Source organism: Pteropus medius, unplaced genomic scaffold (assembly GCF_902729225.1).
Source record: "Pteropus medius unplaced genomic scaffold, Ma_sr-lr_union100, whole genome shotgun sequence".
NCBI classification, from domain to species: Eukaryota; Metazoa; Chordata; class Mammalia; order Chiroptera; family Pteropodidae; genus Pteropus; species Pteropus medius.
In genome coordinates, this window is record NW_024355990.1 from 12,090,556 (window position 1) to 12,358,355 (window position 267,800).

At 46.6% G+C, this 267,800-nt stretch overlaps 5 protein-coding genes, 2 long non-coding RNA genes, 3 other non-coding genes and 2 pseudogenes across 22 annotated transcripts in view; 6 read left to right on the forward strand and 6 right to left on the reverse strand.

The window, feature by feature from the left end:
• The first annotated feature begins 12,079 nt into the window (after nt 1–12,079).
• Nucleotides 12,080–109,319, forward strand: TEX2 (testis expressed 2). Of its 5 annotated transcripts, XM_039859416.1 has the most exons (13): nt 20,517–20,626; nt 21,276–21,323; nt 58,893–60,546; nt 72,292–72,492; nt 73,550–73,886; nt 75,162–75,409; nt 83,604–83,750; nt 88,354–88,453; nt 96,432–96,564; nt 102,246–102,371; nt 103,805–104,014; nt 105,939–106,059; nt 107,673–109,319. In XM_039859416.1, the coding sequence occupies exons 3-13, from the start codon at nt 58,918–58,920 to the stop codon at nt 107,793–107,795; spliced, it is 3,375 nt and encodes a 1,124-aa protein (XP_039715350.1). In that variant the 5' UTR covers nt 20,517–20,626; nt 21,276–21,323; nt 58,893–58,917; the 3' UTR covers nt 107,796–109,319. The 5 variants fall into 5 exon arrangements, 4 of the variants coding, with proteins under 4 accessions (XP_039715349.1, XP_039715348.1, XP_039715351.1 ...); XM_039859415.1 differs by lacking the exons at nt 20,517–20,626; nt 21,276–21,323 and adding an exon at nt 12,080–12,221; XM_039859414.1 differs by lacking the exon at nt 21,276–21,323 and having other exon boundaries at nt 20,497–20,626.
• Nucleotides 17,861–17,979, forward strand: LOC120600396 (uncharacterized; annotated as a pseudogene).
• On the reverse strand, nt 18,508–20,340 carry LOC120600116 (uncharacterized). The gene is made up of 2 exons (XR_005652106.1): nt 19,866–20,340; nt 18,508–18,704 (listed from the first exon to the last, which is right to left on the reverse strand). It is a non-coding gene; the product is annotated as an uncharacterized LOC120600116 (long non-coding RNA).
• An 817-nt stretch (nt 109,320–110,136) lies between the features above and the next one.
• LOC120600115 (uncharacterized) lies at nt 110,137–110,707 on the reverse strand. The gene is made up of 2 exons (XR_005652105.1): nt 110,617–110,707; nt 110,137–110,390 (listed from the first exon to the last, which is right to left on the reverse strand). It is a non-coding gene; the product is annotated as an uncharacterized LOC120600115 (long non-coding RNA).
• LOC120600490 (small nucleolar RNA SNORA76) lies at nt 110,143–110,274 on the reverse strand. Its single transcript, XR_005652206.1, has one exon. It is a non-coding gene; the product is annotated as a small nucleolar RNA SNORA76 (small nucleolar RNA).
• LOC120600486 (small nucleolar RNA SNORD104) lies at nt 110,466–110,535 on the reverse strand. The gene has a single exon (XR_005652202.1). It is a non-coding gene; the product is annotated as a small nucleolar RNA SNORD104 (small nucleolar RNA).
• Nucleotides 110,708–110,768: 61 nt separating the features above from the next.
• On the forward strand, nt 110,769–196,903 carry ERN1 (endoplasmic reticulum to nucleus signaling 1). Of its 6 annotated transcripts, none has more exons than XM_039859418.1 (22): nt 110,769–110,958; nt 144,425–144,545; nt 160,945–160,978; nt 161,985–162,057; nt 165,550–165,622; nt 167,698–167,820; nt 170,580–170,681; nt 171,506–171,767; nt 173,038–173,116; nt 174,154–174,319; nt 176,991–177,109; nt 179,530–179,721; nt 181,174–181,441; nt 182,238–182,328; nt 182,634–182,823; nt 183,662–183,761; nt 184,033–184,232; nt 187,314–187,461; nt 188,556–188,683; nt 190,744–190,867; nt 191,315–191,382; nt 192,169–196,903. In XM_039859418.1, exons 1-22 carry the CDS (start codon nt 110,821–110,823, stop codon nt 192,379–192,381), a joined length of 3,012 nt encoding a protein of 1,003 aa, XP_039715352.1. In that variant the 5' UTR covers nt 110,769–110,820; the 3' UTR covers nt 192,382–196,903. The 6 variants fall into 6 exon arrangements, with proteins under 6 accessions (XP_039715352.1, XP_039715357.1, XP_039715353.1 ...); XM_039859419.1 differs by lacking the exon at nt 110,769–110,958 and adding an exon at nt 120,564–120,787 and having other exon boundaries at nt 192,169–192,843; XM_039859423.1 differs by lacking the exon at nt 160,945–160,978 and having other exon boundaries at nt 110,858–110,958.
• Nucleotides 196,904–206,635: 9,732 nt separating this feature from the next.
• On the forward strand, nt 206,636–206,720 carry LOC120600488 (small nucleolar RNA SNORD86). Its single transcript, XR_005652204.1, has one exon. It is a non-coding gene; the product is annotated as a small nucleolar RNA SNORD86 (small nucleolar RNA).
• A 1,276-nt stretch (nt 206,721–207,996) lies between these two features.
• ICAM2 (intercellular adhesion molecule 2) lies at nt 207,997–221,163 on the forward strand. 2 transcript variants are annotated; one of them, XM_039859296.1, is made up of 5 exons: nt 207,997–208,337; nt 216,577–216,679; nt 218,456–218,704; nt 219,874–220,194; nt 220,846–221,163. In XM_039859296.1, the coding sequence occupies exons 2-5, from the start codon at nt 216,619–216,621 to the stop codon at nt 221,025–221,027; spliced, it is 813 nt and encodes a 270-aa protein (XP_039715230.1). In that variant the 5' UTR covers nt 207,997–208,337; nt 216,577–216,618; the 3' UTR covers nt 221,028–221,163. The 2 variants fall into 2 exon arrangements, with proteins under 2 accessions (XP_039715230.1, XP_039715229.1); XM_039859295.1 differs by having other exon boundaries at nt 208,013–208,337; nt 220,944–221,163.
• Nucleotides 221,164–221,554: 391 nt separating this feature from the next.
• Nucleotides 221,555–224,116, reverse strand: PRR29 (proline rich 29). The gene is made up of 6 exons (XM_039859297.1): nt 223,989–224,116; nt 223,681–223,756; nt 223,424–223,530; nt 222,414–222,640; nt 222,190–222,260; nt 221,555–222,002 (listed from the first exon to the last, which is right to left on the reverse strand). The coding sequence occupies exons 1-6, from the start codon at nt 224,109–224,111 to the stop codon at nt 221,974–221,976; spliced, it is 633 nt and encodes a 210-aa protein (XP_039715231.1). The 5' UTR covers nt 224,112–224,116; the 3' UTR covers nt 221,555–221,973.
• A 5,741-nt stretch (nt 224,117–229,857) lies between these two features.
• SCN4A (sodium voltage-gated channel alpha subunit 4) overlaps nt 229,858–267,800 on the forward strand; it is a 42,583-nt gene continuing 4,640 nt past the window's right edge. The window contains exons 1-23 of one of the 3 annotated variants that reach the window (XM_039859329.1): nt 229,858–229,902; nt 244,265–244,931; nt 245,021–245,139; nt 245,287–245,376; nt 245,693–245,821; nt 246,289–246,380; nt 247,720–248,016; nt 249,034–249,097; nt 249,323–249,464; nt 250,023–250,232; nt 250,589–250,742; nt 252,502–252,740; nt 254,497–254,670; nt 255,441–255,797; nt 259,592–260,059; nt 262,006–262,138; nt 262,883–263,037; nt 263,584–263,757; nt 264,275–264,397; nt 265,734–266,012; nt 266,301–266,354; nt 266,742–266,750; nt 267,235–267,339. In XM_039859329.1, the coding sequence (XP_039715263.1) occupies nt 244,659–244,931; nt 245,021–245,139; nt 245,287–245,376; nt 245,693–245,821; nt 246,289–246,380; nt 247,720–248,016; nt 249,034–249,097; nt 249,323–249,464; nt 250,023–250,232; nt 250,589–250,742; nt 252,502–252,740; nt 254,497–254,670; nt 255,441–255,797; nt 259,592–260,059; nt 262,006–262,138; nt 262,883–263,037; nt 263,584–263,757; nt 264,275–264,397; nt 265,734–266,012; nt 266,301–266,354; nt 266,742–266,750; nt 267,235–267,339 (3,840 nt within the window). In that variant the 5' untranslated portion in view covers nt 229,858–229,902; nt 244,265–244,658. Of the gene's footprint in view, nt 229,903–244,264; nt 244,932–245,020; nt 245,140–245,286; nt 245,377–245,692; nt 245,822–246,288; nt 246,381–247,719; nt 248,017–249,033; nt 249,098–249,322; nt 249,465–250,022; nt 250,233–250,588; nt 250,743–252,501; nt 252,741–254,496; nt 254,671–255,440; nt 255,798–259,591; nt 260,060–262,005; nt 262,139–262,882; nt 263,038–263,583; nt 263,758–264,274; nt 264,398–265,733; nt 266,013–266,300; nt 266,355–266,612; nt 266,751–267,234; nt 267,340–267,800 lie in introns of those variants that run through there. The other 2 variants (XM_039859327.1, XM_039859328.1) reach the window with 2 other exon arrangements.
• On the reverse strand, nt 247,236–247,354 carry LOC120600393 (uncharacterized; annotated as a pseudogene).

Genomic DNA, 267,800 nt, shown 5'->3' on the forward strand with positions numbered 1-267,800 from the left:
ATTTATAACGCATCCCCTGCTATAGTTAATAGTTCTTCATATTAAACTGTTCAAATTACTATGTTTCTCTCCTCTGTTCAAACCCTAAATGTTACATAGATATCGTGAATTTCACCTTGTCTGGGTGCTGGATTTTTTGTATTACTGTAAATATTTTTGAACTCTCTTCTGGGACGCAGTTAAGCTGCTTGGGAACAGTTTGGTCCTTTCAAGGCTTACTGTTAAGCTTTCTTAGGCCGGACGAGAGCATTGTTTATTCTAGAGCTAATTTTTCCCCCACGATAGAGGGAAAAAAACCAATGCCCCATGAATTACAAGGTTTTCCACTCTGGCTGGTAGGAACATGGGCTGTTCCTGGTCTTGCATAAGCTCCAAAGATTGTCCTCTCTCCTCCTTTTGCGTGGTTCTTTCTCTGGCTCCTGGTTGTTTCCTCACACGTTTGTGCTGATCAGTACTCAGCTGATGACTGCACCGAGACTCTGTGCAGAAATTCTCTCTTTGTGAAGTTCTCCCTTCTCCCGGTCTTTGCCCTGCAGAATGACTCCCTGGCTGCCCAGTTCCATCTTCTCGATTGAAGGAGCCTCGCCAGGGTCCATCTGGATTCCTCCTGCCCACATCATGGCCTGCAAACTCTCCAGGCAGTTAGTTGGTGAATTGTAGGGCTCACTTCATTTGTTTCTTATCTCTTAAAGATCACTGTCTTTTGCCGCCTATTGTCCAATGTCTTGACAACCACTGTTTTATATATTTTGTCTTGTTTTTAAGTTGTTTCAGGCTGGTCTCGGTTACTCTCTCTTGGTTGGATATGGAAGTAAAGTCTCCTAATATTTAAATATTCATTTATTCAACATATGTGCAAAAAAATTATTGCACAGAAGCCGTAGGGATGCAGTAATGAACAAAACAAACAAAAAAATCTCTGGCTTCCTAGAGCTTACGTCCTTATGGCACCTGATTAAGAAAATTTCTAATGCTATGTGAGCTCACAAAACACGTCCTGACCATGGACCACCAGCTTGTGAATCCACTCCCGCCCTCCCCGCCCCAAAGTTGTACTGAATTGCAGCTCTGTCCTCTTTCCCTCCCTCATCCACTTACAATGCCCACAACTCTGGAGGGGGCCCCCCCTTTTCTTTTCCAAAATAATTCATAGAATTCTTCGAACCACCTTATCTGTGCATGCCTATGGAAAGTGACATGATGAATGCCTCCAAAGCCTGGAAAGGATAATTTATGTTTTTAATTATATTTTTCTGGCATCATGCGAGGATGCTAGCTCTGCGGCATCACACGTGGTCTTTAGTAGATAGATTGAAATCAAGCCTTGCCTCTTGCAGGGTTACACATAACCAGTCCTAATCGGTACCTTGTATCTGACAGCTCAAAGCCAAGGTCTAATTCATAGGCCCTGTCACATACTTACCCACCCCTCCCTGTCAAGTTCATCTTGTATCGTATTATTCTGTTTTAAACCGGGGAGATAGCCAATGCCACATCCATCTTTGTTGCCATAATGCCCAGAGGAACAGGCTGGGTAGTAGCCATAAATATGTATGTACATATATATTTAATAACAGCTTGATTAAGATATGATTTACATACCATAAAATGTATCCTTTAAAAGTGTACAACTCAGTGATTTTTTTTTTTTAGTATTTTCACCAAGTTCTGCAACCATCACCAAAGTCGATCTTAGAACATTTTTATCACACCCCCGGAAGAAACTCCATCCACACTGGCCGTCACTCTCCATTTCCTTTAACTCCCCCAGCCCTAGGAAACTACTAATCTACTTTCTGTCTTGATGGATTTGCCTATTCTGGGTATTTCATGCAAATGGGATCAGATAACACGTGGTCCTTTGTGACGGCTTCTTTCACTTCCATCGTGTTTTCGAGGATCGCCATGTTGGAGTATATATTAATACTTCATTCCTTTTTATTGCCAAATAATATTCTATATTTTGTCTATCCACTCATCAGCTGATGGACATTTGGGTTTCCTTCTTGTGGCTGTTATGGATAATGCTGCTGAGAACATGCACGTGCACGATTTTGGGTGGCAGACATAAGTATTTAACATCAATTTCAACCAGCACTCGAGGGGGCTGCTTGAGACAAAGTCAGTGAAGACCACCACAAAAGGCACCTCATTTTACGACTGAGAGACACATTGGTGGAGCCATCAAGGAGAAGGAAACAGGAGAGCTGTAGACTTCTTAGGAAATCCGACCTGGTAAACCAGAGTTGAGTTCTCACTTTGCTCTAGGCACTAAGGTGGGCGCTGAGCTGCAGCCTCCTACCTCCTTCTTCTCAACACTCTTTTATTAGCTTTTACTCTCTCCCAGGCTCTGTGAGGCACCCTCAAGCATCTTAGCCTAGTTAGAGAAGCAGGCAGTTGAATTCAGGACCCTAAGTGCCCTGGTGACTAATCATTCCAGTCCCGGAACAATAGTAGCCCATGAGAGGGACACCCAGCCCAGTTCTGGGGGATCAGGGAGGGCTTCTCAGAGGGGGTAATTTTTGTTCTTCCCACATTTTACTGTATAAAACATACAGAAAGCCTTCCATGCTCACCCACTGGGTTTAATGACTGCTAACATTTTGCCAGATTTTTTCTGATTTTTTTCTGAATAATTTAAAAGTAAATTTCAGACATTGTGGCAATTCACCTCTAAATACTTCAGAGCATGTTTTTAATATGAGGATAATTTTCTGTATATAATACTCCTCACACTGGACGTATATAATATATATTTTTAGTATCCTTAATACCTAGTTCATATTCGGATTTCCCCAATTATTTTGTAAACATTATTTACAGGTGCTTTTTCTGAAAGAAGATCTAATTAGAGTGAGGGTCCCTTTTACTCTGTGACATGAAGGGAGGGTAAAAGGCCTCTCTGGGCAGAGGCAGCTCTGGGGCAAAGGCCCAGGAAGGAGTCTGAATGGGGACATCAGGGCCGGCAGGTGTGTGCTCGGAGTTTAGAGGTGATTGTGTAAGGGTGACGTGGCCTGATATGGAGGACCTGTATGTTCAGTCGGGCCCGCTGTGATCGCATTGGATGAGAGGGGAAACCTCCGGGGCACAGGGATGCTATGCCCAGAGTCTGGGGCTGTGAGGGAAGGACCTACTGGTTCTTGCCAACCCCCTGGGACAGGAAGGCCTTTGAGAAAAGAAAGAATGCTTCAGCTTCTCTGACTTGATCAGTAACCCGGAGAGAGCAATGAGCTTCTTTAAAATTCCTCCCTAAGGCACATACCATGGAGATAATCACATATATCTTCTACATTTTCAACACTAAAGATCAATGATTATAGAAAACAGTGACTGTTCTTTCTATAGCCTGATAAAAATTCACCCCGAGGAGTTTCACAGCTGTTTAATTATTTCCAGACCCTATGCCCAGACTCCCTGAAGCCAGGGGCACTGGCAGCTCAACCTTCTCCTTTCTACACATTTCTTCCATTTGATGTAAAATTGCTAATCATTGAAATGCATATACCTTCATGAAACTTCTGACACACCAGATGCACTTTTTGCTCACTCCTTTGCCTGTAGAAATGCCCCTTCCTTTTCCAAAGTTAGAGCACTGTTCCAAGGCTTCTTGAACCTCTGCTCTCAGGGTATCGTCCTCAGCAAGGCCTAAATAAAAATCTTTCTAAAATTTTTAGAGATTCAGGTTCTTTTCCTTGACACCTTAAAACCTTCCTTCAGCCAGGGAGAGGTCAGTTCATTGATCCGCTGCTCTGGGAATTTCCCCTAAATGATCGATTTTGTCATCGCCCGCCTTGTGCTCACTGCAATGTGTGGTCCTGCCTTGGACTCCCAGAACAATGCTCTTTCTACTGCGTCATGCTTCTCCCCAAGACAAGAGACCATCCTTCTTTAGGCATAGTGGGATGGTGTCCGATCTTGACTGAGTGACAGCCCCAGACAGCTCTCTCACTTCCCCAGGGTCCCATGGTCCAAACGTCTCCACTCCAAGATGGGTTGCTGTGGAGCCACTGGTGATTCTGCCTGGTTCTGATCGTGGAAGAAACAGCCGCAGTCTCTGTTCTGAGCCCTGTCCTTTGAGAAGAGCTGGTGTTCTTGGATGTGGGCTGGGAAGTGTCCTTTGAGAGTCAAACCCTGCTTCCTAGCAGCCATTCATCCATGTCTCTGAAAGGTCACCTCTTTCTCTATGATGGAGCTTCGAATGGAAGCCACTCTTCAGCCTGAGCCTTGCTGGCCTTGCGGCAACCTGCAAACCCTCCTGGATGTGCCAGAGGAACATCTCAGCCACCAGAGAAGCGGGGGCCGGAGGCAGGGGGCAGCTGGCCATCTAGGACCACCCCCAGCACAGGACTGTGTCTGCTCACCATGAGCCCCAGTGCTTCAGGCAGGGAGGTGGATGGTGGGAATTGGTCTTCCTTACTCATCAGTAGAGCATCTTTCCAGGCAGTGCCTTACTTCAGGCCTTACCTTTCCGGAAACTTCTTTATCAGCTTGCTTTTTCAGGCTCACTAATCAAGCCCTCAAAGAGCTGGATAAATAATTTAGGAGGCCAATTTTATTCCTCGTTCATTCAACACATATTTAATAGCACATTTGGTTTGCCAGGCACTGTTCTAGGGGCTGAGCATATAGTGGTATGAGACAAAGTCCCTACCCTCACAGGGCTGCAGCCCAGTAAATTCATTTGCAGTGAACTGATTTCAACCAAGAAATAGAACAGCCAGAGCACTGAGCACACATGTCAACTGAGCTATCATGAGCAGGGTCAAAACCATGGTGTGGTCCATAGAACTTAAAGACCGATTTTGGTCCCTGTGCTACCAAAAGCTTCTCAAGTGCCTGTATTGGTGCCCACTTTGGGAAACTCTGTTTTGTATCATCGTGTACTGTATCACCTTAGGGCTTTGAGACTCAACCCTTGTCATCACAATTGTCCATGCCTGTTCCTAAATCCATTCAGGACCCCTCTACTCATCCTTCCCCAGAGAGTATCACTTCCGTCCGTATTCAGGTATCTCATCCTTGTCCTGGGAGTTCTACCTGGACTCTCTCTGGGAGGGTAAATAGGGGGATGGGTTGAACCCTGTATTTTAACTACATCCCATAGGTTCTTTTTCAAGATTTCTTTAAAGATTGTCTCTTTTAAAAGTTATTATTATTTAAAGATACCCATCTGTATATACTGGTGACAATAATAATAATTAAAATAATCGCTACTAATAATAGCACGTATGTATCAGATACTATTTTAAGGGCTTTGGCTTTGCCTATATAAAACAACTATAATTAAATGTAAATATAAGTATAGTTAAATAATTATGATAAATAATTTGATCTTTGCTGTCTAACAACCTTGTGAGATAGATACTACCATTATCATCTTCATCTCACAGATGAAGAAACTACACCTTAGCCAGATCAAGGGGCAGAGCCAGGAGGAAATCTGCTATTTGCCTCCAGAGCCCTGCTCTTAACCACAATGACATATGTGTCACTTTTGGATATCCTTGAGACAATGCTACACCCAGGAGGAAGTTTTCCAGACTCCACAGGAAGAAGACAGAGACTGGCAATTCCGGAAGGGATCCTGACTGCCTGCATCAAAGTTTCTAGGCGGAAGCAACAAAACTCATTATGTCATCGCTCCCCAAATGATTCTACTGCAGCTGATTCAGGCGCTAGCCTTTGGGGAACCTCAGGTCTATGCCCTCCACTGTACTGGAAAGGAAGCTGAGGCTTGGCAGAGCTGGTTTACTCCTTACAGATCAAGGGTGACCCAGGGATGACATCAGTTGGGTAGAATTATGGAGAACCCAGGTACAGTTCCTGCGGGACAACCCCCTCTCTCAGGTGATTTTCTGGTGGGCAGGTGTCAGCTGGGTCTTTGCTGCACTCACGGTAAACCTGAGGCAGGTGAGCATCTTTCTGAATGTTAGATACAGTGGAGACAAGTTTTCAGAAAGGCTCAGGCTGAACATGACTAGCTCTGAGACGGGTGAGCTAGGTTCGTGCGAGATGTATAATGGGCTGCTTAGTCATACGTAATCCTCGAGCCATGTTTCTTACCTGAGAACCATTACATGAGGTCCCCTGGATGCCCTCGGGGCCCATGGACTGAGGTGGACCTTGAGTTGGAAGTCCCACAGTAGCAGACCCACTTTGACATTTATGCTGCTTATGAAGTTGTACCATTTTCAGTTTAATTCTTCGTTGGGTTTTTGTCTAAGAGTAGTTGCTTAGTTTGACCACAAGGTAGCGCTAATGGATTTGGTAGCCCATAGTTGGGGTTGGTTTTTAGGCATCATTGACTTTAAAAAGAAAATCGTACCACTTGCCCTCTTCTTGATTGATCAAATCTTCCATTTTTTTTCCCTATTCTGCGTTTTCCGAATTTTCCGCAGTTTGCTTGCATCGCTTCTGCAAAAGCAGATTGGGGGTTGGCGGGGATCACCACTCAATGATAAACTATTATTTTGATATATTAATTCTGGATAGTTTTTCTTTACATGGTTGTGGTAATATGGTAGAATAATTGTTTAATAATGTTTTAACTTGTATGATAATACTTTTCTACGTTATTACAAGTTCTTCATAAACACATTTATTGCTGCACATTATGCAATGACCATACATTAAGGGCTCACTTGGAACCAGGCAAACACTTTGCTGAGTGTTTTACATGCATTTTTACTCAGTCTTCATGATGGTAGCACCTACCCCATCAGGTGGGTACAATTATTACCCATATTTTGTCTGCCAGTAAAATGATGCTTTGAGAAGTCCTGACAGTAAATCGTGGAGCGAGTCTTCTAACACCACTGCCTTTCCCTAATCAGTGCTATTTCATTGTGTTTTACCATAACTTACTTAACTATTTACCTAGTTTGTCCATTTAATTTATTGCCATATTTCATTATTATAAATAAAGCTGCAGAAAACATCTTTGTGTATAAAGCTTTTTCTAGATTCAGGAAATATATCTGGAAGTGAAGTTATCAAGTCTAAACATTTTCAGGCTCTTGATAAACACACAGCATCAGAAATTCAGGAAAACTTGAACTCTGGCTGGATATTTTATAATATTGAGGAATTATTGTTCATTTCCTAGGCATGCTAATGGTATTATAGTTATGTCTCTTTAAAGAGCCTTTTGTAAAGATAGTGAAGTAGTCACAAATGAAATAATATTATCTAAAATTTACTTTAAAATAATCCAGTTGAGGGAGGGCTAGGGGATGGATGAAAAAAAGGTTAAGTGTGTGTTGATCATTGATAAAGCTGGGATGTGGGTCCACACATGTTGATTATGCCATTCTTTCCATTTTTGCATATGTTTAAAAATTTCTATGATAAAAGTTTAACGTATAGCTATAAAAAAGTCTCACAAACTATACAAGAAGCAAGCCCCATAATTCCTATTCTGCCTAATTAGTGCAAAAGGCAGAAAAAAAGGGTAGCTTTCTAGAACTGGTTTGCTAAACTCCTTCTACCTATCAAACGAAAATTATGGTTTTCCTAAAACCATAATGTGTCAGTTAATTTGGCTTTGCTAAGACTTTAATTTATTTTTAATAGGATTATAGAGCTGGAATGAGTCTTAGCAATCCAGCCTTCATTCCTTTAAATGTCTTAGAATCCTCTTCAGAATTATAATCATGCTCTTAGGACAATTTCACACACACACCTCCCACCCATCATTTGATACAGGCCTTGTTCAACTTCTGGAACTGTCCAATGTTCCCCATCAGAGTGGGGCAACTCACCTGTCATTTTAAATTTGAAAAGCAAAAGTTTTGTGTTTGACGAACATGGCACATTTAGCATCGTCCCCTGGGGGAGGTCACAGCATCAGAAGAAAAGAGAGTTATACCTCTTGTCATTTAGTGCACACCCCTCCGTGGTGTTACTCACATCCCCCCGTCCTCCCTCCCTCCCCGCACTTCCTCCTGTGGGTTGGCACCGTCTGCCTTCCTGCATTCCTTCCTGAGGACACATAGGCCTCACCTGGCCAACTCTGCCAGCGTCAGCAGCCAGGCTTGAGCCGGTCACACAGCGTCTCTGCAGCTGGGCCCCAGAGGGCCAAACTCAAAAGAGGAGGCTGAGGAAAGACTGCAAACAACATGGTGCCCCCGTCTGCAATCTCGATTTTTTTAGTCTTCGAGAGTCCTTAAAAGAAAGAAAAATTTAACATGCCCCCTACCGCCTCCATTTTTTTCCCCCTGACTTGGCCACAGAAACAGGAATTTCTACCTCTCCTTAGATATTCCATATGATTTAGGAAATAAACTCTTGTAAGGCTGAGAGAGCTCACGCTCTTAAACAAATATCGCGCTGTAGGGTTTCACTAGTTCGGTGGATGCTGGATGTAAGTCATTGGAGCCACCTCCCTCCCCCGACCACATGTAGGAAGAAGTTTGTACTTCTCCCAGGCCTCAGAGACTCTATCATAAGGATTCAGACCAGAGAGTTTGCACCTCTTTTTTCTCATGGTGCTGCTCTGTTCCCTTGATGGGACTTGTCAGTTTGAAGCTTTTGAGCCATAGAGAGAAATCATGTCTGTCACACTGCTGCAGAGAACAAGAATTCTAGTTCATTCCAGCAGCCTAAAATTATCTCAGCTCAGCTTGCAGAAACTTTTTCTGTCTTTCCTTCTGGTAGACAAGCCTGGAGGCTGACAGGACCTCTCCAAAGTCCAGCTGGAGAGAATGTGTGTCAGTAAGGGCTGAGGTGAAGAGACATGCTGAGAGGTGTGTCCTCAGGTGCAAAGGGCCTATGGAGGGCCCTTCGCTGTCACTTAATGGATGTCATTCCTTCAGCAATGCGTATTTATCGAGGGCCTATGCTAGACCTGGCCTTGTGGAAGGGACAGGGTCTGATCTGTGCTCTCCTGGAGCTCACGGTCCAAGGACGGAAATGCTAATAATTACTTGAATCACTTTTGATAAATATCACAAAGAAGATACACAAGACCAGAGGGACCCAGGCCGCACTGATTCACAACCCAGGGCCAAAGGAAACGGATTACCAGAGTGACAGGGCTCGATTTCATCTTTAGAGGAGGAAGAGTTTGGTAAAGGCGAAGAGGTCTGAGAAGGGGGAGGTGGATTCGTTATTGATTCAATATTGATTGATCTGGAGAAAGGGAGAAAAGGCAAGGAGGTTTCAAGTTGTTCCCTGGGCACTCTGTCAGCATGAACGCCAACCAGAATTACAGCAGATACATGAGTCCTGTACCACATGGAGCTTTGGGCAACGCCAGCCAGGCCCTGGGCTGTCGCATCTTTCAGTGCCAGGTAAACAGGTCACCTCCGTGGCTCGCTGGCCGCCATGAGCCCCTCCTCCGTGGCACTTCCTTGCAGGCGAAGGCCAAATCTTCTTCTCAGGCGTTTTATTTTTTGGCACCCAACTTTTTTTTCTGTTGCCCAAGCAGCATTAGAATTGCAACGATGGAAATTGAGAAGGGGAAGAAAAGAAACACCAGCCATCCCGTCACTTCCCCAGATCACCGTGTTAAGTTTTCCACCTCCAGGGCTGTGCTGAAGATGAGGATGAAGAGGCATGTGGGGACATTGTCGGACGATGGTAGCAGACATCCAAGAACCTGCCCCTCAACCTGCAGCAGGCATCCCAGGACCTGCCCTGGCCAACACCCCACTCTTACATTTCCCGGCACCGATGGACAGATTGAGGTCCCATCTGAAGTCCAATCTTCTGGATAAGAAACAGACCACCAGCAATGCGTGACCTGGGTGGCAAAGCTTGCTGTCACCGTCCTACCACAGCTTAGAGGGAACACGAGAGACCAGACTAAGGGAACGAGGTCTGGATGAGTTGAGAGGTAGCCAATAGGTGTTTTGAAAAGGACTGAGTAAGGGTCAAGGAAGACAGAAATGCAACCTCTGGATTTGAGCAAGTGGAGGTCATCGCTGATGTGACAGGGGCAGTGTCGGGGGAGCAGGGGGGGCAGAAGCCACTTTGGAGCAGGGTGAAGAGGGTAATAGGAGAGGAAGAGAATTCTTTTGAGAAAGGACATCTTAGAACCGGACAGCAGGAGAGAGTTTGGGGCCAGAGGGAGAGGATTTTTTGGAAGAGAGATACTAGAGCATGTCTGTGTGTTGATGGGAATGATCCGGTAGAGAGGAAGGAATCGATTATGCAGGAGAAAGGAAGGAGACGATGACAGCAGTCAACTCCTAGGAAGCCAGAGAGCTTAGGCCTTCCATAGGATCAAGAAAACAGAGGGCAGACACGCAAACGCCACAGGGAGACTCGGTGCTGAGAAGACGGGGGGATTTCTGCCTGGCTGGGCCTGCATTTCCAGGGAAGGATGAGATGAGGTCAGCAGCTGAGAAGGGGAGGGACGTGTTGCGTATCTGAAGAGAGAGCAGTCGGTTGTCTCAGAGAGTGGGAAAGTGAATTTACTCAGGAAATGCAAGTTTGCTGGCCAAGGACGAGTGCCCATTTGAGGTCTGTGATCATCAATTTAAAGTGGAAGCACTGAGTGAGGGTAAAAGCAGAGAGTCCAGGTGAAAGCTAATGGTGGCTGTGGAGATGGAGAAAGGCAGACGGATTTGAGATAGAGCTTGGATGTGCCCAAACCACGACTTGCTCACAGATTGCACGTGACCAGGAAAGGATGAAATCAAGAATAACTCATTGTTTTTGACTCAAGTAAGTGGGTGGACAGTGGTGCCACTGAGTAAGATGAGGGTGGGCAGAGACCAAGAGCTCTTTTAGAAGAATTTGAACATGAGATGATGATCAGGCATCTGCGAGAGACCAAACAGGCAGTTGGATAAAGCTGGAGCGTGAGGAGGAGGTGCTGTGTTTTCTCCTCTGCTCTGAAATGTATGAAAACTCTACCACGAGCTGAGCCTGGGTATGGGATGTCCACCATTCTAACTTGCACAAAGAAGAGGAAAGGCTTTGGCACTAGACTAGCTCCATGCAGGCAGGGCCTGGGTTTCGTTCACTGCCGTGTCTCTGTCGCCCTGCAGAGCACCTAGAGACAATCAGTATTTTCTGGCCGGTTAGATGAATGCCATCACGGTTCCCCCTGCCCCTCAACCTCCAGAAACTGGGTGACTTTCTCAAGTCTGGGACAGATACCTTCATTGCTTAATAAGAGAGGTTTTAGTAATTACAGTGATGATGACGATGATTAACAGTCAGGAAGGGCCAATTGCTCATCTGGATAAACACTTAAACGGGACACACTGTGCTCGCTCGGAGTGACATGAGTGGCAAGGTGGGTGGGGCAGGTGATTGGAAAATGGGAGGGAGACGATTCCAATTCCACCAGTAAGCTGGGTTTGCCTTGTGACCTCAGGCTAGCTACCTGACTTCTCCGGGCCTTTTAATTTAGTTTTAGTGGGCACAATAGAGAGATCTACTACCCACATGGCCACACTAGTACAATCATGGTGCCTCTGTGGCAAACAAGGGGACCCAATAAACCAGAGGTTGAGCATCAGTCCTCACAAACAGAGACTTTGCTCCTACTTCAGGAAATGTGGCCAGGGCCCTGGATACTATGGAAGAGGCCAGTCATTTTCTAGTCAAAAGACAACTCTAGACTTGGCCTTGAGGAAGGGAGGTGGGAAATGCAGTCTGCGTTTGTTCTGTCTGCTCTTTGCCTGTGTATCCCAGGGACCTGTTGGGAGTATTTCCCGTTTCCTCTGGCTAAATTGAGCAGGTGCTGCCTATGAGATGGGGGGACCTCTGCCAATCTCCTCTTGCCAAATTACAAAGCCCCATGATTGAAATCACCAAAGCTTTGTGAGGGCCAGGTGCCTGGAGCGTGTGTGCCACAGAAAGAAAGAAGAAGGAACTGGCACAGGGTGAGGCGCAGAGATACCACAGACAAAGTGATACTGTGTCACAAGCCTCAGTAACAGCCGTAAAACATTAGCGAGGTGGAGCCCTGCCGAATAGAATACACCGAATGTCCTAACCTCTGTGATTTTACAGAAGAGGAAACCGAAGCCACACGAAGGTCATCTGCTTATTTACCAGACATTTCTCAAGAGCTAATTGTGTGCCAGGTGCTGGGCCAGCGTATTGGTTAAATATTGATGCACAGCACATCATTCCAAACTCAGAGGCTTAGAACAACAGCCATTTTATTATCTCTCACATTTCTGCAGGCTGACTGAGCTCAGCTGTGCAGTTCCTTTGCTCCATAGGGTGATGGCCGAGGCTGTGATCATCTGTTCCTGACTCAAGTAAGTGGGTGGACAGTGGTGTCACCTCTAAGATGCTCACTCACAGAGATGGCAGTTGTTGCTGATTGCCTGCTGGGAGATGATGAGCTGGGCCTTTCGTCTGTCATGCCTTAACTCTCTTCTATGTGGCTTCCCCATGTGGCTTGGACTTCTCAAAGTAGGGTGACTGATCTCTAAGAGCCAGGAAGTAGAAGTTGCCAATCCTCTTAAAACCTGGGCTCAGAAGTCCCAGAAAGCCACTTCTTTTGGCCAAAGCCAGCCTTAAGGTATCTTAATTACCTACTGCCGCATAACTAATAATCCCCAAACTGAGCGGCGTTTTTCTTTTTTAATTTATTTTTTATTTTTTTACAGGGACATTGGTTAACAAATTCCAGTAAGTTTCAACTATACACTTTAACAGTAAGACCTATATATGCAAACTTAGTGATTTAAAATGACAATACATATTTTTCTCTCAGTGTCTGTGGATTAGTCAGGAATTATGAAGCAGTTTTGCTGGGCGGTTCTGTCCTGGGATGTCTAATGAGATGCAATGCCAGCCGGAGTCGCACGCACCTGAAGGCCTGACTGGTGCTTGCTGTTGGCGGGAAGACTCAGCTCTTCTGTACGTGGGCCTCTCCGCGGGCTGCTTGAGAGTCCCCATGACTTGGTGGCTGGCCTCCCCCGGAGCAAGTGATCCAAGAGACCCAGGCAGGAGCCTCAGTGCCCTTTGTGAGCTAACTCCAGAAGTCAGATTGCATCGCTTCCACCATACTCTTTTGTCACACAGACCAGCCCTCATTCATGGTGGAAGGAGACTGTGACAGGAAGGAGAAGGACTAGGAAGTGAGGGTCCCTGGGACCGCGTTGGAGGCTGGCCACCTCACAAAGCCAGCCCAAGAGTCCAAGGGGTGGAGAAATAAACTCTCCCTCTAGACGGGAGACATGACAAGACTTCGTGGCCATCTTTAACCCACCAGAGTCAGGCTGGAGGGATTTAGCAGAGGACCAGTCAGAAGGGACTTTGTGTTCACAGAGCTTCCAGTCTAGAAGACCACACAGAAAAGTCGTGGCAGAGAATGAATGTGTCTCTCATCTTCATTATATAGATGGCAAACCTGAGGCTTAGAAAAGGGAAATAATACAGTCCTACAGGACTTGGCAGAGCTGAGATCAATACGCAGACCCTCTGACTCTAAGCCAAAACTTACTTTCTCATATCCTTTATAGTACTGCTGCTCATTTTGTGACAATGTTAAATTTTAAATAGGGACTACAAAATTGTATATAGTGTGAAATAACAGCTATGTAAAACAAAAGATGCTTTTAAAAAGAACAGAAGGAAATACTACAAAAATGTTGACAATTGTTAACAGGTGGTAAGAAAATGAGTGAGTTGTTTTCTTCTTCTAAGTTTTTGTGTTTTTTCAACACTCTAAACTGAGCTTCTACCACTTCCATAATAGAAAAACCCAAACCATTTCCTGCTGTGGTGGATCACAGGGGCGCTGGGGTGGGGGTTGGAGGGGAGGATGGGGGAGTTGGGGAGGAGCCCTCCACCTGGGGATTTTGATTCCTCCTTTGCTGTGTAGCATGAATTGTGCTTCAAGCCTCTGGTTCTTCTGAAAGTCACCTGGTTGTTAATTAGCTCACCTGTACAAACAAAGCTGCCCCCTCAGCTGAGGTTGGGAGGGAGGAGCCCCTGGGAAGGAAGAGCTGTGTTTCCCACACTCCAGGGGTGGGCAGAGCAAAGAAAACCAGAGAGCTTGTTTCTCCTTCTTGATGGGATATACCTATAATGTTGTTTACCGGTCCAAGATCAAGGTGACTGCCTCTCAAACAAGTTCATGTACTGGGACAAGAGAGAATAGTTGAAATTTATGCTTTCCTGGAGACTCCAAGATATGTAGTCACCGAGGATAAAAGCTTTTTGGTTATTTGAAATATTAGAAGTCTTTTTTGGTTTTCTGCAACCATGTGATAGCGTCTTTCACCTCTACTTTTGAGGCTTAAGCATGTTACCCCATTGTCTTCCTACATGCATTATACTCCATGGCCAGTAATTTTCCCTAGAGTGAAAAATAAAACAGCTTCCATTAGTTGAGCACCTGCTATGTAAAGATGCTATATTAAGCATTTATACATATACTTAATCTTTGCGATAACATATAATGTGGATGTCTCCAATTTACAGATGAGGAAATGGGCTCAAGGAGGTCTAATATCTTCCCCAAGGTCACATGACTCAGAAATGACAGAGGCAAAACCTGAACCCACGTCCAAACGACCCCGAAGCCACTGGCCTAAGGCTGCTTCCCTAAAAAGAACATTATACTAACATTAAAAGACATTTGAAATCTTATATCCCTCCATCCTAACTTAAGATGGCACTTTTGAGGGGATAATGCAAGGTTCTTTTTGAAAAGAGACTTTGTATCAGAAACCGCGCCACCTGAGATCTGCCAGGCACTGCTGTGGTGGCCAGTTCTGTGAGCGCTCCTACCAGCTTCCAGTAGGTGAAATCTGACAATGTCTTGCCTTGAGCCCGCAGCTGGCACCCCTCAGCCCCCACCCAGGGCATCTCTGTCTATACCCACTCAGTGCTAAGCCAGTGAATTCTGGAAGCAGGGCTCAGGCCCCTGTGTATAGCCTTTCACCAATGGGGGCAGAAGCCATTGGATAAATGCCTTCCCTTTATTCCCCCATCTCAGATGGTGGGTCTGAGATGCTTTTCACAAGGCTTCTCAGTCCCTCCATATCAAGCAACCTGGAATGTGGCCACCCCAATAACACATTATCAAACACCTCTGCTCCCATCCTTCGGCCCCTGAGACTCAGGTATGCTCCCCGGGCTTACGTTCCCCCATAACGTATTTGTATGTGGGCTTTTGTCTCATGGTCTGCTTTCTGGGGAACCCTTGCCAAAACAGAGTCAAACATTTTCTTTGCCTAAGTTCTCACCCAAATATGGATCATTTTTTGTCTTCTGAATCGAATAGCTGCTGAGTAGAGTAGCCACATGGAAATGGCAAAGGCTAGCAATTCTACCGTTTCCATTTACAATTCTGTTTAACCACCTGGGTCAGGAGCTGACATTTCCCACTGACTTCTAGCTCTTCTATATCAGGATATATACATCGCCTTTTCGAGATTAAAAAATAAACAGATAAACGACTTTCCCCTACGTTTAGGTGGATGGGTATGTCGTTAAATGGCCAACTAAGCTTTGCCACTCCTGCTACTTAGGGGGTGATGTGTTTTGGTGGGGAGGAGAAAAGCAGGTCTGGGGCCAGCACCTGTTGGCTGCACCGCAGATCCTCCATCCTGGAGCTAGAATTGTTTTCCAGGGTGATTCCGGGCAAGCTGGAGATTGAATTTCCTGTGCCGGGGTCGAGCAGAGGGCCTGGGTTGGAAGGCAGCAAGGATGGCCAGCGATGTCATGGCTACAGGGAAAACGAGGCAGTAACTGCTGTCCGGTATATTCGTTCTCTGCGCGGAGTGTCGAGAGGGCCCTGGAGAGGCAAGGCACACAGCAAGCAGGGAAAGGGAGGGAAATATCAGTCCTTCTGCCTAGGAATTCCACTCTGGCTCTGCTCCACATCAATTAGAAGCCGCCAATCCCCCAACGGGGGATATTAGACCTCCTTGAGTCCATTTCCGGAAAGAGACATTTCTAGCTAATAACCTCTGTTATCATGTGCTAACCAGCAAAGTGAATAATCGACATCTCCTCGCACAGTCTGCTGCCCCAGAATGGATGGCCAGGAATTATTCACGGGAGCATCGGGAGCATCGACCCCCTGGTTGAGGCGTCTCCTGAGCCCCTGAAGCCGCCCCTCAGGTAGCCTTTCCCACCCCTTAAGTATAAGGGGTGATGCGTTCTGGACCAGAGATGTCTCTCCTGTCTCAGTGACGGTGGGAGTCTTCTGATTATAAATAGCTTTTTATTTTAGAAGGGAAACCTGCTGAGAACGCGATGCTCTCCGCACTCTCACCTAGTGAGAGTCCCTCAGGGGTGGTGCGGAGTGAACAGAAAGTGCTGAAGACTGAGCTGTCTTGGATCATTCTCCACCAGGGACCTGCGGGGAGGGGAAAACGCAGGATCTTTGTGTCTTTAGGAACTCCAATTCTATGGCCACACTTGACCTTGTCATCACAATTGTTCTTCCGTGAAAACCTTGCCTCCCCCGTTCCACTCCAAACGAACAGAAAGTCTGGGTCTTCTCTCCTGTCCCCACTTACTTCTTCCTGTCCATCCCCTCCTCCTTGGATTTCTTTGTATCTCTAAACCAACACAGAACCCACGATCCATCACTTTCAAACCCTGTTGTCAGCACCCCAAACTGTTTTGTATTTCTTCCATTCCTGGCCCTATAAATTTTTTTTTTTAATTAAGTTTATGGGAGTAACATTGGTTAATACAATTATATAATTTTCAGGTGTATGTTATAATTTGACATCTGTATATTCTATTGTGTGTTTACCACCCAAAGTCCAGTTTCCCTCAGCTACCATATATTTATTTGATCCCCTTTACCCACTTCACCCTCCCCCTACCTATAAATTCTTGACTCTGGATTCTTCACACCTGGGCCCCGCTGCAGCTCCCCCTGATAACCATCCATCCATCCAACTCTGTGGTCTTGGAGCCCTCTGGGCAGCCCAGAATCCTCCCTCTCAGTCTGGCAGCTCCCTCTTTCATTCCTCTCGATGGCTTTTCTAGTTCTTCACTGTTTCCCTCTAAGCTGCTGTTATCACCTCTCACCCACTCTCCAGCTGACTTTGCTTCTCACTTTAGAGCTAAAAAATAGAAGCCAATAGGCGGGAATTTCCTAAACTTCCTGCTCTCAACCATGAATGAATTTGCACCCACACCCATTCTTATCTGCATTCTCCTCTCCACAGTGGAAGGGCAGACCCTCTTCCTGTCCCTGGCAACTCCTCTGTCCCCTTGGGCCTCCTGTAACCCTATACCCCGGCCTCTTTATTCTGTTGTTTTAGCTCTTCTCCTCATCCCAGCTCTAGGCAGTCTGCATTTCCAGCCCCACCTGCACGAGTTTGGTCCATGATCCCAATAACCTTCTCATTTCCAAATCCCAAGTGGGTACTGTTCAGCCCTCTTCTAACTTGAACCTTCTGAAGCACATGTTGCTGTCAACCACTCTTTTCCTTCTTCAACATATTCACCATTGGTGACAACACTTACTCAGGTTGTCACCACTTTTCTGGTTTCTCCTCTTAATGGCCTTCATCTGGCCACCTCTAAAACATTATTGGGATTCTCGAGATTATACGTGCCTATTTTGTGCCCGCTCCTGGGCTTATCTTTGTGGAAGCCTATAATGGTCTATCAACTTGTTGGTCTTTCTCTACTAGACATAGTGCCAAAAGATGGCCATTTTTACACTTTTTTACAAGTACCTTCATCTTCATCCCTAGTGCTTAGCACACTGCCCAGTGCTTACTGAGCAATCAGTGATTGCTCATTAAGGGTGCAGCTTGTGGCACAATAAATCCTTACCATTTTTTTAGATGTACAGGGGGATCTACTTTTTAGTTTTTGCATACTTAACCATTTCTCCCTCCAAAAGTGTAACTCTGTGTCAAAAAACTGAAGAAAAAATCTTAGAGCTTTTTTTGATTTTAGAGTTTCACGAGTCTATGGCCATGTTACCCTGAACGAGCCCAATTCCGTCTGATCTTGGAAGCTAAGCAGGGTCGGGCTTGGTTAGTACTTGGATGGGAGACCACCTAGGAAGACCAGGTGCTGTAAGCATAAAAAGTAAAAAAAAAAAAATAAGGGATTGTAAACTGATAAGGTCCTTGTAATCTGTGAGGTCAACCAAGGGTTGCCTAAATAAATAAATAAAGAGTTTCATGAGAAAATGGGGATTATCTTGAAATGTCTTAAGTGGGAATAAGTCAAATCTTGTGAGAGAGATTGGGGTGATGGTTGGGGGGAGGTGGGGTGTAGATGCCAGATTAATAACTTGGGCTTGAATTTCTATGACTTTTACCTCTACTGTAGGTGGAAAAATTTAGTTCACTTTGTACATGCTATACAGATAGAGCAGCTATTTGGGGGACAAAGTAAGGAATTTTGCTCCATATCTGAATTTAGCATCATAATCCCTGAACTTTGTTATAGGTCGTTCTAATGAGTCACAGATACTGAGCTTTAAAGTCACTCTTTTCATTTGTAAGTTCGAAGCCCATATATATTCATATATTTTCTTCTGTTTGATTTTCATGTCAGCCCAAAGAGACAGAAGTGTTATTTTCCCATTTTTACAGATAAGAGAGCTGAGGTTCAAAGAGATTTAATTACATAACTTCTTCAAGGTAAAACAGATGGTAAATTAAAGCAGTGGAACTTTGACTCTAAGGCAATGCTCTTATATTAGTACTCTGTCTTTTGGTGAAGATTAGTGATATTTGCTTCTGTTGCTAATCTGTGATCTTGGACACATCAATTTCCTCTGCGAGCTTCGGTTTCTGCACCTGTAAAATGGAGAAAATACCAATCATACCTACTACACAGGGTTATGGTAGGTTTTAATGAATTAATATGTGCAAAGGCCTTGACATAGTATCTGGTGCATAGTAACCTCTTAATAGGTAGGAATTATTAATATATGTTCATTTATTTTTCAAAGCATCCAAATTCCTCACTTTTCAAAAAGAACTGCCTCTTTCTAAGTGTTCATCATCAGATCTTATTGGCCTCTAGTTTGACGTCAGGTTGATAATGTATTAATTAATTTAATATTTATGTAGGGTTCAGCATGGGCAAAGAAGTAGGTGGGCACTCTGAGATGTATACTGCCAGCTTCCAAGGACCCTTGCAGTGGTGCAGTGCCAGGGCACCCACCCCTCCTCCTGAGGTGGGGATTTTAAGACGTGGCCAAGCGGAACTTGGACTTTTCTCCACTGATAATTGCCTTCGTTGCACATTTCTAGGTTCCACAACTGGAACCTTCTCCTACTGACAAGAGGTCCTTTTCCTTTGGGAAGGCCGAGGGTTGGTAAATGGTGATTTCGGCACTAATGTCTGCAACACAGAGCCGTATCCCTGGCAAGGCTGATCAGTGTATGCAGAGCTGTCCCTGGCAAACACAGCAGCCATCAGATATCACAGCAAAAAACGGGTTGTTGTGCGAAGCCACTCACTCCTTGTAGAATGGGCTGGGTTGAAGGGGACTAACCTCGAAGATGAAGGCAGTGAAGTTGAGAGCAGTGACTTCTGGGTCAGATGGGGAGAGGCATGGGGCTGGAAGTGTGAGCAGAGCTTGATGGCATCAGAATGAAGCTCCAGAAGGGAATGAAGCTCCAGAAGGGAATGAAGCTCCAGAAGGGCAAGACACACTTCTGGGGTTATGACTTGGCCTGGTGATGGCACTAAGGAAGGGTGTGTTTGCCACTGAGTTATTTAAGCATTGTTTCACAGAGTCAGAGGACAAGACTGGATTGTTGCTTCATCCCAGCCCTTCAAATTCAGTTCCCATTAGGGAACTGTTTCTGAGTTTCTAAGTAGGTGACCTCCAGCCCCAGCTAGTAAGCAAGTCTCCCAACCGTATTACTGATTTTGAGGATAAAAAAGTTTAGCTTTATTTTTGGCTGTTGAATTTACTTTCATTACTATGATAGACTTAAAAGACGTACCTGAGTGTGGCTCTTGTACCATGCACATCAGAATCACCTCGGGGGGAGGGGAGTTGAAAAATGTATATTTTCCCCAGTCCCATTCCAGACATAGAGAATTAGAAGTTCTGGGGTAAAACCTAGGAATCTGCTTGTTAAAATCCTCCAGAGTGAAGCTGAGCATGTTCCTTTTAAAGCCAATTTCTGGGATTTGAGGGGTATGTGTGTCTGACGTCCCTCTAAAACCCAAATTTGGGTGAATTTGCCCAGAAGCAGACCTCTGATTCTCGGCGCCTCAGTTTCTTCCTCTGGCAGGATCAGGTTCCTTCTCCAGTTGTTGCTAGGCTGCAGGACGAGGAAATTAATAAGTACAAGGAGCTGGGAAAGCGCTGCAGCCAGGTGAGGAGAGAATAGAGGTTCTTAACCCTCCCACCCCGACTCTTCCAGGTAACTTTGCTGCCGCCCCGCTCCCCCCGCCCTGCGCGCGGCGGCCCCTTTAACAGACCTGACCAATCGCCCGCCCATTTCCGCGGCCGCTCCTCGCCACGCAGGTAGGGGCTGGATTGGCCAGGCCTGGCGCGCGGCCTGCTCCGCCCCCCCGCCCTCTGGTTGGCGACGGCTGCCGCGGGCGCGGGGCGGGTCCGCCGGCGGGGCGGGGCGGCCGGTGCCCGGGGGCGGGCGGGCGCCAGGACAGCGGCCGGAGCCTGAGCCGAAGCCGGAGCGGCGGCGGCCGCGGAGCACGGACGCCGGCGCAGTACAATGAGGCAGCCAGCGGATCCGGGGTGAGCGCGCCTGGGGCCGGGCGGGCTGTGGAGGGAGCGCCCGCGGAGAAGGCCCGGGCTGGGGGCGAGCGGACCCCGCAGGGTCCAGGGTACGCCCCGGGGCCGGTGGCCGTTGGCGCGGCAGGGCACAGGGGGGCGGTCTCCCCGGGGCCCCACCCTGCTGTCACGTCCGAGGTGTTGATGGGGTCGCCCACCTGCGACGCCCCGGGGCGAACCCTTCTCTTTGGGGCCCATGTGGGGCGGTTTGGGCTTGACCCCGGCCAGAGGTGCCCGCCGGCCCGTCCCTCTAGCCTGCAGCCGCCGGCACCTGGCTCCGGCCTCGGGGCTCGGCCGCCGCCGGGGAAAAGCGTCCGCACGCCAACTAGGAAAACAGCTTGTAATTTATGAATGGGGTCCCGGGTTCCTGCCGTCCCCTTTGCCCATGTCCCGAAATGCTGGCAAGTCGAGAGCCGCAGTTACTTTTACGCGGATCTGTCAGGCTGTGTGCGCCTGGGGTTGTTTTTCTCCAACTCTTGGAAATTGCGGGTGGCCGTGGGGTGGTTCGCATGCCTTAGGCATGAGGTGGCGGCGTGCGGATAGCCGGGGATCGGAAGGTTAACAAGTGACATTGGGCTGAGGCCTAAAGCCAGGTGCCCTGCTCTGGGCGCAGGTGTGACGGTGAAGGCTGTGGCTTCTGGTGAGCGCACGTAGGAAAAAGGTGAGACCGGGGGAAGGAATGAACAGCAGACTTCAGTTGCACCACGCACGCTGCCCAGAACGCACCGCTGGCGCGGGAGTTGGTGCAGGGGCGCCTTCCCCTTTTGAAAAAGGTTTTTGGAAAACTTAGCCCCTCAGTGGGTTGATGGTTATTTCGTTGGTTGTTATGGTTACAGGGCATCAGATGTAAAGGCAAAGTCTGTTTCCACCCTCGCTCTTTTTTCCAAGACTGTGAAGTTCTTTGTCACTCCGTTTTGTAGACATTGCTCAGGAAGGACATACTGTTTTATAGTTGAAGAAAATGCGTGGACTCCTTGAAGGCAGGGTTGGTGCCAAATTCATGTTTGAAGTCCCAGGTCTTGACACCATGGCTGCTCTGCACAAGAATTGAAGGGAACTAGTCATTTGTATGTTTTGATTATTCTCATCAAAGGTCTTAAAGGAGTCCTTTCAGGAGCCAGTTGTAAGCTGCAAAGGAAACAATGAGTGATGTTTATATGGAAACCAGTAAGGGAAAATGGAGAGGCAAATGATCCTTAAGCTCTGGGATAGGGAGTGTTTGAGGAGTCTAGGTTTGGGGGTTCAGAACTGGCTGAGACATTGAAGGTATTGGAAGAGTGAAACTGCCATTTCCCTAGCTCTTACCTAGCCATGAAAGTATTGCAGTATTCATTCAGATTCTTTCAAAAGTTGATAGTTGATCTAAACTTATGGCAAACAAGCCTCCTGAGACAATGGAGACAGAGTGGGATTTTTGCCATATAGTTTCTTTTGCATGGGCCTCTCTGGGAATGTCAGTTAAACCTAGACATGGGTGTGGAGGGCTCTGGGTGAACTCAACTTGCCTGCCCATTTATCTCCAAGTACTGGTGCTGTGCCTGAGAAGGAGATTAGCAAACTGATTCAGATCAGAAGATAGATGGTGGTATAATTGAGGCAACTGACAACCTAGGGGCTGGGGCAGACGATGGAGCTGGGGAAAGTGCAAGAGTTTGGTTGGGCTGAATGTACTGGGCCTTGAGCTTTGAAGAGCAAGTAGAAGATCATTGTGTAAGAGAATTGGAGACATAGCATACCCCAAGCATATTGTTTGTTTATTAGAGATTATGCTTTAGAATGCTTCCAGAGAAGAAACAGGAAAGATTAGGCTTTTAGGCAGAATACATATATAGAATGTTTTAGAATTTTGGTCAGAAAGAAATTGCTTGTAGCCAAAAGTGTTCAACTAATTTTTATTGAGAGTCAGGTGTGTGCCAGAAACTATGAGGTATTATGGGTACGATGGAGGAAAAAAACCGGTCAGGAGTTTGTTTCTACATGTCATGTGATTCGCCTTCCCTCCAAGTCAAAAGCTCTCGTTTGAGGATTTGCTAAAGCTCTTGAGGAAAGAAAAAGGAAACATGCATAGACTATTACTTAACATAAGAACAAAATAGTGCAACGGGGAAATTCTTCCTGCTGTAGATCACTTTTGGTATCAAACAATTTTCAAAGACTGGTTTTCTCTGTCAGGTTTAGTATACAATTATCTTCATCCTCATATGTATTGATTAGTATCTTTTCATGGTGTTAACTTCTTGTTCTTTTTTTTTTTTTCCTTTCCCCCTGTCAATTCATTTAGTCAAAAGTTTGGAAGTTCATTAAACAAATAGTGTTCCTGTCCTGTGCTTCCAGTTCATTTTCTTTGCCTGGGTGTCCCTCTGGGTCTACTTTCTTCTGTCTGATCTTTATTCTCTCTTGAGGGTCCCCCTTGGGAATCGTTGAGGTCACAGGGAATGTTTGTTCTTTGATTCTGTCCCAAAGCAGAAGCAGAAGGCAGCTAGTTTAGAAAAGAGTATTTGTTCAAGTCCAACTCTGCCATGTACTACTTTCTCCCCTTATATTTAAGAGGGAGTGTTGAGGAACCCTTCTCTAAGGGAGCTGGATAGTGGTAGCCTCATTATACAGAAGAGAAAACTGAGGCTCAGAGCAATTTAGAAACTTGCCCAGGATGTTAAACTGGTTAAATGGTGGAGCAAGAATTTCAGTCTAGGTCTTCCTGATTCTAAAATGTGCTTTTCCCATTGTACCACATTGCTTTTCCCAGGAGAGAAACAGCAGTTTATTCGAGATAGTCTGGCATAGTGCCTTCCTTGGACATATGAGATGTTCAGAGGATTGCTACAGTTAGTATGTTCATGGTGGAGCAAGAGTTAGCACCCCATGTCCTGCCTCTTTGCCTGGTACATTTTTGGGTAATTCACATGGCCATCAGGAAATCTGAGTTTACTGCTGTGAAAAGGTGACTAGATTCTGTACTCTACTGCTTCCATTTACCGACACTGTGACCATGGGCAAATTATTTGTAAAATGGGACAGTGTTCACATTTCAGCAATGCTAAGACAATACAATTTGTGTCAACATTTCTGGGAAAAAAAGTATTTTATAATCTATGGGGTCTCACGGTGTAGTTGGCAGTGACTTTCTTTTTTTATACATAAAATAATGGTGTATCCTAGAATTAGTGGGGTCTTAGATGAACTATGGTAGTACATTCCTCATAGGTAGTTGTGAAGATTATGTGAAGTCACTCATGTGTCTGGCACATAGGGAGCACCCAATAGCAGTTGATGCTGTCGAATTACAGAGCATACAGGTAAACTGATAGGTGGCTCTGGGGAGCATCTGGTAAGATTTGCCACTGAGAGCCCAGGCAGTAATCTATGATCTGTGAGGCAGAGAAATGGTTTTCCAGGTAGCCTGGAGCTCTGTCCTTTGGCTGATTCTTGTCCCTGTGAGAAGCATTAACTTTAGGAGCTAACGAGCCATGGATAGACAGCTCCCTTTGTCCTGCGTATTCATTAAGGTCTTTGTCAACTTTAAATCCCAAGTTAAAAATAAATATCGTTATGAGAAGATTGGAAACCTATGCTGATGTGAATACTCTTACATGTGAATTTTAAAGCACCTCAAGGTTATATATGAGATTCTGTGTTGCCCCTTTCCAAACTTTATAATGTTTAATTGCTTTTGGTGAAATGTCCATGAGACACCACTAATCAGAAGGATGCTAGGAGGTCACGAAGTTATGGAAACCCTTGATTGGCACTGGGTGAGGTAGAGAAAGCACTGGAGTTGGCATGAAGAGGCCTGCTTCCAGTCCTGGGAGTTTCACCTGTTACTCTGTTTATCCTGGAGGTTTGTCCTGTTACTATGTGTGTTCTTGGGCATATCAGTTCACCGCTCTGGGCCTCGAGGGTCTCTGTTCCAAAATGAGGACTTGATTTCTTAGTTTCCTCCCTCTACTCTCTGCAACACAGTGTTATAGATTATGCAAGTTTATGAGTCTTAGGATCCGATAAATTAAATGGTTGAAAGGAAATTACTTTCATTCTGGACTCTCGGAGGCTCAGTTGGATGTTTGCGATATTGCTTTGTAAAGCAAAAAACAGTAGACGGGTGGTAAGAATTTGAGTAACTATCATTTATGGAGAATTGCTGAGTGCCAGCCACTGTTCCTTCTTCTAAAACTCTGATCACCCTATAAGTAATAGATACTATTGTCAATCTTATTTTAAGATGAGGGAACTGAGGCTCAGAGAAATTAAGTAACTTGTTCAAGATCACAAAGCAAAGACAAGGGCTTGTAAATATACTAGAACTCAGGCTTATGTTGCTCTCCAGTATAAGTTCTATGGTTGTTTCAGGTGGACCCTGCTTTGTCCTGGACAGCTCTCAAGCTATGCACCCTGTGAATTTTCCCAGTTTAAAAAGTAAGATTCCCCCTGCTTCGAGGTCACAAATTGCTAAACTTTCATTGAGTACTGACACCTGTTTAAATTCTGAGTTCTCGTTCAGGATATCTGCTGGGTATTGGGAGACTTTTGTTACATCTACAGAATAACCCCTATGGGAGCTGTGGAGGACTTAGGTCCTGGGATAGAAAGTTTTCTTTGGTGACCAAAAACCATAGGCCAGGTCACTGTGAGCATAAGTGGGGCTGTTTTGAGAAGAATCTAACCTTTTGGTGTGAAAGTTGATAAGATGGGAAAGGTGGCTGGGCTTCGAAACAACCAGGTAACCTGTGTCTGTTGGGTTTGCCTGGACGTTGGTTCTGAGGGCTCTCCCCTATGAAGATGATTGGAACCAACTGAGTGCCTCTCTGGCTTATCCTAGCAGTTGAGAATGGCGTGGGGTGGAAGGAGCCCTCTTCAGTCATAAGCTTATTTAGGATTTGAGATTTAAATCCATCCCTTGGATTGCTCCTGCAAATAACCTTTCAGAATCACAATGTGCATTTTATGAGTTTTATTTCTCTTTTGTTACTTAAAGCTGACATAAGCTAGCCAGTTCTCTTCCTCACTTTTAAGTTCTCTCTTACGTCTAATGCTGTCTTTTAGGCAGAGTTCCTAAAGCTGCTTATATTTATTATTTGGGGGCTTGAAATCAAGAATTTAAAAACCCTTCACTGAAGAGAATTTGAGCGTCTGTTGGAACCAAGCATTGTGTTTAGCATTGGAAATCCTGTAGGAGCAAAACAGATGTGTCCTTGTCAGCACATAGCACATTATCTAGTTTAGACAATAAATAAGTCAACAGACATATGCATTGTATATATTAAATTGTGATAACTGTGAAATCTTCCTCAGAAGAAAAACAGGGCACTGAGAAAGAATAAAGGGAAGGAGCCACCAACTGGGAGTGTTGGGAAGAGCATTTCAGGAGAGGGAACATCTGGAAAGTAGGGCGGTGGCGAGGAGGGGTAGAGAAGAGTGGGGTGAAGATGGGACAGGCAGGCAGGCAGGCATGTCACAGGGCGAACAGCACAGGGTGGCGGTAAAGACCTGGGGCTCAGGAGCCAGACACAGCTCGAGGGGCCTTGGGAATTGCTTAACCTCTCAGTGCCTCAGTTTTCTACCTTCAAGTGGTTGTGAGGGTTGAATGAATGAGTGTCTGCAAAGCCCTGAGAGCAGTGCCTGGCTCGTACAAGAACGGCTGTGGGTAAGGGCTTGCTGATTCTCAGGCAGCGGGGAACTTGACCTAGAGTGCATGAGCTTCTGTTCATGGTCAGCATTTTCCATCATTCCATGTGTAAAGTAACCATAATGCCAGAGGTAAGACTAAGATGCCATCTAACATGCATATCTGCTAGAGGCATTCTAAGGTAGCTTTGGTGAAAGACAGTCTGTAATGCACTAACCATTGACACCTGTACAGTGGAGTCTTGGCTCTAACTGTAGGAGCCTGTGCAGTGGGTGCAGTGCTCATCTTGAAGCAAGGATGGACTGGAAGCAGGTCCGTTTCTTCCTGCAGTTGTCTGCTTTAATGTTTAGATATGGGAGGTAGATTTTTAGCCTTTTTTTCTGAGAAGAGGGAGCAGAAGCCAGTGGCCTTATTACCAGGTGATCAAACATGGCGACTCAGAGCTGCTGTGTGCAGTACTTGCCTGAATCCAGTCTCTGTTGTAATTTGGCGTGATGCTTCGTCACCCAGAGTAACAACCACGCCTCAAGATCATACAGAAGGAGGACATCACAAAACGAATTGCTGGCTTTGGTTCTTTGGCTTGGCTTGGGTGTTCAGTAAAATACTATGAACCCAGCTGTATCAAAGTTTATAATTATCCTATAGCATATTTGTTAGAACTGATCAAAGTTGTATATAATTTTAAAAAGAAACTTTTATTCTGGAAACACTTTTTAAATTCACAAAAGTAAAGAATGATATAATGAAGCTATCACTTCTGTAGCTGATCACTCAATTTCAATAATTATAGACATTTTGCTAATCTTGTTTCAAGATAGTTTCACTTTTGAAGCATTGTTGGTAGATTTTCTGTCACAGTATAAATGTATCTTTGAAATATAAAGTCACATGATAGTTATGGTCTTAGCGAAAAAAAATTCCCCATGCTGAATATTACAGGATTGTGTTAGTAGTTTAAAATTAGAAGCGGAAGTGAACGTTTCTTGCAAGCCCCTTATAGACTTGTTAATGAAAAATAGGCATAAAAAATTTGAGTGCTTTCAGTTAGTCTCTGTATTTACTAAATATTGACCATATGAAGCATTGTGTAGGGTATATGTAAAAAAAATAAGTCAGTCTCTGTCCACAGTGACTTGTAAAATCATGGTCCCTTTCTTTCCCACAAGGAATCGCAAGATTATTTTCAAACATTCCTGACAAATGAAATTTACACAAAGCTTAAATTATGAAACCGACTAAAAACCAGTATTTTAGTGGCATATATTAATCTAAATTCAAATTATAGCATTCACTTATAAAATCAGACAAGATAGAGTTAATATGTTGAAAGTTAAACTTTATGTTAAACTCTTTATGTTAAACATGTAACATAAAGTTAAGCTTTATGTTGAACTTTTCTGTATTTTTTTTAGTGGCAATTCAAACCAACCTTGCAGAGAACCCTGAAGTAGCACCTTTGTGAAAGTGCGTCCAACAGACCTTTCAGTAATGTTGGAAATGTGCCATATCTGTGCTGTCAATCTGATAGCCACTAGCTGCCTGTGACTATCCAACACTTGAAACGTGTCTAGTGCAACTGAGAAACTGAAGTTTTAATTGTACTTAATTTTAATTAATTTTCATTTAAGTAGTCACATGTGGCCACATTAAACAGTGTAGCTCTAGGGTTTATGAAAACATCAGTCTCCATGATAGGATAGAACCCAGCACAAACTAATTTTGGCAACAAATGAAAGAAGCACAATTCAAGTGTAGTTCCAGAACTCAGTACATTTTAGAGAAAAACGGTTTGATTACATAGAAGGAAGAACCGCTTGTTGGGGTTCATGGTCTTCCTGTTAGAGCAAGGTTTTGGTGGTCTGAAGACCTGGAGAGGTTAGATTTGATGCCGTGAGGTCTCCTGGGGCCAAGGATCTTAGGAAATGTGGAGTGAACCTGCAGAATGGAAAGTGCTCGTGTGGCTTGTTGCACTGCGGATTGTCTCTGAGAGGTAGAGAGGAGTCTGGTTAGTGGCTTGTGTGAAGATTTCAGGAGGGAGGATGACCCAGCCTTGGGAGTTGTGTTTGCTGCCAGGAGGATTTAGAGGTTCAGGGGAGACATGCCGAGGGCCTTGGTCACCTCTTTACTCCCAATGGATAGCAGTTTTTAGGAATTTTGAAAAATAAGTGCCAGGGGAAATGTAATACCAGTGAGCTGTGTAGTGTGCACAGCCAGTGTTTCCTGCCAGAGGGAATTGACATTTCTCTTCACTGCAAATGCGAGCTGGCCTTCATCTAGTCCTTAGCAAGTGTTGATTTTTATCTTTAAACATCTCTTGAAGGTTCTTTCCAACTTCACGACCACCACTCTGAGTCCAAATGACTGTGTTTTTGCTTGGAAGATAACGGCTGCGGCCTCACTGCTCTCCTCACAGCTACGTCTCCTTTCTAATCAGTTAACCCACTGCCATCAGAGTGGTTTTAAACATTCCTAATGAGATCATGTTGTGTCTTTGCTCAAAACCCTGTGAGGGCTTCTTGATGCTTCTGGGATAAGTTCCACATTCTGAACCTGTTCTGAAAAGTGCTGTGTGACCCAGCCCCTCCTGTCTTCTACTTCTGTCTGGGCCCATGCCTCTCTCCTCCTGGTTTATTATCTTCCAGGCACCTTTCTGTCCCCAGCTGGAAGGGAGCTAGGCCTTTCAGGAATGGAACCACCTGCTCTCTCTTCAAGAGAAGGCTCCGCCCCCTCACCTCACTCCCTTTTTCTCTGGTCCTTTATAGCACTTCTCACTATTTCTTATGACATGTTCGTTAGTAGACATCTGCTTTTTTCTTTCCTCCATGAGGGCAGGGGCCTTGTGGATTTTGCTCACTATTATATACCCAGTACCTAGCACAGTATTTGACCCATTGCACACGCTTCTTAAATATTTGTTGGATGACGAATGAATAAATGAATGCAAGCACATTAGAAAACAAGGGGAAACTTGAGGGATGCTCTTTCAAATTTGGTTTGAAATTTGGAAGGATTGATTAATTTTTAGAGTAGAATAATTCAAGAAGGGAAATAAGGGGGAGGAGGGAAAGTCCTTGGGGATCCGTCATTGGAGCTGTCCGGTGGGTTTCGCGCTGTCTTACAAAAAGAAGCATGTTTTGTGCCCTTGACTCAGACTTGAAAGGCTTTCATCCATCAAGTTGCACGGGAGGCCCTCTAGTCTGCCCAAGCTTCCTGTCCTAGCTTCAGAAGGTATCTCTGTCTCACTGAGTATGTCATCAATAGCATGGGGCTCCAATTTGAGACCTCGAGGTTGGAGTGTTCCTTCTGCAGCCCACAGTCAGGGGCGTAGTAATCTTCCTCTCTTTCTAGAGGGTAGGGATTCTGCCCTGTTCATATTTGTCTCTCTGTCTTCTTACCCATCCCTCTCACTGCCATTAGCAAACCAGAGTACTGTGCCCTGGTGGGTGTTGAGCAGGTGTTTGTTAATAGCCTTAAAGAGGCCTCTAGGCAGCAGTAGGAGGAAATTCTGGTTGCATCTTTTGTGGGGAAGAGGCTTCCTGGTGTCGGTGTGAACAGAGGCAGCAGTAGTGTTGACACCTGACCCTGCAGATGGGGAAACTTGAGCTCTTCCTGAGGCCAACTTCTAGTTGAGGGGAGAAGCCTGCCATGCTCATGAGATCCACCTGTCATGTGGGAGGGACTCACAGGAGACACCGGGATCTACACAGGGTCCTTCGAAGTTCTAAATAGGAAATGGAAGGACTTGAGGCAGAGATGGTTAAATTTCTTCTAAAACTTTTGCGATTGTGATTCTGAGAAAACTGATATGGGATGTTACTAGCTGATTTCCTAGGTGATGTTTATTGTTTTGTTTTGGAAAAAGGACTGATTCCCTAGACCAGGGCCTCTGATAAACAAAGAGGAGATGTTTTCTGAAGACCATAGTGATCTGTTTTCTGGGAGACTTGCAAGCCTGGTAAAGAAAGCTTTAAGCTGAATATTAAGGGGACAGAAGAGAAAAATAATCAGGAAAATTACAGAACCAGATAACATAGAGACCTGTGTGGCTTAGCAGAGGTGGTGCCCAGGAACTCACAAGTGGAAATTAGCCCCGAAGCTGGTTGGGAACACCGCTGAAGGAGGAAGTCAGATATCTATCTGCACACTCAGGCCTGAGAGTGAGCAGCTAATGCCTCCCTGCACTGGAAACCTTAACAGACAGCCAGGTGAATATGATCTGGTGGTCGGTTGGATTGGAATAGAGCAAAGTAGTATGGGTACACCTGGCTCCAAAAGAAATCCGTACGAGAGTCACTCTGTGCCCTGATCATGGACGGCTGATGGAAAGCAAAGAGCAAGGGGCAGGTTTTGTCACTGTAGGACTCTGCCTGCCTGAGTGAGGGGGCAATGGTTTTTTTTCAATAAACAGATTTTAAAAGAATCCAGTTGGCAGCTGTAGTGGACCATGCAGGTGTTTGAGGGGAAGTTTATTAAAAGTGGCCCATGTGATAAATAAATTCTAACCCTAACTTGCTGATAATTTTACCTCTGAGAGCAGGTAAACAGAAGTGCGTGCGCGCGCGCGTGTGTGTGTGTGTTGGGAGTGGTGCTGCTTGGACCTGGTGATGACAAATAGGGAAAAGCCAGTTGACAGTGTGGATGGGGTAGAATCATCCAGAGGGCAGGGGAGCCTGTGACTGCAGCCCAGAAATGAGCACAGAGCTCAGATTCATACAGCTGGCTCCACAGCGCTTGTTCTTAGCTGCCACAATCACTGGGCTGAGCATCCCTTACCTTACATTACTGTTTCCTTTTATAAAAAAAGATGGAGCTGATCCTCACGGAAGCTGGAACAGGAGCCTTCTTGGTGTCCTCAAATCCAGATGCCCGTTAGAAATGACCTCTTGAATATTAGCCTACAGCAGTGACTGATTTCATGTGGGCCCTCCTTGGTTCCCATCCACTCTGCAGAGTTAAGAGCAGAAACTCAGTACCTGTGCTAGGACATCTGAAGGGAGCTGTCCTCAGGCAAGGTTGAGCTGTGCTCCCTGGCCAAGTTCAGAGACAAGAGTGAAGTGGAAAATCAGTCAGAGTACTAGAAAACCCATGGGAAAGGGGTTGCTTTTGTTTTAATTTCCCTGGGTAGGCTAATGTCTGTGGGGATATGATGAGAGGTATTTGATCCTGATGGGGTAGGTTAATAGTAAAGCAGGAACATTAATTTTTTTTTAAGGCTGAAATCCCAACAGGAATGACTATTGATCTTGCTCCGAGCCAGAGACCAAACTCATTTGGTCAGCCTTGCTTTTGTCCTAAGGCTTGACTGTGATCGACAGACATGTTGGCAGAGGCTTAAAGCTTGAAGTGAATTTTATTTCATGAAGTCTGATTTGTGGTACAAAAACCTTATGGAAGGAAAAAACCCCTCTTGAGCTTCCGAATTAGGTGATAGAGTTGTTTTGGCAGCCCAAGTAGCAAGTACAGGGCCCAGAATTTTCTGGGGCAGATGGTCAAAAGGTCTTTCCAACTATATGAATTTATAATGAATGCCACAGCGTTAATCTCAAAAAATAAAATTTAAAACATTTTTAAAATACATTTTTTTGACCCGTGGCTTAGAAGTCTTCCAGAAATTGCAAGTTTGACTATTTCTAAAACCTAGCTCTGTTCCTGATAAGAATTTTAGCCATTTTGTGTTATCTGTCAGCGCTGACCCATTAATTTCAGTTTCCCCTCCCAGAAATGGCCTCCTGCTCTTCCCAGGCTTCCTCTTGTAATGGGGCACCCTAGCATGTCACCCAGCACTGCTGAGAAAGCACCGAGCCCGTGGGAACTGCTGATCAATGATGTTGAGTGAGAGGCAAGCTTTATATAGAAGCTAAGGAAAAAAGGTTTGTTTATGGTTTTTTTTTTTGCCACATTTTTCTATTTTAGGAGTTTATTTGTACAGGTGCCCAAATTGGGATTTAAAGTAGAAATGAGCAGTTTTTGCAGTGGTAAAGCAGTTTTTGCAGTGGTACCTGGTTCAGCCCTGTCATTTCGTGTGTCTTGCCTGTCATTGAGGGGTGCGCATTACTCTCTCAGTGATATGATGCTGTTGCTCAGGATGGGAGAGGCCTTGCTGGACAAGCAGGAAGCCTGGAAACTGGCTTCGGAAGCCCTTGTGCAGCCGCTGTGATGATTTCAAGCCAGATTCTTTGAGGCTTGAGAAAAGGCTGATCAAATAGGTTGTGCCCACATTGAGTTAATATGGGCCGGTTATCCAGAGATCCCTTGAGCATTCAGCAGGTGACTCTGCTCAGAAGACAGCAGCTGTGCTTGGGGACTGTCACTGGGCAGGTTCAGACTCTTGCTGTGAGTCAGTGTTCTGTGAATCTCTTAAATGAAATCCTTACCCACCTTGCTATTCCTTTTAAGGAAAGTCTTTGAAGAATCTCAGTAGCACTACACATTATAAATTCTTAATTATAAATGGTTAATTGTGCCAATTTTTCTTTTTCTTTCTTTTTTAACTTAAGCACATAAGTATGTTTGGGAATTTTAATGTTTTTCAGTTTTTTGTTTTTTTGCGGAGTATCTAGAAAGTGACTAGCTATTTTTCTATTAAGATCTTGGTACCGGGAGTAAAAATACCAGTGAAGCTTTGGGAGGCACTAGACAATTGTCATCTTCCTGGAGTGGGACTTCACCCTGCTCTCTCTCGTCTGACCTCCCCAGACTCCCAAAAGACCATGCATCTACCTTACAGAGGGGCGTAGATGAAAACTCTACCCTTCTTACTCAAAACAATGTTCTAAGTTCAGGGTTTCTGATCTCAGGGAAGAGGAAGGGGAAAAAATCAGTGTCTTCTTGCAAATTGAATGTGAAATATTGTGGGTATTGTGTATGTGTATTTGTTGGTGGCTGTGGAGTCTTTGATATTCATCAGGGTTTCAAAAGGTCCTTGAAGGAGAAAGGTTAAGAAAGAACTCTAGCTCTAGAGTCTCTTGTACTTCTCTCTTCTAAAAAGTTCTAAAGCCAGCTTTTTAGAATGAGGGACCAGTTAACAGCAGGGGAAGAACCTAAAGCACAGGGAGTCCACGCATGCAAGCCTGGCTTCTCACTAGTCACACCAGCCTATCCCTGGATCCTTGAGGTTCTCGCCTCACTGCTGGCCTCTCTCCCTCCTCCAATCCTTAAGGTAGCCTTTGTGGGAGAGCATTGGATGACCTTGACCCGCAAGCCAGGTATCCTGTGCCTGGATATTTTCTCCCTGGTTTTCTAAGCCAGCTTCTTTTGATCAATGCCCTAATTGCACTCCCCCCCCGTCAAGTTCTTGCACCTCCCCCCTCAAGTTCTCACAGGACCTCTCTTTTCATTTTTCTTGGGTTTATCTTTTTTATACTACCTTCTCTTCTTCCTCTTCCTCCTCCTCTCCCCGCCCCCTTTTTATTTTATTAATTCTAAGTTAATCTGTTCTCCGTCATTGGCTTTTCTCTTAGGTCTGGCAGTTCTTGTCTATAGCCAGAAAGGAGGCCATGAGGTAGACAGAGGGCCAGAGGCTGGTCCTCCCAGCCCTGTGACTGGACCGTGGGTCCTGCTCCTCCCTGGAATGGTAGGGGATCTCAGCTCACCCTTGTCAGCCCAGAAGTCTTGTAGCCTTCTCCTGGTCTGGAACACATATCTGCCACTGCTGTCACCGGCTCCCTCCTTTCCTTGTGGACCTCATGTGTGTCCCATGATGGTGAGCTCTGCTCATAAAGGTGTGATTCTGTTTTATAGAAAGAACAGAAGAAAGAACAGAAAGAGCAGAAAGAACAGAAGTTATTGCTTTCAGAAAGTTCATTCTTCCAGGGACAGGCCAATATATAAGACAGTACTGGTGACGAATATATGTTATTGCAACAGAACCCTGTTAGCAGAAATTTAAATTACAGTCAAGGCTGATCTTCTACCTTTGCTAGTGTAACCTTCTTCCTCCAGTGCTCTCGGGGGTCAGGGATCTGGCCCTGAAAGGTTTTAGAGGAAAGTCTCCTTCTCTTGCTGCTTCTGAGGATTCATTAGCCCCTTGGCAGCACACACCTTCCTGTGAAGGTGGGCGTGGGATCCAGGAGGCTCTGCACAGGAAACCAGATCTTTTAATTGATGGAGTCACCTCTTGAGCTAGTAATGCAAGCTGTTGGTAATTACAAAAAACCTACCGTGAAATTCATCTAAAATTAATGAAGAGCCAGCACTGTGGATTTTAAATACAGGCATTGCCTGTCAGTTATCTGAGGATAGATTATTTCTTGCCAGTCTGTAAGCCTTCAGCTGGCTCCCCATTGCTCCCCATTGTGCATGTGGAGTCCTCATTCCACTCCGGTCGGTTTACATTCCTCCAACACAGACCCTTTAATAGAAAGCTACCAAAACAGGTAGAGCAAATTAGTTGTTTGGGATTATCTATTTCACTTTCTTTTCTATGAGAACACACACGTGAAAGATTCAGTATATTTAAAAGAAAACACTAAAACATGGTGAGAACAAAAACTTGGAAGTGAAAACCAGCCAGCTGAATAGAATGTGTCTGCTTTAACTGACTTCGATTTTTTTAAAAGGAGCATTGTTCAATACTCCATTGTGTATGTATGTCAGCATTCGAAGGTCTCTAGATCAGCGTTGCCATATACTGAGATGAACAGTTAAGGTATTTTGAGGCTAAAATCTTTACTGCTTTGATGACATTTACTTTATAGGCATACCATCCCTTGACTTAATAGGAAGGATCTCTGGTCTGTATGTGCTTTAATTTGACTTGAAAAGGAACTATTCCATTTAAATAGATTTCAATTAGGATAATGGCTTTGAGACATCTCACAATGGTACATTTCCTAGACTCTTAAGATAGAATTGTCAAATTATAACAAATAGAGTTAGAAATTATTTTGCAATTTTCTCAGCAGAGGTTAATTTCTCCTTCTGTACATCTAGTCATTCTGGAAATAATAGTGTCAAGGTACTTTTTTCTTAAACTGATTATTTTCCACATACAGTGGTTCCTTATGGTTTAGAAGAAATGGTAGCAGAAGATTTTAGTCCAGGAGAGCAAGCAGAAAACAGTCATTTTCAGCCTCTCTTTTATTGTACTTTTAGCCACATTTTTGAAGAAAGGCCATAGATGTGAAAGAATATTGGTAACTGGGTAGACTTGGAATGAAAGTGAGATTTTCTGGAGTAACAAGGTCACTGTCTTCTGTGGCTTGTAGCAACAAAGTGTGTGTGATCCAACTGGTCCAGCAGCCAGGGTTGGTGGAAATAGAGAGTTCATGTCATCTGTAGGATATTTAAATTTGTATGATTTTTAAGTTTCCATATTAGGAAAAGCTCATAGAGAGTAAGAGTTTGTCAAAGTAAAAATAAATAATAAACTTTGAAAAATGGGAGCGGGGATGTACACATATTAATTCTTATAGGATATTGAAAATATCTGGGACACAGTTTGTTGAGGGAGCCAGAGAATGGCGGGAACCCTGACTTCACTGTTACGTTTTGATGTAGAAATGCTCTGCTGAAGGGAAAACTTGCCTGGGAGGAAAGTTTCTGTGGAGATATGCCCTGTGTTTTGAGTGATGTACTGAAGCATTGGAGACTCAACATTAATTTTCATCTTTCTTAGGAAACTGGATAAAATAATGTGTTTCTGAGAAAAAAAATAACTTATTATGAAGTGTCAAAGCCTTGCAGTGGAAATGCCAACGTCCACAGTATAAAGCAAATTCAAGAACCAACATCCTAAGCACAGACCTCGCTGACTTGCCATCTTGATTGCAGGGCCTGCATAAGCTGAGAGGTTCAGCAGGTTGTCAGTGGAAAGAAACCCCGGAAACGTGAGGGAGCCACACCCACAAAAGTACTCTGCCTTCCTAATATTTTTCCTGGGAGAAAGTGTTTGATCCCAGGCAATTCCTCAGAGCCGCTCTGAGCAACTTTGCTTTCTTGAAATAGCCCAAAGGGTAAAGTTCTGCACCCCTTAAAAGAGTTGTGTTTTAACTTCTTTTGGGACATACACCCCTTTGAGCCTCTGACCACCATGGATTCTTGTTTTGGAAAACTACACATGTACACACAGACCAAATTTTGCATGCAAGTAGATGTTAAGAACCCTTTATTTAAAATAAGAAGATTCAAGGTTTTGAAGAGAATGCTGGAAAGGAGCTTGCTGCTGTTACAGACACCGTTTTCCAGTGGAGGGTCGAGGCGCTCACTTGGGAGTATTTGTACCTTATGGGTTGTTCCCCAGTGGAACTTAGCAGGGTTGGAATATGCAGCCAGGCCTCATTTCGAAAGAGTTGTACCATCTGAGAGTAGTGCTTCTGGAAGGTGCAACTGGCCACTTCTCTCAGGAGACAGGGCCCCGTATTTCCTGTCAGGGGCCTTTTGGAGAAGGTCTTTTTGTCTGAGGACAGTTTTATTATGTGTATTTGAAAAAGCAGTACCAACTCTACATTTACTTCCCTGGTTATTTATGTGCTTTTTTTCCCCCTTGAAGTAAAAAGACTGATACAGCCTTTGACCTAGTGGGTTTTTAGAGTCGGAAATTAATTTGCTAGAGAAATTGCTTGTTATATTAGTTGCAAAGGAGGCATTGCATGCTTTATTGTGCGTAACGTGATTTACGAATTCTCCCGCCTGAGAATATATGTTTTTAAGAAAGCACCTTGTGGAAACCGCATGTGTTGGATTTGTGTCTGCTTTCGAACCCTCTGCTGCACTCTCCAGTGGATCTCGCGTGTGAGACGAGCTGGGAGTGGTGGTGATTCTGACGTGAAGGCACGCCCAAGCCACAGGTCGAGAACCTGTGGTCAAGAGCTGTTGGTGGCAACAGCTCTTGGGTTTCCACTTCAGAACTCCTGGTAGATTGTGACTTGCAGAGCAGCTCTTATCAAGATCTAAGAAGACACCATCACACAAGAGTATTCCCCGCTTTTCCTGAAGGATCCTTTTCTTTGACACAGCAGCTGGATTGGAATTTCAGTTTCCTAAAGTAAATCCACTTTCCCAGCAGAAACAACATTATACAAAATGGTTTTATGGAAAGGAGAAGTATTTTGCCCACAGTTTTTAGTTAGGAAGGTTTATGTTCCTGGAAATGATGCTGAGGTTTATGTTAGATCTCACTTTCTCACGGCGAAAGTGTTAGAACACGTTACGCTGTTGAGCTAAAAGTACAACCTGCTGCCCAGTTTCTAAAGATACACTCAGCTGTAAATGATATGTTTGTCTTCTGTACAAGATGGAATTATCTGAAAAGGAAACATAAACAGGTTACTTAGGTACTACATGCTGTGTTTATTCATTCATTTGTTCAGCCAATAAATATTAAGTGCCTACTCTATACAACACTGTGCACACAGCAGTGAATAGTTTCTGCACATATAAAGTGTATGTTCTGCGGGGTGACAGGCAAGGAGTACGTAGCCATTTAACACAATGTTGGGTGGTAATAGTGTTCTGAAAAATAAAGAGAATAAGAGGGTGGGGAGGCTGTTCTTTTAAGATAAGGTGGTCAAGAGGGTCTTTCTGAGGAGGAGACATTTGAACTGAGTCCTGCCATTATTTTTACTACACAAAATATTGGGGACTAATAATCATCTTTGGGGCCATGGGATTCAGTGAGGTTTCTTTGCAGAGATTTTGACTGATTGATTTGAAGGATCTCTTGAGGAGTTGGGATTTTGGTGACTGTGACCTTTTGAGACAGTGATCCAGCCTTCTCTGGTTTGGTGCTCTTTTTCTTACTGTCAGTTTTCCTGCAGCAGAGCAGGAGGAGAGGTGAAGCTGCGGCTGGCCTCTGGGCTTTGCTTCAAAGCGGACTGAGCATCTCCCTGCTCTCCAGGTTTGCGTCTAGCTGGGCCGCTGAACCTCACTTTCCGGTGGTATGTGTGCCCAGTCTTCAGAAGGCATGGCCCACACTTTACCTGTCGCTCTATAGATCTAACAACCTGAATGCTTTTCCTGGGATGGTCACCACATCCAGAGGCCAGCTGACCTCAGCTTGGCCCCGAGTCCCAGAATTCTGGGGCCTGGATACAGGGTGAAGGATTGAAGTTGTTGGCCTAAGGCTATATTTTTCCCAAATGTCATTTTAAACCATTGAATCTCAAAATTGTGAAACAGCCTTTTAGGAAGCAGTATATTTCTGCCAGTGATGCTGCCTCTGTTCAAAATGTTTTTTTCACACATGTAACCTGTTAATCAGCTGCACAGTTACTCCTGTTACCTTGTAGTCCCAGGTACATTAATAATTAGGATTTGTGTAGGGCTGTAATTGACAGACCCATTGCCATACATCTTCCTTTAAACCTCACGATATTCTTTTGTTGTTGATGCCTCTTTGCAGACCAGGAAACTGACTCCAAACCAGTCAGGTAATGAAGGAGGCTGACCATGTAGGGAGAAACCGTGCAGGGGCTCGTGTAGAACTCCTTTCATTCCACGCACGTGCCATGAGTTAGCATGATTAATTTTTCTCATTGTGTAGATTAAAATCTTTCTGGAGCTCAGAACGATTTTGTATTGTGCCTGAGGTCACACAGCTGGAGAGGGGCAGAGCTGGGGTTTGCTCCCCATGTGTCTTAGTTGGAAATGCCTGTCCTTTCCACCCTACTTGGCGCCTACCTCCTCGGCCTGAGGCCACCTGCCCCTTGCTCCCTTTTTTCCATCGTCCCTCCAGCTTTGCCCTCCTCGTCTGCAGTGTTGCCTCAGCCATTTTGCCCGTTACCCGAGCCAGCAGCCTACCTGAGCCTGTGCCAGTGCAGGGTGTCATGGGCTGGGCCATGGGCATGCAGTGCCAAGTTGAGAAGTATTGCTATCTCAGGTACTTGGAGGGTACCTTTGTCAGGTACGTGTGTTGACAAAGAGCTTTATACATATGTATGTATATGTGTGTGCGTGTGTACATATATCTCTATAGAGGAAAGTTAACTCTATATCACAAACATAATTTGTTTATAATTATAAACAGTGTAATCAGTGTACTTACTAGTTTGTGTTTTTCCCTTCAATTATGATTTCATTTGCATATTGTCCCATTTCTATATAGTGCACATCCTTGCCATTTGTAAGGACTGTGTAGTATTTCTTGTTGCTACACATAGAACCCTTGTTTGACTATTCAGTTGTTAAGCTTTTGTGGCCTGGCAGGGAGTTTATTTCATAGCATTATTTCTTTAGGAAAATAAATTCTGAGTTTGGCTGAAGAATAAGTGATTTTTGAAAATTTATTTTGTAAGAGGTGGCTTATTTACCGTAGTTTCGGTGGATTTGGCTGGAAACATGCAGTAGACGTTTGATGGAAAACAAACATTTGTTTTTTCCAGATTTGAGTTAACATTTTGATCTGAATTTTATGAACATTTATAACTAAACTTAGAAACCATTTTTGGGTGTGCTGTATATGTTTAGCTAAGTAAATCTCTTGAGCTGAAGCAGAGAGAATTGAATTGACAAAGACAACTCTTTAAAAATTAAGGTTATCTTGAGGCTAAGAATGTAATTTCAGAATTGCAGGCGATGATAAAAAACTTTTCGAAATGAATTTCCCCACATTCAACCTCCACAGCAGAAGACTGGGACCAAAGAAACAACAACTGCTTCTTCCCATTCTAGTCTTGGGCATTGGTAAAGGAAGTTGCCTAGACTCGTTTGAATTCCAGTTCTGCCTTTATTCGTTATGACACCTTAGGCAAGTTTCTTAATTTCTCTGACAGTTTCCTCATTTGAGAAATGGAAACACGATTCCTGCCTCATAGGGCCATGAAGATTAAATGAAAAGTGTCTTGTGTCTGCAAAATAAATCTTCAATAGAAGTTAATTCTCTTTTCTTATTCTTAACTCAAAACTTTGAGCGAATCAGCGTATGCCGAGGTGAGCAGTTAGGGCGATCCAAAGACCTCTCACTGCTTGTTTTAGGGAACAGTGATTTTATCCTTCTCCATTTGGAAGTTTCTTGCTTGCCACCTAGTTTAAATTAGGCTGGCTAAGTTTGCAGAATTTTTTTTTTTACGTGGAATAGTAGATGGAATTGAATTTCTCTTGAAAGATATATTCCAAAAAATTCAACTTATGCTGACATTTCTGAAATGATTTTATTGTTTCTTACACAGTATTGTTAGAAGTTCTTGATTACAAGAAAATACTTCATCATCTAACACGTTCTCTTTCGACTGGTTTTCTGTTATTCATAAGGAACCATTAGTCTTCTGTCTGGGTGGACATGTAGTAGTATCAGTTACTGAGCCAGAACTTTTAGTGCCTTTCTGACATCCACCCTTGGCAGTCACCAGTTGTTTGACTGGAAGATGTCTCAAACTGAACCTATTACGTTCCCCCTAATTCAATCTTCCTCTATTCCTAGACTTTGTGAATGGGACCACTGACCACTGTACTTCTTGTAAACCCCAGGTCTTGCGAACCCAAAGCCTAAGGTTTGTCTTTAAGAGTATCTTCTTCCTCACTCCAGATCCTACCACCACGTCCCATGCAGTTCATCTTCTGACTCTCTCTCAAGTCCCTCCTTCCATCTCCACAGCCACCTCCCTCGTCTGGGCTACCATCATCTCTCACCTGAAATGTTGTGAGAGTCTAACTGACCTTCCTGAATCCCTTACTGCCTCCTTCCAGTCTGCTTTCACACTGCAGCCAGACTCCGTAACCCTTCAGTTGTTCTTCACTTCTCTTGGGATAAAGACCAATTCCTCAGTGTGGCCTTAAGCCCCTGAGTGACCTGGTCCCCGCTCACCTCTCCCATCTCATACTATGCACACCGTACTACATCCAGAGGGGTTCTTTGGAATTCTTCATTGGGCTTTGCTTCTGCCTCGGGTTTCTTGCTCATGCCATTCTCTCTAATGGACTAATCATACTACCATCCCTTACCAACTTTGACGTGTCCTTGAGATGTCAGCCCAATTCCCGCTTATTATAGAGGCCTTCCATGACTGATGCTCAGACTGATCAGGTCTCCCTCTGGCTGTGATCTCTTGGTGCCTTTCCTGTACTTTCATAGCTCTTGCATTGATTATTTGATTTTCTCCCAACCCCCAAGCTCCCTGAGGGCCACTTGAGTACTGTGCTGCTTTGTGAATTTTAAGGCAGGACACAAATGACAAGAACCGCATGCTAAATCATGGCCTATCAGAGCTTAAATTCCATGTGCTCAACTAGAAAAGTTTGGCTTACATTAAAATGTTTGTGCAGACAGACCTGTAGCAGTGCCTAAACTGTGCAATTAAAAGAGGCTTAGGTCTCGATTAATCAGCTCTACATACTTGTGTTATATGCCTAGCAAATTGAGGAGAAATAAGAGTTTGTCTTTAACTTAGGTGTTATTTTTTATTTTTAAATTCATTTTTCAATTACAGTTGACATACAATATTATATTAGTTTCAGGTAAACAACGTAGTGATTAGACATTTAGTCTAGTACCCTTCTGATACTAGGTGTTATTTTTGAAGTTAGTTTCTGTATGGTAGTACCTTGAGACATTTAGATGAACATTTCGTGGAGTACTTTATATGGGGGAAATCTGCAATTGCAATTGCCTGAGACAGTATAAAAGGGAAGACAGAGACATCCGTAAAGTCACCAGGTAACCAATAATATAGGTTGAACATTTGCTGTAGATGGAGCCTCGCAGGGACCCTCATCTGATGTAGCCTCTCGTCGTGTCTCACTGAAGTCCCACCTAATTTTCACCAACTTTCCTAAAGATGGAAATATGTTCCCACATGCACACAAAAAGGGATGTGCAGTGTTTGAGGTGTTTAATAACTTTGATTCATGCAAGAGAATGTTTCCTTCTATACAGGAATGAATGAGAGGGTGTGGAACAGGACAGGCAGTACTGAGGGCCACTGGAGGCTTGCTGGATTTCATTCTGCTGTGCACTGTGGTTTATGATAAGGAAGTCTTCAAAATATGGAGCATATTTCCTTAATAGATTGATGGTTGTCCCAAGTAGGCTTTGAGGGTCCAATGACAGTAGAGAGACTAAAGTATTTTTAGCCTGTTCTGTGAATTACTGCAACTTTTTAAAAGCACTTTTCAGTGCTTTCCTGAGTTGTCTTTAGCATTGATGTTCTCTCTGGATAGATAGGGAATATCTTTGACTTTCAGTGATGGGCTTGGCAGGCAGCCAGTGCTAAATAAATGTTAAGTGGATGGAACTCTTCCTTGGAGCATAGAGATCTGTAGAAAGCTTCTGTTGGCTTTGGATTGATCTGTCCATGGAAGTATCTGAATGAAGCAGTGTAGTGCAGTGGCAAAGAGCATGGCCTAGCAGCAGGAGGCCTGTATCTGCCAGTTAGTAGCTTTGTTACCTTGATAAGTTACCTAATCCACTTTCAGTCTTTTCTCGCATAATAAAATGTGGAAATAATAACAGTATCTAACTCCCAGAGTTGGCTTAAATGAGATATTGTTGGTAAAGCACTTAGAGGCCTGGCCCACGTAAAAGTTAATTGTAGTTATTGGTTCAGAATCCTTCTGATACATTCTCACAAATTAGGACTGTCTGACTTGGATCTCTATGGCCCTTGGCCCTCCTTTCTTCCAACAGGTGATTCTGGCTGCTTCAGTTGACTGGGTCCTGTCTGCTCAGTGCACAAATAGTGTTCTTTACTACCAAAATGTAAATGATGTTTTTAGAGGGAAATGTAAATAAATGTAAATAAAGTTTTTAGAGGGAAAAAACCCTGTACTTTCTCAAGAAAAGAATAATCATGTTACATCTTTATTTAAATAGAATAACTGCCAAACAGGTAGGATCTTTTGAGAACAGATAATAATGTTCCCTTGATATACTTTACTCCATCATATCCGTGGGGAGAGAGCAATATGGTTAATTATAACAACATTTCTATGCTGTCAGTATCCAAACTTTACAGTTTATGAAGCGCTGTCCCATTTTTTCTTTCTCGCAATAACCTGAGGGGCAGGCTTTCACCATCGTGGCCCTCATTTGACAGATCAGAAAGTCCAGACCCAGTGAGGCTGCTCCTGAGCTGGGGCCCTTTGCAGGTAGCCTCGGCCGTCCCAGGCAGTGTGCTTTTGGGGGATATCCGAGCGGGATTTAATGGGATCCTAATTGCAAGTGGATGGCCAGAAAGTTCTGCTCCTGTTTTGTTATTTTGCTTTGGCAGAGGGTACTCTCTGAGGACCCACATAAGCTTGAAGAAAACACCCCCTAACAAACTCAGCACTGATCATCTGGAAAGGGCAGGACACTGCTGTCTGGCAGTTATTGGACCTGTGAACAGAAAAACATCAAGATCACAACTTTACAGCCTTGTGTCTTTGAAATGGCAGTGGAGTCCCAGTACAGCCATCAGGTTTACGGTGCCTCCAGAATTAGACGGGGTGGTTCCAAGCTGTGTACTTGCATTTCTGGTTATGAAATTCTACTTGTGCTTATTTTCTCTGATTTGCTAAGAAGCTTTTTCTCTTGTTCCTTTTGTGTATCCAAGTTTCTTTTTATCCCACTTGCTTTTCATTTATGCCTTCTGTCCTCCTTTGGGTCTTGAGACAGCAATGAAACAGATCTTCAGGAATGGGCAGCTGTGGAGGCCCTGGCTGGGGTCAACTCTATTTCCTGGGCTTGGATTGGGGGGTGGAGAGTGGCTAGGACTAGCCCAAGGAGATGAGGCCACAACACAACAGTGCAGGTAAGTATATCAAAGATCGGGAACAGTACTCAGTCCAGTTCGATTGTGTCCTGTGTCCATGGAAGCAGTGGCACACCTCTGATTCCTCATTTAAAATATCTGAAGTAGTTGATTAATTGACCTTGGTGAAAATAGGCCTCTTTTTCCATGTAAGTACAGAGCAGTAACCTCTGACTCAGCAATTGCCTCTGAGGTGGTATCTTCTAACATAGGTGTAGACGGGATTAACTAGTTCCTAGTGCCCAAGAACAGATTGTATTGTATCTCCAACTGAATTCCTGGTGATTCCATCACCTTTTTTTGTGTGTTCATGTGCGTGTGTGTTTAAGTGTAATATGTTCCTGATATTCCAAGTTGATTTAGACCAGCGAGTCTCAGTTCCATGGTAGGTATTGGGGTATATGTGTGCACTTACATGTAGGCTGTGCTTATTAGGGAATTTTTAAAAATGTCTTCCCGTCCCCCTTCCTCAATTATGATAAGCCATGAGATGGGGCGAGGGGGCCGGGTCATCTGTGTGAAGATTTTTTCTAGGATTTTCTGGTACTCCTCCCCTTTGCCCACTTCCAAAATGAGAACTAGGATTAAGAAGGTGATTAGGGCTGGCTGTTGTCCCACCACAGTTTGCTGGGTGGAGCTGACCTAAGCTGGTGGTTCCAACCTGCCATCTGCAAAGGATCCCATGGGAACCAGGAGTCCATTTTTATTTCAAAAGGCCAAATAGAAACTGTACATTTACCTAGGATAAGGACACAAAAGCTACCCAAATCGTCAGATTTCCTTGCTTTTGTTTGGACTGCAAGTCTGTATGGTTTCATGCTGATCTCAAGTTCTAATTGGCTGTGGATGACATAATAGGAGTTTCTGAGACAGGATTGGTTTAACTCTAGACATTGTTCCTAGAACTGATATCAGGTCTCACTCCTCAAACTGAACATACTCACTACCTTTAGAATGAGATTGACCTTGAATGTGAGTGCCCTTGACTATCAGAATTAAGCAACTGGATTGTTTCTCGCTTACTTAGCTATGCTTATCATCATCACATCTGTGGTAGTGATTTGATTTCATCATGTTATGAACCCTTTATAAATGTGAATTGTTGGGTAAAATTTGGATCAACATTGAAATGGAAAAAATAGTAAATGGAATCAATCAATTACTATTAAATATCATTTGTTAGAATCTTGCAAAACATATGGCAAGCATGGGAAAGGGACAGGAAAAAAAGAGATTGGCGAAACTACAAATCTCATCCAGTGCCCTGATTTTAAAAATGATCCTTTTAACCAGCAAACAAAGGTAACTCACAATAAAGCACTGACTATTAATACTTAATCTCTGTAGCCTCCTAGAATCCTGTTGCTTGTACATTCTTTTTACGTAGTTGTGTTTGATGTATACACATCATCCCAAGTTCTGCTTTTTCATATTGTATTACAGTGTACAGACCCTGTCCATATTTCTACTTTGCCTCTGTGTTTGTCATTCTTAATGGTCACAGCTGCCTGAACTAAACCTGAAGTCAGACAGGACAGTCTAGCACAGGGGATTAGAGAAGTCTGGAGACAAGCTGTCTGTTTCATCCTCGATAACATGGCTGCGGGGTCAGCTCTGGTCAGTCTATATGGGCTGTGCCTGCTGCTGATGCTGATAATAATAGCTTATATATGCTACATGTTATTTCTTAATTTTCCCAACAGCCCCTATAAGGTAGGCACTGTTATTTCTATTTTATTTATATATGAGGAAGAGGAGGCTTTTTGCAGTAACTTGTCCAGGGTCACGTGCTGGTCCAGGGTCATATGCTGGAAAATAGTGGAACTGGGACCCAAAAGTAGATGTGTTTAATGCCAGTTCTTAACCAGGTTTTTCTCTGCACCATGGGGCCCATTCAGTTCTCAGCTCACTTAAACTACCTTCCACCTTAATCCCCACCACAAACACATCTCTTAATATGTATTAAAGTCACAGAGGCTTAATATTAAAACAAAATAGAGTAAATACTGCAGGCAAGCAGGAGCCCCTTAGAACTCCCGTCCACATTAGGGATTCGTTAGTCTTCCTAAGGGCAGAGTGGTGTGAGTGGCCAACTCATATTCAGTCTTTTCTTTAGTTCTGTCCTTTAGTTGGCTTTGAAGTTTCTCAAACCTGAATGGGCACAACTATGACTCTACAAGGTCGGGTGAAGCACGTATACAGTACTTTGTGGGAGACTCAAGAGACTCTCGGGTAATTTTGGCTATAAGTAGCTTTATGTCCTAACCTTAGAACCTAACCCCCATTGGGGTGTGGCCACCAAGTTCCTATGCATGGTAATTAAGTTATCTGTGCCCTGCTCTGTTCTCTGGACAAATCAGAAAGTTTCCCATGTTCTCCTTGGTGCCTTTTCCATGCGGTGCTTGGAAGTCATTGGAGCAGGCCCTGCGCTGCATGGGAGGAAGCGTCTTCGGACTGCTCCCTGGATGCCTGTGTGTCTGGGGGCAGGCACGTCCAGTTCTTCTGTACCTTCCCAGGATCTTGCTTCTGTCGAGTGGGAAAATTTCACACACGAATTAAAGCAGACTCATGTTCTTGGGCGGGTTTGGAAATTGGAGTTCAGACTAGAAGTCTGGTTGGGGCAGGTGGGTGAGAAATGTCAAGGTTTACCATCCCCTGGGCCTGTGGCTTTCTGTTCTCTAGAATTGTCTTTTTATGGAGTATGGACAGGGCCCTAGTTTAGGGTCCTGGAATTATCTGAATTCAGAATGTGTTTTCCTCTCGAGCTATGTTTTAAATAGTGGTTCTATGTAGTTTGAAAGGACGTTTGTACCATAGTTAAGTTACATTGTGGATTCTGTAAGATTCTGTAAGATTTGTGGGCCTAGAAACCTATTTCTCATTTATTTTCCTTCAGGATAAATGGATTTTGCATTTCAAGCAATTGACTTACTGATGCACTTTTGAAACCCAACCTATTGTTGGTTGAAGATTCACTTTCTATGATTTCTTGTGTAGTGTAAATGTTTTAGGAGGTCAACTGAGAGGCTGGGATTTTTTAGGAGGAAAGCGTGGGGTTCAGTTTGAGTGTTACTGCGTTCATGGAGGTTGCTAGGACTTGACAGGGCAGAGGAGAGGGGGCGGGGCATTTCCAGTACAGGGAGCTGCATAAATGGAGGTGGGAAGGAGGTTCTCACATGAGCGAAGTGGCTCAGCAGACCCAACCAGGATGTTGGGGACACATTAGAGAGTATCTGAAAATAAAGCTGAGTAGTTAGAGGGGCTGGGTTATGGTGGGCCCTGAAAGCCAAGGAGATTAGATGAGACACAGGAAAATCATAGATTTTTGAGCAAAAGTGTGAAATGTTGAGAGTAGTGTTTAAAGAAGGCTAATCTACTGGCAGCATGCCATGTGGGCTAGAGACGGGGGCAAGGATGAAGTTGGGAAGGAATGCTGAAAGGTGAGGGAGGTGATGAAAACTACTCAGTCCACAGGACTTGAGGAACTAAAGAGGTTTGGAGGATAAAGAAGAGGAGAACATCCGAGATGACCCTTTGAGGCTGGGGCCTTGGTGGTGGGAAGAGCAGTGGTCCTTGATGGATGAGATGGCGTTAGCGTGGGGTTGGGTCGGGATAGGCGGGAATAAGGGGGCAGGTGGGTCCATTGGGTTTAGAATTAGGCCTCTTTGGACTTGAATAGGGTCTGAGCGAGGGTGGAGGGTGGAGAGGAATGGGTAGAACAGTTACCAGCCAAGGGGTTGGAATAGTGATCTGTGTGTATAGTTGAGTATGGGAGACAGGATGGCAACTCCTACCACATTCCCAATGAATTAGGGGCAAGGCCATCTGCTTAGAGGGAGAGAGGAGGAAGACAAAATTGGAGGCCTGGATAAAAGACAAGGCCTGGAATCATGCTAATGGGGGGAGGCGGGAGGTGGATCTGACTAGGAAATCAATGAGCTAATTTCCTGGAAACGGCAATGGCATGGACCAAGTCTGCATGCACCACCTCCTGGCTGGGGTCTACAGCAACCCCACACAACCGTCTCCTCCCATACTCTCCGTAGATGGGATGGAGATCCCTGGCCACGGAAGTGACTCAGGCCTGGTGGTAGGGATGTCTCACAGGCAATGGATAGCAGTGCTAACGATTCAAAGAGGGTGGTATAGATGGTGGTTTGGTCTTGAAAGCTAGGCCAGCTCTTTGCTTACCTTGCTCTCTTCTCTATTAAAAAGAAAGCCAAGTAAAGTAGGAGGATGGTTTCTCGTGAGAGGGCTTGGAGTTGTAGCCTTGTAAGGATAGGTGGTTACTAGAGGGTCTGCAGGGTGCTGTAGAGGTGTGGCTGATGGGAACATGGAAGTGGTGCAGTTTGAATCCACTAGAAAATGAAGCCAAAGGTTGTACTTGGAGCCATGTTTGGGAGGCATAAGAAAAACAACGCATCGGGGTAGAGAGCCCAGTAGGAGTTCTGTCCTTATCTCAGCCAGAGCAGAGGCCTCTTGGGCAGGAGTGACCTTTTGTACAGTGGACAGTGGGTGGGGAGGGAGGCGGGATGTTTGAGGAGGACTGACACCTGTTCTCTGTTGCCACAGCACATGCAAGTGCTGCTTACCCATGTCTCATTCTTAGATTCTGTCATTGATAGACACCTGTGACCAGAAGGAGTGAGGGATGTTTCTGCAGCTGGGCTAAGCGAGACAAGTCTGCAAGATCTAGGAGCTTTTAATGTGAAACAAGCTGTTTCAATGTTGTTAGAAGAATAGTTCGACGTATCCGCTTAGGCGCATGAATCTGTCCCAGTGTATTCGGGTTTCCTTTGCTTGGCTCCGGCAGCTGCTAAGAATTTCCCTGTGCAAAATGGAAAAGTGGGACTCTAAATAGGTTCTGTTCCATGGACATTGAATTGTAGAATCATAGACTTATAGAATTTAGAGCTTTCTGGAAAATTCCTTGAGGACATTAGAGGAGGGTCCTGTCAGTTTACAGTGAAAGAACCCGGGGCTCAGGGAGGTGAAGTGGATGAGCTCCCTCAGTGTCACGTAAGGGTCGCGGTCTTCCTTGGCGCTCCTCTCCCTGCTGCCTCATGGCTTCACTGGGTATGTATTTTCAGTGACCGATTCTGCTACCAACTGAGCAGTTGTCAGAGATGGGGAGAACTATTTGCAATACATACAGTAGAGGAAGTGTTAACTGTCCATGATATATAACGTGAATAAAAAAAAACCCTTGGGTAAGAAATATGAATGACAAGTCAACAGAAGAAGAGACACAGATGGGGAAAACTTGAAATGATTATCTAAATGTCGAAGTGCCATTTCCTCAGCCATCAGATGGGCAATAATTAAAAATAGTGTTCAGTCTTGACAAGGGTTCAAGATGGACACTTTATACATGGTTGGTAAGAATGTAAATTGGACAGATAGGCAAGACAGTTTCAAAATTGTAAATATGCACCTCCTTTGATCCATCAATTCCACTTCTAGGAATATGGCTCACAGGTAGATTTGCCCTGTGCAGAAGATTTAAATAGAAAGCTTTTTCAAGGCAACATTGTTTGTAATAGTGAAAACTGGAAAAAACTCAAATTTCTATCAATAAAGGAATGATTAAGTGGATGATGGTTTATCTGGGCTATGTAGAAAATGTGTGTGAGCCAGTCGATTTTTATCTATAGGCATAGAAAGAGGTTCAGGAAATAGTGAAAAACAAACTGCAAAGCAATGTGTATCAATGACCTCACTTAAGACTAAAAACAAAAACAGCTCTATGTGTTTGTGTATGTTTGTAAATTAATCCAAAACAAAAAACAAAAAAAAAACTGGAAGGTTACATTCAAAACAGTTGATTTTGGGGAGAGCTGGAGAAAATTTCACATTTTCTCATACATCTGTTTTTGAAGGTTTTTTATGATGAGCTTGAAATTGTGGTTTTTTAAAAATCTGAACTGAAAATTTATATGTGCTAGCAATTCAACCCTATAATTTTGCTTCTAAAAATATTTACTAAGGAAATAATCAGAGAGGCATCATAATGTATTGCAGCATTATTTGTGACAGCAAAAAATTCGTAGTATCCTGTGTTGACTGGTTAGATTATGAAATAGTCGTTTTCTATAGCTATTTAACATCATATGTAGAAGAATATTGACTTGAGGAAATGCTTACAAGAATAGTTAACATTTAGGGAATGCTTGCTCTGTACCAGGGACCATGCTCAGTGCTTTATATACATTGTTTCATTTAATTTTCTAAGTAGTCCTTTTTGCCATTCCCATTTTGTAGATGCAGAATCAGAGGCTTCATTAGGGTAAATAATTTGCCTGAGGGTCAGACTCCTACCTAGCTGGTAGAACTGAAGCCAAAGGCCTTGCTGATAGTTCACTGTGTAATCTTGGATATAAAAATAGATCACATACAAACATACATACGTGCAAGCATACATAAATACATAACATGTGCTGTTATTTATTTTATAAAAATGAATTTTCTGTGCCTTAGTTTTCCGTGGGTAAGATGTGGGGAATGGGTTATTGCATTTTTATATTCTGAAGATCATGATTTTATTTTAAAGACAGATGTACATTTACATGTAATTTTTTCCAGAGTGCATAAGTATTTGGAAATACGTCAAAGTAGAAAATAAAAAATACTAAGAAGCCTATCATATGGAGAAAACTAGTATTAATGCCCCCCCACCTTTTGCCTGATGTGTGTATGGATATGAACATTATTGAGGTACTTAAGAGTTACTGCAAAACCGGTTTCAGAAAAGTTTTTACTAATTATGTTCCAGCCGTTAGTGTAATAGGGAGTTTGTCTCTATGCACCCTGTTCGGCATCACATATATTTTAATGATGGAATTTGACGACTGAAATCGTTTCATTGATTTGTTTTCTAATTCTGTTATTTTTAGTAAGTTGAGCTTTTTTGTTCGTTGGTTTGTTTTTTGGCCATTTGAACCTTCGGGTGAATTGCCTGTTCATGTACTCGGGAAGTACCTATTGATGACGCCTTCCTAAATCTGACCACTAGAGACCTTAAGAACGACTGTTGGAAAGTCCTTGTAAGAGGAGGTTTCACCCTGTCAGTTGGAATGCGTTTTTCCTACAGGAGTGAATTAGTGGCCTGTGAATTAAAACTTGATTTCTTAACCACTTGGAATTTATCTGACTTTAAAGATTGAGTTTAAAATTTAAGGGAAGATTGATGAAAGGTACATGGGATCTCTCTGCACTACTTTGGCAACTTCCTGAAAGTCTATAATTATTTCAAAATAAAGTTTAAAAAATTCAAGGAATGGTAAAACTTTGGCTTCCTCCTGTTACTACCTGTAACCAGGCTTAATAATTCTGACAGGTGGAGCCAGTGGGAAGCGGGAGGAGGCAACACGTGACAACAGATCCAAAGCCAAACAAGGGTTGGGAATGCTGCTTTTGTTGTTTTAATTTGGAAATGATTTCAGGCTTTAATGGTTGCAAAATAAAAACTGAACAAGGAGCATCTTATACTCTTTCTCAAATTCACCTGTTGCTAACATTTGCCCCTTTGAGCATTGCCTTTTGAAATGAACTGTTTTGTGACCACAGCCATTACCCCTTCTCTCATCCTCCTGGATTTTCGGCACCACGGTCTTCTAGGTTCCAGGTATTCACTTACCTGAAACAAACGTTTACACTCAGTTTTCAAATTTTTCAGGAACCTACAGTGTGATTTTGGTTCCTAAGGTTTAAATATATATAAACCCAAACACTTAGCCTTTAAAGGTTTTAAACTACAAATTGACTCCCCACCTTTAAACTCAAATGCTAATCTTCCTCCTGTACCCATCAGCGCAGCCCCCTCAGCTGTAGCTAAACTAATTGTTTAGCAGCCTTCTTGTTCTGATGTGACTGGTTCTCACCTCGGTGCCTTTCCATGTGCTGGTGTTTCACATCTGCAATATTCTTTTCTCTATATCTCTTCCTCCCAAGTCACATACATGACTTTTCTGCTAAAAAAAATCTTCCCAGACTTCTTGATTAGCACCATCTGATTTGGTCATACCTTTCATTACCTTAGGTGTATTTTGCTTTCATATTAATGTCATTATATGATTTATATGATGTCCGTCTGTTTTCTCCTTGAGCTCCCTCCAGTGGATGTCACCTCACCATTGTCATCTTTTATAAACCTGCGTAGGCCTTGTGCGGTTGTGCTGGAGGCATGACCTGGTTTTAAATAAGTTACTGTGACCCGAATTTGGATTTCACTATTAGAACAATCTAGCAGTCTATAAAGCAAAATTCTATTCGTGTTGATTCTTTTGAACACCTTTTTCCTTCAAGGATGTAGCGCTTTTCCTAGGCAGGCCTTCCTCATGGCAGGCAAAAGCTGGAGCAGTGGCTGAAGCAGGTGGACTTGTTTACTAGTAGTAAAAATCCTGTGTTGTGTTGTGTGCAGTGCAGGCCCCTGCTGGGCTGTGAGTGTGGGTCTGGGAACCTGATAACTAATGGGAAAAGAATTTCTAACAATCAGAGTGCCTCAGGAGGATTGCCTGTACTGGAATTACTTTTCTCTCTCTTCTTTTTTTAAATGAAACTAAGGCTAGAGCTAGTTCATTATCTATAATGTCAATATTGATTTTTGTTTACAAGGTGGAGCATTAACAGATTAGAATAGCTACTGGCAATTCTCAGCTGCTTCGCTGAATATAAATGAATCAAGGGATAGCTGTTAAGATGTACTTGAGATTTTAAGGCTAAATCAGACCTTTCTACCTTGGTTGACCAGAGTCACTGTTTCCTCTGCAGCATCAAGGTAGAAAAATGGAATCTTAAAGCCTCTTCCCTACTTTTTATAAAACCAAATCCTATTTTAAAATGCACAGGTAAGAGGTGTTAAGACATCCTCTGCAATACAATGCAGCTTGCCTCATTTCCTCTGCCAAGACTTTTTGAATGAAAACTGTTGACTGACACAAGCCATGGTAGCAGATGGTACTCATACATCATATGTCCAGGTGTGAACTTGTTCAGAGGCAGCAAGTATTTAACGGGTTGAATTTTACAAGGACAAAGAATTTCAATAATGACCTTGAAGGATTTGCGATATTCCTGAGGAAGGAGGTGTATTCCAAACCAGACTTGCCTCTGATGATGCTGTGTTACTGAACTCTGTATCAGGAGGCTGTAGGCATACCTTGGAGATATTGTGGATTTGTTCACTTCCAGACTACCATAGTAAAGTGAGTATCACAATAAACAGGGTCATAATCTTTGCCGATGGAGGGTCTTGCCCTCAGTTTATAAAAAACATGACACCTATGAAGTGCAATAAAGCAAAGCATAATAAAACAGTATGCCTATAGATCAATTTTCAGTCAAGATTGCTTCCTTTCCTAGCTTCCTTCCTTCTCTCTTCCTTAGCAATGCCTCTAATCTATATGAATTAGAAGTTAATAATGAAAATAATGATTATCTATTACTATTACAGGCAATCCTCCCGAGGCACTCTGATGGTTAGAAATTCCTTTCCCGTTAGTTATCAGGTTCCCAGATCCACACTCACAGCCCAGCAGGGGCCTGCACTGCACACAACACATTACTGTTTGTCTGTTCTAATGTGGGAAGACCAAGCGGTCGAGTTGGTGAGCAGCCTGGACAGAGCTGTTTTCTCTTTTTATGGCTCTGTAGGACCCTAAGATTGAATTGTTTCAAATACAGCTGGAGGTAGGAAGGGCAGTTATTAATAGAAAATTAGTCCCCCCAAAGCTGCCACCAGATTCAGAGGTTATTATATCTGAGTTAATAAATACCAACATTGAATATTGAAATAGCTCTTCATTTCTGATTGTACAATATTATTTATTGTTGATTTTTTTTAGAGCCTAATTAATGATGATAACCTTTTTGAGTGACTAGAAATAAAGTAAATTTCGTGGATGTTTGGTATTCTAACCCCAGATGTACTGAGGTCGATAGCCTCTTTGGAGTTCATGATAGTGAGGGCAACTGGCTACTGGCTTTCTGTTTGAGGCCTTTGTTTTTCATGAGTTCAGATGAAATGGGAGCCATTGTTTTGTTCCTTGTTTTTAGACTAGATGGAATAGATCCTGCATAGATGCTGGGGAGAGAAACCCGTATTAGAGGTTTTCTCAATCTTAGGGCAACAAACATCTTTACAAGGCATAGTAACTTTAATGGGGAGTTACAGTCAAGACCTTAGGAAAGACACATCGACAGAACAATTTGAGAGCTCATGCTTCCCAGAAACATACCTGCTAAGGCTAAGGTTCAGAAAGCATTTGGTTCTAAATAGCGTTTTTCCCCCTAAAGCTATAGGAGCAAAAATATATTTGTATTTATTATCTTAGAATGTAACCACATGGTAGTGTAACCTGAAGAACAATGTGTGCTTTTTAAATAGAATTGTTTTAATTGAATTAAAAGTAGTTCAAAGGTTATATTATTTAATTGTAAGGTTTTGAATGATGAAATTTTAAAAATCTCTTATTTTTAATTGTGGTAAAATATGCATAACATAAAATTTACTATCTTAACTGTTTTTAAGTGGACAATTCAGTGATGTTAAGTATATCTACATTGATATGTGATCAGTCTGCAGAACTTTTTCATTATACAGAACTGAAAGTCTATATTCATTTAAAAACAACTCCCTATTTCCCACTCCCCGCAGCCCCTGGTAACCACCATTCTATTTTTCTGTTTATATGAATTTGACTACTTTAGATATCTCAGACGAGTGGAATTGTATGTAGTATTTGTCATCTTGTGACTGCCTTATTTCACTTAGCATAATGAGAACTCTGAGGAGAGTTCTCAAATGTAAGTGAGGGCTGTTTTGCTTCTGGTTCACCTATAACTGAGTAGTTGTAGCCCTTTGGGGTCCCAGCTCATTGTGGAAGGGTCTCCAGTTAGTGCTCTGCCTCAGCCAACCCTGGACTTTTATTCTGCTCAGGAGATCATTAACATGAAAGTTCCAAATTGCCAGAATCATCCAGTGTTTTGAGGGCAAAGGTTGTTTCTGTAGAGCTCATATCTCTGGGTTCCCATTGAATTTATTTTTAGTAGTTTTCAGCAGAATGGTGAGCTAGATCATGGAGCCTGTCTTCCCAGACACCAGACCTCTGGCCTCAGTTTGTCACTGTTTCCTCTGCCACTCCCATCCATTTTGGGGCTGGACGTGGTTAATCTTTAGCACCATTTTGATCTTGACCAAATCAGACTTTTGCTTAAACGTATCTCTGGCAGGAAATCATCCTATGTGACAATGTGAGCTGTAGGCTCTCCCCTCACAAGACTCAAAATCAGCGTTAAACCCAAAGACTAGTGGTCTGCTGGTGGCTTTGGAAGAAGGAGACCTATTGGGAAGGAAATTTCCTTTTTTAGCGTTTCAGTTCCTGAAGGCTTGGGATAAGGTGGTCAGTCTGTCTCTCTCCCTCTCTCTCTCTCGCTCTCTCTCTCTCGCTCTCTCTCTCTTGCTCTCTCTCTCTGTCTCTCGCCTGGTTATAATTGAGTTTGGTTAGTAGAAGGCAGGAGGCCGGTTACTTTTTCGTGATGCTAGACTGTCAGAAGGACAATGAGACTCTTTAGTGCATTTTGGTCACTTGTTGATTCTTGAGAACAAAACTCTTAGCTCCTGGGAGAACTGTTCATGAAGGAACACAGAGGGCAGATACCAACAGGACAAAGCAGTAATAAAGAGTATGCGTGACATGCTTGAGGAGGCTGCTTGCTCTGGTGGGAAAGGCACCAGGACATCAGTGTTAGAAGCTCCTCCTAAGCCAGTGCTGTGGCCACGGACAAACTGTGTAATCTTCCTAGCAACAGTCAGGTGCTCTTTCCTCTTGACCTTGGTTGTCCTCCAAGTCTGTGACTGTGGGTCAGTTTTGCTGGTCCTGGCAGCTAGCCATTGGGAGGACAGAGAAGACGGGGATTGGAATTGTCCCTAGGAGGAGGAAGGAGGGACTCAGTGGATCGTCTAGAACCCAAACCATGGACTCCGTCAATTATCCAGCAGTTTTAGTCCTAGAAGCAGCCTTTGTTTATCTAGTCTAATCCCCTCATTTTGCAGATGATCAAACAGAGCCTTGAGATTTTCTTGTATTTAAAAAAAGTAGTGGGACTGCTATAGCATCATATGGCAGGTTTTAGTAAAAACAAAACAAAAAAAAAAAACAAACAAAAAAATTAATGGAGTAGAGGCAGGCTTTGGTCAGCGTGGATTTGGGGGAGTTCACTCTCAATCTCTGAATCTACTGCCTGAGCCTTGGAGAAGGACATTAGCGATGGTGGGCCAGATTGCCTGCCCCAGCTGGCTACCTGGCACCCAGCTCTCCATGGGGCCCAGCTGACTGACATAGGCATTGTTGGCTGACACAGCCTTGAGAGTCTGGTCAGAGATCTGCAGAGGTCCTTTAAACCAGCAAGTCAGGGGGCCTGACTGGATGGGGGAGGATTGGGCCAGTAGGCCCCTGGTGGCCTTTCCTGGGCAGGTGCCACTCACTTTTCCTTGGGGTCTTGCTTGGCTGCCTAGACTGCAGGCTTTGGGATGCGCTGCCATTTCGCCCTTTGGCCCCGGACGAGACCTGATTTTGCCTGAAGATTCCCAGGCCATCCCACCCTCAACTACAGATGGGCCCCACCACCCTTGCCTTGCTCACTGGTGGACCAGCTCATACCGTTCAACCCCCAATTCGTGCTCTCTGTATTTGCACCTGTGCCCGCGGTCACCTTCGCTTGCAGCCACCACTACCCGTGAAGCAGCCTTATCATCCTTTATGTTATTAAAGCAATTAAGTGATGCTTGTTTTTCAGCCTACTGAGAATTATCAAGTACCAAACTTTTTAAACAAAATTACCTCTATAATTTTCTTTTTAAATTACCCCTATAAAACTAGGTGACAGTTAAATGAAAACTATGTGTTGCACTCGGTATTTTTTTTCTTACTAAGCCTACAAACCTGTTGGCTTAAAGATAACAGAGAAGGATTGTCCTGGAATGCTATGTCTTTCTAGCTTGCCTTGTCTGTCTGGATTTACAGAACATTGCAAAGCTATTGGATCCCCTCCTTCAGCAGCTGCCAGCTCCTGGATTTAAATTGCTTTGCCTGATAGATAGAGATCATTCTCTTTTCCTGGATCTAGTAGAGATAGGAGAGCCTGGGGGTCATGAATAAGCATGGGCAAAACTCTGTTGGAAAGTTTTTATGAAAGTAATTTCTCTGAAGCATTGATACCGAGAATGTGTGGTTTCAGATGTGTCCTTGTTATGACTGAACTGAAGTTCTTCTCTTTGTTATTTCCTGTTTCTAGATTTAAGGTCACTGTTTCCTGCTTCCCATTTATCTTTTCTCTTGTTAGTAGTATTAGTTGCCAGCATTTTGAACATGAATATTTGGCAGAAAAACTTAAATGTAGAAGTTCTTCAAATTAAAGAAACAAGCAAGCACCATAATGTTGGTAGATTACTTGTATAAGTGTATTACATTGGATTGTGAACAACCACATATGAACATGAGGGTTTTAGATTTGGAAAGGACTCTTGATCCCCCATTTTACAGAGGAAGAGTCTGAGACCCAGCGGTCTTAGCTTGATCAAGGTCCCACAGAGTCAACTGGAAAAGAAGCACGTACCAGAAGCCCTGTTTCCTGGTCCCAAGGCTGTACTTTCCACTCTCCTATGATGCCTGTCTAGTGCTGATGGTCTCCCACTGCTGCCCAACACCCACCTGGAGGTAGAAAATAGACCTGTGTCGCAGGACTTACCATGTCCACGCTCATCTTCGTGCCTTTGACCCTTCTTTCTAATTATACCCATTCCGCCACAACCTATCGATCAGTTTCAAAGACCGAGCAAGTGTCCTACCTCCCACACTGGTCTCACCCTTCTCAGAATGCCTGAAGTCCACTCTTCAGGTGTGTTTTAGCTCTTTTGACAGGGTGTCTTTCCAGATTGTGGTGTTAATTTCAGTCTTGTGAAGGGCCTGTTATGCCTGGTGTCCAGTAAATGGGCCTTCAGTGAAGAGGGAGAGAGGTAATATAGTAGATCTCGCAAAGTGGGCTTGGCGTCTTTTGTTTTGACGTCCGGCCTTTCAGGTGTCTGTCCTCTCTCCAGCTAGCTCCTAAACTCCAGAAGGGCAGCAAGTGTAGCTTCCTTGTCTCTCATCATAGCCTTTAGAGTTTTCGGCTGGTTGTGGGTTACAGCATTGATACTTCATTTTTTTCCTGCCCTGTGAATCTTGGATTCCGTTTAAAATATTACTTTGCTTTATCCTGAAGCCTCAGAACATAGCCATGTCTTCGTGGCTGCCTAAATTCTCTGGTCTTACGGTAACTACCATTTCCAGAATAAAGAAGCCAACAGGTCATAGTAATTAGTTTACATATTTCCTTTTCCACTCTTAGATACTTTGCTACTTACTTGCAGTAGCAAGATAATACAAGTGTTGGCGGAAGATACGAGCCAAGTGATTGTTAGGTTTGCTGTGAAAATTGCAATGGAAGCAAGAATCCTCCTGGGTTAGCTTTTTATAGCTAGGAAACCACTGGTGACATTTTTGTTTCAAGATTTCTCAGAATCACCAGGATGCTGCATTTTATTCTGTCGGACTTCTGAAGTAATGCTGGTAACGTCTATTGTCAGATACTTCAAGCCTTGAAATATAGAATTGCTTATAGAAATGAGCCACTTAAGAGGGAAGAAATGATTACTCAGTTGTTGTGAAGACAGATTGTACGGCATTTTTAACACTGGTTTGTAGTTTGCTCATAAAAGAGAATGCTTAACTGGAATGTATCTGGTGAAAATTAAACCATTAAACCTACTCAAGTGAAAGACAGTGGCCATCTGCCAAGTAAAAGCATAATAATCACCGTTTATAAGTGAGTTTTGTCTGTACCTGACAGTGTCTCCTGGGGAGAAACCACTTTCTGACTTCTGGTTTTCTTGTTGTTCTCACAGAGCCTAAGCCCTTGTGAAGCTGGCAATGACAAGTCTGAATGGTCGCCATGCCGAAAAAACCATTGACATGCCAAAACCATCAGCCCCCAGAGTGCACGTGCAGAGGTCCGTGTCCCGAGACACTATTGCCATCCACTTCTCGGCATCCGGGGAGGAGGAGGAGGAAGAGGAGGAGGAGTATCTTGAGGAGGGGCTGGACGACCAAAGCATTGTAACGGGGCTCGAAGCCAAGGAAGACCTCTATCTTGAACCTCGGGGTGGCCATGACCCCACTGGCCCTGTGGCCCAGCCCATCCTGGCAGATGGACTGTCTGAGTCTCCTGCCATTTTGCTCGTCTCCGAGAACACTGTAAAGCTGTTGGAGTCCCCTCCTCCAGCAGTGCAAGTATTAAGTACAGTGCCATTGGCTCTGTCCCCAGGGTCGTCTTCATCGGGGCCCTTAGCTAGCTCTCCCAGTGTGTCATCTCTTTCTGAGCAGAAAACCAGCTCTTCCTCCCCATTGTCCTCTCCTTCCAAGTCTCCTGTCCTCTCATCCAGTGCCTCATCCTCCACCCTTTCCAGCTCAAAGCCCTTCATGAGCCTTGTGAAGTCCCTGTCAACTGAGGTGGAGCCAAAAGAACCCTCACACCCCTCAAGGCACAGGCACTTGATGAAGACATTAGTCAAGTCTCTGTCCACAGACACTTCCAGGCAGGAGTCAGATGCTGTGTCCTATAAACCACCTGACTCCAAGCTGAATTTACACCTGTTCAAGCAGTTCACACAGCCACGAAACACAGGTGGAGATTCCAAAACCGCACCTTCTTCCCCACTGACTTCTCCCTCCGATACGCGCTCCTTTTTTAAAGTGCCCGAAATGGAGGCTAAAATCGAAGACACTAAGCGACGCCTTTCAGAAGTCATATACGAGCCTTTTCAGCTCTTTAGTAAAATTATGGGGGAAGAAAGTGGCAGCCATAGGCCCAAAGCCTTATCTTCAAGTGCTTCAGAACTCTCCAATCTGTCCAGCTTGAATGGTCACTTGGAAAGCAATAACAACTACAGCATCAAGGAAGAGGAGTGTGATTCCGAGGGGGATGGCGATGGAAACGATCCCAGCATCCCCAGAAGTGACCACCCAAAGTCCACCGATGAGCCCGCGAGAGAGGCGGAACCGAAAAGTTCTCAGGTGAGCAGCCTGAAGGATTTAGGCCTGAAGACAAGTTCTCTAGTCCTTGAGAAATGTTCTTTGTCTGCCTTAGTGAGCAAAGAAGATGAAGAGTTTTGTGAACTGTACACTGAGGAGTTTGATTTGGAAATGGAGGGGGAGAATAAAGATGAAAAGGTCCTAGGTATGCCTCTCAAGCCAGAGGTGCTGGCGGACGATGGGCCGGCTCTTGACAGTGACGACGAGGTAGACTCAGCCATGCGGCACCCGGAGTTACCGGTGAAGACGCTGGCCTTCTTTATACTGTGTGTCTATGCGTACCTCATCCTCCCCCTCCCCCATTACGCAAGTGGACTCTTTCTGGGAATCGGCCTGGGATTCATGACTGCGGTTTGCATGATTTGGTTTTTTACACCACCAAGTGCTCATAAATATCACAGACTACGTAAAAATCAACAACACTGGAACACAAGATCTCTGGATATCAAAGAACCAGAAATACTAAAGGTAAGCCTGTCCGCAGCAGCTGGCTAGCCGCACACCTTCTCCCGCTACAGTCTTGTTATAGATTCGACTTAAGTTTTTTAGTTCATTGTCACAGGTTTTTGCATAAGCAGTGTTTTTAAGACTTTGGGTTCTCTTCGTTTCTAAGCACCCAAGAGACTTATCTGGTAAACCTTATTCTAGTTCAAATTTTGCTAATAGTTTTTCAAGGATCTCCATGGTGCTGGAGAGTAGCATTTACATCCAGTTCCCATCTCAGTCTCTCTCTAAACTTGCCTGGGATTTGCTACTTGCTAAGAATTCGATATAGTTGACTTTGTTAGGATTAAATATTCTTGAGACCCTGGAGAAGGATTAAACACTGGAATGCAAGAGAAGGGAAGGCGGAAGAGAGGCAAATTAATGTCAGCGGTTGGCCACTGCTGCCTCTCCTCTCTCCTCTGTGCACAGCGGGACCTGGGCTGGAAAAAGACATCACTATTCAGTGCACGTCAGATCTCAGGATTTGGGCCTCCTCAGGGGTACCATTAGGGTATAGGAACAAAAGATTAGAACTTCTGTTTTTATCTATGTTTGCATATTTAAAAAATTTCTTGCTATTGTGCATGTTTAATAATACATACGATATAAAAATCCAATTGTAGCTTATATAGTTCTTAAGTCATAGCACATACACATATATGGTCTTTAAAACTTATAAAATATACATAATATAAAATTTAGCATCTTAACCATTTTCGAGTGTACAGTTCAGTGGTACTAAGTACACGCACATCGTTGTACAGCCATCACCACCCATCTCCATAACCCTCTTCATCTTGTAAAACTGCAGTTCTGTACCCGTTAAACAATGTACAACTGCTCGTTCCCTTCCTCCCCCACCCCCTAACAACCACTGTTCTACTTTCTGTTTTTTAAAATTTTGAATACCGAGTACATCATATAAGTGGAATCATATAGTATTTGTTGTTTTGTGACTGGCTTACACTTAGTATAATGTCCTCAAGATTCATCTGTGTTGTAGCATATTGCAGAATGTCCTTCCTTTTTAAGATTGAATAATATTCCATTGTATGTATATACTACATTTTACTTATCTGTTCATCTGTAAATGAATACTCGGGTTGCTAAAATATGAGTTGCTTCCATGTTTTAGCTATAGTGAATAACATTGCTGTGAACATGGGTGAACAAATATCTTTTTGAAACCCTGCTTTGATTTCTTCTGGGTATATACCCAGAAGTGGGCTTGCTGGATCATAGAGTAATTCTATTTTTAATTTTTGGGAGAACCACCATACTGTTTTCAACAGCAGCTACCACCATTTTATATTCCCCCCAGCAATGCATAAGATTTCCAGTTTCTCCACCTCCACATGCTTGCCAGTACTTGATGTTTTCTGGTTTTTGATAGTTTTTTAATAGTTTAAAGCTCATTTGATTTTTCTGTTAATAGGTTTTTCTCCTTCCTGTTTAAGATGCTCAAAAAATGACTCTATGATATCTCTTTATGCAAAAAACAAAAACAAACAAAACAAGGAGAAGAACTCTTAAGGTCCAAAATATGTTTGTTTTGTTGTTTAATTTCATATTCAAAAGAAATACATGGTCAGTGTTTAAAAAACACAGGTAACTCAGAGAAAATGTATTGTTGATCAGACGAGCTGGAGGGAATTATAGTTAATGATTTTGTATATATCCTACTTTTGTGTTTTAAATTTATGCATGTACAAATATATATATTATACACATGCATATTCACACACTCTTTTTGTTTTCAATTAATGGGATCATATATTTTGCAGCCTGACCCTTTTTCTTTCTTTTACATGGCAATATGTTATGACACTATTTCTTTTTAAAGAGAAGCTGGTGCTGAATCTTGAGGATGTGACACACTTAAACTTAGTATTAATGTATGAAGTGGAGCAAAAGTGACTCATTATATATGGTTGCTAAGCTTTTTTGATAGGATGGTGCTGTGACTACCTAAATTACATGCCCTCTAAGTAAATAACTGATAACTTTAGCAGAGAAAAAGGGCACTTATATTTAACTCAAGTGCCTAATGACTGACCGTGACATTCAGTTTAAACTGGTTTGAGCGTTTAATAGTTCTGGGACGATTTAAAAATCTTCACTGTTGACTCCAATCACTGATATATGTCAAGAGTTTGCTGACTACACAGTGGATGCCAACAGAACAGGATTTTAATGTTATTGCACAGTCTCATTGCTTCCATCTGATCATTGAAACAGTAAAGGCAGTGCCAAGATGCTGAGCACCCACAGTGGGCTAAGTGTAAGGTAATTATCTCATTTAATCCTTATAACATTCCTTTTCAGTCGGGGTATGTGCTCATGAGGAAATGGAAGCACAGAGAGGTTAAGTCAGGGGTTCCCAACCCGTGGGCTGCGGACTGCTACCAGTCTGTGGCCTGTTAGGAACTGGGCCGCACAGCAGGAGGTGAGCGGCGGGCAAGCAAGCGAGTCTTCGTCTGTGTTTGCAGCCGCTCCCCAGCACTAGTACCACTGCCTCAGCTCCACCTCAGATCACCGGGCATTAGATCCTCATGGGAGCACCGGTCCCTGGTGCCAAAAAGGTTGGAGACCACTGGTTAAGTTACTTGCCCGAGTTCACACAGCTAGTGAGTGGTAGAGCATTGCAGGACTAATCATTTCTTTTAAGGAAGATGTTTTGCCCTCAGTGCTTGGATAAATGTATTTGAATTTTCTTTGCAGAGAACAAGTACTTCAGTGCTGTCATAGACTGACACTTGTAATCCAAGCAAATTTCCATGGGCTATCTTATGAGTATTCTTCCTGATCGATGTTCGAACAACTCGAATTGATCATTTTGCTAGTTCTGTTTCATTCTTAGTCTTAATTTGTTTAGAATGGCTTCATTACTAATGAGGAAAAGTATATTTTAGGCTGAGTTTTTTTTTGTTTGGTGTGCAGTGCTGATTTTAGAAACCTGGCTAAATATATTATTCATTTTAAAAAGGAACACTACCACAGATAAGAAGGGTAGGTTGTATGTGGCAAGCCAGAGATTTCAAATGCAAATGTTCTTTGGTCTTAAGTAATTTTACTGAGTAGGAGATCGTGCTCTTGGGAACCATTTTTAAAATATGACACTTTAAAACATTTAGCAGTGTTGACATTGAATTCGGCACCCAAATGTTGTGATAAAGGGAACCTATAGTTGGGTCGAACTTTGCACAGGTCTGTAAACCTGTTTCTAGGGTGAGTCCAAAGAGCTATTTTTTGAAAATAGCTTGATTTGGGGGATTAGTCAGCTGTTTCGAATTATATTCTGCACATCTGATTCTATTTAGTTGGTGTTTATAGAGGATATAATGGTACAGTTCTTGAGGGCAGGTATGGAAACTGTTTAACCCTTTTCCCATTTATGAAAAAATAGTGCAGCTCACATAGGAATGCGACGTTTTCTAGGATTTGACATTTTCAGCGATCGAACTACTAAAAACAGAATGTCATAAATAGAATGATGTCATTTGTTTCCAAAGACTATGAATATACTAGAGCGATGCGAAAATAGTCATAAAAGCGAGATATTTCATGGCAAACTTTGAGGGTAAGGATAGGACTATAATCCGCGAATTATCTCAGGGCAAATGGGAAAAGGGTTAAAAACTTTAAATAAAAACTAAATTTTAATTAAAAAAAAAAAATCACTGAGATCAGAGGCTATAAAACCTGCCTGTGCTAAAGATCTCTAGTACAGCGGGCCCAGCCCCTTGGTAGTGATCCTGCACTTCGTGCCTGGCAGACTCCGTGTGGGAGCCCCGTGATCCATGCCCGCAGTGAGCTTGGTGCTGGAGGACTGTTTTCAGAGACCATGTGTTTTTAAACCTCTGAACCATATAAGTTATTGGTGAGTCCATGAATCTGGACTGAGAGGCTGGTTCCTTTATTGGCTCCATAAACAATTCATGGAGCATTGCAGTTTTCCTTTATGTGACTTCACATAATGAAAAAAGGGAGGAGAAAAGTAAAGCTTTTCTGTACATTTTTTAGGTGAATTTATTATTCCATCCACACTGCAGACATTTGTATTTAAAAATGACCCTGAAACTAGTGGTGAGTATGTGGAATGGCGAGCCAAAAATACAATTTACAGCCAAGTAGTAGCTATTCTCAAAGACTGGTATGCAGTTGGCTAGGCCTCCTGGTATAACACTGACTCCCACTCTGAATCCTGCTGATCATTAGCTGCCACAAAGTCCATAGAAAAACTCTTAGAACCTTTTCCAAAGCCCACTTGTTCTTAATGTTTGGGAATTCATAGCTGATGTGCATCAGCAAATAGGAAAAAGGTTGCCACAGGCATTCAGCACAAAGTGGCATCTGAACATGTGAAAGTTTTCCGGGGGAAAACTGAAATACTAGGAGAAGCTAACGTAACTTAAAGCGCGGCAGTCTGGGTACGTAAACTCAAGGCAGAGCCTCGTGTGTGCTGCGCAGTGCAAAGTCATCATTGCAAGCAACCACCCCTTCGGCGGTAGCCTTCCAGGGATTTTGTTTTGGGTGACTAGCTATCTACACAGGGCTGGGGACCTTGGGAAAGAGTGGCTTTGGGCGTGGGGAGAAGAATGATGCATCTAGAGTCAGCATATGCACTTGAGATGTTTTTTTTTTTTTTGCTGAGCATTCTCTGGCTAGGTGGATGTACTTGTCACTTGACTGGGAATAAACTGAATTCGGTACCATTCCTGCACACTGATATTTCCACACGCTTGTAATGAGAAGCTTCATGAGGATTCCATACGGTTCTTGGATTTTTTTGAATCTTTGACCCATGCAGTTTTGAATTATATTCATGAGTAAATTCTTTATCTCAGATTTATAAATCACCTACAGAACACAGCAGTAGATGTCAGTTTCCAGAATGATGATCACTCTCTTTTAAAAAGATATGGCCTAGAAGATTGACTAAAATTACATTTACCCCATTGCATGACTAATTGAAATGAATATTGGAGAACACTTTTTTCCTTAGGTCATGTCACATTTAGATATTTAATAAGAGGGATAGTTTTTTAAAAAAAATAATTAGATTCCTTAAATACAGGCTTTGATTTTGATAGGCAAAAGAATAATTTTGTAGGGAGAATATTATCAATTTTGAGAAGAAATCATAACTTGTAAATTTAATCTCAATTTCATGCAGTTCTTTTAAGAAAGAATTCTTTTAAGAGTGAGCGAATCGTAAGGAGAAAACAGCCTCATTATATACAGCCAAAAGAGACTCGAGTTGATTTTGGTTCTCTTAACAACTGTCAATACAATGAGTACAAGAAATAAAAGAGCATTTCTTTCTACATTATAATTAACTGAAAATATCTTGCCCCTATAATGGGTCACTTGAGGTTTTATTTATGGCTTTTATAAACTTGGCTATTGTCCAGTACCCCTTATTGCTAAAGAAGTTTGTGAGGTGAGATGTTTCAGTGCAGGCATTCTCACAAGCAGACGCTCCATGTTTTGGAGTTGGTTAGAGCGGTAACTATGTGGAAAATGCTTCCAGAATTCCATAGGAACAATTGTTAAGGATGTCAGGTGACCCCAAAATGATTTTTTGACCTTTTATTAACTTTTTATTGTAGAAAATTTCAAGTATACACTAAAGTAGAGAGAGATGGTATAATGAACTCTCATGTACACAATACCCAACTTTAACAATTATCAACATTCTGTCAATTTTTCATTCAATTTATTCATGGAATGGCTGAATTGTAATTCTAGTCCATCTGTATAGTTTATAGCATTGTTTCTTTGGGAAAATGAATCCTAATCCCGGATTCCAGCTAGGTATTCCAGGACCAACCTCTTTCATTCCAGATACCATCTTATCATTTATAGTGGAGGAGAGGGGCTATGGTATTGTGGGTCTGAGATTTCTCAAATCATGTTTTTTGGAAGAATAAGGTAATTAGCATGAAAAAAAAAATCAATGCTAGATATCTTTTCACCTCTAAAATATACATTTAATGTATAAAGAATATACTAAATGCATCAAAGACTATTCTTATTATGTAATAATTGGCCTTTAGAAGAGGTTTGCTGAACCCAAAATGCTAGCAGACAGATCCCCCCAGGCATGAGCCTGTTGGCGTTGGTGCCTGGGCTTCTGTGGTGAACTGTTTCATTCTGTTTCTTCTTTTAGTGGTTTCCAAAATGGGTTGTTGAAGGCACTATACAAGAAGAAAATATTAAAGTTTCTGTTTATATATATTTTTATCTATCTAAAAATGTAAATAAGCCTTGCTCATATTTAACATATAGGTGACCATATGTTGGCCTTTAGCCAAAATCCTTGGAATTATCACCACTATCGAAATAGGGATTTATATCCATTATCATTAATGATGAGCCTCACCTGAAGTGTATATTGTACCCTTGAGATGTGAAGCGAAGATAGTACAAAGCTATCAGGAAAAAAACTAAAAATTAGCAAAAAGGCTAATTATTTCATCATCTATTTTCATTTTTTTACTTTTTACAGAAGTTTAGAACATGTACATAATTTATAAGTAAGTATATATATTATGGGTACATACTCAGAAATATTTTTGATTGGTAGGACACGTGATCTAAAAAGTTTGGAGGCTAATTTATTTGCTTACTAATCTGTTTACCAGCTAAATTTCAACACCTGTTAATATGGCCTAATGTTTGTCATGTAGTAACATAAATCAGACCTTGATTATTTCAGGGGTTCGTCTGAGATCGCGTTATTTTTCTAATTTGAATGTTCGTTGTCTCCTACCTCTATTACTGTTTGCCAATGCATTATAAAAAGTGTTCTGTGATGTCAACTGTAATTGAAAAATTAAAAAATGTTAAATTAAAAACCAAATACATTATCAAAAAAAAAAAAATGTTTTTTGGTCATCTGAATTAGGAAGACGCTGCCCTGAAGGATAGGAGAAGCTGGAATAAAGACCATGTTCCCAGTCAGAGTCTGTGGCTGCAGCCCTGACCAGCATCTAGTAACATGGCTGTGAAGGTGACCTTGAAGCAGGCAGTTGGAGGACATGGACGATGTCGATGCTGGTGCTTTCCTCCCCTAATGGACTTTTTTTCTCCCTTTATTGTTGATGTCTTCGAGCTGCATTTGTTTTGAATATTGACTATTTGCTTGAGGCTATCATTCATGGTATGAATTCTGTATGTCTTTAGGGCTGTTTGTCTTTTATGGGAAGAAAGAAATTTGAATCTAAAGGTCTGTAAAGTTCAGCAGACCATTCCTGCTATATTCTCTAAGCCCAGGAAATATCATGATTTAACTGATGACTCCAGTTCTAAACCATTAACACATAAAAAAGGTTTAAGCCTGGCAAAGAGAAAATCCTGCTTATGTTTTAGTTCAGGGGACAAAAGAAAAGTAAGTACCTTTTCATCTGGTTCAGAGCTGATTTTTCAGCTGCAGGGGCCTCAGGTTTGGGATTAAGACCTTCTGATGTTTACAGTTTGCTCCTTCACTGATAGACAAGGTGAAGGAATGATGCAGAGGATCTGAGTGACAGGCAACTGCAAATGTCAGCACAGCCATGTGACAGGGTGTCAACCGAGGCTCTCTGAGCACTGAAGATAAATTCCCATCACTTCCTCAGGTCAGAAGGCTGACGTTTTTCTCTGGTCAGCTCAGCATCAAGCTGACCAAGAAAGCACTTGGGTCTTGACAGCCTGATTGGTACTGTAACTGAAAGTGAGCACAGTAGTAGTTCTTTCAGACTTTATTATTTTGCAAAAGGTTAATTGTAGCTTTTAATCTTTTCAAGTATCAAATTAGTCCCTTTATAGATTGTGGTTTATACTTTCAGCCAGACATGGCTTCTAAATCCAGCAGAAGATTGAAGAGAAACCCCTGACGTTTTATAAACGGGATCACAGGACCAGTCTGTGGGCCAGACAGCTGCAGCCTGGCTGACTGTGGTCATTGTCCCTCAGTGCATGCACTGTCTCCATGTTATCAGTTCCAGCTTCAGAAAGAAATGAGGCTTGTCTGAGGCTTTAGTGTGAGTTGCGAACATCTCTGAGTTGTGTAGTTGAGCTGTTTGAAATGAGTTGCTTACTACATGCTGCATCTCTATACCCACTCCCGTGTCCCATAACTAAATTAAGTTGGAGAAATATCTTACTTGGTAAGAAATTCAGGGTTAAGAATTTTAGAACAGCTGAGCAGTGACGGATTGGGCACTGCAGAGGGAACAGAGTGAAGGCATTGGAGTTGCCACATTGCTCTCAAGATTTGATATTTGACTGCTTAGTATTATGGCGCGAATGATTCTAAGACCCACGGAGCCAATTGAGATTAATTATGTGCCTTTATTAGCCGGCCGGCGATTGACTCTCTACCACGCAGGGTTAGAGGAGATCAGCCCCCAGCTTCCAGAGGAGACAGCTTATAAAGCCTCCAACTACGTCCTTGAATAAGCAAGCAAGCAGATTACAAGAAGCAGAAGTTAGCCGTTAACGTCTTGTACAAAGATAAATGTATCCGGGGGACTCTCAGATCAAACAGGGCCTAGTAGACAGTTTTATTACTTGCACCTTGGAATGTTGTGCTTCTCCTGGGGGTTGGCGCCTAGAGATACCACCTCCCTTGTAACTGGAGAATTTCCACTTTTACACTTAGGTCTGGAAATTCCATGCAGCCTAACCCAGGGAGTTGGTTAAGCCCCAGGAAAAAACTAGCTGACTAATGGTAGAAAAAGCAATTAGGGTTTGCATTGGGAAATTGCTTTCTCCAAGGGCAGCCTGGTTTCAGGTCGTAGGGGTGCCTTAGGGGCCAGAATCAGGGGCACTTGGGGAGAGTCATATCTGGCCACCTCTTAGCCTAAGCCTCCCAATGGCTAGTCTGCATCCTAGATGCCTGTTAATGCGAGTTAGGTAGCAGCCCCTGTGAGTCTCTCAAGGTTTCCTGTCAAAGGAGATATATAAGATGTAGCTAATTCATTTTCTGTCCTGAAAAGCTTTAACATTTTTTACTCTTAAGATTTTGAGGTTACTTATTTTGTTCACCTGTGCTGTTTTGTACAGTTATAACTTGGTTATTCTCTTTGAGAACAGTGACCACGTTGTCTACTTCAAAGTAACCTATGCAGCTCCTATCACCTAGTAGGGTCCCAGTTCCTTCTTTTGCTTGTCTTTTTACTGAAGCAGCTCGAACTATACTTACAGGCACACTGGCCTGTAAGCACTTTACATATATAGCTTTTATTTACTCTTCACTGCCACCCTCTGAATTGGGCTACATTCATGTATTCAGCTGACAAACATTTGTTACAACTGTGATTGTCTTGTGGCATTTGTGGTTAAGTAAACCAGGCAGTTAAACAGGTACAGTGATAAGAATAAAGTAACCTAGGTGATCAGGGCACCTTCCTAGGAAAAATGTCATCTTTGCCATGACCCGAGGGTTGACCAGGTGCTAGCCAGACTGAAGGCGGCCCTGTGCCATGGAGGTGAAGTAGGAGCCGGGGCCTCAGAGTCAGGTAGACTTGGTTTAAGTCTCAGATTTGCCACCCTCTAGACCACTTTTTTTTTTAAAGTACCCTCTAGATAAATCACTTAACCTTTCTCACCACTTTCTTCACCTATAAAATTGTAGGGAATTGGGAAGTAAAAGAGATAATGCACCTAAGATGGCAGGATCATAACACGAGCTTAAATGTCAGCTATTATGAATATTAATATTCGTACTTGAAAAATCATATGTGTAAGATTTGTTCCTTTTATTGCATGCAAATTGTACCTTAGGGTACTGTTAGAATGGAGAAAGTCATTATGGCTTGAGCAGAGTGTCAACTTAGAAGGAAAAATGAACAAAGTTAGCAAATCAAATTCAGCAATGTGTAAAAAGGATAGTAATAGTGTTATGCCGGTAAACTGGCTCTCCAGGTTGAGTTCGGGAAGCCATCTTCACTGATTTCCATGGTGTAAAAACTCCCACTGTGGCCAAGCTACCAACGTGAAGTCTCTGAACATGGGAATAGATTTATAGGATCAGCTCTCATGAGCTGGTATGATCCAACTTCAGCACCAGTACATAACTTTCCCAAGAATGCAAGATTAGTTCAGCATTTGAAAATCAGTGAATATCCTTCACCATAATAACAAAGAAAAAAAGGCAAAACACCATGAACCCAATAATGTACTTTGTCCTACACTTAGCAAAATAAAGCCACCCAAACTGATGCGCTGACGGTACAGTTCACTTCAGGCTCCACTGTGCTCTGTATTACCTTGTGTCCCCTTTTTGATTCATTGCTCTGATCCTTGCTGTTTCTCTACAAACACCTAGATTACACGCCTTCCTCTTCCGGTGGCTACTGCTTACTGAGGCAACATTTTTGAACTGATACAAATAACTCATTGAGAGGAGGAAGAGATACTCCCAGCTCATACAAAAAATATATTGAGGTATATAAATTTATATAATCGGCTCACAAATTTCATACACACCTCTCAAGACAGAGAAACGTATTTGTTTTTCCTTTCATAACATATTCAGGGTGCTCTTTGTGACAAGTTTTTTATAGTTTTTCTAGTGTAGTCATGAGATGGAGAAATGAAGACCTAATTCTTCTCTATTGGTTTGGGTCAAGGACGCTGTCCTGGTTTTAATCTTTGTATCAACTCCAGATACATTACTTGTCCATGGAGAGAGTCAATGCATGTTTTGATAAGTGAATAAAAGAGAATTCTGAGGATTCCTCATTTGCATAGTCTCTCTAGATGTCAGTGCGAGATCAAATACTCAAGGTGGAAATGGCTATTCCTTGAAAAGAATGAAATCCCCAATGCCAGTGTAGTGATCTTTAGTGTTTCTCTGCTCATTACAAAGGCATTTATAAAATGAGGGGGATAGGAAGATATCAATTAAAATTTCCCAAGTACCTTTTTTTTTTTTAAAGAGATCTGGGCCACCCATGTCATCTGAAAAAGTTCTGTGGGGCAGGCAGAGTGGTAAATAATGTGTATTGATTATAGGTATAAGATTAGCTTTAGCACAATTTGATGGTATGTCAGGCTTTTGTGTGCTGTTAGTACACTTCAGTATGTTTGCTCTTTTTAAAAATCAATGTATAAGTACATTTATGTTGATGTTGATGGGAGTGGTACCTGGAACATAGTTTTACTCATTTAAATTACTTGTGTATCTTTGAATTTTGGCATATTGTTGTTCATATCCGTGATTTATTTAATGCCTAATCTTCAATGATCTGATTCCAGTGAGGTAGAAGTGGAGTGGTAGGTGTTCTCTGGGTCCTGGAATGGTAATGTGATTTAATGTGGCCTGTGAAATTTCAAAGATTGTAAGCAGGCTGAGAAGAGGGCATGTTTGGCTGCTTAAGAAGGCCAGGCTAGGCGGGATTACTAGCCTCCCGTCTATTTTACATGAACAGTTTTGAGTTTTCTGATTTGCTTGTCAGTTTAAAAAAGGAAAAGAACGTTTTATTTAGGGTAGTGGACATTGTCATTCTCCCCCAATTCCGGTTTTTAGTTATCAAAAACATACCAAATTATTCCTCAGCACTGATGTTATCCCTCCGGCTAAGCACTTGTTTTAGCAACCTCTAGTCATGAATAAATTGACGCTTGAGTCATAGTCAAGTTTAGTTTCAGTGTCCCAAATACCAGTGGTCGTCATTTTCATATTGAATCCAATGTGTGTTTAATCTAATTTTACTAATGGAAGTTTTTCTTCATCAGGGATGGATGAATGAAATTTACAGCTATGATCCAGAAACCTACCATGCGACTTTGACACATTCAGTCTTTGTTCGACTTGAGGGTGGGACATTAAGACTTTCAAAGCCCAATAAAAATATATCCAGGAGGGCAAGCTACAATGAAACAAAGCCAGAGGTCACCTACATCAGCCAGAAAATCTACGACCTCTCAGACAGCAAGGTGAGCCCAGCTGATTTTGGAAGCTTAGATGAATAAAAAGCATTTGGAATCTTGGTTGTATTACTATATTCTTCCCCTAAAAAGTGTGTGTGTGTGTGTGTGTGTGTTTAAAGTATTAGTATGATTTAGATCAATACCTCTCAAAGGTTAATGTGCATATGAATCTCTTGAGTATCTTTTTAAATGCGGGTTCTAATTCAGCAGTTGGGGCCTGAGAATCTGCGTTTTTACGAGATCTCAGGTGATACCTGTGCTGCTGGCGAGTGAACCACACTTTGAGAAGCAAGGGCATAGCAGTCTCCTGACTTGGAGAGTTAATTTTTTTTCAGTCAAACAAAAAGCATGTGTGGTAGTGCTAGGGTAATACCTAGTGAAGTCTCTATAAATGTAAAACTTATGGACATGCGAATAACTACATTTTGATAAAGATATTATATACTTCTGTTTTTGAGAAATGTAAAGTATTTGTAACTCAAAAAAGCTATGGAGTTTCTGTTCTTATAACTCACGTGAGTGATCTTTAAGTTTGTCCAAAATGACAGAAATATTTAAAATAGCTTTTGTAAAAATTTATTCTTAACTTGAGATTGATAACTTGAGCTTCTCATCTAGATCTAGTTTGATAAATTCTTTTATTCTTTCAGCGTAATGATAACTTAACTTGAGCTTCTCATCTAGATCTAGTTTGATAAATTCTTTTATTCTTTCAGCTTAATGTTTGGCCAGGGTCATTAAAACTCAGTTGATATTCAAACTTAGTTGATGATAATCCACCAAACAATTATTGTGCCATTGTTACCAAAAATTACAGATATTTTATAACTCTCACAAAATTCTTAAATATCTACTTTCTGGGATAATTTTGAAGAATAACAAGTCATTTCTAAAAATTTATTCTAGTTTCTATCATCATGTTATAGACAGGTGGTAATTACTTCACATTCATCATTTTAGTCAAAAATATTATCAAGTTTGCATTTGTGCTCTGCATATTTTAATGCACAATGTAGCCAATTCTTAATTTAGTATGTAAATCATCATTTCCCTTCCTCTGTAGATTTATCTTGTACCTAAAAGTTTGGCTCGAAAACGAATCTGGAATAAAAAGTACCCCATTTGTATCGAGCTTGGTCGACAAGATGACTTTATGTCCAAGGCCCAGACCGATAAAGAGACTTCTGAAGAAAAACTGCCAGCTGAGAGAGAGGTAGGAGGCGAGGACCCTAAGAAGCCACCCCCTCAGGAAGGGACAAGATCTGGCCAGCGAGATCAGATATTGTATCTCTTTGGGAGAACCGGCCGAGAAAAAGAGGAGTGGTTTAGGAGATTTATTCTGGCATCTAAGCTGAAGTCGGAAGTCAAGAAGCCACCTGGCGTCTCTGGCAGTAAACCAGGTAATGACACATGTGCTAAATGCTTATGTATTTTTAAAGAGCCTGTAGGAGAATTGAGATTCCCAGGTAGGAAGGAAGGAGGCCCACTCTAAATCGATGACTGTCTGTCCGCCACCTAAGGTGTGTCCTCATGAATAATTTACCTTTTAGGCTGATCACTGCAACCTTTTATATACAATCATTTAACCAGGGATGGAACCATTGGCAGATGTATGTTTTTTGCCTTTCCTGGTTCCTTGGGATTATATTTATTTTTCCATATCGTGACTCTGAGAGAATACACAGCAGCAGAACCCTAGTTATAATAAGAAGGTGGCTAGTGCTCTAGTGCTCTAAAGCGCCTGGCCCTCATGTCCTCCATGCCTGAGCTCGCTGAGTGCGGGATCCTCTGGCCTCCAGACTCACTGTGTTTGTGTCTGTAACCATGCACGTCTGCTCTTCTTATCCCTCTGCCCCGTGTTCTCTGCTTAGAACTTCACTCAATCTCTCACTGTTCAAAGATACTGTGCCCTGGTCATTGCTTTTTACACATGCTGTTCCCTCTACCTGGAAAGTTCTTTCCCTCCTGGGCTAGGAAAATGCCAACTATTTCTTTAAGGGGCAGTCCAGAGGTCACTACCCGTGAAAGTTAGTACTGGAGTAAGCGCCTCTCAACTCTCTTGGGCAGAGGTAGTCACCCTCTTCTTTCTGCCCTAAAAGTCCTTCAGTTGTACTTTAGCTACGATGCTTTTTACAGAAAATTGTTACTTATTTGCCTAGGTGCCTGAGTTTAAGGGCAAAGATTATGTCTTCTTCTTCTTTTTTAGTATGGAATTGGCCCAGAGAAGTGCTTGAAAAAAAATTTGTTGAACGGAAGATGGCATGTTTGAAATTGCCATGAGCTGCGGATGAACAATTAGCTTTCTGCCCACTTGCTATTTGCCCTTGGGGGTGTGTCGTTAAACCAGGGATGGAACCATTTGCAGATTTTTTTTTTTTTAATTTGTTTTTTTTTTTTGACCCTAAAGGATCACCAGAAAAAAAGAAAAAGATACCACCAGTCTATCTCATGGCTCCCATTACTCTGAATTGTCTTAGAGAGGAATAAAAACTTCTAAAAATTAGAGTGGAAGTGTATTTCAGGCTGGGAAATAAACTGTTAAATATTCGTTAAACAGTCATTTGATAGCATTTTAGCTGCTTTTCAGCTTAACCCAGTGGAGTTTGTTCTGCATTTCATTCACTTCGCAGTCTTTTTCTTCATCTGTGTTAATAGCCATCACTTCTTTGCTCCAGGGGTTTTGCCCTCACACAGCAGACACAGCAGTCCCTCGGGGCACCTGACCCACAGTCGCAGCAGCAGCAAAGGCAGCACGGAAGAGATCATGTCCCAGTCAAAGCAGAAGGAGCTGGTGGGCAGCGTGCGGCAGAAGATGCTTTTGGACTACAGCGTGTACATGGCCAGGTGTGTCCCCCAAGAGAACCGAAGCCCCCAAAGGAGCCCCGTGCAGAGTGCAGAGAGCAGCCCCACAGCTGGGAAAAAGGTAACACTGGCTGCTGGGCCATGGCTTTTCTGCTCTTTCACTTAAATTCCTTTCTTAATACATAAGCACTTTGAGTGCCTCTTGTGTACCCTCCTAGACTGCAGACTTTGCAGTATTTTCTCGGTTGTCAGTTGGCTAGTGTGGGCATGTGTCCTGCTAGCTGGCTTTTCCTTGAGCACTTATGCCCATGTCTCACCCACGCCCCCACCCTTGTTAATTTAGTGATTTTAATCTGCATGGGCTAGGAAACCAGAGAGCCAGAATTGTGTGAACAGAGATAACTGTCTTTGAAAGAGGGGCCTTTGAAGAACGCATGTGAGGTTTAGTGCTGGGCTCCCGCATCCACTTGGCCTGCCTGAAGCATGTGTGTGGGCCATATCTTGGCTCTCAGGAGTGGTCTGGTAGTTGAGACAGTCTCGAATAAGATATAGGTGTCTGTTTTCATTATTTATTACTGTGTAACAAACAGCCCCCAAAGTGGCTTAAAACAATAATTATTTATTTTGCTCACGAATTTGTAATTTGACCAGGTTTAGCAATGAAGGCTTCTCTCTGCTCCATACAGTGTCAGCTGGGGAAGTTGGACTGGGGGCTGGAGGATCTGTTTCCAAGATGGTTCACTGGCATGCATGGCTGGCAAGTAGATGGTAATCGTTGGCTGGGAGCTTAGCGAGGGCTGAGGGCTGGGGATCTCAGTTCTTCTCCATGTGGTCTGAGCATCCTTCAGAATGGTGACTGGGTTCCAAGGCAAGCGTCCCTTGAGAAAGAGCTGATGGACACTGTATTGCCTTTTATGACCTAGTCTCTGAGGTAAAATAATGTCATTCCTTCATGCTCCATCTCTTGCTGAGTGAATAGCAAATTCTTAGAAGAACATGTAGGATGTGAAATATCTTTGCACCGTTTTTTAAAAATAAGATCTGCTTCAGTGTTCCTATACCTCTTTTATTATTTTTCTTGCTTTCCTTAATAAGCCAGCGGAGATAGTTCTTTACTAGTTTTATTTCTTATTAATTCTGCAATATGAGCAAGTAAGGACCTTTTCCCCCAATCCTTGATTTTATTTCCTTCTTTGTGCATGTGAAACATTAACACAGTTCCAGAAATCAAAGCTGTACAAAGATGAACTCAGAAAAGTGCCCTCTCCCTGACCTATTCCTTGTATTCCTCCATGCCATTCCCACTCACCCCCTGTAGTAAACCAATCTCCTTAGTCCCTGGTTGATCTTCTCCTGGTTTATTTCCCTTTCTATGGCTTCTCATTTCCCATACTATGGCTTCTCTTTAACATATTGCTTCTTTCACTTAGCAGTACATTCTGGAAATCATTCCACATCAGTTCATAGGTATCTTCCCCGCTTCTTATTTTTAAACAGCTGCGAAATACTTACTCTATTGTGCAAATGTTCCATAAAGTATTCAGTCTATCTCTTATATGGGCATCTAGGTATTTCCAATATTTTGCAGTTACAAACAACACTATGATGAATAACTTTGTGTATGTGTATTTTTATGTTGTTGGGGGTGTATCTTCAGGGTAACATCTTAGAAGTGGGATTGCTAGATCAGACGGTAAATGCTCATGTGCTCATGTAGTTTCGTTAGATATTACCAAACTCTTCTTCGTAAGGGTTGCACCATTCATTGTTCATTCCCACCAGTGGTAAGAGTGCCTGTTTGCCCACAGTCTTGCCAAATGTAGACCTTTTGGTTGTGGTCATTAGTGCTTATTCCTCTTGCCAAAGACCAGGCCAGGTTTTTCTTAGGGTCCGTATTGCCTCTGATATCATGAGTCTAAGAGGCTGAGACATAAAGGAACCTTTGACAGTTCTTCAAGTTATACTGTCACTTCATCTGTGTTGGCCACCACCCAGAAGCTTATCCAGGGTAGCATGCCCAGAGGGAGCTTGAGACACAGCTCCAGGCTTTGCCCCAGCCTCTCCCCTCCCACCCGCTCCGGCTGCTGCCTTTTATAGGCCATGGTCTCAGCATCTCTTACCCTGAGGGCTCCAGGTCTGATGGCAGCCTCCACACACTTGGCCTTCTTTCTCACACATTGCCCCATGCTAAACTTGGTCAATAGGTGAATGGGGCCACTGGTATTCAGTGTGAAAAACACCTAGTGGTATAAGTAGTAAATATGGACTAGATTTGTGTTAAACAGTGCTAACATGCTTTTGGTGGTTATTCTTGCTGATAATTAAAACATGTCCAGGGAATACTGCATATTGAAATCACTTTAAAGTTCAAAATTTCAATTATAAAATAGCACTATTTTTGGAGGAAGGGCCTGGTTCTCCAGATCAGGGTCCCCAACCCCCGGGCCGTGAACCAGTACCAGTCCATGGCCTGTTAGGAACCAGGCCGCACAGCAGGAAGTGAGTGGTGGGCAAGACAAACTTCATCTGTATTTGCAACCACTCCCCAGTGCTAGCATCACCGCTTCAGCTCCACCTCAGATCACAAGGCATTAGATTCTCATAGGAGCACCGGTCTCTGGTGCCAAAAGGGTTGGGGACCGCTGCTCTAGATGTTTAGTGGTTAGTGACTAGTCACTGAGCCCTGACTTGTTTTTGTAACTCTGCTTCGTCCCACTACAGGCTGTGCCAGCTTCTGCAGTCTCCAAACCCCTGTGATCTTGGCGCCATTTTCTCTTTTCTCAGGCAACTTAAGCTCTAGAATAGTGAGAGAGACCCTGATGAGGCTGTCTGGGGAGACCTGCGGCTTTATCGTCTTGTCGAGGTAGTTTGCTTCATGTCAGGAGGAGATTTAAATAGTAATTCAGAAAACAAGAAAATAAGAAAACTTCTTAAAAATGTCTAACAGAGGGATACCATTAGCCCTAGTGTGGGTACCACAGGAAGGGATATCCCACAGGCTGCCTTCAGATTTGCTCAGGGGTGTGTGGCCAGAGAGGCAGCTAGCTGTGTGTGCCCTGAAGCGGGCTGTCTGGGAGAGTTGCCGGATGAGGCAGTGGTGTGCCTGTGCTCCAGGCGCAAGTCTCCAGGGCTCAGATCATGATAGGTACTTCCATGCTCCTTTTTAACGAAAGGTTTTAAGAAATGTTTAGAGATAATGTAGACTGCCCCCTGTTTGGAGGATCTTGTCTTCATTGTTACAAGTTGCACTAATTATCTTGTTACCTATAAATGGATCAGGAGATGAGAATGGAAAGTAAATAGGAATCAAATAGAAACCAGGAAACCTTAATTGGCAGAGTAGTTTTCTAAGGCTTCCCCTTTCCCCCTCAAAGTCAACTTTTCGAACAAATAAGAGTAGAATTGAAAAGTGCTTATCATATCATAAGTAAAAAATATGAAGGAAGGTACAATTTAAAAATAAATTTTAGAAGGGATATAGACAAGAGTGCCACGACAATTTAGTGGAGGAAAGAATAGTTTTTTCAACAAATGGTGCTGAAACAACTGGTGTCCATATGCCTCACACCATATACAAAAATAAACTCAAAATGAATCAGAGACCTCAATAGAAGAGCTAACACTATAAAACTCATAGAAAAAAAAGATAGGAGTAAATCTCTATAATTTTGGATTAGGTAAAGCCTTTTTAGGTAAGACACCAAAAAATGCACACAACCAAAGAAAAAATAGATAAATTGGACCTTATCGAAATTAAAAACTTTTCTGCTGCAAATAATACCATCAAGAAAGTGGAAAACAACCCATAGAATGAGAGAAAATATTTACAAGTCATATATCTGCTGAGGATCCAGTACCAAGAATATATAAAGGACTCTTACAACTCAATAATAAAAAGGTAAATAACCCAATTAAGAGATGGACAAAAAATTTGAATAGACACTTCTCCAGAGAAGATGTACAAATGGCCAGTAAGCGTGTGAAAAGATACTCAAAGTCATTAGCCATCAGGGAAATGTGAATCAAAGCCATGGTGAGATACCACTTCACAAACCGCTTGGATGGCTAAAGTGAAAAAGAGAGATGATAAGTATTATTGAGGATACGGAAAAACTGGAACTCTTGTACATTGGTGGTGGGAATGTAAAATTATGCAACTGCTGTGGAAAATAGCAGTTCCTCAAAATATTAAACAGAGAGTTACATGATCCATCAGTTCCACTGCCAGATAAGAGAAATGAAAACCTGTATCCACACAAAAACTTGTACAGCAGTGTTCAGAGCAGTATTATTCACAGGAGCCAAAAGTGGGAAACAGCTGAAGTGTCCATCAATTGATGAATGGATAACGTGTGGTATACGCCTACAATAGAATAGTATTCTGTGGTTAATAAGGATGACGTACTGCTACATGCTATGGCATGGAAAAACCTAGAAAACATGCTTGGTGAAAGAAGTCAGTCACAAAAGAACACATATTATATGATTCCATTCATAGGAAATGTCCAAAACAGGCAGATTCATTGAGTTAGTGTTTAGTAGCCTCTGGCTGGTGGTGATGGTGGTGGCGGCGATGGAGTTGGGGAGGCCTGGGGAGTGTCTGCTAATGGACACAGGGTTTCTTTGGGGGGTAATGAAAATATTCTAAAATTGATCGTGGTGATGGTTTTACAGCTCTGTGAATATACTAAAAACCACGGATTATACTCTTTCAGTGGGTGAATTGTATGGCACGTGAATTATATCTCAACAGAGCTGTAAATAAAAAAGAAATAAAACTATGTTAGAGCCAAATTTTTTTTTTAATTTTATTTGTTTGTTTGTTTGTTTATCATGACATTGGTTGATGAAATCCAGTAAGTTTCAGGTGTACAATTCAGCAGTAAGGCATATATATATTGCATTGTGTGTTCACCACCCATAGTTAGATTTCTTTCTGTCACCACATATTTGACCCCCTTTACCCCATCTACCTCCCCCGTACCCCCCTACCCACCCCCTCTGGTAACCTCTAGTCTATTGTTCTATGTCCATGAGTCTCTGTTTGTCCAGTTTGTTTGTTGCTTTTAGGTTTATATCCCACATGTAAGTGATATCATGTGGTTTTCACCTTTTTCTGTCTGGCTTATCTTACTTAGCATGATTACCTCGAGGTCCATCCATGTCGTCGCAAATGGCAGTATTTCATCTCTTCTTATGGCTGAGTAATATTCCATTGTATATATGTACCAGGGGTTCTTTATCTATTCCAATTTTGTTTTTTTTTTAAAGTTCATCATTCTTTAAAAGCGTGTGTGTATGTGTGTGTGTATAAAATAAAATGACTGAAAGGAAATATAGTAAAAATGTTTTCAGTAATTACATCTGGATAGTGGAATTATGGGGGTTGTCTACAATGAATATGCATTGTTTTTATAATCACAGAAATAGGTAACAGACCTGAAGGAAGGGTCTTTAGTTATGTCTTCTCCTGGACCAAGCAGCCCTTTGTGAAACCCTCAAGTGGCACCAGATTGTGTGTGACAAAAACTTAGGAGCAGAGGCACTAATTCTCTTTGTAACAAAAATGCCGGGCGAGTCTCCTGGCCATTTGTAATAAGAAATATTAAGTAAATCTCTACAAATTTACATTGGATGTTAATTTTTAATAAAATATATCCCAAGAGCTCCTCAGTTAGTTGTGATAGCCTTCTTCACCTTAAAACAATTGACCTCTCCAAACCTTTTGGAAGCCGCTTTTACAAAATGGCCATTTCTAAGTGTACGTATATAGCTGAAGTGTTGCCATGGGTATCCTTCTCACATTCCTTCCTGCAGCCAAACAGCAGTGTTAGGGAATGTGTGCACGTTTATTCTTTAAGCGTGAATTTTTATGACATTCATGGGAAGTGAGTTCTTTCTAGCAGCCTGTCGAATCCAGATTTTATTCATAAAGCTGCTTTGATGCATCCTCAGTGTTCTGTTGCTCTTGGATTTTTCTTTGTTTGCAGTGAGGCCATGGAGAGAAGCCTGTCTTAGAAAAAGGAACTGTTGAAAAGGAAAAAAGAAAAACCTGCTTGTCAGTTTTTCGGAAATTTGTTTCCACATCATATGCTTTGGCTTGGACATAAATTGTGAAATAGCCTTTGTTTCTTGCTATGTTTTGTTAAACCTGTTTCCTGTGAGTGACTAGGGTTGTAAAGAAAGGTTAATAAAGGGTAGACTCTCCCACTTGAGAAGGGAAAAAGCAACCTATTCTCTTTCTAAGTAAGACACGTGGTGCCCTGTGTGGGCAGCAGACAGGCCCTGCCTGAACGCCCGGGGGAGGAGAATGGCCTTGGGTGAGTGCTCACTCAGAAGCCTATGTAGATAATCTAATGTGACTCAAAGACAGTCACTTCAGAACAGCTAGACTACACCCCCCGGGAAGTGGCGTGCAGATGTCCAGGCGGAGAGAAAGTGATTCCATACAAGTGCAGCTGTGGCGTGACTGAGTGCCTGCTGGTCACACTCCCGCTCTTCTGACCGGGACCCCGTGGTGAAGTGTCTCAGTTAACAGCAGGCACCACAGCCTAGAAAAGCATAGAGAGAATACACTCCAACCATCAGAATGAGTGAGGCAGATCCATGTCTTCCGAAATGGAACAGTAGACGTGTGTTATTTTTTAAACCAGAATTTAATTTGGGGCCCAGATCCAATGGCACCAACATTCATAAGGGAGACCTTTGAAAACACCCAAATATCTCCCCTTATATGCAGTAACATTAGATGGAAAAATGCAAGTGAGTCCCCAGGACCCTAAAGAGAGAGATGGCGCAAGCTCTGACAAGACTAGTGGACAGGTAGGTGCTGGGCAGTCCACTAGGCCCTCTGTGGACCCAGTGACTAGTTCACATGGGTCAGACCCTCAGAATTCCAGGCTTCAGAAAAGTCACACATGGGTACCTGCTGTAGACCTTTGGGGTGCTCACAACTCATCGCATCTCCAAGTGTCAAATCCATGAGCATCAAGCCCCCTTTGTACTATGCATGGATATGAGGAGGGTGTCTGGTGTGTGTGATGGCTACAGGCAGCCCATGAGGGCAGGATGAATGCATTTATATAAGCCATAGAGAAAAGAGAAAGGGCAAACAATTCACAGATTTCTGCATTTCTAGTTCTTTTGGTCTTTGCTTTCTAGGCTAATTGTTTCTGTAAGGCTGTAATCTAATTAGAGACCTCCGCAGAGGGAAATGCATCGCACCAGGAGCCAGTCACAGCCCCTCTTCCCTCCCACGGGACAGAGCAGGTGGCTGTCCAGGGGAAGGAGCGTGAGCAGGGCTGTGCTGATGAACGGGGGCCTCCGTTTTCTCATCCCTAAAATAGAAGTAGAAATTCTGTGGTTCCGGGCTATCGTGAGGCATATAAATGGGAACTCGAGCATGGGCCTGGCACGGGGTCAGTGGGCAGCAACAGCGACGACAGCGATGGCCGCCAGCATTATCTGCATTAACCTCCTAACCTCAAGACCTCTTCTGTGGGTGTCGCTGCTGCCTCTCCCTCCTTCACCCTCACTTGGCCCTCTGCAGGCCAGAGTCCGTAGTCTAATTACAGCCTTGGAAACTGGAGACTAACCCAGGTTTGCTCTTCTCTTACCTTGCACATTGGCCATGACACACATTTCAGATGGGTCGCACCACATGGAGGTGAGGCCCAGGGTATTTCACCAGGCCGAGAGTGGTGGGAACAGCTATAGGAGTTTCAGAGAATTCCTGAGGGTGGCTCCCTCTAATCCAGAACTGGGGTTCTCACCTGACCTGTTCATTACATCAGTGAGAGCTTCTAAAAATCTTGATACCCACTTAAATTAGTAGCACTGGGTATAGGACCTAGGCACCAGTATTTTAAGCATTCTCTAGTCCCTCGCCAAAGAGAATCATGAGTTATAAAATCAGGCTGAATGTGAGAGTCCTGGGCATTGGGAAACTGGGGGGCTGCCTGGTGAGGACCAACCTGACAGTTACTCATCCAGGGAGCCTCATCTAGAACCAAGCTAATTGGGGGTCGGGGGCAGGGCAATTTGGGTGAGCTAATCGTATGAAATATTAGCTGGTTCACAGGAAGACTGGTAGAAAAAAAATAGACAAGGAGGAGTTTTTATCTGTGATGGTGGCTTTTCTTTCTCTCTTTTTCTCTTCACTGACATAGTGTGGGACTTATAATTTATAGGGAAGAAATACGACTCATGTGGTCGCCTATCTATAGGGAAAGACTTTCAGTGACTTTAGGAAAATAAGCACCTGCCTTGTTCTCCAGTTGCTTTTTAGCTAATTTTGGTCCCTTATTTTTTGCCAGTTGCCAGAGGCTCCACCCTCTGAGGAGGAAGAACAGGAAGCCTGGGTGAATGCCTTGCTTGGAAGAATGTTCTGGGACTTCTTAGGAGAGAAGTACTGGTCTGATCTGGTGTCTAAGAAGATCCAAATGAAACTCAGCAAAATAAAGGTATCATTTTCCACATAAGAGGCTTTTAATTCTTCACATTATTCAATTTCTAGAAGTTTTGTACCATTTTATTCTCAGTGAAAAAATAACTCAGTTTAAAGCATGTAGCATATGAAAGTAGTAAGTTCTTTTCCAACATCATTTGGTCTGTGACCTTGACCATATGAATAACTACATCTGGGAACTTAGTGACCATTCCTGTTTGCTTATTCCCTTGTGTTGCCTTCACTGTTATCCATTGTAGATGATAATCCAGAATTCGATTTGGGAAAGTGCGAGCTTTTGTAACTGGCTTGTCGTATAGACTTCTGTTATCTTTAAATTAGTATTTCTGGAATCCACCCAGCCTCACAATCTAAGCTACCAGTATATGCTGAGGAAAATGCCAGCTTACTTAAGACCGCTTTCCCAAGTTACGCTCCCTTTCCAAGCTGGGAAAGTTAGCACTGCACTCTAAATGTGTCTGTGTTTGACCTTTACTTCTGGCCAGATGGTATGTTATTTTGGGCTCTCTCTTTGCTGAAAAACAGTCCTCACACTGATTTAGGCCCACTTGGACGTGAGCTTAAACTGCCGAAGTATTCCTCACGATTGTCACTGAACGACTCATTTAGTACCACCTTTGCCAACCAAAAGACCTTATTTAGGTTATTTAGAAGTTTTTAACCCAGTGATGACCCAGCCACGGAAGAGTCACTTTGGTCCCCAAATCTTCACTGAGAGGTTGCACAGTCAGCAGCTTAAGTCAGTGGGTCTGTTGGGGTTATAGATACCTTTGGGAAGGAGAAACAGTTGGATCCTTTCCCTAGAAAAATGCACAATGACACAGAATTTGCCCACAACTTCAGAGAGTTCAAGGACCCTGTTAGGAAACTGTAAGCTAAGGTAAAATTGAAGTAGGAAGAAAATGTGGGCATGCAAGGGCTTTGATTTGATTTCTGTTGTTCCTTTGCGTGATGAACGGAGCCTTTTCTGGCTCTGGCAAGCTCTGGCTCCCTTCCCCAGCCCCTGATGAAGAGAAGAGGCTGCCTCCTAAGCTGGAAGAGTGGATTACGAGGCAGAATCCGGGGCAGGGGTTTGGGAGGGCTTTGTTGACAAGGGTCAGTTTATTTGTGTTCTTCAGGTAGATTGAGGGGTGAACCCACCCTGCTAGCCAGGTCCAGAGGGAGAACAGGAAGTGTCAGTGACCCTCACATAGGCCAGCAGCCGACCTGGAGCTGACTCAGCCTTCTTGGATTTTGAGTTCCTGGGTCCCATGGCCAGGGCTGACACTCTTCTTTCTCCAAAGACTGTCGTGGGCTCTTCTCTGAGCAGGAGGGCTGTGAGTCCTGGCAGCATGTGACAGAAAGCAGGGCCTGTGAGAGAGGGCAGTGTCCCACGCTTCTCTCTGGGTTGGAAGTCCACGGAGCCTCTCTCCTCGGTGGAGAAGGGCGAGTTCCCTCATCTCAGAGGAAGTCGAAGGAAAGTTCTATTTTCATCTCCTTCTGCTTGTCATGTGGGCTGTTGCAGTTCACAAACCTAAACTCCCTTCTGTTTTTTGAGGTCAGAAGTGATAGAAGGTTAGGACGGAGAAAGAGGCCCAGATCCAATGGCACCAGCAGTACTCCCGGCATTGCCAGCCTCAGCGCCTCCACCCTGACCTGAGCTGCAACGCACAACGCGCCCTGCAGACTAGCGAGAGCCCTGGCAATGGAATAAACAGGAAGGCAGCCAGATATTACCCAAATCTGAGCCTGCCACCACCCCTGCCAAAAGAACCCTTCTTACCACCAACAACCGAATATCCCTGGAAGAGCTAGCTATTCCTTAAACCTAGTGTATTGAATGTTAGCAGCCAGTCAAGGGCTAGAAAGGCTGGAGGAGCCTGAGCTGTCCCCTGTGACAAAGATCTCCCTGACTCTTGGTGTCCCTTGAAGGCCTGACATACGGAGAAGTCTTTGCTGGCCTTGCCCTGCAGTCTCAGATAGTCACCCTTGCGCATGACAATGACTCATGTTGTGAAAGAGCAGCCGGTGTGTGTACCTGGCAAGTGATGGGTGTAAAACATGCTGAGTTTCTGCCCCGACAGCAAGTATACTCTTGGCCTCTGCTGGCTGAGCCAGTATTGCCCTGGGCTCTCAGTAGCTAGGGGCCTCTTGTGTGTTTCAGCAACTGCTGCTGTTACTGCATCCGGCTTCTCATGTACCACCCACCAGCCTGAGAATGTCCCGTACACCTGCATGTCCAGTCCCCAGCTGGGTTTACCCCGGAGGGTAAAGAACACGCGGTGGGTTCCTGTCTCTCTGTGGTGCCCTTCAGGTGGGCAGGAGAGAGGTTCTGGTTGAAAAGAGCAGGAGGACGAGCGACCTTTCCTTCCTCCCCTGCAGCGTGAGAAGGAGGCTGCTCCAGGGCCTGGTCCTGGACACTTTGATTCAGATCAGAGATCTGAACAAGAAGAGGGTGGAGGTGGGTGAGAGATGTTCTGTAATCTTGGAGTTGGGTGCTCAGGTGAATAAGCAGGTAAACAGACCTGCAGATCCCCCTGCCCCATGCTGCTTACTGGTAATGAGCCCACCGCACCCTGCCGAGGCTTTCTCAGTCCTAGTTCCTCCAGTCCCCTCCTTCATCTTGGGTCCTTGTGGGGCCGCAAGGTGCAGGATGGAATGGGGTGGGGGATTGGACAGGGCCCGAGGGGGAACAGCATGTTTCTGCCGGCTCTGTATTCACTCCCCTAGCTCAGTGTTGGACCTCTGTTCCCGTAGAAACCCATCATACTCCTGACACACAGGGTATTAGAATGACAATAATAGACAAAAAAGGACTGGTGCGGGATGCAAGGTTTTGTCCACATTCTTGGCCAAATAGTGTTCTGTAGGCTGATTGGGAAGCCAACCACCGCATGATACTGATGCTTTGGAAAAAGATTTTCCAAACACAGCAAACATCAGTTCAGAAATGTGCATTCGAATACTGTCTCTAGTCACATTTTGTCCATCGCAGACATCATGACCTTTCCAAGTTAACCCCCCTACCCCTGAAAAATCAGAGATGAAGTTCTCTGACTGGAAAATCCAAAAGTGTAGATATAAATTTCTCTGCGGGGAGACAGCTGAAGAGGCCCAGTCAAAATAGGCATTAGATTCATGCCTGGCTAGATGCTGCCTTGTTTTATGGGAAATTCTCAGCATATATTTACTTAATTTTGAATTTCACAAAATTACTCTAATGTTCAAATGGAGAAATACTCGTGAGGAAAAATTCTGGGGGAGAAGAAAGGAGAGGGACTTGCCAGATTTTAAAATGTATTATAAAGCTGCAGTAATAAAAGCAGTATGACACTGGTAGAAAACAGTGCTCAGTACAGATTGCAGTGTAGTGGGAATCTCAGATTTAAAGGTGTAATTACAGATTAGTGGAAAAGTATGGATTCTTCAATAAACAGATTAAAACACCTTACGAATTACTAGGGGAAAAAATTAAGATGGGTCCGTAATTTACATCTTACACTAAGATTAGGAACGGACCAAAGATTTTTTTTTTGAAACACACATACGCAAATCCAGGTAGAAGAAACATAGATGAATTAATTCTGTAGTCTTGAGTCAAAGTAGAAATTTCTAAACCTGCTGCCAGTACTTTCATGTTATTTCCTTTAGGGTAAATTCCAATTACAGCTATATTAGTCGGGGTCCCATTCAAATGGAGTAACCTGAGGAGAGAGTTTAATAAAGAGGAGATTTATAAAGGTACGGATTGATGTAGAGAAATTAAAAGAGATGATGCAGCACCCAGGGCCGACAGGAGTGGGCGCTGTTACCACTTCCTGCGGGAGCAAAAGCAGGGGTCCGTTACCAGAACTGAGCCGCATGGAGAGGGCTGCCCATCTGACAGGAGCTGTAGCCTTCAATAGAGGGAGGGGACAAATGCCCCACAATCGTCTTCTACCTGTACCTCCCTGTCCCCTGCCCATAGGTGTATCCTGTTGGCCAAGTCCAACCAGAAGCCAGAGGGCAAGCGACCAGCCCTTGCGGTATAGGGAGGGGCTTGAATTCAGGGGGCAAAAGAAAAATGTCCAGTCTAGGGTCAAGGGATGTGATTTTTTTTCCCAAAGATTTTAATAAGTGTTGTGTTTGCCTGTCAGAAATGTAGCAATTTTTTAACTCCCCATTGGTAGCCTAAGAAGAGAGGGCATTATTAACCTGTCCTACATGGCTGGCTGCTTCTCCACGATCAGGTCTCTGGCCAAATGCCACTCCTCAGAGAAGCCTTCACTGACCTCCTTAGCCAAATAGCCATCCCGCACCCATGCCCCAGACTCCTGTCTTGTTACCTGCCTTATTTTCTCTGTAGCACTAATCACTCTGTGAAGTTACATTACTTATTTGTCTACTTATTTATCTGTTTTCTGCCTCTCCAGTATAAACTCATGAGAGCAAGGACCTTGCCTGACTTGTCCACACTTTCCGTTTGTAGTACAATGCCTAGTATGTGGTATGTGCTCGATAAATTTTGGTTAAATAAATGTGTCCCAAAACCTCGACCATCATTCTTTCTGAGAGTATGTTGAATTCTAACATTTACCAGGTTACTAACGTCTCGTTCATTGTTTGCTTCTTTTCTCCAGCTCCCCTACTTTATGAATGAGTTAACTCTGACGGAACTTGACATGGGGGTGGCTGTGCCAAAAATTCTTCAGGCCTTCAAGCCTTATGTCGATCACCAAGGTAACTCTTAATTAACTCCAGAGGGCAACTGACCTTTTATAAGAGTGTGAATATGTAAAGATTTATATGTGTTTCGTGGCTCGTGGTATTAAAAGGACCTTGATGGAGGTTTCAGTACCCAGGAGTTTGGTGAAGTGAGGAGTGAGCCAGGCAGGCAGATAGAGTCCACAGCAGGCATGGCAGCAGCTGACGTTTTTCTCTGTAGTATCCCTTTCCAAGTAAGCCTCTTTCCACCTAATCTGGATTTGCATTAATTCCTCAAAAGACTCTGGGACTCTGGGACGAGGTAGAGGAGAAAACAATTACGACTTTTCAAGAGAGTGATATTTGTTTTGAAAAATTTAGAGTCTCTAGCATCTTCTTGAGTCTGTGTATGGCTGTATCAGATGGCTCGAATCATTTAGTGAAGTACTTTTCTGTATTGTATATATTTGACATAAATAAAAGGGATTTTTTTTCTAGCAACATTATTAGTAGCCCTCTCTCTCTAGCAATATTTCAGCTCACAGCCCATATTTGAGCATCCCATCGATTTCAGAGACATATAGACCAGAGTATTATTTGCAGATCCAGAAGTCTACCTTATACCTGCATGTTAAGATCACCTATAACCACTGAATTATGTCTACACATTGATTCAGAGTGCTCCTGGGTTCGATTGATTTCTGATTCAGCAAAACTAGAAAAAGTTCTTTGCATATGATTTAGCTAAAATTCTCTTAACTGCATGTGAAATTTTAAGAGATGCATGATCTATGTGTCAAGTGTATAGCTAGACTCTTAACCCCATTATGGGCATACAAGGGCTGCCTGTCTTCCTCTGGCCCTTCCGGGCTCTGGGTTGCCCTTTGCTCTTTGCCTCTTTTGGAAATGACTTGTAAATGATCAGCTAACATAGTATAAATGAGCCGTAAATGATCACCTAACATAAAGCTCCGGAGAGGAATGTCGAGCATACAGAAAATAAATGATATGTGTACATACTCTTATTTTCTAATGCATTAGCAGTCTCTTATCTCAGGACCGAATTCATTCGTCCTTTGTTGAATTAGTAGAAATATCCAACGAGGAGGGAGAGGTGCCACAGCTGGGCTTTGCCCCATTTAAGAAGTGTCCCTGTGGCTTTGAACTCTGCAGCCTCCCAGGGCAGCTTTGTCAGGCTCTGAGTGAAATTCACCAACTGTCTAGGTCTCTAGTCTCTTTCCCGCCCCTCTGAAGAGAGACATTTCACTAGCTAGATCAAAGCTTTCCCGGTTTTTAATCCATTTGAGGCTTATTTAACTCTTTTTCTGGGCAAGTTTTGGAGCTCTGCCTGCTTATGCAACAAATGAGGAAATGTTACTAAAGAAAGGAATGATAAAGACTTAAAGGCTGTGAGCTTTAGAAGTTTGATCAAATTAGGCTTTTCCAGGTTTGCATGTGATGGTAAAACAGAAATGAACATGAAAGAAATGCACATTTTGGCTTCCATTGCTCTAGGGAAAACTTTCATTTTAGGGAAATTAAAATCAGGGGTGACTTGCTTGAACTGACTCTGGAAAGCAGAGCTCACCTTTTAGGAAAATGCAACCCACAGTGAAGAGGCTTCAGCAGCTCTGGGAGAGGTGCTTCCCGTGGGATTGCCCACCACCTACGCCCCCACCCCCGTCCTCTGTTAATGTTTCCTAACTTGTACTTGTTTGTCGGAGGCCCATGGCTCAGGAGGGCTGTTCAGGCCAAAGCTGGTTGGATCACTGTCCCCGGGATGCTTTTCTTGAGGCAACATAGAGTGGTGGTTCTGAGCACCAGCTCTGGGGCCTCGAGCAAGTTCCTTAAACTTTCTCGCTAACTTCTTTCTCTAGTTGGGAGACTAGTAGCACCTACTGGTGGGCTTCTCGTGAGGATTGTGATTTAATATGCGAAAGGCACTTGCAAGGCCGCTGGTGTGAGGCAGGTACTGCATCTGTGCTAGCTATTGTTATTTTTACCATTATTAGTGACACCTTCAGCTGCTGGGACTCTTGGAGTTTAGAATGTGGGTAGCCGTGGTGTCCCTTTGACCCATCTTAAAGCTGGCAGATCCTACCAGAATAAACAGAAAGCAAAATGCCATTGTTAGCTTTCGTGGTCTTGCCACTAAGAGGTTAAATTAAAGGAGCAAAGTCTGTAGTTCCTCTGAATGAAATCACATATTGGGCATGTTGGCCTCTCCAAGTTCCAGAACACACAGCCAACTTCTAGTGTAGTGAGTAAGGTTAAATGACCACCTTCCCCAGGGCATCGTCACTTCCCACCAATGGCAGGTGGCTAGAAGGTGGAGATCTGCCCATTGGGAACTAGCTTTGCACCTCCCGCCTTATCTCTGCTCCCCACTCCACATTCATCTCTAACCCTGAGGTATGTGTAGGGGTAGGGGTCTCCTTTCTTCCCTTCAGGCCACACAGTGGGGTCCAGATGCCTTCCTCAGACTAGCTTCCCCGTCCCACCCCATAACCCCACGCTGGGCCAAGCTCTTTCCCTGTGTTTATTAACTCTGTTAGGGTAAAATTTGTCCCTTCATTTATTCAACAAATACTCATTGTAGAGAAAACTGGAATGTTTAAAAAAGGTAAAAACAAAAATAATACCTATTACCCCACCATTCAGAGACAGCCAGGGTTACCTTTTTGGTATATTTTTGGTACATTCTCTCCTAATCTTTCTTTTGTGGTTAAAAATTAACATAGAATCAAATCCTTAAAGAATCGAGCATGTCGACAGAGTATATTTGAAAGGGCAGTAAGAGATTACCTAGCTGGATCCTGCCCTGTTTTAGATGTGGAAGCCAGAACCCAGAGTGGGCGTGACTTGCCAAAGGTCACCGGCAGCCCCGCCTTCTGTCCTGTTCCAAGGCTACTAGGCCAGTGCCAGAGGCTCTCCATGAGCACTGTCTCAAGCCAGGCCACCTGCACTTGGGCTCTGCTCCTTCGCTGTCTTGCAGTGACACCTTGGGAATTTACTGACCACTCAACACCTCGGTTTTCTCCTCCATAAAGTGCTGATGGGCAGTAGCATCCGCCTCATTCTGTTATGGTGAAGATGAAATGTTACATGTAAGGTGCTCGGAGGACACGTGTAGCCCATAGGAAGCCATCAGCGTTTGCTGCTCCTGTGGTCACAAAGCTTTGTTGTTAGTAAAAGCTTCCTGAAGGGGCTTAGTGGTGAATGTCTTCTGTGGGCCAGGTTTTCATCTTTCGTGCCCGGGACCAAGGCCATCAGAGCAGTGCCTACAGGAGAGTCGGCAGTACAACAATGAACCGAGGGTGTGGATTGTGGCCCCTCAGGGTCAGATTAATTCATTTACTCATCAGGACAACTGTAGTTAAGTCTGCAAATAGTCATAGAGCTGTCTTGGTTTTGCCCTGTTTCAGAATACCCAAGGAACAACCTAGGTTTCAACTGAAGGTGTTGGATTCTGCGGAAAGATTACTATGTCCCACAGGAATAGGCACCTTGTTTGTCTGCAGAGATGCCTTTAGTCTGACTGGTCATCCCCACCATTTACTACCCATCTTCCACACCTTAACCTGCAGTGCCTGGTGACTTTCTCTGGTGCTGGGACTGAAGTTGCTTTGCTAACTGAGTGTTTCAGAAACTGGAACCAGAATCGGGCTGTGACCTGCCCATTCCTCCTGCCGTGGCCTCGTCAAGAGCAGACATTAGGAGAGCAGCTGTCCAGGGCTAAACACAGTGACAGGGCCAGACCGTGGGGCTCAGGGCTGACAGGAGTGGCATGCACACGCTCTGACTAGGTCGTGCTGCAGAAAGAAAAAATACTATTTGTGGAAAGGGAGAAAAAAGACCCTTTTGAGGAACTTGGTTGGGGCGTGAGAGAAGAGACTGATTTATGATCATGTCAGCCTTGAAAGGCAGAACTTTTGCTGAGAGCAGTGACACGTAGACAAAGCTAAAAATGACGTCTGCCCTGAAGGACACATCCAAATACAAGAAATGTTAGTTTTCCATGGTATCTGAGTGAGTGAAATGACACCAGTCTGTCTGCCAAGAACAAGATAATCACCGGTGAGCTCTCCTGAGAGCCGAATAGCGCAAACATCTATTCAATAATGCTGCATTTTAAGAAGTTTTGTCCCTTGGACACCAAATGTTGACATTCAGAGTGAAAATCGGCCACTAGTAGTTAACAGGGAGAGAAAACGGAAGAGCAGCTGTCACAAGGGCCACGGTCCGGTGAGCAAGGCTTGAGACTCGCTTAGCTGCTGGGCTGCAGGTGCCCTGCTAAACCTGTCCCAAAGAGACCGATGCCTTTTAGTTATCTTAATGGTAACGAAACAGTGAACTGCTGAGTGAAGTTATTAGATTGATAGGGCCATGGTAGAACTGTTCTTGAGGCCAGGGGGTCCACTAAATAGAACACCAGGGAGAAGGCAGAAGAACCTCTGTTCTAGTCGCCTCTGGTGACATCAGGGTCTGATCTGCACCTGGTGGCCCAGGCATCTTTATTCCTCAGGCGTGAACTTCCTGAGGACAGGGATTCATTTGTGTTGTTGGCTTTGATATCTTGCATTAAGGACTCAGTAAACATTTTCGGACGGAGTAAGCTGTAACCTCAGCCGCAGTCTCCCTCTGCGTGGTGGTGGCGATGGCAACTGACCCTCTGCCCGTGAAGCTGAAGAGTGGAAAGCAGTCATCTGAGCTCTCATGCGTCCTTATGTGAAGACTGACTGAAGCTTGTCGTTGTCATTGTCAGTTGTGTTTCTCATGTTGCAGAATTAATTGCGTTTTGTAGATGCTTGTCGGCAATCAGGCACCACCCGTCACCACGGGACAGCCCCTCAGCATGAGGACCTGTTATGGACTGAATGTTTGTGTCCCCCTACAGTTCATATGTTGAAGCTGTAACCTGCAGGGTGATGGTATCAGGAGGTAGGGCATTTAGGGTGATTGGGCTTAGATGAGGTCATGCAAGAGGGGTGCTCACGATGGAGCTCGTTCCCTTCATAAGAAGAGACCAGAGCTGGCTTGCTGTGTCTCTGCCATGTGAGGACAGTGAGAAGGCGGCCGTCCACAAGCCAGGGAGAGAGCTCTCTCTAGAACTGGCTTGGCCAGCACCTTGATCTTGGACTCCAGCCTCCAGAACTGTGAGAAATAAATGTCTGTTTTTCAAGCTACCCAGTTTGTGATGTTTTGTTAGAGCAGCCTGAGCAGACCAAGGCAGACTCTCAGTGTCCATGTCCTTTCTGGAGAATCTCTGAGGACTGACTGTCTTACTCCTATTTAGAGGCTTAAAAAAAGTATCCTGCTTCTCAACTTCTGGTTTTTGTCCTTGAGTGCTACCAAGATGGTTATAGAAATGCCTCACAGGAAGGTCTTAACATTTGTCAAGAGCACAAAACAAATAGCTCTGTAACTAAATTCACTGGATGAGTAGCGTTCAGCTCGGTTAGAGTTAAGTCACCACTCATGGAACAGTATATGTCTCCATCTTCAAATTGTTGTTGTATTTACCCCCGATGGGAAGACAGCCTCTCTGGAAACTGTTAATTCCATCTTTGGTCTTGCAAGGCAGGAGCCTTTGACTTACCCATTATATCACCAGTTGGTCTTGGCTCCAGGTTGTATGTGCTCCAAGGTTTTCAGGGTGCTTTCTGCCTGCTGAATCCTGTCACAGAAGCAAGTTTTTCTTGGCACCAAATGCTAAAATAGTCTCGTGACCCTCATCTGAATGCAAACTCCTCATGTTACAGTCATTTGTAGGAAATTTGCAGTTTATATCTGTTTTCAAAAGTCCTCAAACCATTCTTGACTCTTTCTTATTTTCCAAGGCTGAGAACCAAGGCTGAGCAAGTTCCCATGAGTGGGCCTCATGGGACATATACAACAATATAAAAAGTAGATCCTATCCGCCATGCAGAAGCTTGGTCAGATGTCCACCCCTTGTCCCCTTCCCAGCACAGACAGGGCTCTCTGGCTGCCCAGTGTGGCCTCTTCCCTCTTGGCCCTGCGGCCTCCTTCCGTCTGGTTCCTGTGTGCCACGGCAATAGCAGCAAGCGAGGCCGGGGCAGGGAGTCGTGGAAGTAAGGAAGGGGGCCGGCAATGGCAGAGAGAGGACGGACGTGCCAGGTGCTGGCTGTACACAGCATTGTGGTCTCCTTGTACAGATGAGGCTGGTGCACAGAGGTCGAGAAACTTCCTGTGAAACTCAAGCTGCATGTGCTCCTCCCTCCTCCCTGCCCCAGCTCCTAGAAGAGGAGCACTGGACCACATGTCATTGAGGGAGTGTCCCAGTGGCTGGGGCATGGGTCAGAAGCTTACTAAGCTTTACTAGTCCATATCCCCTCATTTAAAAAACAAACAAAACCTTCCGCTTTATAAGAAGTAAAACTCTGGTGCCTTTACTATGACAACCTTCAAAGGCAACACATACTATTAATATTTATTGGAAACCTGACTAGAATTTTCAAAAGGCATGGTTATGTCTGAAAACATATAGCAATCAGGAGGTTTGAGTCTATTGATTCTCAAGTGAAATAAAGCTGGAGACATACAATAAATATTTTCTTTATTGATGTTCTTTTTATATGGAGTTAAAAATCTATTAATATCAAGCTGTTTGCCCTAATCTTCTATTGGAAGTGATTGATGACTAAAGATACTTATGAAAACATCTGCCCTTTATTTCCAGTAACACTACCTTTGAAGAGCAAGCTGATTAATGATTTTTAACTGCTTACTGTAAACGAGAAATAAAGTAGTTTTGTGAATTGCTGCAAAGAAGAGAATCGCAGTTGATCTGCACATCACTTAATTAAACTAGATCATTTATGGAAAACAAGTACCTTTGATTATGCTAAAAAGAATATGTTGAAAACAAATTGGAAATTATTCTGCCTTTAGTGAGGAATTATACCATTAGTGCTTCCTGAGGTTACTAGCAAAGCTTTTATCTAAGATGGTGGCCAAATAGGGGGTAGGTCATTTACTGTAATTGCTTAAAAATGCTGCTGTGTGTGAACAATAGTTTTAATTTCTTGCTTCCATTAAATGGTGTCATTCGTCTTATGAGGAACTCTCAAAGTTTATTAACATTTGAACACTCACTTGAATGATGACATTTTGATTGAAAGTCCGTGAGGTTTCATGGCGCTTTGAGTCTGAAAATCAGCATGGCCTTTCCTACCTGCCGAATCCCAGGCTCCTGTCCAGAAGGTCCTGCGCGGTCCCTGTTTGCGTTTAGACTTCCAGTCAGAGGCCGCTTCTGCCATGGGCCGTCCCAGTGCAATTCTACAAAGTTAAAAACCTCTTAGTTATGATGCCATTGACATTGGTGTCCTTCCCAAGGAATAGGATTTTGAACTAAGGTACAAGGTGGTTACCCGACTTTCTCTGAATAATCCTGGGGCTCGTATTAATTCTTTTGTTTCTATTACAAGGCAATTTCCAGAAAGAAAAGCTTTCTAAAAGTTGTTGTTACCGTCCTTATCACACGAAACTAACTCCGAACCATTTTCTATCCTGTGCCCCCCACCCCCATAACATTAGATAATTTAAGAAAGATGGCAGTTCTCACATGACTTTAAAGAGCAGCCCAGCTTGCTGTGACGTCTCTGCACTTCTTTTCTGCCTCATGACAGCAGGCCTCGTCCTGGCTTTGCCCTGGCTCAAGCCTTCCTCCTGCTGGGAATGCACGTCTTATTAAATGTGAGAAGAACCAGAGAATGGGGACCCTTCCCCTGCTAACGCGCACTGAGCTCACTGTGACCATTTTAATGGCTGTTGAAATGCTGGCAATGTACCAAATGTTTGAACCATTTCCAGAAGCTTGTCAATTTCAGTCTCCTCTCACATGCCTTGGTAGTAGTATAGGAAGACATATATAGAGACTTTCAGTGTGATACCTACTTAGATACTTTATAATATAAATTTTTATACTATCATTTATAGTCATGTTTTTCTGGGGCGGGGGGGAAACCCTTCTGTTTTTTCACCGTTTCTCCAGGACTCTGGATCGATTTGGAAATGTCCTACAATGGGTCCTTTCTGATGACTCTCGAGACCAAAATGAATTTGACCAAACTAGGTAAAGAGCCTCTTGTTGAAGCCCTGAAGGTTGGAGAAATTGGCAAAGAAGGGTAAGGGGCTATACGACTTTACTAATCCCACCCTGGGGAACCGACCCCTCCCTCTGGCCTTGGAGAAGCAGATGAGATGTGTAATGGTCTTGGATTTTGAGGGAGCTTCCTTGTACGCGCTTCTGGACCACAGAGGGTTTCAGGGAACGGTCCCCTAGTTTCATTCCCTGCAGACTGTGAGTCCTCATCTCTGCTCAGCGCCTTTTGGCCTCAGTGCTGCCAGTGGGGCACATAGTATTGATTACCCAGAAAGCCTCACTGACTCAGACCCGCAAGGCAGGCTCGTCCGCACAATAAAATCATCATTCAGAAAGTACCTCCCACTTACTGCCACAAACAGCCATGTGTGGGCAAGGCTAAGGTCCCAAAGGGGTCTCTCTGCTTTAATCAGTCAGAATTATTTATAATTAGCGATTGATTTTGTAGCCAAGAGGGTGCGCCTGAAGTGTTTTGAGATTCATTTTCCCTAAATAATACAATATTGATTTGCTTAGTAAATGCCTCTCTTTGTAGAAGATACTGTGTCCACTGTCCAGAGTTTGCCTGATTCAGTAAATATTCCAAATTTGCGAACTAATTAATGAAGCGCGATTTTTTTTCTATTGAATACCTAGAATGGATAAGCTGGAAATTTTACATTCCCACGCACTTTTAAAATGACTGATTCTGACTACAAATTTAAATTATATAATTGTTTTTACCAAACTAAAAATGCTAATTGGTTTCTGCTTCTCACATCTCTAGCCCCTTTGCATAGAATTAACAGTACAACAACAGGAAAACTCAACAAGGAGCCACCTTCTCAGGGTCTAAATTAAAGATATAGACTTAGATTTTTGCTTAGTTATGATACTGACATGCTACTTCTATTCATATTGTAGTAATAGTGAATGGGGGTGTCGGGGCATACATTTGAGAATGTTTTTTTATTTAGATTATTCTCATTTATCCAGGTTACTTAATGAAATGCTCCTTTGTTTAATATTGGAGAATTTCATGTGCTGTATACAATCTAACTTGTATCTGTGCTATTTTCCTTTTATTTTTCTGTTATTTGTTAATATGTGTTTGGATTCGGCAATCTGTGGATTGTGTTTTCTGGTGAGTGGTATTTATCAAGTCTCCACATAGCATTTCATGCCCTGTCATTGCCGAGTCTTGTCTGGTCCCATGTGACGCCCCTAGGAAGTTTGTCCTTTCATTATGTTCCTGGACATAGGAGCTAAGTTTGTAGACCCGAGAAGATTGAGATCAGGAGGATTTAAGAGGCTTTCCTGGCAGAGAGAGTCCTACAAACTTCCCTGATTTGAATTGCCAGGGTCCTGATCTTGTCCTGTAGTCACACTCAACTTCTGTTTTTGGACGCCCCCACCTGTTGCCATGCACACCTGAGCATCATCAGTCCAGGCTCATGACCGTAGATATGCAGAACCAGCTGCCCTATAACATGAAGCGCATCAGGCAGAAGCAGTCTTGAACATGAGCTCTTACTAAACAGGAGCATGACAGAGCACACCCGTTAGAAGCATTTGTGCAAGGAGCCCCTTGTAGAGACAGCCCTGTGCTGGCCCAGCTGCTGGGACTCCACTGGAAAGGGGGGGTCTTGGGCAGCATGTGGGGCCCCAAAACAGCCTTGTCCCTGAGATTCTCACCACCTAGGCATTCATGTTCACTGTTACGCAGCTCTCTTGGCACAATTTCGAGTTCATAAACTCCGGGTGCTCAGAGGATGGACATGTTTCTGAGTAAGCAGTGCTTCTGTAGACTGCGTTAAAAATGTCCTCTGCTTTTGGAATATGATGGTATTATATTTACTTTGTAATATATTTCCGAAGTACCATTTTTTCCCAGTAGAGTCTGGTATAAAATATTTTGCTCCCTCCTATGAAGGTGTTAAATTATATGTTGATGTGTAATTGGCTGTCATTTCATTTTAAAAGCATTTTGCTTGGTAGAAAAAGGCCTGGGAAAATGAGTCTTTAACCCTTTTTTGCATAAAGGAACCCTTTGAGAATCTAAGGGCTCTGGATCCTTCTCCCAGAAAAGGCCTGCACGTGTGCCATTTGGCTCACAATTCCTGGGAGCATCGAGAGCCTCTGAAGGCCCATCCATAGCTAAGACCCTAATTGCAGAAGTGATTCTAGAATCTACTTCTTCACCTCCTCAGCCCTGAGCATATGGAATCCTCCTGAGGCTACGTGCATGAGAGATAGTCACTATGCACAGTAGCTGTTATTAAGCATGTAATCTTTGATGCGGACATTTTCCTTAGTATTAAACCTCTCCTGAGAGCAACAGCATCTAAAGAGATGGCCAGCAGCCGCCCTTTTCCTCCTGGCCCTCCCTGTCACCCACGGCTGCCAGTCCAGGGCCTCGCTTCCACAGGGCTTGTTCCCCTGCTGTCCCGCCCTGGTGAGGCCTCTGCTTTGTCTCCCTGCTTATTCCTGTCCCCCTTCAAGTGTGCAAATGATCGTGCCCTTAGGGAGTCTCAGGAGATGATGCTTCTACTTACTGGTAGGAAGTTTCTTCACATCTCCATATTATTACCCCGAGGGCGATCATGAGAAACTGAAATCTGTTCCTTTATTCTAGTGAAATCCTTTTCCTTTTGAAAAGTGTGTAGACTTTATATTTGCAGACATTTTTCCTTTCGTTTTTTTATTCCCCAGATAGTCTTCCTATTACATAAGTAGTTGATGTAACTCTGGGGAGTAAGATACTCAGTGGAATCTGGTAGTGAGTGAGCTGAGCAGCCTCAACTCTCGGATGGCCTGAGGAGGGGCAGCGAGCCTGGCAGGGCGTTCCCCGCGTTGGCTGCTGCTTGAAGGAAAGGTGGCCTTGGAGTGGGGCCTTTCCAGTAAGGCGCTTGGCCTCTTCATACTCTGCCCTTGCAGCCCGGGCTTGGCATGCAAGTCCCTGTATAGAGGCCCTGTGCGGGTCACTAGTGTTGGGTCACTAGTCCACAGTATGCCCCAAACCACCACCACCCCACCCTGAGGCCCCTGATGCTTTGGGACCCGAGTCCTTGCAGCCCACCCCGTGACTAGGTCTGGCTCTCTAAATGTACGCACGTGTGTGTCTGTCTGTGGCAGCTGCCTGGGGCGGATTTCTCTTAAATAGAAGAAAATGAATATATGCTTATGAGTGTGGTCACCTACAAAGCAGTCACCACACTGGGCTGTTTTATCTAATTATGTGTCCTTCATTTAAAGCATTTTTTTGGAGCTGCTCTTTTAGAATTGCCTCTGGACTCTGTGACATTCTTTTAACTGTCCTGAGTGGCCGCAAATCATCCTGCTTTGTAGATGAATTGGATCTTTGAGAAATTGCAAGGAGTCGTTCAGAGGCAGTGGTGATTATGAGACCAAGAAATAAAATGTTTGGTCCGAGACAGAGTATCAGTGATAAAATAATTCTGTTTTTCTTATGTGTCTGACTCCAGGCACATTTCCAGAAAGATTTTTAGCAGAGGCAGCAAAACTGGAATAATCCTTTTAAGGTGGCTCTTTGAAAGGATATCGCCTTCATCTAAGGCACATCTTACATAAGGATGTGTGGTGTGTCTTTCCTCAAAGTTCATGATGACATCATAAGGTTGAGCTCATAAAATACATGTTCCGTTATAAAACTATCAGCCAAACAATAAGTTGCATATTTAATTAGTATTGGGTGCCACATAATATAGCTCCCCCTGCAGAGATTAGAGGTAACATTTGGTCAAAATCAGAATTTCACGTCATCTGATCTACTTTAACTGATATAGCATCGTCTAACTTATTAACTTCAAGCCACAGAATCTGTCCTGCAGAGGATTAATTCAGGAACCTGAGACTCACTGCAGTGCTCAGCCTTTGGCATCTTCTGCCCAGGGTCTGGAGGCTGCCAGATGACAAATACTGGTGGGGACCAGAGGGGCCAGTGGCTCAGCAGGTTTCACTGTGGTCCCAGGTCTCGAGGCAGCTTTTGCGCTGGGCGGATGGGGAGCAGGACACAGATTCCTTACTTGGCAGCTCTAGGTCTGAGCCCAGGGAGCAGTCATTTTACTGGTGGAGAAGTAAGACACGTTTCTGAGATGGCTGTGTTATCTTTGGGGATTTGTGTCCCTGACTTTCCTCATCTCGATACAGTTGAGGCTTTCTTGGAAGTCATATTTTGGTGTGTACATTTTAACTAAAAGAAGCTCTAATGAGAGCCGCCTAAGCATGGAAAGCTCCAAAGTCACTTTGTGGCCAGTGAGCGCACATCATTTCCGGGGCCAGCCAGGCCTCTGAGGGAAGCAGGACAGACAAGTTGGATGCCGTTGCTGTTTCCGTGGTCGGGGACCAGAGGCCGTGTCTGCAGAGGGAGTCGCCCTTTAACACACTCAAGCCCGCTGGCTGAAGCGCTGGCTCTAATGTTTCAGAGCTGGGGTTGAGGACCCGGGTGTCCTGCCAGGGCGGACACTCGCAGGGTCCTCTTACAGCCAGGCTCCCGTTTCAGGGGCGGAGATTTCAGTCCTGCCCTCCCAGTGCTGGGGCCTCTTCTGGGCCTCAGTCCACACTGGGCGTTGTGCTCTGCCCTTGAGTGTCCTTGGCTCTCATTCGCTGGGAAGTGACTGCCCCGATAGGCTTCTTCTGGTGGCCCAAGGTCAGCAGCAGAGGCAAGCCCCAAAGGATTATAGCTGCAGGGAGATAGGGCCTCGACTCCCCTGCCTTTCCCTGTCCTGGTGATTTTATCCTTATCAAAAATACAAGACCCAGCCTCTGTCTGCTTTGTGACCATTTAATTGCATAATAGTGTTCAGAGACTACTCTATCCTGTGTTCGTTTTGTCCCAGTTAAGTCTCTGAGCCCCAGACATGGGTGGGCCCTGCCTGTCTGCCTCCCTGAAACACAGCCACCACCCGGGGAGGGTGCTCCCTTCCGTGGGGCTGAAGCTCAGCCAGGAAGCCCCCAGCGACCCCCATGCCTGTGGAGACAGTCTCCAACCTGGACAGATTAATGAGGGATATTGCTCCCCAATGAGGCTTTCTAGTACCTTGTTTTTAAAATGGTTTTTAAAAGTGTACTTCTCCAGGACAGCTTCTGGGTTCCCATGTTAGTTGCTTCCTAGAGTTCCTTGAGATTTGTGCCCTGTGGTAGCTGGCTTTTTCTGTGACCTTCAGGAGCTGGGCCAGGTGTGGGTTAAGATATGTAATTGCACTAGGAAGGAGTCTTGAATCAAAACTAATTTGGAGTTTACTGGGTCAAAGAGCATCATAGTTGTTGAACTCAGACAGTCGGGGGACTTGCCGGAACATCCCCGTCATCAGTGAGAGGTGGTCCTGTCTCCGGCACAAGCTTCACCCCACCCTTGCAACCATCGTTCTGTCCATTCACCCTCCCACTTGGCTGTTGCTGCACTGTTGATGAACTTACTGTGTTTCGTGTCAGCTGCACCAAACTCCCACCACCTGTTGTGATGCATGCGCAGAATTGCACTCTACAAGCCCAAGTCCTCCGTGATCCTCCCAGGGGACTTAGTGCTGAAGCGTCTCCTGGGTAACCAAGCCAGTCTGCAGACTCTTGGGTTGGGTCTCTTCTTTTTCGGATGGACTGGGGAGAACGATGATGTGTAGTGGTGGTGGCAGTGGAGCGTGTTTTCTCTTTCTAAGCAGAGCTTGGGTGATGGGCAGGCTGCGGTGGTGACTGTGCCCTGTTCAGTTGCAGGCCCAGGGCATACTGCCTGGCCGACAGCGACGAGGAGTCCTCCAGTGCTGGCTCCTCCGATGAAGACGATGCTCCAGAGCCCAGCGCGGGAGACAAACCGCTTCTCCCAGGGGCCGAAGGGTGAGTGGATCCAGCTTCTGAGGTCTCCAAGGGTCAAAGCAGCAAGTTGGGAGTGAGCTTTTTTCCCCCTCTTCCTCTATGATCTTCCTTCCTCCTTCATACTGAATGATGGTTTTGCATTAATAACCCAAAGTCAGTGGCTTGTTTAAATTCCAGATCCCAAAGCACAAAGACCCATACAGCTTTCCTTACTTAAGAGGGTCCCAACCAATATGGCTTTCTCTGAATGATAGTTGGAGTAAATAATAGAATTGAAGGGTGTGTCTTATCACAAGGAGCACAAATGATACAACACCACCCCCTGGTGCTCTGTGGAGAGCATTACTCCTCATTTAGTTGGGTCACACTTCTGTTGAGCTGCTAGTTCCTACAAAGCTGACTCATTCGGGTGATTTCTTTGGTGAGTTTTGAAAACGTGGATCACTTAGCCGATCTTTTGGACCAAGAACTTCATTTCTGGGGCCCCTCTTTGCCTTTACTTGGACTGTGGAATGATCAAAGTGCTTAAACAGTTTCTCTGTACAGATCTTTAAATTATTTAGTGAGTTGAAGAAACTAAGATTGTAAAGAAGCCAGAAGCATCTGTAAGAAAACATCAGCCTATTCATTTTTGAAATCCCAGGACGTGAAAAGAGAATCCAGACATTTGAGGAGTTAGTTCTAAAGTTCGTGTGCATTAAATCTATGCACTTGACCTTCTTGGGAACGATTGCCTTTCCCTGCACACATACACACAGTGTTCTCGATATCTGGAACTGTGGAGGATTTTAAAAAGCAAATATCCTCTCTTATGGCAGACATGACCTGATAGAAAAGCTTGCTTTCTTCACCTGCTAGCATGTCAGCTTGATGTAGCATTTTTTTTTAGAACTTCCTAAGCCCTTTAAAAAGTAGTTGTCATTCAAAGTTGGTATGACGCCACCTAAAAGGCAGTCAGTTAAAAACTGTTTTGTGTCCCTGTCGATGCGATATGATTTCTTATTGCCATCTACAGATGGTGAGATTTCTCTAAGAGGACACTGGATTTGTATTCAGCAGTTTGAGGGTTATAAACATGAGTTGCCTTCTCATTTTGCCCTATGAGAACTTTGTCTGACTCTCCATTGTAAAGATTCAGCTCTGTGTGATGTTTACACCTTATGTAGTTTTCAATTAGGGATTATTTTGCCCGCCCCCCGCTTGGGGACATTTTTTATTGTCATGACTGGGAGGAGTGTGCTAATGACATAGTAGTAGGTAGAGGCTAGAGGCCAGGAACACTGCTCAACACCCTGTGATGCACAGGACAGCCCCACAACAGAATGACTCAGTCCAAAATGTCTGTGGTGCTGCAGCTGGGAAACTCTGGTCTAAAGTGAGTAGAGAGCCACAAAGTTTTTGTTTGTGAAGGAGCAAAGCTCATACTAACGTTCGCTTGTGTCCTTCATTTAAAGGTATGTTGGCGGTCATCGAACAAGTAAGATTATGAGGTTTGTTGATAAGATTACCAAGTCAAAATATTTCCAAAAAGCAACGGAGACAGAGTTCATTAAAAAGAAGATTGAAGAAGTCTCCAATACACCCCTGCTGCTAACCGTAGAAGTACAAGAATGTCGAGGAACTTTGGCGGTCAACATTCCACCTCCCCCAACTGACCGGATATGGTGCGTAGAGAGGCCCTCAGGGACAGCAAGTGATTCCCCTTGTTGCGTGGCTGTAAAAGTCCCAGCCTGCTTACCCTTGACTTTATGGAAAGTACCTTCTCTTGGGCAGAAGCACTTTCAGACGTTTTCAGTGGAACCTTAATGTTAGTTGTAAACCCAATTCTCCTTTCTTCTCTGAGTGGTTAATTCGCATATAAAGATTCATCTTCACATGTTAGGAAGAGTTTAAGTCAGTAGGTGAAGTTTATGGGTTGAGCTGTTTTCTATTGATCTGTCTCCTCTCTAGAGCCAACTCTTCACACCAGTGAAAACAGCTGTCATTTGTAGAGCTCTTAGTCTCTGCCCGCCCTGGTCAGTCCTCACAGCATCCTGTGGAGAAAGGTGCCATTGTTATCCCCACTTTACAGGCAGTGGTCACACGTCCAGCAGCCCCAGGAGGTCAGGGAACCTTCCCTGGCCAGGCCTGGATGTTCAGGAGGCGGGAGCATGTGCACTTGGTAACTGTCGTCATTCTGTGCACAGCGCTGTTGTTGCATGAACCCGTGGTTCTCAGTCTCACCTGCGTGTCAGTTACTTGAAGACTTGTTAAAAATAAAGCTACGCCTAGCCCCGCCCCCAGGATTCAGGAGTTGAGGGACTAAGCCAGGAACGAGAATCATGGAAATAAATTACTAATGGGTCCAACAGGAAAAAAATCACTGCGAATCTCAACTTAAAACCAATATTCAAAGTCCTGTAAAATGTTCATAAGTATATACGGGGGTTACCTAGGAGACCTCATTGTACCGTAAACAACACTCGTATGAGAAAGGTAGCTCTGTCCTATCAGAGAGGGACATCAACACGCAGTCCCCATCCTTAGTGTTCAGAAGGGTTTGTAGGAATGATCCGAAGATTTTTGAAATGACTAACCATTTAATGATGACATTGGTGTTTCCCAGTAAAAACTTGAAAATACCATTTTAGATTTTACTTTTTCAAAGTAATATTTTCATTGGAAAAAAGTAAGAAAAAAAGCCTATAACCTTATCCAAATATAACCAGTTGGTACCTATCTGTACAGTCTTCCAAACCTAATTCCATGTGTTTTTAAATGCTAAGAGTTGATACATTTCTTCTCCTTCTCAGCTTTAAGCTTTATCAGTTATAAATGCCACTGCTCAGTGAGAGGTAAAATTGAAGGCCTCTTGCATCATGCTACCCAACGCATGCATGAATGCTGAACTATTTGTTATCGATCCACAGAGATAAGTTTAGATATTGAGTATGTAGAAACGTTTATAGCTATTTGACATTTTTAGTGTGTTTTTTAAAACACTGGTCCAGGACAGGTTGAAGTGGATAGCACAGGCTCTTGTCTGGATACTTTACCATCAGTGCCAGTCTGCTCCATCAAGAAGCCATAATAATCGTGGCATGGAGTGTGGGATGAAAAGCAGGTTATAGAATGTTCTGTTTACATATGCATATTGGGAGGATGGGGAAAGTGGACCTCACTTCTCTCACTGGTCACTTTTTTAGGGGTGAGATTCAGAGAGGCTGCAGTGTCTTTCACATCCAGCTTCATACACTTGCACGTTTTGGGTTTTGTAACGTACATACTACTATAAAAATAGAAACAAAAAAGGTTGTTGCCATGCTATGAAAAACAAAGCCCAGGCCACACAGGCTTTTCCAGTGGCACTTCCTGGCTTTCCCAGTTTGTCAGAACTGTTCTCAGATCATCACAGCCTACACAGCCCAGGGACACAGGGAGTTCACATGTGTACTTGCTGTGCTGTATTATTTTGTAGAGGGGATTTTCAGAATAAGAGAACATTTAAGTAGTGATGTAGGCCTGTGTAGAAGGAATGTTGGCTGTTGGTACTTGTCTACTTCCTTCCTTTGCTTCTAAATGTGGTTATTACTTGTCTTCTTTAAAAAGGTATGGTTTCCGGAAGCCACCATATGTAGAGCTAAAAGCGCGGCCAAAACTTGGAGAGAGAGAAGTGACTTTAGTTCATGTGACAGACTGGATAGAGAAGAAACTGGAGCAAGAGTTTCAGGTAAACCTGCAGTGTCATCTAGTGTTTCACACTGAGTCTAAAAGCTCTGGGTGGAACTGAGCTTCTGCACTTCGTGTGGGTCAGGATCCTCCTTTGAGGCCCCTTGTCCCAGGAAAGTGCACGTATGATCAAACAGGTGTAACATTTCGAGTAGTTTCAAAAACCCCTGAAACTCACCCACAGCACACTGTTGTCTTCAGAGGAAACCCCAAAGGTGGGGTCAAGGAGCAAAACGACTGTCTTACACCAGTAGGCCTGGCAAGGGTGAAGCCGGCCGCCTGCTAGAATGTCTTCGGACTCTGTGGGGCCTGGAACTGACCAGCTCGTAGCACTCACCACGGTCAGGGAAGTTGCCCCCGCCCTCGTGTGACAAGCCACCGTGCTCTGTTTGTTCAGTTCTTATGGAAACGCTTCATGGACAGCTGCCCCTACCCTGGGCGTCCAGAGACGCATCCAGCCTGCCCCTCCCCTGTGGATCTTCTAGGGCAATCTGGGAGTTTTCTAAGCCTGAGCTCATTCTCCAGGCCTGTCTTCTGCATTCTGCCACCAAAAGGTTAATAGCAGTGTAGCCAAGGCCCTGGGATGAGCTGTTTCTATCAAAGTCTTATCAGATATTTGAGGCACAGTTGTCTTTCAAGGTTTTATAGATTAGCAAACAATTATTTTGTACTGAATTTTGCCTTTAGAATACCCGTATTTTTGCAGTGGTATATTTTGAGTTACTGCCTATAAAAACTATATTTTTATTATATAAAGACTATAGGTTAAATATAACTGAAAAACAGTTTCTAGAAAGCTTAATATTATCACCAAATGGTGAGTACCTAGTTATGGGAGACACTTCTTGCCTTGTTTTTTTCCTTTTGCTTATATCCCTAAATCCTACGTTAGGAATTTGAGTGGGTCTCTTTGAAGGGTATTGGAGTACAAAGAGCAAAAGAAGGGACTAGGGGACAGAGATTGGTGCCTGGTGTTTCTGGGGCAAGCTGGGAAGTTGAAAGGTAACTGCTGCGTTTTCCCATAGCCACCTGGGAAAAAGTTTTCATTTATGCTTTTATAAGGGAGAGTTACTGGAGATTGAATGCATTGCCAAAATTTGCTTATGTAAAGCCAGTTTATAATAGATAGGCAAAGCACCGTCACTATCAATCATTGATTATCCTTCGGGTATTGACTACAGTAGGATTTTTTTCCAATATAGCTTTGTCTGGTTCTGATTTTTAAAAATATTTGCTTACATTTTGTTGATTTGAATGGATAAATTCACTTGGAATATGCGTTCTGGACATAGTAATTTAGAAATATTTTGAGCAGCTTAAGCCAGTTCTCTTAAACTAATGTCAAGTCCATTTATCAATTAATGAATAATTTTATTTATATGTACATGAAATCGAAGGTCGCTTCTGCCTCAAGGCTGAATTTATTGAGTTCTTGTGTTCATGCACTGATGCGATAACTCTTTCTAAATATGGTAGAGGAATTAGTTTGGAATGTGTAGGAAGTTGTTACAAATATATTTTTAAAGCATGTTTAAGCCTAAATTATCAGAAGAGTAGGGCTATAGCCCGAGAAAACAAAGCAGTCTTCCACATGGCTGTTCTTTCTTCCTACAGAAAGTTTTTGTCATGCCAAACATGGATGATGTTTATATCCCTATAATGCACTCAGCCATGGACCCTCGCTCCACTTCCTGCTTCCTCAAAGACCCTCTTGTGGAGGCTGCTGATCAGCTGTGATGGGTGAAGATCTGACGTTCCCAGTATTATGAGATCTAGCTCAAGGTGTGGGGTTCTTAGCTGCCATCTGTGCTGTAGCACTGGCTTTTCCTTGTGCCACAGCTTCTGCCCTCCTGCCAGTGCCCATCCCACTGTGAGGTGTCATTCCACATGTCCAGCGGCTGGTGTCTGATTGCCTACTGCAAAGCTTTGACTCAGCAGAGACAGGAAGAATCACCACGGTGGAACCAGAGGTTACCAGTGATCAACTATGGCTTTTTCAAGTCGACCAGTTCTTGTGGCAGCAGAAGAGCACATTAAGAGCAAAGCTGCAACTGGAAGGCTTCCCCTTGCCTCTTCCCCTCCAAAGCTTTTCCTTAGGCAGCCAGAGCACAAATGGAACCTTTTCTCACTTCTACCATTTGGATGTGTGATGCAGCCCTCCACACTCTGAAAATGTCAATGTGGTAACTTGTGGAGGGTGGGGAGTGGAATTTTGTGAACTATTTCATTGGTGATGAGATATGCATAGCAACTTTTCTTCATATTAAATTGTGCATTTTGGAAGCAAGTAGCCATAGAACATGAACATACACCAACACACTATCAGCTGGGGTGGGCACGGTGGGATTTCTGTGAACATTTGGCAAAGCCATGAGATCAAACCATCCCAAGCCTTTTACCAGTGAGGTACAATCACCTGGTTCTATTGAATCCCAAATGGTTTCCTGACATGAGCATATTTGAAAATGTCAAACACCGCACATGACCAGATCAGGCAGGGCCAGAAAGCCATAGCCACCACCTTCCCACCTAGCACCTCCAGTGTGCTCCAAGCAGCTTTATGTCAGCATCTAAATGCTTTGTTGATCTAATTGGTTGGGATGTTTTATGGGCAGTTTCCTCTTCTGATGGCCAAAACAGAGAACTGCTATCATTTTGAGAGTCAAGACCAAGTTTGCTCAACACCAGACACTACATCTCAAAATTAACATGTGACATTTCTTCAATGTTGCCAACTTTATTTTGTGCATTTGTGTCAGAATGTTTAGTTTACAAGTGTGGAGGCTCTAATTGTGTAATTTGCTTCGAGAAGTACTTTAAAATGATTTTGTTTAAAGCTTCATTCAACATCAAAATTACCCTGGGTAACTTTTGATCTTACATCTGTGGACTAAGCTAATAGTGGTTTTTTTTTTTAAAACTGCACCTTGCCTGAACATGACTTTAAATTAATATATTGAAAAAATATTTGAACCCTTATTCGATTACTTTAATTACACTATTAAACCATTTCATTTAAATTATTTGACCATTCCAGCTGGTGTACTGTTCTAATTTCTCATTGTGTAGGCCAATTTGCTTGTCAGTCCGCATGTCTTGTTACACTGGTCTTTATATTTCTGTGCAATAACTAAAGGCAAAGGACTAGATGCACTACTGTGTAGAGATCACACATGACTGTACTCTATTGCACTTCAACGGTATGTGGGGATTTACAATCGCTTGCATTATTTCACAAAATAAATATCTCGTCAAATACTAGATAAGCATCTAAGTTTTTTCTACTGAATCTTGTTTAGCAACAGGCACAGAGCAGTGGGTGTTAAGGCACATGGGCCCTCTGTTGCCAAGCACTTCAATTTCCTGAGTGATCACTGGACCAGCCCTCTTTTAACGATCGCAGGTAGTCACACCTTAGCGCGAGGGAGGTAGTTATCCTAGTAGTCATGTTACCTTGGGCCCCCTTCAGTTAAGGGCCAGGGCAGTTTACCTGCACTTGTGCATCCTTGCCCCTCAACACGTGCTACCTTGTACTCAGGACGGACGCACATCCCAACTAAACTCAGATCGTTCAGCATCTAGAACCTGAACTCCAAAGGATTGTGCACTTAATTTAGGTGCCTGTGTTGTATCCTGTAATGTGTAAAATCTAACTCTTCACAACGACCCTGTTGTAAGCCGTTTAGGCGGAATGAGACGACACTCATTTGCCTGACCTTGGCACGGTATCCAAAAGAGCAGTTGGCCCTAAATATTTCGTAAAAAGGTCGCGGCTACACCGTAGCCAGGTAACTTCATGCACCTCAAGACCTAAGGGTGTCAAGTACACCACGCCCTTAAACTGCTCAAGGCCGTGGCCCGTTGCTCAACTCGAGACCAAGCCGCGGTTAGCTGAAGCTCCAAGTCTCACTGATCACACCAAGCCAGTCGAGGCTTAAAGGCAGGTACAAAGAACGTGCAGGGCACTAAGCAGCTGAGCCTACAGGATCCCCCTACGTCTGGGGCATTTCAACATTGGCTTTAACAGCTGAGTCGTCACAACTGTCCCCTCCCGGGGAAACTCGCCTCCCGCAGCGCGGTGCCGCAGTGTCGCTTGCGGTTAAAAGGGCCGCCGGCGAAGAGCCGACTGCCCCAGTTATGCGCAAGCCTGTGCTCTGGCGCTGCAGCCTGACCCCCGGCGCCACGCGCAGGCGCGGCGGGGGCTCAAAGGCAGCGCGTCGCGGTAAGAAACACCGACACCATCGTTGGGATCAAAACATTTTATTGCGGGCCTTCGGGCGAGGGTCGAAGTGCCAGGACAATAAGATCCAACGTCTTCGGCCCGGCAGGGACCTGCAAGAACGAGAGCAGAAGATGAGCGGGTGTGTACCTGCAAGCCCGTTCCCGCCCCGCGGCCACGGCGGCCCGGCTCAGACTCCAGTTCGCATCACCCTTGTCAGCAGTCTAACACGTGCTTCATTTGAGATGTCATCACCGCTGGCTAACCGCCTCGCGCCCGGTTCCGGGGCCCAAACACCCGGGGCCGACACGCTACAGCACAGCACAACAACAAACTCACCTCGCCAGCTTCACAGCCACCGAAAGATGGAGGAGCAGGCACGGCTTCTACTTAAAGAAGCAGACAGGAGGTGGTTGGGCGGGCCTTACCGCTATTAACCAATAGAAGTCAAACTTCCAGCCACGTGCCAGTATAATGGCCTAATGATTGGCTGTGCTTGCTGAGTCCTCCAGACTATAGAGCGGTTACGTGTCAACCATAGAGATGGGACCCAAGGCAAGACTGAGAACCGCGCAGTGTTCTTTCCAAATTATTTTGGACTTCTTTTCACGTCTCGATTGCCGGCTTGTAATTTGTGCATCTTTCTACACAAAAGAAAGCTTTACCGACAACAGAACGCAAGTAATGCCTAACTTGTTTGAGATAGTCTGTGCCAGGAACTAGGCTAGGAGCTGAGGCTACAAAGGTGACAAAACTAACCTTTGAATTGCCCCTGAGTTTAGAGTAACCTGTTCCGATAGGAAGAGTTTGTTTTTGAAAGTAGACCAGTGTGCAACCAGATCCTCACTTTGCGATGAATTCGCCTTATGACCTTATCACTTAACCTTTCTGAGCCTCAGTTTCTGAAAAAAGGAATATCCAAAAAAGTTGTTTTAAGGATTAAACGAATTAATGTTAATAGCATATTTGTTTTTGAAGGACCGGTGTGATGTGGAAATTTTATGTGATTGCAATACTCTAATAAATGCTAAAAAGCAGCCTACTGTGGAAGCCCAAAGGAAAGAAAGTCTAACATTGGGAAAACTAAAAGTGTTTCTAAGTATTCAGCGGATATTGTGAGCCAGGCACACTGTTCACTAGCGGATAATAGAAATATGGCCCTGCCCTCTAAGAGCTTGATATACCGGTTACAGAGAACTGTAAACAGCCACTATTTCTGATTTTCTTTATTTCCTTCATATGTTGGGAAATCGTTTCCTTTTTCCCCCTTAATAAGAAAAATGTATTGGCTTTTTTTTTTGTAATAATGAAAGCATTTTAACCTTTGCGTTTGTAGTTGAGTGGGGCTCTTATTTTCATTATTTTCTACATAGTCTAGTTAAATTTTAAAATTCAATTTTCCAAAGCAATAATTAATTTGGCAAGTGTTTTGTAACTTCTATATGATTATTTTTATCGCCATTTAAACTTTTGTTATTTCAGCATTTATTATGTTGTGATACAGTTTCTACATTGGGAAATGTATTAAAGTTTTCTTTGTAGTTTATGTGATGTATTTTTATAAATGTTTCACAGATTCTTGAAATGAAGAATCGGCCTTAGTTGTGTTGTAATTGTCCACATCTCTCTATTTTGTGCTTGATTGCTAGTGTATGTACTACTGTCATTGATTGATACTGCTGTGTAAGATTATGCTTCAAATACCAAATGCCGGTGAGGATGCAAAGCAACAAGAACTTTGCTCCATTACTATTTGGGAATGCGAAATAGTACAACCATTTTGGAAAAGAAATCGAACATTTTCTTGTAAAGTTAAACATACATTTACGATATGACCCAGCTATCTCTGGGTATTTACCTAAGAGAAATGAAAATTTATGTTCACACAAACTCTTAGCCAGCGGTCCCCAACCTTTTTGGCACCAGGGACCGGTGCTCCTATGAGAATCTAATGCCTGATGATCTGAGGTGGAGCTGAGGCGGTGCTGCTAGTGCTGGGGAGCAGCTGCACACACAGATGAACCTTTGTTCACTTGCCAGCCACTCACTTCCTCCTGTGTGGCCCAGTTTCCAACAGGTCATGAACTGGTACTGGTCCGCTGCTATACACAACATTACTTATAGTCACCCCCAAACTGGAGCCATCCAAAAGCCCTTTACTGGGTGAATGATAAGCAGTTGTCATACATCCATACAATTGAAAGCTACTCAGTAATGAAATAGAATAAACTACTGATACATGCAACACTTGGAAGAATCTCAGAAGCCTTATGCTGAGTGAACGGAGCCAGACTCAAAAGAGAGTATGATTCCATTTATATGGCATAGAAAGAATAGACAAAACTGTAAGGATGGAGAACAGCTCAGAGTTTCCAGGGATTGGGGGTGTGGGGAGCATTTGACTACCAAGGGGCAGCATGAGGGCATTTTTGAGGGTGATAAAACTATGTCTTGATTGTGGTGGTGGTTACATGACTTTATGCCTTTGTCAAAACTCAGAACTGTTCACCCAAAAGATCTGATTTTACTGTATGAAATTTAAGAATAAAAAATTTTTTTAAAAAATGCTTCAGTCATTTACCTTGATTATTTCTGTTATCATTTGCTTCCTATATTTTGAGGCTATGCTATTTATCTCATTATGGTTTGTGGCTGATAGTATTTCCATCATGGATTACATGTATTTATATTTAAAATAACTCTCTAAGCTATTTATGGTTTTTGCTTTGAATTCTAATTTATCTTACATTAGCATTGCTGTGCATCTCTTTTTTGTGTTTGTCTGATATAACTTTGCCCATCCCTTCATTTTTAACCTTTCTGTTATTTTGCTTTTACTGCATCCTTTGTATAAGACCTGTGGTTGGATTATAGTGTTTAGCCCAATGTGGTAATATTTGCTTTTTTTAAAAATGCATTTAAAATTTTTATTATGAAACATCTGCAAACAAGAGTACATATAAAGTATATGTGTGTTTTGTAGATTATTAATAAATTGAGTATTCATATAACTCACCACTTAGCTTAAGCATCAGTAAGTTTGAAGCTCACTTTTTGCACCTGATTCCATCTCCCTCCCTCCCTCTCAGAGAAAAACCTCTATCCTGAATTTTGAGTTTGTCTTGTTTTGCTTTTTATTTTATTTTTTCTTCATATATTTGTGTATTTAGTTTTGCTTGATTTTTGAGCTTTAGGAAAATACAATATACTGTATAGATTCTTCTATGTCTTGCTCTTTTTATTGCTTAATATCGATGACCTTCATGTTATTGTATGGAATGCAGCCAGTAGTTGTAGAAATGCAACCGGGTTCACTGCTGTGTAGCATTTCAGTACCTAATTATTATGCATTTCACACACCTGTTCTCTTTATAGTAGATATTTAAAATAGCTTCCAGCTTTTCTACTATAGCTGTTTCAGAGCTGCTTCAAGTATTCTCTTGTGTGTGCACGCGTTCCTCTGGGTATGTGCAAAGAAGCACAGTTGCTCGGTGGTGGGGGCGGCACATGTCCAACTTTCTAGATAATAGCAAATTGTTTTCCTAAGTGGATACTCTAATATGTACTTCCACATTGGCCTGCACCCTCACCAATTCTTTATGTTATCCGACTTGAGATGTTTGCCAATATGGTGAGTATAAAATGGTATTATAATTGGCCATGGGCCAGGTATAGTTATATATATATATATGTATATATATATATATATACAGTCGATTTAGTATCTTGGAAATGCTGAGCCAGCATTTTAATCAAGATTTATTGATTTAAGTGATGGAAACCCAACTCAAACAAGCTGGGGTAAATAAGGGAAGGTTAAAAGGGGAAGGAGAGCTTGGTAGGCTGATCTCAATCCAACTAGAATCAGAACTTGAGCTTGTCCAGGGCTGCCTGGCTGCATCCGTACTTCTATTTGCCATCTTCTTTCTTTTGAGTAGGCTTTTTTACGGGATGGAGGCAGCTCCTGGGCCTCATACCTCATGGCTTTGCCACTAGAAAGGAAAGAAGTCTCTTCATGGCTACTAGCTGGAGTCAGATTGGGTACAAAACTACTCATGGGTCAAGTAAAGGTGGTCAGATGGGTTTTGGTTATCTGTTACTGCATAACAAACCACTCCATAACTCAGTGATTTAAAACAACCACTATTTCATTATCTTTTGTAGTTAACTTACAGTTTGTTCTGTGAGTTAGCTGGACTCAGCTGGGAGGTTCTTCTGCTTTATTGTCAGCTGAGGTCACCTAGGGTCCTGGCTGGGCTGGATCATTCAAGATGGCTCAACCATATATATGTCTGTCAGCTAGAAGCTCAGCTGGAACTGTTGATTAGAGCAGCTCCATTCTCCATGGCTTGGGATTCTCCATACGTGGTAGCTAGCTTCGAAGAGGAAGCATCCAAGAGTATTCTAAGAGGAAGGAAATAGGAGCTTCTAGTCCTTTTAAAGCTGGGCTAGAAGGTCCCCAAATGTCACTTCTGGTCAAAACCAGTCACTGGGCCAGTCTAGATTCAAAGGGAGGGGAAATAAGCTCTACATTTCGATATTAGAGCAGCATGCGCATGTAGGAAAGGAGGGTGTTGTTTGGGGCCGTCTTCGGAAACTAGCTACCACAACAGAGTAATGTGATTGGCCCAGCCTGGGTAGGTGCCTACTAGGGGACAGACAACAGGTCTGTCGACAGCACCTAGCATATCTGCCCCTCTTGCAAAGCTGGCTCAAGTTCCTGTTTACTCGCTCCCTCTGTGATCCCAGCAATAAGAACAGCCCCTTGAACATGGTAAACGTCTGATGAACTGTTGCTGAATTCTTTCTTTGTGTGGTTTGTGTAACTGCACCAGTCACATGCTTTCCATTCTGCCTTGGCAGGGTCTCCTGTCTCTATCCTGTCCCCTCCTCTTCCTGCTGCAGATTAACAGCCTCCTAATGTTAAGGGTGGAAAATTTTCAAGTGAGCAAACTAGCTAAGTCAGCTACAGGGAAGAAATATCTTTAGATATCAGAAGTTGTCCTACTTGCTTGTGTGTGGTTTAGGAAGTGTATTGTATAAAATATGTAGATGGCTAATGTCTGCTTCTGTAATCCATTTACTTGTTAATTAAGGGGGGTGTTCCGGGCAAAGATATGCTAAAAGCCAACTGCCACTTCTGTAATCTGCTGGCTTGTTCAGGAGACCACCAGGATATGGTCTTGAGCTTTATCAGCTGCCTGCTCTGAAAGCTCGGGGCTGATCTCCTCTAGCCCTGCGTGGTAGAGAGTCAGTCGCCGGCCGGCTAATAAAGGCTCATAATTAATCTCAATTGGCTCCGTGGGTCTCAGAATCGTTCGTGCCGTAACACTAACAGTCTCTCAAACGCCTGCCTTTTCCCCTCTCCCCCTGAAATAGCTTCAGTCCTGTCTCTGCTGCATCCTAGAACAAGCCCAGCCTGACTTTAGCACCACCACTGCCCCCCCACACACCAGCCTGTCCTGCCAACCTTCCCAGCCTCACCTCCCACTGCTCCTTTGTGTAGAAGCTAAGTACATGCTAACTGACGTGTTATCTTGGGCTCCCATGAAGCCACACAGTGCTTTTCTTTCCCCAAGGCTCTGTTCAGGCCCTCCTCTCCCTCTAGGATATCCTTCCCCCTGTCAATTCTGACAAAAGGCCCAACCCAGACACTGCTTCTTCCATGAAGCCCTCCCTGTTGTATCCTTCCCACCCGCTGCCTTCCACCAGACCCATCTCTGCCTTAAACACCATAGTTCTATTTCTGAGTTTATTCCTGCCTTCTCACACTTCACAGTCAGTCTTGTATATTGGTTATCTCTCTGTATTGTCCTATCACCTTTACCAACTTGCAAACTCTGTGATATTCCCTCTTGGTACCACCAATCCTGGGTACTCAATGATATTTGTTGAATGAATGGTAATCATTTTGTAGAGGTCAAAGATGAAGTCATCTACAAAATGAAGCTGACTATATTATTTTAAGCTAAAGTTCCTTTCTACCCTAAAATTTGGTTACATCTATGAATGAGCTATCCTAGGGTAAAAAGAGACAGAATGGGTAAGGTCTACATATTAAGCCTTGAAGAAACAGTATTTGGAAGGAGGAAAAGGAGCCAGAAAATAGTAATATCCAAGGAGGAAAAGTTCAAGAAAAAGGAACTGTTAACATACCTGAACTGAAGAGAGGCTTAGGGAGAAAAAGATGAAGTATGGCCACTGGGGTTTTAACAAGAGGAAGAATGTTTATGAGCTGCTTGAGAGTACTTTCCAGAGAGTTCAGTGGAAATAGGCCAGACCCCAGAGGATTAGGAGGGACCGGCCAGTGAGGAAGTGGAGGCACTCGGAGAGGACACCATTCCCATATTGGTGCTACATTGGTCCTTTTAAAATATTAAGAGACTGTGGACACTTCACCGTGATGATGTATAGACTTGGCACACATGGGTTTGAAATAGAACTCAGAGGCAAGTGAACAGGATTAGTCTGAACTACCTCACAAGGCAGAAACCCCAGGGGAAGCATTCTCTTCTCTCCCAGATGGCTGCTCTAGTCCTTACATCTTTTTGCACACTCCCAGGTAAGATCAGGAGACTTATGTGCTATTCGAGGCAGGCCCCTTATCACCACATGTTTGTACAAACTTCTAGTTGTTACTAGTATTCTAGGGATACACCAGTCTGGGCTACTGCCTAACTACGTTGACAGGTCACATGATTTTACCTTGTCACAATGCTGTGGGAGGGGCAAGAACAACAACTAGCTAACAGTAGATCATGTTACAGCATCTGGGGTTGCCTAGACAAGCTCCGAAGTTACGTAGGTAGCTGGGTTCTAATCCAGGTTGTGCCTCTTACGAGCCGTGTGTTACTCTCCCAGCTGTTAACCTTTTTAAATTTCATGTGTCATCTGTAAAATGGGGCTAATGACACCGATCTCATATAACTGCTGTGCAGATAATGTGAAATGATTCCATAAAACATGTCTTTTTGCACAGTTCCAAACAATAGTGATAGTCAATAAATATTAACTATGATAATAAGAAACATTTTTGTGATACAAGAAAAGTGTATTGTAGGTTGGATTCTGTGTCGAAGAGAAGTTCTTCAGAATGAGTGTCACAATTTTCAAATCCAATCATCCTAGAACAGGAAGAGCCAAAGTTCTGTTTACCTAAGAACCAAACCGCTCACAGTGACAGCAGCTTTTCTTAAATTTCCCTTAAACATTAGGATACGAAAGACAGAAATTTAGCTTGCTACTGGAGACTCTCGCTTCATCGTTTTATTTCTCCCATAACTACCCCACGTGTACTGTAAGTTAAAATCTGTTTGGAAGCAGCAGCAGCAGAAGCACCAAAATCACTACAAAAAAAAAAACAACAGTTGATAATTCTGATAAAGACACTGTTCCTTTGAGAAGTTACTGGAGCTTTCAACCATGACCATCCTTTCTGGTTTTACCAGCTTTTTCTTTCAGAGGGGGCTACCTTCTCACTAAATAGCTATCTGCAAACAAACATTTTAATCATTTTTAAATGAATTTGAAGGGTTTTGAATAGAAATATGAGACACATAAACTCTTTTAGAGGCTGTGTTTAATTTATTCCACTAGAGGGCGGCATTTGCTAAAGTAAATAAAAAGGATTCAGTGTCACAGGGATTAACACCGGACGTTGTGAGTGAGCTGGATCCCAGGATTTTGATGCCCTTAGTCACCTGCGGAAACTGGAAAACACACAGTCTTTGAGCTCCACCTTTGGAGAGTCTAAATCGGCGGGGAGAAGAGGGCGTGAAAAGGTGTTTTTTAAAACCTCTCCAAGTTCGGGAACCACTTTCAGAGAGGTGAAAATAAGATTTTAACTATATTTCTCCCACCACTCACCACCCAGACATACTATTCAAGTCCTGATGCTACATATTTTTATTTTTATTTCTTTTTTTACCTTGGTTCAAAAATAAGGCTTATCTTTACACGAAGACAATGACCTTTCTCTTGCTTAAAGGATTTTGTTTCATGTGACTTCCAGAAGGGCCATTTACTGCCCATTTTCAGGTCTTATATGAGCAGGTTTACTCCAAAGGCACCCTACAAAATATTTTCATTTCTGTTTGTATTTATCAGTAATGACAGTTTTTGTTTTATCATAAGCCAAAACTATCTAAAGCAATGCTTGACTGTGGAGCAAGATTATGGGCGATGGTGCCATAAATAAAACCAGAGCTTATCAGTACAAATTGCCAGTCAAGTGAAGTACGTAAAACGTGAACTGATTAAACATTAGAACAACCTAACTGGTGCATAAGAAATTCTGAGGACATAGAACAGTTTAGTTAAGGTCTGGGGATTGAGCCCAGCTAAGTACAAGATAAATATACCTACTTGGCCCAGGCTACTTGGAATGGGTTTTTTTCTTTATTGGATCTTTAAAACTGATTTATTAGTAAGATTGAGGTAAGCATTCCACTTCGTGTTTCATTTGCTGTGTTTACAAGGTCACTGTGACATTTTAAATTGTCAAAGGGCTGCCAGAGTTCCGGCACAGAAAGTTCCCTCCTAAATTTACTCTGAGAAAAAGCATCAGAGAAGGGATGTGCAAATGGCATTTTCAAATCAAGCTTCTCTTCTAACTCAAGTTTGTGGTCTTACAGATCCTGTTGTCAGCTTGCAGATTGGACAGGAAATGATTAAAGGGCTCCTCCTGGGCACCTGGCTACACTGCTCAGGAGTGATGGAGTATCTGTTTCCACACACTTGTCGGCCTGTTTGCATATTTGTTTGCATTTAGACATGCAGATAATACTTTTCAAAAGGTGTCTACCACTTGCACAGTTGCCAAGATTCGTCTCACTCTTAAACTGGTCTGTTGGATTCTCCAGCATTGGTAGGGATTAGTCCCTTTACTGTGACTGCTGGAGGGAGCTAGGAATGGGGGACTTCATTTACAGGATTTTGGCTTAGTATGCACATCTCTGTGTTCTAGTTGGATAGGATTGATCCACAGTGTGCACATCCCAGATATGGAGTCAGGCCCCCACTTCTTTGCTGTTTTCTCTAGCATTGCTTACTCCTTTGCCCTAGATCCTGAAAAGTCTTAGGTTGTCATATGAGCAAAGCAGGAAAATTTAGAGAAGCTTCTATCCCCTTTTTCTTTTTTTCTAGGATATATCAGTGTTGTGCTCCAAATTTTAGTTTACTCTTTACAAACAATATGTCCTCTCTCCCCTCTTCCATCTAAGAGGAGGGCAGCGTGGGACCCAGTGACCAAACAGCTGCTGAGCTCTTTAATTCAGATTAACAGCTCATAACCCTCAAAGAGACCTTGTATGAGTCCTCAACACACCCACTCCCTCCAGAGTTGTGACACATGTCATCTCAAGCTTCAGGAGGTCACAGCTACAAATGCCACGTAAACACAGCACGACACCAGCAGCAGAAATGGTTTCCTTCTGTACTTAAAATTTTTGGCAAATGATTTGGCTGCGGTTTATTCTAATTTTGGTATATGTGCTGCCGAAGTCAGCACCGTGGTTTATTCCAAAGGAACATGATTTGAGGGTATTTCCTGAGGAGGGGAAGAGTGGGTGGAGGAAGAAAGGGGCCTTCGGACTAGATGAGGTGCAGCTGGAGGATCCCAGGGCTCTGGACTTGGCGACTACTGGGCACAGGACAGAAAAGCCACGTTTGCTGGAATCCGCTGCCAGCTGCTGTCCCTCTCTTTGGAGGGCGCCGATGATTCCACCAAGGCGGGAAGACGGAACGGGGGACTCTGGGCAGCAGGCACCGCCAGTCTCTCGGCCTTTCCGCGGATCAAGTCTGACGCAGCGAGTCCCTTGGCGGGGTTGGTGGAACCGCCGGGAGGAGGTGATGCACCCGCGTGGCGTGGCTGCCGGCCTCCCATCGCCCTTGCCCTCGCCCTCGCCCTCGGACAAGCTCCTAGCATTGATCGCTTGGCATCCCTAGACGCAGGTCGCCTAGGCCTGGTTTTTCTGTCTGGCAGCGGCAGCCGCGGGACCTGGGTCCAGCCTGAGGCCGCAGCCGCCCTTGGCCCCGCCCTGGCCCCGCCCACTCGGGGGGCCGCCCCCACGCCGGCCCCGCCCCAGCCCTGTCTCGGGCCCGCCCCTAAACCGGCCCCGGCCCCGCCCCGTTTAGTCTCGGGCCCGCCCCCACGCTGGCCCCGCCCCACCCCTGTCTCGGGCCCGCCCCTAAGCCGGCCCCGGCCCCGCCCCGTTTAGTCTCGGGCCCGCCCCTAGGCCGGCCCCGGCCCCGCCCTGACCGGAAGAAGCGCCGGCACCGGCGCTTAAAGGGTCAGGAATGGGGGTGTCGCCACCGCCTAGTCAGCTCTGCGTTAGCTGAAGCCCGGCCACCGCCGCGCTGTCGTCGCGGCGTCCCCGCCCCGTCCTCTGCCCGCCCGCCCGCACCGCCCCCTGAGCCGGCCGGCCGGGCCCGGAGCCAGGACAGAGTGCTCGCCATGCCGGCCCGGCGGCTGCTGCTGCTGCTGCTGGCGCTGCTGCTGCCCGGCCCCGGGGTGAGTGACCTGGGATCGTGGGGTGGGGGACATCTCGGGGCCTGCCGGGGTCCGAGCCGGGAGCGCGGCAGAGGCGGCTCGAGGCCCGGGGCGCCTCAGCCGAGGCTGCGGCCAGGCGTAGGAGGTGGCGCCGGGCGGGGAGCGGACGCCTCCGGGCCGGCCGGTGGCCGGTGTGGCGGCCGCGTCCAGCCCCGCCGAGGCGCTCGCCACCCGAGGTGCGTCGCGGGCCAGCGCGGCTGTCATGGGCAGCGCCTCTGGGGCCCTCATGTGCTCCTTCGCAACTTTGTGTCGCCCTGGCGACACTCGGGGTCTCCAGAAGGCCCAGGACCCTTGGGAGGCCGCCCCACCTGCCGGACCCTCCCTGTAGGTGGGCGCCCGCTCTGCCTGGCGGTGGCGGCGGAGGAAGGACTGAAAGGGCCCTGTAATCCAGGGGAGGGGAATGTCTTGCGTTTATAATCCTTGTTGGAACTTTTAATATGAGAGAACTTTGAGAAACGAATGCAGCCGGGACAGGGTAAGCATTTTCCCCCAAGAGCTCGATCCTGCTCACCTGCCTTGCAGGCTTCTTGGAATTGCGAGGCAGGAGGCTTCAGTTTTTGCACCAAGACTTCGTTAATTAAGCAAGTTAAGCTGTAGAAATTGGACTCTTTTTAAAGATCCTATATGGGACAGCGGTAGAGCCGCTTCAAAACTTTAAATAAAAGACTATTTTCTTGCTTGAGAGCATTGTGGGGCTGTCCGGAACGTCTTTTCATCTTTTCCTGGAGAGAAGCGCCTGGTTTACGTTTATTTAACTATTTAAAACCTTTCACTCAGGCTGTGGATTTGGTCAGCACGGCTAGGAGGACATTTTGTGGACAGAGTTGGCTTTTTTTCCCCTCTGATTAGAAGAACCTAAACCAGCAAGTGGTTTAAAAAAAAAAAAAAGTATTGTTCAGGATGTGGGTATGGTACATTGGTGCAGGTTCTGTTTAATGACCTCCACTGCGTACTCTTTAATATGGAATAGCATGTACAGGGTGTCCAGGTGGAAAATTGACATGTGTGTACCTGAGTGCCATGGCGTGAACTCTTTGGAGGTTATGCATTTTAGGTTAATAATAGTCCATGCTCTTGGAGTAACAAGGATTTGGAAGCAGCTGGAATAATACATAAGGCTACTTTTTTCAAATTCAGAGCTTTTTTTAAAGGAAAATTTGTGCACACTTCATGGTAGAACTTATGTAAGTTAAGTTTTTCTTCTAATTTTTTTAAAAAAACACTTTCACAGCTAGGGTCAGGTATTGAACTTGAACACTTCATCTTGGATTAGTTGACTGCTGCCTGGCATCTGTTCACAAATAAGAATATAAACAGGATGACCAACGGATGGCATGGAAATTGATCACTTTCAGTCGTGTGGGCCAAGGTGTATGTGGTTTTCTTTGCCACATCTTTCCATTTGCTATTCTGTTATTGGATTCTAGTGTTTTAGTTATTGAATAACTTAGGTTTAAAGAGCCAAAAAGAACTATTTAGCTTTAGTTGGGACTATCGTTTCAGTTCATGTAAATATTTGCAAATTGTATTTAGAAATCCCAAATTCTCAGAGTTGGTGGTAAAATATTCCAGACCCTTTTCAAAAGGTTATGTTTTAGTATAACTATTTTTTAGGTAAAATGTCAGAATTTTATTCTCAGAATTACCTACCATTGAAAATTTCAACCTCCAAACATAGTGAGAATTCTTACTTGAAAACTCTAAATGAAACCCATTGCAAAGTGTGCAGTTTAACTAGGCAGAAGTGATATGTAGAATGCACTGGCTGTAAAATCAGACAAACCTGAGTTCTAACTGGTAACTTGCTCAATGCATCTTCAGGCAAGTTATTTTACTTCTTAGAGACTCTGTTTCTTGATATGTGAAATGGGGACGGCTGCTAACTTGCCCGAAGACACCTTGCACATCCTAGATGATAAATATATAGTCTCCTTACCCCACCTCCACCCCTCCACACAGGTGCTTTTTACTCTGTCATCTTTTTTTATACTGTGCTTTGGCAAGGAACATTTTTTGATGCTGTTTCTTTTTGATTGATGAAATAACTAGTACATTGGAGGCAATACTGTGATTTTCTTTCAGTCTATGTCTGATTGAGCCAGACATTGACTCATCATAGGCCAAACTCTAGGCTGCCAGATCAAAAATGCAATAAACAGTGTTATTAAGGATTTGAGGCTGTCTTTTGGTAATCCAGGATGTGCTTATTTAGTCAGTGAGTTTTTCCATCCTTCCTAGACCCGGATCTTGTATCTAATGTTCCTTTGTGTTACATGATGGCTGTTACATCGTTGCTGTCATGTAGTCCTCATTTTACCAAGTTTAAGTTCCACTTCTCTCAAGTAACAAAGAGATCTTTAGCATGTGCACAAGATACTTTCTTCAGCTATAACATATACAATTTTTTTTATTCAGCCAGTGTTTTTGTTTTATTTATTTACTTATCTTTAAAAAACTTTTTATTACAGTTGACATACATACAATATTATATTGGTTTCATGTGTACAACATAGTGATTAGAACCAGTGTTTTAGGTTTTAGAGCAGAATAAAAAACATCCCTGAGAACTGAGGATCATGTATGTACAGAAACACACTGAGAATATCATCTGAAACACGAGTCGCATATCATGTATTCTGATAGTTATCACCTGCATGAATTATCCTAATAGAAGTTATCAAGTATTTATACTGAGGCCACGAGGAGAATGTTTCATTAAGCTCATGTTATCAGAGCTGCTAATCATGAAATGAGACTGTGGTTGTACATGTGTGTATGTATATTCTTTTATTCACTCTCCTTGACCAATTATTATTACTATAAACAATGTGATATTAGTTGTCACAGTCATAGCTTCTCAGAGCACAAGAGAAAATGTGTATGAGAGTTCAATGGTAGACCGTATTCCTGAATATAAAACTAGTGGACTATTTAAGATTTCTTCATGTCTGGACAGGTAAGCACCACCTTCATGGGCCTGGGGGATATAGTTATTTACCTTTCTCAGATTTTGACTCCTTTTATCAGGTTGAAGAATCATTGGATAATGATTTTATTTTCACAGGAGACTTCTTTGGTTTGGGGATCCGAAGTAATATTATGGTTCAATATCGTGTATGTTTTATAATGATCAAACGTTCTCTCTGAAGAGATGATATCGTGGAGAAAAGCCTAGTGTGTCATTTTAATGGATTCAGTTTTTATTATGCACAAATAACTCAGGGCCTGTAACCTAGCAATATGATTAGAGTGTGATGCTGGCTAAAAAAATAGGGACAGTGAATCATAGTCTGTGAATAAGAAACATGCTGGTTAGCTATATTTCCCAGGGGCTGGGGATTTTTTTTCTATCTTTATCTTTACCTATATCCCATGTTTGGTTCCCTGCCTCAGAGCGACACATTCTCAGAGACATTTAAATGAGTACAACAGACCAGATACGGACTGGGAAAAGAACTTAAAAAAGTAATCGTAAGCTCCTTGCTTGCATTCCTTTTTAAAATTTTAAGTTACGTTTAGGCAGTCTATTTATCATTTCTGATTATCTTATGATCATCTTTGTTCATGTATAAATACAGCAAATACAACAATGTAAATATATATATTCTGTATATTTGTTCAGTTTTTTCTTTTTCCACAGAATATTTTTCATAACTTGTTAGGAAATGTTTGAGTACATCATCGCAATTGTCACTTTAAGGCACTGTAGTAAACCACACTTATACCCAAAGCATTTGAGCCTCTGTGCCCAGCACCAGGTTGGGGACTGGGGTCATATGACCAGGGTTGACTTAGTACTAAGCCATGTTTTGCCTAGTGATCACTCTGCCGAGGTCATATGGGTCGTTTCCAGTTTTTTCACTATTATAAGGAAAGGTGTATTTCCATTTTTTCAAATTGTGTGTTTAGTGCTTTCTGTATGATAACATGGGAAAAATTTTGTATGATAACATGAGAAGAGTTTTTTTAATCCCTCAAAGTAATCGTATTCATTGTTGAAAAGTTAAAAGAGCATAGATAAGTCTAAATTTTTTTAAAAAAATCTATAATCCTACTACCCAAACATTACCTCTATTAACATTTTAACAGCTTTGAGAATTAATTCACATATAATTCACCCATTTAACATATTTAATTCAATGGTTTTTAGTATATTCACAGGATTGTGCAACCATCACCACAGTCAATTTTATAATATTTTCATTATCCCCCAAAGCAACTCCATACACATTAGCTGTCTGTCACTGCTCATTTCCCACAAACCTCCCAGCCCCTGGCAACCACTAAACTACTTTCTGTCTTTATAGATTTGTGTATTCTGGACATTTCATAAATGGAGTCATACTACATGTGGTCTTTTGTGACTGGCTTCTTTGATTTAGCATAATGTTTTCAGGGTTCATCCATGTTGTAGTATGTTTCAATGCTTTGTTCCTTTTTGTTGCTGATAATATTCCATCATATGGTTATACCACATTTTGTTTACCCATTTGGCAGGTGATGAATTTGTGGATTGTTTCCCCTTTCTGGCTCTTGTGAGTGCTACTATGAACATTTGCATACAGATTTTCGAATGACCATGTATTTTCATTTTTCTTCGGTATATGCCTAGGAATGGGGTTTCTGGGTCATATGATAACTGTATGTTTAACCTTTTGAGGAACTGCCTGTTTTCTAAAGTAGCTGTGCTATTTTACATTCCCACCTGCAATGTAGGAGGGTTCCAATTTCTCCACATTCTCACCAACACTTGCTATTATCTGTGTGAAGTGGTAACTCGTTATGGTTTTGATTTCATTTCTCTGGTGGCTCATCTACTAACATCTTGATACGGATTCTTCCAGATGGTTTTTCTTTGTACACATTTGCATAGATAATATTTTATTTCCCCAAAATGGAACATATCATAGATCTTTTGTGTCAGTAAATTTAACTCTGCAACATTATTCTCACTGGCTGCATGATACTTCTCTGAATGGATATACTATAATTTGACCATTCAACCATGTGGATATTGAGGCTGTTTTTAATTTTTATTACTATAAACAATGTGATAAACCTTCTTATTGCTAAACTCTTGAATGCATCTTAACTGCTTAATTATTGCCTTGGGATAAATTCCTGGAACTGGAATTTGCTGATCACATGTACCCTTTCATAGCCCCCTTACCCATCCCCAAACAAAAATGGATTTTTAAAAATAATGGATGTTTTTAGAAAGCATAAAACTAGCCTTAAGTTCGGTTTGTGATAGTTATTTTAAAGTAAGCTGTTTTCTTTTAGCAGTGTGGGTTTTAAGTCAAATGCAAGTGGAATGTTTAGATTTTGTTTTGTTTATATTTCGAAGATGCAAATAACCACGGTAGTCTCTTGATGACACCTTATGTACCCAAGAGCTATTGAGAAAATAACTCTTATTCTGATTTGTTAAATAACTTGTTTGCAGGGCTCTTGGGTCTGCAGCAGTTTCAGATCAGCTTTCTAGCAGATGTGGCTCCATGAGCACCCTGAAATACCTTGGGGTAATCTGCGAGTTTGGTTTTAAGGGTAGCCCACCTCCTATAGACAAGGTTCTTTCTATAGTTGGTCGTGAGGCTATTTAGAGTTTTGTCTCAAGACTATTCATAAATCAAGAGTTGATACATTGGTTGTCCCTTTTGGAGGCCACTGTTCTTAAAACATACAGCTCGTCCCTGCACATGTTTTCTTAGCAAGATGAAAGTACCACTTGACAATAACGTAATGCCTTTGGTGTTTTTGTTTTGTTTTATTTTCCCACAAACATACCTAAACTTATTCATCCTAAGGACTGCTGTCTCTTTCAAAATAATCACCCCTTCAGGGTCAATTTTCATATCATAATCTCTTTTTTTTTTTTTTTTTTTACTTTTTAGTACTTCATTTAATAATTTATTTAATCAGTTTAATAATTCCGCTTTGAAACAAAAAAGGAACCATAAAAAGCAAATGTTTACTCTTAAGCCAATATTCTTACACAACTTAAAACATTTCCCAATTACCTTCCCATCTTTGCTTGAATATAACTTTTACATGGTTCACACTGAAGTTTCGATGAAAACTGTTATTAGTTAGCTTGATTGCACAACTTACTGAGGACACTTAGATATGATTTTTGATTGTTTTGATTGTTTTAACCAGCTAAATACTTCTGCCATGTAGGGGATTCAAAGGTATATTCTTTGAAGGGAATTTCCAAAAAATCCTAGAAATATTGTGAACAATAGAAGCATATATGAATGCCTTCCGGGGTACCTGGAATCAGAGTATGTCAGACAGCTAGATGGGGTCTTGGTGGTCTAGTCCAATGAGTTTCACTCGATACCCGCCCCCCCACACACACAAATACACACATAAGGAACAAGATGCATATCAGTTAGTCACAGTGGGAGCACATTAGAACCTTGGAGGGTGGTGTCTGGGGGCACATACCTCTCTATTTCAGGCATCATCTTCCCCTCCCTAGTTGAAAAGTCACTGCCCTGCTCTGTTCCCCAGAGCAGACAGATGAGGAAGCTGAGGCCAGAAAGGGTCATGAGACCTTGGACCTATCCAAGGTCATGCGTAAGTGGCAACACTGAACCTTGAACCTAATCCTCCTGCTTCTCTTTGAAGAGCAGCCCCTGCAGTGCTTCTCTTCTGGTGCGGTTGTTGGAACATATCAGTCTAGCTACCCCGGTCACCCTGAGGAGCTGGCCCAGCCATGTTGCAACAAGAGATGGGATCTAGAGGACCGGGGAGAGAGGAAAGTAGATTTGTAAGCTTCAGGAAAATGCTCAGGTAATGAATGCTCTAGTCTCTCCCACAAGAGTTGTGTCTCTTACTTTGTTTCAGTAGGAGAAAGATGCAGCTTAGAGCCAGAAGTGCTACCTTCACCTGAGACCCTCCCTCAGGGAGACTGTCCTCAACTCCAGAGGCAAATCCAGCAGCAATCAGGGAGGGTGACGATTAAGAGGCCCTTACACCTAATTCATGGTTCAGCTTATTTCTTTGCTTGAGGTCTAATAATATCCAAGCAGGTGCATGTTTATCAGTAAGATCTCACCTAGAAATGTTTCTGAAATAGCAAAACTGAAAGTTCGTGACTTAGACATCTCTAACCAAAGTTGCTCTTCCATAGTGCAGCCACCGCCTTCGCAGAGAATCCTGAAAAGACAGAGTTCTCTGGCGGGCTGGGCCCGGGGCGTTTGCCTTTGCAGCAGCCCCTACCTACCAAGCAGTCCCCACCAAGGAGAGAGTCTGTGATGACAAGAGAGAGAGTGACACAGTGGACCTGGGACCACAGTGAAGGCACTCAGGTTAGCCTGAGTAAGTCTCAGGAGAGAGTAATGAGGGAGAGAGGACGAGGGGGTCAGGAAGGTGCCCTGGGTGGGGGTGTCACTTCTCTTGCTGGTTTGACCTAGAAGGCAGGGACCCTGTCATGCTTAGCTTTGCATCCTCTATGGCAAGGATCCCCAACTCCTGGGCCATGGACCAATACTGGTCTATCACCCATTAGGAACTGGGTCACACAGTAGGAGGAGAGTGGTGGGCCAGTGAGTGAAGCTTCATCTGTGTTTGCGGCCGCTCCCCAGCGCTAGCATCACCCCCTCAGCTCCACCTCACATCATCGAGCATTAGATCCTCCTAGAAGAACCGGTCCCTGGTGCCAGAAAGGTTGGGGACCACTGCTCTATGGCATTTGGCACAGTGAGTTGGCCATACCCAATGTAGTGGGCACTCAGCAGACACTGAGGGAATTCCTCTGTGAGGCTCATTAAGACCCATAAAACAAGGAGCATTTTATCATTCGGCAAGTGGCTTGTGGAGTTTTGGAGGGAAGGAAGATGTTGCTTTAGTGGTAATCTCATCAGTAATGTTTCTTTCAACAGAATGAGAGGGGCTTTCAGGATATCTGCTTGGGTGGACATGACCCATAGTGTGTGGTGCCCTCTTGATGGGCTCCTCATATCAGTAATGAGATTAATTTTAACATGGCCAAACTCCAGGAGATAAATGGTTTGTGATTATGCCAAGTCAGTTTCATTTTTCAGTCAGCATGATGTTTCACTATTAAAAAATGAACCCTGATCCAGGGTTGTCCTCGTGTGTATTAAACATGATTTCCCTAGTTTGTAGACTAATTTATAATCATAATTCAAAATCACCCCTTTCTCTAGTGAATATTCCCCACCCTCCCACCCCCCATTTCCAATGAGGGGTAATTGTCTAGGCTGCAGGAGGGTTTGTCATGGAAACTGATTTTTTTTTCATATATTTTCTGAACAAACAGTGCTGTCAGATCCGCAGAACCTGATATTGTCATTGATCTCCAGTTGGGTCAGAGGAGTTTCTTGCCCAAACTAAATCAGCTGTCTTTTCTCTTAAAGCAAATGGCCCGTGACTGCTGAGGGGCCTCTAGGAATGAGAGAAACATCTGTACAGAGGGCCACAGCTGCAACCAGGAATGTGTGACTTGAGTCAGTGCTTCTCAACTCTGCTTGAATTAAGTCACCTGGAGTCACCTGGGAGCTTTTTAAAAACCTTATGCCGAGGCCCCACCCCAGGTAAATGAAATCATAATCTTTAGGAATGGAGGCTGGCATCCTTTCTTTAAAAAAAAAATTGTTTTTTGAAGTCCCAGGTGACTAATGTGCAGCCAGGTTGAGGCCATCAAGTAATTCCTGTACCTTAATTCTGGACAGAGCAAATGTGCCTGCCTGTGCCTTGTAATATCACAGAGCCCTGGACCAGACTGGAGACAGCTTTTGGTTCATTTTATAGAGAATTGGGGTCACTACATTCTGCTGGTTAGTAGCAAAACTAGAAATAGAGAACCTAGCATTATGTTTTTTCTAATATACTATATTGCCCAACTCTTAATGAGCAGGTAATTCCAGACAGATGGATATTTTTTTTGAGTACTAACTACTGAAATTGCTTTTTTAAAAGTCAGCTTTAACTGATAACTGGCCTTACATTCAACTACACTTAGTTATTGAACTATACAGTGTTTAAAATTATTTGTAGTTAACACTTATGCTTACTTATTATTTTTGTCTTCTCCATATTTTAAGGAATCAAAACAGTACTGCTTTCTAGGTTCCTTTACAGCACCCTGACGGGCGAAATCATCCTTCAAAAAAAAAAAAAATCTTCTGTAGGCAGAATGAAGTAGCCAGCCAAGGGGTGTGGGTATGGAAGAAATTAGTGGAAGGAGTCAGTTCAGTAGTAAAAGTACAAGAATGAAGCATATAAACAGAAAGGAGCTTTCTTATCAGGGTGAGAATGTGTATGTTGGAAGCAAATTATAGGAGGGAGTAGTTTATAATGTTCTCCTTCCCTATTTCATGTGAGAGCTAGACATCTAAATATCAGCCTTGCATCCCAAAGGGCCTTTACAGTTGAAAGGTGTACAGGTGACAGACAGGCCTGATGGTAGAATGCAACGCAGGATGTGGCCAGTCAGTTGTCTCAGCAACTGGACTAAGAATTACTCAAAGAATCCTAACAGCTGGTTTAGAAACAAGCGGAAACTCACCTCTAAGTGTCACATCGACTGGGCTGATCAAATCTAAAGCTCTGCTGGCACCCTGGCACCACGCTGAGAAACGTCAGTAGAACTGGAAGGTCCCTCTTTGAAGTCAGACTCTGAACAGGGCTCGCATCTGACCTAACAGACCTGGGTAAACTTGGGGACCAGGGCTGCGTTTCCCCACCAAACTTGATGCCGGAAGGAAATCCCGAGTGGCAGCTCCAGTTCTGCGTTCCTCGAGTGGATAGATAAGAGTAGTCTGCCATTTTACTTGTTTTGAAATGTAGATTATAGGCGCAGACTTTTATTTTCATAGGTGTTTTGACAACTACCACAAAATAGTAGTGGGAGCCGGGAGATGAGGGGTGCGGTACTAGCTAGGTGGGCAACTTTGGGCAAACGAGTTGTTTCCCTGGTTTCTTCATTGGTAAAAAGGCCATGGAACTAGCAAATCTCTTGCATGGGCCTATTTCTAAATGTCCCAAATTAGGAACACCCATTTAGGTTAGGCGACTAGTCCCCCGGCTGCTTTGCTTTGAGCCTCCCAGCTTCCTAGCTCCTGAGTGTAATGCATTCCATCCGTTCATCCATTCATTCATTCACCAGTTTTATTGAGTACATATTATATGCCAAACACCATATGAGGTGCTTGGGACACTAAGCGAACAAAACAAAAACTCCTCATGGAATGTATATCTACTTGGCAGAGACAGACAAGATAGCATGATAAATACATATAGAATGTGAGAATGAGATAAAATTCTACAGAAAGAAGGAAAATATAGAGCAGAGCAGGTGAATGAGGGCCTGGAAGTTGCCACAACAATAGGCTGTGGCTTTTTCAGATATTGCTCACTTGGCCTGTGGGGTGCAGCCGAAGCGTGGGGCCTGCCCTGACTGCTGTACGGTCCCAGACGAGAGCCCTTCCCTCACTCCGAGTGACATTGCATCGCTTCCTGTTGGGATTAATATGCAGCTCTGTACTCTAGTTTGTTTCTCATCTAATCTTCTGGAGGACTGGTGTCGACAGTTCATGTATGTTTGAAAATCCTGAGCACATATGAGATAGTAAGTGTGACTGTTGTCAATTTTTAATGACAACACAACAAGAGAAAGTTTAAAATCTTGTCAAGGAAACCTCAGAAACCCCCAGGATCAGGGGACAGAGCCATGACCTCCTTGAGTTTTGCGATGGCTCTTCTCCCAAATGCACATGTAATATGTACAGTAAGTCCTCATTTAGCATTGTTGATGGGCTCTGAGACTTTAAGTGAAAACTATGTATGATGAAACCAATTTTACCTAAGGCTACTGATGTAAACAAGACTTAAGTTCCAAAAGCATCTCGTCATTGTTACAACAAAATGACATTATTCGAAGACCTGCTGTATATATTTCACGAACAAAATTAAATCGTTTTTCTCTATTGTGGAAGTATTTATAAAATCTTCAGATAAATTCAGTTACAGCAAGAAAGTCGTAAAGCTAGTTTCTGGGAATCTCTGACCTCGAAGGCCCGCCCCTCTCTGAGCGATCCATCAGTGTTCTCCTATACTTCTCTTCAAGTTCATTTTCCACTTGCTGTGGTCTGGTTTTGCAAAGAAGAAAACGGTTTTCTTTACACATAGAGATTGAGAACAAGTTTATCTGTAGTTTTGGTATTCAGCTAACTGGGGACAAACCACAGTTGCTTCTAAAACTAACCCTAAGTCATCTTGATCTGATGGTTCAGTACGTGGAAATCTCTGGGGCTTTCGGTGCCTGGGTAAAGTTCAATCACTTATCTGATTTCTGGTTTGGAGAAAAATAGAGGTCTTCCTTTCAGATTAGGAGAGGGTTGGTTTTAGAGTCTCCAGCATGTTTGTGTCCTTCGGAGTCACCCACCTCGCCCCACGTGACGTTGGTTGATTTCTGCGGTATTTCTTTTCTCTACCCTGAACCTTAAATGAGTCAAGTTATTACTAATTTCCAATGTTGCAACCTTCCGAGATAGTGGAGACACGGCTGTTGCAAGACCAGGACTGGGGATGACTGTGTTCAAAGGCATCACGCGTCACTCTTTGGTGGGTTTTGGCATGTTTTGATTGGTTGGGGCAAGAAGAATCCACAGTAAAGCCTGAGGAGAGATGGTAAATCATGGATCCTCACACTTCTGAGCTAAAAGGCATATCCAACCCAGCCTTCTCACTTTATAGACTCAGCTACTGAGGCCAGGAGAAATTTCCTGACTTGCCCAGAGCCTGTACCAGAACGCATATATCCCTGTGTCCCATCTCATCTTCTTTCAGCTTCATTCACCCCAAAAAACACTTGTGCCAGGCTTGTGGGGATACCTGAGGAACGTTGGGCTTTTCAACTTGAGTTTTGAGAGGAGGATTAATAGACTTTGGAGTTACATGAACACAGGATAGGCCGAGGAGTGAGAAGAAGGCCTGAGCAGGGAAGTGTGGGCCCAGAATCGCAGGGAATTGCTCTGGGCAGGGCGTGGGCATGCTGCCAGGGCAGCTTCCAGGAAGCACAGTCGTGGAACCTGCCATCTTTGGCCTTGTGTTATGTCTCTGCTAGATGGTAAACTCCTTGAAGGCAGGAGTTTCCCAGGCCTTGGGGCTCCAGTTCCTTATACATAACAGGACCCTTCTTTTCTGTGTATCTGTAGGTTAAAAGCCCTGGGGGTGAGGTTGAAATAAGTGAACTAGCAAGTAAGTTGGACAGGGAAGACTCAGCCAACAGGAAGAAGGTTGAAACAGGGAGTGCCTGGAAGAGATTGATAAACGCTTCATATCCTTGCCAACTTGCCTGAGTAATGTGAGCCCGTGATCCAGCGACTTACTTCATTCTATGTGGTTAGAGCCCCCACAATTTCTGCCAAATAGCCCAGAACTGTCTGCAGGTACTGGAGAGATGGAGCACCCCAGGAGAGGAAACAGAGAGAAGGGGCACGTTTCACTCCTTGGGGCTTCAGAGGGAGCCTTCTGAGGTGCATGGTGGCTGGCCGGAGAAGCCCCTCAGACAAGGGGTCTCAAAGCAGGAGACCTTGAGTTGGAATCTGTTCTCTAGAGCACCCTTGACCACAACAGCAGCCTTCTTATTACAATCTCTCATGAAGTTTCGGTGTGTTATGCTCATACTCAGCTGTAAACCAGCTAAGCAACATCAGTCTAATGTTACTATAAATTAAAACACCAGAGAAGACCCACCTAAGGTGTGAACACGGACTGTTTGGTACATCAAACTCTTCACCTTAGGGGAGTATTTTTTTCCTCCGGATTTGCTTTACACCAATATGGCTAGCACGCCGTCCTACTCTTTATTTAAGCTGCGTAGGTAACAAGACATGTGAAGAAGATTCTGGTTTTTGTGGTCCACTCTGCGTGAGTGCACATTTGGCTTCTGTCTGCTTCCCCAGCCCTACCTTGTCTCGTTGCCTCCTCTGCATTCTCTCCCCAGCAGCAGCGGCCCCCTGGGTCTTCAAACACAGTAAATTACCTTCCGTGTCAGGACCTTTGCACAGGCTGTTCCCTCTGCCCAGGAAATTCTTCCCTTCCTTCCCCTCTTCCTATGGATCTTAATTCAAATGTCACTTCTTTCAGGAAAACCTTTGACACTGTGACCCCACACCCCTTAACACAAGACCAGATCAGCTTCTCCTGTTATGCTCCCATGGTTCCCTGTATGTCTCTTTCATAGCAATTGGTCATTTTGTTCGTGTGATTATTTGACTACTATGGTCCCTTATTAGACTATATACTCCACAAAGGCAGGAATCAGATCTCTGTTGTGCTTAGATACTAGTGTCTTAGACAGTTCTTGATTAATCATCAAGAATAACTGACACTCATGTGATGCTCACTGTATATTAGACACAGTTCTAACATCTTTATGCATATTAACTCATTTAAATCTCCCAACAACCCTTTGAAGTAGGTATTATTATTATCCCCATTTTACGAATGAGAAAACCAAGGCACAGAGAGGTAAGTGACTGCCCAGGGAGGTCTGGCTCCAGAGTCTGACCTGCTAACAATTACATGATATTATACTGCCCAGGCACTGCATGGAAGTGCAACGAGTATGTGTTGAATTGTTCAGGATCGTCAGAAAACGGGTTTCCAGATAATTCAAATACGTTCCCAGAACATAAAATGCAGTCCCGTTTGGTGAAAATCTTTTCAGCAGTTACACTCTTCTTCCATCTTAAACACCACAAACCAAACATATTTTAACCTTTTCTAAATTGTTCCAAATTGTCATTAGAAGCTGTTACATTGTTTCTATCTGCCCATGAGGGGAAGAGATGAGGTGCAATTGAGGTTTGAGTCAGAGTGGACAGTCAGGTTTCTGAGTTTGTTTACTTTCCAGTGGTATCTTTGGCTCCCACCAATTTCTCAATTAAATGATCTTCTCTAATATTTACATAATTCTTGTCTTTGAGAAATCATAATATGTATTTTACTTTCTTAGCAGTTAAAGAGATGCTGCTCTTCCTCAGTTTTCAAAAGTAAAAATAGATCTAGAAGCTTAGGCACCTTGCCCCACGATTCAGATGCCCATGCAAGCCCCTCTTCTGATCTGGAGAAATTGGCAGGAGGATTGGATGACCTCCCGATGAGGCAGGAGCCCGAGCGGGACGGCGACTGTAGGGAAAGCTGTCCTGGGAACACGGAGCCCGCTGGCAACGTAGTGTGTCCTGTAAAAGCACGTCCCCTCCCCATTCCCCGCCTGGACAGCCATGTTTCCTTTCTCAAGAGGGAGTGCTTTTCTCTTTGGTGTCTGGAAGGGCTTCTTCCTTGAATCCAGAGGCTTGGTATCTCCTTGCTGGGCCTTCTTTCCTGCCTCTGTTTCCTGCTTACCGCTTGATAAGCTGGAGGAAGCCGCCTGCTCCATCTCGGCCAGTCCCCTCGCTTCACCCTTGTTCTCAGTCCTCAGTTTTCACACCATAACTCTGTAGATTTGGTTGCGTCAACACGGCCTTCCAAGCAGTTTCTTATGCTCCCCTGTCTCTGCCCAGATGTGTGAGAATTGCATAGAGATATTTACATTTGTCTCTCTGAGGAGCCTAGAAAATAGAACCCCATGCTGAAATTATGGGAATCTGGTGGCATAAGATTTTTTTCACATGAAAAAGTCAACATTCAGATCTGCATTTCTGTCCTTTTTTTGGTAAGCATCTATATCTGCTAAGTGAAGCAGTCATTAAGAGCTTATTATGTGAGGCTCATCGATGTATGTTTGGTCATTAAAATGGTCCTTGCTGTTCAAAGGAGTTGTCTCGTGCTAATCAGTAACATGCATTTCCTTGACATTGACATTGATAGGATGACTCGCTTCATGGAAGGAATTGGTAGTGGCTAGATCATCATCGTCGTCGTCATCATCATCATCATCAAAGAGCATTTTTTAAAAACCATTAGAACTGGGCTGGATAAATGTGTATTACAGAATCTTTTTTTCTTTTAGTGGTGGCTAAGGCTATGACCTTATGTTATTCTCACCTACTTAGATCTACAGTGGGATCTCAGGAATTTTTGCCCACCCTGTATAATTTGTAGTGCCTTTTAGTGTGTTGGGTGTCTATGAAGAATCTATAGTTTACATTTTGGTCTCATCCAAAAGCTCTTACCCATATCTCAGAGCAGAATGCTGATCTCATCTGCCCCAGCAGGATTCAGATAGGGGCTCCAGGCCTGGAATAATTTAAGTTTATGGTTCTCAGAGGAACCATGATTTAAAGTATTGAAATTATAGTGTAGTATAGTGAGCAAAGGACCAGACAGAGAGGTGGAGCCCTTGGTTCCAGGCTGTGTCTATGGTTAACTGTCCATGGTGCCTTGGGCAAGTCATTTCACTTCTCTGGGCCTTGACTTCCTGTCCTGTGAAATGAGGGAGCTGGGTACAGTGATCTCTTTAGCCCTTTTCATCTCTAAAATTACATATCCCAGAAGCTGTAAACAGCCCTACTGTTTGACCTGTGTTGTAAGGAGCCATATGGACATCAGTGACTATCCAGCTAATTGGAGATGGGAAGGCGATATGGCGAACTGGGCCAGTAGGGAAGTGGGTAATACTCAAATGGACTTCAAACAATGGGGATCCTGGTTAGAGGAAGTCAGGCTGGCCAGGTATCTCACCTGGAGGCGTGTTGCATAGTGTTTCTCTTGTAAAGCTTGGCAACATCTGGCAAGGGTAGATGGCAATTATGTCATAAATACAGTTGTTTATAGATAATTTTTGTTTAACTAGAGCATTTATCCACTCTCTACTTGACCCCTTTCGTTCCTCTTCCCACGAAAGAATTCTCTGACTAAGTGTAAAAAGCAAAATTGTCAGTTTCAGATTAGTTGCTATTATCAGGACTGAAAAATTTGGTGTCTGATTGAGTCTTTTTTTCCCTTGGGGTTTTCATATGAGGAATTCCTAATAGTGGAAGACAATAAAATAATGGCAATCCCTGCCTTCTAAATCTCAACCGCTAAATGTGAAAGCTTGAGTTTTCATTTTCATACCTATAAAATGTTTAGGGACCTTAGAAATTTGATACCCCCTTAAGCACAGGGCTGTTTCCTTGACCGTGGTGTGGTGAGGGGTTTCATGGAGCACTTTTCATGCCCAAAAGTGTTTCCTCCTCCCTCCGTGTCAATATAAGTTGGTGGTGGAGGGACTGCAAAGACAAAAGCCAGATGCATGGACTTGCTTAGACACTAGCCTGGGGCCCCAAAACCAGTGTGGGGGAAGTATATTCACCTGCCGTGAAAGTAGCATACCTTAGTGCTCAGGAATAAAGTGGACTTATGAGGAACCTTTTAGCGGACCCATTAAAGGAGTAGCCTACACCGAAGAACTGGAACTGTCTTGGGTGGTGGTCAGGTACACCACACACAAGAATTGCCACAAATACTAGTTTAACTCTCTCAGTTGCTTAGTTTGGAAACCACACTGTGCTGTTCAGTAAAGCCCTTGCCCTTTACTGCATCCCCACCGGACGCTTGACTCCCATCCAAAGCAAATGTCATGGTTACCTTTATTGACTTAATATCAGGAAACAATAGCCGATAGACTGGTTAGAAGGCACTGATATGTGGTTGATGGATTACTGCTGACCTATATGCAGGTAAAGGAAGTATAACAGAATTTGGAATGATTCTGTAGTAGACTGAAATCATTAAAACATAGGCACAATTGAAAAAAGAAAAGTCTCAATATCAACAGTGTTTTAATTCTGTTCTTAATCTTTATCATCCCAGTTCAGCAGACAGGAGACTAGACACAATGAGTTTTCTGTGTCACCGTACAGATGGCTATATAGACATCTCCAGATTCGGAGAAGAGTACTTTACTGTTGGATCAGGTGTGTAAATGAAATGGGGGTTGGGGAGCAGGGTTTGATTAGAATAAAAATCTTTGTCATATCAATCTAATCAGGCCTTTACGTGAGATATCTTCAAAGGTAGGCCTTTGGGAGCTGCGGGTTGAGCCCACTCTCCTGAACAGTATGAGGCTTATACTCATGTGTGCTCTGTCTTTCAACAAGAGATCTTTATGTAATGGGTGTGTGCTGGCATTTAATAGGCGCTGATTTCAGTCTTAGCTGCTTTGGTGAATTCTTGATTGTTTTTTTAGCTATCATTGGGCACGGTCATTCTACCTTGTGATCAAGTGGCATTAGAATGACAGTACTCTGCTGGGTACATTTGAGTACAGCCAGAATTGCAAATAGCCAGGCTTTGTTGGAGTTTATAATCTGCAGTAGACACTATTGCTGCAAATAGAAGAATTGTAGATACATATGTCCTTTTTTGAATATCAGCTAGTGCCTGCCAAGGGACTATGTTCCCAAACACTATTTGAGGTACTTCCTCCCGAATTGACATTTTACTGCAAAGTTAACTTTGTGTGTGTGTAAGAAGCCCTAAAGTTCTGGTGTTCCATTATGGCACTCTAGAAAGTATTTTACTGATATCTTTTAAAATCAGCTCATCCACCCTGTGGCTGTCACTAGTTATTGCCAGCAGAACAATGCCCTTCTCACCTCTGAGCATTGTCGCTAAGTTAATAATTATAAATTCTGATTCCGTAGCTCATTCCAACCCATTTGAAATCTATTCTGCTTTTGGTGACATGCAGTGTCACTTGTTCTCAAGATTTCTTGTGTCCTAAAAAGTAAAACAAAATACCTTGCAAATCTTTCTTATGCAATCCTTCCCTCACCTGCTACCCGTTTTAAGTCTTACCTATAATACCCAACCCCCGGGCCGTGGACCGGTACCGTCCATGGCCTGTTAGGAAATGGGCCATACAGCAGGAGGTGAGCGGCAGGCCAGTGAGTGAAGCTTCATCTGTGTTTGCAGCCGCTCCCTAGCGCTAGCATCACCATCATCAGGCATTGGATTCTCATAGGAGCACCGGTCCCTGGTGCCAGAAAGGTAGGGGACCCCTGCAGTGTGTAGTATTCATTAACCAAAATGAACTCTGAAATCACTTTACCTTTGCTTTACCTCTGTGGCCAGCTGTCCAGTGGATCTGAGCCCTAGCAAAGAGCCCCTGCACTGCAGACTGGGTATTGATGGCAGGTTGTAGGTTCCAGGAATTTAGATACACACTACATTGTGTAATGATGTTTGATCCTATGGAAACATGCCAGTATCCTTGCTAGAGTTATAGTTTGGGGGAATTTCTTAACCTTAAATAAATAAAACTAAAGGTAAGATTATCTAATACAGCAGTAATCCAGTGAACATAGAGGGAAATTATTTTCAAAAAACAAACAAAAAATAGCCTCCAAACAAGAAAATCCTGGAAATTGATGTATTATTCCTAAAAGAAAAATATGTATTATTTTGTTATTAGCCAGCTTATTTTATTCTAATGTTATTAGAAATACCGTGGTCTGTTGGAGTGAACGTAGAAAGGCAAGAAGATTCACAGAAAAGGTTTTTAACTATTTTTCTTGGTTTTACTTATCCTACTAAACTAGCACTGCAGTGCTGCCAGGTAAATTTAACTTTTGGAGATGCATGGTTGAATTTGACTTGATTGATTGGTACACCGCCTGAGAAGCATATGGCTCTCCTGCTTACAGTGGTGGGTCTTCTGTACGTGTGCATGTACCTTTTTTGTGGGGGTGGGATGCACCGGCTCTGTAAATGGAAGCAATAACTACAGTATTTATCAGATATGGATGACTTTGGAAAGCTGGGTATGAGCACCTGTGTGCATGGCACTTCTTCCCACTGACTGCGAGATGGAAGATCTGTGCTATTTTTATTAACCTTATCTCTGAACGTTGTTAGGTAGTCGGTCGCCCTGTAGACTGTTTCTTGAAATGTGTGTCCGAATTCTAAGAATTGTGTTTCTTTGGAAACGCAGCGTCCCTAAGGAGGAGTAGGGGGCTTTCCTGTGTTCTGTCTTAGGAGGAGCGGGCAGTGTGCCGCCCTGCAGTTCCCTCTGCTGGCAGAAGGCGAGTGGGAATGAGCAGTCACTTCAGTGACAGACGTGGCAGCAAAACCAGGCCCTGTGGCTTGGCTGGTGGTTCTTCTCCAGCCACTGGTAGGCTGCCTCTAGGCCTGACCAGTCCCAAGTTCTCGTTAGAAATGGGTGGGTTTTCGTTAGAGGCTGTGTCATTTGTTTTTTTTATGCTGCTTAAACACACACCTGTCCCATGTCCATAATTCTCTTTACTGAAGACTTTTTCTAATCAAAGTTATTTCAGAACTCGTTTTAGATAAGATTTTTTTCTTACCTATGAGGCGTTGAATTAATTAATGCACTAGCAATTGACAATTAGCTAAGGTTAGAACATTAGACGGTGAAACCGTCGATGACTTCCTTTTAGTCATCTTTATCAGTAGTTGGTAGTTGCTTCCAGGTCTTTGTAGTAGAGGCAAAGTGGGTGGTGTATTTTATGAATCGGACTTTGTGAAAACTTGTTTTTATAATCAGCACATTGGCCATGAGGCATTTGTTTTCACGGTTGGGAGACGCCTGTCGAAGTCCTGGCGGAGCCGGCCTGCCAGTGAGGACTGCTTTCCCACTGAATCAGCCGAAGTGAAATGAGCTGGTTCGACCAGCAGCCGCTTCCCCAGCATCATCTGCCCTGAATTGCCAGGCTTCGTGGTCCTCAGGCTGGGCGATTCCAGAATTGTTTTCTTGGGGTCACCTCTGTGAAAGGGCGTATGTCAGACTTCCGTGAGGACCAGTTAGCTAACGGATGTCTAGTGTTAGGCTAGACTGGATTACCCGCCACTGCCATGCTACAGTGTTAACGATGATTAACTTCTTAGAAGTCACCATCGAAACCAGACGTATATATCCCAGTAGTTTGGAAAATGAGGCAGATTCCAGGTAGTCAGTTTGAAGCAGATCTGCCGAATTGACATTTTCTCTCCATTTTCAGGATCTCCGGAAACTAGTGTGTATAACTAACTATAGGGTCTATTGCCATTTCATCCATTGTAGAGGAAAGGAAGCACTGACAACTGAAATGGTTGGGTGGAGGTAATGTGCAAGTTCATTACTGTGAAGCAGTGTTTTTAGAAGTTCAGGTACAAAGAGTTCTCAGCTGTACTCAGTATCACACAGCAACTAGAAGCCTATTTAATTCATGTGAGTTTTAGCAACTAGATTTGAAGGCAGGCGTTTTCATGCTTTAAAAAAACGGCAGGGGTAAATAGCCAGAAATTTTGTAATATTAATTTGCCTTCTGAGAGAATAACACTGTTCAGAGTAGCTCCTGGCCATTCTAAATTGAAACTGCCAAGCGCCTTCAAAAAAAAGAGGAAAATCTGTCAGGTGTGATAGGGTTTGTGACATCGCTGTGGACATCGTGATTAACTGTCAGTGCTTTCAGTTGCTAAATTTAGTGTCTAGCTCAACCTGGTATTTTTGAGATTTTTCGAAGACCGTGTTAGTTATGTGATTAGTGTTTTACTTTGATTCACCAGCCAACCATAAACAATTGCTCTTCCTGTGGTCTCCAAGCTGCTCAGACAGGCAGGTGGCTTTTGTTTCCACACTAGTAGTGAAGCAGCACTGATAGATTTTATTAAATATTAGCCCTTTTTAACAGTAATACTGTGAAAGATATATTTGGGGCTTTAGTTCATTACAATTGTACGGTAGGCTTTAATGACGACAACAAAACCCCTCTGTTCTTGGATGCACACTGTCTTACTGGGAGACCTCAGCTTCCAAACCTCGGTCCCTCGTTTGGTGGATGTTAAGGATCAAGGGTGGCTGAGTAGCCTGATAGTCTGAGATCAAAAGTGCTTCACCTGGAACTTAGGAACTTGCCGAAGCGCCTTTAAGTTCCAGCTTCTCTCCCACCTGCTGACTTGTCCATCTTCTTCCTAGTTTATGAAAAATCCATTGCAGAGTATAGAAAATTTAGAAAATAGAGGAGAAAAAATCTAATGCTATAACTCTTTGTGATATTTTCTTCATCTTTTTTCCTATACGTATATATTTTTTAATAGCTCTATGTGCTTGTACGTGTGTTTTAGGACTACCAGTTGTGAGCAACAGAAACCAGTTCCAACAAACTTGAGCAAGGAGGGGATTTTATTGTAAGGATTGGGGTGTCTCTGAGCCCAAGGACAGGAACTTGGCGGGGCCCGAGGAGCAGTGGAAGCCAGGCCGTGTTTCTTCTCAGGCTTCTTTCTCTGCTTCTGCCTTCGTCTTTCTCTCGTTCATCTACATGGAGGAAACATTCACAGAATCTCCCAAGTTTAATTTCTTACCAGTTCATCCATCCAGAGAGTTCAACTCAATTCCGATGTGATACCAAGACCTGCTGTGCAAAATGGGGGTTCTGAGGTCACTACTTGATAGGTGGAGGGAGGCTCAGCAGGGAGTTCCACCTCTTGGCCCCCAGGTATGTGCACGTCTTCCCTTTTCATTTATTCAGTCCCCAAACTGCCGCCCCCTTACGTAATCCCACCATCCCACTTCAAGCTGCAAAGCCGTTCCCCTTCTCAGTGGGAGACAGCCGTAAGTCATTCTAGCTGCAGCCTCAGTGGTCTTGTCACAGGGCCACTGTTCTCCAGGCCAGCTGCTCTGGGCGATGTGCTTGTCTCTGGTTCAGGCGTGAGCAGGTCCAGGTGAGGCTTGTCACCATCTATAACCCTGTGGGCTAACATAATTTTAACTACCCTAGAACAGTTGGTATACATAACCTCTGGATTCCTGGCTAGGGCAGGCACCACCATTGAGGCTTCTGTTTCCCTGGTGAAGTCTAACTAAGACTGATTTCCTAGTTCCAAAGATGAAATCAAAAGCAGACTCTCCTCACGTGTAAGGCTTTACCCAGAGAATAGACTCAGCAGGCAGCGATAAAGCTTGCTATTGTTCCCCCCATTCCAGGTGAGTGGGCCTGGCTCTGAGCAGGATAAGGGGCGGGGGGCTTCTCCTCTTCCAGGCCAGGCACAGGCAGGGAATGGGATGAGCAAGGTTCTGGCAGCTGCTTCAACCCCTCTGCTGGTAGGTCTCCACCGTGGACAAGGACGCAGGGGCTGGAGTCTGTCCTGCCCTGGAGAGAGCCTCTGCGCTTTCCCTTTTAAGGGATAAATTAGGTGTCATCTCGGCTCTTATCAAGAGTGACCAGGTATTTGGGGGTCAGGTTCCCATGTACAAATAACCCCCCAACCTTTTAGGTTTGGTGCTAAAAGCCAGCCATGTTTTTAAAATAGCATTTATACCAAAATTCAAACTGTCTCAATAAAAGCAGGTTAGCTTGCTTCTAATTCAGTACTTACAGGAACCAGTTAATTTGTGGGAGAGGATAGTGACAAAGGAAGAGAAAATCTCATTATAGGGTGGCATTGCTGAATGTGCCATACTTCAAAAGGATGTTCCTAGGAAACCTTACCAGCTATCGCCTGCAAATGTGTGCAGTACACGAGCGCACACGCGCATGTGCATGCGCATACGGCTGCTCCCATGGAAACCGTGTAGATGAGGGTACAGTTCTTAGCAAAGCTACGGGACAGGCAGATTAAAAAAAAAAATCTGCCCAGTATATTATAAACACAGTGTACATTAAATTTTGGATTCTATATTTTTCACGTGATAAAATATACAAGCATTTTCTATATTGTAGATTTTTCCATGTGTTATTTTAATGATTGCATAATATTCCATTGAGTGTATGTGTCATTAATTTCAGTCATTTAGATATTATTGGAAATTCGGATCTTTCTAGTTTTGTATGTTTATAAATAGGACGTAATGAATATCATTGTGCACAGCGCTTTTTCCATATCTAGAATTATTTCTTTAGAATACGGAAGTGGAATTATAGGATCAAAAATATGTACATTTTAATGCTTTCCAGAAAGACTTATACTGGAGCTATCTAACTTATAACATTCATTGCCACCAGCAATGGATTAGAAAGTGAATTTCATACCTTTGGCTATTTATTTTTTAAAAAATTTTTAATTCATTGAACATAAAAGGTACCTTTTGGTTTAAATTGTATTTCGATTATGAGGAGCAATTTGGATTATGTTTTTTATACATTTTCTTTTATAACATGTCTCTTTTGAAATCTTGGTGTTTTATTATTTTATAAACTCTTCATATAATGAGAGCTTTTTCTTCTTTTGCTTTAAACATTGTCCCCTAATTCTTTGCCTTCTAAAATTTTGTAAGTGTGTATGCGTGTGTGTGGGTGTGTTGGCATTTTTCTTTATCATGGAGTCTTGCAAGATGACAAGGTTCTAGAAAGTAAGATAGAAGAGAAGGAAGTCAGTGTACTTTCTCCCTCTGTTTTGGTGGAAGTTGCATGTGGATTACTTCAGAACCCTGTCCTTGTCATGTTAGGTTAGAAGCCTGTCTGTCTGCAGGAAGGATTGTACTTAGATAGAATAAAGTGACCTGGGCTCTAGTAATGACTCAGCTGTTGGCTAGACATGTGCCCTTGATGGGAATTTAGGTTCTCCGATCTCAGTTTATTCATCTGTGAGATGGTGGATTTTAGAAACTTTTTGGGGTAGGGGTGGGAGTTTGTGGTCATACATGCCCAAAGTGGAGAATCCTATTGACTATGAAGATTCTTCTGCATCTCATTGCAGATTTTGGGAAGTCCCAGCACAGTGACTCTTCCTGAAACCCTGTTGTTCGTGTCAACCCTGGATGGAAGTTTGCATGCTGTCAGCAAGCGGACAGGCTCCATCAAATGGACTTTAAAAGAAGGTAATTTGGGTTTGGTCCTTGGGTGATGTGGACATTTGTTCAGCTACTTCTGAGGAGGCATATTCCAGAAAAAGAGAAAAGCAGTTGTATGTTTTTTAATAAAATAAAAAAGGATAATGGAGTCAAGGAGAGGAAAGCGAATTATTCTCTAAGGGTATGTTTACAGCTTGAGTTGTGATTATCTGCTAAGTGCATCAGTTGAAGAAGCACACTTCATCTTTTTCTCTTTTTTTTTTTTTTGCTTCTGTCTAGATTTCATGTTTAAATGGCTCTAGACTTTTCTATTAATAGTTCTGGCTTAGTCTTTACAAAGACCTGCTGCATTAAATTTTTTGTTAAGTTCTAATGATTAGAGTCTCGCGATCATCATTACAAGAAGGTATGTTCTCTAACCTCAAATGACTAATTTGTTTTTATAGACGCTGTAATAATTGAGGGCTGTAGGATTTGACATTCATCCAAGTTAGCCACTTTATTGGTTCTTTACATTGAGGGAAGCAAAAGACTGAGCTTGTTCCTCGTGTGGTAATCTCCATGCTTTTATTTTATGATCTTGTCTTCTTGGTGATAGCTGAGCGGGGTCCTCTCGCTGGGAAATTGTATTCGATTTCCAGAGTAATCTTCCTGGGTAAAGCCATGCAAATCACAGGATTCGGGGCTTTCAGTGTCATCTCTATTATTCTGTCCAGTGATATTTCTCATTTGGCCCTACGTTGGGGTCTGATCAGCATGTTCTCTTTTCGTCAGTAATCTGTGACTCATTATTTTCATTAGCACAGCAAGTGTTTTTCCTTCCTTAATAAAATGTTCCAAAACAGTATTTTAGATAGAAAATATGGGCATATGTCAGAACGTCACACATCATCTTGTCAATACAGCAACAACCCTAGTTACCATCCGTAGGTGATGGCAGTTCGGGTACCACAGGCCGCCCTGGCCCACCTGTCTGGGCCCTGCTTAGAGCAGCAAGAACTTTAAGCAGCTGAAAGGACCAGCTGTTAAGAGCAAGTAGCCACAAGAAGACTGTAGAGCCAGGTTTTGGCATTGCATTACAGGCTTTCAGAGTGTTATCCATAGTATCTCTCCTTCATGTTTAAGCCTTTTAACGTTTTTAAAACAAAAGCAGATTTGTTTAAATTTCATAATTTCTGATTTCTTCCAAAGATGGAAATCAATGAGGTGCAAAAGGATTGCAATAAACATTTTCACTGTTGAGTGTTTAGGGCTGGTCCCTTGGTTTCTGTATTTCTAGGTAGGGCATTTTTGCCCCAAGCCACTTTATTCTTCTGCTTTGCTTTCTCCTGCGTGCATTGGTTTAAACCGATCTTCTCCAAGTCTTAATTTCTACAAGGAGCCTGGGCTTTATCTGGTACAACTGTGTCCTGTCTTGTTTGTTACTTAGCCAAATATAAGAATCAATCTGTTCTCTCCTATAACTTAGAGCTTAAAGAAATTGCCCCTTTTTTACTTATTTTAACACATGTTTGCAGAACCTCGTCTATGAAAGATACTGTATGGGACACAAAGAAGAAAAAGACAATCCTTGCACTCAAGGAGCTCACAGTATGGTAGGAAGAAATGACAGGTACACAGAACTTCACCACAGAGTGTGTTGTAACCACTTCAGAGAGGTGCCAGGAGCTACTGGGGACACGGGGGGCAGGAAAAGATTCCCGAAGCTGGGGTGTTAGAACCGAGCCTTGATGGATGGGTTGGACTCATTCCCAAGGAGCAAGGCCTGGGAAGGAACAAGGCAGCAGGTCTAAGTGGAGCAGGGAGCTTCAAAGACACTTGAAGGAAGAATTAGAGAAATCCGATGAAGGCCTAATAATTTCAAATAATTTTCAATATATATATCTATACAAAGATTACCGATGGTAATGTATGGAGACCCTGAGTTTTTAATTCAGTTTTAATCTTGCAGTTATAAGTCCAGATTTCAAAATTGGTACTTCTAAACCATTATTAATATAGAAATAGAGTACGCAGTTATCCAGATACTGTTCTAGGCCCTGAGGATACAAGTGAAAGAAACAGACAAAATCCTTTCCCTCATAGAAGCTTTTATTCTACAGGGGAAACTGATAAGGAAATAAATTACATAGTGGTCGTTAGAGCTATGGAGAAAAATAAAGCAGAGAAGTGGAATAGGAAGTGCCAGATTGCTGGAGTCAGGGAGAGGAGGGTGGAGGGGTGGGTGTGGGGGCGGGGCTGCAAATTTAAACAGGCGCAGCCCCACTGAGAAGGCTTCATTCGAGGAAAAACTCAGGGAAGGAAGGAAGTCTTCAGGTAGAAGGCATAGCAGGGGCAAAGGTGAGCATGTGCTCGGCGTGGCAGGGGAAGAACATAGCAGTCGGAATGGCTGCAGGGGAGGAAGGAGAGTAGTAAGAGATGAGCTCGGAGGGCCAGTCATGTCGGGACGCAGCGTTCCCTTTACGTGATATTTATTATAAAATTGCCCCCACTACTGTCCTGAAATGAAACTTATAGCTGGTAACCTACATATACACAGTTTTAAAGAGAAATATATTACCCGATTAGTAATCCGGAATAATAGGCAAGTAATTTTTAATCACATATATGTAATTTAACATGTAAATGCTAACAGACACATGCTGATCGATACTGGCACTCCACCTAGGAGTGAATGTGCTACCCGGTAATGCAGACTGATGAAAACGCAGACTAGGATACCAGATACCTGTGGGACCGATTTCCAAGATGGTGAGCTATTCTTGATAACGTTCCACATAAAAGTACAACCTTACCTGCCTTAGACTGTAGTCACATTCTGAGACGGTTCAGTGTATAAAATTATGTAAAAAGTGCTTTTCTGCTTTTATATAAAGCAGTTAGGTTGTAGGCAGATAATTATTAGAGGTTTGGGGCCCGTATGAGTGTGGCAGAACATCAGAGCAGCCTGCAGATATGGGGCAGTCTTTGGCTGTGCAAGGCTACCCTCATGATGTCCTGCTCCCTCCCCCCCATAGTGCCACATCACCCCCTAGTCCCTGTGACCAACAGGAAGAGCCCTCACAGACTTCCTGAGCACTGTCTATCGAGCTGTGCCCTCCCTGGTATAGCACCTGGTGACTGGTGTGAGGACAGTGGCTTTTTGGAAGCCACTGGAGTTATCTGAACAACGAAGCAGCGTGCCCTGGTGTTATAGACTGATGTTTGTGTGCCCCCTAAATCCGTATGTTGAAGCCTTGTGATGGTATTTGGAGATGGAGCTTTTGGGGGATGATTTGGTTTAGATGAAGTCATGAGGGAGGGTTCCACTGATGGGATGAGCACCCCTATGATAAGAAAAAGAGATCAGAACTCTTGCAGTCTCCACCACGTGAGAACACAGTGAGAAGGCGGCCATCTGCAAGCCAGAGAGACGGCTCTCACTAGGACCCACCCGTGCTGACACCTGGTCTTCAACCTCTAGTCTCCCCAGAAGTGTGAGAAATAAATATCTGTGGTTTAAGCCACTCAGGCTATGGTACTTTGTTACCGCTGCCCGAGCTGACCAACACACCCGGTCTCCACTTTACAGGATCAGCAGGTGCTATGTTGAGACCGCACTGATGGGGCCAGGAGATGAGGAAGCAGGAGACCGGGCAGAGGCCACTGCACCAGGCCCGGCAACGGAGGCCCTGGACCTGGGCCTGAGGGGCAGCGGGGAGTCAAAATCAAATGGAAGAAACTTGCTGAGGCAAACAGACTTCTTTAACTCATCAAACTGGGGTTCTGCAGGATATATACCTATTATTCCATTTCACGGTTTCCTAACTATTTACTTGTTTCAGGCACCAACAAACAGGGAGTGTTTTTTTTTTTTCTTTCCACAGAGTGGTTTTGGCAGGTGCTTTTGTTCCTCACCCAAACATGTGTTGCTGTTCCCAGAAATGGAGATTTATGACACCATCGTGGCAAACTGCATCTAGTACAAAAAACGAGTTTTATTTGTTTTCAGAAACTAATTTGAGTTTTGACATTTTATGTTAGGTGTGATCATTCTAAGCTGTGATTTTCTAACTGTGGCAACACCACTCTCTGTCTTTCTCTGAAATTTCACTAGTGAAGGTGGTTGAGTATGTTTTATTTCTGCACTTTCAGCCCAAATGCAAACTGAGAATGTCGCTGCCATGCATTATGCTAGATTCGTTTTACAAACCTTGCTTTAGGTTGCTGACTTTCTTTGGTATTTCCAGGACTGGTTTTCCTGCTGTGTGCGCTCAACTTAAAATGCTAGTTAATGCTGATTTTTGACACTCAGATCTTCATCAAATTGCAGGGTACTCTTCAGCACCCTCCTCCCATCCCCTTGCATGGCACGGAGGACTGGGTCTAATTTAGAAGCATTCTTTACTAATCATAAAAATATACTAACTGTACAACATGGCTGCATTCCCAGCCAGATGGGCCCAGACTCCTGAGATGTCCCTTGAATGGTTGATATTGGAGATTTATTATGAGGGAAGGATCAGAACAAGATTCGTTATTTGACATTTGAAGAAAGTCTTCCATATGAATTTTCCTTTTTCACCATGTGCCTCTTACCATAGATCCTTCCGGGGCTAACAGTCTGGAAAATAGAGTGATGCTCTGCTACTTGGTCATCAAGTCCTGTAGACTGAGGAATTGTCTCTCAAATCGGACCCTTTCTCCCTGTCCCCCTTGCCAGTGCCTTAGCCAGCCTTTTGTCATCCATTTCCCAGATCAATGCCGCAGCTTCCTGACCACCGTTCGTCCTTGCAGCCTGTCTTATCCTCCCATTCACCTATCACACTGCTGTCAGACGTGCCCTCTGAAAAGACAAATTGGACCACGCTGAACCCCCTGCTGAAATATCTCTCGGTATTGTCTACAGCAGTTCCACTCCAAGTGTGTGGTCTGCCCACCCCTCTTACGCATCCATGAGGACAGGACTACAAAAGGGAGAGTAAGCGTCATCCGTGATGGGCTGGAATTTTCAACAACCGGTCCTTCGCCAGGTAGTTTGAGAAACATTGGTCCACAGGGGCAAGTCTAAGCTCCTTCACCTACGTGCAACGCCCTTCAGCATTCAGCATCCGCTCTCGCCCAGCTCTCCAGTCACAGCTCCTCTCCAGGATGCAGAGACACTGGGCCTTTGCTTGTGCTCCCTCCCCCACAGCAGCCTGCATTGCTGAACAGGCTCCTGTTTGTCTGTTAAGGCCCACCTTGCAGGTTACCTCCTCGGCTCCTAGAGCAGGGTGAGCCCCTTTCTCATCCGGGTTCTGGAAGCACTTCGTTGAAGCTTCTGTTATGGCACTTCTTGCTATGTTGTGAATTTCTGTTTACATTTGTCTTCCTGCTGAATTTCTAACTCCTTGAAAGTGGGGTCTCTGGACAGCCAGGGATGCTCAGTAACAGCCTGAGGCACCTAACTCTGACTCGGGTTCGAGACCTGTTTAGGGAGCCCTGAGGAACAGGTGGGATTGACTTTGCCTCCTCAGGATGCGTTGTCTGTCAGTGCCATCATCCTTGCCATATCTAGTTCGTTTCTGGTCTTGAGTTTCACGTGGCTTTTTGCGACTTTTTGCAGTTGGTTTTCTCTCCTGTCCTTTAGGCAGTGTGCCTATTCCTCTGAAAGAGTCAGAGATCAGCCTTCAGAGGTGTGATGGAAACACGAGAAGGGGAAGTTGTGAAAAGGGATGACATTTTGTTAATAGTTCTAATCTGTTTTCTCGTAAGGAATTTTCTAGGCTTAAGATATGCATCACTACCTTTCTTCCTCATGGCTTAAGCATAAGAAAAGTGGTTTTTTTTTTTTTGCCCTCCGTTGTTTTGGAGGACTGAAAATTAAGTTTTGTGAGAGGGGATATAAGGGGAGCCTGTTTCTGCTCTTGAGTATCTTGAAAATGTGTTTTCTCTCTCTCTCTCTCTTTTTTTTTTGTATTTTATTACTTATCATGGAAAAGTCTAAACTATACAAACATGTAATGTACCATCATTCAGCTTCAGCAATCACCAACGGGAGCTGGATTCCATCTGTACCCCCATTCACGTCCCTGCCTCACGCTTGGGATTTGCTTTAGAGTAATACATCTCACATCGTGGGGTGGGTCTCTTAGCCGTCACCGCACACAGTAGCATAGACTTCAACTCCAATGGGTATTCTTTGCAGCATTGCTTGCTATGTAGCAGAATACAGTTGAGAATGTTGAAATGTGTGGATAAATTGCCTTTTTTGGCTGTGACTTGGTTACTTGTCCTTTTGTTCATCTTGGGATGACTATGCAAAGTTTGATGGCACTCCCATTACTCAGGAAGAGATTCTGTGAAGTTATGACATCCTGAGAGGCATTTGGTCATAGGCCATAGCATTGGAGTGCTTTATCTTTCTCCTTTAACTCCTTCACTATTGATTATAGCATTCAGTGTGCATTTTAAGTCTGCCAGGGTGAAAATAAATAAGAACCTAGTAAAAGTTGACTGCCTTTAGTATGGGCAGTTTTTCAGATTACGTTGGTGTCTCTCCATGATCGTCTCTGTCAAATATGACATTTAGTGACTGGCAGAGGTACCTGCAAGAAAACATGCTACATCCTCTCTCAGTTCTGATGAGATTCGGGTTTTGAGGAGCTTCTGATTCGATGTCTGTCTTAAAATGCTCTCCCCATGAAAGCTGAACTTCGAGAAACGCTTAAGACTTTCTACCCTACAGTTTGTACCTAGCGACTCTAGTGGGAGTGTTAAGGCGTAGGTTCTGGAAGTTCCTTTGCTCTGGGGGGAGGAATGGGCTGCCACTGGTTCAGTTGAGCACATGAAACATCTTTGGGAAACTCAAGTTTTGAGTTAAGGGAGGGTGAATGACCTTGTTCCTACCAATAATTTTTATAAGAAAATAGTATGAGAACCTTCAGCATTTTCTTGAAGAAAATTGCATTCAGACTAGCCAATCTAGTTTCACTGTGAGCTAGGATTAAAATCTCCATGTCCTCCTTAGCTCATTCCTGTTTTGCACTTCATTTTTCTGATCAGGACTAAATTTTGTTGACCGTTTCTTTCCCTCTTTTTCGTTTCCTGACCTCCCCTCCTCCGTCCACCACCCCCTACCCCAGTCAGGCTCAGGCCATCTTACTGGAGTTATTGAGTCACCTTCCTCACTACCCTTTATGATTCCTTTTCCTTGTTCACTTTGTACCCTGATACCTGTCTAACCTTTTTTCGGAGGACTTGTATCAGATCTTTTTCTCCGAGGCTTACAGTCAGTTCCTGGTTAGTGCTCACCAGTTCACATCACAGTTTTCACGACTTTCTCCTCCACAGTCTCATTTGCATTCAGAAGGAACACTTCACACTTGCCAAGCCCGTGTCCTCATTCCCACAGAGGAGGTGATAGTCCTTCACGCATGCTGTCTTGTCATCCCCACATGCCGGGCCAGCTTTCTTTATGATTTCTTTCTCCCCTGAGTATGCTAGCCCTCACTGATTTCCCTCACCTAGGAAATCCTGTTCGCCACATGTTCCAGCATTCATTTTGTACTGTTTCATGTGTATTAGCTTTCTAAGCTCCCCTCTTTATCCCTCACAGCATGAAACAGAACCAAGCTGATGGTAGATGTCCGACACTGGCTTTTGAGACGTGCGTGGTGAATCTCAACAGATAATTACTAATCACTGGGTTGTCATTCTCTTCCTCAGAGAGAAAGGAAGGAGAGGATGAGGCTCTTAAATCTTCGGTGTCGGGGAAGTTTACAGGGAGCGTAAAACAGCTGGGACTTTATTTTGTGGTCTTTTGGTTCTTAAATACCTGTCAAAAGGACCAACCCAGAACATTTCAAATCGCTGCTAGAGGTGCACTTAGAAGGGGCTAGTTTGGAGAATTTCTAACGGCTGCAACCTCCTAGTTGTACCTAGAGAAGCACTTCACTCGAGAAGCGGCTGCTTTTACATGCTGAGTGTGTAGGGGTCAGTAGGTTGTTTAGAAGGAAGAATGAGGTAGAGCGGGGCGGTCACATCAGTGCTCATGGAGGTTCCACCGCAGCAGCAGCGCGTTCCAGAACTGTCTGTGCTCATCTGAGGAAAAGAAGATGATGATCTTGTAAGGTTCCTTGAGCTCCAGTCAAATGGGCAAACTGTTCTTGTGGCTTCTGTAATCAAAGGGATCTCATTCCTTCCTACGTGGAAAAAAAGTCTGCCTGGAGCTACAGAGGCCATCAAGCATCGGTGTGAAACGATTATTTAAATTTTGGTTGAATCATCAAGAGACTTTGTTCTGTTTTGTTGGCGCATCGCCCCATGCTCTCCCCAGACCCTCATCAGCGCCGATAAGCCTGTGCTTAGGGAAGCCTTATGTGGTACCAACAGGCTCCTCCTCGCGCTCTTCGCGTGAATTTCCCTTCAGTGTCTCCACACCCCGTGAAACTATAAGATCAGGCCGTCAAGATTTACACTACAGGTGAGAGCAGTAAGAACAGGCCTTTTCAATCTATAGGATAGGTTTTCCTTTTTTAAGCATTTTTTTAACTTGTCATTTTAGAAAAACTTTGCAACGTACACGAAAGTAGAGACTAGTATCATGCACCCAGCACCCAGTTTCGATAATGATTAACACATTTCAGCCCCCTTCCCCTGCCTCCGTTATTTTGATGCGAAGCCTATGTCATCTTTTCTGTAAATTTAAATAATTTTAAAATGTGAGTGAATACACGGAACTATGCCTGAGCAGCTCTTTCCAGCTTTTGTCATATAGGTTTCTGTGTGGAAAAAAAAAGTCCCTTTTATTAAGAAACACTTACCTCGAATGACTATAATTCACATATAATATTGAATATCTTCAATTATTGACTTTCTTTCATTCTGCAGACAGTATTACCTGGGGAGCAAAAACCTGGGCAGCAGTCACCCAGGAGTTCACCCTCTGATTATTCATTAAACAGTAGATAAGCTTGATGTACTTTTCTGTGTATATTTTACAGTAAACAAAATAGATGGTCCCTGACCTTCAAGTGCTTAAAATTCAATCCAGCCCCCAGATATCTGAGAACCAGAGAGGCCACATGCAATTAAGTACCTGTCCCTTGAGTAATGTGATAAGCGCATCATAAGAACATACCAAGTGCAGTGGGCGGTCAGTTTCTGATTTCCTAGAGAAGCGGCATTTGAACTGACCCCAAAGGATAAGCAGATGTAGGTGGGACACAGAGACCAACATGAAAACCCGGAGGGAGCTTTAAGAAGAGATGTGATCAAAAGATAACCATGGAGAAGAAGCGGGCCCTGGTTTCGCGGAGCCTTGAATGCTTAGGCCTGTGGTTCCCAAACCATGCCGAGGGGCTCTGGGGTGCCACAGGAACTCAAAGAGGCACGGCAGCATGCTTTAACTCGTCGAGAGAAACACGGCAATGCTCCTCCACAAGTGCCAGACACCACAGTTTCAACATTAAATTGCACTGCTTGTCCTTTCAATGATCGATGTATCTTTGCCAAGATGAGTTTTTGGCCGTTTCTATAATAAAATTCAGATACCACGTGAAAATCAACGTGGAGCGGTAAGGAGGGTGGAAGTGTCTAAGCTGATTATAAGGTTCGGAATACATGCAGCTCCCAACAGGTGAACACATCCCCTTAGTAATTATGGTTAAGAATGAAATACACGTTTTTCTTTCAGTGGACATGTTATTATTTTTTCCACGTGGCTTTTAAGTTGCTAGACCCTAAGTACTTAAATCTTTCGGACCTAACTGGTTAATAAATGGAACCACTAGGCATTTCTTTCGGCCCGGGGCCCAATGAAGAAATTACTGAGACACTAAGGGTGCTGCAAACCAAGAAAGTTTGGGAACCTCTGACTGGAGCCAAGAGATGGAAGGTAATAGCCAGGCAGGTGGGAGCCATCGCAGGATTTATGGGGAGGAGAGGCGTGGGCAGATCCGCCTTCATCAAGCCCTTGCAGGCAGTGAGTGGAGTGCACATCTGAAAGGCAGAGATCCGAGACAGGGAGCAGGTTAGGAGACTGCTGTGTAGACCCAGTGAGAAGTGATGACCACCTGATTTTGGCAGTGGTGAAGGAAGTGGAAAGGAGGACTCAGACTTTGAGAAACGTTTACTAGGTTGAATCTTACAAAACTCAGGATCTAATTGAATGGGAGAGGGTTAGAATTAAGAAGAGGAGTCAAAGACAACCCCGAGTCTCCAGACTGTTTGACTGGGGAAAGTAGGGCCAACCAGCCCATCTGGGGAACGGAGTGGAGGAGCAGGCTCTGGGGGGTATGACGTCGGGGGGTGAGGTACCCCGGCAGTTGTCAGAGGTGGGACCGGGTCATGGTCTCCATGCGAGAATGTTGTCGGATGCCATGTGGAGACCTAATGAGAAGGATTTGTAAGTGTTAGATTGGTTCACTGGAACTTGACAGTGGCAGTTTTGGTTTTATTATCAGGGTAGGGGCAGGAGAGCAGTGAGTTGAGAAAGGTACAAAAGGCGAGAAAAATGAAACAGAATCCAGTGCAGTGGTTTCTCAACATGGCTCAGATCAGAATTACCTAGCGTGTGTTAGAAATGCAAATTCTCTGGCCCTACCTACAAATCAACTCCCTGGGAAAGGACCTAGAAATCAACGTTTCAAAAACTACAGGTAGCCTATACACTGCTGGCGGGGATGTAAAATAGTAAACCGCTTAGGAGAGCTGTTTGTAGGGTCTCGACAAGTCAAATGTCACCACTATGGCCCAGCCATTCTACTCCTAGGTATTTTCCCAACAGAAATGAAAATATAGGTCCAAACGAAGACAAGTACACAAATGTTTATAGCAGCTGCATTCACATTTTCCAGCCCTAAACTAGAAATAACCCAAATGTCCATCAAGAGATGAATAAACAAATTGTGGTCTGTCCATACAGTGGAGTACTATTCGGCAATAAAAAAGAACAAACTATGATACATGCAACAATATGGATAAATTCCAAAAAACATGATGTAGAGAGAAAGAAACCAGACCCAAGAGAGACCCTAGAGTATGAATCCCTTTTGTGAAATTTTAGAACAAACACAATGAATCCATCAGTGGTTATATGGAGTGGGAGTTGGGGATATTGCATCCAAAGTGCTATGAGAAATGTTTTGGGGTGATGGAAATGACATCTATCTTGATTATGAAGGTAGTTACATGGATGTGTATGTTTTTCAAGACTCATCAAACTGTACACTTAAAGTGGATGCATTAGCAGAGAAAGGAGAGCATGTGTAAAAGCGCGAAGGGAAGCTGAGAGGTTTGTTGTGTTTGTAGGCAGTGGGGAAAGGGTTAGCCAGCCAGGGGGAGGACTTGAAGATATTTAGAGATAGGGTACCGCTTGGGGGCTCTGGATAGAGAGTGTGAAATATCTATAAATGTAAAGGTGAAAGCATTGTCCTTTTATAGAGACACAAAGGAAAAAGTGGAGTTGGGCAAACTTAGGGGGCGAAGGGTAGGACATTTCGGAGCACTCACTCTGCCCCCCTGTACTTGCCCCGTGCCACCGGAGGCCGAGTTATGTGTGGTGAGAAGAGGTCCTTGAGGGGAGGAGCGAAGATTTGAAACACCAGCTGTGAGGAACAGGGAGCAGAAGCCAACCAGAAAGTAGATAAACTTATCTCCTGTGACATGGGGCCCACCTGGCCATAGATATGTAATGGTATCTCCAAGAGTGATTGTAGTGTTTTCTTCAACAGTGCTCAGAGCCTGGGTGGAGGAAGGGAGATTGCTCAGTAGATTCTGGGTTGAGGTTGATGGAGCATAGCTGCTGGATTATTAGAAGTGATCAGCGATGGCCGTCCAGGCTGGACAGGAATAGAAGCAGGAAGGAAACTAACAAATATATTGCGTACCTCGTATGTGCCAGGCACTGTTTTAGACGTCGGGGATGTAGCAGACAACAAAAGATAAAATCCCAGCCCTTACGGAGTTTACAATGGCTAGAGTTAGGCGTTAAATAAAATAAATAAAATATACGACAGAGGTGGTAAGTGTCATGAAGAAAAATTAAGCAGAAGAGAGGGTAGGGAATGCTGAGGGGTAGAAGGTGGTCATGGAAGACCTCTCTGAGAAGGTGATCAGAGACTTAGGCACAGGAAACAGCAAATGCGAGGCTCCAAGGCAGGGGTAGGCTTGGCAGTATTCGAGGAATACAAGGAGGCCAGCGCGGCTGGAATAGAGCAAAGAGGAAATGGTGAGAGAATTAGAGAGTGTGGGAGGCTGGGGTTGTACAGGATTTGTAAGCTACTATGTGAACGTTGGCCTTTACTGGGTAAGAGGAGAACCACCAAAGGATTTTGAGTGGCAGTGGAGTATAATCTGAATTCTCTCTTTACAAGGATCACTCTTCTCTGTGTCAGGGCACTGACTTAAAGTCTTGACAAACATCCAATCCTTATTCAGTCCACATACCCCATGAGGTTGGTGTTATTCTCTCTGTTTTTCTTTACTGATTAGGAAATTGGGACTCAGAGAGATTAGGTAACTTTGCTGAGGTCACTCAGCTGCTAATTGGCAGAGCTAGGATTTAAGCCTGGGTTTATCTGATTCCAAAGGCAACGTAGATGAGGGAAAAAGGAAGCACTTGAAAGACAAGGGGTTCGCACATGTTGGAGTGGGAAACAAAATGATGATCATTATAGAAGTAGACCATAGAGTTTGGCAACTGACAGGACGTGTTGGGGAGAAATGAGTGTCAGCAGTGTACTTTGAAGCTTGCCTGTCTTCTAGGAGAATAGGGGTGCTGTTACCAAAATAGGGTCATCTGGAGTAAAAGCCACGCTGGGGTAAAATATGGAGGACGTGACTTTGGGCAAGGGGTGGAGGTGCTGGTAAGAAATAGTGGGACTGTCCTGTTGATCTGGAAAGAAGAGATCAAGAGATGAGGACCTAGATTCTCCCCACTGCAGTATGGTTGAAGCTTTAGAGATAGATGGATGTGTCTGTGAGAGAATCGAGGCGGGGAGCCTGAAAAGTTCCATTTTTTTAGAGTAGGGAGTGGGGAGAGAGAGAGCTGAGACAGAGAGAGGGGGAGAGAGAGAGGTGGAAATCAGGTAGTGCCACAGAAGCCAAGGGGAGAGAGTCACAGGAAGGGGTGGGGATGAACCATAGAACGGGAAATGGTGTGAAGGGCGGTCTGGGGCATCGGGCACATGGGATTGGCCCGAGTGGTCATGAAGTAGCAGAAAGGGTAGGGCTTTGGGTGCTGATGGAACGAGACGCTAAGGCCTGCCCTGGTCAGGAGGGGAGCCGAGGCAAGCGTCCACTTGGGGCCCAGTACAAAGGAAGAAGGTGTGAAGCGTCAAAGAGGATGGGATGGAGAATAAAGGTAAAAAGGTATTCATGGAAAGATGAGAATGCACTCCTTCTGGAGATAAAAGTATTTAAATTTTTACCCTTATGGACCTGGACAAAGGAAAGATGTAAACATCTATTTTGAATCATTTCTGTCTCGAGTTAAAAAGAAGGATTAGGTGACCACTAAACAGTAGCAACGAGCATCACATAACCTCACCCGGTTTCTCCAGGTGTAACGGTTATGCCGTTTCAGGCCTGAGCCGGACCCACTGGGGGATGAGTCAAGTCCAGGGGCTGCTTCTCGGGGCGCAGTGAGCAGGTTTGTTTCTTCCCGTGTTAATCCAGGAGGCCAAACACTGGTTTCTGCTATTTTTTTCTTCTTCTGATATCTTTACCTTTACCTGATATCCTTACCTTTACCTGGAATAACACTCATTTTTACACTGATGAAGTGACTTTTTTTTTTTTCCTTCTGTAAGTAAAACAGCTTTGTGAGATGGCTTTTATCCTTATCAGTCTCCATATAGATAGAATGGCTTGTTTTGTAGCTATATCTGTTTATATTCTTATAATTAGACCAGGTTTCTTTTCTCATGGCTAAATTTTTTTCTTTTAAGCAAGAATCTTGCCTGATACCAGTTCTCATTATGAAATAAAAAACAACCTCTTTTTCATGCTGGGCTTCATTGCACGTTTTCAGATGATGCTTTTTGCTTTTATTTTTCTGGCTTCCCATTATTTTCATCCCAATATTTTCCTTTGATATTGTGGGAAATTTCAAGCATATGTAGGGAGAACAATAAAATGACTCGTCATTGTTATCATTTTCATCTTTAAACAGGTATTGACAGGCTGCCATTTTTTTGTCTTATCTGTCCCCTCAAACAATTTTTTTCTGTAGTATTAAAATAACTTTTTTAAGAGAAAGAAAAGGAGCCGTTCGCCCACTTCTGCCAGGGTTCTCTTAATAGTTGTGCTGTTACGTGGCTACAGCCCTACGGATGTTTATTCCAGGGACCTCATTTTACTGAGTGGACGGGAATGCTGAGACGATCAGGTCTTCCTAACGGAGTTCATTTCCTCCTAAGCCTGGGAAAAAAGCACGATTCTTAAACACTAGTGTAGTTATCCCATCACTCCGTCCCTGGCACCTGCCGATGGCCTGTGTCTTAATTGAAACCTTTCTGGCACAGGACATTTCGGGACCTGAGGCCTCAGTGTCAGGTGACCAGTAGATAAGCTCTAGAAAACCAGGAAAATCCGCACCTGCAGGCGAGTGCCTGAGAGGGAGCAAACGCTGTACCACAGCAATAAGCTCACGAACAGGAATCCAAGTCCTGTTGGTGTCCATGTTTTGTTTCTGGTGAATTGCTAGGATTCGGCGGTGTCCTCTTCATCGGTGTTTATCTGTGATGACTTTAACTGGATGAAATGAAGGAAAAAGATGCCCTCTTGACTGCCTTTTTTTTTTTTTTTCCGAAAGTGGCATTCTTGCTTTTCCCAGCTTGCATGGCTGCAGGGCTGCGTTGAAGTAACTGGGTTGTGACTGCATCTCGACTGTTTCAGTAAGGCCGGTGCTGTGTGACCTGATTTCCTGCCTCTTGCATCAGTCTGTTTGTGAATGTGTTCTGAGAGGTGATTAATGGGAACGACAAACACATGCCTACTGACTGAAAGTTCCTCCTGTTTCCTAAAATGTTTTTGGTTTAATGAATTGTTTGTTCGCTGCCCACAGACCACATGTGGTTTGTGTGCTTGTTGTTGTGAACACCTTATGCCTTCATGTAGGAGCCGGGCTTACAAAGCAAAGTCAACACATGATAAGCCTCGATTGGAAGAGCTTTCTTTGTCTGAGAATCTTAACTAACTGGGAGAATTAGACAGCTGCCTGTCACCATAAGCAGAGCCCTGGAGCCTGGAACTCTGTATCCAGAATCTATCACAGTATTTGCCGTCCTTGTCCCCAGCTTTGAAGTTGTGCACGGTGTGGCTGTATAGGCCGTGGGGTTTTGATCGCTGTGCCATCTCATGCCTGTGGATTTTAGCTCTGTTACAGACTCTTGTGTCAGCATCCCCTCACCCCACCTCCGTCCCCCGCAAGGACTCAGGGGCTGTCCTCTGGATTTGTGCCCAGGAGAATCTAGGGAAGGAGAAATTCTGCCATTTTTGAAAACTGCAGCTGTGATATTGACTGTGAGAAAAATTTTTTCTCAATTTAAAAAGTAATTCCTACTCTTGTAGAAATTTGGGGAAATAATAGAAAAGGTGGGGGAGTCGCTTATATTTCCAATAGAGAAAACTTATAATTGGCTTTTCTTACCTCTGCATCTAGTTTTTCTATGTGCATTGAAGATTTTCTCCTGAGCTACATTACAACTCTATGTACAATGTTATCTTTTTTTCCAGAACATAATAGTATAAAGATTTGAACATGTTATAAAGTTTTATAAGCCCTTTTAGATGCCTTAATTTTCTGCCAAGTGAACATTCGTAATTTAATTATATTATTGAATAGTTGAATCGTTTGTAATAGTGCTGTGAATATCTTTGTACAAAAAGCATTTTCTATATTTTGTGTTATTTTATGCTAGATTTTATAGAAGTGGAATCAGTGGATCCATTATAGAAAGGGAGTCAGGAGAATGAACACGTGAAGGCCCTGAGATGCCATATTGCTGCCTTGACAGTGTATATCCATCTACCATCCGATCAGATTCTCATCAACAGCAAAATTGATTCTTAAGCCACAGTTTTGCTTTCCTAATGGGAATATCTAGCTAGTACCACTCCAAGTATTTGGCAAGGTGATGGTTTAGGTTTTAAACGTCCTTGATGTGTCAGATAGTGACACAGTAACCCACTGTCCACTGTGGGTTGTGACTGGTTCTTCATTCTATGTCCATCCCCAAGTTATCTGCAGTTCCATTCTGCTCTCAGTTCCCTCTCCAGTCTCAGTAACAACTACGAGAGCTTACATTCGCATCTTTGTGTGTGATTTCTGAAGTGCCTTCACACACATTATCTCATGTAGGTAAATTGAAGTTATTGGTACAACTCGTGAATTGGAACTGTCTAAGAATCTTGATATTTTAGAGTCTGTCTGATGATGCCTTTGTTGTTCTCTCGCAATCAGATCCAGTTCTGCAGGTTCCAACCCACGTTGAAGAGTAAGTTTTCTGATTTGTACTTTCCTTTAATTCATTTTCTATGTTATTCAGTATTTATGAAGCTAGTTGCTGGGAGTACAGATATGCATACATTTAAGGTATAACGAGAATGATTGACACATAGGAAGTCTTACAGGTGCTGTGGTGAAAATGTGTGTTGGGGAGAGGGTAGTCGCTTCCTTGGGGGAGGGAGGCAGTGGTATTAAAAAAGCTTATTTGAGATGGAACTTAAGTTGAATTTTGAACTTAAGCTTCCAAAGTCCTCAGGAGAGCCTATGGGTGTAGATCTCTCCTCCTTTACTGTGTTACACCATGGAGAGAAAACACAGACGTGACCTGCTACTAGACTGCGTATGTTAGAATAAATGTGAGGATAGCACCTGTAAAAGCCCTAAATAATAGTATATACTAAGTAGAGACTAAGCGACTAAGCGTTGTCTTCAGCGGGTTAACTTGCCCAAAGACCATCTGACATCCGCTTCACGGGGAATGACCGAGAGACCTTTATCCATCTGCTTGGCAGGTTCTTTCTAATGTCAGGCTTTCAGCGTCTGCTTTTATTGCCTCTGGTTTAAAAATAAATGTTTGTTGAACACTAAAGGTAGATTTGTTCTACCTATTTATGTACCGTGCCATGCTATTAACTATTAATTGTTGAAATTTTATACACAGTTGGCTTGGAAATTAAAAAGCAGATTTGCTGGTCCTTTTTACTTATTTTACCTTCATCCAGAGTGCTTTGACCTCATGATAACTTACTCTTCTATGATGTTTTACTATTTTTCCTTTGCAGGTTGCTTTTTTCCACTCAAGTAGAGTATATACCACCACAGGGATATTTTATTTGTGGGCAAAGTGGAAGAGCAGTGGGTGGAATAGTCTTATACACACACATACACGCATCGAACTTTCCCCTACTCCCCCGATCATGGCTTTGCGTGGCTTTGATATTTTATTCTGTGCCTGGGCTCTAATTTATCATTGATACTTATTGCTTAATTTCTAGACCTGCCTTCCTCCCAGATCCCAATGATGGCAGCCTGTACACACTTGGGGGCAAGAATAACGAAGGCCTGACGGTGAGTGTATTTAGGTGCTTTGTGTACTCCAGAGGTTCCAGACAGTGATTCTCAACTTCCGTATGCAGAGATCACCTGAGAGCTTAAAATACATTCTTGGGGAGTCTGATTCAGGTGATATGGAGTAGGGCCTGGGTATCAGTATCTTTTCACAGCTTCCTAGATGAGCTTTTAAACAGCAGCCAGAGTTCAGAAACAGTGGTCTAGACCAGCAAGTTCTCATGCCCCAGCCAACACACCGGAAGAGTATGATACTCCCTTCAGTAATGGGGTGTACTCTAACGAGTGAGTCTCAAATTAGTGGGGCGGGGGGCGTGATTTGAAACACTGCCTGCCTCGCAGTAGGCGTCCCCTCGTAGAGGGGCATATGGTATTCCAGTTCCATCTCCATTTGAGAATCTAGACCTGTGGTTCTCCACCTTAGGTATACATTATAATAACCTGGAGAACTCTAAAAAAATACTGATTCTAGGTCCCGGTTTCTAAACTCTCCATTTAATCAATCTAGGTCATCAAGATTTTAAAAAAGCTCCCCAGATAAGAGAATTTGGAATGAGGCCCACACATATGGTCACCTGATTTATGACAAAGGTGACACTGCAGTGCAGAGGGGAAGGTTAGTCTTTTTAATAAATGCTACGAGTCAATTGGGATACCCATATGGAAAAAAAAATCTTGACTCTCACCTCACACCAGAAACACGAAACTCAGTTCCAGATAGATTGCATGTCTAAATGTGAAACAAAAGTTTAAGAAAAAAAGTAGCAGAACATCTTCAAGGCCTTAGAGTAGGTAAAGATTTCTTAAATAGGATATTAAAAACAAAACAAAACAAAATACTCCATACTAACCGTAAAGGAAAAAGATGATATATTGGATTATATGCAAATTCAGAATTTCAGCAGTAATGTAATGGCTATGTGTAGAGCCAGATGGGCAATAGAGTAATTGGGGAGATCATTTCATAAACTATATAAATGTCTAACCAATGTACTGTATACTTGAAACTATAATAAAATGCTTTAAAATTTTTTTTAATTTCCCTGATGGCAAGTGAAAAAAAAATAATAATTTTCCTTCTTTAAGAGACACCATTAAGAGAGGCAGAGCACAGTGTATCCACGGTATACATATCCAACAAAGACTCACGTTCAGAATATATAAAGAACTCCTATGGATTATTTTAAAAAAACAGACAACCCAATAGAAAACTGGGAAAAAAGATATTCGAGTGGGCAATAAACATATGAAAAGGTCCTCTGTTTCATTAGTCGTTAGAGAAACGTAAATAAAAATCACAGTGTCATACTACTACCCATTCGTTAGAGTGGCTAAAATGAGAAAAATGGAAAAAGAAGCAGGTATTGGGGTGAGGGGAGCAACCAGAGCTCTCGCATGCGACTGGTGGAAGTGCAGATTGGTGCAGCCAGTTAGAAAACTGTTTGGCACTGTCTGTTACAGCCTTATGACCCAGTGACCCCTTCCTAGATAATATACCCAGCATAAATCGATGTGTGCATTCACCGAAAGACATGTACCCAAGTGTACTGCAGCACTGTTTATAATAACCAAGAACTGAAAACTACCCAGATAGCATCAGTAGTAGAAGGGTAAATGAATTATGGAATAGTATACAGTTTAGTAATCTACACCACGAAGACAGCCTGTGACTTGTCTGCATCTCACCAACATAGGGTTGGACAAAAGATGACAAACGAGAAAGTCTACACAGTGAATGATTCATTTCTGTAAAGCTCAAAGACGGGAAAAACTAGTCTATGATGTTCTGAAGTTAAGGTAATGATTACCCTGGGGGGTCATGATTGGAAGAGAGGTCAAGAAGGGGCTCTCAGAGTTTCTTCACCTGAGTGCTGGTTACGTGAGTACGTTCACATTGCAAAATCTAACCAAGCTGTACGCTTACGTGAACTTTATTTGTAAGTTCTGCTTCAGTGGAAAGTTTAAAAAGTCTGCAAGTGATTCTCATGTGCAGCCAGGGTTGAGAACCACTGGTCTAGACTGTAAGTGGCTTATGAGCTCTCATTTGGGTATTTTTAAATTATTTGATGAATACCTGGGACCAAAACAGATGGGAGGAGAAGGGCAGGCCTTGTGTACAGGTGTATGTGTTTCACCTTCAACATTTCTCTCCACGTTAGGAGAGCCTCCATTTCTGAAGCAATTTGTTAGCAACTGGGTTGAACGATTTGTATACGTTGTCTCATTTGAACCTCTCAGCAGCCCTCTGGTGTAGAGGTGTCCCCACAGTAGAGGTATGGAAACCGCTCCTGGAGAGGTTAAGGACCTGCCCAAGGTCAAAGCTTCAAGTATTGGACTTGAGACTTGAAGAGCTAGGATGCTCTGACCACCACCCCACGTGCCTTCCTGCAATGTGGTTTAGCAGCTCCAAGGAACGCTGTGTTTCCAGCTTGGGCCCTGAATTGGGAGGCTCAGCAGACATCGCAGAACTCCAGGTTGGGACTCCCAGCTGGAAGCCTAGTAATGACTTTCTGATTTCTCAGAACCATCTGGCAGAAACCCAGTCATGACAGCCTCTCTGTGGCATTTTTCCTTTTCTGAGGCTTGATTTAAATGTTGGGGTGATGAGAAAACCCAAACGATTAATTAAAGTTCTGTTTATTCAAGCTAGAGAGAAATTTTATCTTCCTTGGAGAAAAAAAAAAAAATGTGGCAGTGTAGTAGAAGCAGGTATCTACAAAACAGTTTCAGGAACACAGAAGTTTCCAAAAATAAAGTATACTGAAACAAACGGTCACCAGAAGGCATCAGATGTCAGCTGTAGACTCAGAAGAATCGGTCTTATGATGAAATGCAGCTGAAATACGTGTATTCCTTTGAGTTTCTTTTCCTGGTGCCTACCATAACTTCTTTTTAATACCAAAAGGTTTGATTTTCCCCTGTTTTCAGTACAGAATTATTTACCGAAGAAAACATCAACACTTCTTTTTCGTCTCAAACTCCAAAGTGGCCCACATAGCGATGACTTCTACTCCTCGAAGCTTCCTTCGGCGGGGCACCAAGTTTGCCTCTCTTCAGAACTGATCTCATGGCTCGTTCCTACTCTGAAAAGCATTGACATTTTGCTCAGTCTAGCTGGCTCTGGGTCAATTTTCCAAGACAGGAGAATATCTCCTGCCCCCTTAGAATTTCAAAGATCATGTTAATGCTACATATTTGTGTCTTTTCAGAAAAGGTTTATGTCATCCTCAGATGTATTCTTTGGGAAAAGAGACTTTGAGAGGAGTTAGCGTTTAAGTGCCAGGGACCTGGGAGCCGAGGGCTTGTCCAAAATGGTTATGGAAGCCAGGGGCACCCCTTCTCCTCAGTTCCCAGTTGGGACAACTCCCATTTACCATCAACAGGGCTTCTCTCTCTTCAGCAGGATTGCGTAACAGAAAGAGACTATGCCATAAAATTGTAATTGCACAAGACTCGATTAACCTATTTTTTCCTTTGCCTTTTTTTTAAAAGAAACTTCCCTTTACGATCCCAGAGTTGGTACAGGCATCCCCGTGCCGAAGTTCAGATGGAATCCTCTACATGGGTAAGAGTTCCTGTTTTCCACACCGAAGCCTCCAGCTTCTTGGAAGCGAGCCCCAGGATCTGGGAAAGCAGCGAGTGGCTAAGCCTTCTGGGAAAGGCCGTTCTCACCTCCCTGACACTTGTTCACACCAGGAGCAGCTGAACAATTAAGAAAGGTTCCCCCCACTTGGGAACAGACTTGACACCATTAACATGGTTACTCATTTAACAAGCTTTTAGCTGCTGTGTTGACCTACCCCAGCCATTTTCAAGATTACAACATACCCAGAAGCAACTGGATGAAATTTAAAGTGAATACAATAGCTTGAGCCAAGAAAAGGGAAGCCAGGCCCTGCCTATTAATTATAGGGCTTTCTTAGTATTTCCTGCTATCAGAATATTGGATAAAAACTGCTCTGAACAGCTTGCCTAGATAAGCTGCCTTCATATCTACAGGGGTCACATCTTTCAAAGCGTCAGATCACCTGCTTTTCTTTTACCCTGGGGCTGCCAAAATGTCAATAAAAATGCATTTGTAACACAAAGGAGAGCTGCATTTATCTTGAAATCGTAGCAGTAACGATATCCTGTATTTATACAGCAGCTTTCTTGGGAACTGGAAGTGCTCATTGCCTATTCATGTCTCAGGAGCTATATTCCGAGTATTTCTTGGCCTCAAGTGCAAGCTGAATTTTAAGTTTTTGCTAGGGACCCTGGGCTGCTGCTTCCTTCCACACTTTCAGAATGAGGAACCTCCTGGCCTAGGGAACTGGAGGAAGTGGTCAGTTCAGCTTTCTCATTCCCCTGGGCCATGCCCCAGGCCCGTCTGACCTCCTTCTCACCATCTGTGTCACTGTTTTCTATTTGGTCTCCCAGCTTTTGCCAACGATTCATCACTTAGGGTGCATTTAAGATACTGTTTCCATCATCTTCGTGTGGTGCCCTCCTCAGTGATTTCATCAAGTATATTTAAAACCATGGCAGTTGCCCAGTCCATCCGTTGACATGATTAGTTGGGTTATGGAGACTGTAATGGTCCTAGAAGTAACCAGAGGGTGCCATGCCAGGTGGAAAGGGATCATGGTCACAGCTCTTTGGTGATGTTTTCACTCTATCTTCAGATCGTTTTCATATCAAGATTTTGTTGTTAAGAACAGAAACTTAGGATCCATGGACAGGTTTCACACATGTGGACTAGGAATATATGCTGCATCTGTTAGAACTAAGTGCAGCTTTAGCAAATTCTAATGCCCTGTGATCTTCCTGGCATGTCAGTGCTGTGCTTCCAATAGTCTCTTGAAATAGGAAACTTGGCCAATAAGTTAGGAAGATACAAGTGACCAGAGGCCATGACTTACAAAACGGAAATGCGCACGTCGCGGTAAATGTGTTGACCCGCAAATGGAAGGTCCACCTACTACCAGGACGCTCTGCTGTATATGCTGTAGATACATATCTTTGAATTTTCCTAATAGTGGTATTTGGCTGTGCGGTCCACCTGTTTATACCTTTTAATCAGCTGACCAAGGTGAGAGATGTAGCCTGTGGCTGGGGACAGCGGCTGAGATCATTTTGGCCTCGTCACTACCAGGTTGCAACCAGCTCTACTGCCCAGTGACAGGTACCATAATTAGAGTTATGACCAGTAACTGTAGAGCCTCTTTACACGTGAGCTTATTCGTAGGGATGTTGAGATACATGAATGATGGTAGCCAGCGAGATGAACCCCCAGGGTACATTTCTGTATTTACATAAATTCTAGCCTCAGAGAAGAGGATTCCCCTTTACAGTCCAGACTTATAATATCAAGGGCCACTAATCAAAGCAATAGAATCTATGAGTTATTAGGTTTGGAGAAATTTTTATGCATGATTGGGTTATTAAGTTATTATCAGACCCAGTAGCCCAAGAAGTTTTATTATCTCCACATTACCATTCGCTTTGTCACCCTCAGAGCATCTTAGAAATGTCTTCGACATCCTAAGAATTTCAGGCCTGTCTCAGCACAGAGAACATCTCGGGCTGCTAGTTTGGCAGTGATATTTTTTTCCCATAGAAGACAAGTGTAAACCATGATGTGTTCTTGTGACCTTTCAGGTAAAAAGCAGGACATTTGGTATGTGGTTGACCTTCTGACCGGGGAGAAGCAACAGACTTTGTCATCAGCCTTTGCAGATAGTCTCTGCCCATCAACCTCTCTTCTGTACCTTGGACGAACAGGTAAGAGGGAACCTTTTGTCGTGTGCACCCTGCCTGTTTCTAGAAAGGACCTGAAGCAGCCTCCCCGTGGGCCTCTGCCTCTGGGCTTCTTTCTCTAGAAGGTAGCCGGGTCTGTCTTCTCCAAACACAGATTTTACCACATTGTTTCCTTTTATAAGACCCCCTGGGGCTCCCCATTGCCCAGAGATTATAGTCCAAACCGCACACAGCCCACAAGGCCTCAGTGATGAAGCTGCTACCTCTTTAGCCTCCTCCGTCGCTGGCTTTCCCACACGTCAACATTTTCCAGTCAGGATGAATGACCTGCCATTCCCAGAAAAAGCAGTGCTATTTTAAAAAACTTGGAATAGTGGCTCCCTCTTTACTAGGTATACACGTTTTTGCCTCTGTGGTCAATTTCCTCGCTTCCGAACCCATGCTGCTCCAAAGTCACCCCCTCTGAGAAGCCTCTTCCCCACCTCAGCTCCCCGTCCCTGCCCAGGTACAGTGGCTGTCCTGCTATCGTAATGGCCATCTCATCGCCTGTCATTGGCCCTTTAAGAGTCAGCAAAGCTACATTCTGTCTCCTCTCTCTTCTGCCTCTTTTTAACACTTGTCACTACATGTTTCTAAATCGTATTTGCCGGTTTTCTGCCTCCCCTACTAGACGTTAAGCTTCCCGAGGGCAGGACTGGTTTTTCTCGCCTACCCTATCTCCACGCGGGGCACCATGCTGGCACGCAGCGGGTGCTCAGACGCTGGAGCGAGCGAGCAGGTGGATGGTGAGCCTTTCTCTGCGGGAATCTGCCGTGTTCATCTTGTGTGTGCAGCACCTGACACCTAGCAGTACTCCGCAAAGACTGTGTGGAACAACAGTTAAAAGGGGAAGCAGGAAAACACTTAGAAGGAAAACTTACACCAAAAACCTAAAAAAAGAGAGAGAGAGAGAGACAGAGAGAGAGAGAGAGAGAAACTTTCTTCGAGTGCCATGGAAAACAGTACTTTTCTGAAAATGAGTGCGACTAATCTTAGGCCCTGTAGAAGCTGGCTGGGCTTGGGGAAGGTCTAGGTGAAATGTCAATATTGTTCCCGTTAACTATTGCTGCATGACAAACCACCGTAACTTAGCGGCTTCAAACACCAACATTTTATTGTTCACGATTCCATAGGTCAGGAATTCAGGGAGGGCTCAATGCAGGTCGATGGTCTGTACCCCACGTGCTGTTGGCAGGGCTTGCTCAGATATCTGGGACCTTGGTTCAGCCCCACACAGATAGCCTGGACTTATTTACATGGCGGCTGGGTCCTCTCCTCTTGAGTAAAGGTGGACGTTACAGTGCCTCGAAGGCCTAGGCTGAGAAGTCCTGGGACCTCACTTCCACTCAGTCTGTTGGTCAAAGCAAGTCATAGGCCAGCCCAGAATCAAGGGCTACGGAAATACTCAGCCTCTTAACGAGAAGACTGACATGCACATTACAGAAATGGGAGTGGACGTTTTCAGACATTCTGCCACAGTCCTCCACCCTGCCCGCAGGCAGAGGATACTCATCCCTCCCCCAGATTCCCAAAGTCCAATCGCAGCATCAGTCTCAAAATCCAGCATCTCATGCTCTCCATCAGGTGCGGAGGTGGGCAAGGCTCCCCACCAGCACCAGCACCCAGTGGGGACACTGCCAGGATAGCTGCAGACGACATCGCCATCCAAAAAGGGAGGGAACGGGAGGCACGTAGCAGTCACTGGGCCTTAGCGATTCTGGAGTCCAGCCAGGCCCATGTTTTCAGGGCCCCTGCTCTGCAGGCAGGGAAGAGTCCTCCATTAGGGCCCAGCCTTGCCCTCCGGGTTTGGTTCCCTAATCCATGGTTCTCAGCAGCTCTTGGTCCTGCCCTCTGAGAAGCCCTTTTCTTTTCTGTAAGAAATGGTTAGTGTTTCGTAGCTTTCTCAATCTGTTTCTTATGCATTGAAAGTTGGGGGTCTAGAGGCCTTTGTTTTGTTTTGTTTTCTTTCTTTTTTTTTTTCATTTTGACCATCTCTGGTCTTTTTAGTCCATGCTGGTATTACTCCTTTAAAAACTTTGTGGACTTCACATGTCTCAAACTGTACTTCATTAGGTGAAACTCATACCCACAAGTCTCTCTTTTTTGTGCTATGGGCAACCCTCTTACAGTTCTTAGAACCCTTTTACCTAGCAGAAGGTCTGGTCTATGAAGTACCACCTTAAATCTTCTGAGGTCTCAAAAACTGCCTCCCCTTGATTTGATCTTGACCTTGAGGCCATTTTTTTACTGGTAGCACCCTGAACTTGATCTTTGCCCTGAGGCCATTTTTTATATTGAGCATCTTTTCCACCTGGAGCATTAGTCTCCACATCGACCTTCTAGCCTCCATCTGCCACCCAGTCCCAGTCAATCGCACAAGCTTTAGGTTTTTGTTATGGCACCTTCTTGTTTCTAGGTACCACTTTCTAATATGAGCTTGCTGTATAACAAGCCACCCCAAAATGTAAGTGGCTTAAAACAACACTGCGATATTGCTCATGATGCTGTGAGTCATGAGTTCAAGGGCACAGTAGGTGGCTTGTCTCCGCTGCACATGCTGTCAGCCGGGTTCACTCATGTGTCTGGGAGTTCGGTTCTCCACGTGGCCTCTTTCCACATGGATGGCCTGGACTTTTTCTTACAGGTAATTTAGGGAGGATTTGTCTGTTGTAAGTTAGATGAGGTCAGCACCTCGGCAGGTGCCGTTGGCCCCTCCCAGTAACAGGCTGGTGTGTGTTCTCCAGAGTACACCATCACCATGTACGACACCAAAACCCGAGAGCTCCGGTGGAACGCCACCTACTTCGACTACGCAGCCTCGCTGCCCGAGGACGACGTGGACTATAGTATGTGCTCCCGGGTGGCTTTGCAAGGGTGGGGTAGGGGGTGGTATTTGTGACCTATGAGGAAACGATCACTCCAGAAAGCTGGATTTTCCTTAAGACACTCTTGGTCAGCAGGTTCTGGACTTTCCATAGACTTAGAGTAAATAATACTTCGTCAGTCTTGGAGGCAGGGGCCTGGGTGAGAGGTATGAAAGGGAACTCAAGTAAAAGGGAGGTGAGTGTAGCCTGAGAAGAGAGAGGGCACCCTCTGTTGAGTCCCTCTGTGTCGCAGAAGGAATTTACGAGAAGCCCATGGGAGGCAGAATTAAACATCAACTTGTGACATTAACTCACTCCCTAAATGTGGCTCATCCCCTAGTTATTTCTCTAGTAAGCATTCCCCCAACTCAAATGAAAACTGAAAACCAACTTCCCCTCTGTGGTCAGATGCGGGCAGTGTCGGTGGTCAGCTCTGACTTGCAGCTCGATCAATAGGTTTGAAATGATTGCTATAAAACTCCATATTCGTAGGCATCTTCATTAGCTCTTTCTCCTCAGTATCTACTCTCACTAATTGAATGGAATGCTGAAAAACATCACCAAGTAAATTGCCTTCGAGAGAGCGATCCTGTCTTACGTTAATAAACCAGGCAGCTCTCAGTGTCTTATATTGTAGAGCCTGAGCAAGTTCATTGGAAACCAGTGAAACTATTCAGAGGAGATCTGAGAATACTCCAGAAGTCTTGTTTCCTCTAGCTGAGTGACTGCAGCTTGCCGGGAGAGTAGAGGATGTGGTTGCAAGATGGGGTGAGATTTGACATGCTTTGTTTATCTGATCTGTACAGAGATGTCCCATTTTGTGTCCAATGGCGATGGGCTGGTGGTGACTGTGGACAGTGAATCTGGCGACGTCCTGTGGATCCAAAACTACGCTTCCCCTGTGGTGGCCTTTTATGTCTGGCAGCGGGAGGGTCTGAGGAAGGTGATGCACATCAACGTCGCTGTGGAGACCCTGCGCTATCTGACCTTCATGTCTGGGGAGGTGGGGCGCATCACCAAGTGGAAGTACCCCTTCCCCAAGGAGACGGAGGCCAAGAGCAAGCTGACGTGAGTCGGGGATCCAGGGGCAGGAGAGGGCAACTGTGACCTTGACGTTTGGTTCTGATGCAGCGTAGCACACCGTACACTGGAGGCCAGGGCTCGGGCAGGCAACTCGGAAGCTGAGGACTATAAAGAGCCAACCCTGGCTCATTCTGAAACCTTAGAATAGAAGAATGGGGGTGGGGTACCCCTTGTCGTCTCAGAATTCTTGAATATTAAATGAATTAAGTAATGGGCGGGGACAGGAAAGAGATGGCCAGTATTCACAGAACAATGTGGATATATCTCAGGTGGTGGGAATACAAGAGAAGTATTTATTTTTCAATTTTCTGTATTTTCTCAATTTTTATTGTAAGTTATATTCATACTAAAAATCAGGAAAACAGTGTTAATGATGTGTGTGTCCAAGATTCAGCAGGCCTGTGCTTTCCATACCTACCTGTTAATAGGCCTTGCTGAGCCTCAGTTTCCCACTTTACAGAGCTATTGGAGAAGATCAAATAAGATCATGTGCATGAAAATGTCCTCTAAATTGGACACCACCATTCAAGTGTAGGGTATTTGTTGAGAGAGGTTTTGAGAAATTAGTAGACGACCAGCTCCATACTGGCTATTGACAGTAACCAGGAAAATCTGGAGGTGTCGCCCCCACATTTTCACAGTGACGTTACAGATATCAAACCCCACCCTCTCCATGATGCCCTAGATGAGCCCAGACCACCCGGCTGAGGGACTGGAAGTCTCACCCAGTTTGGAATTTTCGTGCATCCATTTGCTTCTGGCAACCAGACTAGAGCAGTTGGCCGTTTCTCAGGGCTTCTGTAGACCCTCTAGACTCTTTAAGAATCAAGAGACAGAATGGTGATGATTCTGGTGTCAGCTTGGATGTCAGAGCTTGCTGGTCAGGCCATCTTAGAGGCTTTGTGATGGTTACAAGCATTCAGCCTCTCCCAGATGATCATTGCACATAGTTCTTTCTATAGGCCATCGTGAGGATGGTCTAGTGCAGCCCTGTCATTTGTAGATGAAGAAACCAAAGCTTGCAGTTAGGTGACTCGTGCATGCTTTTGTAGGCGGCGAGTGACTGATGGGTCCCGCAGTCCAGTTTTCCTGGCTGCGAGGCAGTACCCTTGCCTTCACCCCCACAGTGCTCAGGAGTTAACCTGTTTACTCTTCCAGGTGGTATTAGGCCGGGATTCTTCTCTGCCCAAAGCCCCACTTTGTGAGATCCAGAACTTAAGTGACTGTGGAATGCATGTGTCTGTTTTTCTCCTAGGCCCACCCTCTATGTTGGTAAATACTCTACCAGCCTCTACGCCTCCCCCTCAATGGTCCACGAGGGGGTCGCCGTTGTGGTAAGTCCACTATGGGCAGCTCGCAGATGCAGCCTCCTGACCGCTCCTGTTCCATTTTCACAAAGAATGACTTTGAATCACATATAAATATCCCTTTGGTTAAGAATATAAGACACAGATCTTAAATCCTCAAAAACAGTTTCTACACATGCCACCTTCTACTGGCGAGGACAGCTGCATGACAAAAGCAGCTCCCTAAGCCTAGGAAGGAGCCCTGCGCATTCCCCTTTGCTTTGGTGTTCAAGTCTAAACTGCCTGGGCTGCTGTTCACAGCCCGCCTCAGTCCAGACCCACCGTGCCCTTCTGCCACAACGCTAGTGTCCAACCAAGTGCGTCTTCTCCCTGATTTCCCAAAGGTCTTTGCTCATCTTTCTTAGCTTTTGTTCAGGTTGCGCCTCACACTTCAAATGCTCTCCCTTCTTCCTTTTCCCTACTCAGATCCTTTTCATTCTTTCGTGACCTACCGAAGCCTCCCCGGCTCTTGCCAGCCTGCCTCCAGCGCTCTGTCTCTGAGTGTCTGAGGCCTCATGATCCTGGCCGTGCGTTTGGGTCCTTAACAGTGTTTGAGCTGTTTGGTTGGCGTCTCTTTGTCTTTCTAGTGAATTGGTCAGCTGCTCCTGTGAGCAGGGCTGTGCCTGCTTCAGTCGCAGCTCCCGCGAGGCCCAAGCCGGCCCCAGGCTCGTGGTTGGAGCTTACTCCACCCTGGTCAGGCGCATCGATTGTGGATCGGTAGATACCCACGCATTCTCCTTCACTTATGCTGCTTCTCACAGTAGCCCCTTGGAATTCCACACATACCCTTTCTGTTATCCAGTGCCCAGATGTAAGAATTTTAAAAAGTTTCCATGTTAAAGATGTTAGCACAGCATCGTCACCTCCTGAGGGAGGAGCCTCTCTTGCCCAGTCTTCCGTGCTTTGTGCGTTGTCTGGCTGACCCGGACAAGCCCCACCTGGAGGTATGGCAGTCCCTTGAAGGGTGCCTACTGCTCTCATGCAGTGGCTTGCCCCCAGGCCTCACCCCAGTTCTGTCTTCACAGCCCCGAGGCAGCACTCTTCCTTTGCTGGAAGGCCCCCAGACCGACGGTGTCACCATTGGGGACAAAGGGGAGTGTGTGATCACACCCAGCACGGACCTAAAGTTTGACCCTGGGCTCAAAGGGAAGAACAAGCTCAACTATTTGAGGAACTACTGGCTTCTGATAGGTGAGAACGGGGGTTTCTCTTCGCCTCAGGTCAGGTGCTGCCCCCTGGTGGGAACAGTTGACCTTGCTCGTTACTGTCAAATGCAATGCGCTTGGTTCATGTCCTAATTGGTCTTTCAGACCTTGACATTTTTATCTGCAAGGGTAATAAACAGGATAGCTGTGTTGCCGAGTCAGTTCTCAAAAATTGTTTAACTCAGTTGTTTAACTCAAACTCAAGTGCTAAGTGCAGTCTTGTGTCACTTAACAACAGGGATTCGAGAAATGCATTGTTAGGCCATCTGGTCACTGTGAACGTCATAGAGCACACGTGTGGTCTAGCCTACTCCACACCTAGGCTCTATGGTCTAGCCTACTGCTCCTGGGCTGCACACGTGTACAGTACATTACTGCACAAAACAACACGACATTAAATCAAAGCCCAAGAGAAAATGCGATCAAGAGAAGCGGTAAACACGAGATGTGTGAGGCTGCTGGTGTGACACAGATCCTGCTTCACAGCAAACTTTTGTGAATAAGTAGAAAGAATATACTCTAAAATAACGATAAAAACTACAGTGTGCTAAATATATAAATCGGTAACAGTCCTTTATTGTCAGTTATCATGTACTGTACGTAATTGCATACGCCATGCTTTTATGTGACTGGCAGTGCAGTTTACAACACAGACATCACCACAGACACATCAGTAACGTGTTGCACTATGATGTCACAGTGGCGACATCACTAGGCGATAAGTTTTTCAGCTCCGTTATAATCTCATGGGACCATGGTCGTACATGTGGTCTGTCATTGACTAAAATGTCATTGTGTGGTGCACGCCTGTACTGTAAACTTTATGCCGTTCCGACACACCTAATTTCTGCTGTGTGCCGGGCGTGGGCACTGAGCACCGTAGAGCACATTTCCTGATTTCTCGCAACCCTGTGTGAGGGAGGCACCCTCTTTGTTTCCACTTATAGTTAAGGAATCTGAGGCAATTGCTACGGAAGAGTTCACTGGGAGTTGGTGTGGGCGTGGAGTGGGGAGGGAGGGTAGAGGCTGGACCTGGGTCAGAACCACGGCAGAAATCCCGGGTGTGTTGCGGGAGGTCCCTTTTCCTTCTGCTCTGTTGCTGCCATCACTAATGGTCCTGAGGTTGAACTGGAGGCCCTGCCAGCCAGCGATTAGAAGTTGATATGACACCCAAAGGTAGTGAATGTGACAAATGAAGGCAGAGTTGAGAGGAGCTGTGTCTCTGGCAAGTGTCCTAAGTAATTAGAGCAGGACAGAGTTTTCATGAATCTGACTTGCCCTTCCTGTGCTCCCACCCCAATTCTGCTGTCTCCCAGCCCCAGAGGTGGTGAGAGGTGGGGATGCAGCCCCAGGGGGTGGGGTGGGCAGGAGGGAAGTGGGGGTGCCAGAGCGCATAGGGACTTGTGAGATTTCTCCTTGCCATTCTCTTTCTCGGTGCTCCCGCTGACTGGTACCTGGGCGCAGGGAGGGCAGGGCTGGGGGCCCTGGGGAAGGGATGCGGAGTGGCTTGGGAGAGCATGGGGCCCAGGAGGCCGCAGGATCTCTGAGCGGTGGGATCTGGATGGGCGTGTACCTGGGCGTTGTGGAGAGGAAACTGTGTGTACTTGAGCCCTGAGCGTTCCCTTCGTACTGTCCGGGTCTTGTTCTTCTGTGTTCGTCCTGACTCCTTGTAGCCATTTGTCTTTTAGTTATTATTTTTACCAAATAATGGGCAAAGGAGATGACAAAATAATTCTACCTCTTTTCTTGAACAGAAGTAGTTTGGAAAGCATGTGTGAATGGGTCTATGATAAGGGGAAAAGTAGCTGATGAGCAGAGGCCAATAAAATGAAAAGGCTACTTAGTTTTATGTGCCATTTAAGGGGGACACAGACTGCCTACCAGTGGTTAAGAAGTGAAAAAAATTATTGGAAGCTAAAGAAAGGTGTATATAAGATTGCAAAAAAATATGGGGGGAAATCTAGCGGCTCAGTTGCAAAATGATGTCCTTTTAAAATGGAAAGATTGCCCAAGTGAGAAAACTGGAAGAACCCACAAAGTTTAAAGAAGTAGTTAGGGAAGCACCCCACAGTTCCGAAGGCTCTTTTGAGGAATTCCAAATCCTAGCCATTTTTAAATATGGCAGTTGGACTACTTGACAATCTACATGTAGACTGGAGGCCACAGGTAAAAAGGATGTGCTCTTTTATGTCAAATTATGTCCTTTGGTTTGTTTTTCGTGGAAGAAATTAAGGATATACTGTATCACAAGATGGGAAGCTGATACGCGTAGTGGAGTGATGTTACAAGGGTAAACGTTGTCGGGAGAACTCTCTGAATTTTACATGAAGTTTCACAATGCTTCGCAGCAGACAGCCTGAATTAGGAATTACCCGCATGGGTCTTGCTCTGAATGAATCCCCAACATCCTGATCCCTCTCATGACAAGGACACTTTTTGCTCCATGTTATGAGATTCAGAATACTATTACACGCCATCAAGTAACAACATTTCAGTCTTGATGAGATTTTTTAGTGACTGCCTCTCATTTTCTCTCCTTTTACAGACAGGAGTGTTTGCATCGTGGACCCTTCGATGGGTAGCAGCTGTTGCTAGGCATCTAGTGTGACCACTGCCTGGGATGCTGTTCTCATGAAAGGTTTTGTTTCCTCTCCTAGGACACCACGAAACTCCTCTCTCCGCGTCTACTAAGATGCTGGAGAGATTCCCCAACAACCTGCCCAAACACCGGGAAAATGTGATTCCTGCTGACTCAGAGAAGAAGAGCTTTGAGGAAGTGAGTGGGGAGGTGAACCCTGAGCTACTGGCCTTTGCCTTTAGAGCTTGCAATCCACTCAGGAGGAAAGAGGGATGCATGAGAATCTGTGGCAAACCACAGACCGTTAAGGACTGATGGCGAGGAAGGGGATGCGATTAGCAAAGGCCGTGGGAAAGGCAGTAGGACCAAGTGGTGGGGTCTGGCCTGGTGGGAGAGGCAGAGGGCACGGGAGGGAATAGAACAGCAGAGGTAAAGGCTTGGAGGTGGGACTGGCCCTGGCATGTCCAGCTCTAGAGCTGAGGAGACAGGCCTGACCAGATCCAAGGCTACCACGTAGGGAGCAGTGGGAAAAGGGATCACATGGCTACAGAGGAACCATGTTACCAAGCCTCGAGCAGGCCTGGCAGCAGAGCAAAGGTGGCGAAGAGAGGAAGTGGGAGACCTGAGGTCTGTGAAGCCAGGAGTGGCCTGCTTTGGCTACTTGCCCCGGCGGAAGCTTGGTCCGGCAGGGACCCAGGGCACCCGCAGAATGGAGCATTAGTCAGCAAGGAGGCCTCCCAGGTGGTAGCTGCCATGAGGTTCTGACCGAGATGGTGTGCTAGTCAAGGTCAGCTGGAGACAGATGGCCACCCAAATTGGGATAGTTTGCGAGGGGTTTAGTAGAGGGACTATTCACGCCGTGGACAGTTCCAGGGGTTCTCTCAGCGTGCTACTTTGGCCTAACAGGTTGGGGAGGGAGTGGAAAGGGCCCAGACCGGGAGCCCAGAGCTCCAGTCGAGGGTATTCAGCAGCCCCACACAACCGGACTTCGTTCTTTGTTGTCTCATCTGCCCGGTGTCTTAATCAAAAACCATCGGGCAGGGGAGACCATCGCTCTCTGGGGCACAGCAGCTGGAGAGCGGCTCTGCGGCAGGGTCCGAGCAGGCCAGTGGGTGGGGGTCCCAAGGCCATTCAGGCTTGGCAGCTTCTGCAGCCCTGTCTTGGGGACCCAGTGACTGAGAAGGGCCCTGGGCTGTGGGCAGGGTCAGAGGAAGACCAGAGTGGCTGGCCGATGTGTTTGTTACGATCACAATAAATCCACTTAGAGATTTAGATTTTTATCTGGAGAGAAAGGAAAAGAAATTCATGTGGATGCTTAGGGTTCCAGGGCAAAGCGTCTATGTTGTCCCTCGTCTCTGGAGGTAGCCAGGTTGGGGACAGACACTGAGTCTTAGAACAGTGATCTTTCATAGCACGGGTGCCACAAAATCTTGATCTGGTTTTGATCTTATAAAAGCCAAATATATCCATCACTAGCCACTTAAAATATAAAAATATAAAGAAGAAAATAAGACATTACCCTAAATCTAACTCCTAGAAATGGCCGCAGGTTAGATTTTCATATTTAATCATTTAATCTTGAACAAAGTGCCTTTTAGAAGTGCATTAAAATATCCGAGATGCATTTATATGGTAATAAGACATTTTTTAATGAACACACTTGAGTAAATATAACCAAATGAATGTTGTCCCTGGTCACATGTTCAGCAAACATTCCTCAGCTGCCTGCTACACGCTGGCCATGCCACATACCCCCATACAGGGTGAGAGTGGGCAGCTGGACGGGGGGAGAAGAGTGCTGGAGGCAAAAGTATTGGGGGCGTGAAAGGTGCGAGCGTGTGGGGGTGGCCTAGCCTGCTCCCTCGGAGGAGGCTGTGTGTTCATTTCACTGGGCAAAAAGTCTGGAACACTAGACGCGCGAGAACAAATCAGTGCATTTTTATAAACTATCCTTGAACTATGCAAGGAGCTTGGACGGAAGCTCCACTTTACCCGATTTAATTTTGGGCTTCTAAATAACATTTTCTTTATCAAAGGATTCTGATCCTCAATGAAGACAAACTTTGAAAAATAATGGAATATTTGAATAAATGATTTTGGTTTTAGAGTAACACTGAGAGTTTACAAGCAACATAAGAAAGCTGCTTTATTACTTTATAGCCACGTGTTCGTGCGTGTGCATGCACGCGCGTGTGCATGCACGTGCGTGTATGTGTGCATTTTTCTTTTTTAATGTGAAATAGTATTACCAAATTGACCACCAATCTTTTTACCAGACTTTATACAAATGATTTCACAGTTTTCTCGAATATTAAATCTACCATCAAAAGAAGAAGTTTTTGTCTTCAGTGAGGATTTTTGAAAGAATATAGGCTAGGAAGGCGCTTTCAAAAGTATTGCTCTAAAACCTGTTTCTGAGCAATGATAACATCTCAGCAATAATTCACCTCAAGGCAGTCGCTTTGAAAAAGGCATCTGTTATCTGGCTTTGTGATCTTGGGAGGGCTTAAAAAACTCCAGCACATTTTACAGGAGGGTCAGTGTGTCTCTTGATCGTTCGGCTCATTTATGTCTTGTTAGACATTGTGCAGTGATGTAGCCACTCGCTCCCCTACCAGGTTATCCACCTGGTGGACCAGACCTCAGAGACTGCACCCACCACCGTTTCTCAGGACGTGGAGGAGAAGTTCGCTAACGCCCCCGCCAAGCCTGAGGCCCCCATGGATTCCATGCTCAAGGACATAGCCACCATCATCCTGAGCACCTTCCTGCTCATCGGCTGGGTGGCCTTCATCATCACCTACCCCTTGGTAAAGCTCGGCCCCTGCTAGCACTTCCACATGTTTCTGAGCTGCTGTGCCCGTCACCTGATGTCAGTGAGGCTGGACAAAACCACAAACAAGCAAATACATTTCTTTTCACATTTAAAAGTCAATATTTGCTAATCTTCAAAAGCATTGGAATTAAAGGACCAATAGCTTCTCAGGAAAGGATAACCTTGTATCTACATCTTAAAGTTTAACTGATTGTACAAACTGATTCGTAAACCTTGCTCGCAGATCCTTTTGAATAGCTAACTATATATTAAGTACAATAGATGAAAATCTATTTAACTTTCCTCCCTTAAAAAGTATCTGTTAGAGAGATCAGCTAGAATAAAAAGGGAAGCATGATAATTCCTTCTATTTCCTAGTTGTAAAGAAGTGAGCTAAAATTACGTGGTCGAATAGGTTGTGAGTTGGGTAAAATATTCTAGAGGAATAGTCCTTCATCAGGTTGCTCAGAGCACTGAAGTGTATCACCGTAGATCACAAGTGCTCAGGAAGGTCATACCCATATAGGAATGGGACTGATAAACCCTCGATGGCATTTGTCATTTGTTTAAATGGGTTCACCTGCGTTGTTTTATTTTTTACCTCACACAGTCCTATGAGGTCATTATTGCCTATCCCATTATAGGGACCCATAAATGATAAACTAGGCTCTGGGAAGTTAAAGAACTTTCCCAAGGTTGCTCAGTAGCAGATGCATTTCCAGGATTTCAACCCAAGGCGAGGCGAGGGAGGGCAGTAATAATCGCAGATCACTGTGCTTCAGATTATGACGGAATGACTTTCAGAATGAACGAGAGGCGTGGGGGTTGTGGGGAGGGCAGCATGATGACGTGGGGTGGGGTGCAGTGGCCAGGCTCCCTTGTCTCAGTGCCACACCCTGGCTGCGCAGCTGTGGGCCGATGGCTGCCGGGTTCTGAGCCCCAGCTCTCTCCTCTGCCTCTGGAGTGCTGACGGTCTGTGCACTACCCTCAGTCACATGCACGGCCATAGTAGACAGCAAGCCGGTCTCCCCCACACCCACCACGCTCTCAGCCACCTCGCAACCACTGTCTCTGTCTCATTCCCCTTTTATAACAACTCCCAGACTTTCATAAAAGTCCCAGAATTTTAGAATCGAGTGTAACCCCCTCCATCTGGCTCACTCCACCTGGGACGGTCCCTCCTTTGCTGTCCCTACCGGGCAGTCATCCAGCCCCTTCAGGCCCTTCTAGTGCGGGGAGTAGGCTGCACTGGGAACTCTTAACTGGCATAAAGACCTCCAGTCATTGAATGTGTTCTGCCTCCTGCGCCTTCTCACTGGTCCCATCCCACCCCGTGGGGTCATATAAGGTGCACCTCTTTCTCTGCCGCAGGGAGCCTCTCTTCCTGCCTGCTTGTTTCCCTGGGAGGACCGGCTGCCCTGGTCTGGATGTGTGTTTCTCTCCCCAGAGCATGCATCAGCAGCAGCAGCGCCAGCACCAGCAGTTCCAGAAGGAACTGGAGAAAATCCAGCTCCTGCAACAGCAGCAGCTGCCCTTCCACGCCCCCGGGGACGTGGCTCCGGACGCCGAGCTCCTGGACTCATCTGGCTTGTATTCGGAGAGCTCGGGCACCAGCAGCCCCAGCACGTCCCCCAGAGCCTCCAACCACTCGCTGCACTCCAGCGGCTCTGCCTCCAGGACTGGCGCCAGCCCCTTCCTGGAGCAAGATGACGAGGGTAAAGCGAGTTGCTGTTTGGTGCTGTTTTCTCTTTCATTTGATCACCACCCGAGAACCACAAAGCACCATGGCCTTCCTGGGATCTGCATGGGGTTATGAAGTGCCCTTCCCAAGGGTTCACTCTATTCTCACCTCACTCCCTCCCACTCTGGGGGCCTGGCTTCTGCCCCATCCCATGGCGTCTCCCCCTCGGAGGGCCTACTGGGAGCCCCTTGGCCCTTTCTCCATCTTGCCTCACAAGGGCCAGAAATCACTGCTGTGACCAGAAGTGCACTGTCTTGAGAGCATTCCCGAGCCAGCCGGGGGCCAAGGATAAAAATGCAACTGTTGCTCCATTTTCCTCTGAGAGGTTGGCTCAGGCCAGTTGTCAGGGCTGATATTTTGAGGTGATTGGCACAAGCTAGTGCAATAGACCTCAGAGTCCTAAGTCTCAAGCTGGAGACTCTGCTACTGGTCCCTTCATTTCACATGTCCACTGTCACTACTGGAGTATTTCAGGTGCAGACCTTTGAGGTGGATCTCTAGAGGACCCGTGTCTTTGGGAAGGTGTTAAGCATTCATTCTCACAGAAATAATATAAGGCAGGACCAGAGGGTGGGGGACAGGGGTAGGAGGTGGCCCTGGACACAAATGAGGAGTGAACTCGGCAGCTCTTGCCTACCAGGACTGGGGCGTAGAGCCTCTGAGATCCCATGTCTTAATCTGAGGTCAAGAAGCTAGTAGCCATTCTAACCTCAAGGTTGCTTAGGTTATGTCTGTTTAAAACAATCTCTTCCATTTCGTCTTTATCCCAGACGAGGAAACCAGCATGGTGATGGTTGGGAAAATTTCATTCTGCCCCAAGGATGTCCTGGGCCACGGAGCGGAGGGCACAATCGTGTACCGGTGAGTGGGTCGGGGAGCCCTGCGCCTTCCCACCTCAGCTGGGCGTGCCTGCAGCTTGCGGGCAGCGTGCTGGGCTCCAGGGGCACAGCAGGGTCATAGCCCCGACTCACATGGAAGAGTTCGCCTCCAGGGAGGGAAGTGATGACCGCGGGGCCACCTGGTGGTTGGTCAGGGCCCCCTGGGCTGTGAGACTGATGAGGTGGCCACTGCGTCAGGAGAGGAGGAGCATCGGGGTCCGCAGGTCTCCTCTGGTTCCCATAACCCGATGGGGCCCTCCAAACCCAAGCCCGCTCCTTGTCCTGCAGGGGCATGTTCGACAACCGTGACGTGGCGGTCAAGCGGATCCTTCCCGAGTGCTTCAGTTTCGCAGACCGCGAGGTCCAGCTGCTGCGAGAATCAGACGAGCACCCGAACGTGATCCGCTACTTCTGCACGGAGAGGGACCGGCAGTTCCAGTACATTGCCATTGAACTGTGCGCGGCCACTCTGCAGGAGGTGGGCACCCCCCCCTCCCCGCCCTGCCCCGCCTGCCACACTACACCCCCCGCCCGCACCCCTAACCCCGCGGCTTTGCCATCACCACTGCAGCCTCCCTTCTCCCAGCAGCTGGGGCGTGGTTGTAGGGACTGCCGATGTATTTTTTTGTTTTTATTAGCTTTATTGAAGTTAGAATAGACTCATTTTAAATGTGTAGTTTGATGTATTTTAACAAAGTTATCTACCCATTTAACCACAGTCAAAATGTAGAGCATTTTTATCACCCCAACTTTTACTAGATGGTCCCCTCAGCCCTCCTGGGGCTGTCTTTGGTTGTGGTTAGCACTTCGCTCCCTCTTGGCCTCCCGAAACCTGGCCACTCCCTCCTCCCATGGCTGGTCAGGTGGGTGTGGATTTGGAGGGTGCTTCTTGATGACGCAAGTCATTAAGGTCGTCAGCGAACTCCTTTCGCTCCGTTTCCAGCTCACTATGAAACTATTCCAGTCTCATTCGGCGTCACTTGTAGGTTTACCTGTCTAAGGCAATGCACTTGAATTTCTTGCCCTCTTTCTCCTTGTAAGTCAGAGCTTTGTTTGTTGAAGTTGGCCTATGACTGCAGGAGAAAGTGCTGGGAAATAAGGATTTGGACAGAGAACATTGTCGGTAAAACTTCCCATTTCTTTCTTAAAATATGATCAAAGAAAATGAGCCAGCCCGATACCAAATGTTAATTCAGGCAAAAAGCTGCAGGCAGGATTTTTCTAAATAAAATTGAGTTACTTGAAAAAAGAGCAAGTGCCTGAGTGGCCGAGTCCTGAGGGCTGTCCGTCATGACCTAGCCATGCGTCTCTTACAGTACGTGGAGCAGAAGGACTTTGCCCACCTTGGCCTGGAGCCCATCACCTTGCTGCAGCAGACCACCTCGGGCCTGGCCCACCTGCACTCTCTCAACATTGGTGAGAAGCTTCCCTTTACCAGCCTGCAGCCTGGGTGGGGTGGCTGACTTGCTTGGGTGGGGTGGCCGACTTGCTCGGGTGGGCCTTGCCTCTGTTGAAGCTCTTTGCTGCCTCACTGGTGTGCAAATTGTGTAAGAATTTGAGGAAGACTCTCACACAGTCAAAAACCAGAACTTTTAGAGGTGGCAGTCCGAGGAGGGTGCTCTCCCCATCACAGAAGGCCTTAGGTTGCACATGGTTAATATTGGACTAATCTGGAGTTTTCTGTTAGTTCACAGAGACCTAAAACCCCACAACATCCTCCTCTCCATGCCCAATGCACATGGAAGGATCAAGGCCATGATCTCTGACTTTGGCCTCTGCAAGAAGCTGGCAGTGGGTAGACACAGCTTCAGCCGCCGTTCAGGGGTGCCCGGCACAGAAGGCTGGATTGCTCCAGAGATGCTGAGTGAAGACTGTAAGGAGAACCCCGTGAGTAATGAGCATAGTTTTTGAAAACTACAGAACCAGCCTCTTGTATCTTTAGGAGTAAGAGCCTCCAGCTTGGGGCTGGAGCACATGTAGCTGGAGAATGACTTTTCTCTAACAAAGAGCACACTGTTGGCACTTTCTGTATTGTCTGATGTTCAGATGAACAAAAGGAGTGAACGTGGGCAATTGTCTATCTTTTTTTCTGTTCTTCCAATTACTTTCCCCTTGCTATTTTGGGAACTCAGAACTTGTATAACATGAGCAAACTTCTAGTTATGTTTTGTGTTTTTTCTGTTTTTGTGTTCCCAACATTTTATTTTGAGAATTTTGAGACTTGGATAAAATTGAGATTTTCAGTGAGTACCTCTGTACCTCCACGTAAATTCAACATTTGGTAATATTTTTCACTTTCTCTCTGTTGCTGAACCATTTGAATATGAAAGGCGGGCCTTTCATCCTTAAACATCTAAGTATGTATATCCCCCAAAAAGTACAGTCAGCTTCCTAATCCTCCATACCATATCACACCTCAACAATTAACACTGTTTCAATCCGTATTCAGAGTTCCCCAGATGTCTCTTACAGAGCTGGTTTTTGTAAACCAGGACTTGCATTGCATTTGATTCTCTCTCCTTTAATCTATTACAGTCCTCCCACCTTTTTTTGTTCCATGATAGTGACTTTTTTGAACAGTGCAGGCGCTTGTCTATAGAATGCCTCGTTTCCTCGTGATGGAGTTTAACTTGGCTCTCTATTCCTTTTATTCCTGTGAACGAGAAGTAGGTCTAAAGGCTGATTAGATTCAAGTTAAATGTTTTTGGCAAGAACAGTCACAGGACACAGTATCAGGAGGCATGAGATGGCAGGTTGTGCTGTTATTATTGTACCCCTACTAGTGATGCCAACTTGGCTCACCTGGTGCAGGTGGTCACTATTTATCTCTGCACCATAAAAGTGCATTTCCCCTTTTGTTGTTAGTACTCCGTGGGGTGATGCTTTGGCACAGTGTGAATATCCCGTTGAACAATAGTCCTTCACCCGATGCTTCGGCATCCATTCACAGTCCTTGCCTTAATCACTTAATTCAGTGGAAATTCTTCCATATCTTTAGCTGACATTTTTCTGTAAAGAATCGCTTAGCTTTTATCCCCTTTCTCTCTTTTTCCTTTTTTTCTTTTTTTTTCCCTTTTGTTTCTCCTTTTGTTAACTCAAAGTATTCCAGATTGGGCCAACAGGAATCCTTCAGTCTGGCTTCTGCATCCTTTTGCTAAGATCCCATTCGTATTTCAGCACCTTGCTTTCTAGCACAAGAAGTCAGAGGATTACTTCCCACTTTCCTGCCCAGACCCGGATGGGATCAGCCAGCCTAAAATAGATTGGATGCATTAGAGCCCTCTTATGCGGTCACTGGGGACCAGCACCTGGTCAGTTAATCAAAAAAGTCAGTTATGATGAAGAGTCATAAGAATATGCATACGCACCTTGAACATTTCATTTTAACGTAAAGCAAGTCCTATGATTTGTTAAGTAATAGAAATCCTTCATGTAGGCCATGGTCTTCAAATTTGGGTCCAACTAAATGGAGTTGTTCATTTCCTCTCTCGCATAAAGTGCGCTCACCTGCCACTTCTGTGCCTTTTGGATTGAGACATAGACATTTCAAACACTTCCTAAGAGCAGAAGCCCAGCTTCTAACTATTCATGTCTCAGTCCTTTACAGCTGAGTCTCTCACATCTAATTCTATAGCGGTTTTTGTAGCCACTCCTTTATAGTGCGTCTTTCCAAAGATTCAGCTTGGTGACGCTCGTATTTTATCAGCTTATGAAATATTTAAATTGCAAGAACAACTGGCAATGATAATTTTGGGAAAGACTGTAACTGAGCATAGAGGTGAGCTGGCGGGAGCAAAGGGACCCAAGCATGCAGGGCAGGACAGGAGCCCCCCAGCCCCAGTGTAAAGTATGCTGGGGACATCCAGCACCGTGGAAAACAGGGAGCGTTAACGATATAGCAAGTAGGTGAAGTGACGGGTAAGAGCTTCAGCCGTGACAGACTTCTTCCTGTTCCGAATTTGTCACCCACCCACCTAAGGAGAATTCTGATGAGGTAGAATGAAGATGATCGGGCTTGGGGATTTGAGACCTGGGTCTTGTCCTTCTTGTCACTATGAAGCAGTGATCCTGGGCTTGTCATTCAACCTTTCTGTCCATGTCTTCATCTGGGGATGGTGACCTTTGCTCTGCTCACCTGTGGGGCTGTTCTGAGGGTGAACAATAGTACAATGCTGTTACAGACGTGTTTTCTCCAGTGTGGAAGGTGATAAGTGCCTCGTGGAGAATGTGAGTGGTAGAGCCTAGCGATAGGGACCCGGCCATGCTCGGGAGCCACCCAGTGTTACATCCTAAGTAGCACAGGCCAGAAATCACCCATTTCCCTGAAGAGAAGCCCATCTGTAGACAAGGAATGGTTTCATGGGATAAGTGAGAGATGTAAGATAACATGAAAAATGACCTCCCTGGAAACTTGTCATGTAATTCTTCGTGAGGCTGTTTTGAATTAAAAATTATTTTATTCATTTATTAACAAAGTTTTAAGACCCATCGTATTCTGGTATCATCCTAGACCCCGGGGGTACAACTGGGAAGCAAACTCAGAAATTCCTACCTCTGAGGAGTTACCTGCTGGCTGGGTAGAAAAACTAATGGGTAGGAGAGAGTTTCCTATGGGCCAAGCACTATTTAGGTAACTGCTTTCACATATTAGTTCACTTAGTCTTCACAACAACCCCACGAGGAGCATACCGTCGTTTCCTGTTACGTTGGAGGACACCGAGGCACAGGGCAGGCAAAGGCTTCCAGCTGGCCGCCGGCAGAGCCAGCATTCCAGGCTGTCGGCTCCAGGGTCCACGGTCACATGTGCGGCACCTGCAGGGTGCCCAGCACAGCTCTGAGCAGGTCCCACAAGTCAGCCAGTTCTCCCAGAACACCTGCCACGTGGAGGACATAGCAGTGACAGTCCTGTCCACTGCTGAGTGAGGAAGATCATCCGGAAGGCCTCTCACACCCCGCCTTTCTTTTCAGACCTGCACAGTGGACATCTTCTCTGCGGGCTGCGTCTTTTACTATGTGGTGTCTGAGGGCAGCCACCCTTTTGGCAAGTCCCTGCAGCGGCAAGCAAACATCCTCCTGGGCGCCTACAGCCTCGACTGCTTACACTCTGAGAAGCACGGTGAGGGGGCAGCAGGGGCTGGGGGCGTCAGGAGCCGCTCCTCATCTGCCTCATGGCCCCTGCAGGCTGGGATGGTGCCAGCTGCTTGCTCCTGGGGCACTGCTTCCCAGCCGCTCACCTGTGGGCCTCTCCGCACTGATGACTCCATTCCAAAGCTGGTGGAGGGCTGGGAGGGGTTATCCTTGGCGCACCTCCCTCTAAGCCAAGAAGCTCTGCAGTTCCTTCAGGTCACCCAATGACCCGTGTGACCTGGGCAAGGCCCCTTTTGGGGACCTCTGTTTTCCAGCTTGTGACTTTGAGGGTTAAATAATCTGAGGTCCCTTCCTGCACTAACATTCAGGAAGGCACATAGTCCGTGCTCCATAAACTGGACTCTCACACTTGTACCCACAGTCAATGGGTGCAGGCCAGACTGGGGACAGACAAGCTTGGTCCTCTCTCTCCAGGCACCGGTGCAACAAGTCTTTCTTCCTGACTTCAGTTTCCTGCATTATCGCTGGCCTCAGGATACCCTAATGCTTCCTTTTTAAAAAATTAAAACTAACTTTTTGTTTCGCTTATGGATTAGTTTTCCTTATTCCTTGTAAGAAAAAAAAAAAAAACAGTGTAAGACTATAATTCCATTATACAGTGGTGAATGACTGCTATTAATGCCTTTGTGTATATTATTCCAGTCATTCATATAGACGTGTACATATTTTTATTTAACATGGTGTTAAATAGTATGTATTAATAGTACACACTATTTCGCAACATGCTCGTTTTTTAACTTCATTCACCTTGACTGTCTCTCTACATCAATTCATATTCAGCCAGGGCATCATTTTAATGGCCACAGTTCAGCAGGTGGAGGCACAGCGATGTTACTCGAGCCTCTGACACCGAGTGTATCTAATCTCCCGTTTTCACAAGATGCGTGGTGAGGACTTTCCTCGTTAGCTGAAGTTTTGTGCAAGCTCTTAATTACGTTACTGGAATGAATTCCTGTCGGTGGGATCTTGAGTCAAAGGGCGTGCAGACAGTTGAGGCTGGGGTATTTCATGCTGGCACCGGGTTGGTGGTGATGAGCTACGTGTTTGTGTCCTCCTCTGCAGAAGATGTCATCGCCAGGGAATTGATCGAGAAGATGATCGCGATGGACCCTCAGAAGCGCCCCTCGGCGAAGCACGTGCTTAAACACCCGTTCTTCTGGAGCCTCGAGAAGCAGCTCCAGTTCTTTCAGGTAGACACGTTTGTTTTAGCAAAAATCTCTCACTTTTTCCAGATTTTGAAAAGATGGCAAAGGATAAAGAATAAAACGAATGATCCATAATCCCGTAACCAAGAGGTAGTCAAGGCTGGCGTTTTAATAGATTTTCTTCATAAAATAAGTGTGATTAGGATCAAACTGTAGAGACAATTTTGTATTTTGCTTTTTTTAACTTTAATATTTTAAATATTACATGTGTATAATATTTTCGATATTTTTCCATGTCAAAGTTCTAAAATGTTAATGATTATAGCAATCTATCGTTTGGATGTGCCATAATTTAAAAACTTTATGTTACGAGAACTTTCAAATATACACAAAAGTAGAGGGAATACTGTAACGCACTCCCATGTAGCCATCAGCCAGCTTCAGTAATTATTAACTCAGCCTCTGCTCTCTCTCCACCCTCTCCACTCCAGATTATTTTGAAGCAAAACTCAGGCATCATAATTTCATTCAAATTTCATAAATTTAAACATTTTCTTATACTGGATTTTTTTCCATCATCTCGTACTCAATCTTTGCTCAGATCTCTTTTTGCTTAAAGTAGATTCTGAGAGGTTAAATTATGGGATCAGTGGATATGAACTCCTTTTGCAGTTTGTCTGCTTTAAGGCTTCGTGATACTGCCACGTGACTTTGGGGAAAGGTGATGTGTTTCTCAGAGTCTTTGCCGGTATGAGTTCAGCTTAACTCACTCAAACGCAGCCCACCTGGCACACTGGCTCTGAAAGGCAGGCAAATGGGGCAGTTCTTTTCCTCCTGGGTCTGGGCCAGAGTGGAGCTTGTATTTAGAAGTGAGCGTCACACTGTCCTGGAGTCTTGATTAGGAGCTGGGCCATAGTGAAGCCCCCAGAATGTAAGTTCCTTGGGGACAGGAGCATTTGATTTCTGGGTTCATTTCTGTGTCCCCATGGCCTGAGATACTGCCTGTCACATGACAAATGCTTCGTGACTCTTTAGATGGATTGGGAAGGGAAGGTTTAATGCTATTTTCCATGGTGGCCATGGGTATGTGTAACATCAGGACTGATCAGTGTGTTCTACAGGACATCACATTAAAATTCTGAGGTCTGAGGCCACTAAGGGACTTCTGAAAACTAGCCAGGTCACTTTGACGATGACAAGATGTAGAACAGGAATAAAGCTCACACAAAGGGACCTTCACCTACCACGGGTTAGGATTTAGACTTGTCATGGTTTCAACTCCTGTGTCTGTGAACACGCCTGGCTTCCATCTGTATTGACCAGCTTGTACTGGCTTTGCAGCTCAGAACTGTGTGTCCCTGGGTTGACAATCTAGTCCCTTCAAGACTTAGAGGGTCAGCCAGTCAGGCTTCATCTTCACCAAGAAAGAAGAGACGATGGGCCACATGTGGCTGCTCGGTGTTAACGTGTGTGGGGCTCATCACTCCATGTCTTCAGCTGTCGATGGGCCTGTGTTCCTGGTGGGGGCTCAGAGAGGCCATCGCTTGGGGTGCGTCCCACAAATGTGGTCTGGGTTTGAATCCAGAACGGGAGCCTCTGGAACCCGTACCTTTGTCACCGGGTTTCCTCGTCTGAAAGGCTTGGCTTCATCTGTCTTTTCCAACGTTCAAATGAGGACTGATGACCTTCCACCGGTTATGGATTTGAACACATCCTGTTTCAGTGGGTAGACGGAAGGCATAGGATGCAAATCAAAATTGAGTTTTTGTTGTTGTTCGCTGACTGAAACAGATTGCACACATGGCTCTGTGTGGCATGGGGTGTGTGCGTGCGCCCATGTGAGATGCGGGTGAGGCGAGTGAGCGTTTGTGACACCTGTCTGTTGTGGAGGATGGTCCGTGGGCTGCTCCCTAGCCAGCAACAGACACAGCTGCTCCTAGGGGAAAAGGTAAGAGATTGGTGGGGGAAGGCACGGTGCTCACAGACCGCAGCCCAGGCCTGGACTCCTGGAGCAGCGGCCACTCTGCCGTCGCTTCGGATCAGTCCTTCGGTTCTCAGTGTCACTCCACGCTGACCGTCATCCGTGGCCCTTGTTTTCCTCACAGGACGTGAGTGACCGCATAGAGAAGGAATCCCTGGATGGCCCGATCGTGAAGCAGCTGGAGAGAGGCGGGAGAGCCGTGGTGAAGATGGACTGGAGGGAGAACATCACCGTCCCTCTCCAGACAGGTGACCGCACAGAAGTCCCTGGGAGTAAATGTTGGCAGAAACGTCTCAAAAGTTGCAGCTATTTCTAAGAAACAAATGTGGAAATGGCAGCTCCAGGCTGTTCAGGCTCCAGATACCACTGATGGGGTTGAGGCTCTCTGTGGGTGTGTCCTCTGTGGGTCGGGTACCGATCAGACCATTACACCAATGTGTGTTTAATTTTTGTCTCTTAGAGAGACAGGTCAGTGGTAAGCGCATGCTCTAGGTGGTTATTTCCGGTCATGGGTGCGATCAGGCAGCAGGACGCCAACTAACACTGCCCTGGGGTTCGACCTGGGGGACATGCTCCCGCCAACTCTGAGTGCGGAGTTACAATGCATTTCAGTCGATCGCTTAATCCCCAGGAGCCCCAGCAATTGTTTTCTTTTGAAATGTGCCTGTTACACCGCATTCCTTTTTTCCCCTCAGATCTGCGTAAATTCAGAACCTATAAAGGCGGCTCTGTCAGAGATCTCCTCCGAGCCATGAGAAATAAGGTGAGGGGTGGGAACCCGGGCAGGGCCGGGCGGCTGCAGCACAGCCATCCTCCTCGCATCCGTTCTCTACGGTCCCTTCATCCATCCCGGCGTGCTGACCTCGCAGAGGCTGGGAGGCCTTCGCCGACTTGACAAAGCAGGGACTGTTTCTTCCCTTACACGGGTTCTCTCTTCAGGGACATCGAGGTGGGGCATTAGCTGGGAAGCAGACTCTCTGATGCCGGCGTCCTTTATGGTCTCTGCTGACTTGTGTGGTGCCCTCTACCTGCCTGATACAGCACCGTATAAACTCTCTCCAATGGGCCCCTATGGGCACCTTCCCACATGGGGCCTAGTCTCCAGGGCCTCAAGGCAGGGTCCCCAACTTGTTCTCTGGAGGCATCTGAGGTGCTCTTGGCCTGTGCTGTCACTGAGCCCAGGCCCAGACAAGTCTTCCAAGCCCATTGGGACAGACACTTCAGTTCTAGGCGACTTTATTCCACTTGAGGCTGCCAGGAATCTCACTAGGTCCCAACTGCCCCAGGAGGCCTGACCAGCCACTGGAGCAGGGCAGCTCCTCCCTGCTGTCCCCATGCTGGGCCTTGCCCAGCTCTGAGGCCTCCTGCTGAGCGAGGGGAAGCAGGCAAGGTGAGCAGGATGGATTGTTGGACACTTAAACCTTTTCCCTTTTCTTTACAGAGAACCAACTAACATTCTGTCTTCCTTGAATAATAAAAGGATCTTTTCCAGCGTTTCGTGGGCTCTCTAACTGACAGTCCTGTGTGTCTGTGTCTGCCTTGTTTGCAGAAGCACCACTACCGGGAGCTCCCCGCAGAGGTACGGGAGACCCTGGGCTCCCTCCCCGATGACTTCGTGCGCTACTTCACATCCCGCTTCCCCCATCTGCTCTCACACACCTACCGGGCCATGGAGCTGTGCAGCCACGAGAGGCTCTTCCAACCCTACTACTTCCACCCGCCCCCGGAGCCTCAGCCCCCAGTGACTCCAGACGCCCTCTGAGCCATGGCAGCCTCCATTCTGGTGGCTCCAGCTGTGACTGAGGGCCTGGTCTCTACAAGCCAGAGCCTGACACCTCCCCGCCTCGCAGGAAGACCAGGCTCCCAAACCCAGTGCCTTGAGCTGCCTGCTCTGCAGCCAGCAGAGGAGGGTGCTGAGCCCGGGGAGCGGGAGAGGTCATCTCTCCTGACCTGCAGGAAGCTGGCACGATCGTCGGCCACGAAAGCTTTACCATCAGGGAACGTCCGCGAAGAGGGGCCCATCCCAGAGGTAGCGAGAGGAGCATTCTCTGCCTCCTCGTGGATAAACTTGCTTCGGGCTTACATTTCTCTTTAAACTTCCTGTTTGATATCAGCCCAAAGGCCTTTAAGGGAAAGAATGGAAGAAATCCTAAGTTTGCCAGCATGTTGGGACCAGGAGCACCTCTCCCTCGACTTGCAGGCTGAGGTGCACTAAGTGCAGCCTCTGCAAGAAATAGGGCTCAAGAGGTGAGCAGTGCCAAGGAGGAGGAGGGCGTTCTGAAGGTGTCGTCCCTAGGGATCGGAGATCACTAATCACCGATCGCAAGAGCACCCAAATGTCCAGATCACTGTAACCTGCGTCTCCTCAGGGGCAGTGACAGCCTCGAGCACGCGGGGGCAGTTAGGACGGATCAGCCTTGCACGCTGGAAGGTGAGGCCGTGGCTGCGGCTCTCGGAAACGAAGAGGCCACTCTGTTCTGAGGCAACCGCGGCCCAGGGCACCGGTGGCCTGGACAGTGGCTTTGGTGGCTTTGTGCCCTGACCCATTTGGGATGTTTAGGAGTGTTTGGGGGCAAGAAGTGATCCACTCTCTGGCCATCGAGGGGAGCAACTAAGACCCAGGCAAGGACAGGCCTGCCGGATGGGAGCGGGAGCAGGCCAATGGGACACGAGGGCCACCGCGGGAGAGCCTTGGCCCAGCGGGTAGGCGATGAGGCTCCTCTGTCCCTGGGGCCAGCAGGACAGGCCAGGGGCTTGGGAGCCAAGGCCAGGTCACCACATACTTTGTGGGCAGGATTTTGTTTCTCCTGGCAGATTTTAATAACTTTATATTTTGATCATACTGTAGAATGCTATATTAGCACAAGTAAGCTAAATTTAACTGGAAGCTTACTCATGAAGAAGAAATGCGAGATATGTAATCCATCTTCTCTTGTGTGTGGTACCAAACCCCCATCCCCTCCAGGTAGAGTGTTCGTATTTAGAACATTCTCTCATCCTGAAGACTAAAACGTTATAGCAACGCTATACACATGTGTTAAACAACTTCTAAGTAATATTCTCTAAATTATATCAATACCATGTTATTTTTTTCCTAAAATACAATTTTAACTTTAGTTTCAACCAAAAATTCCTCTGTTCTTTTTATACCGAGAGCCTTAGGGGTTAAATGCAATCAGGGTAATGGAAGGAAACAGCTTCTGTGTACTTTCTCCAGCCGGGCGAGCGGCTCATTGCGGGTCAGCCTTGGTGAGCTGAGACTCCACTCGGGAGTAAGAATATTACTGTCGAATTTAGAAACTGACAGAGAAATCACTGTTTCTTCGTGTGAGGGGTTTTCTGGTGGTGTGTGTATACGAGGGCCGTTTCTCAAAAGCTCTTGTTCTGCCTTCGTAGAATTCAGTTCTCTTCCTTTCATAATGCCTGAAGTCACTTTTTTCCTTCAACTAATGTTATCCTACATCTTTAAACCTCATCAGTTACCTCATTTGGACCTTGGAGCCTCGGCATCCTTGGTTGGCCTCGTGGCGTCCTGTACCACGCTGTCCATTTCTCAGGAACACGGCCAGATGGGTTCTCCTCCTCGCCCTGATTGGCCCGTGCCAGCCCCGTTCTCCATGTGGCTCTGCGGGTCACTTTGCCACCGTGCCTGAGTGAGAATAGCCCGAGGGACAGTCAGAGGTAGAGAAGGTGCCATGAGTGACTTCACGGGACGGTCAGCTTTCCGTGCTGCCAGGGCTACTGCCTCGTTGTCACTGCTGAATATTCCCCTTTGGGGAGTAGCCAGATCATTTGTAGCTGCCCAGATGTAGCTGTCATCTCTGTGTTTTGGCCCAATGTACCTGGACAACTTTTTTTTTAAATGCCTTTTCCAACTAGTATATTTGTTTCTAACCATCTGACTTTCTCATACTCATTTATTCATCATATTGTACCTGAGCACTTACCATAGGAGCTAGGTGGGATGCTGGGTGCTAGAGGTAGACTAGACAGGCAAAGCTTCTGCCTTCATAAGCACCTCTAGCGAGGGAGACAATAAATACTAGTGAAAGCCCAGGGGGTGGAGAAGGGCGTGCTTTTGGTGTTTACACCTCTTCTGTCTTAAAGCCACCTGTGTCCCAGGACCCATCACATCTGATTAGGTTGCTTTCTGTCCATCTCTTTGTCACCTTTAGGAACCCAGTCACTTGTCAGTCCTTCAAGTGGCTTGAAGAGGTCTTGTGTGGGCACTTGGTATGAAAACACCCCAGGTGTCCTCATTCTCGTCTCTAGAACTTGAGTTTCCTACTGTACTCAGGCAGTGGAAGGCATCTATCTTTTGCTAGAACAGGGTTCTGTAGCCTTGTGCATCCTGTTGCAGCTGAGCTATTTGATCTTTAGTATATAATTCCTGGAAGGCTGTTTAACTTAGAAGTACACTTTGTTTTTACAATAGAATTTAGTCTTATCTCAGGAATCCCAAGGAGGCTATAATTTATTTAAATCTTGTGTTGAACCTTGTATTGAATCTGACTTTGGCACACCCAACAGAATTTCTCTTGTTGCTTCTTGAGTCTTTTTACCTTCTAGTTTAGAAAGAGTGCCACATGTCACTAGACATCAGAGCATTTGCACTTTTGGGAATCGTTGGTGTCGCTTGATAAGTCCCTAACCATCTAGTTGCTGATGTATAAACTCGGCGCAAAGGTGTCCTCCCTTCGCCCATCAGGCTCAGTGCAGTAATCGTCACAGGTTCTTTCCAGTGAGACATCACTCTGACCTGTTACATATATTACATTGGAAGATCCACAGGTTAGTGGGTCCAGCAAAGTATTTTCTTCCCACCAACTCTACAAGAAAGGCCCTTATCGAAGACAACCCTGATCCTTTTGGTAAAGTTTTCTGTGAACGTGACTCATGTATCTTTGCAGTTCTTTCTCACTGTAGTAAAAGAGATGAGTTGGTTGCTGATCTGACCTCTCTTGCAGACGTGGGAGGCATTTGGTCATAGGGCTTTATCCTCTTACCACTGTCTTTTCAGAATTTAGACTCTGGCCAGCTTTGGATTTCCCAAGACTGTCCCCATTCCACATCTCTGTTCACTGGATCCTCAGCCTTGAGATCCTGGCAGGAGGTGGGCCGCTTCTGCTTCCGCAGCCTTCTGTGCCCGGAGGAGCTGGAAGAGAGAGCACAGTGCACCTGTAAAGAGCCCCTTGACATTCTCTTTAGCTTCCTCTCTGCTCGTTTCTGAAATCCCTTTTCTTCGTATTTCCCAGCGTTTCTTTTCCTTGGCCGGTCCTTCGCCATTGTGGAGAGGTCCTTTTAGTTGAGTATGACCCTGCCTCGGCCTTTCAGAGGTCATCAGGTGTCCTGTATAGATAAGCCAAAATTCTGCCTTCCAAGGTCAGACCGTTATCTTTTAAACCCAAGTGTCTACTCTTCCTGTATTTTCTTAATGAAACAGTGATTTCTCATGAGTAACGCCAGTTCTGATTTTCGTAGCAGCACAAATCTTTTCTGTATTCACTGGAAAACCACAAAGAACCATCATCAACGAGCCTCCCACTGGAGCAGCCTTAATCAATGACTCCGGCCAAAGTCCCCACCCCTCACCTCACCCTGTGCTCTGTGTTTGGTGGGTACAGTATTCCTTTTCAGTATCCCGAAAGCTGTGATGGGGGAGCCCCCACTTACCTAGAAAGCATTACCAGTCAACTCTGTGGCATTCTCAGATGCAGACTTTATGTAGTGTTCTTTTTGCAGTAACCTATTTATTTAACCTATTTATATTTATTTAATTTTTACTCTGAAGTATATCCAGTTACAAATGCACTTGCTTAAAGCACATCAGATTTGTTTTGGACAACACCCCTGGCCATTTTAAAACTGGAAAAGGAAAAGTTTTACTGTATTCTTCCATGGGATGGATGCCTTACAGGAGTTTTAGCAGTAAAGGGTGAATAATTTGGTCGTGGTAAATGTTAATTTTTAGGTGATTTTTTTTTTTTTTTAAATATTCTGTGCCATTGCGTCTTCTCTGGATGGTTAATTGTTTAATGTGTATGTGTTAATTGCGTGATACAGTCCTCTTTGTGGAACCTAAAATCCTCTTTTTAGCTTTATATTTTATAAATTGCCAGATTGTACAATTTTTATGTGTATTTTTAAAGCTCGATGATGTGAGGGTAATTATATAAGTTAAATGGCCTATTTTTGTACCTCCTGTACAGTTTTATAATTCCACTGATTGATGATGGCGTCTTATGTTGAGCCAACCCCAAATAAAGGTAGTTTTAGATTTGGAAGCCAGCTTCATCTTCTTAAAGACTTGCCCACCACTCTCAGCCCAGGGGTCTTCTTAGCTGCCTTCCTGGGTAGGGGTCTGGGTGGTGAGGGTGAGCAGCTGGCTCAGCTGGTGGGTAGACGGGTTGGGGGCTGTGGTTGCCTGCTGGTGTCCACTTCAGGGAACAGGGGTCTGGGACATCCTACCTGGTGGCTGTTTGTGGGAAGAGGTTCTTCGAAACACTCTGAGAAGTCCCCCCAAGGTATTGATTTGGGCTGAATTTCAGGACGGTTGTCAAATTGGGACAGACATGCCTCATGGTGAGAATGAGGCTCCAGCAGAGTTTGAGGCATGTGTACAGAATAGGATGCTGGACCAAGAAATCTAGGAGGGAAGAAAACCACAGAGGTAACCTGGCCAACACAGTGCTGGGAAAGCCAAGAAGGACCTGAGCGTGTCAGAAGCACACAGTACGTCCTCCCACACACCAAGGAATGAGCTCCGCGGCCAGGCTCGTTGGGTTTTAGGATCCTGCCATCGTACTTCCTCCTTCCCCTGCCCCATCCCTTCTGGTCAAAGCAGGAGGCTCCGCTTTCTCCTGTGCCAATGGGCCCACCACCATCCCATCCCCCCACCCACCTAGTGGTCACTAGGAGTGTGCCCGAGAACCACAGACTTACCCTTCCTCTGCAGCACTGGGTCTTGGACACAGCTAAATCCAAGGGAGCACAAGGCACTGCGGGACACTGTTGGCACCTGCTCGCTTCTTGTCACCTGATGCAACAGCAGAGACAGCTCCTGGATTCCCCGCAGCGCTAGTAAGCCAGGGCTGCGTCTACGTCTTGAACCAGGCCAGGGAGGGAAGCAGCTGGTAGCAGCCTTAGCTGCTTCCGAGAACAGAGAGGTGGCCAGCAGGTAGTTGAGACGCTGGCACAGCTGGGAACGAAAGTTCTGGGGCACTGAGGCAGGGTTTGCCGCTTCCATGCTGATCAGCTTTGGGCCACAAAGATGTTTTTTCCTTAGTGTCTGATGCATTTTGTTAAATCTACGCAGCACGTATACACAACCATGTTCCATCAGCGAACGTACCTTTTTGTACTCTTTTCTATGTTTGTCTCATTTGGAGCATTTGTGCTAAGCCTATGCCTTAACTCCAGGAGATCGTGACAACAGCCAACGTAACAGCCCCACTTGCCTGCCCTCCCTGTGGGCCATGCACTGAGCCGGGGCATCCTGTGCCATGATAGCTCGTCGGCCTTATTCCTCTCTCCCTGCAGAGGAGTGTTTCCCTCAAGATCGGAAACATTTAACATCTTTCACTTTAGTGAGAGACTGACCACACCCTTCGGCAAGGCCAAGATTCAGCTCATGAGCCTGTGTCTGGACCAGTCAGCTGTGGGCAGAGGAGCAGGGCTGGTAAGAACAAGGCGGCTCCTGGGAAACCATATTGGAAGATGGCTGGGGTTGGAGGGACCAGTTTCCGGAAACGGGGAGGGGCCTGGCCAAGAGGATGGTCACTGAGTAAATCTGGCCACTGAGAGGGTTGGCAGGTGAAACCACTAAGTGCTCTTACCCTCCCTCTCCTTCCTCTGCCTCTCCAAATCCCCCTTCCCCTTCCCAAGCCTGCTCAGTGATTTGCACGAAGCCACAGAAGTGCTCATGGAGTTTGCCTGCAGGCAACACAAAGCTGGAAAGAGTGACATCACCAGCATGACTCATGACCCAATCAGGATTCCAGAAGATGTCCAGAAACTGGAATGCTGAGTCCGAACCCCAAGGATGACAGGAAATCCTGACATATTAATGATGAGGCCGACGTTGGAGGGCAGGGCCATGAGGGGCCTGGAAACTGTCACAGACATTTGAAGAAACCAGACAGAGTTATTGCATCCTCAGACATCTGTCATGTGGTGAGGAACTGGCTTTCTGTCTCTCTCCAGAGGGTTTAAGCTGGAATAGAGGGAGCAGGGTCCAGGACGGCAGATCTAGCCCCAGGAATGAGCGCTGCCTAACAGCTCGAGCTGCCCAGTGGCCAAAGGAAGCTCCGCAGGCGAGTGCTGGGTCTCTGGGGGCCTCATCCGGAACTGACTAAGAAGAGATTATTTTTCGAGTTAGCGGTTGGACTCGTGTCCCTTCCAAATAAGCATCTGTGACTGAGGCCCCCTCTTCCTGTGATAAGTTCCTGGAAGAGGGCTTCCTGAGTGGGTGTGAATCACAGGAAGTGAGGAGGCGCCAGGTAAGTTGATGATGGGGTGGGGATGGGGTGGGGATAGGGTGTCAGTTCTCCAGGCGTCTGCCAGGGGTGTCTCATGTTCCTGACACACAGGCACTAAGGGGTGGCTGGTATAAGGTGAGAGAACCAAGGGCTACAGTTGACTCATTTAGGACAATTTGCCAAAGTTCACACCTCAGAATACTAGTTCCAAGGGATATTAAACTTAGGAAAAAGAGCTCAATGATCAAATAAATTTGGGAAATGCTGGCTTAAATACAGATTCCATATTTACTATAATACCATTCAGGGGGCTTTCATATTCCTAATAGGATATTCTCCAAGAAGGGATATACACTTACCTCCAGTTATTGCCTTTAATTGTTTTTAAAGGAAGGAAAGCAGGATGTTTGGAGTGGCAGAGGTAATGCTATCTTTTCATCAAATCTTATTTTCCTCTTTCCAGATATCCAAGAAGATAACATTCCCAGCCTCCCTTGAAGTTAGCTTGGGGCATGTGACTAATGGAAGTAACATGTCACTTCTGAGCCAAAGCACAGTTTCTAGCTTTCCCTTCCTCTGACAGGATGATGGGCCTTGATGGAGGCCACATATTGAGATGGAACAAAAAAGAAGCGACCTGAATCATGGAGTTACTGCATGGAAGGCAGCCACCCCGAAAAATCACCTGTCTCAGAACAGCCTTCTCCTCAGTAAAAATAAATAAATAAATAAACCTGTGTGTTAGGCCACTAAAATGTCTGGGTTAATGACCGCCACCTGGTTGAGCCCATTCTGACTAACGCATTAGGTAAAAAGTGTCAAGGGGAAGGGCTATTACACTGCCTCTGAAAGGTGAAGGTCAATGCTGAACCGTTTGTACCTGAGCCAGCTAATGTGTTCATGCTCTCAGATGACCCAAGGGGCCAAGAGGGATGCTCTACCTGCTGTTCTGTCCTTCACCCCACCTTGTTGAATACTCTGTTTGGCCCTGATAGTTACCTGGACCATAACTGAGCCTTGCTGGGGTGACAGCTGATGAGATGTGGACTGAACCCGATGAGGAAGGTGGGAAGGGGCAGGGCAGTAGCACCCCGCCTCGCTGCCTTCCCTCAGCGTCATTGTCTGCTGGATTTGGGCTGGTCTTTTCCTGGGCCTTGGGATGTCCAAGTTTGCAGGGAGCGGGTGGAGGGTAGGATGGGAGGATTTCCTCTCATCAGCAACCAGTTTTCTTAGAACAATTTTAGGGAGAGTGGAGGGCGCCCTGAGGGCCAGGAGGGGGATAATTTACACCAGGCCCCAGGAAGTGTGGAGCCGAGGGTCTGACCTCCATTCTCAGAAGTCTCCTTCTTCCTCTCGTGCTAAAGAAACCATGAGATAAAAAAAGGCAATGATGAAAAAGAAAAAAAAACGTAAAACCACAGCTATTGCTTGGCAGAGCCGCTCTTCCCATTTCAACACGCGAGCCGTGTTTTGTCATATTAGGTGGCTGAGTGGCCGTTACAGCGGGCGGGAGGCCGGGCAGAGAGCGCAGAAATTGTCCATTGAAAAGGAAGCCCTCTGAGATGGGATTTGCTGTGACCAGGGTGACAAAGCCCAGCGTTGTCCTTCGTTTATATTTCTTTTGCTATTTATGTATTTTTTTAAATAATTTTTTTATTTTCCGATTACAGTTTATATACAATATTATATTAGGTTCAGGTATACAACATAGTGATTAGACATTTATATACACTTATGTAACTTACGAAGTGGTCCCCCAATAATTCTAGTACCCGCCTGATGTCACGCATATTTATTAGCAATACGATTGACTGTATTCCTTACGCTGTACTTTACATCCTCATGACTGTTTTTATAACTAGCAATTTGCATATCTTAATCCCCTCTTAACACTTTGAGCTAGGCCAGGGCTTTTCCGATTTCGATCATATCTGAATCATGGTCTGGGGAACTTGGTAAACACACACAGACCCAGGCCCTACCCTGCTTTACCAAACCTGGGGCTCTGCATTCGTTAACTTCTAGGCGATTCGACACACCCCAAAGTGTGAGAACTGTTGATCCAGGCCACAGTGCTCATAGAAAGGAAGTCCATGAGATAATCACCCGTTAATGCTGTGGTATGTCTTTTACCTATTAAAAATAAATGCACGTGGGTTTTAAAATCTAAATTTGAATAATATTGTACATACTTCTTTAAGATTCTGGTTGCCACACGCCAGTCCCTGAGACTGAGAAATAGCTACTCATTCAATTCTCTAGCAGGGTGGCTTCTCCCACTGCAGCAAGGATAGGGCAAGAGCTCATCTGGTTTCTTTAGCTCCTGGACCCCTGAAGAAATGTGACCAAACCCTCGGTCAGGGACCCCAGCACCCACACTCATACCCAGGAGACTGTGATCCGCGGAAACCTTTGGGATGGCCTCGTCACACTGGTTCCCAGCGGCGTGTCTAGATGAGGGTCTTCACTCATTATGTTGGATGCCGGGAGAACCCTTCAACCCAAAGGCTGTGTCCCTCTGCTGTGAAAAATTTGCTTGTGTAATTTTAAAATAATTGTCTACCCTTTGTTTTCTATGTTTTTATTTTCTGGAACTTCTAAGCAGAATGTTGGAGCTCTGGGCTTGATCATCTATGTCATTTATCTTTTCTTATATTCCATTTGTTGATTTTTGTTCCTACTGGAAATTTTCCTGGCTTTATTTTGCAAATTTTCCATGACGTTTTTCTTAGTTTCAGCAATTCTTTTTAGTTTCCAAGAGCTTTTGATCCCTGTCCCTTTCTCATGGGAAATTAGTGTTTGAAGGTACTAATTAGATTTGATCTCTATATCTTTGGGGTCATTTTTGTTTATCTTGATGTCTCTTTTCGAACTTGCAGATTTTCCCAAATGTCTGGTGTTGCTCAATGGGTTCTACATCCTTAAAAAAGAGGCAATAAAAAGCTGATCGAGGCCCTGTATTGGTGAGGAGAGCTTGTCAGCAGGTGAGCCCTAGTCACCTGCATAGGCAATCATATGGGGAAACCTTAAGTGCCAGAGGTCTTAGCTCTGGGGTTCTTAAATATATTTGGAGAAAAATCTGATTATCGACCTGGAGATTGACTACTACTGTCTGTTCTTCTGCATCAGGGAGAGGAAGGGTCAAATGTTCTATGAACCAACTTCTAGTTAATTCCAGTTCCCACAGGTTACTCCCAACCTCCACTATCCTCCCCCAAGTCTCCAAGTTGGAGTGTCTCTCTGGTTCTGCTGGGCAGATCTCCCCTCCTCAGCTGTATGTCACTCATACATCAACTGCCCTCAGTAGGGCTGCAGCCGGCAGAGGAAGCCTAGCCTATTGGAGTCCGGGGTACTGAGTGGACACAGCGGGTGCAAAGAGAGAGCACTGGGGCAGTTGAGGGGAAAGTGGTTGACCTTGGGGTCCAGACCGAAGGAGGAAGACAGGGCTGTAGATGGAGGAGATTCTGGAGGTGAAAGTTATGCAAGTGTCCCTGTATTACATGGTGACTAAGATGTGGCTGCGGCGTGGGTGATGGAGTGGAGGTAGACTTTTGTAGTTGAGGAAGTGAGTGGACGGCTCAGGTATAGCTGGTCCTTCTAGTGGACACTGGGGTTGCCCAGGGTGACAGCAGAAGTCAGAGGGTAGGAGGTGGATAGGAAGGCAGAGCCAAGTCCTCCACGAGTCCCAGGTGGGGCAATGGCCTGGAGGTGGGGAGTTGGTGTAGGTCTCAGGGAGGAGCGGCACACGTAGTTTCATAGTGTGGGTTTGCTTCCAGAACTCCAAAGCCATGAGGAGCCAGCCAGTACCTGGTGCCCGCCCAGCCCAGAGATAGGGACGTCCCCACTCAGGAGGACCGTAAAGAGGCATCCTCAGAGGCAGGCCAGCCTCCAGTCAGGCTGAGGAAATGGAGGGAGGGTCTGTGAAGAGATGAGGAATGTGGGCAAATGTCTCTCCGGCAACACAGGTTCCCCAGGGCGAATAGGAGACTTTGAGCCAAGGGAAGCGTAGCCTGAGTGTGGGTGAAAACTCAGGAGCTGGCGGGAGCTGGACAGCTTTGCGCTTCAGCCTGAGGAGGCCCAGGACTCCACACCGGGGTGGACTAACTCGCCTTCTCTTTCTGACTGGAACATACGGAAGTGGCTCAGAAGCCAGGAGTAGCATGGGGCCCTGCGAAGTTACTGGGGCCTTGACTCTGTTGGCCTCTGAGGCCAACAGAGGAACTGAGACTGTTCTCTGTTATTGACAGAACCTGCCCCTGGCTGGTTGGCCTCATCACAGCTGGAGAAGCTGTGCAGAGGTCGGGGGAAAGGAAGGCCAGATTCAAGCCTCAAAACTCGTCTGATAAGTCCCCAATACCACCACTGGGGCTGGACCCAGCAGCGGTCACCTCTGACCCTGGACACACACTCTAATGGTTATGTTCACAGAAAGATTATACAAGTAGAACTATTTAAAAATAATAAGCATCTAGTGGTATCTAATCAATTTTTAAAAGCTAATTTGTAACTATATTCAAATATTTATTAATCTAACATTCAGGCCCCAAAAGAGAACAGCTTCACAGTTAAAAAGAAAAAAAAAAGCAAAAAATAACAAAAAATAACCCCACATACCTCTCAGATTTTGCCTTTGCTTTTACAATCCAAAGGGCCGCCTTCAGCGTTTTTCCTAAGGAAATAGTTCGGTTTCCCATCTCAGTTCCTAGTAAAGCATCTCAGTTTATTCTCTCTCTTGCAATAAAGGTTAAAGGAAGAAACAGGAAGCTATCTCAACATCCACATTTTTCAGAGAGACAGCACTCCCTCTGTGAGAAACCCTCTCAGCCTCTCCCTCCCTCGATTCTTTGGCGGTTGGATGTTTATGGACAAATTTGCTGCATCTACCTAGATCACCCTCCTTAAAAAACAGTCTCTCAGGATCCCAGCTCATTTCTAACCTACTTGTGATTATAGAGGAATGTCACCTACCACTGCCACATGGCCTGGGGAATGTAATAGTCGTGCTTTTTAGACTGGGTGGCAGGACGCTGGCTCATTTTGGCCACAAGATGGCGCCAGCGTGCAGCCTCTGTTCCTCCTGGTCCCACCGTGTCCTGTGATCACCTGGATCCCAGGCAGGGCTGCGGCTTCTTCCCCTTCTATTCCATAGGGTGGCTCCACAGGAGATGAGGCTGGGATCCAAAACGAAGGCCAAAGGGCCTGGCTTTATAAGCAACTATATGTCCTTCACGAGCCGGTAGTTTTTCTAAGTAATGCATGTTCACAAACTTTTCTCATTAAAAGATTAACATATAACGTTACATAGAGGCGCCTCCCTGTATGGGGATGATCTTGGAGTTTGACATTCTGTGAATTCATTCAACAGTCAAGACACTAGGTGTCCTTGAGCACAGCCTACAAGGACGCATATAGGTGCATGTTCAGGCACCAGTAGTAACAACCACCGTAAGTTTGGTTGAGTGCTCACCGTGTATCCAGTCTTGAGTCAATGTTTTACAAACCAAGCATTTATTCCTCCCAGAAGCTCTTTGCAGGGGACCCTGAGGTGGGCAAGAGGGCCTTAGAGCTTAGATCTAATCTCTGCTCAGCCTCTTGCTGCTGCGTGCCTGCTCAGTTACTACTCACCAGCATTCAGCTTGACGTGCATGCATTCTAAGCACGACAGAAACGTTGGCTCATGCTGTGTTGTTATCCCATTTTGCAGATGAGCAAACTGAAGCTCAGAGAAGTTAAGCAACTTGACCAAGGTCACATGGCTGGCAGTGGGGCTGAGCAGAGATTCACGCAAAGGTCCTTGTAACACCGCTACCTCAGACTGACCCCACGATCTTCGTCATTCAGTCTGGCCTCCATCAGGCCAATGAGCTTATAGCTTGCCCTATGAAGCACTAGGCTTCCAAGGGCCCAGTCAGCATTTTGACTCCACATCTCTGGTTTCTTCTTGTAGTTGTGATTCCCTTGACTTTATTTAAATTGAGAACACTCTCTCATTCTTGCTAATAGAGTGTGATCCCAGGACCAGAAGCATCAGCATCACCTGGGAACTTGCTAAGAATACAAGTTCTCAGGCCTCACCCCAGACCTGCTGAATCAAAAACTCTGGGGTGGGGCCCTTTAGTGACGCCAACGTACACTAAAGTTTGAGAACATTTGCTGCAAAACACATGTGTCATAAAAACGAGGTGCTAGCTTAATTAAGTCCAGTAAACATTTTTTCATTGTGCTCTGGGGGTGCGCCAGAAACTTAGCAAAGAAAAGGAAATAGGCACGGAAAGCGATCTGTCCAGAAGCCACAAAACAGAGGGAGGAGGAAGAGGGGAGGTCGGAGAGGGGGTTCTAGTTCAAGTGATGCATCAGAACTGTCTGTGTGGCTTTTAAAGGAGACGCACGGGGTTATAATTGAATGGTTCTGGGTGGGCCCAGCACCTCTGCTGCTAAAAGCTGCACAGACAGTTCTGCCCTTCGGTGAAGAATGGGAGCCCTGCCCTATTAGAGATGGCTTTGGGGGCTTCACATCTGGGCTGCAACCAGGCTCGGACTTCCAGGTGGAGGGTAATATTGTTTGCAATGTGAAAGGGGAAAGACAACACCCTTGCCCTTGATCTCCCCTCTGTCCGTCAAACAGAGGGAAGGGGATTTGGGGGGCTGGGAGAATGGGATGAAGAAGTATAAATTAGCAGTTGACAGTTGGTCACAGGGATGGGGAGCATGGCAGAGGGAATGCAGTTAGCATTAATATGATGGCTAGGTGGAGGGCCGGGGGGCGGAGGGAGCAATTGAGGGGACCGTTTAATGAATTATATAGATGTCTAACCAATGTACTGTGTACTTGAAACTAGTTTAAATAAAGTTTTTTTAAAAAAACGTTAAAGTTACATGGGCCCCTCAGAGCCTTGGGCCCCGATGCCCTCCAAGGCCCCAACATTCTATATTGATTTTGTTTAACCGGCAGTATGACAGGAAGATTCCAAAGAGACCTTCTGTGAAGATAGTAAAACATAAGGAGTATCAAGAGAGATTGCTCTAGGCCAACAGATGCTGCGTGTTTATGGCCTTGACTGTACTGTTGGTCCCTGATATGACCTAATCTGTGACCTTGATAAGCTAGGAGTTTAAACAGAATGTGCTGTGGGGCTGGCCTGGGGAGCAAGATCCCCTACTTGTGGGTGAGCTTGGTTGGCTGCCCAGAACCTGCCTCTGCACTTAGCTTTCATACTTTCTGCCTATTGGTACAAAGTCACTCTGCTATGGTAGTTTTTTTTTCTTCTTCTTCTTCTTAATTACTAGAAGAGGTGGCAGATGTAAAAAGATCTGAGAAAGCAATGGTTCTTAGTCGCACGTAGAAGGTTTTCGTGATGGGGCATGTCAAATATAGGGAAGACCCAGCTCTGTGCTGTTGACGAGCCTTCTGCAGGGGGACAACAGGTGGCTTACCCTGGAACTATCTCATTTACCTAAGGTCCCCGGCAGTGCAGAAAAAGCATATCAAAAGAGAGAGTAGAGGAAAATGGCGTGGCGGCTCCTCAAAAAATTAAATGTAGTCACAGTGATGGCTGACCAGGGCTTCCTGAGCTACACAGGCCTCTGCTATGGGGAGATGGCCAATCCTAGTGTCTGAGTGATTCCCAAGGCCCAGCAAAGGGACCGAGTTTCCAGAGCCCCGAAGACAAGGGGTAACACCCCAAAATATGGACTCACATTCCACTCCACCTTCACTGACGGAGCAGCTGCCAAGAACAAAGGCCGTATCTCCCAATACCTGGCAAACAAATGCAATATTGCTTCTTGAACTGGTTGCTTCTCTGTATTTGGGAAGAAGCTTCGAGAACGAGTTGAGGCGGGGCTATCCTTCTCTGAGACTGGAGAGATTCCACAAAGGAATCTAGAGGTCATGGTTCAGGCAGAGGAAGTGGCTGCCGAAATTATTAGGAAGCTGGAGAAACAGGAGAAGAAACGCTTGAAGAAGGAAAAAAACAAAACCAAAAAACGGTTGGCTGCCATTGCTCTTGCATCTCCAGAAATCAGCAATAGTACGCCAGAGGAGTGTGAGGTGATAAGTGAAAGACCCCAAAAGAAGAAAAAGCAAAAGCTCCAGGAGGCTCATCAGGAGAATGGAATGGAAGACTCATCTGTCTCTTTAGCCAAACCCAAGAAAAAGAAATCTTTTTCCAAGGAGGAGCTGATTAGTAGTGATTTACAAGAAACACCTGGCAGTGGAAGTCTCCCCAAGAGGAAGAAATCTTTCCCCAAAGAGGAACCAGGTAGTGACCCTGAAGAGGCGGGTAATAGGAATATCCCCAAAGAAAAGAGGAAATTCTCTTTTAAGGAGAAGCTGCTCAGCAGTGGACCTGAAGGAGCTGCTGGCAGCAAGAGCAGCAGCTCCAAGAAAAAGAAAAAGCTCCAGAAGCCATCCCAGGGAGCTTAGAATGGACACAACCACCTACAGTGACATTTCCCAGCCCATCCCTTACATCCTAATAAAAACATTCACAAGTCAAAAAAAAAATTAAACATAGAACTACCACGTGACTCAGCCATTCCACTCCTGTGTGTATACCCTAAGGCGATGACAGTGGGGACTTGAAGACATATTGCACAGCCGTGTTCATGGCCGCATTATCTGGAGTAGCGAAAAGGTGGAAGCAACCCAAGTTGATGGGAGGATATACACAAGGCGTGATCTGTCCATATAATGGAATGTTATTCAGCCTTAAAAAGGAAGGAAATGCTGACAGATGCTACAACATGGATAAGCCTTGAGAAATCATGCTCAGCAAAATAAACCAGTCACAAAAGGACAAATCCTGTATGACCCCACTTCTGTGAGGCTCCTAGAGGAGTCACATTCATAGAGACAGAAAGCAGAACAGCGGTGACCAGGGGCTGGGGGAGGTGGCCTGGGAAGTTACTGCTTAATGAGAATAGAATCATTCGGGGAAGAGAAAAAAGTTCTGGAGAGGACGGTGGTGATGGTTGCACCACAATGTAAATGTACTTAATGCCACAGAACCGTACACTAACAGTGGTTAAAGTGGTGACATTTTATGTTGTGTATATTTTATGACGATTAAAAAGAAAAGAGGGTGTGAACCGAAACTGAGGTTAGTTTGAGATGAGAGCAGAACAGAGGAAGCATGTGACCTCGGAGTCGTGGGAGAGAGAGAGAAGCCTGACCTAACACCAGTAGCACCCGGTAGTGTCGCTAGCCCAGCAGCTCCTCATCTGGCTTTCACTTCTCGAGGTGAGCTCGACCCCTGCCTACCCCTCCTCCCCCATCGCGGTCATTCCGTTGAGCAGATGACCGGTAAGACCACAGTTCTCCCCTCCCTCTTGGCAGAGTGGAAAGGATTTGGGACAGAGTGTCAAGATCTGAGTTCTAATCCCTTCCTCTCTAGACCTCAGTGTCCCCCTGGTAAGCACCGGAGCTGCAGATCCCAGAGTTCCTCCTGGCTGGATGTTCCCAGCTCCTCAGAGATCCTGTCTCTGAAGCCATGGGCCTTGCTTTTGTCATTATTTCCTGTTTTTGTCCTCTTGCTTCCTCCCTTGCTCTGTGGTCCAGGTGACAGATTTAGAAGTGTGGGGCTGCCTTTTTTGTCTATGAGCCCATGTGCGTGTGACCTGGGCCATCTGATCCGGGCTGGAGCTGATACGCAGGGGAAAGAACAGTCCCCATTCTTTGGGGACTGCCTCTGGGGCTCATGATGACACTCAGTGAAATCATCCCTCCCAGGTACAGGGGGACTTTCCTAAACTATAGCTCACATTGCCATGGAGCCTCCTCTTCTTTCTAGACACGTAGGAATTTCTCTTTTCCCTTTGTAATCTTTCTGTGAAATTTACTATGTGGCACACACATGTACACATATGTAACATGTGTGTACATTGTCTACAGCATGGTAATATCACGAACAGCCCTGAACCCGCCACTCAACACAAGAATGAAATATCACTAAATTTGGCATCTACTTTTGTGCTACTCACTTCCCACCCAGACGTAACCACCCTTCTAATTGTGTTTATTGTTCTCTTGATTTTTTTAAAGTGCTTTATCTCATATGCATACTTATTTTATGAAACGGTTATATAACATTTACTGTGTGCTAGGCACTGTTTTAAATACTTAAAAACGTTAACTCATTTAATTTGTTTAATCCACACAACAACCTGCGAGGAAGGTATTGTTATTAATCCCATATTACAGAAGAGGAAACAGGCACAGAGAAATTAAGTGACTTGCTCAAAGTCAAACAAATTGTAAGAGGTAAGCACAGGATATGTCGTCTAGTTCTTAGCGCAAAAGTTCCCCTAGGGCATATATCTGAGAGTGGACATGTGGGTTATAGGATGTAAGCGTATTCAGCTTTTCAAGATAACGCCTGATTATCGCCCAGAGCCAGCGGTCTCCAACGTTTTTGGCACCAGAGACTCGTGCATCTATGAGAACCTCATGCCTGATGCTATGAGGTAGGTGGAGTTGAGGCGAGATGCTAGTGCTGGGGAGCGGCTGCAAATCCAGATGAAGCTTCGCTCTCTTGTTCACCTGACGCTCACTTCCTGCTGTGTCGCCCGGTTTCTAACAAGCCACACCAGTTAGGGGTCCATGGCCCCAGAGTTGGTGACCCCTGTCCCAGAGGGCTAATATACCCTCTCACCAGCAATTATAAAAATTCCTATTCACCTGCAACCTTTCCAATATTTGATTCTTGTTAGATTTTTTTCACTTTTACCAGTCTGGTCGATATCAAATGGTATCCCATTGTTGTTTTAATTTTAATTTCCCAGGCTATTATTGAGTTAAATCATCTTTTCATTTATTTAGACATGTTTCCTTTTCTTTGAAATGTTCACATGTGTCTTTAATGTAGTCAAAGCTGTCAATTGTTTATTTTATGATTGATGATTTTGGGGTCTTGCTTAAGAAATCCTTTCCTGCCCCAAAGACAAAATACTGTATTTTCTTATAATAGTTTTTAAAGTGTTCTTTCACATATAAGTCCTTAATCTACATGGAATTGGTGTCTACATTCGGTCTGAGGTCAGGATATATTCCCTCCCTTTTCCTCCATATAGTTAACCAGTTGATTGAGTATCATGTATTTAATAGACCTTTCTTCACCCAATGATCTACAAGGCTACCTTTGTCATGTGACAGAGCTTTATACAAGTTATTTCTGGGCTCTTTATTCTGTTGCATTGGTTAATTTGCCGACACCTACACTAATAACGTAATTTATAACGTCTTCATATCTAGTACAGCAAATCCCCTCACCTTATTATTCTTTAGGGGTACCTTCGACCTTTTGCTCTTTCATCTATGTTTTAAAATCAGCTTTCAATTTTCATGAAAAAAATCCCATTGGGATGAATTGGAATTGCACTGAATCTGTAGTTCAGTGAGGAGAGAATGGCATCTTTCTAGCATCGAATTTCCTATTCGTGAACACAGGCTCCCTCTCCATTTGTTTAGATCGTATGCAATGCCTTTTAATAAGGTTTTATAACTTCTTACTATAGGTTTTATACGTGTTTTTCTAGGTTTATTCCTATTTTTGTGCCATTATAAATGGTGTTTTTTAAATTATATTTTAGTATGTTACTGATATACACGAAAGCAACTTATTTGCAGATATTGATTTTATAGCTAGCTGCCTTGCCAAAACCTCTTATTATTTTGAATCATTTGTCTGATCATTCTTTTAGATTTTCTACATAGGTAATTATATCATATGAAAATACTTATGGTTTTGCTCTTTCCCCATCCTTAGGCCTTTAATTTTTTTTTTCTTACTGCACTGTTCAGGACCTCTGGTACAATGTTTAATAGAAGCAGAGATACTGTGCATCCTTGTCTTGTTCCTGATTTTAAAGAAAATGCTCCTGAGATTTACTCATTAAAAATAATATATGTAAGCTTTTTTGTAAGCTCTCTTTTTCAGGTTAAGGATGTTTCCTTCTAATTTGCTAAGAGCTTATACCATGAAAGGATTTTGAATGTCAATTTCTTTCCTCGTCTGTTGAGATGATCATGTTTTTTCTTCTTAAATCTGTTAATGTAAGTTTTTAGTTCGAGCTCCTTCAAAAGCAGAGCCTGGAGCAAGGACAAGGGACAGGTGGGTTATTTGACAGGTGATTCCAGGAAGCAGCACCTGAAGGATCAGGGAGACTGAAACAGGGAAAGAGGAAAAGCCAATTTAAATGTGCATGTCTGATGACGCAGCTGTAGGCAGGAAGAACTCAGTTCTACTGGGACCTTTGGTAAGCCTACGAGATGCCACCCGGAATTGCCCACGGGAAAGAAGGAGGCTGGAGTGTGTATCCACCAGCTCCTGTCCCCTCATGGATTGAGGGTTGCAAATTAGACAACTTTCCCACACTTGTAAACCACTGTGAGGCAGAAAGAAACATGATACAAACTTGAGGTGGGACATTGGCAGCATAAGGTGAGTCTAAGTTTGCATGAAATTATCCACTGTAAGTACAGGTGCTATCAGAAGCGAGCAGAAGCAATGTGACATAGAGCACCAAAGCTTACCATCGCCAGTGTAATAAATGATATTTGTGGGTTTTCTATCATGAAACCACCTTTGCATGCCTGAGGTAAGCTCCACTTAGATGTGATATCTTATATATATCTTTATATACTGCTAGATTTGAGTTGCTAGTATTTTTCTTATAATGTTGCATGAGCGAGATTGGCTTCTTGACTTTTCTTTCTCATCCTGTGCTTATCTCATTTTGTTATGAAATTTATACTGGCCTCATAGAAAGAGTTAGAGAGTGTTCCTGCTTTTTCCATTCTCAGAAAGAGCTTTTATAAAATTAGAATTATCTCTACTTAAACTTCTGTAAAACTATCTGGACCGGGTATTTTCTTTGTGGGAAGATTTTAAATTACTGATCCATTTTTTTAAATAGCTATAGAATCATTTGGGCTTTTTATTCCTTCTTAAGTTTGGTAAATTATATTTTTCTAATATTTGATCTACTTTCATATATCTTGACATAAATTATTTATAGTCTTTTTTTCTTTTCATTGTAAAATACATATCAAGTGTACCATCTTAACTATTTTTTGTCTGCTTCATTATACATAGTTCATAAATGAATATTAAAATTTCTTGCCATGATGGTGGTTTTATCTCTTTATAGTTCTTGAACCTAGATGCTTACAAGTTTAGAACTATTATAACATCCTGGCTAACTGACCCTTTAATTTCAGTATTCACTCTATCCCTCGTATTTTTGTGGTTAAAAATCAACTTTGTCTGATATCAGTAGTTGGTTGTGTTTTAAGTACATTGCTTTCGAGCCCATCTCTGGAACTATTTCATACAAAACGGAAACTCTACCCACAAAATAACAATTCTTTGTTTCCCCTCCCCCCAGACCATGGCAACCACCTGTGTACTTTCTGTTCCTGTGAACTTTTAACGTCTTTTTTATCTCGTAGTATGTTCCTGTTTTCATTCCTAATAACATTTATTTGTGCTTTCTTTTGTTTATAAATAAATTTTATCAGAGATGTGCCCATTCTATTAGTTTTTTCAGAGAATTAACTTTAGGTTTTATTGATCCCGTCTACCACATCTTTTGTTTTCTATGTTATTGATCTCTTCTCTTTATAAGCCTTGAGTTTACTTTTGGGTGGGTGTACATCGTTTTGTGTACTTTGTTTGTTTGATTTCTTCTCGTATTATCTTTATTTCCTTTTGTGTCACTTTTCGGTTTATTTTACTGATCTTTTTTTCTAACTTCTGGAGTACTTACTTAAATTGGATACTTATTTCAGACTCTTTTCTGATATAAGCTTTCAAGGCTATAAATTTCCCTCTAAGTACCACGTTCGATGTAGCCCATAAATTTTAATATGTTTTTTTTTTCATTATCACTCAATTCTAAGAATTTTACAATGTGTTATTACTATTTTTCTTTGACCCATGGGTTTTTACATTACCAGATATGTGTGGGGTTTTAAAACGTTTCAAAAAATCTGACAATCCCTGTCTTTTAACTATAGTTAAAATTTTCCTCTTTATTATGATTATCAATAAATTTGGACTTTTTAATACTATCTTTTTAAAAATTTACATTTGCCCCACTTTCTCTCTCCCTTTTCTCCTTATTTAATTATTTGATTGATTGAAAGGTTTTTTAAATATATACCGTTTTAACCCTCTGTGGTGGTTTAGAATTTATACACTCTACCTTTGCTGATGTTCCTTGAAATTTTGCCATGCTCACATAACTTAAAATGCATCCTCCCTTCTAAACAACACAAGGAATCTAGAATATTTTAGCTCTAATCTTCTCTCATATATTACTGCCCAGCATTTTAATTTTGAACTCTTTAAAACTTCTCAAATAAATATTATCAATATGATTGCGGACAATGATTGCCATTTTCTCTTCTCATCCTTCCTTCTCGCATAGAGAAGTGTCCTGTGATCATTTTTAATTCTACCTGACACATGTCTTTAAAAATCCCTTTAGCGTAGGGGTCTTGAAGATAAGCCCTTTCGGTCTTTGTTCATCTGTATCTTTATTTCGCCTTGCTTCTTGAAACATGGTTTTACTGGGAACACAGTTCTAGGCTGACGGTTGTTTTCTTTCAACAGGAATATAAGTGATAGACAAAAGTCACCGGATTGAGACTTAGTCATCCCTGTGGAAGAGATGAGTTCATTGCCTAAACTGAGGCTCCAACCTTCCCTCCCCTCAAATTTTCTCATATCTTCCAGAGGCCGTGATTCCCTCTGGTGCCCCAGCTACTTGCTGTCCTGTACGCATGTGCAGTAACTCCCCTTCTACCATGACCTACATCTAGCCTTGACTCCCATGAGCAGGTTCGAAGGGCCAGAACCTTCCACTGATGTCCAGCCTAGAAAGCTCTTTCATTTCAGCACAGAATCATTGACAGCCACTCAACCCAGCCTCCCACTCACCAGAGCCCACCTCACCTCACCCCCCAGACAGCACATTATCTGTGACAGGCATGGATCACCTTCCTTCCACCACTGAGCTGTCTTTTTGTCAGCTTCTTCACTCCCAGGGCCTGCCTCATGGGCATCTGCTGTTTAGGACCAGAAAGGGAAGGCTCTTTTTCCTGCCAGCTCTATTTTAGAAAGACCCAAGAAAAACCCTGTCCAGGCCTAACTCCTAATACCTGTCTTCCTGGACTACGGGACCATGATTGTCCATGTTTATGCTGCCAGCCCAGCTAGGGGGCCTGGGGGCCAGCAGAGACATCAATAGAAGGAGAAAGATATGCTGAGCGGACCTAAAAGAAAGGCCCTCATCCAAGGTTGTTTGTGTTGTTTACCAGAGCTATTTCTTAATTTGCTAATCTACTCATCCATCTGTCTACCAATTAAACCGTTATTAAGCACTTACTATGTGCAGGCAGTGTCATATTCTGGTGAATATAGCAGTGCATGTGATTTGGCTTCTGCCCTAATGGATGGACGGGCCGGTGGGGAGGGAGGGAAGACTGCCGTGTAAGAATGCAGTCTCCATGTCTAACAAAGCCGTGTTCACATGCCTGGTGTGCCCCGTCGGGGAGGGCCTGCCCGGGGGCATGGAGGAGAGATCAAAGGAGGAGTTGGTGGGTGGGAGCAGGACCTGGCAGGCTCAGGGCAGGACCCGTGGGCCCCAGAAGCCTCACTGGTACCCAGGAGTTGGAGTCAGGCTGGCCCAGCTCCGTGTATGGCTGGGGTTCACAGGCACTGTCCCTACCAGAAACCGTTTGGAGCTCTCTGTGCATAAACCACCCACCATTCCCAAGACCCTCGTAGCAAGGAAGTCCCCAGCAATTTCTCTGGCCTTCTGCTGCCTTGCATTTCCCTCCCGTGGGTCTCCTGGGAAGCTGGCCCCCAAGAAACCTTCTCTTGCCCCTACTTCGGCAGTCTCCTAGGTATGTGACCTTGAAGAAATCACTTAATCGCTCTGTGCCTCAATTTCCCCATCTGTAAGATGGGGACAGTAACAGTACCTACTTTATAGAGTTGGGGAATTAATTAGTTGACATTTATCAAGTGCTTATCACCTGTACTCAGTAAATGTTTGTTTTTGTATTATTATTATTTTTTGTAGTTATTGTTATTATTATTCAGACCCAGTGGGGACCACAGAGTTGCCACCTGGGCAGCGATGGCTGTCCGAGCCCCGGGGCCACCCTTCAACCTCTAGCTGGGGCTGGAGGGGTGTTTCCTGCGGCCCCACGTGCGCTGGATCCCCGGGCTGGGCTTTGGCTCCAGCTTCTTCTCCCTCTTCTTCCTTCTGCATCCTTCTTCTGCGTCATTTGGAAGTCCGGCAGCCTGTCAGGGACTTCTCTGGGCCTAGGCTGGAAAGGGCAGCACTTGACAATGACACAGAATGGTAACAGTCTTTGACCTCAGCAGCCAAAGAGAAGGGCAAGACTGTACCCCACCCTCCCAACCCGGGGACAAGGTTTGGCCTGAGCTCTAAAAACACTGGGGTGTCCCTTTGGAAAGGCCCCATCTGGGGTACCCCTGAGGAAGCAAGAGGGCCTGCCCCTGTCCCCGTCTCCCTGGTTCCCTGGTCCCAGGGGGCTCTTAGCCATCACTGGAGCATTAGAAGGCTGAATGTGTCGGGATCAAAGGCCCCCTAGCGAGGCCCTCCCCACCATCAGATTCCCCTTCTCATCTGCTCACTGCTCCTGGAGATACCAGCAACACGTGATGGAACCTCCTAGAAGCAATGCAACTTGTCAGGCGCTAACCCCCAGACCAAGGCTCCCCGCCTGGAGCAGGTGGCAAGGAGACACTGTAAGTCAGGCCCCAGGATGGAGGCTGGCGATTTGGATGACTATTACTTCTGTGCCTGGGCTGCCAGGGATTATTGTGGGAGCACTTCCTAAGGCTCTAGACAGCAAGACATCCTGTATCAGCTGAGTCAGACAGGTCGAGGGTGAAAGCTGAGCAGGGTGTTAAGTTTTAAGCAAACTTGTGCTCGGCAGTTGGCTGGAGTACCTCCAATTCCCACCCAGGTTTTCCAGGAAAAGCCCCGCTCTCTACCTGCTTTGCTATGGTGACCCGTATCCTGGACAGGACCTGACCGGATATTCTCTTCCCAGAGGGCACCCCAAGATTGTATCCTGTGAGATCTTGGGGTTCTCCAGATCTGGGGCTTATACACATCACTGTCCTCTGTGCCCACACGGTGCACGTCGCTCACACGTATGTGCATGCTTGTCCATACGTGGGCACCCACACTGCCCTGTTCCTGTACAGGAAGGAGCGTGCCAGGAGGATTAGGTTATGGCTGCTTATCAGCAGCTCCCCAGGTTCCTCTGCCTGGATTGTTGTGGGCCTGGAGCCCTGGGAGCCCGCCTCCTACGTGGCTTCCCTCGGGCTGCTCAGATAATGAGAGGAAATGTGGTCATCGGCTCACAGGAGGCTGGAGGTTCCGGGCTGCTGCTCCAGGCTATCACTCCCTGACCTGCACCCTCCATCTCTCTCCAGGCGGCCCTCAGCTGTCCCCTGAGAACTAGAACGTCACTTGAGATGTCCCCTTTTGGTTTCTGGGGCCTGCCCGCAGCCCTCCTCGCCCTGCTCTACTGCCCAGGTAAGCTAGTGCCTGGGGTTCCTGACTTGGCACGTGCCAGCTCAGAGGGTGGGCCGCCTGCTTCCTTGGCTTTGGGTGGGGGTGAGGGGTGCTGGCCCTGAAGTCTCTGAGGCTTTGAACACAGAGGCCACCTGCCGTGAGAACAAGACGCTGTGCCAGCCTGGCTTCCCTGTGACCCTGGGCATGGGGTGGGCATCCTGGCCTTTTGGACATCAGGTTGAACCGGCCCCACAGCTTCATGGCACGCATGTGTGTGTGTGTGTGTGTGTGTGTGTGTGTGACGTATTGTGTGTGTGTGCGTGCCAGGTCGTGGAGGCGAAATGGTGGGATGCTGAGGTTCCAGGGAAGGGGAGGGCATGCCTCAGCAAGTTTTCAGATGTGGCCTGGGGGACAGCAGGGGGCAGCAGAGGACTCACCGTCTGGCTTTCTTCCGAGTGAAAATGAGCCTTCCAGTGGGCCAAGGGGACTGTGAGGGAAAATGCCAGCACGCGCCTGGCGCTGTTTTAAAATAACCTGCCAGGTGCTTTCAACGGGTTGTCTCATCACACTTCCCACAACGTCATGGTGGCGAAGGGACTGCTAGCCCGTGTCACCGACGAGGAAACTGAGAGAAGGCACCTTGCCTGAGGTCACGTAGCTGGCACATGATGAACCCAGGATTCAAATCCAGCTCTGTCTGCCTGCAAAGCCCCGAGGACTGAGCGGGGACATGTAGGTGTGGTGCTAGCACAGGACACAGGCTGCGCCCAGCTGGCTGGGATCATTGCTGAGTGGGAGGTCAGTGCTGAGGGCTCAATCTTCGTGTATCAAAGACCTCCTGGATGTCTGTCACACAGAGGGCATTGTGCTAAGCACGATGGGAGACAAGGCCCTGCCTTCTAGAGCCTCCAAAGCCGCTAAGGGAGAGTCAACACGAATACGAACCACTAGGACCACGGGTCCTACGCAGGCTGGTACCACTTCTTTTCTGACTTTCTCCTCCCCCCTGCCTTTTTCCTCGCTGAGCTATTCCTCAAAGACACCGAGCACACTCCCGCCCCAGGGTGTTTAAGCTGGCGGTTCCCTCTCCCCGGAACACTCTCCCCCAGATATCCGCAGGGCTCGCCCCCACCTCCCTCATGTCTGCTTAATGTCATGATTTCAGGAGGCCTTTGCTGACCACTCTATGTTAAATGGCGACCCCAAGCCACTCCCTATGTCCTTTCCCAGGCACTGACCACCAGCTAACAGGCTGGATATTTCACTTGATCGTTATTATCTGTCTCTTCCTAGACTATGAGCTCGGCAAAGTCAAAGTTCGGTCTGCTTTGTTCACTACTGCAGAGCCTAGAACAGTGCCTGACACACAGCAGGTGTTTTAAAAGTATCTGAGGAGGGAAGGAAGGGAAAGGTTGAATCCAGGGCCACAGGGGGCTCAGAAGACGCAGTCCACCTCCAACTCCGAGTGGCCTTCATAGAGGAGGGCACCTTAGGCCTAGGCTTTGAAGGTCAAGTAGGATCCCTCTCCATGGAGAGAGAGGATATGCGTGAGGAAGACTAATCTGGAGGTGATGGGCCGGAGGAAGGGCCACCAGAGACAGGGAGACAGCCCGGGGCCAGCCTCCTCGGTCTAGATGTAAGACTGTGAGGCCTGAACGAGGGTCACGGGTCGAGGAGCAGAACCATCCTTGGCCTTTATTCTTGGGCTCCTCTTCCTTGATCGGACTACGAGTGGTGGGCAGCTTCACCGGGCAGGGCAACAGGGACATCTGCTGCCCAGCGTCTTCGGTCTTCCAGGGTCTGGTGAGAAGGCGCCGGAGCAGGTGGCAGTGAAACGCGGCGAACCCTATAAGGTCAACTGCACTAGCAGCTGTCCCCACCCTCAGATCAGAGGTCTGGAGACCACCCTGAACAAGGTCGAGCTGCAGAAGCATGCTCAGTGGACAGAGTACCTGGTCTCGAACGTCTCCCAGGACACGGTCATGTATTGCCACTTCACCTGCTCTGGGAAACAGATGTCAAAGACTATCAGCGTCCGTGTGTTCCGTGAGTGCCACACACTGGGTCCCCCTTCCTCTGGGCAGAGCCCGCGTCTGCCGCATGGGCGCAAAGCTGCCATTACTGCACCTTGGCACCTCTGTCACGGCCCCCACCTCCCTGGGCTCCTGGGGTGACAAGGAACAGGACCTAGGCCATGGGCTCAGGATGTGCTCATACCCTTCACTGGCCTCTGTGAACTTGCCGGCGACCCTGGTTTTGAGGTCCGCTCAGAGGAGGGTGAGCCAGCATGGTTAACATGGATCTAAAAGGGCTTTCCCGCTCTGTGCTCACAGTCTCTGCCCAGCTCAGGAGCAGCTGGGTTACTGGAACACCCCCTGTCCCGTGACAAGTAGCAGGGGCACCATCAGGAAGGCTGGCACACACTCTGGTGTCCCTCGGCCTCGTTGAGAGAAGGTCAAGGAGTCACTAGGTGCTTTTATCTTGCCCTGAGAGCCCTTGGCAAACATGGGGCCTTCACGCACACACCTGCCCACAAGCCATGGAGACACTCTGCATAGGCCAGGATTCTCTCAGCATCTCGGCGTCAAGGGTACCTCTTGGGTCCTCCCCATGACTGACGTCAGTGGATCAAATGAATAGAAAGATGTCCCAACATATTATCCTGGGGTGATGGAGGCATGGTATTCTAGTTCAAAGGGGAATGTGGGGGACCACCGAGGGCCCTGTTTGATAAATGATCAACACGGCTGTGAACTTGATCCTGGAGAACTAAGCAGGTCTGACTCCAGCCCCCACCTCTCACGTGAACACCTCACAGCGCATGGCTCAGTTCCAATGAGCACTTTCTTTTAAGTCTCTCTGAATGTAATTATCCAGCTGTTTAATTTTTGAAAAGTTGTTTTTCATTTCTGGAGAGAAAGAAGACAGATCCAAACATTTATATCTTTCGGGTTCATTGTACAGTTTCTAGACCTTCTCTTTGTAGACACCTGACCACCTCCATTCCGGAAACCATCATGTCCATAAAACTACCACCCAGTATGTCCTCCTCCTTCCTCCTCACACTCTAGAGCAAGCCAGGCCCAGCCTACTTCTTCTTCCACGAGCCCAGCCAGGGACCTAAGAACACTGTGGTGACGGGATGGTCCTGGCTGCATAGGCTTGTTGGGACTACACCCCCATCCTGACCAGACCGCCCACTTTCTCCCCTGCAGACCCTCCAGAGCAAGTGCTGCTCGAGCTGCAGCCTGCTCGGGTGACTGTGGGCAGGCCCTTCACCATTGTGTGCAGCGTGCCTGCTGTGGCACCCCTAGAGAAACTCACCCTCACCCTGCTCCATGGCAAGAAGCCCCTGCACACCCAGACCTTTGGGAGTGGAAAGGATGACCCCCAAGAGGCCACAGCCACACACAACGCCACAGCGCACAAGGAGGACGGCCACCACAACTTCTCCTGCCGAGCTGAGCTGGACCTGCGCTCTCTCGGCGGGGACATCATTAGCAGCGTCTCAGAGGCCCGGGCGCTCCAGGTCTACGGTGAGGGGGAGCCCCCGCCAGACAGAGGGAAATCAAAACCTTAGCCTACTCTCTGCCAGCTCAAGGCGTAGGCACCCTGGGGCCCCACATTTAGTCCAGAGGGCTCCCTCTTACACTCCCTGTTCCCTGAAGCTTCCTCCAAGTCACCAGCTTCCGAGTCCCTAGCTTGGACCTGGACTACTTGTTTGGCAATTAGTGAGCTGTGTGACCTTGACCAAGTCGACCTCCTCTCTCTGGCCTCAGCTCCTCTCTACAATGAAAAGTTTGACTTAATTGACCCTAAGGTCCCCTGGAGCTCCCCTGTCCTGACTCTTAACAGCCAAAGTGTCCCCTGTCTTCAGGGAGTTTGGGAGAAGCTTGCTCAGCTCTGTCCAGAGAGGGGTTGGCCTAGACCATGCCATTGTCCTGGCTAGCCAATGGCAACCACATGCTGACATCTGCCCTCACAGTCTCACAGAGGCCTGGCTGGTGGCCTGGACCCCAGCTTGCCTTTCCCCTAGATAATACACCACTTGCTACTCACCTGCACAACACAGTGTGACTGCAGGATGGACAAGGGCTGGGTGGGTGACGGATGAGCCTCCACCGCCCCTGGGGTCCTGGCATCTAGGCCCAGAGGACTTCTAAGACCATTGCCCCCTCCTTCCCCAGAGCCCATGCAGGACAACCAGATGGTCATCATCACGGTTGTGTCAGTACTGCTGTTCTTGTTTGTGACATCTGTCCTGCTGTGCTTTATCTTCGGCCAGCAGTGGCACCAGAGACAGAGAAGGACCTACAGGGTGCAAGAAGCTTGGAGGACCCTGAGACGGACCTGGGCCCAACCTACATGAGCGGTGTGTCCACCACCACAGCAGCCTCTGGAGCTCCTCAGGGTTTGAGTCCAGCCCTGGCTGAAGGACTGTGGCAAGCAGTAGGACTTTTGGGAATATTTCTTTTTCTAATGTGAATACAAATACCTGGACTTAACCTCATGCCTCAATGCCTCCTCCTAGGAGAACACTCAATGGCCGGGAAGGTGACCCATCAGGCCTGGACTTTTCTCCCCAAATGTCTCCTCAGTAATCCTCCACCCACTCCTTCACAGGGGCCTTCCAGACCCTGGGGTACCCCCGTGCTGACCACCCCGGGCACCAGACACCCACCCCCACTGGGCCCTGAGTGACAAATTCCTCCTGAGGGAGGGCTGGGGAGATGGACCCTGGCCCTGTGGGGCAGACATGCTCTGCTCCCACGTGGCCCTATGGGAACTCAAGCCACTACTGGTATGAGCAGGACATGGTCAACAGAGCTGGCTTCCAAGGGTGAGGATGGGGACCCAATGGAAGTGGCTCAGCTCCAGGACCCTCCCGGTCAGGTGTCTCCCCCATCACTCTGGGCCTTTAGAGAGCTGTGGACAACAAAAGCAGTCCTGTACTCTCACCTCCTACCCTATTATTAGGTCAGTCGGAGACCCCTGCAGCCCTCCGATCTTCCCAGAGAGAGGTGAGGGGAGGAAGTCGAGAGAGCTTTCAGGTCCCCAGCACCCCCGCAGCCAGGCAGGAAACAGTGGAGCAGAGTTGGGCTTTCATGTGGCTTCTTACTCCAGAGAAGAAATGAGGCAGGTTCAGAGTCTTCGTGGGGTGGAGATGGGACTGATTCACAGGGAAGCGAGGGACTGGTTGGGGGCCGATCTGAGAGAAGGTGTGGCCGCAGGCCCCGGGGGGCACGTGGGGGGCTCCGGGGCTGTTTCTAGCCTTGCAGTGAAGCTGGCGTGGGTCCCTGGGCCAGCGTCTGTCTTCACAGTAGGCTCTCAGCGTCATAGTAGTCTAGGGGGAGACAGCACCCAAGTCTTGACTCCCTCCTGCCTCAGTGGACCCCCAGGAGGGAAAGGGGTGGGGACAGGCCAGTTGCCTGCAGCGGTGACAGTAGCAGTCACCCCAGGGGAACATGATCCTCCTGGCCTTCTGACTCATCTCTAGGCCTGGGCCTCACTGCCACCGAACCTGCCCCTACCTGAAGCCGGGGGCACATCTGCACCTACAGTCCCTGTGGCGCTGGGGGGTGGGGGAGGGGGCACTGCTCTCCTGAAATGGAAGTGAGAAAAGAAATACCCCCATCAGAAGTGGCCTCTGGTGTTTCACCCACAAATATCTCCCCACCCTCGGCCTCAGGCCAGCTCTTCCAGCCCAGCCCCAGAGCAGGGCCCTGGCAGTGCCCAGACCTCCCACCTCACTTACACCCCCCTTCTCCAGGAGGCAGGAGGGCGGTGCTGAATCCTGCACGTGTCCTGCAAGTGAGGCGGATATGGGGGAAGGGATGAAAACAGTGCTGGCCAGGGTCGCAGGGGCTCCGGAGCGGGCATCAGGCAGGGCAGGTAGTGGTGGTGGAGCACCAAAGGCCCTTCCTCTGGGGCTTCCAGCTCCTCTTCCTCCCCACGCTCCTCCTGCTGACCCTCCGGGCAGACCTTGGGATCATGAGAAAGCGGAAGGAAGGTGGTGATACAGCACCAGGTTCTCCCTACTCCTCTGCTCCTCCGAATCATTTCTCCAGATACTCATCATCAAATGGCTACTGTTTATTGAGCTTTTACTACAGGCAAGCAAGGCACTGTGGAGACATTTATTCTTTATTTTGCAGGTGGGAAAAGTGAGGCTCCAAAAGGTCGAGCAACCTAGCTAAGGTCACCCAGCTAATAAGAGGCTGAACAGGGACTGGAAGAATCCAGGTGTGACACCAGAGCCGGGGCAGAAGTCCAGCAAGCTGCCCTTGACCTTGCTCCCAGGCCCTGGAGCCACCTGTGCTCCATCGGTGAGGTGGGGTACTCATCTCAGGGCCTCCCTGAGGGCCTGGGGTTGAGGGGCAGCGCTGCTCTTGCCACACTGGGTGGTGGACATACCCCTCACCGCTTCTAATGTGCAAAATCCTATCTGGCTTTCAAGGGCTAATTTTAAGGCCACCTGCTCTTCCAAGGAGCTTTCTCCTCATCTCCCAACCAGGTGAGCACACAGGTGGTGTACCTCTCCTGCGCCAGTCACAGCCAAAGTCGCCTTGTATTCGTAGTCATTCATTTACCCATTCCTTTGCCCAACAAACGTTAGTTGGGCTCCTAATAAGTATCAGGCCCCCTGCAGGCCCAGAGTACCGTGGTGTCATCTTTCTCGAGAGGGAACCCCAGATGGATCCCCACCCCTGAACCTGGAGGTGGGCTGCCCCGGTGGTCCACTCCTCCCATCCCCAGCCCTCGCACCTGTGGGAGAGGGGAGGCTGGTTGGAGATTGAGCGCTGCTGCCACCAGGCGACTCAGCAGCAGCTGGTGCATCTGCGCGGTCTGCAGCATCATCAGCTCCAGCAGGTCTAGGGGGCGGGAGTTTAGCAGGCCCTCGGCGGACCCATGCCAGGCCTCCCGTGCCCTCTGCCCCGACCTCAGGGCCTTTTCTCAGACACCTAGAGAATATACTTGGGCATAGTGGGCCACAGGAGGCGGGAGGGAGCCCGGAGTCTCACCTTCCTTCACGCGGCTGGGCTGCGGAGGTGGAGATAGGACGGACCACGGGAGGGGCTGCAGGACGGTCACCCAGGGCTGGGAGCAAGAAGAGACTCAGCCAGGCCAGGAGGAGAAAAGGTGGGGGCCCAACCTCTCCCCGCTGCCACCCCGCCCCCATGAGTTGTCTCAGTAACCCACCGCCCCACCGCCTCCCCGCTCCCTGCCAAGTCGCTCTCATATCCCCATCCCAGAGACGGCTCCCCAACTCGGCCATCGCCCCCTGGCCTCCGCAGTAAAGGCAGGCTCTGCTCCCTGGTTCAGCCCTTACCATCGTGGCTGCACTCTGCGGTGGAGGATGACTCCAGCTCCCTCCAGTCCCGGAGGCCATGGCCAGCTTCCTTGGGTCAGGGTTACCTTGACAACACTGGCGACGCCAAAGTCTCCCACGCATGCGCAGGTCCCGCCCAGGCTCCAGGTACCTGGAGCGTTTGCATTAATTAAGTCGCCGCCTTCTGCTCTCCTCTCTCCACCTCTGAGTTCAGCGGGTCCCCGGGACCTACCCTCCTCCCCCAGGAGGCCCGTTTCTTTCCTGGATGTCCACCTCCAGTTTCCCTGAGCGGGGCTGGGCGTCACATCTTATCCCTCAGGGTAATTCCCACGCTTGCGCATCCCCAGTACCGGGCCTGGGGAGGCCGGCCCTGACTCAGACACTTAGTTTTCTTCTGGTACCAAAGCTCAATTGATTAGGATGGTGAGTTAAGCAGAAAGAGAGAATTCTGTAGGAGCAGGCCAGGGGCCAGGGGCAGGTGAGCGAGGAGGAGGGAAGATCCTGTCACTCTGAGTCAGAGGGGGTTCTCCTGTGAGCCAAGGGTGGTTTCTGGAGCAGACCAAGAAAGGAAACACCAACCAAGTTCACAGAAAAGGCTGGGCCCTGGCCAGAAACAGGTGGCTAGTCCCTCGACTCCCCATCAGTCGTGGTTTGCTCCCTGGGTCCCCACCAAGGTGAGCTGCTGTTTGACAGAGGTGGAAAAGCCCAGGGAGGTCAGAAGCAGTGCCCAATATTGTCCCTCATCCAGGAGAAATGACCAAAGCATGCATTCTTTGACAGGAAGTTATCAAGGTCTTATTTGCTTAAGAACAGGTGAGAGGAGAGATCTATTTCAGGAACTGTGAACATCCTGAGATGGGCCCTGAGCAGCGGTCAAGGAAAATCCAGACAGGAAGCTGGGATTAGCACCCCCTGAGTTGCCCTTCCCCCACCTCCACTTTCATTCAGCCCCCCTTCCCTGAAGGTCTGCTATTTAAATCAGAAAGACCATTCCCACCCCCTCCTTTGAGCCCCAGTGACTGCCTCCAGGGGGAGGGGGGCTGTGGACAGGGCACTAGCTGTCTTTGTGGGTCTTCCAGCTTCAACAGCCATCAACAAACTGAGATCCGGCAGTGTGGTCACAGGCCCCCAGTGAGTGGGAAGGGGACAGAGGTGCATCTTTCCAGCTCCACCCTCACCCAGGGCGAAAGACAAAACCAATCCTGTGCTCACCACCCCCTACCTTGACCAAGGAGGTGCCTGTGTGTAGAAGGCATCCTTCTGAACCCTGAGACGCACTAGTGTATTCTCACCGGTTCCAGACTTGTTACGAAGTGAAAACGCAGCCATGAAACGAGAACAAAAATACAAGACTGTGCAAAGTCCCCCATGGGTGAGACGTCAAAGAAAAGATTATAAAGAAGAGCGGACTCCGGCGGTGAGGGATGGAGGCCGGAGGGAAGTGGAAGTCCTTGGGATGGGGCCAAGCGGTGTGGCAGGGAGAGGGCGGCCCAGGCTGAGGACACAGCCTGAGCAAAGGTGCAGATGCAGGAATGGACAGGGCCTGTAACGATCCAGTGGGTCAAACTGTCTGGCTGTGCTGGAGGACCTGGGTAGAGAGGAGGCCCTGCAGCCCAGACAGATACAGGTCAGACTCCAAGGCCAAGGTATGAAAGTCTTTGTCACGTGAGTCATAGAGAGCTCTTGGCGGGTTTTGAGCAGGAGAAGAATCAGGGGGCGACCTGTGCACAGCCATGTTTTAGGAAGATTCATCTTATTCCTCATATCTTTGTTTGTGTCAACCAGAATTAGCAAGAATGAATGTCTGATGGGGATGTGTCTTCCCAATGGAATACTATTCAGTCATTGACAACCTTGGTCTAGCTGTATCTATTGATGTGGAATGATATCCAAAAGAGTTGAGCAAAACAATCAGTAAGCACAGTAAGATCTGATTTCTGTTTTAAAAATCACATGTATATATGTGCGTGTGTGCGTCGAGAGAGGGAGAGGGAGGGGGCAACTATGGAGGAGCAACTACGGAGGAGGGGGTCTCCTGCCATTGGTTCCTGCACTCACCTACAGTCTCTTCACCCGGGGACATTTTCTGGCCACAGGTGAGGCAGGCCGGAAGTCATCCCAGGACCAATACTGAAGCATTAAAGGACAGGAGTTGCTAGTAAGCTCCCCAGACTCCGAACCTCAGTGGGACAAATCGGAGGGGTCCTCCCCACAGTCTCTCAGCGATCCCCGTGGCTTGGTGCCCCAGTCGTCACGGCGACAGCCTGCTCAAGCTCGCACGGTTTAGTGGCCTGTCTCCTCTTCCTGTCACTTCCCCCTTCTTCACAGTGCTTCCTGGAATTTGCTTTCAGATAAACTACTTGCTCCAAAATCCTTATCTCAGGCTCTGCTTTTTGGGGAGGAATCCAAACTAAGACACCAACCTCCCGCTTTCTCCATGTCTGTCCCCAGGCCGCTGAAAACTCTTGGGAAAAAAAAAAAAGCTATTTTAGTAGCTCTAGGATAAATTCGTTAGGTGAACCGAAATACTAAAATGAACAGTGATGAAAATTCATCTAAGAATATAACGGTCAATGAATTAAAGTGAGGCAAAGCTGGAGGTGGGGGGTGGGGCAGCAAGGAGGCCACCCCCTAAAGGAAGCCCAGAGCAGGCTGGAGGGGGCTGCGGAAAACAGGCAGGAAGAGATAATCCTTTTAATATCTCAGATGTAAGATTCCATGTTAACCCTATGTGACACTCATATCGGAAGTCAGGCCTGAGGTGAAACCTATCTAACGTCTATTCAGTCAGAGATCTTTGTCCAAGGAACCTGAACCTTTTACTATTTGAGGAAAGAAAAGCCACATCCTTACCTGCTACAGCGACTTGGCTTATTATAGAAGATCTAACGTCAGCCGAATGTGGAGGAGGTGAGGGTCCTTCTTCTTGACCTGCCTCCTATTATTTTCTTCGAGGCATCGAACACTCCACCTATTTCCTTTCCTTTTTTTTTTTTTTTTTTTCCCTCAAAGGAGACTCTTATTTGCATCTTTTGTTTTGTTTTGTTTTTGTCTTTAGTATCTCAAGACAAAATGTACCAAAAGTCCCCACCCCTGGTGCCTTGGTAAATCTATTCCTGGGACTGAGCTAAACATGGAAGAAGATTTCTAATCAAATGTGTTCATCGCACTGTTATTTTTAAGAGTCGAAAGTTGGACATGACCCAGTGTCTATTAGCAAGGGAATAGTTCTGTAAAATCAAGGGAATTTACTCAGAGGAAGTGTGCAGTCTTTGAAGATCACAAAACAATGAGCTCTCCCCTCAGAAAAGGAGAGAAAAGGACCCTTTTTAAGAATTCGAGTGGGAAATTTCAGTGCTGCTTCTTGGTACAGATGAGGAAGCGCCAAGCTGAGAGACCATCAATGGGCGCTTTGCTCGGGCCGTTCCCGATAGAGGCACAAATTGTCTTTGTTGTTTCGATACATATAAATCTTCAGGAAGGACTGAGATCAGCGTCCTCAGCTTACATGGCCAGCTTTTGGACCAACCACTGAGGCCAAGAGGATTAGCCAAAGCTAGGTAACATGTCCACCTCTGTGGTCAGGGCAAGGTGGCTGTCCTGTAACCGGCAGCCCCACCAGAATCACGTACTTGGAGTAGAGGAGAAGCAGTTCCCAAAAGGAAGGAGAAACGTTATCAAGAGAGAAAGACATTCATTTCTCTTGGGCTGTGGGGGAAAAAAATAATATTTAACATATAAATTTTTGTTCCCAATCAGCCCCATCCCTAATTCAAAAGATAGCTCGTGCGGATTAGAAAAAAATTAGCCCCTTCTAGATGTTTTGCTACCACCTGCTAGAAAATTATCATCTTAAATACACTAATCTGTAATGACTACCAATGTGATTGGTGCCCAGAATTGAGTAGTATACAACACACACAACTGAATGCAGCAGCTCTGCCCCCTCATCTGCTACTTTTCCCTTCAATTACTTCCATCCTTCATTGGAGAAAGTCTTACCCCATAGAGCTTTGGGCAGGAGCAAGGCAGAGGGTGAAAGGGCAGAGCCCCTCCCCCAGCACCCACAGACAGGGGCAGTGCATTCTCAAGGGGAGAGCAACCAGGAGTTCCAGAGAGTGGCCATTGGCAAAGCATATCCGAGCTGCGCAAGGCCGGTTTGAGTGATGAGAGGGACCCCAAAGAGCAGCTTTGGGGAGACAATGTGGGAAGGATATGAGAGAAAACACTTGCTTTTTTTCTGAATGCTAGAAGCAGCAGACTCTTGCAGAGAAGAGGCAGGGGCAGGCAGAAGCTGGATCACATTAGCAACGCGACCACATGAAAGTGTTTGTTGGAGAGGTCGGCGAGCAAAGCAGGATAAAGAACGACATGGAGACCAAGCTCGCCCCGATCCCTGGCCCAGAAGACACACCTCTGGTGTGGGAGGTCCAGGCTTGGCGGGGACTCCTCAACCACAGCCAGACCTGGCCCCCAAGAGGGTTGCACAGTGCTGAGGCTGAATCTAGAGTCACTGGGAGAAGAGGTGATGTTGGGTCCACCCCCAGGACCGAGAGTCACCACTCCGTGAGCCCCTCTCAAAGTCCACTCTGTCCGGGACTCAGCTCAACTGGGGCTCTGGCTGCTAGAAAAGACGGACCCAGGGGTGGGCCTGGGAGACTGGGGGAGTGCCGCAGGGAGCTTAGGGGAACCGGGTTCTGGATTCACCTAGGGGATTCTCATGTCTGCCTGGGGCAGGCGCCGGTGAGCAAGCCATGAGATGGGGCATTTCACAACTGCTCCACTAGGGGTCACCACAGCCCCAAAGTGGAGGGATGGGATGGCTCAACCAATCTCATTCCTCCCCCACCAGGTCCCCTTCCCAAGCTCTGAGGGACAGATGTCTAGCCAGTGGGATAGGAGGAGTGGTGGTGAAGAAATGACCCTCAAGACTGCTGTGTGTGTGTTCAGATATTTGATGTGTGAATGTGGGTGTTTGGGCGTGTGATGTGTGAGTGTGGATGTGTTTGGGTGTGCGAGGTGTGGGTGTGGGTGTGGGTGTTCAGACAGGCATACACTTGATAGAAACCTGGTGACCATAGGCACAGATAGGTGGCCCTTGTACATGTGAACAGGAGCGTGTATATGGGCACAGACAGCCGCGTGGAATTAAGTAACACGCATGGAAAGGCATGAAGGCACGAGCGTGACTGCGGTGTGCGTGTGTGTTCACACAGACGTGTATTCGATAACTCTGTTGTCCGTGATGTGCACTGGTGTTCACCTGGCAGGAGACTGCATAAGGCTACATGTATATAATAATACATAGGTACAGGCGAGCCTGATGTGAGCGTGAAGTGTGTCTGTAGGTGTGAGGACACGTGTGTGTGAATGGTGTAACATGCAGCCGAAGAATTGGTGTGAATGTATAAAGGGTGATTTATGTGTATGGCTGGGCGTGTGTGAGTGTGAGCATTTGTGTGGAGGGACGCATACGTGAGTGTATACCAGAGTGTGTGCGAGTGTGCGAGCAGTGTGTGCCATGGGAGTGCTTCTGGAAATGAGTGTGTGAAAGAGATTCGAGTATGAGAATGAGCTGTGTGATGGGAGGGAGAGCAACTGCGTGTATGGGCTCGTACGTGTGCCCCAGTGAGTGTGCGTGTGTGTGCACGTGCGTGGGCCAGTGCGTCACACCCCCGCCAGTGGGCCCCAGCCCATGCGGTCCCAGGCTGAGTCCATAGCACACCCAGTGAGGGAAGTGTGGCCGAGGCTCCCACCTGAAGATTGGCCCAGTCCTCAGGTTTCACTCATGACCCTGTGACATCAGCAGCAGCAGCTGTCCTCGCCGGCCGGCCCCCCCCCCCGCCAAGTCCCCCAGAGTCCCAGCCCCAGCTCGAGGTGGGCAGGACAGCAAGCACTGCGCTCTCATCCAACAGTGAGTACTGTGCCCCTCTGCACCCTGCCTGGGCTGGGCACCCCAAGGGCAGGCCACCACAAGGGGCAGAACGCCCTGGCCTCAAGCCCAGCCTGGCTCTGAGGAAGTCACCACTTTGCTCTGGGCACCGCTGTCCCCTCTGCCCACACCGGGCTCTGCTCTGTGACTGCCCCTGCTGAAGCTCCTGGTGCCTGACCCTCTGTCCCCAAAACTCGCCTCTCTCTGCACTGTCATCTGCTCTCTGTGCCCCTGTTTGGCCAGCTGTCCTCGTGCTCAGCAGGGGTCCTCACCCTGGTCACAAATGCCCCAGTGGTGAAGGTTCGGCTCCGGACAGGCATGGGGTGGCCCAAGGGACCGAGACTGGGCTGTGTTTCTTCAGGAGAGGAGAGTGGAGGAGCCAAAGCAATGACTCTGCTCTGCCTGTTAGCGGTGGCGGTGGCGAGAGGTTGAGAGGCAGGAGTGTGGGGGGAGGAGAGCGGCAGGAGGCCGGGCTGGGGGTGGCGGGCGGCTCCTTTGCTCTGCTGAAACAGGAATCTGTGAGATGCCAGCAGAGGACACTTCCCAGGCTACGCCACTCGCCCAGGCTCTGCCCACCGCCCTGCCTCTCCAGCCAGCTTGGGTCACAGTTGGGTTCCCTTCTTAGAGAAGCCGGGAAGGGGGCCGGGCAGAAAGCTACGCAGCCATAGCACTGAGGGGACTCTGGGGGACTCAGGAGACTGGAGGGGAGGTTGGGACAGGAGACGGGGGAAGGGGTGTGGTGCCAGGGCAGAGCACCGCCCTCTGGCAGAGCGGGGCACCCAGGACTCAGGGAGGGAGGGTGAGCAGTGGTTAGCCAGCCAAGAAGGCAAAATGGTCTGAGCAGAGATGGCGAAGGCACGTTTGGAGGTGTGCGGAGCTGGAAGGCGGTGGGGTGTGAGGGTTGCTGCTTACCAGAGACGGGCATCTGTCCAAAAGATTGGGACGTACCCTCTAGAGGGCCCTGCGGGTGGGAGGTGAGGGCTGCCTGGGGCTTTCCAAGAATGCACTGGTGTGGGAGGGAGGCCTGAGCCCTTTCCCCCTCCAGCAGGTTAAGTACTACGTCTTTGCCGCCCATTCCCCCTGCTCCAGGCACAGGGTCTGGACAGGGGACCCGTCAGGATGAGGGGTCCTGGAGCCCCATTGTTTGGAAGCTGCCTTCCAGGTAGAGACTAGACATGTCCCCTCCCCACCCATACCACCTGCAGCAGGGCCTGCACAGAAATAAATCAACCCACTGCCCCAGAAGGTTAGAGCCCAAAGGAGCCTTGAAGCCCATTTAATTCAGCCCACAACAATGAGCCAACTTAGAGAGAGTAGCTAGAGATAAGTTTGGGGCCAGTCTAGAGAGGGAGAAGGGGCTGACAGAGAGGCGGGGCGGAGCCATAGGTGGGCCTTGTTGTCACTCATCTGTGACAAAGGCTGTGACTATACCCAGGGCCCTAAGCTAAGCTAAGGAGACCCTGGGGGTGGCAGTGGCTGGACACAGGTGTGCAGGGCTGGGGTCGGAGGCAGAGAGGGCTGCTTCTCCCAGGACCCTCCAGATTCTTCTGGCGTCATCCCCAGTCCCCTGCCCATGGTAGGCGGCCTCTGTTATCGCACTAGTATTTGAAGCCACATCACCTATGCAGGACGACACAGGGACCTAGACATGACCCAAGGGTTTACCCTCATCTGCATCCCAGGCATCTCTCAGGGGATTGGCTGGAACTTTAGTGTGGTTTGGGGAAGGTAATTAAGGATCCTTCCCAGGTGGCCTTGTCCCGACCTGGCCCTGCTTGTCATTTCTGGTTGGGAACCTACATAGGATAGGGGTTCAGGACTTGGGGTCACCTTCCCAGTTCTAGGCTGGCCTGGTGAGAAGCTTCCCTCACTAGAGTTTCTGTGCCCCGACCCCAGGCCCAGGCCCAGGCCCAGGGGAAGCCCTGAGTTGGATGCTGAAGGCATAAAACTCTGGGCCAGAGCTGGGGGTGGTCCTGACAAGGTCTCTGCCTTTGGGGGCAACACTGGCCACCAGAACCGAGAAAAATGTACACAATGGCAGGGAGGGTATGGGGTGGCACAGCTGGGGTTGGGCTTTGGAGAAGGCTCCCGGGGAGGCAGAACCAGATTGGAGAGAGGAGACTGGCCTTTACAGAGAGAGCGGAAAGGCTCTCTTCAGGTGAGAGGAGAGAGAGGCGTGGGCAGGAAACGAGGCCTCGGAGAGCAGGTAGGGAGAAGGGAGGGTGGGCGTCGACGACCCCGGCGCGGGTTATACGAGCCTTCAGTCCCTTGGCTCCTCTGACCAGGAGAGCTCGGGCTCAGAGTGCCCTATCACTTGCCCAAAGCACACAGCTAGCGAGCGGCCAGGCCTCTGTCCACAATGGCCAAGGCCACCACTCCCTGGGATGGAGCTGACGCCGGTGCAGGGCTGGGTAGGGGCAGAGCTCATTCCTGAGACCCGGGCAGGGGGCAGCAGGCCCCCCATGGGTAGCTTTAGGGTAGTGGCAGGTGTCTCAGGGCCAAGCCGGGGTTCCGTGGGGCTCCTCTAGAAGGTGCTTATGGAGCCGGGGAGTCCCAGGTCCCCCACCTTCGCCACCCCGGCCCCAGGCCTTTCCTGTGCCCTGGCCCCCGTCCTGCCTCATCAGCAAGAGCTATTTTTATTCCCTGCAGTTTTCAGTCAACAGCCCTTGTTGGGGGGGGATGGGGCGGCAGGAGGAGAGGGAGGGGCTTGCGAAGGCCAAAGAGGGGCTGTGCCCCTTCAAGGGCAGGCTGTCCCCCTCCTGGCAGGAGCCCTGGCAGAAATAAAAAGTGCAAAACCACATCAGTCACCCAAGCCCATTCTGTTTTTGAACTGGTTTGTGAAAGCCCCTCCAGATAGGTGCTGGGAGGGCGGGTTTAGTTTAGACACGGGTGGCAACACAGCTTATGCTGAAGAGCTAAGGTCTCTTTCAAGAGCCCAGAGCCCGAAGGCCAGGCTTCCGGCCCTGGTTTACTATGTCGATAACCTCTGGGGAGTCGCTTACCTTTTCTGTGCCTCAGTTTCTTATCTGTCAAGTGGAGTGATAACAATAGGATCCTGGTGAGGTTTAGATGAGCTCACAACGTGCGAGGTGCCCAGAGCAGTGCTTGGCCAGCAGTCGGCTTTACGCAGGTGTTAACCAGTAGTTAATTATTGCGGCTGTTACCAGGCTGTGACTCTGAAATAAATGCCTCGTGGTTGGGGGTTGGGAGTAAGAGAATAGGAAGGAGCTACAAGAAGGTGGGCTGCCCAGCAGGAAGCAGGAAGCCCTTTTCGAGCTCTGGGGCACTTCCGGAGCTGGGAGGAGGTGTCTTTGTTTCCCTGTCCCTTCTCCCTCAGGTGACAGAGGTCCCTTTATAGAATAGACACCAGAGCCCCTTCCGTGAGGGTCTGCATTCTGCAAATGTCGCCACGACGGCTGCGAAACAGACACCCTAGCTCACATTTTAATAAGATCTGCCAGCGACTCTTGTCTTTTCTGAGGCTTGTAAGTTCTCGATGGGCCTAATTTTGGAGAAGGATCTTTTACCAGTGTAGCTGGTGAGTAAACATCCCTGGAGCAGTTTCTGGGACCAAGCAAAGTCTTCCAAGCAAGTGGCAAGGCCAGGCTGGCTGAAGGGCAGGACTCGGCCTTTCTTGGGGTTCAAGGTCATAGACTTGGGTTCTGCAGGCAGATAGAAGGCTGCTTGTCCTTGTGCTGATGACCATGACCCCAACTCCCAGGGCCAGGCAGGTGCCAGGTGCATGAGCTCAAAGCCCACCCTACCCAGATGGTTAAGAGCTGCTGGAGTGGGGAGCCATGTTGGCCCTAAAATTCTCCAGGCTGTTTTGCATAGTCTTCTTGTTGGCCTCTTGGTGGACCCAAGGCAGGAAAATGTCCTGTCATCTGCGGTCTGGGAGGGGCGAGGGTGCAGAGAGCAGAGACCTAACAGAGACCCGCATCTGCGGGGCAGATGCAGGCAGGATCTGGTGTGGGGGGCGGGGGTGGATTGGCCCAAGGGCAGATGAGGAGCACCTAGATATGTATGTGGAACAGGATGTGCACACACAAGTTTGGGGGGGACATCCATGGAGCCAAGGCCACATACTTGATGGCTCCTTAGAAATTGCTGAGCCAGCAGAGGGCAGGAAACCCCAGGTCTGGGTGGAACTAATCAACCTTCCCACCCTTAGGAGCAGCTGGGAAATGACTCATAGAAGCAAGGAGTGTGTGTGTGCGCGTGCGCGCATGTGTGTGCGCGTGCACACACATGCATACGAGAGAGTTGGGGGATATGTGAAGGTTGATTGGTGCAAATAAAAAACAAACTTCAAAGAAGGCTATTTACCAAACTGTTGATCTGTAGTCTCCATGACACTCAGCTCCCAACACAAGGATCCAGGAGGCCTGAGTCTGGTCCTGCCAGATACCCACCCCAGCCCGTGCCTTTCAGCGGCTTGGCCCAAGGATTCTGATCTGCCATTTGAAGAGGTGAGGGTCAGACCAGCTCAGGGGGCAACCTGTATGGGACCTCGACCTGGGTGTGCCCTGTGCTGGGAGAGGATGGCCATGTCCAGCCTAGTTCTTCAAAGGGCTGGAAGGAGGTGGTGCTTATAGTAGCAGGAGTGAGGATTTGGCATCAAAGAAAGAGGTGTTCGAATCCTGGCTCTGCCACTTGCTAGCTGGGATAACAAATGCGAAACGCTTGGAACAGTGCCTGGCACACAGTAAGCACCAAATGAATGTATCCATGACTGCTTTTCATGTGGGCCCGCACATGTCAGCATGACGTGTGAATGTGCTGAGATTTGGGGCCAGAGGAACCAACAATCTCTACCCAAAATAGACTCTTTCCCAAGCTGACTGAGGCCTGGAATTCTACATCTTGAGATGAGACAAATTCCTCTGCGTTGTCTCAATCCTGGAAGGAGAAACCCACTCTCGGGCCTTTGCTTCTGGGGAGAAGAGACTTCCAGATGATCTGGGATGGGTTCGGGGAAGGGGCACAACTCACGACCCAAGCACGGCCCATTCGTGGGTTTTTATTTCATCGGGCCCCTAATCAATCAGAAGCCCTGTGGGTGGAGGGAGAGGGTCAGATTTGAGAAGAGAAAGCAAGTTAGGGAAAAATTAACCAATGTTCTCAGAGAGCTTTTGGGAGTTGGCAGCAAACAGAGATGAATGTGGGGAGAGGAGCTGCAATATAGCCAAAACAGGAAGCCAAACTTGGCATACAGTAAGTGCAAAATAAATGTGGCCACCACTATCATTCTTACCCCTTAAGGAAGACAAATCATCCAGCTAGTTGAATTAGGTGCCTCAAAAGCGGGGGCTTGTGAGCCAGTGAGCCCACATGGAAAATGCAATCAGCATCAGCCCACCCCTCACCCAGGAGCACCCCAAGTGACCCTGACTGTTTCCGGAACTCTTGGGGCTCCTGAGTGTCGGAGGTTTCTGTATTAGGCTCCAGGCTCCAGGCCGCCCTCCAAGACTTCTGCAGAGAGTGTTAGACCAGGAGGGGAGGGCCACCCGGATGACTTCCTCCAGGTCCCTGGCCTGCCAAGGCCAAGGCCTTAAGTGCTGGCAGAGAAACAAAACAGCTACTCCCTTCCCATTCCCATCCCCAGCCTTCCACAGCCGAGAAGAAGCTGTGACTTCGGATCTACAACTAGGGGGACCTGGGCATCCGTTTTGCATTCTTGAAGTTGGGCCATAGCAGGAATTCAGGAATTGGGGAAGTAGGCCACCTGGATGCCCAGTGCTCTCTTTGGCCAGGACAGGAAAAGTCTGGACCTATTTCACTCTCCCAGAAAGTTCTGAGTGTGAGGCCTCGCTGCAGGTGAAGCCTGAGGAGGGATCTCCACTGGCTGCATGCAGCTCTGGGTAATTTTGCTCCCAATCCACAGAGAAACAAAACAGCCAGACTTTGGTGGGTGACCAGCAGCTTTGCTGGAGGTGAAGAGCATGCTTGCTTGGCAGGAGGCATGATGACTGGGGCCTGAGCGAGGCCAGCATGCTACCCACCATCTCTTGGTCCTTGGGGATGTGCCCTAGAGGGAACGGGGAGGCTGTGAGGGCAGGTCACATCTGTCCTCCACCTTCCAGGGGAGTTCCTCATTGCAGCTTTACATCCTAGGCCGGGAGAGCGTGGCCGAGGTCTCTTAGGAGATATCAGGCTGTTGCAGTGCGGCTAAGTGGGTTTCAGGATGCTTGAAGGACCCTCCTTGAAAGCATAGGTGTTCTAGGAAAGAATATTCTAGATGTATATGGTGGCAGGAGGGAGGGGGTAATGGTGCCTGTCCTGAGACTTGTTTGGCCAATACTTTGAGACAATCAAGATCACAGACACCCAGCTGTAAGAGATGGCCTTGAACTGAGAGGGAAAATCAAGATCCAACAGGCTATCACAAACGACTGGAGGTAAAGAGGTGCAGTGAACAAGGGAGACTTAAGCGGAGGTAGGTTTACACCTGGGTTTATCTTAACCTTGCATCCTGAAACCTTGCTATAACTATTATCCGTTCCAGGAGTTTTTTTGTTGATTCTTTCAGATTTTGTACTTAAGAAATCATGTCATCTGCAAACCAAGACAGTTTTATTTCTTCCTTCTCAATCAGTGTGCCTTTTATTTCCTTTTCCTGTCTTATTGCATTATCTAGAACTTCCAGTGCCGTGTTCTACAGGAGCAGTGACAGGGGACATCCTTGGCTTGTTCTTGATCTTAGTGCAAAGTTTCTGGTTTCTCACCATTTAGAACTGTTAGCTGTAGTTTTTTGGTAAATGTTCTTTATCAGATTGAGGAAGTGCTTCTCTATTCCTAGTTTGCTGAGAGATTTTTTGTTTTTGTTTTTTTTAATCATGAATGAGTGTTGAATTTTGTCAAATGCTTTTTCTGCATCTATTGACATGATCATGTGGTTTGTCTTCTTTAACTTATTTATATGATGAATTACTTTAACTGAGGTTCTAATGTTGAACCTACCTTGAATACTTGGGATAAAACCCACTTAGTCGTAGTGTATAATTTTGTTGAGGTCCACCTGAACTTAAAAGAGAAAAATCAATTGCAGGATTTATACTATGGGGAAGATTTAATATGACCACAGCTCATGAGGCAAAGCTCCAGGAGTGACGGGCAAATTCAACGTTCTGAGTGGGCTGCTGAAGAAGCAAATTCCATCTTGGGATGAACAAATACAAAGGGTATTTGTTGGGGAGAAAAGGCCTCTCTCCGTGGTCAGACTATATCTGGAATTGGGTGTTTCGATCTGGCAGCCCCACAAAGACTAGGCTGGATTCGCTCCAGAGCAGAGCCACCTCGCCCTCCAGCGTCCTAACCCTTGGCTCCCTGCCTGCGGACAGCTGGCCCCACCTGGCTCCCTGACTCCCGACCCTTCCTCTCCCACCCATCCCTGCCTGCTCGCCACCTCCAGGCCCTCAAGATGCCCTGACTTCACTCACCACTTCCGCCCAAACTTCCGTTTTGACAGAGGTTCCGATGGGGCTTCTCATGTACTAAATGAGCTCTGGCTCTGGCATCCAGGGAGCCGGGTTTTAGTTTTGGCTCGGCCTCTCATTTATCACTCTCTAAAATTATCTTATTTGCTTCCCTATTTATTATCTGCCTCTTCCCTCGGGAATGCAAGCTCAGTGAGGACAGGGGCTTTGCCACTGCTCCCCGGCTCCCGGCACAGAGCAGATGCTCAGGGAATGTTTGTTGAATGAATAGGTGTGTGATCTGGGGAGAGTTGCTGTTCCTTTCTGGGACTCAGTTTCCCCATCTGTAAAATAAGGGAGTTGAGCTCTTTGATCTCTTGGGTTCTTGCAACTCCACCATTCTTGAATTTAGTGGGAATTCACTCACCCATCTACTCACCCATCCACCCACCCAGGCCCTTAGCTACCACATCTTAGGAACAGGGCCGAGGCCAAAGTCTGATCTCTGGCTGCTAGAAGGAGGGTTCGAGCTGTCATGTTGGCCCCCTTTACTCCAGGTTGTGGCTGGAGAAGCCATGAAGAGATCCGCTAGTGTGACATGCAGCCCATGATATGGGGCACTGTGGCGCTTGTCCCCACCAGGAAGTAATCGTGCATCCTTCCCAGGTGCTCTTTCATTCCTCCACCGGTACCCACTGAAAACAACACATAGCTTGTCCCATCTATCCTAGATGCATTGAAAGCCTTTTGGAGCATCCATGGTGGCCCGCCCCGACTCACCACCCCTGTCAGAGGCTCTCCAAGGCTGCAGGATGAAGTCCAGACTCCCAGACATGCCAGTCAAGGCCCTGGCCCAGTTGCCCAACTGACCTCCCCCAAATTCTTGAATAGATTCTGTGCCCCACAAAGTCTGACGCAAGTATAGTTCCCTGCATCCTCCCTCTGTGCTTGCTCTGGCTGTTTTCTCTCCTCGGAGTGTCCTCCACTCCATTTCCCTGTGTTCATAACCTACTCACCTTTGAGGCCCAACTGAAAAGCCACATCCTTTCTTCCCTGACCTAGAAGGAACCAACCACTCATCCACCTGAACTCCCATAGCAGTCGCCTCCCTTCTTTAGGGCAGGCATCGCTTTCTCCTCATATCATAGTTACACGTGCCCATGTCCACCTTCTCCCCAGCGATCAGCTTTTAGAAGGCAGGCTGCCCAACTGGTACAGCTTTGTGTCCTACTCAGGGCTAGCTCAGCTTCTGGCTTATGAACAGGAAGGATGGATGGATGGATGGATGGATGGATGGATGGATGGATGGATGGATAGATAGGTGAATGGATAAATGAAATATATCAGAATCCCTTTTATCTCTGGAAAGGTCTGTATCCAAGTCCTCATCTATTCCTTCTTTCAGCAAACATATATTGAGTGCGTACTGTGTGCCCAATGCTGGGATTGACCATGCTGACTTAGACAGACATAGTTACTGTCCTCTTGGCATTTCGATCTAGTGGAGGAGACAAATAAATCAGTCAAATAAACAAGGAATTACCAATTATGATAAACGATGTCCAGGAAAACACAGGGGACTGTGATAGAGAGTGGAGGAAGGGAAACCCTCTTGGAGAAGAGACATTTGAGTGTAGACTGGGTGAGAAGGGACAGTCATGTGGAGAGGAAGGGGACGAGGGCTTCAGGGAGAGCAAATTCCAAAGGCAGGTTCAATCCCAGTGGTCAAGGAACTGGAAGGAGGACAGGGGAACTGGGGCAGAGTAAGCAGAGATAAGGAGACAAAGAAGAGAGGTAGATAAGGGCTGGATCACCAGAGCCTTTTAGGTGTTCAGTTTTTATTCTGAGGATGACGAGAAGTTACTGGAAAAACTTAAGCAGGAGAAACATGATTAGTTTCTTATTTTTAACCCATTTCCCATTTGCCCTGAGAATACTCACTGGTGGTGCTTGCGGCTGCAGCGTTTACCCGCAGATAACTCACGGATTACAGTCCAAACCTTGCCCCCAAAGTTTGCCAGGAAATATCTCGCTTTTATTATTATTTTCACGTTGCTCTAGTATATCCACCGTCTTTGGAAACAAATGACATCATTCTATTAATAGCATTCTGTTTTTAGTAGTGGTATTTCCATTTACAAAATATAGCAATTCTTGATCGCTGAAAATGTTAGCCGAAAGTTCATTTGACGAATCCGATTTATGTATATTTTTTCTGTCACATTATGATTAGAGACAAGTTCCGTTTAGAAATAATTCCAAGAACAGTTTTTATATTTTATTTTCCCATTGAAAACCAGTCAGATTTGCTTCAGCCTCAAAGAGCGTGTTTACGTAAAACTAAATTAACGCTGGCAGCAAGCTGCACTTTTTTTTTTTTTTCTAAATGGGAAATGAGTTAAAAAACCATTGGGCTTCTTTATGAGACTGGTTTGGAGGTTGTAGGGCAAAAGTGGTCCGCAGGAAGCAGGTTGTTGCAGGAGATTATTGTGATATAGACCAAGGGGAAAAGATGAGGCTAAGGATATTTTGGAGATGGTATTAACAGAACCTTCGGCAGCAGGATGTAGAAGGTAAGGGAAAAAAGAGAATTCAAAGAGACAACCCAGGTTTTGCCTTGAGCAAGCTGATGGATGGTGCTGCCATTTCCTGGGCGGAGGAAGACTGTGAACGAACAATGGAAGAACACGAGTGTGTCTGTCATTCCAGATGCTATCGGTTAGGTAGCCTGTCAGCTACCCCCGCGGAGTGGTCCAGCACCCAGTCGAATATACCGTTCTCAAGTTCAAAGGAGAAGTTTATCATATTTTTGTAACACTGTTTACAGCCACAGAAATGATGCCATCTAGACCCCGACTGAGGCCAGAGAAACTTTGGAGACAGGGGAGGGAAAGAAGGACAAGCAAAGGAGATCGAGAAGGAGCAGCTAGCGAGACAGGAGGGATACGGAGGGTGTGTGCTCTCGGAGCCCGAGAGAACAAGGCGTTTCCTGAAGGGGGCCTCAGCCAGCTGGGTTGAATGCTTCTGAGAGGCTGAGGGAGGTGAAGACGGAAATGTGTTCAGAGGTCTTGGCAGCGGGGAGGGTGCTAGTGACTTGACAGAAGCCATTTAAGTTGAGTTGATGGAGTGGAAGCCGGGTTGGAATGGGCTGGAGAGCAAGCGAAAGGTAAGGAAGTGAAAACAGCTGGTGTAGACACTTTCCAAGAAGTTGGATTGTGAAGAGGAACCAAAAAAAATAGGGCGATAGATGAAGGGAGGTGTGAGGCCAGGAGGGTAGTTTCTGTCGCCACGGCCATAATTTCGAAGAGGGGAGAAGTTGATGGTGGTGGGAAGAAGACAGCTAGAGAATAAAGCCCTTGGGAAGGCAAGAGGCCTGGGGTCCTGAGCCCAGGCGGAAGGCCTGGCCTTTGGTGATTCAATTCCTCTTCCGCAGGATGGAGGAAGAAGCGGGAGGGGACAGTGACGATAGTTCCGTCGATTAGACAGTGTGTGATGGCTCCTGTTTTCTCTATGAAGACTGAAGGCCAAGTCACCAGCTGGTGGCGTCACGGGGGAGAGTGTGGGAGATTTGAGGAACGAAGAGAAGGCATGAAATAGTTGTTCTCAAAAGTGGAAAACTGAGGCCACCAGAGAAATCCTGGCTTACGTGGCAGAGCTGGAGGCAAAACTGGAGTTTAACCGTGACGTTTACAGGAAGCCAGCTAGGTCCTGCCTTTGCTCCAGCAATGTCCAGCTGCTCACGGGCTGACTCAGGACAGCATAGCTGGGACAGGCCAGCTGGGGTTTCCCCAAGCAAGTGGCTGGAAGGAGAGAGGAGGCCGGAGTTGAGGGTATTTTCGAGGGTGAGATTATGATGATGCTCTTGTAACTGAGGGTGGATGAGGAGGGAAGTGAAGTCAGAGGGGTCGATGGAGAGGGAGAAAGGACTGAAGGTGGGAAGAAGTCCAGGGATTACGCAGCCAGCCCTTGAGCTGAGCTAAGAGGGAGCAGGGAGGGGGAGGGGAGTGCTGGAGGAGGCAGTAAGGGGGAGATGCGGTTTCTGGTTATGATATAGGTTCAGAGTACGCTTAAAGGAGAAAAGGGCTAAGGGGGGTGTTCCCCTAACTCATTCATTCATTCATTCATTCATCCGATAAACTTTTATTAAGTATTAGGCACATTGCTGGCACAAAGGAGGGCTTCCTGGAGGCAGTAGTTTTTGTATAAGTTGAGCCTGGAAGGACCAATTAAAGCTCTCCAGGGAGACAGTATTGAAGGGTACTCTAGGAGGCTAACAGACCATAAGCAAAGGCACGGAGAGGGTGGAAAACAGCTTGGCCCATTTGTAAAACTGGAGGTAGCATGGCCAGAGGGTGGGAGGCAGTGGGTGTCAGGGTAGGGATCAGATTATGGGAGCCCTGGGGAGCCACATGAAGGAGTGTGGACACGCCATGAAGCAGAGGGAAGCCACCGAAGGGGGGCCATGTGCTCAGATTTGTGATTTTAGAAATATGGAGGATAGGTTGGAAGGGAGCCTGGTGAGAGGTAGGGAGGCAGGTGGGAGGTCTTCGAATAGAGTAGGTGAGGGGTAATGAGGCAGCCTGGAGGGTGGAGAGCTGTCTGGGTGCTGGAACGAAGCACCAGCAGGGCTTGGGAACTGACCAGGTGCACCACCAGGATGCTTTCCGTAGCCACCAGCTGAAACCGTGCCTCAAATGGCCTAGCCAAAGAGGACATTTTCCGCCTCATGTAACAAAACATTTCCAGATGTGAAGTGGCTTCAGGGTTGGTGGAGAGCGTGGGAGGGGAGGAATTTAGGTGATGTGTAAATTTTGAAGGGAAAGATGGGGGGGGTCTGTTTGAGGCCAGCAGGAGAAGGTGTCAGGCTGGCTGTGCCATCTGCGGGTCTGGCGCCAACATGCCAGGCACTGGATTCAATGGTGACCCCAAGGAGTCTGGAGACAGATACCAACAGACAACCACACAAGCAGAGCATGAATTACCATTGACCTAAGAGCTGCACAGGCTGTGGCTGCACGTGAAAGGGAGCCTTGACTTGGTGGGCCACCGGGGAGGTGGGAACCGATGGGACAAAGCCGTAGAAACCACAGAAAGGAGGTGGGCGATGGCTGTTCCTGTGGCAGAGGGGAAGGACGCAGGGGCGAGGCACGTGCTGCAAGAGAAACCGGGGCTGCAGACCAGGCCCTGAGGAGCCGCGTCTCCGGGAGCAGGATGGAGGTGCTCGCAGAGCAGAGGAGAGAGGCCAGAGGGGCAGGCTACGTTCTTCTTTTGAGAAGAAAGGCAGCAGTGGTTTGAGATGTTTGGGGGGGGCAGCCAGCTGAGAAGAAACCACTGAGTCTGTCCGCTGGGGACCTCTGGTGACTCCGGTAAGTGTCGATTCGAGTGCTGGGGCCAGAGTCCATCTGCCTCCAGTGGTCTGTGGTCCGGGGTGAGCTCCTGCGGAGGAGAGAGTGGGCGGCGTCAGCCAGAGGATCGTTGCCAAGCAAGGCCTGCGAATTGGGAGGATGCTCAGCAGCCATGGGGTCCCTCCGGGGTCGTCTGGCAGATCAGCATCTTCTGTATGGGCATATATACGTGACTGGTGTTGGGGACGATGGCAGGCAAGTGTGTGCTAACTGGCAGGGTACAACTGTGGGGTCCACGTGAGGAGTGGTTCCAGGCTGGCTGTGTGCGTGTGCGTGTGCGTGTGTGTGTGTGTGTGTGTGTGTGTGTGTGTGTGAGAATGTGTGCTCATGCACATGCACGCACGCGCACATACAGATACACACGTGCACACACACATGATAGGGCCAGTAAGCAGCTGGGGTCGGGGTCAGCAGGAATGAGCAGAGTCATCCCCGTGGAAACACGACTCCTTGGGTGATGGTAGGGAGCAGCTGGGCAGCCAGGCCAGGGCGTGGCCAGCTCTGCCCAATGGCTCTGGCCGCTCCCTGGGCTGCCCTCCCCCCTGGTGACCAAGCCTGAGGAAGTGCCCCGTGGGCCCTCTGTGAGAGGACTACCCCCTGGCGTAGCTCTGAGTGTCTATGGGGGGATCTATCTGAGCCCCTGGGATGGAGGGGTGGCTCTGAGCTGTCTGTTCGTGCAGGCCTTGTGCCTGCCTGATAATGCAGGTCATTCCCCAGGGCCTTTGTGTAGCTGACCCCCAACCTCCCTTCCAGGGAACAGGCTCAGAAGGGCTGGGCAGAGGCCAGCAGAGGCTGAGAGACTGGCCCAGGAAACAGTCCACATAGTACTCACAGGTCTCTGAAGCTTCTGGTGTGTGCCCTTTATCCACCCAGTTCAAACAGGGACCAAAAACAGTCCCTAGGAGCTCTAGCCCCGTTCCCACCATTGAGACTGTTCTTCTTGTGCTCATGGCCTTTCCTACGTGTCCTCCTCTCCCTTCTTAGCATCTGCAGATCCCCCAACACACGCCCTGCATCTTCCTGCCAGCCCATGGGTTAGATCCCACAGGTCCCGTGGGAGAGAGCTGGTGGGACCCTCTACAGGGCCTGGGGCCCTTCCTTCTTCCCTCTTCCAGCCCAACATCATGTTTCCCCAAAGCTCAGGACAGGACACTCCATACCCCCCACATCTTTCCCTTCCCTCCAGGCCAGGGATGGCAAACATGGGCAGATGCACCACATTCTTGTTTTTAATGCCCTTGGCAGACATTACTAATCAATCACAGCTGTCTGTTTGCACTGAATCTGGTTGTAACCTTGATGGTCTCTGCCCACGTCTTCAGGCAGCCAGTAGCAGCCAGCCCAAGTCAGCCCTCACAATGAAATCCGTCTGCCATTCCTGGGTAAGGCTGATGCCCCAAGGCCCTCATCTTAGCCCATCCTCCGGACCCACCAGCACATTTCACACCTGACTTCTTTCCAAGCCTCGCTTTGGGATAGAGGCCACATGGGCATAGCCAGCTGTGATTCTCTTTGTCCTTGTAGGTTGAAGCCAAACAGTTCCTGGGCCCACAAGGTGGTCGAGGGCACTGGGACATTGACTCCGAAATCCTCAGGGCTGAAGAGGATCTCCCTGGTTCGCCATCGGTCCTGAGGGCAGCCGACCCCCTGTTGGGGAGAATGCGGTGCAAGGCTTGGGGGTGATGCTCTTGCATCCAGCACCTGTGCAGCAGCAGCAGTGCCCCGGCCTTGCAGTCACATTTCCCAGTCCCAGCAGGGCCTACACACCCACCTCCCCAGCCTGGCCCCTGGACAGGCAGGAAGTGAGTAGCGGACAGCAGGCCCAGGGTGGGGCAGCTGTCCAACACCTGGGAGGCCGCACGCTACAGCTGCCTCAGCCGCTCGCTGCCCTCCTGGCCCCTGAGCCCAGGATGCAAGGATGGCCCGCCCATCTCTGCCCACCCTGGTGCCTCTGGGCCCCCAAAGCCTGCGCCCGTTCACCCGGGAGTCCCTGGCAGCCATAGAACAGCGGGTGGTGGAGGAGGAGGCCCGGCAGCAGAGGAACAAGCAGATGGAGATCGAGGAGCCTGAGAGGAAGCCGCGAAGTGACCTGGAGGCTGGCAAGAACCTGCCCCTTATCTACGGGGACCCACCACCAGAGGTCATCGGCATCCCCCTGGAGGACCTGGACCCCTACTACAGTGACAAGAAGGTCTGGGCCAGGGAGGGCCCCCTCTACCTGTCTGTCATCACCCATTTGTCTGCCCGTTCCCAGGCCTCACTGCTCTCTCCCTGCCTTAGACCTTCATCGTGCTCAACAAGGGCAAGGCCATTTTCCGCTTCTCGGCCACACCCGCCCTCTACATGCTGAGCCCCTTCAGCATCATCAGACGAGGCGCCATCAAGGTGCTCATCCACTCATATCCTGCCCAAGTGGGGCAAGCGCAGGGGCGGGGAGAGGCAGGGAGGGCTTGGGGATGAGCGGAAGGGGGAGCTCTGGGGGAGGAGGCCTCTGTGCACCTCCCCTCCCCACCTGCTCTCTCGCTTTCCTTGACCTTCCCCTCAACGCTGTTCAGCATGTTCATTATGATCACCATTTTGACCAACTGCGTGTTCATGACCATGAGCGAGCCTCCTCCCTGGTCCAAGAACGTGGAGTAAGTCTGTCCCTCCCCCTCCCCCTCTCCCACCCCCGCCAGCCCTGAGACACAGCCCATTCCGGGGCTCTGCATTCCGAACCTGCTCAGAGTGACATTGCTCTTGTCCTCCAGGGAGATACATACAGTCACTGTCACCCCATCAACACCTTAAGCCCCTGGGATGGCACACACTGCCACCCTCACCAATGTCCTCAGGCCCCCCGGGTAGCGTATTTGATTTCTGTGGTTCTCCTCCCTGGGAGGTCCATCACTGCCACCTACACCCCTGCCTGGGCATGACATGCCTGGCCCTGGGCGGCCCTCTCCCCACCAGGTACACCTTCACAGGGATCTATACCTTTGAGTCCCTCATCAAGATGCTGGCCCGAGGCTTCTGCATCGACAACTTCACATTCCTCCGGGACCCCTGGAACTGGCTGGACTTCAGTGTCATCATGATGGCGTGAGCAGGGGCCGAGGGCATGCTGAGGCTGTGGCGAGGCTGAGGATGGGGAGGGGACAGGGCCAGGCCTCAAAGAGGGCAGCTGAGTGGGCTGCCCGTCTCAGAAGGGTAGACTGCAAGAGCCTCGGGTCGGGTGTGCCCGCAGAGAGCTGTGCCTCTCTAGGAGCTGGTGGGGTCCCGCCTGAAGCCTCTCCTGCTGCCCCGCCACATGCCTTGTACAAGCACACGTGGCATCCCAGTCCCACAGGCCATCCTTACCCACTGGGAGAGCTGGGCTGCTGTTGCCATCCCTACTCCCCAGCAACGCTCCTGCAGTGCCTTTGCCAACTCTCAGGCCCCAGTGGGAAACCTGATGTGTCTGACCTACCCCCGACCCCCTGTGAAAACTCAAACTATAAGGATTCCTGATTTATGCTCTCTTAGCCACCCCCGCTCTGACACAGCTCCTCACCCCAACCCCCGCCCAGGTACTTGACGGAGTTCGTGGACCTGGGCAACATCTCAGCCCTGAGAACCTTTCGGGTGCTGCGGGCCCTGAAAACCATCACAGTCATCCCAGGTACTGGGGAGGTGCTGGGGCCCTCTGCCCGGGTCAACTGACACTCAGGTTCCAGGTGCCTGACCCAGGGTCACAAGACTCCCAGGCTGTGAGTGTAGGACACACACCAAAGCCTGGGCACAGAAGGGCTCCCATGGCCAGAAAGGAAAAGGGGCCCCAGGTGGGAGGCCGGGCACCTAAGAGGCGGTAGAGCGAGGTGATTTGCCTGTGCCTCAGTATCTGTAAAATGTTGATAATAATAGTGCCACACATTGGGTTGTTATGAGGATTAAATGCTTTAATATCAGTAAGGTGCTTGGCTGTGCCTGGCACGTGTGTGTGTGTGTGTGTGTGTGTGTGTGTGTGTGTGTGTGTGTGTTAAATAAAATAAGCAGATGGGGCAGAGCAGAGACCTCCAGCCAGACACAAAGGCATCGGTGATGGAAAGTCCCAGCCCTGAGGGCTCCGTGGGGAACATGCCACTTACCCACTGAGCCCTGAGGTCCGGCAATGCCAAAGCAATGCATCAAGAAGCAAGAAATAAATAGAATCCAGATCACCCAGACCCTCAAAAAAGGCATGTGGAGAAACAGGAGAAGGTTCTTTAAAGAAGCGAGAGAAGATCTGAAAAGGGATGGGACACGGGTTCTGGGAGGAGGGGAAACCATTCGGTCTCGATGCTGGAAAGTACCTTCTCCTCTAGTTCAAAGCCGTCACGTTGCAGTTTAGGAAGGAGACCCCAAAAGGGGAAGTGCTTACAGAAGGCCGAACATTATTATTATTATTTATTTTTAGGTCAGGCAACCCTTGGTTGACCTCGCAGGTTGCAAGGACCTTGTCAGTTTATAATCCCTTACTTTTATTTTTTATTTTTCACACCTACAGCACCTGGTCTTCCTAGGTGGTCTCCCCTCCAAGTACTAACCAGGCCCGACCCCGCTTAGCTTCTGAGATCAGACAGGATCCGGCTTGTTCAGGGTGGCATGGCCGTAGACTAAGGCTGAACATTATTGAACCCCCCTTCTAAGGGCACAACTTGGGAGATTAGGGCCCTGTACAATACCCTTCGGGAATGCTGACCTAGAGACGTGTATTACGCCCCACCGTGTGCTCTATGGGTCAGGCGGCAGCCTGTGAGGTCTTTACAATCCACCCTTCCGGTGGCTGAGATTCTGTGGCCATCCGAAGGCTCCTGATTGAGAATGAGATCACGGAAGGGTGGGGCTCATTTGGGAAGGCTGCAGGGAGGTGGTGTCCTTGGTAAGTTAAGTCTTGAGGGAGTCGGGGCCGGCAAAAACCTGGAGGGATAAAGGAGTGAGTTATCACCCCACCCTGTCCGCTCCCTGCTCCCTCTGGTCAGGACTGAAGACGATTGTGGGGGCCCTGATCCAGTCGGTGAAAAAGCTGTCGGATGTGATGATCCTCACCGTCTTCTGCCTGAGCGTCTTCGCCCTGGTGGGTCTGCAGCTCTTCATGGGAAACCTGCGGCAAAAGTGTGTGCGCTGGCCCCCGCCCTTCAACGACACCAACGCCACGTGGTACGGCAGTGACACCTGGAACGGCAGTGACACCTGGAACGTCAATGACACCTGGAATGGCCAGGAGAGCAAGGCCAGCAACTATACCTTTGACTGGGATGCCTACATCAACGACGAAGGTAAGAATGGAGGCCGGAAGGCTGTGGGGCCTGTGAGATAAGTAGCATAGGGAGGACCTGAGCTTAAACCCATCACTTACCACTTGTCTGACAAGTCACTTGATTGCCCTGATCCTTGGAATCCTCACCTATAAAACTGAGATGACAATACCTTTCTCAAAGGGTTAATGTGACGACAAATGCCAAATTGCTTGGAAAATCCTGAAGCGTTCACTGTAAAAAGCAATAGTCTGTATTCCCTATTCCTTAACTCACACACTCCCTGGTCTCCTTAAACGCTGGCAGGGCCACCACCAGGCACAGAGACATCCACATCCTATTCACATATTCATACTTCATAGGTATGTGCACATACGGCACAGTTCTCACACAGCCACCATTAGTCCCCTCGTTGCCTTCTGGCAAATTCTTTAACCTGGTACCCCGAAGTCTAGACTCCCCTGTCCGCTACCTCAGCCCCTGGTCAGGGCCCCTGCGCAGGTACACAGTGTTCCCACGCACACACGTACATGTTCCTCTGGTCTCTTTGTGCCCTGCTGTATTCTGACTGTACAAACACACTAGGCCAGGGGTCCCCAACCTCTGGGCTGCAGACCGGTACCAACCGATCCATGGCCTGTTAGGAACTGGGCCGCACAGCAGGAGGAGAGTGGCAGGTGAGCCAGCGAAGCTTCATCTCTATTTGCAGCTGCTCCCCAACGCTAGCTTCACCGCCTCAGCTTCACCTCAGATCATCAGGCATTAGATTCTCATAGGAGCACCAGTCCCTGGTACCAAAAAGGTTGGGGACCGCGGTACTAGGCACTGAGCTGACACCACTTGGAGCTGAGCTCCCTGCAGTGTATCTACCCAGAGACCATGGAACTTGGGGTTGCATAAAGGATGGGGAGAGGCACCCGGAGAGAATCTATTCGGCGCGATCCACACACATATGTCCCCAGGTGTGCAGTAGGTACATGTGCCCACAGTGCGTCCACGTGGTTGACATGTTTTCTTCGTGTCCTCTGACTCCCAAAGGGAACTTCTATTTCCTGGAGGGCGCCATGGATGCCCTGCTCTGTGGGAACAGCAGTGATGCTGGGTGAGTGATGCTAGGTAATGGGAAAAGGCGCCCCTGGGGTATTTGAAAATGAGGGCTGCTTAGGGCCAAGGACCTGGATGAATGGGAATGTAAGAAAACCCATGGGCATGGATGGAACACTTTCTTTTTTTCAGGACTGAAGGATTTTTTCCCTTAGGGCTCCCCATCTATCCCCCAGTTGGAGCTTTCCTCCCTCCCTAAAACCAGTCCCCATTCTATCCCCAGGCACTGCCCCGAAGGTTACGAGTGCATAAAGACTGGGCGGAACCCCAATTATGGCTACACCAGCTATGACACCTTCAGCTGGGCCTTCCTGGCTCTCTTCCGCCTCATGACACAGGACTATTGGGAGAACCTCTTTCAGCTGGTACGACTGTCCCCACACTGCTCTTCAGCCCTATAACCACGCCCCACCGTTCCCATAGCCTCTTTAGGGCCTGGCAAGACCCCTGGCAAAGATGTCTCCTTTGTGGGACCCCTTCAGTGCAGTGCCCCTTCGCACAGGTTCTTGGAGCCCTCCAATACTGGGCACCTGCCCAGATCTGAGCCACAGTATCTTTTTCTCTTTCTACCTTTACGAGATCTGGGCCTGGCACAGACCCCCAGTCCTCACAGTGACTAGTAGGGCAGCTCAGAAATTCAACTCTACCCATATACAATTATTTGTAGGGCAAGCAGGTTGTGTCTAGGGTGCCAGTGTCTTCTGGTCCTTGGTGACGTTTCTGACACTGAGGATGGTAATAAAAATAGCAGTAATAGTAATAACTACCATCTATAGTTTAGCCTGCCAAGGACGACTATGCCCTGCCTCGGATGGCCTCCCTGTGAAGGGACCCTCTCTCTTTACCTATCTGGGCAATGAGTGTGGGTGGGTGAAAGCAGGCAGAAGACCATGTGACGCTTCCTGTCCTGCCCTCACTCCCAGACACTCCGAGCAGCCGGCAAGACCTACATGATCTTCTTCGTGGTCATCATCTTCCTGGGCTCCTTTTACCTCATCAATCTGATCCTGGCCGTGGTGGCCATGGCGTATGCTGAGCAGAACGAGGCCACCCTGGCTGAGGATCAGGAGAAAGAAGAGGAGTTTCAGCAGATGCTGGAGAAATTCAAAAAGCAGCAGGAGGAGCTGGAGAAGGTCTGGACTCGGGGGAGAGGAGGCCAAGGACCCAGGGACCTCCCTGCCCCTCGGCCTGCGTTCTCCCAGGCGGGCTGAGGGTGAGGGAGAGGAAGGGGCAGGGGCTTCAAGGCAGGGGCAGCAGAGGCCCCAGGCTGGGGGCGTTGGTGTGTCGGGAGGCATCAGGCAATAGAAAGAGTGTTTTGCAGCTCCATGCCTCAGTTTCTCCATATGTAACAAGGATTCTGCACGAGGCTCAGTGCAGGCCAAGAAGAGGGGCCCCCATCCTAAAGGACTCGGGAGGAAGCCGAGAATCAAGTAGTTCATCCTCCTGGCTCAGAGATGGACTTCGCGCCATCTCCCTTGCTGGTCCCTAGGCCAAGGCTGCCCACGCTCTAGAAGATGCGGAGGCGGACGGTGACCCAGCCCACGGGAAAGACTGCAATGGCAGCCTGGACACATTGCCGGGGGAGAAGGGGCCCCCAAGGCAGAGCTGCAGCGCAGACAGTGGCATCTCGGATGCTATGGAGGGTGAGTGCCCGGCACCCCCATACCTGTCCTACTCCGCCTGCCATGCCCGTCAGGCCACTCGGGTTCCTGGGGGGTGGGGGGTGGGGCTGGCTGGGCCCAGCTTCAGGACAGTAACTTAATATGGACATCGAAGAAATGACCGTGATAAATATAGTCCCGGCTTAACCCAGCCCAGTTCTGGCTACAAGGCCGAGCTGCTGTGGGAACTGGGGGCTTCCGGGAGGGCCTTGGGGGCTGCCAAGGCAACGGTGAAAGACAGGATAATAATACTAACCAGGAAGGCCCAATGTTCCGGAAACTGGAGATCCTGCTCCTCAAATGTCCTCTGGGTAAAAGTTAAAGGCCGAAGGTCAGACTCCACCCAGACAGAGTCACAGACTCCCCCAAATCCCCATGCTGTTCCACGAGTCTCAGGAGGAGAGTAAGGATGAGGTAATGAAGAGAGGGTAGATCCATACACGCAGATGGCTGGATGGGCTGCAAGATTAATGGATGGGAAGAGACATGGGTGTATGGGTGACTGAGAGGGAGGGAAGGAAGAAAAGAGAGAGGATGGAAGAGAAGGAAGGAAGGGAATCTGTCACAGAAGAGACCTGGTCCCCTTCTCAAGCAACTTGCTTTGTGCCAGGAAGGACTTGGAGGTCCCAGAGGACTTTGCAAACCTCTAGAGGGCACCATGTCACCTGACCTTATATGACAGGCATCCAGGTATCTGTGTGCTCTGCCAGAGAATGCCCCAGGGAACGCTGGGCAGAGCTGACAGAGGAGGTCACTCAGCGCTGCCCTGACTGGGAAGGTTGTGAGACGTTCCAGCAATAATGCCTGCAGCAGCACCCAGGTTGCGGGCGGGGGAGGGGTTACACTCAGACTAGAATCTGCTACCTTTGAGAGAGGTCCAGTTTGCTAATTCCTGGGTAAGGATAAGAGTCAGCTACCCCCACCCCTGTGGTACCCCAATCATGCACTCGAACCTAGGTGTCCATGGGGCTGCCCTCTACTCCAATCCCCTTTGCTCCTCTGTGAAGTGGGAGGCACTAATAGCACTTCCCTTATAAATGTCTGGTGGGAATTAACCGAGGTCATTACCTAGGCCAAGGACTCCCACAGGCCGAAGAGGCCTGGACGGCCCAGAGAGGGAACAGCTTTATCCATGGGCCTGATGGAGCCCCAGGGCTTTAGAGCTGGGGTGACAAGGACAGGGGCTATTTCCAGAAAGCAGCTCTGGTGGGAAAGGACGACATGGCTGGGGACAGTCGGGGGGGGCGGGTGGCATTATTGCCAGCAGGAGAAAGAGCCCACAGGGGATCTCTGTGATCCCCAGTAGCATCGGGCAGTGGCAGGTGGAATTGGGACCCGACCTTCAGTAGTGACCTCCCACCACCCCCTGGGGACCCTCGGGCCCAGCCAGAGCAGGGTGGGGGTCATAGCCTTAAGGGGCCACTGGCAGGGGTGGGAGTCACCGAGAGGCGGGGCTTCGTGGGGTGTGTCAAGAAGGCAGATCTTGAAGCAGAGCATTGAGAGAAAGGGCTTGGGGTAAAGCTCACTGAGGGGGCGGGCCTTTGAGGTGGAGTCTGGAGAGGTGGGTTTGAGGGTGACGTACTGAGAGGAACTGGAGTAAGCGTTCCTGAGGGGGCAGAGTTTGAGATGTGGAGATCTATGGGAGGGGGTTCGAAGGGGGGTGGTACAAAGATCTAGGCGGTGGAAGGTAGCACGTGAGAGGCGGATCCTCGTCAGGTGTCTGTTTCCACTCTGCTCCCAGAGCTGGAAGAGGCCCAGAAGAAGTGCCCCCCGTGGTGGTACAAGTGCTCCCACAAAGTGCTCATATGGAACTGCTGCACCCCATGGGTGAAGTTCAAGAACATCGTCCACCTGATAGTCATGGACCCCTTCGTGGACCTGGGCATCACCATCTGCATCGTGCTCAACACCCTCTTCATGGCCATGGAACATTACCCCATGACAGAGCACTTTGACCAAGTGCTCAGCGTGGGCAACCTGGTAGGGAGAGGACGGGGCAGAGGATGGGGAGGGGCGGTCATTCCCAGACAGGACGGGGAGGGGACGAGGCTGATGGGCTATCTGGTCTGTGTGAACTGGGGGGCATGCCACTGGGGCACAGGCTGCGGTTACTTCCCCAGCACGTGGGGGAAGTGAGCTGGTGTACAAGGGAGGTCCCTGGGCTGATCTATGGGATGTGGTATTTGGGTTTCAGGGTTGAGAGTGGGGATGAGGTGCTGGAATCCTTAAGATCGGGACTCCGGGGGCTCTGGGGTCCAGGCCACGCCCTGCAGGCAGAGATGGGGCCATTGGGGCATGGAGGGGTGTGGGGACAGCTGGGTGACAAGCCTCTCCACTTTCAGTGGTTGTTGTGGGCCTAAGAGGGACTAAGGGACCTGGAAGTGCGCCATATAGCCATGGGCACCCAGGCCCAAGAGGGCCCAGCTCGCCCTGGAGGCCCCCGGGCGTAGTCCCCCCACCTTCGGCCTCCCTGCCGCTACCATCTTCCCAGCACGGCCAGGCCAGCTCCCCTCTCCGGCTCTTCCTGACCCGCTATTGTTGACACACACTGATCCGCCTGCTTATCCCTGCCCATTAGGAGCATTATCACCTTGTTGCCAGCCCCGGTGCAGCCTGACAAAGGGACAAAAGCCACCTCCTCCCCCAGCCCTCACCTGCCCTTCCCAATTCTCTTCAAATTTTTCCAGGATGGCAAATGGGCAAGATGCTCCTCCCACCCCTGAGGGTGGGGGGCCTAGGGAGAGTAATATTTGTGGCCTGGGGCAGGGCAGGACTGGGTGGGTAGCAAGGGAAGCAGATCCTGCGAGGCAGGCAGGTCTGTCCCATGGAGATGCCCTGGGCAACCTTGGCCAGGCTGAGTTGGAGGGGCCAGCCTGCGCTCTGGACTTGGCGCAGCTGCCAGGGTGTGCGTGATGGGCCCAGCCCGCCGCCTGCTCACCCCCTGCCCACACTCTGCTGTTTTCTGGGCACCTGCTGTAGCCAGGGACAGCTTCTAGGCGGGGCCCAGCATGTGCCTGGGCAGGCTGTGGGCCCAGGGCAGCTGGTGCCCGGCAGGAGGGGGGCTGTGCCCAGGGAGCTTTCAGGGGCTCCACAGCCCTCAGACTCCATCCCCAGGATTTTAGGGGACAGCTCTGGCCTTCTCATTGTTCCCAACTTTGTCCCCTCTTTGGCCCCTGCCCTAGACTTCTGAGTCCACCAAGATTTGCTGGGTCCTGGGACTCCTGCCAACAAAGGTAGAGAGGCTGTAGGGTGTAGAGACAGGAGACTGACGTAGGCAGGTCCGAGACCTGACTCGTCCCATGTGGGCAGCGTGACTGAGTGCTTGCCATCAACTTCGAGCCTCAGTTTTCTCATCTCTGTGACCAGTGTGCTAATCCCTCCCAACTCCATAGAAATCAGCCGACTCTCCAGGTCATGGTGCAAACCAGAAAGTGATGTGAACACTCTGTAAGTGTTCGATGTTACTATGCGTACGGGGAGCCCCCAAGAAGTTAAGTGGCGGCCCATGGTCACATGGCCGGAAACAGTTGAGTCCAGGTCTCTGGGTGGCCCCGTCTGCCCTGTGGCATGGCCCTTCTGTTCTTCTCCCTCATACACGTCAGCCGTGGGGACCACTGCCTGGCCCCTCAGAGCTCTGGACCCCTCCCCTCAGCCAGGAGGTGAGAGTAGAGTGGGACATTTCCAGGGCCATGTGCTCCCTGAGGCTTTGTAACAGAGACCGCACCCCACCCCACAGGTCTTCACGGGCATCTTCACAGCGGAGATGGTGCTGAAGCTCATCGCCATGGACCCCTACGAGTACTTCCAGCAGGGCTGGAATGTCTTTGACAGTATCATCGTCACCCTCAGCCTGGTGGAACTGGGCCTGGCCAACGTGCAGGGGCTGTCCGTGCTTCGCTCATTCCGGCTGGTGCGTAAGGCCCCCGGGCCAGGGCCGAGGCGGGGCAGGGCTAGGACCCCCCAGGAAGGTGGGAGGAGAAGCCCTTCTGTCCTCCTGCATTGCCACTCCACCCTCAGGAACTTTCCTACTGGAAACAAGGAGGAAGGGAGCCCTCCCCTCCATTATCACACAGGGCTGCTGAGGGGGCCAAACGACAGCCCAGGAGCTTGACCCCCTTAGTGACCTTGGGTGGCAGTGGAATGAGGATTTCAGCCCATACCACAGACCCGAAAGCTGAGGCTTGGGAACCTCATTAGTAATGAAATGGAAACGTCGAAGTAGTTTCCTTTCCACCACCCCATAGGAGCGTTTTTAATATTTTTTTTAAACTTTATCACGAGACCTTTCATGCACCTACAAAAGTATATAGAGAGTATAATATAGCCATGGGCACCCAGGATAAAAACCTCTATGTACGTATCACTCAGCTTCAACAGCCATCAATACTCTACAGTTTTCCTTTCAACTGTCCCCCAACTTTATGGGGGTGTATGTTAAAGCAGATCCCAACATATAATTTCGTCTGTATCTTTAACAGATAAGGACATTTTTTTTTTCTGTTGAGCATAAGGTGGTAGGTAGGATGCGAATGTTCCCATTGAGCAGAGAGGCAAACTGAGGCCTCCAATCTCTCAGGGAATGGGAGGTAGAGCTGTTTGAGATGGTTCCTTTTGCCAAAGATGGGGCTGGGCCAGGGGTCCCTGAGCCTCATTCGCCCCTGCCCTCCCCTCGGCCGGCAGCTGCGGGTCTTCAAACTGGCCAAGTCGTGGCCCACGCTGAACATGCTCATCAAGATCATCGGCAACTCGGTGGGAGCGCTGGGCAACCTGACGCTGGTGCTGGCCATCATCGTGTTCATCTTCGCCGTGGTGGGCATGCAGCTGTTCGGCAAGAGCTACAAGGAGTGTGTGTGCAAGATCTCGTCGGACTGCAGCCTGCCCCGCTGGCATATGCACGACTTCTTCCACTCCTTCCTCATCGTCTTCCGCATCCTGTGCGGGGAGTGGATCGAGACCATGTGGGACTGCATGGAGGTGGCCGGCCAACCCATGTGCCTCACCGTCTTCCTCATGGTCATGGTCATCGGCAACCTCGTGGTGAGTGAGGCCTGCTGGGTGGCTCCCCCACCCTCGCCCAGGAAATCCAAGTGTCTGGGACGTGGCGTTCCTTTATTTCCTTGGAATCGAGCTGTCATTGGAGGGCCCTTTCCCTAGGAGGTTGAACTTTATGAAATCTCTGATACTCAGCTCTTGCCTACCTTTCCCTTTTCCCCCTTAAAATGGCAATCTTTTGTGGTTTCATCCGGTGGCTCTCAATTTTTTACCTGCTTAAGAATCACCTGGGAGTTTCTTAGAACCTAGATTCCCACCTCACCATCCCCAGAGTCTAATTTGGCAGCTCCGGGCCAGGCCTGGGAATCTGCATTTCTAATGAGCTCCTGGTGATGCCGCTGCCTCCCAGGGATGGGACTCTGAGTAGTACTGCTGAAACCTAGTTGTCTTGGATAAAGTAACATAATAACTGTAATCAGACAGACCCATGTTCTAGTCCCAGCTCCTCTGCCATCTGTGTGCCCTTGAACTAATGACTGCTCTCTGGTCAGCTGGGTTCTCTAACTCCACACGTAAGAAAAACGATAGGTACCTTAAGAGGTAGCTGGGAGGAGTGGCCGTGACGGTGTGCAAGAAGGCACAGTGTGAGGTGGGTCCCAGGAGCTCCTGGGCCTCTTGGCCCTTCTCCCACCCTCTCCCCGTCCTCCGTTCCTGGGAAACGGGCCTCGGCATTGAGAGAATCCAGAGATGGCAGAAACAGCATTCATTCTGCTTTCTGTGGCTCAGGGCCTGGCACGTGGGGCTGGTGCAGGGCGGAGGTACAGGGGCCGATGAGAAACAGGGCCGTGGGCCAACTGACGAGCATTTCTGTGGCTGGGGCCTGGGAGACGTCTCTCCTCTCCCTGCTGACCCAGACTCCTCCTGTTCCCTGGGTGGGGTGGGGATCTGTCCTCCCAGGAGTGCTGTGCCCAGCTGCCCCGATGCCATGGCGGGCACTGCCCTGGGCAATGGGGTGAGGAGACGCACGTCCCCAAGTTCTGCAAAGGCCTGTGGAATCCTCAGGCCGCTGGGTCAGCGCTTCTCAGATGTCACCAAGCTCCGGCTGGGGCAGGAACAAGCTGCTGGGGGTGGAGGGGGGTGTCACCTCGACTGAGGAGGAGATCATAGGATAAGTTCCTGAGCCCCCAAGGGCCATTTAGCTGGGAGGACTCACGGAGGGAGGCTTTGTGGAGTAGAGAGGGAGAGACAAGATGCCGGGGAGCGCTCTGGGGCGGGATTAGGGTGCCGGTAGCAGGCTCCAAGTAGCCGTTCGTGAGTGTAAGTTTAAGGGCCTGAGGGTGACTGAAAGGGTCTGTCTATATGTGTGACAACTCTAAAACAGTTCAAGCCCCCACTTTGCCGCTACTGACTGGGACTTCTTGAGCAAGTTATTTAACCTCTCTACCCTTAGTTTTTCTCATCTGGAAAATGGGAGTGCTAATGGTGGTGACCTACTTCCCTGGGTGGTCCTGAAGGATACATACACACGTCTAAGTGCTTAGTAAAGCACTTGGCCCCGAGGCCAGGGGCATTCACGTGGGTGCAGTGGTGGTGTCGATCCCCGCCATCAGTATCTGAGGATCGGGCTCCCGCGGTGTGCCAGTCCCTGCTCAAAGGGCTTTATTTACATTATCCCTAATGCTCTTGACAATTCAGCAAGGCAGGAAATGTTAGTTAGCTCTGTGCTTCGAGGAGGCACTGCCCAGAACTACACAGACAGTGAGAAAAGGAGCCCAGACTAGAACCCGGATCTGCGTAACTCCAATAACAGTGAGATTAACAAGAGCAGCAATAGTGATAGAGAAAATGTCAACACTAGCAACCCCGATGACGGCTGAGCTCTAGCATTTATGCGGCATTCCAAGCCCTTTCCATGTCCTCATCTCTACTTTGTAGATCAGGAAGCAAAGGCTCAGGGAGGTAACTTAGCAACCTGTACAGGATTTGAACCCAAGCAGTGTGGCTCCAGAGTCTGGAACCACTTCACTGCACTGCCTCTGTATGCATGTCACCCACACTCTGTGATCACAGACACAGACGTGCGCACACATGCACGTGTACGCACACGCGCGCACACACCCACACACCCACGCGCACACACACACACGACACCATTTTCTGGCCCAGCTCTGTGGCTCTCCCACTTTGCTCAGAGGGAGTGGAATGGCTAAGGGAGGCAGCACTGCCAGCTTCTTGGGCACTGTCCCCGCCCTCCCCCAGGCTCATGGACAGATGTCATCGGAGGGCATGGGGGCACTCTGCTAGGGAGTGTGGGGACCTGAGTCCCCTATGTGCATGGCACTTGGGTACTTCCTCTGGGTTCCCGTGAAGAAGAGGAAGTGACTGGATCATAGGTAGCCCACCCCTCAGAACCCCGAGGGGAACGTGAAGTCGATCCCCCTCTCGCTGGCCCTCCTCTCCGCGCCTTGCCTGAGGCGGCTATTTCTGTCCCAGGCAGGAGCCGTGTGCAAACCCTGCTGACCCAGAGAGCAGCTAATTCCCATCTCAGATGTGTTTCTGGCAACTGGACACCTCTCCCTGAAAGAGGGAAAGGAAGACCAATAAATTTTGGTGGAGGGCAAAGGCAGAGAAGTAGCTAGGGGCATAGAGATGGAGCAGAATCCCCTCCCCGCCCCCCCAACACATTTTCCCAAAGAGAATATATACAACATATATATTTTAAAGCTATTGTGTTAACGAGACAGTTAAGACAGTGACAAAAAGACCTTGGAAGACACTGGTGAAAGTCAAACAGCAAGAGACACAAGGAGAAGGTGGGCAAGGGTGGCCAGTTCACATGTACCCTACGTCCTTGTGTCCACTCGCCCACCCAAGCCCTCCCCAAAGCCCCCAGAAAAAGAACCCGGCCCTGCCTTCCATTATTGCACGCATAATAGCCAACATGTTTCGAGTACCTACTGTGTGCTCTATTTTGTACTGATCTTTTCATTCTTACAATGCAAGGAGGAAGGTACTGAAATCATCCTCATTATACAGATGAGAAAACTAAGGCACAAAGCAGGGATATGCCTTATTCCTAATGCTCTTGACAATCCCTAATGCTCTTGGGGTAGGTCTGACCAAGCAGTGTGGTTTCAAAACCTCTGTGCCCATCTCTGCTGCCATGCAAATGCACACACTGTATTTGTCTCATCAAGTGTCTGTCTCTAGTAGGCAGGAGCTCCCTGAGGCCACTTATTCCTGTGTAGTAAATGTTCATCCACTGGAAAATAAAGTTGATGGGGGCTAGACCAGTAGCCTCTTAAGACCCTTTCATCAGGGCTATGGGAAGAGAACCAGGCGGAGCAGGGAATCTAACAGGGAGAAAAGAGGGTGAATAGCAGGAGGTCAAAAATCCCTTCCAGAGCAATAAGAAACATGCATCTGAGCCCCAGGACCACGGGGCCTATTAAAATCCCACTTAACAGACAAAAGAAGGCTCGAAAGATTCAGGTTCCCAGTTAAGTCTTGGAAGCTTGAAGATGTGTGTCCTGTTTTTTGTTCTTCATCCCTTGGCTGTGGAGGTGGAGGACAGTGTCCCAGAAAGAGCCCCTGTCTGTCACCCAGGGGACCCCCCCAAACCCTGCCTCGGCCTCAGTCAGCAGAGTCCTACCCCGTGCCCAACCCTCAGTCTCTTTATCTGAAATTTGAGGTTGATAGTAACACTTCCCACCTCCAGGAGCAGTCAAAAGGATTTCATTAGGTGACGTCCTTTTAAATGCTCAGCATGGGGTAGGTCTGACCTGGCACCCTCGGGGGCTCAGAGGCTGAGCTGAGGCTCCCCCACCCCTGACCCCCAGGTCCTGAACCTCTTCTTGGCCCTGCTGCTGAGCTCCTTCAGCGCCGACAGCCTGGCAGCCTCGGACGAGGACGGCGAGATGAACAACCTGCAGATCGCGATTGAGCGCATCAAGTGGGGCATCGGCTTCGTCAAGACCTTCCTGCTGGGGCTGCTGCGCGGCAAGATCCTGAGCCCCAAGGAGATCATGCTCAAGATCGGGGGGCCCGGGGGGGCCGAGAAGAGTGGCCCCGAGGATGAGAAGGAGCCGCCACCTGAGGAGGGCGACGAGGACCTAAAGAAGGACAATAACATCCTGAACCACGTGGGCCTGGCTGACGGGCCTCCCCCCAGCATCGAGCTGGACCACCTCAATTTCATCAACAACCCCTACCTGACCATCCATGTGCCCATCGCCTCCGAAGAGTCTGACCTGGAGATGCCGACGGAGGAGGAGACGGACACCTTCTCGGAGCCTGAGGACGTCAAGGTGAGCCCGTCACGGGGCCCGGCTTGAGGGGTCGGGGGTCAGATAGACAAGGCTTCACATTTTTGTGTGACCTCGGACAAGTCTTCAAGCTTCAGTGTCTCTACCTGTAAATGGGGGTGACGACACCTACCTCGTGGCACCTCGATGGGCGTTAGATGAAATGGCGTGTGTAAAGTGCTTGGTGAGCTCCTTCTGAATGGTGGCTGTTATTTCTATTATTAATACTATTATTATGACCCGCCCTGCCTGTTCTGACAGCCTGGTACCCCTTCACTCCCAACCCACAGCGCCACCTGGGCCCCATCTCACCAGCAGGTGGCGCTCTTGGACAGGCTGTTCTGACCTGCGGCACCTCAGCTCTGGGGCTAGGACCCAAGAGGCCTCTCTTCATCCTCTTCTGGGTTTGAAACCCCTGCCAAGCTCTTGCCATTGTCATCTGTTTCTGTTTAGAACCCACCTGGGGCTGGTTCCAATATCCCAGTGTGGGCCAAGCTAGGCCTAGACTTGGGACTCAGAGACCTATGGGTTCGGTGCAAGGAGAACCGAGATCTGGGGCTCAGCCTCTGCAGGAACCTGACCCCCCACCCCAGCCCATGCAGGGGGCCTGCAGCTTGAGATGCCGCCTCTTCATGTCCCTTCTCTTCAAGGGTCAGGAGGGACTGCCGGTCACCTACAGAAGCTCACACTGAGGCTGGGGCCTTTCCTGGGCCTCCCGGGGAAGCTGACTCTGAGCCCCCTCACCCACCCTCCAGCTCTGGCACAGGAAGGACTAGCATAAGCTAGGTCTGGGCCCCCTGCCCACCTCCACCCTATTGGCCCTGGGCCTGGCTGGGCACCAGAGCCTGGATGAACTTTGCCCTGAAAGCTCTTGACTTCTTATTCCGCCCCCAAATATGTGGCATGCTGACTTATCAGGAGGCCGCGTGCCTGCCAAGCTATAAATACCCAGGGAAATGTGGCACCGGCCTCAGTAAGAGGACTAGGGGTGGGGGAGAACCCCCAGGGCCAAGGCTCTGGGCGCTCTTTAAAGAGGGGCAAGCACGGCTCCCAGAGGGATTGTGAGAATGGGGGCACATGGGCGGGGCACGTGGTGCATTGGATGCCCCGTGCCTCGACCTTCCTTTCTGTCAGCTGGGCACAAGACTCTCCTGGTTTTCTGGTCATCATTCTGGATCCGGAGCTGGCCTCGAGCTGCCCTCTCCATTTTCCCCTTCAGGGGCCTTAGCCCTAGCTGCGAAGAGGTCCCCTTGAGGAGTGGAGTCTGGGCCTGGGATGCTGACTGGGCAGCACCGGGAGGAGGTGGGGGAAGGCCTGGCCAGGCCAGAGCACCAGTGTCCCGTCAGGTTATCTTGGCCCCAGGCTGGAGCTTCAGCTGGGAAAATTGTCCATCCTTTTTGGATCCCTGAGCCCCTGGGGACAAGAAACTCAGGCCCGGGAACGCTGGTTGTTATCTGCGGGCTGTGGCAGCCCCTGTCTGTCCCGACCCCCTTTCGCGCCCCTTCAGAAGTGCCTTCAGGCCTCTAGTTCCTCTGCTGCCTTCCTCATGCCACCCCACTCCTCCCAGAACCCCCAGCAGCCCAAGCCACGCCCAGCCCACTTGTCTCCCCGCCTCTTTTCATACCTGAGGCCCTCACATGTCTCTTCATGCCCTCGCCACCCGTGCTCAGGCCTCAGCCCTGCCCTGTTCCAAATCTAAGTGCCATGAGAGCAGGAGCATAGCTGCCATGGTCCCTGGTTCTTCTGCACAGGCCACGGTGCCGGCTCCATGATCCGTGGGTGAGCGGGCAAGTGAATGGATGAATGAATGGATGAATGAATGAATGAATGAATGAGAGTAGGTCTGCTCCACCTCCTCTTTCTCCTCTCCCTCTGGCCTCCTACTCTGATCTCCTCCTCCCCACCTGGTGGGAAGACCCAGGGGTCACACCACCCTGTGGCCTCTGCAGAAGCCGCCACGGCCCCTCGACGCGAACTCCTCCGTCTGTAGCACAGCTGACTACAAGCCCCCCGAGGAGGATCCTGAGGAACAAGCTGAGGAGAACCCCGAGGGGGAGCAGCCTGAGGAGTGCTTCACTGAGGGTGAGCCCACACGTGTGCACCCCCACCTGGCCTTGTGCCTCCTCTGGGACATCCTGGGGACATGCACATCACTGAAAGCATGCGGGCCTCCTTCCCCGGATGCTACCCTATCCTGCTGCACCAGGGAGGGGTGTCAGAGCCAGGGTGCCTCCAAACCCCGAACCTGAGCCTCAAGTGTGTGCAGTAAGTGATGGAAGTGCCCTGAGCGTGGCCATGCAGAACCCCAAAGAGCCCAAGTGTGGCCGGGCGTGAAGCAAGTGCTCAGGAATGGCTGCTCCGAGACCGTCATCCTCCTCCTCGGCTTCATCTGTGTGGAGAAAGGCCTGCCCAGCCCCTCAGGAGACAGCCCTGGAGAAATATCTTTGCCCAGAGAAAGTGGGCTGCGCAAAGTGAAGGCTACCTGGGTGGATTGAGGGAGGATGGGGTCGGTTGATAGACAGCTACAGGGCAGGCGGCCTACATCCCTGCATGTCTTTCCTCCGTGTGTCCATCCCTGGAGGCAGTTGGCACATGGGCGGAGTAGGCTGTGGAGGGAGGGCCTCGAGGGAGGGGCTGGACCACCCTACTTCCCACCTATTTCCAACCAGCAGTGGAGGACATGGAGCCAGGTGTTGGGGGCCCCAAGTGTGGGGGCAGTGCGGTGGAGGGCTGGAGCGTACACCCCAGGAAAGTGCAGGGAACATACTGCCTGCATCTGGAGGTGGTCCCCCGGCCTGTGACGTCATGCCCCGCTCACTCCCCCAGCCTGTGTGCAGCGCTGCCCCTTCCTCTACGTGGACATCTCCCAGGGCCGTGGGAAGACGTGGTGGACCCTCCGCAGGGCCTGTTTCAAGATCGTCGAGCACAACTGGTTCGAGACCTTCATTGTCTTCATGATCCTGCTAAGTAGTGGAGCCCTGGTAGGTGCCACCCTGGGGGACGGGCATGGGCAGGGACGGGTGCCAGGCCCAAAGCAGCGACAGGTGCCGGGCCCTTCCACACTGTGGGAGGGATGCAGCCTGCACAGTCTCCAACCCAGAGTCCTAGAGGAACTCACCTGTGGTTGCAGGATGCATTGTAGAATGTATTAATTTTCTTAAAGCGACAGTTAGGGTCTGACTCTGTTTGCAGCCGGCCGCAGGTGCCTTCCAGGGGGGAGGATGGGAAGGCCCTGGGAATCTGGTGGGGCAGGATTGAAGCTGAGCCCCTGTGAAATTCCCTGGCAGGTGACTGAGCATTGCTACTATTCAGCCTGGGGAAGGGGAGCTGAGGGGCTTCTCCCCACAGGGACACTTGCTCATCCCATGATGGGCACAGGGAGTCTGGGAAAAGCCTCCAGCCTGCCCCAATCCTCGTCCCCAGGTCAGCCCCCTGGGAACCAGCAGCATCAGACAGGGTAGGGGACGTGGCTGCTGCCCCGGCCTCCCAGGCCCTGGCCTCCCCCCACCATGCTGGTGTCCCCCCAGGCCTTCGAGGACATCTACATCGAGCAGCGGCGTGTCATCCGCACCATCCTGGAGTACGCTGACAAGATCTTCACCTACATCTTCATCCTGGAGATGCTGCTCAAGTGGGTGGCCTACGGCTTCAAGGTGTACTTCACCAACGCCTGGTGCTGGCTCGACTTCCTCATCGTGGACGTGAGTGTGACCTGCAGCCGGTCCCAGAGCCTGTCCTTGGGGTCAAGGGCCTTAGGAAGCCTCAGCCCAAGGGGCAGGAGCTGCATGAGGCCACATAGCGCATCAGAATCCCCATCAACGTGCTCCCGCGGAGACTGGCCTCTGGGAAGGGGGATAGCGGGCTAGGGGGACCGCTCTTCTCCTGAAAGAAAGGGGTGTCTTGGGAGGGTTACTTAACCGTCCTTGCCAATATCTGTGGAGGATTTTGTATCCTCTCTGATGGTCACGCAGGCCTCCTGTTTACTGTCATCTCAGTTCATCGATGACATCTCCGGAACCCAACCCGGGTGCTGGGACAATGCCCAGCAGACAGGACCACCCACTAAGGAAGGGGTCTGGGAGAGACACCCTAGAGCTGAGTCCAGGAATACCCCCGTGGGGGACCTGTCCCTGAGGACTGTGTCCCTGGGCTTGGGGAGGGGGCAGCCAGGGGCCCCGTACTCCCTGACAGCACCCGCCCCCCCCTTTCTCTTTACAGGTCTCCATCATCAGCTTGGTGGCCAATTGGCTGGGTTACTCAGAACTGGGACCCATCAAATCCCTGCGGACGCTGCGGGCCCTTCGTCCCCTGAGGGCGCTGTCCCGATTCGAGGGCATGAGGGTGGGTGTTGAGGGGCCTCTGAGTAGGACTGGGGAGTGGGGAGACAGCCACCGCAGGGCACCGTGCAGGGGTACGTGTCTGTGCTCTGGCCACCAGCAGGGGAAGCAGAGGGCTCTGCCCACCGCCCTGCTGAAGGCCAGGCTTGCTCCTCCTGCCCCCACCCAGGCACCCTCCCACGCCAGCCCCCACTCCTGCTCTCAGACCTGCTCCTAAGCTTATCTCTGCCACCACTGGGGGCAGCAGAGGCTGCAGCAACTCCCAGGAGGGCCCTGTGGCAGGGAGGGCAGAGGGAAAGCTGGTCGGTGGGGGGTTTATGGGTGTCCTTCCCAGCCTCAGACCGGGGCCCCCCAGGGCTCTGAGACTTGAGCAAGTGAGCAGGTACTTGTGCCCCAGGCTCTGAGCCTGCTGACCCTTGAGCTCAAGGTCATGCCAAGTTTGGAAAGATCCCCTCAGGCCCTTGATGGTGGAAGTGACAGGTAAACAGGGTTTGAGCAAGACTAAAGGGGCTTCCCCAGCAAAGGGAGGTCTGCTGGGAACTCAGGAGGGTCCACGAAATGGCTGGTCATAGGCCAGCAGTGCGCTCAGCCCCAGTGAGTCTCCCATTCATGCAAGGGGGAAAGCCAGTACAGGCCCCACCTCCACCCCAAGTGGGAGACCCCTCCCCTCTGAGCGGAAATGACCTGCCACACAGCTGTTTGGTGCCTCAGCCAGGAAACCCCCACCCCCCAGCTATCAGGCCTGTGCCACCCACTCTGTCTGGAGGTCATGAAACATCTCCTCCTTGAAAAGGGACAGTTCTCAGATTCAGAGCAGCCTGACACAGTGAGGCTGGTCTGTGTAGCCAGGACCAGTGGGGCACAGGGCTCTGGTCACAGAGTGCTGCTGCTTTGAAGACCCTGGTGGCTTCTTTTCTGTGCCTGTCTCTAATGCTGTGAGCGGATGAGCAGGAGGTCGGTCACGGGGCCTGAGTTTCCTATGAGGGCTGAGGAAAGAGTATTTGTCTCCTGCCTGGTGACCCAAGCCAGGCCACTTCCAGAGAAGCCCAATAGTCCCGCTGTGGGCTGACAGCTCAGCCAAGCAGAAAGCCCTCTCCAACCAGCAGGCTAGCAGACCCTAACCCTGCTGTTTGCTCCCCGCCTCCCCATACAGCCCAGCAGACTTCTCCCCAGGCATGGCTTAGGTTAGCCCTCCTCCAGGAAGCTTTCCCTGAATAGCCATGCCCAGCCTAGCCTGGTCTCCTGGTTAGTGCAGGTGGGGAGCCATCTCCCAGAGGAGTCCTGGTTTCCTCCACCTGCCTGGGAGAAAACCTGCAGTGACGCCCTCCCCGGCTCCCCAGGTGGTGGTGAATGCCCTCCTGGGAGCCATCCCCTCCATTATGAATGTGCTGCTCGTCTGCCTCATCTTCTGGCTCATCTTCAGCATCATGGGTGTGAACCTGTTTGCCGGCAAGTTCTACTACTGCATCAACACCACCACCTCGGAGAGGTTTGACATCTCTGAGGTCAACAACAAGTCCGACTGCGAGAGCCTGATGCACACAGGCCAGGTCCGCTGGCTCAATGTCAAGGTCAACTATGACAACGTGGGTCTAGGCTACCTCTCTCTCCTGCAGGTGGTGAGTGTGACCCACTGGCCCTGCAGGGACCTGAGCTGGAAATGCCCCCTGTCTCTCATTGTACCTGAGCCCATGGACACTTCTTACTCGGGGGCTGCCCACCCTCTTCCAGTGCTGCGGGACGTAAAGTAGGATCTAGACCTCTCTGGTCTCTAGTGGCTACCTGCCCAGTGGAGCTCTGGGCAGGCAGCCTCTGGGGAGGACCAGGCTGGGCCAGTCGCAGGGAGCTCAAGGATGATGGAGGCAGGGAGCAGCCTCCTGCCCTCACATCCAGCCATACTCCCTCAGGCCACCTTCAAAGGCTGGATGGACATCATGTATGCAGCCGTGGACTCCCGGGAGGTGAGTAGGGGTTGCCGAGATGTGGCTGGTGAGTGAGCCAAGGTGAGGACTCAGACCAAAGACACAGTGGCACACTCTGCCCATCCTCACCTCCAACTCCGTGCTACCTGCTCAAGAGCCTCCGAGGCCCCGGGGGTGGACAGGTCTACCTCTGAGCCCTGGACCCTCCTGCCCACTGTGGGATGGGGAGCACAGAGCAGCCAACGTGTGCCGCCAAGCCTGCCCAGCACACCCCGTCCCTTCCTGTGTCCCCTGTAGAAGGAGGAGCAGCCACAGTACGAGGTGAATATGTACATGTACCTCTATTTTGTCATCTTCATCATCTTCGGATCCTTCTTCACCCTCAACCTCTTCATCGGTGTCATCATCGACAACTTCAACCAGCAGAAGAAGAAGATGAGTACTCATCTCTACCTTCCCTGCCCCCACCCCCGCACCAGGCCGCCTCCTCCTTTCCTTGGCCCGCTCATCCCTTCGTATTGCACAAATGCTGGAGGCATGGTCGAGGCAGTGAATCTGGGTTCAGATCCCACCGGGCAACCCTGAACAGGTGACTTGTCCTCCCCAAACCAAGGTTTCCTCATCTAAAAAGTGAAGGTGATGCTACCCTACCTCTCTGGGTCATTCAGAAGGACCCAAAGAGATGCTGATGGAAAGTGGCCCAAAACAGGCTGAGGTCGTGCCGGTCCCCTTTCCTCTGTCACCCCACCCCTCTCTCGTCCCTCAATCCCCATCCCTGGCCCCTCCAGGTTCCCCTCCCACTTTCCAACTGGTCCCCCTGCTGGGGTGGGGGATGCTTTAAGGGTAGTACCTGAGGTAGGGAAGTCCTAGAGGCAGAGAAGGGGGACTCCCCAACCTTATTGGCCCCATCTCACTATACTTTGGAGGGAAAGACATCTTCATGACTGAGGAACAGAAGAAATACTACAATGCCATGAAGAAGCTTGGCTCCAAGAAGCCTCAGAAGCCAATTCCTCGGCCTCAGGTACCGGCCCTCTGTGCCCCTCTTCCCACAGCCTGTATGAGCCTCCTGCCTGAGGGTGCCCATGGGGAAAATACAGCCCGCACTCTGCCCGCCAGGCTGTGTCTCTGGCATGAGGCTGGGTCCACCTGCCGGGAGGGTTGCCCTTTGCAACCGTAGCGAGGCGCTGTGTGCAGAAGCATCAGCTGCCTGCCAAACTCTAGTCACTGGTTTACCCCTCACGTGGCCCTGCAGAGCACCCCCCCGCCACTGTCCATTCACCGCCTCAGTCGGTGGCCTTGGGGGCAAGGGCCTCTAGAAGGAGGAGGAAAAGGATGGCCCTCCCCAGTGAGCAATGGCTTTGGGAGAAGGGGGAGGGGCTGCTTGGGCAGTGGAAGGATCTCAGAGTAAGGAGGGTACCCCTTAATCCCATAGAATGGCCTGGTCTGGTGGATCCGCCCTCCCTTTCCTGGCCAATGCCACTA

Coding starts and splice junctions, on each gene's coding strand:
- ICAM2 (XM_039859295.1), top strand. CDS start 216,619: ATGTCCCCTTTTGGTTTCTGGGGCCTGCCCGCAGCCCTCCTCGCCCTG. Junction 218,705..219,873: donor TATCAGCGTCCGTGTGTTCC/GTGAGTGCCACA, acceptor TCTCCCCTGCAG/ACCCTCCAGAGCAAGTGCTG. Junction 220,195..220,943: donor CCGGGCGCTCCAGGTCTACG/GTGAGGGGGAGC, acceptor ATCTTCGGCCAG/CAGTGGCACCAGAGACAGAG.
- ERN1 (XM_039859418.1), top strand. CDS start 110,821: ATGGGACCCAAGGCAAGACTGAGAACCGCGCAGTGTTCTTTCCAAATT. Junction 144,546..160,944: donor CAAATGGACTTTAAAAGAAG/GTAATTTGGGTT, acceptor TCTCGCAATCAG/ATCCAGTTCTGCAGGTTCCA. Junction 182,329..182,633: donor GAGGGCACAATCGTGTACCG/GTGAGTGGGTCG, acceptor CTTGTCCTGCAG/GGGCATGTTCGACAACCGTG.
- PRR29 (XM_039859297.1), bottom strand. CDS start 224,111: ATGCGTGGGAGACTTTGGCGTCGCCAGTGTTGTCAAGGTAACCCTGAC. Junction 223,757..223,988: donor CGCAGAGTGCAGCCACGATG/GTAAGGGCTGAA, acceptor TCTTGCTCCCAG/CCCTGGGTGACCGTCCTGCA. Junction 222,003..222,189: donor AGATGTGCCCCCGGCTTCAG/GTAGGGGCAGGT, acceptor GTCTCCCCCTAG/ACTACTATGACGCTGAGAGC.
- TEX2 (XM_039859415.1), top strand. CDS start 58,918: ATGACAAGTCTGAATGGTCGCCATGCCGAAAAAACCATTGACATGCCA. Junction 72,493..73,549: donor ACGACCTCTCAGACAGCAAG/GTGAGCCCAGCT, acceptor CTTCCTCTGTAG/ATTTATCTTGTACCTAAAAG. Junction 75,410..83,603: donor GCCCCACAGCTGGGAAAAAG/GTAACACTGGCT, acceptor ATTTTTTGCCAG/TTGCCAGAGGCTCCACCCTC.